We start from the raw sequence: 280194 nt of genomic DNA, 5'->3' as shown, positions 1-280194 counted from the left end.
CAGGTCTCTTCAGAAAGAAGATTCTTTCTAGGGTCCAGGAGAGCAAAAATGACTCTGGGACATTATGTAGTTATTATAAGAAATTAAGAATGCTTTCATGTGAGAAGGATCAATCTGGGCCTTGGTAGAACTGTGGTGACACCAACTTTCAACAATAAACCTATATTTATAATTAGTTGGAACCATTTAAATCCATGCTGACGCTGAAAGAGAATCAACAATAAGAGCACCAGAAGAGTAGTTCCTAGGTTGTAACATTCATGCAACTTTCCTGGGGAACTTTCCATGCAGCTGTTAATCATCAGGTCAGTTCTCATTCCCTTGATTTGGGGTAGAACCAGAGTCTCTGCATTTCAACAATATTCTAGGTAATACTTAAACTGCCAATCCAAAAACCACATTTTGAGTAGCAAAATGCTAGAGGGTAATTTCTGGACCTTGGTACTACTAATGTTTTAGACATTCTTTGTTGTGGTGGGCTTTTATATTGTATATTTGAAAGATGCTCACTAGAAATCATTCTGCACACTGGATGCCAGTAGCACATAACTTACCTAGATGTTAGAATTTGTATATGAGGTGTCCTCCCCAAAGCTCTTGTATGAGACAATGCAGGAATATTCAGAGGTGAAATTATCAGATTATGAGAGCTGTAATTGAATAGTGGGTTGATGCATTTGATGGACTAATAATTCAGATGGATTAGTGTGTAGTAACTGTAGGCAGGTAAGGAGTGGATGGAGAAAAAAAGTGACTAGGGGTAGACCCTTGGGCATTATAACATCCATAAGTCCTTGTACTCAAGATCTCTGCTTCCTGGCTTCCATGGCCTGAGTGGCTTTCCTCTGCCACATCCATCATGATATTCTGCCTGATCTTGGGCCCAGAGCAATGGAGTCAGCCAATCATGCAATGAACCTCTGAAACTGTGAGCCAAAATAAACTTTTCCTTATCTAAGTTGTTCTTGTCAGGTATATTGGTCACAGTGATGCAAAGCTAACTAAAAATATCGGATGATAAGAACCAAATATTACCACATGTCCCCTCTGGGTAGGGTGACTAACCACCCCAGTTTACCTGAGACTGAGGAGATTCCCAGGACACAGACTTTCAGTCCTAAAACCAGGGAAATTCTGGACAAACTGGAATAGTTAGTTGCCCTAGTTGGGGATAAGGAAGAATTACCCCACTTTGACAGCTACTGTGCTAGAGAAAAGCCAGATTTTATAAAATGGCATAATTAGTAGTAGCCCTTTTTAAAGTTGTCACTTCTTTTTTAAAAAATACATATTCTTTAGTTGTAGGTGGACACAATACTTTTATTTTATTTTTATGTGGTGCTAAGGATTAAACCCAGTGCCTCACATGTGCTAGGCAAGTGCTCTACATTGAGCCACAACCTCAGCCCAAGAAGTCACTTCTTTTTGCGTGTGTGGTTGGGAGAAAATAAACCATTTGTTGGGAAAGATATGTGAAATGCTGTAATTTGCATAATTAATTCCATACTTACTTCAGGTAGTTACTATGGTAATGGAAAGATGGTTTGTTTATTTGCTGCATGAGGTGTAAGATGGTGCCTGAAGAATAAAATATTCTTATATCTTATTCAAAGAATTTTATCTGCCAGGTTACTAGTGAAAAATTGTCAAATCTAGGACAAGAATGGCTTGCAGAACTAGGTCCTAATGTGCCTCAGAAGTGGTCTTTGCTATGGAGGATGTTGTGTCCATATATCAAAAGGGAACAAAGTTTATTATTACCTAAGAGTTTTGAGGGAAGAACAGGATATAATCAAGCCTTGAGAGAACATAGCTTGGAGACTAGCTTGAGTTTGTATTTGATTAGGAGTTAAGCCCAAATAGGAGGTCTTGTGCACAGGAAGCTGCTTTATGATGGAAGGGTAAATCTAGGAAACTGGCCTCCATCCATTCAATCTTTCAGTAAAGCACTCAGGGATGTGCTGAGATCATCACATAGAATTTGTATCTGGTAGGTAAGCATTCGGCCAGACTTTCCAGGGTAGCTGGCAAAGACTAGAGGATTTTTTCCTAAATGTATAAAAAGAATTATACATTGAAGAACAGATGGAAGTCTTTTTTTTTTTCCAGTACTGGGGATTGAACCCAGGACCTCACACATAAATTATTCAATTAAGATTTATTTTAGGTGTGCAAGGCTGGTTTAACATTTGAAAATGTTAATATTACCCCTCAAATCAACTAACTGAAAAAGAAAAACTATATGATCATATAAATAAATGCAGAAAGAGGTTTTGATAAATCCAAAACCCATGCATGATAAAATCTCATTGGTGAGTAACTTTCTTAGCTTGATGAAGAATAACATACAAAAACATACAGCTAATTTTATTCTTAGTGATTAGAAACTAGAAGTTTCCCACTAACATCATGAAGTAGGCAAGAAAGTACTCCTCACCTCTCATTTTCAATATCATTGTGGAAATCATAGCTAACACAATAAGGCCAAAAAATATATAAAAGGTATATAGATTGGAAAGAAAGAAATAAAATTGTTCTTTGCTCAATGTCAGGATTATATAGGAAAAATGACCAAACAAACAAAACAACTCTTGAAATATAAGCAATGACATTAGGGATAAAGGAAAAAAGTTCAATCAACAAAAGTCCATCATTTTCCTGTATTCCAGCAATAAAAATTTGAAATAATAATGTAACACCATATATATGATCTATATGAAGATTAGTACAAGTCTCTAAGGAATGAAATCAAAGAACTAAATAAATGAAGAAACATTTCATTTTCATGTATAGGAAAACTCAATATTGTCAGGATGCTAGTTATACTCAACTTTCTAGATTCAAGGCAATTCTAATCAGAATTGTAGCAAATGATTTTGTGGATATCAACAAACTGACTATAAGTTTATATGAAAAGGTAAAAGTCCCCAAATAGCCTACACAATACTGAAGAAGAACAAAGTTGAAACTGGCACTACCCAAATTCAAGTCTTATGATAAAGCACAGTAATCAAGACAATATAGCACTGGTGGAAGAACAGATGAATAAATCATTAGAACATAGTAGAGAATTCTGAAATAAACTCACATAAACATAGTCGATTGATTATCTTTGACAAAAAAGCAAAGGCAATACAATGGAGCAAAAATAGTCTTTTCAACAAATGGTGCTGAAACAATTGGGCATCTGTTTTAGTCAGCTTTGGTGTGGCTATTACCAAAAAATCTGGGAAGAACAACTTAGAGGAGGAAAAGTTTATTTTGTTTGACAGTTTCAGAGGTCTAGTTCATGACCTGCTGATTGTACCTAAGGCAAAGATACTATCACGGCAAAAGCACTTGGTCCACAAAAGCAACTCAGACCATGGTAACCAGGAAGCAGAGACAGAGTTCCACTCATGAAGGACAAAATACAAACTCCAAAGGCATGCCCCCAGTGACCTACTTCTTCCAGTCATGCCCTACCTACCTATAGCTACTGCCTGGTTAATCCATATCAGTGGATTAATCCACCAATTAGGTTAAGGGTCTCATAACCTAATCATTTCACCTCTGAATGTTCTTGTATAGTCTCACCCATGAGCTTTTGGGGGACACCTAATATATCTAAATAACAACAGCATCCACATGCAAAAATATTTGAGAAACTCTCACAAAAAATTAACTCAAATAAAATTAAAAAATTAACTCAAATGGGATCTCAAATGTAAAACTCAAAACTGTAAGACTCCTATAAAAGAAAATGTAAGTGATCTCGTGTACATCAATGATTTTTAATTAATTAATTAAAATTTTAATTGACAATAAAAATTGCATGTACTTATAGTGTACAATGTGATATTCTGAAATACATAAACACATGGAATAACCAAGTAAAGCCAATTGACATAAATCATAACTAGACATACAATAGGGATTGTTAAGCAAATATTGAAGATGTTTTAAAACTCAATAATAAGAAAAACAACAACCCAATTTAAAATGAGCCATAGACCTGAACAGAAGCCTCACCAAAGAAGATATGCAGATGGCAGCATGTGAAAAAAGGCTCATTTCATGTGTCATCAGGGAAATGCAAATTAAAACAACTCTGCGACACAACTGTACACACACCTATTTAAACAGCCAAAATACAGTTCACAGATTAGGAGAAACAGCTGATAAGTTTTGGTTTCCAGAAAGTATATAAAGAACTCTTACAACTCTGATGAAAAGAAAACCAAATTCTAAATGAGCAAAGAATTTGAATAGGCATTTCTGTGAAGAACACATACAAATGACAAATACGTATGTGAAATGATGCTCAAAATCCTTGATCAACAAGGAAATGTAAATCAAACCTCATGAGATGCCACCACTGCACCCACTAAAATCTCTGTAACAAAAAGATAATAAAAAGCTTTTGTGAAGTGATTGCTAAGTTATGGAATCAACCCAGATGACTGTCTATAGATTAATGGATTAAGAAAATGTGGTGTATACACATGATGGAGTTTTACTCAGCCATAAAGAACAAAATTATGACGTTTGCTGGTAAATAATTGGAACTGGAAAACCCCATGTTAAGTGAAATAAGCCAGACTCAGGAAGTCAAGGATTAAATGTTTTTTTCTCATATGTGGAAGCTACAATAAAATAAAGGAAAGGAGAGGAAAAGTAGATATCATAAGATACAGAGAAGATCAGTAATGTAGAAGGAGATTGAGAGGGAGAGAGGAAGGACGGGAAAGGAGAGGAAATGCAGAAATCATTTTTTTTAAAAAAAAGATCATGTTATGTGCATATACAACTATACCATAGGGAACTTCACCCTTATGCATAAGTAGAAAGAACCAATCAAAAATAAATAAACAGATGAGCAAAAGGAAGACAAGTAGAGGAAGGACAACAGGAAAAGAGGAGGGAATGGAAAACTGGGGGAATGAGAACTGAAACTGAATTCCATGCATATATGACTTTATTGGGATGAACCCCAACTACTATGTATCATTATAATGCTATAATTTTTTAAAAGCATTTATGAATATATGGAGAAATTGGAGCACTCACACTTTGCTGGTAGTAATGTTGATTGTGGTACCCACTTTAGAAAACAGTTTAGCAATTCCCCAAAAGGTTGAACATAATTATTGCATGACCAAGTCATTTCATGCCTAGGTATACATCCAAAGGAAGTAAAAATATATATACATGGAAAAACTTGAACATGAATATTCATAGCAGCATTATTCATAATATCCAAAAGATATATAAACACAAATATGTATCAACTGATGAATAGATAAACAAAATGCATGATGTTCATGCAATGGAATATTATTCAGCCACTAAATAGAAGTATGTAATGTCATACCACATCGTGAGTGAATCTAAAACATTACACTAATAAAATGAGCCAAATGCAAAAGGTCACATATTACATAACTATATTTATAAAAATTATTCACAATAAGCAAATCTATAGAGACAAAAAATAGATCACTGCTTGCCAGGGGTTGGGAGAAGGAAAATATATAGAATGATTGCTAGTGGGTATGATCTTTTCTTTTTGGATGATAAAAACATTCTTAGATTATAATAGTAGTACAACTGTGAAAATACACTAAAATTGATGAATGATACGTTAAATAGAGAAAATTTTATGACATGGGAATAATATCTTAATTTTAAAAGGGAGCCATTTATAGAATACAAAGAAATATTCCATTTTCAAGCTGCTTAGGAGGCTGAGGCAGGAGAATCACAAATTTAAGAGCAGGCTTGGCAACTTAGATCCTACCTCAAAATAAAAATAAAAAAGGACTGGGGATTTAACTCAGTGGTAGAGCACCCCTGAGTTCAAACCCCAATATGAAAGAAAGAGGGAGGGAAGGGGGGAAAGAAAAAGATCCCATTTTCCATATAATGGAAATATTAATAATGAATAATATTTTGTGGTGTTGAACCCAGGGCCTCACACAGGCAAATTCTCAACCACTGAACTATATCCACAGGCTGATAACAAATAATATTGATAATATATGAGTAGAAGCCATGACAAATATTAGCAAGAATAAACACCAAACTTAATAGTGTTGTCACAGTGGTAGGGATTATAGGAGACAGTGGCTTTGAGTTATATCTTTCTGTAATAATTCACATTTTCTAATAAACTCCAATTATTATTAGAAAAAAGGAAGGCATACCTCAGTGAAGGCTGGTCTCTAGGCTGCAGTTGCATGCTATATAACATTGCCTCCGTTAGTGACCAACACATATCTGACAGTGTGGTCCCGTAATGCCACAGTGGAGCTGAAAAAGTCCTACTGCTGAAAAGGGGCTAGAAAAACAAAAATGTGAAAGAAAAAGAAGAGCTTGCAAGAAATTAACAGTGAAAAGCTTAGCAACAGTTTTTGTAGACTTCAAGAAGCTCCTTGGAAGGATTGAAAACAGGAATCCTAACAGAAAAGTTTTCACAGACAGGAATGGTCACAGTGCATTACCTGCTTTCAAGCAAATCTTTAATAAAAAAAGAAAAACACCAAAGAAATAAGCTAAGAAACCATCAGAGACTTAATTCTGAAAAGGGTAGAAGGTTCCAGAAGGAGGGTTCCAGTGCACTATTGCCCCTGAAGACCTTGCAGGGACAAGATGTGGAGATGAAGACAGTGATATTGATGATCCCAACCCCATGTTGGGATAGGCTAATGTGTGTCTGTGTCTCAGTTTTTAACAACAACAACAACAAAAGTTTAAAAAGTGAAAAATAAAATGAAGCAAAACATTTTAAAAATAGAAAAAATATAGAACGAGGATATATTAAAAGAAAATATTTTTGTATGACTGTAAAATGTGTTTGTGTTTTAAACTAAGTTATTACAAAAGAGGGAACATTTTAAAAAATGAAAAGTCTACAGTATAAACAAGTTATGGTAAGATAAGATTAATTTATTGTCAAAGAAAGAAAAATATGTTTTGTAAATTTAGTGTAGCCCAAGAGTATAGTGTTCAAAGAGACAGTGACATCCTGGGCCTCCATGTCACTCACCACTTATTCACGGAGTCACCCAGAGTAACTTCCAGGCCCCTGCAGGCTTCATTCCTGGCAAATACCAGATGTACTATCTTTTATCTTTCATACTACATTGTTACTGAACTGTTTCTATGTTTGTTTACGCTGAGACACACAAAAACCATGTGTTACCTCTGCCTGCAATATTCAGTACAGTTACATCCTGTGCAGGTCTGTAACCTTTTAAAAGGTTATACTTTTTGGTTTATGTGTGTACACTCTCAGATGTTTGCACAATGATAAAATTGCCCAAAGACACATTATTCAGATCTTATCCCCTTCATCAAGGAACACATGACTTGTCTTTCCCCTTAAAGCCTCCAAGAGATTGAATGCCACAGAGCTTATTATCTCCCAACTAGAGGCCAGAAACTGAGTGTTTACATTCCTTGGTTTCTTATCTAGTACCTCCTTCAGTACTGCATTCAAGCAAATCTGCGATTTAAAAAATAAAATAAAATAAAAAAGAAAGAAAAGAAATAAGACTAAAAAAAGAAATAAGCCAAGGAAACCATCAGAGACTTAATTCTGAAGAGGGTAGAAGGTTCTAGAAGGAGGGTTCCAGTGCACTATTGCCCCTGAAAACCTTGCAACAAGATGTGGAGGTGGAGACAGTGATACTGATGATGCCAAGCCCGTATTGGGCTAGGCTAATGTGTGTCGTCTTCTGTCCATGTATTGAGCACTTACATGTTCTGGACAGGACGGCTTCCTAATTTGTAGGGCCCAAGGTCATATGAAAATGCAGAATCCCTGTGTTCAAAATGTATTAAGAATAACAGGATGATGTGGACATGGTGGGACTTGCCTATAATGCTAGCTCCTCAGGAGGCCAAGGAAGGAAGAGATCACAAGTTAGAGTCCAGCCTGGGCAACTTAGTAAGATGCTGCTTCAAAATAAAAAATAAAAAAGGGCTGGGGCTGTATGTCAGTGATAGAGCACTCCTGGGCTCAATACCCATGAGTGAAGAAAAAAAGAATACCAGAATATCAGGATGATGGCAACAGAGCTTCTCTGACAGCCAGCCTTGCTCAGGGTCAGAAAGTTGTGAAGTAAATGGCCAAGTTTCCAATCCCCTCAGGGCAGTGCTTTGAGGTCACTGTGCATGCTCGCACTGCCCCTTCTGATTGACACTTCCTCTCTAAAGGAAGCTGAACACATTCACTCAGAGTTCAGTCTTTCTTGCCTCTCTCTGTAAGGTGCCATGACATATCTCAGCCCTGCCCAAGCTGGCGTAGCTCCACCAGGTAAACTGAAGGCAGACTGTCTTGTTTTTCCTGCCTTCTTGTTCTTGTGATTGGCAGCTCTTTTCACCTACCTGTCCACCTTTCAGGGCAGCTGTGATGAGCAGGAGAGGTGAGGGATTCAGTGTGGAGTGCACAGGACATGTTCAATGACTACATTAAGATCCCCAGTATAGAAAGAAATGATGCCTTAAACAAGGCAGGTTGAGAGACCACAATGAGCATTTCTGACCCAAGGGCAGGGCATGTGCAAAGGCATGAGGACAGGAGTGAGTACTAGAGTGTGAGTTCTGTGGATGTGAAAGAATTGCCACAGAGGCTGAAGATGTAGAGGAAGGGCAAATCTTAGGGATGCTAGGGAGGAAGAAGCCACAGTGAGAAGGAGAGGCCTAGGAAGGTTTCCAGTTTTCATTTGTTTAGGATCAAATTAAAAGTTCAAGTAAATTTACCTCCAAATAATTCCTGCTTTTAAAGAGATTTTAAAAGAGTAAGAGTCAAGAATGGAATGCATCTTCCCCCAAAAGGACACATGTCCATCAGATGTTCCAAAGGGAATGTGTGGATCCTCCTCTTACTGCTTAACTTTATTCCTCCACATGTGTTTAAGGGAAGGAACAGACATTGTTTAAAAGCGCTATATCTTAGTTTCCCATAATAATATCTGACTTATTCGGGATGTAGACCATAAGCCCAGCACTGTGCTAAGTGCCTAATTGCATCATCTTAGTTACTTCTGACAACGAGCTGAGGACTCTTATAATCCTCCCATTTTGGGTGAGGAAACAGCTAAGTTTCAGAGGGGTCAGTGGCTGGGACAAGGTCAGAGGCTGAGAGATGGCATTCAGGTCTCTGTCAGGAGCCGCTGCACTTGACTGCTGAGCTGTACTAAGTAACAAGTCCTATTAAAGAAAGTCTAATTTCCCTGCTTGCAGACTTTTTGAGCCAAGCTGGTTACAGTCCTTTTCTTACCTCTTAGACGAAATGAAATTTTCACAGAACTTTCAAATGACCATTGTTGTTCAGAAGCACTCGAGCTCATTCGTGCATATTTTAGGTGTCTTGATTTTCAGCCAAAATTAACTGAGCCTTAAGCATTTAAATCTCAAACTTCAAAAATTCAAAGGAAATTTCAAAAATTCATATTAGAGACACTGTTATAATGATAATTGTATAAATGATAAAGTCCACAAATCAAAGTTCTTCTCAGTGAGAGAATATTATCCTCTAGTGAAAACATCCCTTTTGAATAATTAATGAGTAATAATCATTCTTAATTGTCATGGATATTATGCTTTTTCAAAAGGTTGAATTAATATCAATGGGTAAATAAATCCCCCCCTCTCTACCTGTAGATAGGGAATAAAACTACGGGGAAACAAATATTAAAGCTGTGATATCAGATATTAGCAGAATATGAAAATGAAATAGCTTTAATCAACTAAAAATGTAACCATCAGAAGATGCTTGTCAGTGAAGAAAAGCTAATGAGTGATTTCTTCAGGCAGGATTAAAATTTATGACTGAGATGAAGATAGTTGAACATGTGAGCCATCAGGTCCTCAAGGCTGGCTTGCCACTGAGTCACATCACGTGCCTACTATGAGTGAAGGAAAGGCCCTCTGGGTCTTCCTGCTTTTGTGAGTGACCTCCATCTGTCAAGAGGAAACTTTCTCTGAAAGTCCTTCAATGAAAAGCCAGTCCCAGTGTCACAGAGGGAAGAGGGTCCCCAAAACTGTCCCCAAAAAGCAGCCCTCGGGAGCCATAGTGAGAAATCAAGGTGGCACTAGATAGTGTTTCTTGGGTCTATTGTCCTCTTGGGTGATGGCCAAAAGATACTGATTCTAAAAGAATTATTAGAAATGTAAAAAAAATCCTAGGTTACCATTATCAAAAGGATAATTTCCAGGAACATAACGGCAGGATCCAAAACTATCATTGGCTGAAAAACTACCCTTTGTTTAGCCAAAGTATAACAATAAAAAAGTCTCAGAGGGCTAGGATGTGCCTCAGTGGTAGGGCATTTGCCTAACATGTACAACGCCCTGGGCTCCCTTCCCAGCAGTGCAAGGGAAAAAAAAAAAAAAAAAAGATCGAGTACATTTACATTTCCCAAAAGACAGCTCTGCAGATGTCATGAAGTATAAATGTGACTAGGACAACTTCCTAAGCAGCTCTTTCAGGGGGGTTACCATGTAGAAAGGAGGTCAACCAAGGCATGAATTCTCACAAGTACTTTCAAGAGCATTTGAGTCCAATTTACAGAAATCCAGAAGGAAATTGCCCTCTCTCTCAAAAGTACTGTTGGGAAGAAGCATTTTCAGAACATAAGTACTACGAGAAAAAAGTCTCAGAAAGATAAGTTGCCACCAATAGGATTGACCAGAACAGAAGATATTCCAAAATTTATATAGAAACATTATGTCCAAAGGTTAAGATGGTCAGAACAAAACCTCTAATAAAGAAGATTCTAAATGATGATTCAGTCTACAGCCATCCCACCCTGAACGTGCCCAATCTCATCTAAAAGATGATGCATTGACTCAATGAGAAACGATAAAACTAAGTCAATCCTGAAATAGGTCATAGTTTCTTAGGATTACTCTTCAGGAGTAGCCACACCTACCAAAGAGATTCCACAGGGTAATCAGTCACATTAGTACACATCACCAGATCCCTCAAAATAAGATAGCAAAAGAATGATCACTGCTGTGGGTAAAGCTTCCAAATAAAGTATAAATCCCCCTGTGAATGCTACCAAAAGTAAGTGTGTGTGTGTCTGTGTGTGTGTGTGTGTGTGTGTGTGTGTGGTCTTTTTTTTTTTTTTAAATATTCAGGTATGAGATTAGTCAGAAGCTGGGTGTGGTGGCACACTTTTATAATCCCAGTATCTTGGGAGGCTGAGTCAGGAGGATCATCACAAGTTTCAAAGCCAGCCTCAGCAACTTAGCAAGACCCTAAGCAACTTAGTAAGATCCTATATCAAAATGAAAAATAAAAGGGGCTGGGATGTGGCTCGGAGTTAAGTGCCCTGGATTCAATACCTGGTACAAAAAAAAAAAAAAAGAAGAAGAAAAAAAAAGGATAAAAATCTTACAAGCAATTCTTCAAGAGAGAAAGAGTAATGAATACTTTGAGCCAGGGCAATTCTCCCAGAAAATACTGTCAGAAATTCTATGGAGGGGCTTAACTCGATGAAGTTCCCTAGTAAACATTATCCAAAGGGGGAAAAAAAACAATCTTCAGAGATAGATAGACAAGTGAAAATGTCTCAAAAATCAGGAGCAGTTGGGAACAAGATTGAGCTGAGACTGAGCTCACAGTGCCATATGCCTGTGGCCCTTCAGGAAGAAGTGCTCTGCATTTTCTTTCCTGAGGTAAGTTCTTTGTCTCATTTAATCTCTTTTCAAGAAGAAGAAAAAAAAAAAACAGAAAACAGTCAACTTTTTCATTGCTGGGACTAAAAGATCTGCCCAGAACAACCATAGAGGAGAAAAAATTTGAGGGCTCACTGTTTCAGAGGTCTTCATCCATAGAAGGCTGGCTCCATTGCTAGGGTCTTTAGATGAGGCTGAACATCATGGTAGAGTGTGTGGCCGAGGGAAGCAGCTCACATCATGGTGATCAAGAAGCAGAGAGAGACTCCACTTGCCAGACACAAATATATACCCCCAAAGCCACACCCCAATTCCCACCTCCTCCAGCCACACTCTACCACTTCAGTTACCACTCAGTTAATCTCCATCAGGGGATTATTCACTAATTAGGTTAAGACTCTCAAAACCCAATCATTTCCCCCTCTGAACCTTCTTACACTGTCTCATACATATGCTTTTGAGGAACACCTCACATCCAAACCATAGCAAACAGGATAAACTAGTTCCAGATCAAGTATCCCTACAGATGTTATCTGAAAGTTCTGAATTTATGGTCAGTGCTACCCCAGCTAAAGCTTTCAAAAGAAGTTTTCTTTCAGGATCCTATGCTGCATTATTAGATAGCCATGAAAATTCCCCACTTCAGGTTTATTTTGTGTGATGGTTTGGATTTTAAGTATTCTCTAAAGGCTCATTTGTCAAAGGTTTGGTCACCATTCTGTAGCACTACTGGAAGACTGTGGAACTTTTAAGAGGCGGAGCCTAGTGGAAGGAAGTTAGGTTATTGGGGGCTTGCTGGTGGAGGGGAAATTGAGACCTTTGCCCCTTCCTTTCACTTTTTCACTTCCTTGTTGCCATGAGGAGAGCAGCTTTGCTCTCCCATGTGCTCACTGCCAAGATGTTTTTTCTCATCACAAGCCTAAAAGCAGGATAGCCAGCTGACCATGGACCAAAATCTCTGAAATTTGTAAGCCAAAATAAACCTTTCCTCCTTATAAATTGTTTATCTGAGGTATTTTGTCACGGCAATGAAAAGCTGACTAGCACAATTTTCTTACCTTAACTTTTTTTAGAAACTTTTGCAAAACACAACCTCAGACTAAGATTAACAAAGATGATAGCTCTCAAAAACAAAACTGGAAATCATAGCATTAGAGAATGGGGTCAGTCAGGATGACCCACAGAATGATTCTCAAAGTGTTTTCTTCAGAAAGTGATAAAGTTTCCAAAGCTTCTCTGTCTTTAGAGATAAGATGACAGTTGATATGGGATGTTTACCAAACTGTGTTTCCAGGAAAGATAAATGCTAGAGGTAAGCCATGAACAGACACAACTGAGAAGGGATAAAGAATCTGGCCACACTTTCCAAGGAAATTTCAACATAAGAGACAAGTTCTCGGGAAGCTATTAGTCAAAACTGTGTTGTTCTGCTCCCAATCTGAGTCAAATTTCTCTTTCTGTTATACCAAGACCTCCAAATAACTCTCAGACCACACATTGCCATTCCAATTAAGCCTTTATTGCTGGCCAGGGGCGATCACTCTGCTCTCCAAAGAATGAGATAGTCAGAGTGGCGTACCACCTTCAGATGGCCTCATATTTAAGCCAAAAAGAAAAACACAAAAGGGATGTTTGAGGGTTTAGCCAATGTAAGCAAGCAAGTACAGAAGCTGAATTGGGCACAATTCAGTGGGTACATTGGTATTCCCCACAGGACTTTCCAGGCTGGCATAGCAGCAAGCAAGCAGAAGAGAAGTAGGTCAAAATGACCCTAGTTGAGTACAAGTTAGAGAATGGTTACTAACATCTAGACAATCAATCTCTGACAAGGTACACTGCCCAAGAAAAATGGAAAGCAAATATAACAATTTTACATTGTATAAGAATTACTATTTTGTGTTGCCAAGTACATTATGCTAGGTAACTATTAATGGGTACAGAGGTGGGGCTTTCCCACGGGAAAGAATTTCTTACGTGATATGGAGTCTCGGGGTAAAATGGAGTCTGTTTGGTCATTGCCCATATAGCCTGGCCCATAACATTTCAAAGTGGTTATTTTAAGGTAACTATAATTTTTCTACTATGTGGAAGTGATATTTCTTACACATGAAGACAAGGGTTAAATGATCAAAGAACTGCATCCCAACAGATTACTAATTGAAATAGCAGGCCTAAAGATGTACCAAATACTTCAGAAATTTCAGAAGAAACAGCAGATGTCCATGTGGCTATCTGATGGATAATCAAGGTAGATATAACAATTAGCTTAATGAAGAATGGACACAACATAACAAGAATAAAGAACTGATTATAAGATTCCTATTTGATTTGCCCCTCATGTTCATTGTTATATAACTGGCAGGTGTTATGACCTAATATTTAAAAACAAGGACACTGGCTACAGAAATACCAGAGTACAAATCCATGCCCAGGTAACTAGTCGGCCATGGGCAAGCTGCTTAACCTTTCTGTGACGCTGTCATCTCCCTCCCCTACAGTGGGGATGCTCCTGGGGCCAATTGCTTTGAGGTTTGCATGAAGGAATATGTTACAGTTTAGATCTGGAGTGTCCTCAAAGGTTCCAGTGTTGAAGGCTTTGTCCCCAGTGCATCAATGTTCAGAGGTGAGGCGTTGGGAAGTTACTGGATTATGAGGGCTCTGACCTCATGGATGGATTAAGCCACAGGTGGCTTCATAATTTGATGGAAACTGTAGGAGGTAAGGCTTATTTAGAAGAGTAGGTCACTGGAGGCATGCATGTCCTAGAAGGGTATATCTTGTCCTTTCTCATCCTCTGTCTCTCTCCTTCCTGGCTACCATGATGTGAGCAGCTCTGCTCCACCCCACCCTCTTGGCCATGATACTCTTCCTCGCCCCAGGCCCTTAGCAGTGGAGCAGGCAGAGCATGAACTGAAACCTCTGAAACCAAGAATCAAAATAAATCTTTCCTTCTAAAGTTGATTTTTCTCAGGTATTTTGGTCATAGTGATGAAAAGCTGACTAACACACAGATGTATATATAACTGCTCAATAAACAGTATCTCTTTTCCATGTTTCCAGAGCTCGACACTGACTGCTAGACAGGATCACATTGGGGGATTGCCCAGATTCCATCTATAAATTCTGATTTTTCTCCATATTATTTTCTTGTTCCGAGTGAATATTTCATGGACACTCACATATGACGCCATGCAGCACCTCTCCCACTCAGTGAATTTTCTCCTCAGACCTCTGCTCTCTGAAAAGTGGTTTGAAAGGATTGACCAACGAGAAGTGGTTGCTCCCAATTCAGCTACTGCTGCTCTACTGCTTGGCCCCCAGGACTCAGATAGCACTGTGTTCCTCAAAGGCAGAGTCCTGACGCTCTTGTGGTAGATGTAGGAAAAAGAGCCTCTTGCCATTTTGTACTACCCATTTTCACCTGGCCATGAAAACAGTCACTGTTGCCCTGGTCTCACAGAATTCTCTTTGGAAAGAGCTCTTCCAGCCCATCTGCAACCCCTCTCTGCTGGAATGTATGGATGTGAGGTTGGAATGCTGCTGAGGAAGTAGGGGATGAGAACAGGCTTTAATTAATTAACTCATTTTTGTACTGGGGATTGAACTCAGCAACACTTTACCACTAATCATCCCCAGACCGTTTTTATTTTTTTTAGATGGTGTTCATTAAAATACTTAGGGCCTCGTGAAGTTGCTGAAGCAGGTCTGAAACTGGTTGTCTTGCCTCAGTATCCCAAGCTGTTGGGATTATAGGCATGCGCCACCTTGCCCAGCTCAAGGTTTTTTTGATTTAACAAGATGTATAACGATGCATATACACAGTTGTTCACCAAAATATGTTTATAATAATGAAACATCTGAAATAAGCAGAATGCCCACCAATAGGTGAAATGTGGTATGGTTAAGTGATGATTTTTGTGTATATATGTGTATGAGTGTGAGGGGCACAGTAGGAGAAAGAAGAGGAATTGGGTTTTCCTACCTTATCCAAAACTATTTTCTTAGTGTCAGCCTCTGTGGAAGTAGAAAGAAAATTTCCCCTACTTTGGTACTTTTTCCTCCTGCTTTAGTAGTGCCCTTGAAATACCCAAGGGAGAAGAAAGACATAACCAGAGATTGCTGGGGCAAACCACCAGGGGGCAGTATGGGAGAGAGGAAGGGCAGGTGTGGAGGAAGGCGCTCCTTTCCTTCAGACTCTCCTCCCTAAGCGTTCCCTTCATATAACTGGCAGAATCAACTCTAGAATCTTGTATTACAACCCCACCTTTCCTTAAACAAGGTCCTTCTCTTAAAACAAAGATCTGAACATTCCCAAAACAACCTCACAGAACAAAAGCCAAACACACAGACATGGACTCACAAAAACTCGAGAACTAATTTACAATGAGTACTTTGGTTTGGTACTGAATTTCTTGTATATTTCATATATAGAGGTAGATAGAACTAAAGTCATTACTGGTATTCATCATGGAAACACTTCACTGTAGTTATTATGTAGCTATTAGAAGTGATAATGTAGAAAATCATGTGTTGACACAGCAAATGTCTTATCACAAGGTGAACGTGTGTGTGTGCACATGTGTGCTCATGCATGAGCATGTGCATGTGTGTGTCTTTTCTTAGAAAACTATCTGGAAAGATGGCTATTTGAGTGGTAAAATTACTACTAATTTGTATTTAGGTTGTTTTTTGGTTTTTTGTTTGTTTTTGTTGTTGTTGTTTTGATCTCAGGTCAATTTCTTTACTATTATCCTGAGTCCTCAAAGAAATTTTTAAAAAAGAAAAAATATATATATTTTTTAATTGAGGGAAAATATATTTTAAAGTAAAATTTATAAACATGAGTATGAACAGCTCAATTTCTTCATTTTCAAAAGCATAACTTTAGCTTTCATTGTGACCCTTAAATGAGGAGTAAGTACTTCAATAAGATTCTTCTACACCAGCCTCAGTGTTGGATGGTCATGGAGTAAATGCCTCTGATTTCTTACCCTACTTGTGTTCCCTGTAGGAGGAAACTGACTACTCTGGTTATTGGGATTGGGAGGTGCCTACTAATCCAAGGGGGTCATATTCCTCTGTTGGGCAGAGGAACTCTGTTAAATGTTACACTGTTCAGTTTGTCCCCTTTGATATCTTGAATCTACCACTACTTGTCAGAGGCTCAGCGGGTCTTCACATTCTCTCATCTTCAGCTTTTCTGTCTACAGTTTGGGAAAAGCCATTTTCTTGGAGGAAAATGAGAGACCACGCTTTTCAGTTCAGTGGATTATCTCTCCATCTGAAAATAATCTTAAACAAACTATTACACTATTGAAATACAAGAACCCACTGAAACTGTCCTAATAATAATCATCCAGATGATGATTATTATTATTGCCTTTGCAATTACATTTCCATAGCTCTTCACTGGCATTATGATCACTAATGTAACGGTCATTGGTTAAATACTTTTGCTGTGTTTTAGGAGACATAGTCCTTTGGGCATCTGAAACTCCAGAAGTCAGTCTCTGGTTATCCTATCCATGAACATCTGCCCCACCTTCCCCAACTCCCCGTGACATGTAAATGAATGAATTCAAAGAGCACAGAGAAAAAGGTACCTGAGACACAGGTACCCAGCGACATCAACTGCTCCTTGTGCTTTTGTATCATCGTTCTTGTTGTGCTGGGCCCTCATGATTTTAAATCAGAACTAGTTGCTACTGCCTGTCAGCTCAGTACCCCACGTCTCCAATCTACACAAAAGTCACAGCTGTTTTTCCTTCCATAGCCATGGGGTGGCAGCATTGTGTCACAAACATTCATCAGAAATGGCTGTGTAATTGACAGATAAGAATGATATATTTATAATCATAGCATAATGTTTTGAAATATGTATACATTAGGGAGTGGATAAATAGACCTAATTAGCATATTCATCACTTCATATTCTTGTCATTTTTTTTGGGGGGGGGGTAAGCACACTCTAAATCTATTTCCAGCAATTTTTGTAGACAATACATTAACTATAGCCACCGTGTTGTACTATAGATCTCTTGAATTTATTCTTCTATCTAATAGAAATTTTTCATCCTCCGACTAACATCTCTCCAAATCCCCAGCCCCTGGTAACCACCATTTGAATGGCTAGTTCTTAACTTCTAGAGGCCTTTCCACAGGGACTCTGAGATCAGATCTGTTTGCACAGAGTCAACCTAGACAATCAAATCTCCTACAAGCTTCAGAAATGTGTCTTTTTTTGTGTGTGCTTATTTCCATAGAGGTTTATTTAGCACTTAATATTGTGTAAGAATACTCCTCTTTTGGCCTTCATATTCTTCACTAATTATGCTCAGGAAGTGTAAGTAGACTAAAGAGCAACTTATAATAAAGATTATTTATTAAGCACCTGCCAGGTACCGCCATCGCCCTGGAGCCTATAGAGTATCTGGAAATAGAGATAATAGGCAATTGAACAAGGAACACTAAAGTGTAACTGGGTACAGTGTCACACACCAGCAATTCCATCTATTCTGGAGGCTGAGGCAGGAGGAGCCCAAATTAAAGGTCAGCCTGACCCCATCTCAAAATGAAATAAAAAGGGCTGGTGTATAGGTCAATGGTGGAGAACTTGCTCATCACATACAAACCCCTGGATTCAATCTCCAGTACTGAAAAAAAATAAGATATAAAAATAAGTCTAGAGTGTTGTAAGTTCTATTGATAGGGGACAGACAAATATGAGTGGTGGGAACACAAAGTTAAGGGAATGATTCTATAAGATGGACCCATTGTGCTGCCTACCATATGCTTTGTTTTCCAAGAAGCAGTTACCTGCAGCCTTGCCTGGCTTAAATGAACAGAATATGGCACATTACTCAGCAAACTACCTATTATCTGTAGGAGAAAAGTAGACCCAAAATAATGTCAGTAAGAGGAACCCAAGTTACCCTGAAGGGGAACACTTTTGTGACCCTTTTAACAGATCAGATCCTGGAACTCAGGGAGATAAGGATAATTTCTACTAGCCATAAAAATCTGTAAGAATTTATGGTTAAGAATCCAGCATAGGGGCTGGGGATGTGGCATCCTCAGCACCACATACAAACAAAGATGCTGTACCCGCCGATTACTAAATAATAAATTTAAAAAAAAAAAAAAAAAGAACCCAGTATAGGCCAAAGTGATCTAGAGTTGTCCTGGCAGTGGGGACTTGAAAGCCTGATGTCATTCTACTGTCAATCAAAAGTCAAGAGGTGGACCTAAGCAGGATTCTCTGGAAAGTTCTCTAGAGTACAGGAGAGGCACATTGTCCTTCCCTCTCCTCTCTGAAAGGATTCACCCTCTCCCTTGAGTGTCCCCTCTCCCCCTTTCCCACCCCTTCTTATAAACTGTTACTCTGAGAAACATGTCTGAAATCTTCCTGACTTGATCACATGAATTGGGGTTTGAAGGGAAGTCTTTGTGCTGCCTCAGTTTCTCAGAAGTCCCCAGACCTATAATAGGGAAAATAGAGGGCCACATGGAAAAGCCCCATTATTTTATGTCAATCCTGTCTTGTCCAGTCTCTTTTCCTATGATAAAACATGAAGACTGGGTAATTTATAAAGAAAAGTGGTTTATTTTGATTTATGATTTTGGAATCAGATGAGGAAGTTCAAGAGCATGGTGTCAGCATCTGCTTGGCTTCTGGTGAGGGCTTCAGACCACAGCACAACATGACAGAGAAGCAGAAGGGAAAGAAGAATGTGAACAGGGGAAACAGGTACTAGAGAGATTGGACAAAGGACACTGACTCACTTTGGAACAACCAGTAACTAACCCAGTTACGACAGCTGACTCATTCTTTCAAGGTAGACCTTAATCCCTTGGGAGGGTGGTGCCCCCCACCTAATCACCACCCACCAGGCCCTACCTCTTAAAATCCCACCACTTCTCAATATTGTTGAACTAAGGACCAAGTCTAAAAGCACATGAACTTTGGGAGGCACACTGTATCCAGAACCACAGCAAGTTAATTTTTATGAAAGGTGTTAAGATGTGTATCTGGATTCATTTTTTAACATACATTCATCCAATTGTTCCAGCATCATTTGTTGAAAATGTTGTTATTTTTCCAGTTCTTTGCATTTGTCAACCATTGGTTGACTGTGTTTGTGTGGGTCTATTTCTGTATTCTCTCTTCTGTTCCGTTAGTCTATAGATCTGTGTGCCAATATCATGGTGTTGTAATTGCTATAGCTTTATAGTAAGTTTTGATATTGGGAAGTGAGGGTGCATAAATCTTATTCATCTTTGGTACTGTATTATTATATTATTCTAAATCTTTTGCCTTTTCAAATAAACATTAGAATCAATTTGTTGATATTTACAAAATAGCTTACTGGGATTTTTATAGGGATTACATTGGAACTATAGCTCAAGTTAGAATGAATTGACATTTGAACAATATTGAGTCTTTCATTCCATGAGCATGGAATAGCACTCCATTTATTTAAGTGGTCTTTGACTTAGTTCATCAGGTTTCTGTTGTTATTGTTAGTTTTCCACATATAGATTCTGCACATTTGTTGTTATATTTTATTTAAAGTACTTTTCTTTTGCTGTTATTATGAAAAGCAATTTTAAATTTTCAAATTCCATTTTTAAATGGCTGATGTATAGAAGAGCACTTGAGTTTTGTATATTCATCTTGCTTGTTACAGGATTTGGCAGGGGTGGGGTGTGTGTGGGAGGTGGGTACCAGGGATTGAACTCAGGGGCGCTTAACCACTGAGCCACATCCCTCAGCCCTTTTTGTTTTATTTAGAGACAGGATCTCACTGAATTGCTCAGCCCCTCACTGAATTGCTCAGCGCCTTGCTGAGCAATTCAGTGAGGGGCTGAGGCTGGCTTTGAACTCACAATCCTCCTGCCTCAGCCTCCCGAGCAGCTAGGATTACAGGCATGTGCCAACGCACCCAGCATTACAGGATTTTTTTTTTTTTTTTGAGGATGCTTTGAGTTTTTTCATAAACAATCATACTACCTATGAAAAAAGACACTTTTTGTATTTCATTTCTTTTATATTTACATGAGCAAAGACTTTCAGTGTATTGTTGAATACCAATGGTAAGAGACCCATCCTTTCCTTGTTCCAGACCTTAGATGAAAAGCATTCATTTTATCTGCTATTTTGTTGTTGTTGTTGAGCACTTTTGTGTCTTGTAATGTTCTTGAGACATACTAGTCTGCAGTTTTCCTTTCCTTTAAAGTCTTTATTTGGTTTTGTTGTTAAGATAATGCTGGCCATATAGAATGATTTAGGAAATCTTCCCTCTGCTTCTACTCCTGAAAAGAAATTGTGGACAATTTGGTACTATTATCTTCCTCAAATTTCTGGAAAAATTCACTGTGAAATCATCTGGTCCTGCAGTCATTTTTTAAAATTTGTTAATTATTGATTCATTTTCTCTCAATAGAGGGTTATTTGGTTATCTATTGTGTCTTGTGTAAATTTTGGTAGTTTTATCTTTCAAGTTATCAGTTCATTTCATGTATTGCATTTTGGATCATAGAGTTGATCATAGTATTTCTTTAGTTTCTTTTGAGTATCCACTGATGGTTCATTTGTGGTGCCCTCCTTTATTTCCAATATGAGTAATTTGTGTCTTCTTTTTTCTTAGCCTGGCTCTAGATATAAATCTAGAACAATTGCCTTGTTCTTTTCAAAGAAGAAAGCTGATAGATAAATATTTTCTACAGTATTTCTGTCATAAAATTCATTGATTTTTTTCTCTACTTTTATTCATTTCTTTTCTCCTGCTTCTTTTTAGGCTTAAATTGCTCTTCTTTTTCTGGCTTCCAAAGGTCGAAACTTAGATTATTGTCTTCTTAATGAACATATGCATTTTAATACTGTAAATTGTCCTCTAAATCCTATTTTGACTGGCTCTCACAAATTTTAGTAAATCGTAGTTTCATATTCCTTTAATTCAAAATATTTTAGTTCTTTGGCTTATGGGTTATTTAGAAATATGTGGTAACTTTCCAAATATTTGGAGATGTCCAGTTCTCTTTCTGTTTTGACTTCTTGTTTAATTCTGTTTTTTTGGTTTTTTTTTTTTTCTGAGAACACATTTGGAATGATTTCTATTGTTTTCAGCTTGGTAAGATGTGTTTTATGGCCCAAAACATGGTCTATCTTAGTGAATTTTCCATACAAGCTTTGTTAAAATAAAAACTTTAGACAAGTTAAATTTAGTAGAGTTTCTTTGAACAACAACAACAAAAAAAAAAGGATGTGTGATTTGGGAAGCACCCTGAACAAGCGAAGGTTCAGATAGCCCTACTCAGCAATAAGAACAGGCAGTTTATTGCTTATAGGAAGGTCTACAATTCACTATGAATGAAGACAGCTTTAGGTTAAATTTAATTTAACAATTTGAAAAGGATATGTATTTTGCCATTATTGAGTGGAATATTCTACAAACTCAATAAAATCCAATTGATTGAGGGTGCTGCTTAGGTTTTTGCCTACCTAAACTATACATTACTAACAGAGAGAGAGACTGAATCTCCACCCCAAATAGATTTGGCTATTTCTCTTTTCAAGTCTATCAGCTGGTGTATTATTTCATTTTTGTGGTGCTGTAACAAAATACATGACAAGTTTTTATAACTTACAAAAGCAGATATTTATTTCTAATGGTTCTAGAGGCTAAGGAGTTCAAGGTCAAGGGGCCTATATCTGATGGGGGCCTCTTGCTGTATTATTCCCTGGTGGAAAACAGAAGGGCAAGAGAACTTTCATGTGTCTGTGCTTAAATTTGGAATTTTCTCTAATAATCTAGCCCACTCATGGTAACAGCATTAATCCATTCATGAGGGCAGAGCCCTCATGATCTCATTATCCCTTAAAGGTCCCACCTAAGGACACTGTTGCATAGGACTTAATTTCTAACACATTAGCTTTGGGGTACGTATTCAAGCCATGGCATTCTATATCTGGCTCCCAAAATTCATGTCTTTCTTACATGCAAAACACATTTATTCCACCCCAATATTCCCAAAGTCTTAACTTCTTCCAGCACCAACTCAAAAGTTCAAAGTCCAGAATTAGATGTAGACAAGATCCAATTCTGCTCTAGCTCAGAGCTTATGATTTTTGTTGTTGTTGTTGTTGTGTGTGTGTGTGTGTGTGTGGTACAGGGACTGAACCCAAAGTTGCTCTACCACTGAGCTATATCCCCAACCCTTTTTAATTTTTATTTTGAGGCAAGGTCTCACTAGGTTGCCCACACTGGCTGTAAATTTGCCATCCTCCTGTCTCAGCTTCCCAAGTTGCCACTGTGCCTGGCTGAGCCTATGAAATTAATAAGCTTCCAAAAGATATAAGGCATATAACAGATATTCCCATCCCAAAAAGAAGAAACAGGCAAAAAGAAATGGGTAACAGTTCCCAACCCAAGAAAGTTTAAAACTAAACAGGAAAATAATCTCTTCTGAGTCCAAGTTCAGCAATCTAAGCATGCTAGGGCCAGGGTTGGGGCCCCAGGGCCTCATGCCACCTTGCACTTATAGCCTTACTAGGCTCAGTCTACCCAGCAGTTCACGCGGTCTAGAGATTCACGCCTTCAGTTCTCTGAGGCTGCAGTTCTACACTAATGGCCCTATGGTCCTGGAGTTTTGGGGGCTGCCCACTCCCCTGTCTTTACCAGGTATTGTCCTAAATAGGACTTTCTGTGGTGGTACATTTTTATTGAATTCTTTATGAAATTTCCATCTCTCTGTTTACATTACCCATCAGTTCTTATATGTGGTCCACTTTTCCATTAACATATCCACTGTAGTTATATTGCATTCCTTTCTTACAATTCTGATATCTGTGTCACGACTGAGTCTGATCATTACTTCATCTTTTCAGACCATGCTTTTTCTTGCCTTTTGGCATAATTGATCACTTTTTTTGTAGAAAGCCAGACATGTTACATCAGGTCAATAGAAACTGAAATGAGTAGACATTTAAAGTAAGAATTTAAGGTAATGTTAGTAGAAGTTGGGGTATGTATAATATTTGCTGTAGCTACAGGTACAGGCTTTGGGTCCCCCTTGTTTATATCTCTCCTTTTGACTCTGGGTTTCCCTACCTACTCCTCCTCAGAGACAGTCTTTCAGCTGTCATCCACTGTTATTATCTGGAGACCTGCTGATGCAGTGGTAAAGTAGTAGAGGGGAGCACTTAAAAGTCTTTCCACTAAACCTCAGCTTTCAGTGGGCTGTGTCTTGGGGCTATCAGCTTTGCAAGTGTTTCTCCAGTGATGTGGATGCTTGCCTCCTCATCTGTACTCCCTTCCCTGGCTGACGTACTCCTAGTCCATTTTCCCCCATCCCACACCTTTAGCAAGACAGGAAGGCTAGAGAAAACTAGAGCGAGAGGAATGTACTTCTTCCCAGCTGAGATAAGCTTCTAGCAAAGTCTTTGTCCCTTAACTGCAGGCTGAAAGTTCTCTGGACATATTTCATGCGGATTAATCTTTTCCTTCCCAACAGAGCCCCTAAGCCATGAGGGGAGTTTTCCCATATCTTCACCAGAAGAACCCAGTGTGGCACAGCCCTTGGAGTTTATCCCTCTCGCACTAGTGCACACTCTGCCTGCAGCAGTCCTTCAAAATTACCACTGAAGTGTCCAGATAAGCAGATCTTAGCTAGTCCTCTCTGGATGAGCTTTTCTCTTTAGGTGGGACTTGCCCCACAAACTCAGTTTGCTGTGGTTCTATAGAAATATGGATCTTCGATTTTTCCGTACTTTTCTTGCTGTTAGAGTGGGAATGGAGTCCTCTAAGCTGTTTTTATGTCAGAACTGAAACCATATCCTCCAGGGAGGCTGGTTTGAATAGTGGGATAAGAATGATGAAAGTAACAGCACTGGTTTGAATAGTGGGATAAGAATGATGAAAGTAACAGCACGGTGAGATCTAAAAGTACCAGGGACATCGTGGCCCTGCCAAGTAGATTATATTGCCATTGTACAGGTGACACTCCCAGGGTAAGAAAGGGTCAGGGCCCCAGGCTTTAAAACAGAGCCCATCTAGTTACAAAGTCACCCTCTCTTAACTCCACCAAACAGCCTCAAATGCACAACAAAGATGAGACTGGAGAAGTTAATTTGTCTTTGGAAATGCTCTATATTTTTCAGAGATTTGAGATTGTGTCTTCCTTTAAACAGTCTTGCCCTAAACAAGCAAGACTATAGCAGATTTAAAACTAAGCAACTGCAATGGTTGTGGTTAGAGTTCTGATCCATGAAGCCAGAAGACTTGAGCAGTAGCCTGGTTCTAGCAAGAACTTATTGGTGACATTGGGGAAGTCACTTGTTCTCCCTGACTCTCACTTTCTCATACATAAAATGAAAAATCATAGACACATCACAGAAATTTCTGAGTAGCATAAAAATATTTTCCATTGAATGTCAACCCCCCTGAGCTGTCTAGAGTACGAAGAGATCTCATCCTGATCCAAGGAAGAGATCATTATGTGAAACTCAGCTCTGGTTCAAGTGCTGATGAAGAGTTTAGAACAAGTCAGGAAGCCATAATGATGCCAGACCAAGTTGTCTGGGGGAGTTCAGATATGAGATGAAAAATTTTCAAATGCAATGCTACTCTACCTTTGTGTTTCTCTTGGCCATTTATGTGGAGATGGTAAAACCCCAGCTTTACCTTTTCCTTTTTCTGTGAACTTAACCAATTCACTTAACTTCTCAAAGCCTCCTCCAGTCCTCACCTTTAAGAAGACAGTGATGTTTTCCTTACAGAGCTGATGTGAGGATTAACTGAGATAGTATACATAAAGCATTTAGCACTGTGCCAGTCAGATCACGAGCATGTGGTAATTGGTGGTAGGTTGACACAGAACTATTGAGTACCAAGCATGAACCAAGTCCCATACTGGTTCTGCACACAAAAGAGAAAATGGCCCAATATAATTCCTACCCTAAAGGAGTTTCTAATCTGATGAGGAGCAGAGCATGCACTAAATAATCATCCCACAAGGTGTGCTGGAGTTATGTCTCAAGAAAGGAATCACAATTCCTAAAAATTTATGGTAGAAGCATTGGTCGCGGGTGTAGGAAAGAATTAGCTTAGACCTTGGGATCTAACACAAGCAGAAGATGGACAGAATGGTGCAGAAGAAAGCCAGCCCCAACACCCAGAGTTCCATTTACTGGATACATGGGAGCACAGCCCACCAGGGGGACCCTTGCAATATCCTCAAGAACCTTCTATAAATAGTGTGCCCTTCTTCCCCAAGGCTTGCAGGAGCCCATAAGACCACTGGGTCTCACAGTCTTAATGTGCAGATAAAAACTGTGGAATCTGCTCAGAGTACTTTCCAACAGGCTCAGAGAGAGCCTAAACACTCAGATTCTGAAGCCTCCTGCATTCCATGACCAGCCCTGAAGGCCCCTTCAACACAACCCAACTGTAGCAGTTTCCCTAAGGCTATGTTATAGCCCAGAGATATAATCACTCACTAGAAGCTGTAAAACTCTGCTCACACAGATACCTCCTGCAGGGAGGTCAACTAAGCTTTCAGGAACAGAGTGGCATTGATCTGGGCCTTGGTGGGATTTAGGAAGGATGCTCTAGGAAGGGGAAGGGGCAGAACAGGGCAGAGACAGAGGTTGGAATGGCAGATCATGTCCAGATTGGGTAAATTAGACCACCATGGTGGAGCAGAGGGCACCTCTGCCCATGACAATGGCTCTGATTTCCAAGTACTTTAAAGAGTGCTTATAATGCACCAGTTTCTGGAGTTAAGATCTGGAATGCATTGTGTCATCAAACCCTCGAACAATGGATACTGTTATCGTGTTTTTCTTAGGAGAAAGCTGAGGCTAAGTGAGATAAATGACTATCTATGGTTACAGAGATAAAGCCTGTTAAATGTGGAATTCAACCCTGACTCCAAGTCCAAAATTTAACTTCCATGTGTTATTGGGCAGATAGCTCAGAAAACATACCAAGTCCCAGTTTTGACCGAATTGAAGAGTCTTTATTTAGCTGGCTGGCCAGTGACTGCTCCCAGCAGGACCCATAAGTGTCTCTGCAAGGAACAGCCCCAAGCCTGAGCATTTTAGGATATTTAAAGGTAAAACCCACAAAAACCACATCCGGGTTGACAGAGCTGCAAGTGAACAGGTACAGAAGCTGAATTGGGCAGTTAGTGAGACAATGCAGTGGGGACATTGGTATTTCCCACAGGACTTTCCAGGTTGGCATAGCAGCAAGCAAGCAGAAAGGAAGTAGGTCAAAATGACCCTAGTTCAGTACAAGTTAGAGAATGGTTACAAATGTCTAGGCATTCAATCTCTGACAAGGTTCATTGGCCAAGAAAAATGGAAACCAAAGAGAACAATTTTATGTTATATAAGGATTGCTATTTTGTGTTGCCAAGTATGTTATGCTGAGTAACTATTAATGGGTACATAAGCAGGGCTTTCCCATGGGAAAAGCATTTTTTACATGATATAGAGTCTCAGGATAAAATGGAATCTCTTTGGTCATTGCCCATATAGCCTGGCCCATAAAACATGCAACTTTAGCTTCTAGTGAGATATGATCAGAAAAGTAGATTAGGGTCAGGGCACAAAGGACTTGAATGCTTCTCAGAGTCCTGCATTCAGTGACACTGAAGCTCAGCTGTAAGAGCATTTAGAGGCCTCCAAGTTTATAGAAGAGACTCCTTTACCCTGAGCAGAAAGTTGCATGCAAAGAGATCCAGGCCAACTAATGACCCAACTGAGAGGCCAGAGAAACTCTGATCTGAGATAATAGATTTATACTGGGAGTAAGACTCCAGATCCAGGTCTGAAGCTCCCCCCAGGTTCTGGTCTGCTCAGTCTGCCATTATTTGACAACATTCTAGGCTTCTCTTGCTTGCAGGACCCAAGGTGGTGCTTACACAGATTTCTATCCAGCAACCTAGAGGCTAATGAGAGCATAAGGAAGATGAAAGCAAGGTTGGTGAGATGCTAGAGCTTCACAGATCCTCTCCCCACTCCCCTGGTTTGCTTAGAAGCACCACCTAAGGCCAAGGACTTCTCTTGTGCCCCATGGAGAAGGAAGGAAAGCCCATCAGAGCCGCTGGAGGGGCAACTGCTAGAGCTTAATGAGTATCTAGGTGTCAGTCAAGTCACCTTGAATAAATAAATGATGGCATGGGACAAGTCTCTATGCTATCAATAAAATAATAGGAGGTACCAGGTGATCCTGAAGACCCTTCAGAGTTTTGTTTGTTTGTTTAAGTTTTTATTGTGGTTAAAAAATAAAACGTAAAATGTATCATCTTCATATTTAAGTGTACAGTTTAGTAATATTCAGTATGTTTACGTTGATTTACAACAGACATCCAGAAGTTGTTCATATTACAAAGTTGAAACTCATTCCTTGTTAAACAATTCCCCATGTCCCCTGCCCCAATCTGTGGAAACCACCACTTGACTTTTTGTGTTTGAGACTTTGACTATTATAAAGACCTTACATAAATGGAATCATATAGTGTTGTCTTTGTGTAGCTAACTTTTTTACTTGACATAATGTCCACATGGTTCATAGATATTGTAGCATATGTCAGAATTCCCTTCCTTTTTAGGAGTATTCTACTGGATGAATATTACACACACAAACACACACACACACACACACACACGCATGCACGCACAAACATGCACACACACACACCTTGGAATTTCACACATTGGACTTTGTCCATCTAGCATAGTGACTCAGTGGGGCGAGGGGGACTGCTAGATAATTAATGTTCGAGCATAAGTGTGCCTGCTAAATAATTAATTACTAATCACTTTAGAGAAAACTGTAGCAAAAACTTGGACTAATTCATCAGAACTTTCTGGATTCACTTCCACATCTGAATGAGAGATAAATAGACTAGACAGCTCATACTTATATTGTCCTATCTAATTAGAGAGATTCCTCACATTTTGTTTCTTCATTTGCTGATGGACATTTGGGTCCTTTCCACCTCTTGGTTGCTGTGAACATGAGTGTGCTGCTATCTCTTCAAGACCTGGCTTGGCCCTTCAGGTTTAAGGTGCATGCAGTGTGTTTAGTTGTGTGCTTTATTACTCCTTTGTTAAAAATAACAACCACCAAGAGCCTCTCAAGGAGTCATCAAATTGAAGTGAATACTTCCAATGCCACAAGGAGACACTCATTTTAGGAAATTTGGACACTCAAAGCTAAGATTTTGCATTCAAAAATTCCTAAAGCTGTATCACCAAAAGGAACTAGAACAGGGCCTTGCAGAGGAAGTGCTGTCATTGTGCAGTATAGTTATGACTTCGGTCTCAACAGTATCTAGGAAACCCTTTCCATGGAGATTATGGGAGTCTGTTAATATAAATTACTTGCTGAATAAGCCATGCATTAACTTGTTGAAGAATACATGCCAGGTATGCAGAAAAACATCTGCCAAACTCAGCCATGCATATTGTCCCCCCCAGGGAAAAACATTTAGGATCCATATGTATTACTTTAAAAGAAAGGCTTAGTGTTCTCTCCTAGGTAGCGTGGTTGAAATATCTGGCAGAGGTTCAGGCTTGAAGGTATGTTCCTAAACACTGGAACCGGCCCCTCCAGCGAGGTGACTCAGTGGAGCATTGGATGATTGTTAGATGATTAATATTTGAGCAAAGGTGTGACTACTGGTAGGGGTGCAGAACTAACTAATCATTCATCGTAGAGTCCTTTTTAAAGGAAACTATAACAAAAACCCGATTTGATCTACCGAAACTTTCTAGGTTCCCTTCTATAATCTGAATACCTATCCCATTCAGAATGAGGAGAGCCCAACAATTCCTTTCCATAAGAGTCACCAAGTCCTTGTCTGGGAATGTGAACAGGATGATCAAAGTGCCTACCCCTGAGATCTTAGTGCAGGGGAGAAGGCAGGGAGAGGCACTAACCATGGAATCTCAGAAAGCAGCTAACTCAGGCAGAGTGTTAGGAAAAGCATCACGCAGCTGACATTTCATGGGGACATTGAAGGAGAAGGAGTTTTATAGGCAAAGAAACATAAGAAAGAGCAGTCTATGCTGGGGGTAATAGCACATGTGCTGAAATACCTGCAATCGCTACTAACTCGAAGTTCACTAGCATCCCTGAGGTGCAAAAACACCATCCACTGAATCCAGTGATCTCCTTAGACATCTTCACAATGTGCAACAGGGGCTGCTGCTGGTAATTGATGGGAGAGAGAATATCCAGCAAGGAGTCTGAAGGGAGGTAGGAGCCTTCCATCTGTTCTCAGCTGGTTGCATGGTATTGTCCAAAGCAGGTTACCCATGGTTTGGGGGACAATTCTTTTTATTGTTACAACTAAGACTCTTCTGTCTGGAATCATGCCATACTGAACAGGACACTGGAAAAAGACAAAAATTTGGACTGTATTAAGCAAACCTAGACTCTCCCTGGGGTGCTCTTTCCTCTAACTATCTTTAGAAGGAAACTGAGAGTCTCTTGGGAGATTCTCTAGTGAATGGAGCAGCTGGCTTTGCTGGACAGGTTTCTCTTTGTCTGGGAGCTCTGAGTGCCTCCCCAGCCTCAATGAAATTGTAGATGATTTTTAAGGCAATAGTTAATAATTAAACGAGACACAGAGCTAGGAAAAGCTACAGAATTCTTCCAAAGCAGGGGAACCCAAGATATGGAGGGTGAGGACATTGTTAATTTTAAATATTGTACCTATTTTATTTTTAATTACTTTGCTTTTAAATGTTGACAACATACAAGTCTATAAACTACAAAAAGAGCCTTTCCCTCTGATGAAAATTTGGGTTTTTTTACCCCTGCACATCCGTCTCCCAGAACCACTGTTACCAATGCACACCATATTCTTCTACATCTCATGCCATGCACAGTGTATAGGTAGGGACTTACTTATACTTAGATGCAAACTTCATCAGAGGCAGGACAGAACTAGGATAGAGAAAGTCGGGGGAGAGATGGCTGATGTCAGCTGTCCCTTCCTGTTCAGCAGAAACAAAGAATCCAAAGAGCTGACAGAAGTACAGTTTTCTGTTTACAGCCAGCTAAGAGCAGTAATATTGGAGCCTCCCCAAAGGGAAAGAGAAACAAACCGTGATTGAAATCAAGGAGAGGCTTATGGGAATGTTGAGATTTCTAAGATTGACAGAAGAGATGGATGAGTGAACCTGACATGATGGAGAGTCTGAGTTCTGTCTGTCCTTGTATAACTGCAGCATTTTGTAAAGATGGGAGTACACGAAGTAAAGCATTAACTGGCTTGGAGGGTCTAGGGGCAAGTAGCTATCAGCGGAGAATACACAGGGAAGATGGACAACACTGAGCACTGGCAAGGACATGGGGCTGCTCGATCTCTTATGCATTGCTGGAGGGAATGAAAATGATACTCTTAGGAATTTGTATTTCTCTATGAAACTTACATTCTCTTTTAAGTCACATTTAGCTGTAAGTAATAGAAAATTGATTAATGCTGGTTTAAGAGATAAAAACTTTTACTATTCACCCACCAAAATGCTTAGAGGTAGACAGTCCAAGATTAGACCAATATTTCAAGAATGTCATCCATGAAATAGACTTTGTGCCTCCTTCTGCTTCAACAACCTCAGTTGTTGATATATTACTTTTGCAAACAGTTTGACAGTATCTTGCAAAGTTAAACATACATTTACCATAAGACCACTCATAGATATTGAACCAAGAGAAATGACAACATAGGTTCAAATGAAAGTTCTACCCAAATGCTCCTAGTAAATTTATTCATAACTGCCCTAAACTAGTACCAATTCAATTACATCTATTAACTGATAGATAGATAAATGTTTGCATATCTATACAATGGAATATTCTCGGTAAGAAAAAATGAAATATAATTATAGAGTTTTTTTAAAAAATCTATGGTGAACAACTTTAATAAGATATTTTACTTATAAAGAACAATGTTTAAAAATACATAATTTAATAAAGTGAACCTACATCAAAGTTCTTGGCCAGGCATGGTGATAAACACCTAAAATCTCAGTAAATCATGAGGCTGAGGCAGGAGAATTTCAAGTTCATTGCTAGTCTCTGCAAATTAGCAAGACTCTGTCTCAAAATAAAAGTAAAAAAGAGTTTGTGTTATAGCTCAGTGATAGAGTACTTGCCTAGAACATGCAAGACCCTGGGTTCAATCCCTAGCACCACACACACAAAAAAAGTGAATGAATGGATGAATGCAAATTCTTAATGTGCATTATTTTGCTAGCATCCCAAAGGCACCACACTGACTAAGGACAGAGTTGGAGGAAGTATGGTCCATAAACAACCCTCACTTCTGAGACCAGTGGGGAGTTTTGGATCCCTGAGACCACTTTTAGTTTTGATATTTCACTAAAGAGATTCCCAGAACTCACTGAAAGCTGTCACAGGGAAAGGAGACAGATTAAAATCAAGCAAGGGAAAAGGTACACAGCAGAGTCTAGGACGGTTCCAAACATAGTGCCTTCAATTGTCCTGTTCCTATGAAGTCATGGACAGTCTTATTTCTCTGGCATCAATGTGTGACAACACACACGAGGGCACTGGCAACCAGAGAAGCTAACCTGGGCACCTAGTTGGCTGACCATGTGGTCCCCCACCGTCTCCAACCTCTCTGGAGGTCAAGCTAATACTGCTTGGTCTCTACCCTAAATCACTCTGTTGGAATAGCTCCAAGCCCTTACTCTAAATCACATTATTACTATATGACTATAACAATGCCATGTGGATTTGAATTACAGTGACTTTCTAGTATTTTGATATGTGGTTAGGTAAATTTCACATGACCATTCTTTAGTATAATATTCATAACTATTCTTGGATGTGTATGTTTCTTTATAAAACTTAAATTCTTTGTTAGTTTAAAGTTACATTTGGCTTCAAGTGATAGAAAATTGACTAATGTTGGTTTAAGTAATATAAACCTTTTCTATTCAACCAACAAGATGCTTAGACTGTTCTGGATGAGACCAATAGTCCAACAATGTCATCAGTGATGTAGACTTTGTGCCTACAGCTGCTTTACCACCCTCAGCTTGCTGATAATATATATAATTGTTGCCTCATGGCCGTTCCATGGCTGCACAGATCTGGTCACTGTAACCACATCCAAAGGCAAGAAATAAGAATTGGGGCTGGGCGTGAAGCTCAGTGGTAAAACACTTGCCTAGCACCTGTGAGGTACTGGGTTTGATCCTCAGCACCACATATAAATAAAGGTATTATGTCCATCTACAACTGAAAATATTTTTTAAAAAAAGTAGGAATCTTCTACTGTGACACAGTCTTTTTACTAAGAATAAAAACTATTAGGAGGCCTCAGTAGACTACTTATACCTATTTTAGCCAGATCTGAATCATAAATCCTTTCTTGGACAAATCATTGGTCAAAGAGAATAGGAAATAATTACTGATTGAGATCAATCATAACTCATTGGTCTGAGGTAGGAACCAACTCTCTGAGAATAAGGCCTCTCTACCTATTTCTTATTACTGCAATTCTGTTTGAAAGAAACTAGTGGGGAATAACTGTTGGGTAGGCAATTGTGTCTGTCACACCTTTACATTTAAGAATAATCAATATTTTTTAATGAATACTTTGAAACTCTTAAGTTGAATTACATTTAGCTTATATATTAACTTAGACTTAATATTTCATGGTTTTCAAGTTTTTTTCATCAAGAACTATTATACTATTCCATTTATTTTGTTCTTATTTTAAGAAATTTAATAATATTTTCAGTTCCCTTAATAAAAGTCCTGAAGCTCTCTGCTTCAATATAGGCCCACATAAATATTTTACAGTATTTGTCACTATTGTGAATGTAATATTTTGCTGTCTATTTACAGATATGTATAGGTATTTGCACATATCCCTTGAATCTTGCCATCTTCTAAATTATCCCATGAGATGTAATATGTCACCACACACACTTAATATTAAGAAGTCAAATTATCAGACACTTTATTTCAACCCTACCACTTTATACCTGCGTGACCTGGGGAACTTCCTCTCTCTGCTCACTTTCTTCATGTGTAAAATGGGTAATAGCAACACATAGGAAAATTTAAAATTTAGAATAGTCATATTTACATGGTACATTGTATTAGAATTTTCAATATTAAAATATAATTTTATTAATTCCATTTTTTTAAATTTGAGATGCTTTACCACTGAGTTACACCCCCAGTATCTCCAATTTTTTTTTCTCTCTCTCTTTTGAGATAGCATCTCTCTAAGTTGCTAAGAGTTTCACTATGTTGCTAAGGCTGGCCTCCAACTCACGATCCATCTGCTTCAACCCCCTGACTCACTCTGCCAGGCAATTTCAATAATTTTAATAAAATATCTTGGGCTACTTAAGGATAGAATCACATCATTAGCAAAAACAAATAGTCTCCTTTCCCAATGTTTGTACTAAGTATTGAATTTTTATTGAACTTGCTAATACTCTACTACTATGGAGGTAAATAAATAGTTCCTTATTTAATTAAAATTAGTGGTTGAGTCAGGCATGATGGTATATACCTTTAATCCCAGCTACTTGGAAGATTTAGGAAGGAAGATCACAAGTTCAAAACCTCAGCAACTGAGACTCTGTTTCAAAACTTTAAAAACAAAATTTTTAAGTGGCTGGGGATGTTGCTCAGTGGTAAAGCACCCCTGGGCTCAATCCCCAGTACCAAAAAATATTTAGCATTTTACCATTTAAGGAATTTGCTTTCAGGTCTTAGTAAAGAATATTATATGCAAGTGGTAGCTAGTTGCTTTTATTTCTACTTCACTTAGGATTGTTACTGGGAAGGGCTATGAAATTTTTACCAAATCCCTTTTCATCATCTTCAAATATAACAGGCAGTATTGTTGCATTTAATTTGCTCATACAGATAAGTAGACTTACTAATGTTGACACCCATTTGCATTCCTACAGTAAACTCAACTTGGCTGTAAGATAGCATAGATCATAATTTCTAAGTTTTACATTTTATCATCTCTGAAATTGGGTCATACATTTCAGTCAGTGGCACCCTACACTTGTTGTTGACTAGACAGTAGGTATGACACAGTTGCCAGGGCCTGCACACATGTCAAGTGCTCACAGATGTTAGATAATTGACCCTTTGAGTTATGTACATTGGGTTTTACTCGAGGAGTTAAGTTTAGTTGCTGTATAAAATCTAAAATATTACATTATGATTTGTCACCAAAATGAACAAGTTATTAAACGTACAGAAATTCATGGAATCAGAGAAGTGGAACATAACCTGGATAATCATAAAACAAATTTTGTCATCAGAAATGACTTAGTTTTCCCATTTTCTCACAAAGCAGCACTTGAGAGACATTTAGAACTAAGTAACCCACATACACGTTTTCCTATTGAGTTACACACAAAAGAGTTGCAGTGCTCTAGAAAAGTTGCCAAATGTTTTGAAACGGGTAAGAGAAATTCCAAAGCAATGTCATCAATTCATGTGTTTTGAAAGACCATCAAAATTTCTTGCTAACTTTGAACAGAAAACTATTATAGAGAAAGCACCCTTTTAAAAAAGGCTGTATCACCAGTGCAATTGATGGCCAAATGAGTATATCGTGTGCAAATCCAGAAATCAGTGACTCTGAGTCTACAAATAGTAGAGTTGGGACTTGCAATGTGAAGATATCTAAGGAATTCCCAAATGTTTGGTTTGTTTCTATTTTAAATTTTAAGTGTACACATAGTGATAGATGAGATGGGAACAACCCCCATATTTAGATTAAAGGTCAGCAGTACCCTGGCTATAAGGAGTGGCCAATCAGAGTCAGATTCTGAGCTTTGTTCATTCCTTTGTCTAATCATTCCCCTCCCTGTGCTGCATCGGAGAAGCCATTCTATGATCACAAGGAGAACCAGCCTTAACATTAAAACCAACACATGAATAACATTATAGAAGCAAAAGTTCCTGGACTGTTAATGACATCATGGAACTGCAGGTTCACCTCAAAGCAATCTGTTACTTGCAAACCAAACCTTAATTGAATAAATACTTAGTAAATGTTAGTTGATAGTGCAAACAATAGTGAGTGAGGACACTGGAGTAGCCCTGCTTCCCTAACCTAGGAATGATCCCACGACTGGGCCCTTGTGATAAACCACTGATCTCATCTATGGAGGGTCCTAGAAAGAGACCTACAGATTTTGCTATGGGGAACACTGTGGAAGTAGAACATCTTTATGCCTAAAAAATAAATAAATAAATAATAAGAAGAAAAAGTGGAATTAAGAGAAATTGGTAAGTAGGGAAGGCATTTGAAGCTGATCTATGCACATCTATTTTTGCAGTTCAGAAATAATTCTTGACTTTTATCAGCCACAGAATATTTTTGCAGTTCAGAAACAATTCTTGATCTGGATTTGACTTTTATCAGCCACAGACTGGGAATCTGGGCCTAATACAATGAAGCTGAGCACCAATTTTTGCTTCATTTTCACTTCGATGCTAGCTGAACTGTTCCCAGTGAGCCCAGATATTGCAGGATCATCAGCTTAAAAAATCATGCCATGCTGCTGGCTTGGGTCACCGCTGAGTAAGCAGATGAATCCAGCTGAATGTAAAGGTGATGGATACTGAAAGAATCACAAGTGTCTACTCAGATCTGTCTGCTGCTAGTCATGTTTTCTGACTGCCCAATGGATTTGAGAGGGACAGGTAAGTTTCCCAGGCCCTGCCGGGTGGTAACATATCTAAGTTATCTAAGTTGTCACGAAGATTCTAATCAACCTTAACTTCAAAATCTAAAGCTAGTCTATAGTCTTTACAACACCAGAATTACTTTTCTTTTTAAAACTTGGTATGTTTTTGAGGTTTTTTTGGTTTGGTTTTCAGGGTTTTTGTTTTTAATTTTTATCCTTATGTTTTATAAATAAGTTTTCCTGTGCCTGCTTGCCCCTAACTTCTTATTCTGTCTGATGGCAGTTTAAAGAGTTCAGCCTGTGCTTTCTTGTACAAAGAGAAACTTGGGAGCATTAGGAGCATACTAATTCACCACCAGATCTAGCCTAGCTTCTGAAGTCCAGAGCTTGAGGGTGTTGCAGAAGTGGAGTCACGGCTTTTTTCCATTTGATTAGTAAATATATTCTAGCTGAAACCTAAGAGCACTTTCTTCTCCAGAATTCTGCTCTAATTCCTGAATGCAGTTGTCATTAATAGTCAATTTCTGGGTGCCCATGTCCCAAGGAAATGGCTTCTTCTTTTGTCTTAAGTAGACCTCCCTGCAAACTTTCCTTATCTTTGACCATAACTTCTATGTCAGAATGAAGAAAGTAAGCCTTTTCTCCCCCCTCTTCACAGAGTAGGGAGAAATTAGGGAGGCAGGAGAAAGGTTGGGGATGAGGGGTGGAAAATTACCTTTTTATGACTACATCCACATGGTAGCAAATTATACCAAATATTTTATGACCTTCAAATCTGTTGGCTACTTGTTATGGTTTGGATCTATAAATGCCACCCCTCCCCACAAAGCTCATGTCTTAGAAGCATAGTCCCCAATACAGCAAGGTTCAGAGGTAGGATTTTTAGACAATGATAAGAGGTATAACCTCATTAGCAGATTAATCCATTTGATGATTAATGGACTACTGGGTGGTAATTGTAGGCAGGTGGGGGCATGAATGGAGAAAATAGATCACTGGAGGTATGCTCTTGAGGATTATATTGTCCCTGGTTCCTCTCTTTCTTTCTCTCTCTGCTTTCCTCCCAACCCCACATTTCTGCCAGGGTTTTCTGCCACACCTCAAACCCAGAGCAAATGTAATCAGCTGACCATGAACTGAACCTCTGAAACTTTGAGTCCTAAATAAACTTTTCCTTCTTTAAATTGTTCTTGTCAGGTATTTTGGTCACAGCAATGAAAAGCTGACTAACACACCATCTAGCAAGAAAATTGCATGATCCCTCTGGTTGACTGACCCCTCTCACTACCCAACTTAGGCCCACCCCTCTTTCACAACACTGCCCAAGTACATCTGGATGCTGGTCCTAGGCCAGGCTCTGGAGTCTCAGAGGTGGAGCAAAGAAACTCAGAATTTGATTAAGAAGAATGCTTGAGTAGATTCTATGGGTCCAAGAGCTGCCATAAATTCATCTGAAACACGGAGTCTGAGTGGGAAGTCAGGGAGGTATAATGGAGGAGCTTTTGGACCTCCACACCAGTAAGTGCTTCCCAGGTGAAGGGGGGAGGGCACTGCAGGCAGAGACCTCCTCTCACCAGAGGGGGTGTCAGGCTGCTTTGCTACTTCTTTGTGAGCTGCCCAATGACTGGCCTCATTGTTTCTCTGATCTTTTAAGACTTCTGCTGTGAGTCAGCTAATCCTATCTCTGAAAGGATGTTCCCCCAACCACTTACTTTTCTAAATCAGTGTGGGTCCTTAATACATGAGTAAAAGAATGAACGGGATTAATGAGTGTGGGCCAAACTAACCCATCATTCTCAGGCTGAGAGAAACAGGCAAAAAACATCCCAAGAGTCAGTGTTCTTGGCTGCCACAGATAACTCTGCCTTGCAAACAGCATTTCAAGGATAAGTTGGAGGCTGGAAATTCTGAATTTGTTCCCAATGCTTGACAGGATGCTCATTAGTACGAGTCCTGAATATTTCCATCGCCATACCAGAAAAAGTAGGGTGAGAAAGTAGTAGTTTTTGTTTTTCTGGGTTTTTTAATTTTTTTTTATTGTTGGTCGTTCAAAACATTACATCTTTCTTGATATATCATATTTCACAGTTTGATTCAAAAGGGTTAGTAGTGGTTTAAAAAACAACAACAACAAAAACACTATTCGATCGCGGAGCGCTGTGGCACACGCCTGTACCGCCAGGATCTTGGGAGGCTCTGACAGGAAGATCACAAATTCGAGGCCAGCCTCCACAATTTACTGAGACCCTGTCTCAAAAACAAAAGGGCTGAGGATGTAGCTCAGTGGATGAGAACCCCTGGGTTCCAACCGCAGTGTGTGTGTGGGAGGGGGGGGGCGAGCGAGACTATTCCCGAAAGTGCTTAAAACTGGAAGGTGACCACCCTTGGCTACACGACAGGTGCTTCTACATCCGATTGGGGCAGTGCGCTAAAAAACGCTTCAGGAGCTGAACGCTTGTAATCCCAGCCATTGGGGAGGCTGAAGCAGGAGAATCGCACTTTGGAGGCCGCCCTGGGATATTTAGCGAGATCCTGCTTTAAACAATAAAAGGGGGGGGGCTTGGGATATAGCTCAGCGATAAAGCACCTCAAACCCTAGTGCCAAACAACAACCAACACAAAACGCTTCAGAGCTCGCGTTCACTGACTTCCGGAGTTGTGAACAAACTAGCGCTGTGCGAACCAAGGACAGCCGGGAACGCAACCGGAGAAGCGCGGAAATTCAAGACTGTACGCTAGAGCAGAGCTGAACGGAGGAAGCGGAGCAAAGGCCGAACAGCGGATCCGCGGGGGGCGGGGCCCGTCACAAGTGAGTGGCGCGGCGGCACCAGCGCGAAACTGCGCAGGCGCGGGGCCGCCCCGGAATCCCCGCGGGGTAGATCTCAGCGTCCGAGTCCCGCGCGAGAGGAGGGCGGGACGGGAGTACTGATGGCGGGTGCTGCGCACCGGGCTCTGTGAAGCCGGTGACGTCCGCAGAGGCGGGGTCGGTCGCTGCGCAGGTGAGGAGTCTAGCGGGGCCGGGTCTGCGGCGCGCCGGGAGCACTTACAGGGTTTACGTCCGCGCTCTCGGCCGGTCCGGCGCGAGCGTGCAGTCCCTTTAGTGGCTGCCCGACCACCCCCTCGGGAAGGGGCTCCTTCCTGTCGCCGAGGCACCTCTGCGTGGTCGCAATCAGTGGGAACATCCCGCTCCCGAGCCCACGACTTGGCGCTGATCTGAGGACGAGAACGCTTGTCTTCCCGCTTATCTAAGCATTGAGTGAGGCTGGTGGCACCGACCTGCCAGAATATCTGGGACAAAGGACTGCGGCGCGCCCCCCCCCTTCCTGGGCTAAGCCTGGGGTGAGCGGCGCGCGGACCCCTGAGAGGAGGCAGTGAAGGCAAGGTCTCCTGACGGTGCGTCCCGTCACTGTTGCTTGCACACCCACCCGTGCCCCTACAGTCTCAGGCACCTGTTCTCCCTCTTCCAGAGGTTACAAGCCCACGGTTTACTGTTGGAAGGAGTCCAAGTGTAAATTTCAAAACAGTGCAGAGGTGTGGGAATGAGAAGATAACGAAGGACTAGCCTGTCTTCCCCGTTGTGCAGGAGCTGGCAGAGAAGGGGTCGGTGGTCAGAGACAGGGCGAGAAAAGTTAGGGCCCCGCCTGGCGCTGTCAGGAGGTGCTGAGCTGTGCAGTGGAAAGCACCTGCGAGGCCAAAGGATTGACCAGAGTTCCAATAGGACTGACTCTGCCTCATATCCCACTACACCATGCTGTTTCCTCAGCCCATTGACCTAGACCTCAACTTGGAATTTGAGTTTTATTGTAATGAATTTTCCTTTCAGCTGGTGGATTATTTATTAGAAAGGAAAATAATTAGGATTCAGTTTGAAAAAAGCTATCTGTACAAAGTCAGCTTGTATGCAGTCTTGGATATACCTGTTTTAGCCTGTCCCTGGAGACTGAGAATTGGGAGTCAGATTGCAAACCTTGACTCCTCAGAATATACACATTCATTAGAAACATATGGATAACATTTTTGGGGCAGTCATTAATTGGGAAACAAGGAAGAATTATATATCATATCAGTGTCACCCTTTGTAAGGCAGTGTACAAAGCAGCTCCTATGTGTTTAATCTTCTTATTATTTCATGTCTGTGGGAAGTGATTCGAGAGTCATTTTCATTTTACTGATTCAAGACAGTGCCTTGCCCAGGTTCATACAACTAGTGGGAATTATGTCTTGGGTATTCTTGACCTGGCCTCCTTTATAAGGGTGTACCATGTAGTTGAGACTATTGTTTCTGAGTGGGTACAAAAGGTACAATAGCTTGTGTGGTATTGAGAAGGTTTAGTGGAATTCCAGGACTCAAGCTCCAGGCTTTGTTAGTATCTCAGAAATAAGGCAACTTTCATGCCTCTTTGTGAAAGGTTGGGCAGAGACTCTAAGTCTCCCTTGACTGAGGCTTGTGTGGCAAGAACCATCCAGAGTTGCTGTGGAGGGAGCCAGCCTCATCTCTGAGCTCAGTGACCTCTGGCACAGATTACAGCTAAGCAGTGCCCTTTACCTTCTCTGGCACTATGGGTGCAGAAGGCAGTATGTAGCTGCTACAGGGTTTGCATGGAGGGTGTGTTGCGCAGTTGGCAGATAGCAGAGAGGTGAAGCTAAGCCAGGGTTCTTGCCAGATCTAAAACCTCCACCTACAAAGCAGGTCTGCAGTGATAGATCTGGAGCAGTTTTTCAGTGTTTTGTGTCCTGCTTCAGATGTCTTGCTCTCATGGGAAAGTAAATGAATCTGAGCCCTGCAAAGAAGAGAAAGATGGCTGCCTCACAATTCTCTAGTGCATTGCTGCATTTCACATTGTTTTTAAATATTCTTTATGATAGCCTTTCAAAATACCCTTGTTTTTAAGAAGGTACTGAGGTACAGAGGGATAAAATGACCTCACAGAGTCAGGAAGAGTTTAGGTTTAGGGTCTTGAAGCAGTGTCTTTTGAAATATAACCCCTGCCTTCCTATCTGCACCCATATAACTTGATAGAACAGATGTTCTGTCCCTAGACAGGAGACAGCAAGTGAGGGACAGAATGGCTAAATCATTTGGGGTCTCTGCAGCTTCAGCCTCCTTTCTCAGAGGAAAGGACCTCTCCTAGTTCATGTATTCCTCAGTTTCAGCCATATCCTAAAGTTTCCTGGTAGCTAGTTATGGCTTGTTCTTTGAGCATCTGTTCAAAACTTTCTGAATCTAGCATTTGAGAGGAGGGCTAAGCCAGAGATAGGCAGACAGGCAGGCAGTCCAGAGAATAGAACTGAGAGTTGGAGACTGCAGCAGGTAGGTGAAAGCTCTTTGCAAGTGGCTATGGTATTGAAGACACTAGTGAGTGGGAGGGCATCTTCTATTGCTAGTGGGGCCCGAGGTGCCCATGTTAACATGTTGTTAAACTAGCATTTTCAAGCTCTTTAGCATCTAGAATTGTCAGGGCCTTGTTATTGTGAGTGGGAAAAGTGTGGATCAGCTTCTTAGCCAAGAATGGGCAGTGTGACCCTTAAGAAAACATTTGGCATTGGTTTATAAGTTATTTGCCAAGAATTGGGCCTGGCAGAGTCTGGTGTTCTCTCTAAGTACCAGGTTTCCCAGGCCCTATTCAGGAGTAGTCTGACATTCAAATTTCTCTTAGCCACCAATCAGGTTTCAGGCCCTGAGCCTCTTGACTAGATCCCTAACCCCTACATAGTTCTAGCTCTAGAGACTTTTGGCCAATGGTTGGCTGTTTACAAACCAGATAGAATAAATGCAGAATAAACAGTCATGGACTGGGATTTGGTAGACCCAAACCCGAGTCACCCTTGTGATCTTGCACTACCTAGCCCCTTCTCTGAGCCTTAGTTCCCTCACGAACTTAGTGAGGGGCTGAAGTAGAATTGTAAGGGAAGGAGAGGAAGATGAAATATCCTTCCAGCCTAGCACTGAGGGCCTGAGGCAAGGAGGCCCTTAATTTCCTTGTCTCCTGGTCTTGTCTTTCTTCCTTCTGTGCTGTCTGCCCCAGGCTAGCTCCTTCTGAGAAGGGAGGATTCCCTGGGTAGGCTGGGCTAGGCAGGAATACCCTTGATGATTCTGTCTATACTTGTTTTGGACATGAATTAACCCACCCAGTGCTGATGCTTTATTTTATTAATACTTTATCCGTTTCTGCCTAGAGGCAGCTCTTTGAACAGGCAGGAGTTTGGCCTGGGGAAGGAAGAAGTGAGGATGCATATCCAGCAGGAGAGCACTGGTGGCAAGTGCCCCTGTGACTTTCTGAAGTGCCATCAGATCCTTGTAACTGCAGTCTTGGGGTATTTTAGAGTCTGGATGTTCAATGTACACCCAGAATGTCTACATAGATTAGGTCAGACCACCCTGCCAGCAAGCAGTGTAGTAGGACTCAATGTAAGTTCACCTAAATCATAAGTTTAGTGGCTTGCTGGTTGGTTTGTTTTTGGCACTAGGGATTGAACCCAAGGACACTTTACCACTTTGCCACATTCCCTTTTTGTTTTGAGACAGAGTCTCACCAAGTTTCTGAGGCTTGCCTTAAACTTTCAGTCCTCTTGCCTCAGCCTCCTGAGTCACTGGGATTATAGGTGTATGCCACCCCATCAGGCTTAGTGCTTTCTTTAACATCAAGCCATCCCCATCCAAAATTACCTTCCATACTGCACTGAAATTGAATGGTTTCAACCTCACCTCACTGTGGAGTTCAAAATTTAGATTCTTTCATTAGATATGTAACACCTACTAATTACTAGGCTATATGTTAAGTGCTAGTGATACAGGAATGAGTGAAACAATAGTCCTTGTCCTTAGATTGTGCCATAATATCGTGGAGACAGATGTAAGTAGGTAAAATACATGAAATCCACTTGTGCAGTAACCATGTACATATGTTTATAAACGCATGTGCACTATAATCAGAGGTGAGGGAGCAGTCAAGTGGCAGGGTTTTCAGGAAAGAATTTAGAGGAAAGTATTATTTGTGCTTAGCCTTAACAAATAGATAGGCATTTACCTCATTAGCAAGAATGGGGAAGGCATTCTGAGTAAAAGAAATGGCATGAGCAGTAGCACAGCCTTGCTTGTGGAGTGGTCTGATAAGGATGCTCTAGTGGCCTGGGAGGAGGCCAGAATGGTGGGCTGAAGCTAAGCTGTGGAGGTCTGTGCCAAGAAGTTTATTGTGAGAGTCTGAAACCAAGGGAAGGATATGGGCGGGTCAAGGTGTATTAAGATTGCTCTGCTACAACCTGGAGAAAAACTAAAAAAAAAAAGAAAGAAAGAAAGAAAGAAAAAAGCAGAGTCAGGCCAAGTTCAATTCTGTAGCTATTGAAGTAGACCGGGTACAAAATAATTCAGTCTTGGGGTTGGATTGTAGCAGTGAAGTCAAGAAGTGGGTAGTAGATACATTTTATAAGATGAACAGAACTTCCTAATTAGGTATGGGGAGGGAGGTTGAAAGGAGATTAAAATGTGACTACTAGTTTCTGGCTTGAACAAATGGGCTAGAAGCTTGTGTTTTTCCCCAAGAGACAACTCCAGAAGAGAAATTAACATGAGCGTAGGTCAGTTTTGATGGGGTACAATAGAGATATAAAACCTGCAAGTGGAAACTTTGAGTCAAAAGCAGGATTGGGGATTTGGAAGTCAATACCAAGGTAGAGGCTAAAATGCTGAAGTAGGTGAGATCACTCAGGAAGGAAGTATGAGTTGAAAAACCACTTGCATGGCAGGGAAAGCAAAGGGAGGTAATGAATAGATGCAGGTGAAGGTCCTCAGTGATGCTAGCTGACTTCATGGGCATGGTGTGAGGAATGGGCAAGGAAGCAGGCTGCCACAGAGAAAAGAAGCTGGCTCTTTGATTCTGTTCAAGTGACATGTGGGCTGTATTAAGGGCTTTGCTTCATTAGTCTTCCCTGGATAGCAGAGGGGGAGTCTGTTGGCACTTGGGAAATGTTATAATCTGCATGACTGTGAATGACTCAAAACTTTGCTCAACTTTTTGAAGAGCTAGGGGGGCCTTGGCGGCTCTCCATTTTTTTGTTTGCTGAAGATTAACTGTTGGCAGCTGGGGGAGCCCCAGGGTGTCTGTGTGGCCTGGTCCTGCCTATGGAGTGACTGAGCTTAGGGGCATAGGCTAGACTCCAGGGCCCCACCTCCAACCCCTCCCTCCCTGCCTTCTCTCCCTGCCTGTTCACTGTGGGTCAGCCTTTTTGTCCGCAGAGACAGGGGTGGATGCTACACATGGTGAGTACCTGTTCTCAGGTTTAACCTGCCTGAAGTTTGGGATAGGGACCATGTAGGGAGGGGAGGTGCCTTGTGGAAGGAGGAAGGTTCAAAGTTGTAAACTGAATGGGCAGGGTTGGGGGTGTTGGTGAAAAACCAAGAATGTTCAGACTTCAAAGTGAGCTGTTTCTGCTGGAATCCTAGGATGTTACCTGGAAACTTTAAGTACCTGGGCACCCCCTCATTTTGGAGTTGTGGAAAATGGGGCCTGGGAAGGGATCAGCCCAGTTTGTCCTAAAGCACATCTGGGTTGTGCTCTCTATCCCACAGCTTCTAGACCTGAACTGCCTCTGATCTGCCACATCTGTTGTTTGTTTGTGTTCTTATCAACTTCACCTTCTGTGAGAGGAGGATCAGATAGGCTCCATGGTGGGGGGGGGGCGGTGATTGAAGACTGGTGGAGGCTGGCTCTCCAATAAACAACTTTGTTATTCTCTTTTAGAGAGACTGACCCTTTTTTAATGGAAAAGGGATGGGGCCTGGGAGAAGGAACATCTGGTGTGTGGTAAATTTCCTTTAGAAGATCATGATTTGACTGTCTTTGATGATTGAAGAATAAGTTTATCTTTTTAATTATCTTTTAAGACAAAGAAGATTATGCCTCTTGACTTCCACAGACCCATTTCTGAATGCAGTAGGGCAAGGTGTGACAGAAAGATTACAAGGTTTGAAGTCTTATTTCTGTTGAGCCTGATCCAGGTGGCATTTATCACTACCTGCTGGCACTGTGACAGTGGGGAAGCTAATGAACTTCTCAGTGTTGGCAGCTATAAAACAGGAGGGTTTCTGCATCATAAGACTGTAGAGTACATTAGCCATGTGTATCAAGTGACTCTAAGGAAATTCAGAGTTACTGGTCTCCTTTCTTCCGAAGTCAGTGGTCTTAGAGGCCCATGTGGAAATATGTTATTTTATTTAGGTATTAAAGCTCCTCCTGCCCACCCTTTTCCTGTAGGTGGGAATAACTATGATCCAAGACTCAGGATCTGCTCAGGCTGTTGCATACACGCTCCAAGATGCCAGGACAGGGTTGCTTTGTAGTTATGGGGGCTTGGCTGAAGGGTTGAACCTGTGCCTTCTCTGGGTGTTTCCAGAAATCATTTTTCACGCTTATCATGGGCAGAAGAGCCAGCTGCTGGAGGTCCACTTGGCACAGTGTGTTCATGGAGAGACCTGACTGACCAGTAATCCTAATAATGCTCTGACAGCTTATTGCTGCAGGGACTGAGGATGCAGTCCACCTCCCCAGAGTGGTGATGATACCTTCAGCCCTGACATCTGCCCCAGTTAGTCTCCTTCCCAGGTTTAGTCAGCCCTAGAAGGTCCAAGCCCTTCCATCCTGCTTCTTGTGTCCTACACTAGCTCCAAAGCCACTTCTCCATGCATCTGTGGCTACCCAGACTGACTCTCATCCCTGTACTGCCATAGCCTCATGTTCATTCCCTGTCTCGACTGCTTTACCTTCTAATCTACTTTTCTGTTATTTGTGTGCCAGGCCTGCATCTCCTTGAGGATTGTTTATCATTTCATTTTATATTGTTCCAAATTGTCCTATATTAAATAAGGTCAATGCTGTATAAATGTTCAGAAATAATTGTTAAGTCTAGTTGAGTTGAATTCCCATGTTGTACTCTTAAGAAGACAGGCTAAATGCCTGTGGATGGGCAATAGGGGAATGGAGCCTGTTTGCCTCTAAGTGCAACTAGGTTGTATCTTAAGGATGTGGAGCTGACTCTAAGGGTCTCTGAACTTCCTGAATTCATTCATGTACCAAGTCAAAGCAAGTCTATTTGTAGAGTAGATTAAAGCTGGCCTTTGCATACTGAAGCAGAAATGTTTACATCTGATCAGATACTACTCATGATCCTAGATCCTACATACTTGTCAGAAATCCAGAGATGTTTTAGAAATGTGTAAATATATATAGAAATTGTTCCAGGCATTGTGGAATCTCAGCAGGTGGTTGAGAACTGTGATTTTCCTCCTGATTATTCTGTGAACTATAATCCAGTAATGTGTAACTTTGCCACATGAAAGAATTGGAAGCAAGCCTGTGAAAGTTTCTTTCCTGTTTGGTCTAAGAACTTGATTGTTTGTGAGTTGTTTTCTTCACCATTCAATTCTGTTGAGTTCATTTCAGCACACATTTGTGGTGAGTCCATGTCTGTGGACCACATTTTGAGTAGTATGGTTTTAAGAAACTCTTCTCCAAGCAAGAGTCTCTCACATCAGAGATACCACAGCAGCAACCCCCTCCCTAATTCACATACTGACCTCTCTGCTGTTTTTTCCTTCCCAAGTACATAGATGCCAGATTGTCTTTCTGAAATGCCGTTTTCATTTAGTCACCCCTTGTCAGGAAGTTCTCTTTCATTTCTTAATTCAATAAAATCTGGACTTCTGAGGCCGACCTTAGTACTAGTCTGACCTACTCTTTTCTTTCCCAAAGTCATTACCACCAAGTTGTAGTGTCTCCCTTACAGCCCCATGGATTTCCAGACTTTTGCTTGGACTTTGGAGAAATTCTGTATGAGCCAAGTCCTGAAGGGGCAAGTTGAGGTTGAGGGTAAGTGAACCACATATACCCCAAGGCCTGTCCCTAGCAATCTAAGTACACAGAATCAGGCTGGGATATGGGAGAAAGGCAGGAGAATAAGTCAGATCCTAGGATGGCATAAGAAGTAATGGAAGGGTACATGTTTAAGTGGTTGTCAGAAGAAGGAAGGTTTGATAGGGTCCCTAACACTGTGATAGGGGTGTGCTGCTTCCAGGGTTTTCTACCCAGAAGCATAAGCATTCCCAGCTGAAGGGAATTTTACTACTGAGTGTCCAGGCCCTGGCTGGGAATAAGACAGTATTCCAATAAAATCTCCCTGGGACTCCAGTTCACTTGCAGAGTCCCATACTTTGGAGACACCTTTTGCTAGGCTACTTGTGAAGCACTTGCTTCTGGGCATAACACATCCCTCCTTAGTTCCTTATTTCCCTCATTCAGCAAACACCATGCAGTTCTGTTCACAGTGGGAAAATGGCAGGTTAGACAAGGTATTTAACAGTTGCTATCTCTTGGTAGTAGGCTTTGGAGGATGTTTGTTTTCTTGTCAACCATAATTTTGTGTATTGCCTCTTTGCTATTTTTTTGTTTTGTTTTACCATGAGCCTATTGTATTTCTACATTAACTAGAAAATAAAGCTATTCTCAGTTGGGAGAAGTTTGCTGAGATTGTCTGCCTACCATGAGTGGGTCTTGCTGGGGCCTTAATGAATAGAATATGGTCCTTGTTTCTGGGGGATTTTTCCAATTAAAAAGGAAAAAAAGGTAGGGTAACAAAGCAAGTATCCTCTAATCATGGAAGAGAAAGCTGTCCCTATCTAGATAGGCATAGCTGAGCCACTTGTATCATAAAAGAGTATCAGAGTTTGGAGAGGAAAGGAAGGAGTCAAGGGGTCACAGCATGGCAGAGCACTGCAGAGTTGGGGGCCACCACCTTAGACTAAAGGAGAGGGAACAGCAACAGAAGTCCTGAGAATGCTGTCATTTCTCTGTCATTACTTCTGACCCCCTGGTGAGTTCCTTGGGGCACTAATTACACATCTGTCATATCTTCAAGCTCTATTAACTGGCAGGTGGTTAGCAGACCTCATTCCACATTTCTGATCCTGCTTCCCCTCCTCCCTTGGCTTCCTGGCCAGCTGTCTGCCAGAGCCTTGGAACCTTACTCAGGAGATCAGATTCCAGCTGTCCTGTGGAACCAGTAACATCTTCCTTCCTCTCAATCTCCAGAGATGTCTTTCCTCCAGGACCCAAGTGTCTTCACCATGGGAATGTGGTCCATTGGTGCAGGAGCCCTGGGGGCTGCTGCTTTGGCACTGTTCCTGGCCAACACAGACATGTTTCTGTCCAAGCCCAAGAAAGCAGCACTGGAGTATCTGGAAGATATAGACCTGAAAACACTGGAGAAGGGTAAGTAGTCACCCTGCTGTTCTCAGTACTTTTCCAAGGTACTGGCATGCAGGCTTGCTTATTTATTTATTTATTTTTTTCTAGAAGAGACAATATAATAACATTAGGGAAAATTTAGTAAACTTTGAAATTACCAACAGTTCCATTTTCCTAACACAGTCATCATTTTTATTCCAGCATTTTCCTTTCCATATGTACATGTTATTATAAAGTTATTATCTTGATATGTTATTTTACCTTTTCTTATCAAAATCATTGTTCACTCTTATTATTTCATTATAATGATAAATCACTTCATAATGTTTAATCATGTATTATGCCATCACTTGGTAAACCTTCCAGAGAGTTTTCTGAACAATTCTAGGCTTGTGGAATCATCAATGTGCCACCCCTCCCCCCTGCAAAAAAGTAATTAAATAAAGAAGTCTCTGGGTCAGATAAGGCTGAGAAACATTGAGTATCTAATTCCATGTTCCTGATGCTCAGCACAGGACCTGGTGCAGAGAAGGAATTTGCTTATTGAAATGGGGAGGTCTGCTTTGCTGTTGATAGAGCATAATCAGCCCCCAATTAGGCAGTACAAGAGAAAGCATTTTAGTGCCACACTTCAGAACAGACATACCTCTCTACCTCCCTCTGGAACACTTTTCCCTCTGGAGTCCATTATGGGCAGCTGAGAGCCACACACTCCCTGTATATTCTCAGCATTAAAGCTGTAACTCTGTGGGGATTCAGTTGTGCCCAGATGTAGCAAGGAAGTTTGACTGGTAAACACTGGGGCTCATTGACTGTGTGATCTCCAGATTAGTGTCCTGAGAGGAAGCCTTTGTCATCCATTCAATAAGTGAGGAAGCTTGCAAAGGAAGGCAGTTGTGTGGTTGTGCAGACTCATGGAGGGCCTCATGGAGGGTATGAGGAAGGCCTGATAGCCTTTGTTTACCCCAGGCTTCCCAGTCTCATTTGATTTTGGACAGTCTCCCCCACTTCCCTCTTCCCTTTTTTGTTCATATAGCCCCCCCCCACACACAGGAACATGGATGCCTCTGGCACACTAAAGCATAAGGGTTCATACTTACTGAGCCCCTACTAACTCAGACACCATGAGTAACACTTTTATATTCTCTTTTTAATAATCCCTGCTGCCCAAGGTAGAACTGCATATATTTATATGCATTTTGCAAATGAGAAAGCTGAGGTTCAAAGAGGAAAAACGGCTTTCCCATGATCACACAGCTCTAGATTCAAATTCAATCTGATCTCAGAGACAATCTTGACTACAGTCTTGTACTATAGTACTATCTACCCTAAACACTTCTTTATTGGACATCTACCCCACTCTATTAATAACATTGCAGTTTACATAACTGAGGTAATTTTAAAAAAAAATTCTGTTGTCTTAATTCCTTTGAATATTTTTATAAGAGTATGTGTGTGTGTGTATGTGTATGTATGTGTGAGAGAGAAAGAAAGTACAAGACATTTTCAGTTTGCCTATTTTTCTAACGTACAAAATTGTTACAATGTTAAGTGACACTGGCCATAAAAGGAATGCCATTCTGCCACAGTTTGGAATGTTCATAGTTGAAAATGTTTTTATGTGGAGGGGCCTTTGAGTATGTAATAGGATCTGTAAGTGTTATTAATTTTCTTCAGGAAGATGAATAGTCCCTGTGTGAGTGTGGTTCCCCCCTTCCCATGTGTGAAATGCCTGTCCTTGCCCTCTCCCAAGCCTGGTCTCTGACCTTGGCTTGGCTTAGTGCAAATCATGAGCTGCTTAGGGGTCAGGGCTGGAAGGCCAGGAGGAGATACTGAATTTCCTTTTATTTTCCCCTTAGAACCAAGGACTTTCAAAGCAAAGGAACTATGGGAAAAGAGTGGAGCTGTGATTATGGCTGTGCGGAGGCCAGGCTGTTTTCTATGTCGAGAGGTGGGTACCTTAGAAGATCAATTCAGAGAAAAGAATTCCTGCAAGTGGGGACCAGAGCATTGCCAGCCAGGATCAAAGGCCTGGAGGCCTACTGTGGCCTTTTGTCAACTCTGGGCTGTTCTGTTATTTGCTCTGGATATTTCTTTTGATGTAGATTTTGTTCCTGCTTTTTAGCAACTTGCTGTCTCTTACTGAGATTAGCAACACATCTGTCTTCCCTTTGATACTTGCAAGCCTTTCACCTTGTGTTGTGACATCTGTGTTCTCCCCATTCAATCCAAGTTGAGGTACAGTTCAGTGTTCACAGTGGGCAGCACAGACACAAACTTCTTGAAATAGGAGGTCTACATTGCTATGGGCATGGTTAGTGCCCATCTGTGATAAAGCTGCAGCACCTGGAGAAGCTCTTTAAGGTGGTATAGAACAGATCTGCTTGTCAGCCTCTCATTAGGGACCCACTTGGAGTCCTATATGGGAACTGTGGTCTCACAGGATCTGTACTTTGACAGGGATTTAGTTAGTATGATGGTGTGGGTGCATTTGACATGAGAAATCCATGAAAGTTGGGACTCGATGACTGGATGGTCTCCAGGATGGTTCTTCAAAGGGAAGCCACTGCTGTCTGCCTAGTAAGTGAAGAAGCACAGCAGGGAAGGCAGGAACTGTGATTTCTAAGTCACAAAATACTAGTATCAAAGGAAACATTGCAGTGACCTAGGCCCCTATGGGTAAACTGAGAGCCAGAATGGTTTGGTGGCCTGCCTAATCTGGTAACAGAAGCACCAAGTTCTGAAATCACTCCTTGCCTGGAAGAAAACTGGGGATGACAGTGCTCCTACTCACAAGACCACCTGGCTTCCCGAGCTGTGGCTTTGGCCCTGTGAAGATTATCATCCTATTCCTCTGGCTGCCGTCCTCAGCCCTGAGGGATTTCCTTTTCAGCCCTGTTGGTCTCTCTTTTAATTGTGTGGTGGACCAGTGGAGAATCCACATATACCTGATGCACAGGCTGTCCTGCAGAGTCTCCCCCTCAGGGCATTTTTTGCCTGTCATCCCATTGGTTTCTCCTCATATCTCTTGAAAATACAGCTGGTTGTTATTATTCCCATTTTGCAGAGGAGGAAACAATGGTGTAGACATTGTAACAAAGTCATGCTGTCTAAGGAGGTGTATTAATGTCCTGTTGCCATAAACTTGGTGACTTTAAACAACACAACTGCCTCAGAGTTCTGGAAGTCAGAATTCCAAAATGGAATATGCATGCATTCCTCTTGGAGGCTATGAGGGAGAATCCATTTTTTTTTTTTTTGCCTTTTCCAGCTTCCTGTATTCATTAGCTTATAACCTCCTTCCTCTGTTTTAAAAGTTAGCTGGTCAGGTGGTTGTATGTCATTGTATTCCGATGACAGTGACTTTTCTGCCTTCCTCTTCACACTTAAGGACCCTAGTGATTATATTGGGCCCAACCATATAATCTTCTTACTTCAAGGTCAGTTGATTAACAGACTAAATTTTATCTCAGTCCCCCTCCCCCTTGCCATGTAATGTAACATATTCACAAGTTCCAGGAATTGGGACACAGATATCTTTAGAGGCTCATTTTTCTGTCTACTACTAGCGGTGGAGTTTAAACTAAGAGTTTTTGATTCCAAATCTGCAATGCCTCCACACACCAACATTGAAGCCTGTTATGACTTGATCTCTTGAGGCCAGTGAAACCCAGAAGGTTCCAAGAGCAATAACTCTTGCTAATTGCAGCCTGTTTTCCTCTATGCTGGTCTGTGCCCTGGCAGAACATTTTTGTGGAAACTTAAATTTTCCAAAAAAGATGGGTGGATGTCAGTCTGAGTTATTTGGGGAGGCCTGAGGAGAAGGTATTTGACTCAGTTTCCATTTCACAGCTTTGTGCAGTGACATTCCCAGATAAAGAGCCCAGGAAAAGCAAGTGAAAAAAAAGCTTCTCTTCTCCAACAGGTGATCTTTGACCACATCAGACACTATAGTCCCTCCTCCTGGTTCTTGGGTAAAATTTGCCACTCACTGAAGCTCTTGATAAATGTATTATAGTAAATTCTGCTTCAACTTTTTGTTGTTGTTGTTCTAGAAAATGTAAATGTAGTTGCCACCATACAGCAGTGCATTTGTATTTGAAGCAAGCAGGCTGCATTTAAAAGAATTTCCTGCTAGTCTTTTCATTCTGGCACTCAAAGTGAAAAAATAATTTGTTCTTAAGGTTAAAGCTTTACCATGATCTGTGCAGTATTTACTTATCCACACCAGTTCATGAGGGTCAAGGATGTCTGAACTGCTCAGCTCAGCTACGTTCTCCACCTTCAAATTTTTCCACCTGGTATTTAGCAACTTTCTTTATATCCAGTCATGTTCTATGCACTGAGGGACCAATAAATGGAACACACAGTTTCTGAATATGAGATATATTTGGGAATTAAGTGACAATCCTCAACTTAGTGGTATCCCACAGACTCGGCACAAAAAAATGTAGCCAAGCAGGGAAGCTGTAGAGGACATGCACAGAGCCAGTGGTGGCTCACACCTATCATCCCAGTGACTCAGAAGTTCGAGGTCAGCCTCAGCAACTTGGCAAGCCCCTGTGTCAAAATAGAAAAAAAAAAAAAAAGAATTGGGGAAATAACTCAGTGGTAGAGGGCCCCTGGATTCAATTCTCAGTACCAAAAAAAAAAAACAAAACAAAAACCAAACCAAACCAAACAAACAAACAACAGCAACAAAAAAGAACATACACAGAGAAACAGAAATAGAACATCACTCCAGACTGGATAGGCTTAGCCAGGGAGATCTTTCTAGATCAGGGATGCTTTTCCAGAGAGTCCAGTTTGAGCTGAAAAGAGAAAGGAGGTGGTAGCAGGGGAGGGGAGACCACTGAGCACAAGTGTTGAGGCCCTGGGAGGGTGGACTGTGTGGCATGTGTTTGATGGTCCCTTGTACTAGTTTGATCTAAGGCCAGAAAGCAGCTGGAAGATGAGATAGGTGAGAAGTGTCATGGCTGGGAGGCGACACTGTTATGGCTGTCTACCCCACGCTGTGGTTGAAACACCCATGAGAGGAAGCTAGCTGTTCTTTCCACAGTGAAAAACACAAGAAGTCTGGACTGAGGATGGCTTCTGATGCCCTTTCCTGAGGCCTAGTGCTCAGCTGAGACAGGCGTATGCTGGGCTGCACAAATACTTCTGGCATTTTGTTGCCTCTGGTCCCTACATTCAGAGCCAGCCACACTCTGGTGCTATGTAGAGAGAGGTTTATTGGCTGTAGAACATCAGGAGTTCATGCCCCTGGACCTCCCTATCTTCCGCAGGAGGCTATGGACCTGTCCTCCCTGAAACCCAAGTTGGATGACCTGGGTGTTCCCCTCTATGCAGTGGTAAAGGAAAAGGTTGGGACTGAAGTGAAGGACTTTCAGCCTTATTTCAAAGGAGACATCTTCCTGGATGAAAAGGTACATGTCCTGTGAGCTTGTGAGACACATACTGATGGGGACTGTGCTCAGCTATGGAGAATTCTGTGGCTCAGGGTCAATCTAGCATGGAGCTGGAGGCCAACCTCCCCTTCTGTTACTCTGGACTTGCTGGGGCTTCCCCAGCCCTATGAGCCAGAGCATCAGATGCTTGAAAGTTGCCTTCTTCATTGATACTAAAACCCTTTCATGCAGTGTGACCCAGGAGGTGGACAGTAGCCAAAGCCCACTTGGGTTCCCCCATCACACAGGTGGACCTTAATACAAACCCCCAACCCTTAATTAATGTATTGCAGCTCTCTTGCTTTCCCCTCCATTCCTCACCTGCAGAATGTAGCATCATTGCAGGTATGAGAATAGTGATAAGGTCGAGTTAGAGTTATTTCTCTAGGTTGGGCCTGTCTTGAAATTAGAAGCTGAACCCAGGGCTGGGAGTTAGAGTACTTGCCCAGCATGTACTAAGCCCTGGGGTTCAATCTCCAGTACTGAAAAAAAAAATTAAAAGATGACAAACCTGGCAAGTTTCTTCATGTCCTTGGCAGTTGAGGCTCATTCTGGTGGAGTTGTGTGTGCTAAATGGGGAGAGGACAGGAACTATCGGTCTTTGTGTCTTTGCCTGAGAACAGATACCCTGTAGGGAAACTTCCTCCCTGGAGGGGTAGGCATAAAGACTCTTCATATAGGGTCTATCTTTCTTGGTCCCTAGAAAAAATTCTATGGTCCACAAAGGCGCAAGATGATGTTTATGGGATTTGTCCGTCTGGGTGTATGGTACAACTTCTTCCGGGCCTGGAATGGAGGCTTCTCTGGAAACCTAGAAGGCGAAGGCTTCATCCTCGGGGGAGTTTTTGTGGTGGGACCAGGAAAGCAGGTACATTCTTAACGTTTCCTTGGGCATCTCTGGGTATCTGTCTCTGATCACAAGGCCCTGATCAGGGACCTAGAATGGGGGTTTACTTTCCCTGTTTGGGTTTTCCTGGCTTTCATTCCAGAAAACCGGGGAAGGGGAGGGAGGGCAGTGGTCATTTGCCACACACCTGCTGGCTCCTCATAGATGAGTCCATTCACTCTTCACCTTGTGAGACTCTGATCATGTTGCAGACAAAGAGCTTCGACCATGAGGGGATGAGCAACTGTACCAATGAACACAGCTCAGCAGTGGCACTGCTGAGGTCTGAACCCAGGATTTTCTGATTCAGATTCTGTTTTCTGTGTTCAAATGAAAATATCATTTTATTATCCTTATAAATGTACTTTATTTGCATATTTCCAGGCCATCAAGGATGGAGAAAACTGAAGAGGAAAGAAGGAATAAAAACAGGCCTGATAAGGGAAGGGGCAAGGAGGTTTTGTTGGGGAGAATGTGTTTTTCCCTCTGAGGGTCTTGGTGTCAGGTCTGTGCATAGAGAGGTCACTGACCCTGCTGTAGATGGACTGTTATGGGCTCTGATTATGAAGATCTAGAGTCAGCATGGAGACACCAGAAGCAGGGCATGGAAAAGATAGATGAGGAGTCTGTGGGCCCAGGAGTTAGGTGGGTGGGTGCTCCATGTTGGACCCTGGGCTGTTGTGACATCCCCCACCCCACCCTGGAAAGTGGTACCAGCAAAGGCTGGTATTTATATGGAGGGATGGGGCAGAATAGATGCAGTCAGGGCATGGGAGGAAGACCTGGAGACTGGTGGTCTGACTTCTAGGCTGGTCCTTGCCCAGGGGCATGACATTAAAATTTATAGCAAGTGTTGTTTTCTTTCTGTAGAAAGACAGGGTTAGTCTACATGGTTGGATCTTATTATCAATATTGATAATTGCATACTTTTCCCAATTTAGAAGAAATCAAAGAAGGAATAGAAATCCTTGGATTTTAGGCTTTATTTCTGAGTTCTTTTATACTTCAGTAACTGTTCTCACTTGGCTTATTAGAACTTAACAGTAAGTGTAAATTTAAAAGATAAAACGCAGGAACTCACATTTCTCTAGTTCCAGAGACCCTGCTAGTCCCTGTGCATAGACTAATCTACAAAAGTGATCCCCACCGACCCTGGCCAGATACCCTTATCCTTGGGCAGACCAGGCTGCCTCCTCAAGGACTGCCCCTCCCGTCCCACTCTGGTACTGGGGGTTTCCTGCACGCCTCCCTTTTTGCTTTCTCCTGGCCTCTAGGGCAGGGTTTGGCATACCTGCCAGCCTTTTCTTGCCTAGTGATGACTCACCTGATGCTCACAGGCTGGCTGGCACATTCCTGATGTTGCCAGATGTATTGTTTGCCTTTGTGGGCACTCCCTGGAGCTTCAGGCCCTCCCTGCCTGGTAGAAGGTTAACTGGATTGGCTGAGCATCAGAACCTTGCTCAGTTGTTCTTGGGAGTAGTTTTTATAGTCCACGATGCCAGGTACCACTTGATAGGAACTTTTTTCTTTTTTCCTTTTTTTGTATTATTAATACATAAAGCACTCAGTGCCACTTGGTGGGAATTTTAAAATATTTTTGTAATAATAATCTATAAGGCATACTTTAAAGAAGCATATGTGTGCTATAGAAAATTTGAAAACAGCCAAATAATGGGAGGTGCAGGGAACCATTCTATGAGCTTGACCACCACAGACAACCCATTGGAACAGAGCTGAATGGTCTTTGGCTTTATTTTTGTTCTTCTTTTATTTTTTAATCTTTGGTACTGGTGATTGAACTCAGGTGCTCTACCACTGGCCTACATCCTCAGCCCTTTTTATTTTATTTTGAGCCAGGGTCTCACTGAATTATTGAGGCTGGCCTTGAACTTGTGATTATCCTTCCACAACTTCCTTAGTAGCTGGGATTACAGGCATGTGCAACCATGCGTGGTGGGTTTGTTTTTTTATTTTTAGAAAATGATGCCTTAACTAAACTAGATTTTTTTTTTCATTTAGCAGTGTATCCTTAGCATTTTTCCATGTCATTATATATTCTTTCCCAGGGCAGATGCCAAGCCTTATTTTTACTACCTGCTTTACTCTTTAATGAATAGCAAGTAAATATAATTTCCTGATCTATTCACTTACAGTCACTACACTGAGGTGGGACTTCTAATTTTTTAAGTCTTTCTAAATAATGACAACATATTTTCAGGGTTTTTTTGGGGGGGTGTTGCTTGTTTTGGGGTGTGTATGTGTGTGTGTGTTGTGCTAATGATTGAACCTAAGCATCCTCCACCACTGGGCTCCATCCTTAGCCCTTTTTAAAATTTTTTGTTTTGAGCCATGTATTGCTAAGTTGCCAAAACTGGCCTCGAATTTTTGGTCCTCCTGCCTCAGCTTCCTGCATAGTTAGGATTACAGTTTTTTGCCACCATGGCTGGCAATGTTTTTTTTTTTTTAAGTCTGAGTTCTTAGGTGTAATGGGTTAAATAACTTAAGCACAGTAACATACCTCTATAATCTCAGATATTTGGGGGACTGAGGCAGGAAGATGTCAAGTTTGAGGCCAGCCTGGGCAACTTAGTGAGACCCTGTCTAAAAATAAAAACGTGTGGGGATGGAACTCTTGGTAGAATGCTTTCTTACCATGGATTTTACAAGGCCTTGGATTCAATCACTAATGCCCTCTGTCCTCCCAAAAAACTTTTTTTTTTAACTTCTTTAGGATTATTTTGGGATATCCTGGTCTTAGTGCATTTTGTTTCATAGTACTGAAAGATTGGCCTCCAGTTTCCATGAATACTAAAGGAAACCATGGGTCTCCTGCTGAAGTCCTGCTGAAGTCTGCTGTCTGAGTTCCACTCTGTCGGGTTTTTCTTTTATCTTCATTCAGTTCTCTTCAGCTGCTATGTTCTTTTGCCGCCTCTCTGTCTATGAACACCTGAGTTACCCTCTCTGCTTTATACCTTTATCATAATTAGCAGCTCCTGGCTTCATGATCCCAAAGTGTTCCTTGCATACTCCAAATCATGTGATGTGACCTTTCTGAGTCACCTTCCCCCAAAGTCTGAATTCCTCCAGGGCAGATGCCAGGCCTTATTGGGATCCATGCTCCTTGAGCACAAGGCTTGGTGTACAGCTGGTGCTCCACGTCTGTCTCATGAATGAATGACTTAGAATGAGGATTGATATTCCCTCTCATTTCTTTTTTAGGGCATTCTTCTTGAGCACCGAGAAAAAGAATTTGGAGACAAAGTAAACCCACTTTCTGTTCTGGAAGCTGCTAAGAAAATCAAATCACAGGTTCCAGCCTCAGAGAAAAAATGATCACATGAAACTGCCTGGCTTATCCTTATTTCCACTGATGTCCCTGAAAAGTTAGGAAACTCACTTATACCACTATATTCTCACTATAGATTATTAACATATTTTAATATAATTTTCTGTTTAGGCCCATTGAGGCAAAATAAGCCCAAAATATGACTGATAAAAAATCCAAGAAACTAGTGCTGATCATTTTAGGTAAGACCTGGAATAGATAAGGCTTAAAGTTGGCTGGTGCACCTCATTACAAACTTATGTGGTATTTGAGTACCGTTATTTGAAATGATTTTTATTTTCATGTTTTCAAAAATCTAAGAAAATTTGGGGCTGAGGGTGTAGCTCAGTGGTAGAATGCTTGCCTATCATGTTGGAGGCCCTGGGTTCAATCCCCGGTGCTTAAAAATAAAATAAAAAGATGTAGGACACATTGATAATGGAGTTAAAGATTAGAGAATGTAAGACTTGGTGTGTGTGTTTTCTATTAATGGCTTATTATATAATGTCAAAGTAATACTCAAAGAAATTATGTGTTGTGAGATAGTTTGATGAAGGTAAATTATAAATTGAAATCTCTTTTTTCATGTTCTCTATTCTAACCTCATAGATTTGTTTTTCTAGGAGTGATCATCTGTGGCTCTAATAAATTATGCATCAATAATCACCTGTACAAATTTTTCTGACAAAACCAATAATAAAAATACTTACCATAATGTTGTCTGAAAGTGAAAAATTATATTCCCCAGGAGTATACAGGGTAAGGGAGGCAGGCTGTAGTTCTAATAATGTAAGAGGTTTGAAAATGACCAGAAGTATTCATCCCATCATTCATATTAGTCATTTATGAGGAATGACTTTGACGTTTAAAATCGGTAGCCACTTTCATATTGGTCTTTTAGTCTAATTGGGAAAGTAAGTAAGAGAAGGAACATAAGATGAAATGTGACTTAATACATTAATTTATTATGTTTGAATTTTTTTCTTGTGGGGAGCTCTGCCCATAGAAGTCTCCACTAAGGCACCAAATGAGCCCAGGAGTATAAGTATTGAAATGAGAATCAAGAGGATTTGTTCAGGGGACCAGCCCAGCCTGGAGGAAGAGAGTGAATTATGTCATCTAGGAAAGCAAGAACAGAGACTGAGGCTGGGAGTCAAGCTGGGAAAGTAGAAAAGTGGAGACTGAGGATATAGTAGGGCTTGTAGCTCAGGGCTAAGATGAGGTTTGGGTCTAGCTTCAGGTGAGTGGCAGTGCAGAGTTTGTACAGGTCCATACTGGGCTGGGTTTCTGCAGTTTGGGGGGCAACACCCTTAAGTATTTGCTCAGGAGCCTGATCCATGGGATTCCAGCTCAGAATAGAGTTCTTTAATGCCCAGAGGACACTTTCTCTTGCAACTGAAAGAGCAAAGCCTTAAAGCATGTACCAATGGATGCAAAAGTAGAAACCTCATTGTGATCCCTTTTACCGGCTGGTTTCTCCTGGGTCCTCATATGCCTTGTATTCTCTCTCCTGTTAGTATGGCATCCTGGAAAATTGAGTCAAGGTGGGTTCAATTTCTAGTATACTGTGACCTTAAGCAAAGCTCTGGCTCCAGGCACCCTCATTGCTATCAAGTGGGCATAAAAATTCCTGCCTATTCTTCAGAGCTATTTATTAGAAATCACTGAAGGGGCTGGACATGGTGGTGCACACCTGTAATTCCAGCCACTAAGGAGTCTGAGGCAGGAGGATCACAAGTTCAAAGCCCACCTCAGTAATTTAGCGAGGCCCTTGATAACTTGGTGAGACCTTGTCTCAAAGTAAAAAATAAAAAGGGCTGAGGATGTGGCTCAGTGGTTATGTGCCCCTGTGTTCTATCCCTAGAACCAAAAAAATATTATTGAAGGAATGATAAATATTACAAGACAATACTTCTACAACTTTAATGTACACGAAAACCACCTGCAAAGCTCATTGAAATTGAGACTGTTGGAAAAGGTGGACACGGTAAAGACATTTTATTCTCAGGTCAGAAAGGAGTTCAATTCTGATCTGTGCAGAAGTGACGGAATTTTAAAGGGTGAATGAGGGGGTTAGGAGGGAAATGGGGGGGGCAGTCAGAGAAGTGGAAAATTACTAAGAACTGGTAGGAGGGGTCAATGTGATCAGAGCTTCTGTGACTGTACTGACTGGCAAGTTTATGAAGTTAGGTTTTCTGCCTCTCACAGTGTCTGGGAGTCAGTCCTATATTTCTTGATAATTACATTTCAAAGTGATGTTCCCAGGGCTTTAAGAAATACTCTGGCTCCTGGTTAGTAAAAGATGCATATGTGCCTTTGAGGTATAGAAAGGATTTAAATTGAAATTTTATAAAGTAAATTGTTCCAAGAAAAGGGGAAGTTATCGGCCTGTAGTTAGGTGTTGACTGGAACAAATGGTAAATTCTATTGGCAGCCTTGAACTTCCCCAGACAAGGACTCAAGAGAAGACAAGGCCTTGAGACAAGGCCTTCCCAAGCTGGTGTTTGTTCGATTCCTTTCATGTATGCATAGTAAGGGGCTGGTGGACAAAATAATTTTTGCTAAAGGTTTAGTGGTTCTCAAGACTCTAATATAGCAGCCTGAGCTAGGGTCTGAGTTTCCAAATTTCTAACACATTCCAATTAATCTTGATATCCTGCTAGTTCATGCATAATACTTTAAGAAGCAAGACTCTAAAAGAAGACTGTACAAAGCAAAGGCATTAACCTCTGTGGGCTTTGGGCTTGAAAAGCTTCAGCAATGTTTACAAACATTAGCAGTTTTCCCTTTTAATTTATTTGATAAAAGAATTGGAAATCCACAATGCAAACTATTGATAGAATCCACGACAATATCCTTACTATAAAGCTGGACAATTTTGGACATAAAGTAGAATTACCTGGGAAGATTTTTAAAAACTTCTGATGCCCAGGCCCACTAAATCAGAGTCTTTGGAATGGGACTCAGGCAACAATATGTCTTTAAGCTCCTGAGTGATTCTAATATGCAGTCAATGTAGAAAAGTGCTTAGAATATCAAGTTTGGAAGAATAGCAGTTACATCTGAAGAGCTTTTTCTCAGAACCAGGCTGCCTCTGATCATCCCTGATAAATTCAAGGAAAAACCTTTGGGTGGCAAGTGTTGGGATGATGTGGTCATGGAATGGGGAAGTGGGAACTTTAACTGGATCTGAACCTTCAAGGTGAAAAAAAAATAGAAAAGAGTAGAGATAGGAAAACGAGAAGAATTCTGGTAATTTTTGTTATGCAATTCTATGTTTTTTCCCCCAGTATACTGATTTATCAAAAGCATGCCTGCGTTTATGTTCTCTGCCCAGAATAAGGCATTCCACTGTGATAGGGAGGCATTGGATAGGTGGGTTAGGAAGGACAAGCTGTGGGAAAGAGGTTGTAGGGATTTGTTGAGTACAAAGGATGGAAATCAGAGAGCAGACTGAACACTTACGCCCGTCCTCTGACTGCCTTTCTTCCTCCACTAATGTCCAGTGGGGCAAGCAGGCAGGTGGATATTTGTGAGGGGAAGGGAAAGAAAATTTGCTCATTCTGATTTCACTTTCAAATACTTAAAGGAGAAGAGTTTGGGGCTGGGGTGTAGGTCAGAGATGGAGAGCTCACCTTGTGTATCTGAGGCCCTGGGTTCAGTTCCCAAGCATGGGTATGCACACATGCACACACACTTTCTTTTTACTTACTCATTTATTGATTGATTGATACTAGGAATTGAACATGTTAAACAAGCACTCTACCACTGAGCCACAACCTAACCTAGTTAGTTTTTAAAGTATTATCAGAAAAGATAGTATTTAATGGGATCCCTGGATTTGGGGAGGAGAACAGGAACATCCTCCTTCCCAGGAACATCTGGTCCATTTCCATGTTGCATGGTGGTCAGGGCTGACTACACACACTTTTAATGGAAGGAGTCAGCTCTTTCTACAGTGCAATGAAGGCCCGGGGAGTGGCAGTGTGTGTGTACTGCCCAAAACAGGTTGACGGGACGGGCATCCTCAAAATATGACAACTGAGCAGACATCTGAAGGAAGTGAAAAAGTGGGTCTTACAAATATTGGAGAAAGAGCCTTTCAGGGAGAGGAAACTGCAGGTGCAAAGGCTCAGGGGTGGTACTGGGATTGATATGTTCAGTGGAGAGTTAAAAAAGCAAGATGAGCCAAGTGATACGTGGACAGTGGCAAGAGAGGAAGCAAAGGCGGTGAGATGGTTGGAATGCAGGCCATGTGGTTCTAGAAGACCAGAGTAAGAACTTATAAATTTTACTGAGATATAGGAGTCCATTGGAGGGTTTTAAGAAGAGTGACATGATCTACTTTTTATTTTTCTGGCTACTTGGAGAGAATAGACTGTTGAGGATCCAAGGTGGCAGCAGTGAGACTACTTAGAGCTGTTGTAATGATCCATTCAAGAGATAATGGTAGCAGGAACCAGGTAGAGCAGGGAGGCCTGAGAAGTGTCAGATGCTGACCAGACCTGAAGGAAAAACTAAAGAGGATTCCTGAACCATTTGATGTGGAATGTGAAAGAGATGGATCAAGGATGACTTCACTATTTTTGGTCTGAACAGCAACTGCATGTGAATTTTGCATGAAAGGAGAGCAGAAGATGATGAGATAGTGGGAAATTTTAGTGGGCTACAACAGTCCAAAGAATGAACCAGAGGTCTCAGCTTGGATGCACTGAAACAATGCTAAGATAATCAGCCAGCTCCCAAATGATACATTCAATAGGGTGCAATTTGCATGTTTTTTATGACATGGAAACAGCATTGTTGGGAGTAGGGTGTAAAATCCTTACACACACACACACACACACACACACACATATATATGAGATGAAAAGACAAGTATGGGATGATAAACAATGTGTAGCTTGGGTTGAGCCCTACTTGGGAGCTTCACACTTTTAACAATCCCATTGCTTAAGCCAGAGCCTATTCCAGTTAAAGTAGAATCTCAGGATTAATTATTACTTTTTAACTCCCTAAGGGATTCTAGTATGTGGGCAAGGTGGAAAACCACTGCCTTAAAATGGAAAACAATTGTGAAATCTTTTAGAAGCAAAAGGAATTTTCCCCTTTTATATCAAAATCTTGGTCAGTGTCTGCTTTGGATTTAGGCAAGAGATACCCATGCTCTAATTTCCATGATGTTCATCCAGGAAACATGAGTAAACACTCCCTAGGGGCAGCTGAACCCAGACTAGCCTTCCACCATCACTTTCCAGTAAAAGGAACTCCTTAGAGAAATGGCTGATTGCAAAGTTGGGGCAGAACATGTACAAGATGAGTCTATAACATCTTGTCACATCAGCTAACAAACAGGCTCTCAAAGACCACTGAGCACTTGTAGAAAGGACAGATTCAAGAGACAAAAGAGGCTCTTACTGGGCAATAATGGGATGATCTGAGCATCAATGAGCATAACTGCACAAACACAGGAAAGCTACAGAAATCCATAAATTTGATGATAGTTTTAAGAAGGAAAAAACCTCCAGTTAATATTGAGACCTAGCAAATAAAAACAAATATGATTTACCCTGCCTTTGCTACTTGAAAGTAACCAAGGGTTAATAATAGAAGTTTCTCACTATAGAAGTAGTAATTCAGATCCAGCAATACCATAGTAGAGTAGTAGTTGCCAAGAGGCAGCCAGTGGGAGAGGCCTGAGTTCCTAAAAATGCCTGAGAGTGTCCAAAAGGCAGCTCCATGCAGGGCTCTGCCCCAGCAGTGATGCCTCTAAAGGCAGTCTATCCAGAAAGACGTGCTGGAACCACTTCCTACTCAAAATGTTCTTCCAGCACAGATCAAGTCAGTCAAAATCTGGATCCTATGTCTTCACTTTAAGAGGAGGAAAGTGTTCTCAGAGAATGATGTTTCAAAACTCCAAGTTAGGCAGGTCTATTGGCACATGCCTATAATCCTAGATAGAGACTTGGCAGGAGGATCACAAGTTTGAGGATTTACTTAAAAATTTAGTGGCACTCTGTCTCAAATTTTTTTAAAAAAAGCAGGGTGGGTGGTGGAGTTATGGATGTATCTCATTGGATAAGTGCCCCTGGGTTCAATTTCCAGCACTAAAAGAATAAATTAAAAAATAAAAATACTCAAAAGCTGGTCAGGAGCAACTTTTGTGATAGAGAGCAAAGAGCTCTGAGGTAAGCCTTCAGAGTTGGGCCACCTATTGCCATGAAATCTTGGGTTGGTGGCTCTCTTCTCTGGGTCTGTGCCTCCATCTGTATCATTCAGGAGGTTCTAGATTTGGCAGCTATGGACACTGGATCCTTCATCAGTGCCAAACCTGGAGTCTAGGTCTCTGTTCATATCCAGTGCTTTTGTTACTAATCTTGTGGAACTGGATATTGAACTCTACCATTGAGCTCATCCCCAGTCCTCTTTATATTTATTTTGAGACAAGGTCTCACTAATTTTATGAGGCTGACCTTGAACTTGTATCCTGCTGCCTCAGCCTCCCAAGTAGTTGGCTATTACTATGCACCACCATGTCCACCAACCCCATCCTCTTTGGATCAGTGAACTGGATATTCCAAGAAAACAGAAATGTTGATCTTGGTCAGGTGTGATGGCACACACCTCTAACTGATGCACTGAGACTGCACTGGGACAAACTCCAGATCCAGGGAAGCTGTTGAGTATAAAATATAGACTAGATTTGCTAAAGAGGATATTTGGGTCAAAGAAGTAGACTTCAGGACAATTCTCCAAGTAGCTTTGGATAGACTCAGCTCTCCCAGAATGTGCTGGGATTATAGCATCTTGAGAGGAGGAACTGGCCACGACAGATTGGGCTCTGTTCCTATCACCCCTAAGGATGTTAGGGGGAAATTGCTTCCAGCCAACATAGCTTCTCCCCTGAACCCAAGTACTAAAGATTGATCTCAGAGGCACTCTACCACTGAGCTTTATCCCCAGTACTTTTTATTTTTTATTTTGAGACAGTCTCACTAAATTGCAATCCTCCTGCCTCAGCCTTCTGGTTAGCTGGGATTACAGGCATGTAGCACTGCACCTGGCTAATAATGTCTATTCTGACTGGAGTAAGGTGAAATTGCAAAATAACTACCCCATGATGCTGCTATACCACTCCTGGATATAAATCTGAAGTATTTAAGCACAATATATGCTCGTGTGGAAATGTCACAGAGAAACACATTAATTCACACAATTAATATGACTTAATATTTGTAATTTAAAACCACTACCATTTGTATTAGCATCCCCCAAAAGAGAGAAATATTTAGGTACAAATATAGCAGAATAGGTACAAGATTTATATGCAGAAAACTATAACACTTTAATCAAGGAAATCAAAGAATGGACTAAATGGAGAGATATTCTATATTCATGGATAGGAAGACTCAACATTGTTAAGATGTTAGTTCCTTCCAAATTGATCTATAGATGGATACAAATCCCAGAAAGTCATTCTATGGATATCAACAAACTGACTCTGAAATCTGTATGAACAGACAAAAGACCCAGAAAAGTCAACACAATATTGAATGAAAATAAAAATGTTGGAATACTGATGCTATCTGACTTTAATAGGACAGTATAAAGAATCAAGACAGTGTTGTATTGACAAAACAATAGACAAATAGATCAGTGAAACAGAACAGAGAGCCCACAAATAGATTCACATAATTATGGTCACATGAGTTGGGCATGGCAGTATATGCCTGGAATCTCAGATACTTGGGAAGCTGAAGCAGGGAGATCCCAAATTTGGGGACAGCCTGAGCAATTTTTCAAGATCCTGTATCAAGAAAAATCAGGGGAATATGGGAAGCAAGGGATGGAGACGTAGCTCAGTGGTAGAGTACTTGTCTAGCATGAGTGAGGCCCTGGGTACTGATCCTCAAAACTGAAAGAAAAAAAAAAGCCCAAGGATATGAACAGATGCCTCAACAAAGAAAATGTACAGAAGGCAAGCAAATCAAGATGTTCCACATAATATGTCATTATCAAGAAAATGTGAATCAAAATAACAATAAGATACCACACTATTAGAATGGCCCAATCCTTAATACTGGCAATAAAAATGCTGCCAAGAGCTGGGCCCAGTGGTGCATGCCTATATTCCCAATACTGCAGGAGGCTGAGGCAGGAGGATTGAGAGTTCAAAGCCAGCCTCAGCAACTTAGCGAGGGCTTAAGCAACTCATTGAGACCCCGTGTCTAAATAAAATATAAAAAAGGGCTGGAGATACCGCTCAGTGGTTAAGCACCCCTGGGTTCAGTCCCTGGTACCAAAAAAAAAAAAAAATGCTGCCAAGGATATGAATCAGCAACAACTCATATTCACTGGGGTGGGAATGCCAAATGGTACATCCACTCTGGAAAATAACAACACTTTTTTATTTGGTACTGGGGATTGAACTCCAGGGTATTTTACCAACACCACCTCCTTTTCAAAATTTATTTTGTTTTGAGATAGAGTCTTGCTAATTTGCTAAAGTTGGCTTTGAACTTGTGATCCTCCTGCCTCAGCTGCCCCAGCAGCTGAGATTCCAGATGTTTGCTACCATGCCAGGCAGTTTAAAACTTTCTTATAAAACTAAATATAACCCTTTCCATATGTTTCAGCAATTGCATTCCTTGGTATTTATCTCAAAAAGGTGAAAACTATTTATACCAAAATCTGCACATATATGTTTATAGCAGCTTTTATCAATTGCTAAAACTTAGCATCAACCAAAATGTTCTTCAGTGGGTAAATTAATAAATAAACTGTGGTATATCCAGAAAATGGAATATTAGTCAGCATTAAAAAAGAAATGAGCTATCAAGCCATGAAGACAAAGGAAAGTTAAATGCATATCACTAAGTGAAAGAAGGCTATGTGAAAAGACTGCATACTATATGATTCAATTATATTCTGGAAAATGCAAAAGTATGGAGACAGTAAAAAAATTGTTGATTGCTAAGGGTTAGGGGGAAGATAGGTTAGGAATAGATAGGACACAGAAGATTTTTAGGACAGTGAAACTAATCTGTGTTATACTTTAATGATAGATACAATCATTGTGTATTTCCATCCTACAGAAGGTTCAAACCACTGATAGGATTTGGAATGTAAATGTTCCCCAAAATCTCATGTCCTCAGTTAATAGAACTATCAGGAGGTGACAGAAAGTTTAGGAGGTGAAACCTAGTTTGAGGAAGTTAGGTCACTGGGGGCATGTCCTTGAACGGAAAATTAGGACCCTAGTCCCTTCTTTCTGCTTTCTGGCCACCGGGGAGTTAGGGGCCTGCCCTAATGTGCTGCCTCCTCACAGGCCCAAAGCAATGGTACCAAGCAATCATGGACTGAAACCTCAGAAACTATGAGCCAAAATGAATCTTTCCTCCTTTAAGGTTGTTTTTCTCGGGCATTTTGTCATAGCAAGAGGAAGTTGACTAATATAAACACTAAGATTAAACCCCAATATAAATATGGACATTGGGGGATTCTTATGTGTCAATGTAGGTTCAATTATAACAAATATACCAGGTAGGTAGGGGATGTTGATAATGGGGAGGCTGTGCAGGTACAGGGTAGAGATTACATGGGAAATGTTTTTACCTTACATTCAATATGAACATAAAATTGCTTTAAAAAATAATCTAGCTGGGCATGAAAAATACAAATATATTAAATAGGAATATATTGGGGGCTTTTGTTTTGTTTTTGAGATGAGGGTCTTATTATGTTGTCCAGTCATGATCTCCTGGGTTCAAGCCATCCTCCTGCTTCAGCCTCCTGCGTAGCTAGGACTACAGGTGCACACCGCCAAACCCAGTTTACCAATATATTTGTAACATAAACCAAAATACACTGGCAAGTGTAAATACATTGGCAAATCAAAAACCAAGGCATACAGAATCCCATTTATTCTGTCCCTATCCATCTATATGTATATTTGTTTGGCTCTAACAAGATAGATGTTTATTTCTCTCTTAAAATGGAATAGTCTATTCCTAAGCTATTCAAGGCTGGGCAGGTGGCCCCACTGGGTCAGGGGTCAGCTTTCTTCTGAATTGTTACTCTGTCATCTTACCTCAATGCCTTCATATTCCACGAAGTTACCCACTAGTTCACTAGAGCTGGTGGGGAGGAGATGTAGAGGTCTCACTTCTTTCCCTTAAGTCACAACTTGGAAATAGCACACCTCATGTTTGCTCACATCCTATTGGACAAGACTTCAGGATACTCTTATCTATTACAGAGACTGGGAAATGTAGTCTTTCTTTTTCATTTTTTTTCTTTCTTCCTTTTTGGTTTTTGGTGATGCTGGAGATTGAACTCCCCCTCCCACTCTGAGCTACACTTCCAGCCCTAGAAATGTAGTCTCTCTCATAGATGGCTTTGTACCCAGCCAAAATTTGGTGGTTCTATCCCCACCCCTGAAAAAGAATGGATTTGGGGGGAAAACCAAATGTCTGCCTTAACATATATATGGAAAATACATGAAACTCTGGTAATAATATTTGCCTCTAGAAACAGAGTAATAGTGATTGAGGACATAGATAGGGAGGACAATGTTCTATTTAGTACCCTTTTGGATCTTTATAATTTGTTCCATGTGAATGTATTAATAATCCAATATTTTAAACAAGGTTATATAAATGGCACCTACTATGTTCTTAGTATAACTTCCTAGCTAGTTCACTGACAGAAGTTTGTGTATCTGCCCTCTCCCCCCTCAGAGAAGGTTACAGATAAATGTGGTGTGAAACTCAGGCCACACTGAGTTGCAAAAAATCCACATGGAGTGAGGAGCTGTGGAAGCCCCATAGGCCTACATGGGCTTCTTTGTACAGGAGCCTGGAAAAGAGCTCAAATCCAGATAAGTGCCCTGGGAATGCTAATCCTCCTGGCCTCCCTAATTCCCTCCTGATTAGAGAAGAGGAAGCCCATTCTTCTGCCAGGCTTTTGTCCCAGCATGGCTCATGAGGAGAGAGAAGAGGAGGCCAGGAGAGACTGGGATGGGCCCTGGAGATGTAGGTGCAGGCAGTTCCTAGGCAGATGCTGCTGCTTGCCCTTTGAAGCAGGAAGCCTTTGAAGACTCTGCCAGGCAGAGGCCAAGCTGCCCTTATCTGACTCTCATCTCTTTCCCATCCTTCATGACTCATGAAACCTTGGGGCAAACTTCAGGCCTGTGTGGATGGGAGCTGGGAGGCTACCAGAGCCTGTCATCCTAGTGCAGGAGGGCAAACCCTTCTACTGGTTCCTGCTGGGCTGTGAGACAGATCACAGAAAAGACACTCGCATACCTCCTGGAGTATAGACAACTCAGGCTCTGTTACCTAAACTGGCTCCCAGTACCCTCCAGGGTGCTCTGCAGCTGTTATTTAATACCCAAGGGGCTCTGTGCACACAGAGAAACATTTCCAACTCCACATCGTGTCTAATGTCCAATGAAAGAAAAGTGAAACTGTTAACATTCCTCTAAATATTTACATAATATTTCCACAATTAATAAATCAAATTGTTGTAATTTTAACAGAATAGATTTCCTCTGAACATTTAAACATCAATTACACCCTTCCTGAATCTAATGAGTCAGTCTTATAAATGTTTTTAACACCGTTAAATATCGATAAATAATAACATAACCATTACAGAACTGGACCTGTAAACACATACTAACTCTGCTTTCAATGCTAGTGAGTGTATCTAAAATTGCTTCTTTATTATTTGCAATCAGTGGCAGAAGCAGCCAGCAGGATAGATAATACGCTTGTATGTTGCTCATCACTGCCCTCTCCTGGGAACCTGAGGGAGTTGGCCAGGCCACACTTAATCCAGACTCATCAGGTTCTGTGACTTAAATTCCCACCCAGGGTATAGTGACTAGATGACAGTCAGGCCCGACTGTACATCAGACCCTCATGGGCTGGCCATGGACTTTCAACACTTGAATAAAATCTTTGTCCAAGAAGGGATGCTAATGTTGTCAGCTGAACAGAGCAATCAGCTACGGGTTCTTGGGGTGTCTCAGTGTGCATCTCAGAGAAAGGCTGGGACAGAAACCAAAGATTTACAGAGGAACCAGTGAGCAGAAATTTGGCATGAGCTCTGAGGGGTGCCAGTCTAAAATTGCTGGTGCAGTGGAAAAAGAGACACCAGTATCAGTGCACAAATGGGGAGTACATGACATGGGGATAGTACCAGATCCTGACCCTTGCAGGCTTGCTCTACAAAAGGCATTGAGGAGAGGCTGTGCTGGATGACTTTCTCTTTCCCTGGCTTCACACAGGCAAAGGGAATGGGCAAAAGGTGTTCTGAGGCATGGCAACAGCATGGTCAAGGGGTCAAGTGCACAGGAACAGAAGCTGACTCAGAAATGCATGTGCAGGAAGGGAGGGAAGCAGGACTGAGTAGAGACAGGAACTGAACAATGAGGCCTCAACTGATCCCATGGGAGCTCTGAGCTGGGATGTTCCATTAGTTCCCAGGAAAAGAGGCAAGGAAGTTCTGAATCCCTCCCGTCAACTACTTAGTGGATGTAGCTGCCTGTCTTCTTTCCCCGCTCACACACACACTGGGGACAGGACAGAGCCATGGGGTGGGGCACAGCCTTGGCACCTTCCTTCCACTAGGGAAAATTCCAAGTGAGTGATCAAATTCAAACCCTATGTCCTGGCTGTGTGGCCACTACATGGAGGGGACAGGCTGGGTCACTGAGTGCAAGGGAGGCCTGTGGTCAGAATGTGGTTAAAGCAGTCCATTTAGAGGCTGACCAGGCCCAGCCTCTGAATAACACAGGAAGGGGTTGGTATTCAAGATGAACTTTTAAGAGTTTGGGGGAGGGAGACTGATAGGATCAGATTTTTGTTCTAGGGTCAGGCAGGAGGTAACTGGGACCGCAGGATACAGATTAAGTCTCATGATAAAGACATGGTGTGGCCAAGTGCATAGAGAACATCTAAAGACACAGAGTGACTGGGACTGCAGAGAGCCTGTGAAGATGGGGTGGTGTGCTTAGATCAGAGTCTGGAAAGAGCAGAAACATGTACAGGAAGTGGGAAACAGGGTGCCTCAAAGAAGGCTGAGGAGCAGCTGGGTGTGCACTATATGGTCCTGAGTGGGTAAGCAGAAGAACGAGTGCTCCCAGAGGAAGGAGATAGAAGCAGTGTCACACAAAGTCGGCAAAATTGTGCCCCCTTTTCTAGCATATATGCGCCCTTCTGCCTGCAACACACAGCCCACCGAGCAGCAGCTTGAAAAACTCAGAGATTCCTTAGACTGCCCCTAGGTGGCAGTGTGTGCACATGCAGCAGCTGTTGGGCATGGGTCCTCAAGGACAACCAGATTTTCCCGTGGGATCAGCTAAAAGGCCCCAAAGTTGTGAGAGAAACAGAGAGGGGCACTTGTGATGCCTAAAGTACTCACCTGTGCTCTGCTTCAGGTAAGTCCCAGTGCACCCCTGTCCCGTGCTTCTGGGGATGGAAACATGAGGATCTTTCTGGGACTCTCCTGGCAGGGTCTGAACCTGGAGGTCCCAGGGCCTTAGCAGACCCTCAAAACCCTGAGATTGAGACAAACAGGGGTTTCAAGTCTGGATTTGAAGATGATAGTTCTAGTTCTACTGCTTGTGGACTGGGTGACTCCTTCTGAGCCTCGTTTCCACATTTAGTTTACTAACCCAGAGCTTTATGAAGGTCAGTTCACATGAGATTATTCCAGATATAACATTCTTAACTCGAAGTGGCTTTTATATCCACATATACCCCATAATTCCCTGAACGGACATGAGCAACTCTCAACCCTGAGTGGACATAGCTTTCAAGGGGAGAGTTGGGGTTCGGCCCAAGCAGTCTCATTTTTCAGGTCCTTGCTCTTGACCTCTATGATCTGCTGTCTCCTTCTGATGTCCTAACTAGCGACAAGTAGGGTTTCCTTCTTTGGAAAAACCATCTCTCATGTGGAGTAATTATACCATGGTTGAGTCAAGGATGATAGGACGTTGGAAGGTCACCTGTCAAATCACCTTCTTCTTGCCCTAACCCCAGTTCATGGGTGGCACAACCTTGCCCAGAGATATGATGGGTCTACTTATTACCACCATCTGCTGAAAGTTCAGCCTGCATCACTGAAGAGTACACCTCTGTCTCTGTGTCTGGTGCTCTCTATCACAAATCTTAGTTCTGTCTTGCAGGGAATACCACCTGAGGGCATAGGTCACATGGCTTAGGATGCAGATTCTAATGGGAATAAGAAGTACTTGGAAATTTACAGATTCCTTAAAATAGTTCATTCTAGCCAGGTGTGGTGAAATAAAAAAAAATCATAACAAAACAATAAGCATTGGAAGATAGGCCAAGAAATCAACTTATTTTTTTGTTCTTTCTCCCCTAGTTCTGGCCTCTTTTTAAAGAAAGGAAACATCCATTTAAAACTAATCTTGGAGTGAACGATCTCCCAAAGATGTTATGACCTGGTTCATTGTTATTGCTGATACCTCAAGTCCTGCCATACATTGAGGAGATGACCTATCCTCAAATTGTCCTCTTGACCCTAACTTTCTCACTCTAAGTAAGGGCCATTGACTTACTTCTTTGCTCCACGTGGTCACCCATTCTCATGAATACACCCATAGCCTTGTGTTACCATATCATCTTCTCATTTACTGAGGGCCTGCCAGCTCCACTGCCATCTTCTCCTTCCTACCAGCCAAGGCCTGTGATACAACACCTCTGCTTTCTTTCCAGTATCCTTGAATCCTTCGCACTATTGTTTTTCTCTCATGCCTTCTGGCAAATTCCCAAACAGTGCTCAGTTCTACATCCTAGAAAACTATGGTGACTATCCACCTTTCTCCATTCTGCCTCATTTTCACCTGAACCATTGCACAGCTCTCTTTATAACTTTTTTCTTTTATGATTATAAGTCGACTGAGGCTGAAACCTGGCCATTGAGGAGATCCAGAACAGACCAGCTGAGTGGACCTGGGACCTGAATGACATTGTGGAGGTACTGATCAGCCTGCTCTTTTTCCCAGTATGTCATGGAAGTTTTTTCAATAACTGTAGCTACCATCAGCAACAAAACCCATTTGGGTAAAGCATGTTGTTGGGTCACTGTTATAAGGACTAAACACAATTCCTAATTGATACAAAACCTGCAATTTTTTGGCTTTTGCTTAGATGTATCTCCTGAATACAATCTCAAATTGGACTTATTCCTTCTGTCCAGAGGCACTTCGAATGGAAGAGGTCTAAGTCATCAACTCTCATTAGATATACACATACAAAGGACCCCTGAGTTCCTTGTCTCAGTGAATAGCACCACTGTTCATTCAGCCAGAATATGATGTCTCCTGTTTCCTTATTTTCCCATTCAACTCCTCACCCTCAGTTCTATATCCAGGAAGCATCCTGACTCTGTCCACCTCTCTCCATTCTGCCTTATCTGTACTGAATTATTACTACAGTTTCCTTTATAATCCTCCCCTCCCCCTTTAATCTTGCTCCTTTCAACCCACTCTTCTAGCTGCAGTCTTAGGGATCTTCTAAAGCACAAACATGTCAATGTCATTATTCTGCCTAAAACCTTTCAGTGGTTGCCTAGGACCGGCTATACAAGACTCTGCCAGGAATTATGATGTTGGTCCTGCACACACCATCCCTTCTTCTAACATAGGTCTTGAGCTACGGGCATGTGACTCAGGCTGGCCCAATTATGGTATCCCATCTCCCTCACCACAGTGATTGGTCCAGGAATGGGCACATGACAAGAGTTGGACCAATTAGAAATCTTTCTTGGAACTTGTCCAAATCAAGCTAGAGTATAGAATTATTCACAGTCATATACTTTTAAAATGGCAAACTCCAAGAAGTAGGAGAGAAAGGCAGGGGGTCCTGGTCTGGGAAGCCCCTAGTATCAGCCATGAATTTCCAGAATAACTTTGGTTTCAGGTTCTTCTTTCAATTCTGAGTGACCTGAATATCCTTCCGGTAATCTCTTCCCTCCCCATTTTCCTACATTGGTTTAAGTAGAGGTCTCTTGTTTCCAACTAATTATTTCCTGACTATTGTGAAGAGCTTTGGCAGTGTGGCCTTAATAAGAAATCGTTCCTGGGTAACAGAGTTCTTCACAGCTTACCTACTGTTTTTCAGTTTTACAAACTTTATTTCATTTGACACCTCTCTCTCTCTCTCTCTCTCTCTCTCTCTCTCTCTCTCTCTCTCCCTCCCTCCCTCCCTCCCTCTCTCTCATTTTTTTTTTTTTTTTGGTGGAGATGCTGGGGAATCAAATTCAGGGCCCTGTGCATGGTAGCATGGTAGGCAAGTGCTTTGCCACTGACCTACACCTGTAGCCAATTTGTGCGAGGAGCTTGTGAGATGGGTATTACTAAGACCTTGACAATTTAGGTAAGAACATTAAGACTCATAGATGTCATACGGGTTTGCACAAGATGAAAAAGCTATGAATTAGGAAAGTTTGTCACCAAATCTCACTTCTCTTTAAGGTCCCCTGTGCCTGCCCCTTGTCAGTGCATACATGGTTGTACAGCCCAGGATGGGCAAGAGCAGCTTCAGGACAAAGGACTATGGAGGAATTCAGAGGAAGACAAAAACCAAGTTCTTCCACTTAAACTTTAATTGATATTTGCTTCAGGAAAAGAAACTCTTGAATTCTTTGCTTTCTTTCTTTCTTTACTGTTCCTTGTTCCCACAATCCATACTCCAGGCTTGTAGTCAGTACTTTAATTCAGCTATTTTATTGGCAATTACAGTCCTAGGGACTAGCTTGCAAAGGAAATTACTAGTTACAATACAATTCTTTTATAAGTTGGGGCTGTCTGTATCCTAATTCTTTCATTTTTTAATAAAGGAAATAAAACATATTCTGAATGGATGTTCTCTGCTGCTCTCAGAAGCAACCCCATGTTGCTGTCAAAATGGGGAATGGCAGAGGAGTATCAGATGTGAGTGTCCAGTGAGAACTGCTGGGGGATGGGGTGGGGTGAGGTGGGGCAGGAAATGCTGACTCTGTGAGGGATCTTCCCCACCCTCTTTAAAATTTAATTTAATTTAATTTATTTACTTTTATGTGGTGTTGAGACTCAAACCCAGTGCCTCACACATGCTAGGCAAGAGCTCTACTACTGAGTCATAACCCCAGCCTCATATCCCCATCTTCTTAAGAATCTGCAGCAGTGTGTTCAACCTGTCTAAAAAGAAAAATGTGTCCCAGAGGCTGCTCAGATTGGCAGAACCTCCAACATCACTCAGTCTATGGTTCACAAAGTTGTCTTCACTCTCCTTCCTCTTGTTCTATGCTCATGACCTTCACATCCAGGATTACACAAATATCATCAGATGTGAATGGTCATCTTTTCTTCACTGGAAATATGTCAGCCTCTGTGTCCTTTTCTTAATAACTGTGGCAGTCTCCTTCCATCAGAGGTGACCTTTTCATCAGTGCCCATATCCCATCTTCTTTAGTCTGCTCTTCAGAGTCACTGCTGCTTCTATCTCTCCTAGATCTTTCCTATCACTGTACAAACCTGCTCTGGGGTAATTTATATTTTAACAAACTCTTCTGTAGTCTAATAAAAGTCAAAATTAAATGTGGTCACAAGCACCAGAAAATAGAAGATTAAACATATATAAAAAGTCAATAGGTAGGTAGCTGAGTAGGTGTGGTGACTCCCTAAATATCAGGAACCCACATTTATTCTAACTCTTCCATAACTTCCTCAATACATGGCTTCTACTACAGATTCCATATGGTTACTGGAGCTCCAACAGTATATCCATATATTCCAGTGAGGAAGAAAGAACAATGGCTGAGGAAAGCACATTATTTCCTTTAAAGCCAATTTAAAATTTGCACATGATCACCCCTACATCCTGCTGGCTGGAACTGAGTCACTTGATTATTCATAATTGCAGGATAGGCTGAGAAATTCTATTATGAAAAGAAAGGGTGAGAATGGTTTTTAGAGTAATCTAGCAATCTCTACCAAAGCCTCCTATATGCCCACATCCCTTTTGAGATTCCTTCCAAGTTCTCTGTTTCCTGTTAGGTTGTCCATATATGATAGCTATACTACGTTCTAGCTTTCACCCCTCTACTTCAAGAGCACTGCATACCCAGCATGAAAAGAGGGCCCAGCACACATCAGGCTCCCAATCAAGCACTTACTGTCTGCTGAAAATAAATGGAGGGTCAAGTTCCCATAGAGGTCCCTAAACTACCTGGGGTGTCACAGAGACAGTTGCAATCCCTTAAAGAAACAGCAATAACTGGAATAAACTGAATAGATATCATTTCAAGTCTCTCTCTCTCTCTCTCTCTCTCTCTCTCTGTTTTTGTAGGGCTGGGAATTGAATCCAGGTCCTTCTCCCACATGCTAGGCAAACGCTCTACAATTAAGCTATATGCCCAGCCCTTTTTACCTTGAGACAGGATCTCACTTAATCGCCCAGGCTGGCTGGCCTTTAACTTTTGATCTTCCTGCCTCAACCTCCCAAATAGTTGGGCTTACAGATGTGCGGTGACTGTGCCCCCAGCCTAGTAAGATTCCTGTTATGCATTGCCAGGCAGAGCAGACTACCTGATCCTCAGTCCCCTCTATGAGTTTAAGCAACAGCAGTGTGCCTGTGCTTCACTTTACAAGTAGGGAGGCCGATGCTAGGAAGGTCAGCCTTTTCATCACGAGATGCATGCCAGCAGGGTGGATCCCCCTGCATACCTGTCTGTACTTCAGGTCTCCCATGCCGCCAAGAATCACCTCAGCCACCTCCTCATCATAAAGGTGAGGAACAAATCTCAGCAGGAGATACAAAGAAAGCGTGGTATTTTTAGCATCAAGGCTGGAAGGAGCGAGTCCTTAGTGTTCCGTATGCAAAGAAATAAAAATCTTAATTTACCATCTCTTCTTTTACAGACTACCCCCACCTTGGATTTCCAAGGCCGGGCAAGAACGCCCTCCATCTTCAAAACAGCCATTTTCCTGATCCTTCTCCCACCTCTACCCAGTCGCCCTGAGCATCCCTTGAGATGTGGCCTCCCACAGCTCGCTGTTCTCCGCTGGGGCCAAGCCTGGGGCAAGACCGGAGGGGCGTTCGCGACTGCTCGCAGTGGCCACAAATGCCCGCCCAGGGTCCAGGCTCCGCCTGCGCCGCTCACCCACCGCTAGGGCCAGAACCAGGGCTGCCCCCAGCCTAGGGCACCGCCCAGAGTCGGACAAAGGGGCGGGTCGGCGATCCGGCCTCACAGCTTGGGGTGCTCCGAGAGCTGGAAGGCGGGGCGGGGCGGGGCGCGGCGGGGGAGGGTCGATCCGCGGCGGGCGGGGCGGGGCGGGGCGGGGCCAGGCGCTGGGCCGCACCGGGCGGCGAAGGGAAGCGGCGCCCCTTCCTTCGCCGGCGCTAGGCGCCGCGCCCCCGGCCACGCCCCTCTGCGCCCCGCCCCCGCCGCTTGGACGGCCCGAGTCGCGCCCTCCCGCCTGGCGCTGCCGAACTTGCTCTAACTTCCTCGGCCGACCGGGCCGCGCCGCCGCTGCCGCGCCCGGGTGAGTATCGCGCGGAGCCCCAGCCGAAGCGTCGGGCCCTGCCTCCCTCATTGTCTGAGGCCGAACCCCTCAGTGAACGTCCACCGGAGACAAGGACTGCTCCCCAGATTCCCGCTCTGTCCCTCAGACTGCCTCCTCGCCTGCCCGGGGGTGGCCCCGCGGGCGGCGCTGGCTTTGTCTGCCCGGATCGCCCGCGAGCGGTTGGAGGCCGCGGCCGGGACCCTGCGGAGCCGAACTCAGGCTCGGGGCGGAGTGAGAGGCGCGGCGGGTGATCCGGCTGGCGCTCCTGACTCAGTCGCCCTGGTTTCCTCCGGGCCGGGCGGGGGTGGGAGTACCCTGCGAGGGAGGGGCTGGATTCCCGCCGTCGCTCAGGGCTCGGCTTTCGTCCCCAGCCGCGAGCCCCGGGGTGGGCGCTCTCTTCGGCTCCGTAGCCAAACCTCCGCACCCGGGAGCGAGGGTCGGGGTTGAAGGTGGAGGGGTGGATACAGGCCAGTGAGGGCTGCCCCCTCCCCCTACTCAGCGATGGGTGTTCTCCAAGTCGCGCACGCGACTGTGCGTCCAACTCTGCTTGGCTCCGGCTGGGGGCTGCCAGAGTTTGAGTACGTGGAGACCCAGCTTCTCCGTGCTTGGAAGCAGAGCCCGACCCCCCACCCCCCACCCCTGACCTGGCCTAAGCTTTGGCCGGGTTGCTTTTGTGGCTCGTCCCAGCTTGCTGCTCCGTCCCAGTTGCGGAGGTTAGGAAGTTTGTGTGTGTGTGTGTGTGTGTGTGTGTGTGTGTGTGTGTGTAGGGACGTTGGCCTTGGGACCACTTGAACGTGTGTCTTGGGAACTTAAAATTGGCCTCCGTAGAAAGTCGGAGTTTGGGGAAGTCATGAGCCCGTTGGTATTCTGGCGCTGGCCACCAAGCAGTGGTGAGTACTAAATAACTGTCCCTGGACGCTGGTCCGAGGACTTCATGCCAGAGAGTGTAGGGCTTTGAGTTGGAGCCTCTGCAGGTGTGCTGAGAGCTGGAATCTGCTCTACAGGAGGTCACTCTTGGGCTGATGTGTCAGCTGTATGCCAAATCCTCAAAGAAGCCTTCACCCTGCCCCTTGACCTGGAAGTAGAAGTTGGTGCCATCTGAGTGCTTGGGCCACCCCTTCCCTTTTGTGAAAGGAAACCTGGAGATCCACATTCAGCCAGTACAGTGGTTGGTGGAGGCAATTTTCCTTTCAGGGATGCTCCTGGGTGCTGGCACCCTCAGAATGAAGGCCAGATTCCATCATGGCTCCATATTGCCTTCTAGCCCCCTTCCTCAACGGTCCCCAAGCTTTGTGTCCCATTCAGTGTGTGTGTGTGTGTGTTTGTGTGTGTGCGTGTGTGCACGCGTGTGCTTGCAGTGCGATCGAAGTGCCATTGCACTTTGCCACACTAGGGGGTTGAACCCAGGGCCTCACACCATGCTAGGCAAATGCTCTACCTCTGAGCTATACCCCCAGGCCCCATTCTGAAGATTTCTATTGTTTCGAGGTCAGACCTTAGAAACCAGGCTACCAGATAAATTTTCCCTCTCCTTCTCATTGTGTTATCCTTTGTTGCACTCCACCTTCAGGTGAAGACTTCTTTGATGTGTCAGTCTCTTCCTTTCATTTCTGAACTCCACTACTTGGACCACCTAATATTATCTGGCACTGTTGCAGGCAGTGTTCTAGGACTAGTGATTCCCTGACCATCTGTAAAACCTGTGTGGTCTTAGAATCCAGGCTGGACTTAAGTAGGTGCCCAATAGTGTTAATTGATTTGAGTTTAGCAGCATCAAACAGGAATTTGAGTCATGGATGCCTTTGCAGGTTTGTGGCTGCTCCCAGGAAGAAAGGGCATGGAGGAGAGGGGGCTGCAGAAGTGTTATCCGCCCAGGGAAGATCCACCCCTTTTTTAAGCAACTGTGTTAATCTCTTAGGACAGGTGAGGACTCGATCCTCCCTTTCCATGTTTGGGAGTGGGAGGATGAAGCTCATGCCTTGCGTGGGAGGGGAGGGGCCTGCTTTGCAGGTTTTGGGAGTGAAGTTCCCAGGGAGGTCAGGATGTATGCAACCATTTCCTGAGGCCTCATTCTAGGTCACAGTGCGCTCAGGGATTTGACCTTGTTTAACTTCGGCTGAGTAGAATTCATTTTGGCAGCACCATTTGCCATTGTGCCAGACCTGGGAAACCTTTGCTGGTGTACAATCTAGGAAGGTTTTGGAGAAGCTTACCGCAAATATGTGGCAGGTTTAATATTGATAGTAATAGTGACTTTGTTGAGGCTTAGTATTTACTGAGACTTAAACCAGTAAACTATGCTAGTTTTACTTATATTAACTCATTTAATCCTTGAAACAACCCAGTGTGAGATGATATTAACCACCTCATTTTACAGATAGGAAATAGTGGTCAAGAGAGGTCACAGAGTAACTTAGCTTGAGTTTTCAATTTGAGCTGGATTTCCTGATTGCTAATTGGAAACAGGCATTACTTAATGCCGTCCTCCAAGAAGTGATTAAAATTGATTAATATACTGAACAAACCTGGCCCACAGCAGAAAGACTAAGTTCTTACTGGGGCAGTTGCCTTTATATCCCTGCATCAGAAAGCATCTTGCGAGTGTAACACAGTCTGGGCACACAGCAGGTACCTCCAGATCCCTGCTGATTGACTGCTGATGTAGCTTATGTGGTAAGGACAGACAATGGGAAAAGTGACTGAAAAGTCACTGCTTATATCTGTCTAGAGAGATCAGGGTTTGATGTGGTAACAACAATCTCAGAGGCTTAAAGCAACAAAGGTTTATTTCTCATTCACTCTACATATCCATTGCCTGTCTTTATGTTGTCCTCATTATAGGACCACATATGGTACTATTCGGATTCATTGGAACATTCCTGGCCACTTGGACAGAGGGATAGAGAGCATGATGAATCCTCCCCTGATTCTTAGCCCGTCTACCTAGAACTGGTATTTCATTGGCTGAAGCAAGTCACATGGCCATATTTACCTGCGAAGTGGGGAGGAGATAGAATCAGAAACATTTGGTGAATAGCACTTATGCCCAACACTTGCCTGCCACTGTTCCTTCCTCTGTGGTTTCTTCCCACAGAGGGGATCCTATTATCATTGTATGTATCTATGTCACCAGGAGCAGTAATCATGAATTAGAGAAGCACCATTTAAGTTAAAGATGAAATAAGGTGCTACATTTGAAAGGCAGAGGTATGGTAAACAAAAATGCATTTCAGGATAGTAAGAGGTGGTCTGCAAAGGCACTTCGCTTCTCTGGTCCTGGGTAAGTTACTTGAATTCCTGAATATTATTTTGCTCATTCATTAATTCATCCATTCATTCAGAAGCTCAAGAACCAGTGGCAAGTTTCAGGTCAGAGATTCTTACGAAGCACATGCTCAGGTCCCAGTAGGGATGCTAGGGATGATGATACCTGTTTTTTGCTGCTGAGTCCCAGTAGCCTTTTAAGTGAAATATTATTATCCCTGAGAAGTTAAGCCAGCTCCTGTTCTACTTCACTACCCTGGCTTGTGAGTTCTAGGATATCTTGTACTTCCTATCCCGCCTAGATGTGGCTAGCCACCTTTCCTTGAAGCAGGAACAGGTAGAGTTACCTCTGGCAACTGTGCCCTCCCCCTTCCCTTTTTGTATTCTGAGGCTGAGCTTGCAGGCCTAGAAGTGTGGACAGGAGTGTTTGTGTGGAGAGGTAACTGGAGGGTGGACTCATTGGCAAACAGGATTGAGTGTGGGGCTGGGATGGTTCTCTGGAACCATCTACTAGAAGGGATTAGAAAACAGATGATGTTAAAAAAATGAGCTACACTGAAGTTCTTGCTTTTGTGCTTCATTACCTGCTTGGTTTCTGGTGACATCCAATATAACCCACAGACACTGGGAATGGTGCAGAGACCTCAGGTTGTTTTGCATTATGGCTAACTCACTATCCTTAGGCATATTTTCTCCTTTTGCAGATCCTCTTTTCCCATCTGTGGAATGGAGGAACAAGTGATTGTGATCTCCGGCAGTTCCCACTCTTGACTGGCCATCAGAGTCCCCAGGGAGCTGTGTAGACTGGTGATTTGAAACTCTTGGGCTTAGAGAAGCCAGTATTTTGGTTTTGCTTTTCCCAAACCCAAAAAGCAGTGTCTTCTCTGACTGTGAAGAGCATAGGGTTTTATAGTCTCCCACTCATTTCTCCCTTAACCGCATATGTTTTTCATTTGGACAGAGCAAGTAATTGTGTTGGTTAGCACAGTACCTGGCTAGTGGGCATTGTTCAGGATCTCTGATGATTCAACATGAAGATGACTGGCACCAACCGGCTCACAGAGTGGACAGTGAGGAGGCCAGCTTTCAAGTTGTGTCTAATTTCTGACCAAGTGTCCTAGATCACAGTTTTACATTTTCTCTTCTGGATAGTGAAGCAGAATCAAATCGGCCTTCTTGTCTCACTGGGTTGCTTTGAGTGTGAATAACACTTCAGATTTGAGAAACTGGGTCCAGAGCCCGAGTCAGGCCTGATATTCTGTTTGGGACAGTGCCATCTGTCTGGAGGCTCTCAGCAAAGTACTTACCAGCAGCTGATTCTGGGAACCCCACTTCCTCCACGATTGGGCCTGGTAGGGTTGGGTGGAGCTGGGCGGGGCTGTGGTTTTCTCTTAGGAGGCAGCCGGCCTGTAAGTGGGCCTTGGCAGATCAGAGTTGAAACCTTTACCTCCTGAGGTCTGTCTGCTTCCCTCTTTGAGCAACAGGGTAAAGACCTTGGCTAGATAGCTGGAGAGTCAGGCTCCTCTCTCCTTGAGCTCTGTCAGCCTGCTCTGGATGACTGAGAGCCATGACAGTTGTCTCAATTGGCTGCTGGGATCCTAGTAGGAGGTGGGCCCCTAGTGCTGCCTCAGACTCCTTGTTCCCTGGCATTAGGCAGACCTGAGTTCCGCTCTTGGCATGGGTAAGATTTGGGGAGGGGCCAGGGCAAGGGGCTGGTGAACCCTTTCTGGGTTTTCCCTGAATATGTGTGCTAATTCTTGGGCCTATGCTCATGTATGCCATAGAGCTCAAGGAGCACTCACAAAAGAGGCTTTGAGGAATTCACAACTCTGACATTCAGGAGAGGGACCCACACAGCATCTTGAAGGGAGTGAGTGCCCCTGACTTTTTTGTCTGTATTCTGAGGTGTCAGAGTCCTGATCCTGTGAGGGCCTAGGGCAGTAGCATATCCAAGGACACAAAGTCCTTAGGCAGGGTCTTGAGTTTAAGGCATCAGAAGAAGATGTCACCTAACTTTCAGTTTGGGGCCTCCCAGGAAGGTACAACTGGGCGCCATAAATTCACTGGAGCAATTCAGGCTGTGGTGGGGCTCAGGACAGCAAGAGTACGTGCCCAGTCTGAGGGACACTTAGCTGTGCTCAGTTCTCTGCTCCACAGAGAGGCTGTAAATGCCCACTGAGTAACCATTACCCATCTCTGTGATCTCCCTGGTGCCTAACCAGCCTGCAGGGTAGTAGTCTTGTTTCAGTCCTTTGTCCCAGTCAGAAAGGGGTGTATTCCTGGGGCTTGGAAGGGGATGCCAGCTCTAACCCCAGATGAAGTGTAGGGGACACTGGGTGAAGGGTGAGAGTTGATAGGTCTGGGAAGCTTTGGGGAGCTCTGAATGGTTCAAGAAAAAAATTATTCTGGCACTTGTTTAAACATTTAGGCAAACTATTCAGGACAATGGCAATGGGATTTTTAGTAAGGGAGAGAGATTGGGCTCAACTCCAAATTCAACAAAGGAAGACTGGGACTTCACAGCTAAGGAGCAGTGTGTGGGGGACCTGGAAAATTTCTAAGAAGATAGGATTTTTTTTTTTTTTTGTAAATGATGTAACAGGATTCTTGCTGAAGGTAAGCCCAAGTGATTAGATATTAACTAGTGAATGGTGGCAGATGAGGCACTTGATTGGATATTGGGAATAAACCAACTCAGCAGGATTTTTGGTAATACTGGGCTCTTTTAAGATAGAGACAGAAGCCCAAGGTCAGAACTAGTTCAGCAGAGGGCTCAGAGGACCTGACTAAAAAGTTTGATGAAGGACAGAACTGTTTTCAGTGTTTCATGGCCAGCAGTGACCTGTATTTAGCTTGTCCATGGTTCTTGCTCTAGTCTAAGCTCATGACTACTTACCCCTGTCCCACAGGAGTGGTCTTTCTTTGTGGGTGTCCCTTCTCATAAGGGTCCCTCATTGTTTCCAGAACCTTGGTCTTTTTATTTTCACCATCTACTGGTTCCTTATCTCTTGGCTTCCTCCCTACTAGCCTGCTGCACCCAGGAAGCAGGCTAGTAGGGAGCTTCAAGGAATTAATGGGCTCCAAGGAAATGAAGACCCAGACTATAGTCTAGGTCTTCATTTCCTTGGAGCCCACTAATCTCCCACAGCGAGATCTGCTGGCCAACCAACCCTTGCCACTTTTCTCTGGACAGCTCCATCTGCCAGGCTTCCAAAACTGAGTTGCTTGCATTTCCTGCTGCCCAGGTCTGGTCTAGCAAACTGGTCTGACAACTTTGTGCCCCACCCCTCTTTCAGCCTAGTGCTCTCTCTTTTTTCTGAGCTGGGCCCAGGGAGGTGCTGTGCAGATCTTCTCTCTGACTAGACTGAGGGTACTTTCTGTTCTGGGCCCTCCTGGTGTGAGCTACTGCGTGTGCTGCCTATGATAACCCCACAGCTCTTTTCCCTGTATGAGGCCTTTGGATCCTTGCATCCAGTCAGCCTGGCTCCTTCTGCTCCATGAGCCATGCTCCCCCTGGTTTTCTGTTTGCCCTTCCACTTACTTGGTCAGACTCTGCCCCTTACCAATCAGGGCAGGCTCCCACCTGCCTCCTTGAGAAGATAGTATGTTTGGTCTTGGCCACTCTCATCTCAGAAGTCAGCGTTATAGGAACCAGGCTGCCTGTTTGTAGGGAAAACCTGTTGGCTGCCTGTAAGGACCTATCTATCTTCCAAAGGCCAGTGTTGGGCTTCCACCCTTGCAGGGGAAGAATGGTGACACAGCCCTGCTCTCCACAACCATCCTGCCTCCCACACGCTTTGTCTCCTTGTGATAGTTGCTTCCTGTGAAATACAAGCAGTGTGTAAACAGGATAAGTTTTGAGGGGGGATGCCAAGAAAAGAGTCAGTGTGGTGTTGGGGGATTCATTCCCTATGGCCCTGGGATGCTGAGAAAAATAGGAAGAGGGAGTGGCGTGTGCCCAGGCACAGGGGTGGATGGGCAGTTTAATTCAGAGCCTGAGCTGCCTGAGGGTAGTCCTGGAGCTTCCCTCTGGGAGACAGGTCAGGTGGTGGGGGCAGGTGCAAGCCTCAGTGTCACAAGGTATACTATGGAGAATCAGTGCCTCTCAGGGGTGGGGATGGGACTGGAGAAGTGCTGGACTTGGTCTCATGCAGGGTTGTGAGATTTCAGGTTAAGACCTGCCCAGGACTTACACTGAGCCCATCCAGGGGATCAGGAACTTGTTCCCCCAAACTGAAGTCTGAGGGCTCCAAATGCCAGTGTGGTTCTGCTTGTGAGCTCTCATTTGTGCTTGTTAATTTGGAGGTTACTTGTTGAACACATAACAGTCATCAGAGAGCATCTTAGAAAAGGGGGAGCCAAACATGCACCTGCCCTCTCTCTGGCCTCCTTTCTCTGGCCTGAGCAGCCTGTGAACTTGAGACCATTAGGAAATTGTGCCTGTGCTGGTATCCCTAGGGATAGGGTGGAGCATTCTTTACATGGAAAGGTTTTGCTTATGGCCATTCCCTGCCCTCCAGTTCTCTCCCCAGATGGTCTGGCCATTCCTGGCACTTAATGGCCATTGTGTCATATCCCTTAGCAGCAGGAGAGTCTGGGACTGTTTTTGAATTATTCCTTTGGGGCCATATCACTTGGAGGAAATACATCAGTGCTTCTGAGTGCAGAGTATTGATAGGCCAGCTAAAGAGGGCTTTTAAACAACATATATGTATCTCTTTAGCAAGAGATAGATATACAAATGCATCGTACAACTCCATTTTGTAGCTTCCATTTCCTGAAGGTACATGGAGTTTAGTGGTTAAGGGATTAGGATTTTGGAGAAATTGTTTTTAGCTTGTCCTTGGAATTGGGCCAGGCCTAGAAATCTGTTGAAATAGGTTTCTTTAGCTGCTAAAATGGAGATGGGATTATAACATTAGGACCTTGAGCCTGACTAATGACTGGGGCCCTATAGGATCCCTGCTTGAATGCTTGGGTTACAGACAGACAGATAGACACACACACCTAGTGCCTGGACCTTGAGTCCCACAGATGGTCCTTGGTTTGGCATAATTTCTTTTCTGCTTTTATCAGAGCCTGTTTGTGCTCTTCTTAGGCAAATTTACTATTTTGGGACTTGGGATGGAGTTGTAAGCAGGGACTCCAAGTTGCTTGGGGGTTGGCACTCTCCTCCCTCCTTGCCCTATCTTTTCTTCCTCCCTTTCTTCTTGCCTCCCCTCCCCCATCCCCTCTCTACTCCTTGTTCTCAAGAGGTATCACAATCTGTCTGCAAAGCTGTAGGTAAAGTTTTTTTGTGCCTCCAGCCACAGAATTTAGGTATTTTAAATGTTACTTTAGGTTTAACTTTTTATTTTTAAAAAATATATATGTGATAAAAAACACAGAGCAAAGATATAATGAAAATTCATATTTTCTTTGTCCCTAATTGTGCATACACATACCCCTCCTGCCCCAGGGGGCCCTTGGTCACCAGATGTTCTGTGCCTAGTCAGGCATGTCTGTACTCCTCTCTAGCTTATTCCCTTGGTGGTATACTAATTACACTGTTCTGCACTTACTGGTTTTTTTCACTCTAAAATTTATCCTGGGATTATTCCATTTTAGTAGAGTTTAGTCCATTATTTTTAAAACAGTAGGTCATTCTGCTGAATAGTGACTTTTGACTCACTTCACCAGTCCCCTGTTGACAGACATTGAAGTTGCTTTCAGTGTTTTGTTTCTGCAGGGTATCACATACATGTTGGCTGGCTATGAGATTAAGGCATTGGGTGCTTAACAGGAAGGAAACACTCCTTCCAAGAGGGAGAATGGAAGTTTCTGAGGATTTCTTCTGAAAGGATCTTATATTTTTGCAGTCTGGTTCACATCCCAGCCTGTCTTTGGTTCACCTCAGGCTTGCCTGTCTCCATGAGCGTCATGTTTGTGTCCCTTGGCTGAGCCCTGTGGGTCATGAGGCCTGTGCACCCAAAAGTGTGACATAGGAGTGTGAGGAGGCAGCCAGAGCGAGAGAGGGCGCCTTGGTTGAGAACCAGGCTGGAGCTGGTCTGCTTTCAGAAGAGCAGGTCTAGGGGTTAGTGTGAGGATCAGGCTTGCTGCTCTGGGGTCCCTGGTATCCTGTCTGCTGTGTTGCTGGGACTGACTGGCACTTGCCTAACATGCTGTGATTTTAAAAGCCTATGTAAAAGGTGCCTGGGTAAATAGGAGATGGGCTTTCTGTTTTGAGCAGGGACTTCTTTTCAGAGCAGAAACAGGGGGTAAGGCACAAGAGTTTTTCCTTCCTGGGATGGATTAGGGGAGGGAGGGAGGATTGTTTCTACTGCCCTGGAAGAACTCTGGCTGTTGCCACTGTGTGCCTCTGAGATGACCACAACAAGGGCAGGGCAGGAAACAGGGAGATTTTAAGGCTGGCTGTCAGATAGCCCCCTCACTAGACCCTGGCCTTTATCCCTGCCCTGGTTTTTCCTGCCCTGGCCCTTCTGTCCTGGCATGCAGAGAACTTCTCACCATTGCAGTTACACGCAGTCCCCCTGAGAAGTCCAGAGTTCCCCATGCCAGCAGCTCTGTTGTTAAGGGCCCCAGTAGCACAGAGGTTTCTATTGTGTTCTGGTGGCTGCAAAGCCTGACCTGTGGAACTGAGGAGGTGGGGCCTGGGACTGACAGTGGAGCTATTCATGGGCTCTGTCCTGGTTTCCTGTTGCTTCCATTGTGGATTTTGGGGGGTGGGGACTAGAGAAGGAGGAGAGGGAGTGGCCAGGGCTGCTGTAGTTGCTGGCTGCAGGAACCCATTGTGTTCCTTAGAGGTCCATTCCAGACTGTCTTGAGCCACTCCTGGACCTCTCACTTGTTCTCAAACTCTGGGCCTTGCTGTGCCCTCATGCCTGCCCTTTGTGGGTACCTCTGTCAAGATCCCTTCTCCCCCCCCCCTTTTTTTTTTTTTTTACTGGAAGGAGCTCCAGTGCCAGGGGCCCAGCTGCCACCTACTCTGCTGCCTTGGGGAGCATGTTTCTGCTTCATCCCCCCTGGCCCAGCTGCACCCTTGGGTGGGGGCCAGGCACGTGCCTGGGTTGCTGTGAGTTTCACAGGGCCTCCACCTTCCTTTGTACTCTCCCGGTGTCCCTCATCCCTGCTCCAGCACTCAACTGCAGAAAAGCCTGCTCGCTGGCAGCCCAGCCAGCAACCACCGCTGACTGAGCCACAGCCATTTTCCTTTGTTCTGCCATCTCCGGGCTCTTGAATCTCAGGCGGGCAGCAGGCGGCGGGCACGCTGCACCAGCGGAAGCCCTTACGACAGAAGTCTGCCTGCTGAGGCAAAGGCATGGCAGCCCCTGGCTGTACCCCATTTCCCTGCAATGCCGAGTTTTCCTTTATTTACAGAGTTGCCCCTCTTATGAATCAGAGGTGAAGAAAGAGGTCTCATCTGTTTGTGGCCACTGAGTGTGTACATGACAGAAAGAGACTCTCTCTTTCTCTCCCCCCCCCCCAATATCACACACACCCTAGAACTAGCCTTCTGGTCCTTGGCAGAAAAAGCCACTCCTGGGCATAGTGTGATCATCATTGAAGTCAATGTAGAAAGAGCTCTTAGCCACCAGTGGCGGGGTTGGTTGAGAAAAGTTTCTTTTTATTTTCATCTCTATGGTTGTGAGGATTTTTCATCTGGAGGGAACCGCCCCTCCCCCTTCACACTGAATTTCTCTTGTTCCTCCTCCCAGTTTTTGGTGAGCAGAAGGAACATTTTCTCTGGGGGGGTCTATCTATCTCCAGCCATGTGTGGTCACAGGTTGGGCCAAGGGCCACTTCTGTCACCCACCATATGATATCTCTTTCTGGAGTACCTGCCCCTGCTTTCTCTTTCTCCTGCTTTCTGAACTGTCCTAGAATCTGTAATAGTCACCAGCCTTTGAAATATAGAGTTGTTTTGTACAGAACAATTTTACTTTAACCTTTCAAAACCCACCCATGTGTAGATCAGCCTGACTGGCTGTCTTATCTGACTTTTTTAATCAGCCTAGTCTTACAAATTAGGAAGCAAGTCTCGGCCACAAAGAGGATTGCACCTTGGGGTGTCCTCATTTCAGCAAATGTTGTAGCATCCAGGAGACTCAAAGCAAAAAGAGCTGGAACACAGATGCCACTTTCCAGGAGAGGGTAGTTGCATGCATGGAAAAGGTCACACACATTGCTCAGGAAAGAGCACATGGAGGCAGAGCCTGGGGTTTGCACTGGCTCCCTGGGTGACTTTGGCCAGTCCAGACCACTTGGCATGGGCCTCTGGCTAGAAGACAGAGGACAGGTTGCTCAGATGAACTTTCAAAAGGTTTTAACTGTGACCTTTTTAGTCCTGTGGGCAGTCACTGCCAGGAACCTCTCTTGCCAGCTCAGAATCTTAGAAGAAAATGCCCTCAGATGGGATGAACAAAGGTCCTCTTTTCCTGGGCATTTCTTTGTCAGATTCTTGAGGGACTGCAATGATCTTCTTAACTGAGATCTGGAAACCTGCCACCTTGAACCCAAACACATTGCCAGTTCTCAAGGGCTGTGTGTGACCTGGGTAAAGTCTTGCCTTAGACCTCAACTTGGCTTTTTTCTTGGAAATGACATATTACTCTTATTCAATATTATAGCCACCCCTCTCTTTTGAAGGGGGACCTGGGGAAAGGAAAGGAAAACATTTTATTATCTCCTGCCAAAGTGAAGACAGATGATTCAAAGTAGAAATGAAAAGGTAAAGATACCCTCTGTACTTAAATAGTTTCTGTTTTTTACCTTAGTGTGCGGGGGATGGGGGTTCAGTTTCAGTTTTTTCATTGTTTTGTTCACAGGTTCCAGGAGACAAAATGTGTTTTTTTGCTGCTATTCCTTTGCTCCTTCAGCATGGGATTCTGGCCCTTTATCTGCCTTTCCCCACCCAGCCTCCATCCCCTGGTCTTCCCAGCCCTAACCACTACTATCTGCCAGACCTCCTGTGTCTGCTGCCCTCCTGCTTTCCTTTCATTGTCTTTGGGACCAGCCCATGTCACTACTGGGCTCTGTTTCTGCCAGCATGTCACTGGAAGCCTAAGGTCTTGGAAGAAGTCCAAGGAACAGGGAGGCAGGGTTTGCTCATCTTTTGGTTAGAGTAGCGTTTGCAGTGGTGGAATGGGAATAAAAATAACCTGTTATGGCTAGGGCTGTGGCTCAGTGTTTGGTCACTGCAGAGCATTCGCTGGTCTCCAGATTTGATTCCCCAGCATGGCAAAAACAGCAAGACACCTGTGACAATCCAGTGGGATACCCTAAGATAACCAACAAATTCCAAAATTAAAGTGTTTCTCAAGGAAAGCTGATTGCATCCTTGTAAATCAGTGCACAGTAAGGACATGCTTCACTTAATGGTTGGTTTCCTCCTGTGCATTGGTGTTGTGGCTTGTTCTCTGGCATCTCCCATCCTCTCTATTCAGAATGCCTCCCACAGGCTTGTTGATAGGCAGCATCAGCATCACCTGGGAGCTTGTTGAGACGCAGTCCTGGGGGCCTCACCCAGACTAGCTGAATCAAATCTTTAACAGGATTCCCATATGATATGCATGCACTTTCACATTTGAAAAGCACTGGCTCATACACCTACCCTGTTATTTCTCCACCAGTCTGTTTTGTGGTTTTGTGGTCTTTACCCTCTGGCCTTCCTTAAAACTGTCCACTTAAGATGAGTTTGGCGACTCCTATATCTGTGGCCCCTCTCCTAGGGCATGCAGCACACACAGGTATTCCTGGGCACTAGGAGTGTCTTGGAGATGGGGCTAGTACCCCAAAGCTCCCATGGCTCCAAGCCTACTGGTGAGTTCATTTTTGGGGCATAGAGTTGAGGTGGGTAATTGGAGCTTCTCCAGGCCATTTGGTGTCACTTGTCCTATCCCGTTTGTCTCTGTCTGGTCCAGCTGGAGGACAGAATCAGAATCAGGTTGTAGCAGTTCTTTTCACTTTATTGAAACTCAAAGCATCCTACATAAAAATATTTTGGTGTATGTTGAAGTTCAAATAAATAATTCAGAAGAGGGACTATAAAATTACATTTTGTTGTAGCTTTGCTGTGGAAAAGACATGTGACTGTCTTGATCACACTAGCATCTCCTATATTCTGGTGAAGGGTTGGAGGTACAGTTAGGTCCCTGGGGATGAGACTCCAGCTCCCCTGCTCATTTGCTGAGAATCCCTGTCCTTCTGGGCTCTGCTTTTGGAGCTGTTCTGCTGATCTCTTACTGGCTTCCTCTCAGTCCTTGTCAGTAGTCTCCCACTATTGATTTACAGTTTTAAACCCCTTCCTATTTGGTTTCTCTTTTGACATTTTTCCAACACATCACATAGCTTTGCTTAGCTCTGCCCCTTTTCACTTTTCATAACTTCATTGGGAAGGTTTTTTGCTTGCTTGTTTTTAGCTTTGAAAATCTCCTCCCCGCCCCACCCCAGGCTTTTCTTTGCTTGTAGGAGTCTGGGAGTCAGGCTCTGCCTTGGGCTGAAAAGTGTCCCACCCTGAACTGCTTGGTAGAGTTTGGGTGTTCTCCAGAATGCCTTCCTCAGGGTGAACTGGGGTGTTTGTCTTAACACAGTATATTGTAGCAGACTATGTAGTTTGAATACAAAGATTTTTAAACATCCATAAGTACCCTTTATGCCTTTCAGCCATGAAATAAATGGAGGAAAGGACTAAATATGTATTACTTGAAATTCTCTTAAGTAGTTTCCTTTGTAGGAGAAGAGAGGTGGAGCAACACACACAAAGAAAACATTTCAAGTCTCCATTAGGCATGCAGGTCAAATCCTAGCAGAGTTACTGGAGCAGCTCCTCAATAACCAGCAAAATCCAGTCATTTAAGCAGAACAGACCCATAGGCTACTCCCCCCATTCCCACTGGGGTACCCAGGGGCCCTCTATCACTGAGCTGCATCCCCAGCCCTTTTTCTAGCTTTTACTTTGAGGCAGAGTTTCACTAAGCTCCCCAGGCTGACCTTGAATTTGAAATCTTCCTGCCTCAGCCTCCTGTCTGGGATTACAGGTGCTGGGCCCAAGGGATCCATTCTTGGAACCTGTAGTATTTGGGAGTGGTTCTCTCCTAACTGTTTTTTTTTTCTAGGCCTCTGGCCTAGAACTGGGGGCATACTGGGGACTCTGTTGATGATTTGCATTTGCAGAGTGTGTCCTGAGACAGTGGCAGCCACCAGGTTGGATGGCCGAATGTCCCTGTCTGCCAGACACCACTGTTGCTTCCAGAATGATGTTCCTCTAGAGGCAGTGCTCTCAGCTGGTTCACATTTAAACCAGCTGTACTGTGGAGCATTTCCTGATGAGCTTCTGCTGCACCCATTCCTGTGCTCAGCACCTACTTGGCCCTGCATTTAGGAGTGGGAATCCTCTCCCACGTCCCACAGCCAGGTCCTACTCTTGAGTCAGAGTTGTCTGCACAGAGTCATTCTGGGTTCATGGCATGCAGCTACACCCCAAACATGTAGAAACAAGTCCTGAGGTGCTGTCTCCCACAACAAAGCCTTTTCTCCTTGATGGGCTTGCTAAGCCAGGCTGTGTACTCAGGGGTTGCTGGGCAGGCTGTCTGCAGCCTTGCTAAATTGGGCTGCCCTTGGCCCTCTGGTCCTCCCTTGAGAGTTTCTGAGTGGACATGGGACTCTGTCCCACAGTTGTCCTGAGGCACAACAAGTTGGCCTTCTGTGTTCTTGTTCACCTTGGAGATGCTGCTGTAAACAGGCCCACATGTGGCACATTTGTGTGCAGCTGGCCGAGAAAGAGACTCTCATGTGCTTTTGCCTGGGGCATGTGAAAGGATTGTGTCCATAGGGGTTTGACCTGGACTTAAGTTTTCAGGGCCATGATTATCAGAGCACAGGGCACCATGACAGTGTCAACTCCAAATCTTCCCATGAGTGGGCAGCCTCATCTGGGTTGGCAGAAGGCAAGTGGTGTGGGAAATAAACTTGCAAGCCAGGAAAGTGCCATCCTTCTTTCACCCCTTTGAGAGGTTGGGGTGGAGCAGCAGCTGTGGATGAGCAGGCCCTGCTTCACCTGGGCCGGCAGGTAATACCCTGAAGCTGCTGGTGCAGTTGAGTGAGTTGCCTGATGAATAATCATTCTGAGAATTTCCTCTGGGGTCCTCTGCAGAGGCTTGTTTGTTGCCTTATGTTTTGTCTGCTTCCTCCCCACCCCCATCCCCACCCCAATGAAAAGGACTGCAAACTTTATGTTTTGACTTGAGGCCACTTATTTTGTAGAATCGCCTTTAATTTGGCTTTGTTTGATGTTTCCTCATGATTAGATTCAGGTTAAGCATTTTCAACAAGAGAGTTTATGTCATAGGTGCTTCCCCTGGGGAGGCACGTGATGTCTTTATTCAATTTGACTCATTACTAGTGATATTAGCAGTGATCATTTGCTTATTGTGTTGTTGGCTGTGTTTCTCCACTGCTAAGTTACTTTGATGCTTTTTGTAATTAACAAGTGCCCTATGGGGAGTAATTTGAGACTATGGAAATGTGCTGTTTCCCATCGAACTTTGATCAGCAAGTTTTAGGATCTGTTGACCATCCTTGACAGAATGGGTTATATCTGTCATGGTTGCTGAATGGTGAAGATGTAATTCCATAATTCCTTCTGTATTTATTCTTTGGCATTTATCTTTCTTTTCTCCCATTTGTTTGTTTATCCATGTGTGTATTAGAATCCACTCAGAATTCTTGTCTGTTTTGATTCTCAGATTGTTCCAGATATGGCTAGTGGAGGCTTCTTTAGACTGACTGCTGGGAAGGACAGCTCTTTGAAAATATGCTTTTCCAGGTCTATACCAGCCCTGTTGAACTCAATGGGATTCTGGAAACATGTCCTTCATCAGTTTGGATGTTCTGTGGAATTTGGTATCATGTGGATCTAGCTGTTTTTTTTTTTTTTTTTTTTTTTTTTTTTTTTGTGTGGTCACCCCACAGAGTTCCATTTTCTCCCCAGTCACCTGCAGAGAAAAGTGACCTGAACTCTGCCTACTTCCAAGCTGGGTTTCTGGGTCAGAGTTTCTTTGAACAAAGACTTCTGTAGCTTAAAAAATAATAAAAATAGTAAGTTTTAAAATCACTGGATTAGTGATTTTTCAAGCCCAACCTCTCCTGCAGAGTCCCCTTCCTGCTTCCCTCCACTGACCCCTGTCCACCCCTCCCTGGGCTTCTCTCCTGATGACTGCATTGAAGGAGGCAAAAGCTTCTTTCATCAATTAGTGAAGAGGCCCCTGATGCTTGTGAAACTCAGCAGGTTTGGGGTTGTGGGTTTTTGGTGTGGAAATTTACAATGCTTAATTTGCCAAGCTCAGTGTTTTTACAGGAAGCCACTCACTTAGAACCTCAAGCTAGATCTGTGGCTCAGAGTTGGTGGCCCAGCTTCTCTTGAACCTCCACATGGAAGATATCCTAGGGCTGGTGGTCAAGGGCCTGATGATCCTGGGAGCCTACCTTCTCCCATAGCTGTACTCTGAAGCACTGCTTGTCACCCTGTGATGAAGGAAGCTGGCTCACCCCAAATTCTGTATAACTTTGTGGTTCCTTCCCACAGTGTAGTCACATTTCCTGATGCCAGTGAGTGTCTGCTGCCTTGTTGTCTGGTAGACCCTAAGTCTAGGGTATTAGGTAACTGGGGACTGGGTCAGCAGAGGACATAGATACTTTCGACTCTGAGAGTGAGTCAGAGAGAGCTGAGCCCCTTCTTTGCCTCTCAGAGTGTGATGGTGCCTTGGGTCAGCTCAGTGAGATTCCTGTGGGCTGCCTGCTCTGGCCTGCATCATACTTTTTCTCCTACTGCCTGCTGGAGCCCCTTTCCCTTCCATGCCCATCTACCCCCTGCCTAGGCATCTCCCTTGAAGCTATCTGTTCCTTTGGCCTGTGAAGGTTCTCTGGTGCCCAGTGGGCCCTGAGGCACCCCCTTCTTAGATGGTTGGAATATCCAGGGACTAAGTTGTACTGCTTAAAGATGCAGAAGAGGCCCTAATTCTGTTGAGAATGTGGCTGCCCTTTCCTATTAGGTAGGGCCTGAGATTGGGTCAGTTGCCAGTACTGGGAGTCTTGAAGGCAAGGTGAAAAGTTAATTCTTGGTGAATGGCTGTCTCTGGACAATAGAGAGAAGGGGAGATTGCAAGGATGATTAAATTGGAGGGGTGGTGCCCATTTTAACTAAGAATGTGGGTGCATGATTTTGTGATTAAGATCACTTGATCCTCAGGTAAAAGAGAGGGGCATGAGGAGGAGTGGAAGAAGAGGTGGAGAGCCAGGTAGGAGACCTTCAGACCTTCTTGTAAGGAAATGAAGTACTGACCTATGGGTCCCTGGGAGGAGGAGGGGAGCAGTTAAGAACAGCTTCTGAGCAGATGGTTTTGTGATTGGAGGTGATTGAAGGTGCCCTTAGGGAACCCAGTTGGTAGCCACATTGATTGAGATACCTGAGGGATCCAAATGGCACTCCTTGGTCCACAGTTAACTTTTATGCCTGGAGCTTGGGATAGGTTTCAGTGGCAAGATAATAGGCAGTGGAGCCACCAGCAGAGAGCAGTAGTGGAGGGGATGCTAGGTGTGTAACCACCTCTTAGGAGGGTGGTAAGCTTTAGTTCAGGACAGAGCTCACTGAGAACTTTACTGGCTACAGCAAGGTCAGGCAGTGTGGCACTGAGTTCCCTTTTCTCCACTTCCTTCCCTTTGTGCCTCAGTCTGTCTGGCAGGCTGTCTCTGTCTTCTTCGCTTTTATTTGTGTATCTGTGTTAGGAATGAGTCTGGTATCTCAGTTTCTCAAATTTTGATCTAGTTAAAGTACACATTGAGGGAGACTGAGACTTTGCATTTCCCGCAAATTCATGTTGTTGGTGGTGATATCTGACCAGAGAGTCAGTACCAATTTTAAAACAGATATTGTCCAAAGAGGACAGGTCAGAATGGGGAGATGCTAATGGGGAAAGGAGACCCTGAAGGAGAGTGTGCAAGTGGCTGCCATTCCCTCCGAAGGTCCCAGCTTGAGGAGCAAGGGCCCAACTCCCTCGGGTGTGGGATAGCTAGGCACTAGCCAGATTTTAACATGGCTGAGAAGCTCAACAAACAGTTGCTTCTTGAATGTCAGTTGATGAGGGTAATGTTTGTATGGAGCTGATCTGTAAAAAGGTAATGAACTTTTCTGTAAACTCAAGGTTTTTTTTTTTTTTTTTTTTTTGGTGGTGATGATTGTTTTGTTTTGTTTTTGCAGTTTTGGGGATTGAACCCAAGGCCTTGTGCATGTAGGCAAGCACTCTGCTGCTGTGTACATCCCCAGCCCTTATTAAATTTTTATTTTGAGATGGGGATCTTGCTCAGTTTCCTAGGCTGGCCTTGAATGTGCAATCCTCGTGCCTCAGTCTCCTGAGTAGCTGGGATTATAGTTATGTACCACTGCACCAAATTTGTAAACTTAGGTTTTAATTTAAAGGCCCAATGTTTTTTTTTTTTCTTCTGAATTGGATGTCTTTCCTTTTCTGCCTTTCCAATCCATCCTTTTTCTTTAAGCCAATGCATGTTTATTATTTCACAGTTTTTGTAGGTCAGAAGTCCAAGTACAACAAAACTCAACTCTGATTCTGCTTATGGCCTCCCAAGGCCCAAATCACAGTGTCAGCAGGACTGTGTTTCTTTCTGGAGACTTGGGAGGATCCACTTCTAAGCTCATTCTTCCTGTTGTTGGCAGGATTCAGTTCCTTGCTATTGTAGGACAGAGGTCCCCGCTTCCTTGCTGGATGCTAGCCAGGGCTAGAGGTTAACTCCTGGAGTCTCTCTGATCCTTGCAGGTGGCCCATGTCTCAGACCCAGCCAAAGGTACATCAGATCTTCTCATGCTTGGAATCTCTCTCACTGATGCTTCTGCACTTGATTAGGAGAAAGCTCTGTTTATAAAGGCTCATGTAATTACAGTTGGTCCTATGTATCTGTGGGTTCTGTATCAGAATTCAAATGACCACAGATCAGAAATACTTGGAAAGGAAAATGGCATCTGTGCCAAACATGTATAGACTTTTTTTCTTGGCAATATTCTCTAAACAATACAGTAAACAACATTTGCAAAGCATTTACATGGTATTAGATATTATAAATAATATAGATATGATTTAAAGTTTTAGAGGATGCGTGAAGGTTATAATATACTGTTTTATATAAGGAACTTGAACATCTCTGGTTTGTTTTCCAAGGGGGTCCTAGAATCAATCCCTTGCAGATACAGAGGGATGACTGTACTTTGGACCCACTCAATAATCTCCCTATTTTAAGACCAGTTGATTATTCACCTTAATTGCATGAACAAAGTCTCTTTTGCCCTTTTTTTTTTTTTAATGTGGTGATAGATTCTTCTTCTTGACTTTTATACTTTGCTAAATAAAAAGTAGCATCTAAAAATACTTTGAAATCTTTCTGGGATAAAAATGATGAATTGAACAGACCTAATTTTACTTTCTCTGAAAACCTCACATAAGTTAAGGAGGATTTTAAAAAATGAATCCATGAGCATGGGTAGAATGAGAAAGAAAACAACAGCAAGAAAACTTTTGCAAACTAGGAATTGATGGACAAGTATTCCAGTTTAAATGTAAGAATTGATGGCACCAGATTATTTTGAGGGGTGAGAGGGGATGAAGAGCATCCAAGATGGGTAATATGATGGTTTGAAAGCAATTGATGTGGTTACATACCTAGTCTCCTTTCCTTCCTCCATGATGCTGGGTGATTGCCTCTCCCACTTTTCAGCTGGATATTGGAGATTAATTCTGCAGAAGGAAAAAAAAAAACAAGGGTCTTGGAGACTCCAAGTATTTTGGAGGGTTCATATGAAGATCACCTCTATTCCCCAATCTTCTAACCCTATTTGGCTTCTAGAATACTGATATCCAATCCCTTGGTGATTAAAAAGCAGTCTCCCCATAGGGGTGGCATACACCTATAATACCAGAGGCTTGAGAGGCCAAGGCAGGAGGATTGCAAGTTCAAGGCCAGCCTCAGCAGTTTAGCAAGGCCCTAAGCAACTTAGTGAGACCCTGTAACAAAATAAAAAATAAAAAAGGGCTGGGAATGTAGTTTAGCAGTAAAGTGACCCTGGTTAAATCTCCAGTACCAATAAATAAACAAATGAATGAATGAATAACTGGATAAATAAATAACCAGCCAATCTCACTGGAGAAAACTAACCAGCCTAGAAAGAAAAGAGAAAAAACAAATGATGCTGATAAGAGAGACTTCCCAGCAAAAGGCCAGCTAGATCACTCTAGACAGAAACTTAGCTGCCCAGGGACTTAGCGTTTCCAAGTTAACTTCTTAGTCATCATCCACCTTAGTCATGAGGATTACTAAAGACTAGTAGGCATGTTAAGAAAGTAACTAACATGAAAGAAGGCAAAGTAAATAAGGGGAGAAAAAACTTGAAAGAAACAGTCTATTTAGAGAAAACAATTTTTGAAAAAAACTCAGAAATATACTCATAGTTAAAGAAATACTCCATACATGAAATAAGAATAGATACTATGAAAAAAATCACATGTGGAAAACCAAAAGTTATTTAAAAATTAAGAAATGTGGGCAGAGCAAAACCATCAGAGAATTATTAGAAGGCAAAGTTGAGGAAGTCTTCCAGGAAATAGAGCAAAAAGATGAAAAGACAGATAATAGGTAAAAAAAAAGAAAAAAAAGAAAGAAAGAATGAGCCAGGCTTCCCATATCCATTAAAAGCTGTAGCAGAAAGGAAGAACAAAGAATGCAAGTGATAAAATCTCAAGGAAGACATTCCTAGACTAGAAAGCTGTTTTTTTGTTTTGTTTTGTTTTTTCTAAATAGGAATGGTCCTCTGAATGTTGAGCCACATGGTGGAAGGTAGACATAGACCGGTACTCTGAAATCTCAGTAAGCTAGGGAGCTAGGTAATCCTGTAAGTTCACAGAGAGAAAAAAACAGGTCAAATACAAAGATAAGGGGGGCTAGGGTGGTGGCTCAGAGGTAGAGTGCTTGGCTGGCACGTATGAAGCCCTGAGTTCAATTCTCAGCACCACATACAAATAAATAAATAAAGATACATCAATATCGAAAAAATATTTTAAAAAATACAAAGATAAGGAATCAGTACTTTGGGGCTTCTCAGTGCTCTAGAAGAATATTGAAGATGGTGGAGCTATGCCTCATTGTTGTCCATGAAATCGCTTCTCAGTATAGAATTGTATACACAAACTCATTAAAGAGTGAAGGTAGAATATTATTATTTCGTGTGCATGTAGGAATATGTAACAACAAATCCCATCAATATGTACAACTATAATGCACTAATAAATTGGGAGAAAAAAAATAATGAAGATATTAGCTGGATAGAGCACCTATGTAGCATAGGCGAAAGGAGCACAAAGATGTTTTCAGATATACCCGGTCAGAAAAACTCGCCTTTTGCACTGAAACCTTTCTTCACAAAGGTGAGCCAAAGACCAGACCTTCTGAAGACTGTATCCCAAAAGGGAAAGGGAGCCCTAGGCATCAGGTGAGATGGAAGCAGCTCAGAAGCCTCTGGAAGGGATTAGAGATAGAATAGCTGGTGTGTAAGAACTTATTCAGAGTAGATTTAGACACCTGGCATTGAATTTGAGGTTGATTTTGGCCAAATTATATTGTTATATTATGTGCATGTTTGAATATGTTACAACAAATCCTATCGTAATGTACAACTATAATGCATCAATAAAAATATGGGAAAAATGAATTTGAGATTGACTATTGGTAAATTATAGAAATTAAAGAAAACAAAAATGAGAATAACTCCAGAGAAAACAAAAATTGCACGGGAAAAGCAGACAATTGTGGTTTACTTGGCTCTTTTTGATGACCCGTATGGTAACTTTGTAGTATCAGCTCTGAAAATTACTCTAGCCACTTCTACATCTTATCATTAGAGAGAGGAGAGATGGAAAAGGTCAGATATGGGAAGGGAAGCTCAGGGGCAAGGTCGGTTCAAGGGCAGTCTAGTTAAATCCTCATCTTCAGGGTAGGAAGTAGACAGGTAATGTCCCAATTTGAAAAGCAGGGACTAGTAATTCAAACATTATATACAGACATTTCTAAGAGATAGTAGGTATAAACAAGAGTCATCTAGAAGTTGAATGTCCTTAGGAGAGGAGGCCTAACTTAGGGGTGGGGCTAGGGTCTACTATTTTTCTCAGCACAGTTTTTACAATAGTTAGTTCTTAGATTATATGTAGATATAATTTTGATAAAAATTTAAATAAGAGCAAATCTAAAATGCATAGCATGTGAAAAGAGGAAGTATTATTTCAGGAAAATCATTTTAAATTTGTGCATGCAAATTTGTGCACACTGGATTACTTTTTGTCAAATGTATTACGTATTTCATTTTGCTTTACTTTGCTTTGCTTTCTTTTTTTTGTTTTTGTTTTTTTTTTTTTTTTTTTGGTGATATGAAAGCTCCAATCCCAAATGTTCTACACTGAAATTAGTCATCCTCAACCCATGAAATGTATTTCATATTGTGAGCTGTGGTCAAACAGTTAGAAAGCCATGTTGGAATGGGTTCTCATTGCCAGTTCACTTTTCACACTTCTGAACTGATCAAATATTTTACAGTTGAGCATGTGCTACTTTTCAAATTACAAATGGACAGTAGGGAGGAATGATACAGCTTAATGTAACAGAAGTAGACAGGAGCCCTGTTTATGATGACTGCAGGGCTTGTCACCACCCACCCTGCCTACCCCAGCAGTCGCTTCTATTTACATTTATAACACCAGGGAGGAAATGGTGAGGGTGATAGTGGAAACCTTTTTGGAAAATCACCTAAAGGCCACATACCATGCACCCATTTTCAAGCTCCTGTATTCCACTTTGGCCTTTTTTACCCATGTGCTTACAAATTTGCTCCATCATGCAAACTGTGATGTTCACATTTCATAGTGTGTATTCTTTCTCATGGTTTATTTTCATGAGGCATATTCTTGGTCATGAATTTATTAGTTTAAGGGTATGACCAGATTTTGGGGGTGTTAAATGAAAGGGTAGTAACAGATCTCTCTGCTGCCAACAAGATACAAACATGCTTGCCAGCAATAGTGGTGGTTATCTTATTAAATTAAGAAGTGTGAAATAGTATCTCTGGATATTGTTTAAATTTTATTTCCAGCTGGGGGAATATAGCTCAGCGGTAGAGCGCTTGTTTCACATGTTCAAGGCCATTGTTTCAATCCCTAGCCTGCAAAAAAAATTAAAAATAAAAATAATGTTTTATCTGTTAATTATATTGATTTTCCATTTCATAATGTTTGTATCCATTATTTACTTAAAACTGGAGTCTTGTTTTATTTAGTATCAATGTTTATGTGTTGTATTTATCCTACTTCATAAGTGCTACAGTTGCATATCACTTATTATTTGTATCCTTTATTATTTTAAAGTTTCTTTTAATCATATGGGAATTTTGAGTAGTCTTGTACTTTTTCCCTGTTGCCTCAGAAAATGAGGCCAGGGACAATGACACATGCCTATAATTCCAGCTACTCAGTCTGAGGCAGGAGGATGGCAAATTCAAGGCCAGCCTGGGAAACTTAGAGAGACCTTGTCTCTAAGTTTGTCTTCTATTTTACCTTGAGACAAGGTCTAATAGAAAGGGCTGAGTGTAATTCAGTGGGAGAGAGCTTGCCTAACATGTATGAAACCATGGATTAAATTCCAAATACTGTTTTAAAAAAAAGGATGATTAAGCTGGGGTTGTGGCTCAGTGGCAGAGTGCTTGCCTAGTATGTGTGAGGTACTGGGTTCCATCCTCAGCACTACATAAAAATAAACAAATAAAATAAAGGCATTCTGTTCATCTCTAACTATAAAAAGAAGAGCAACCCACGTTTATTTTAAAAAAAAAAAGATGATTAACATGGACCTACTGAGATACTCTGTTTTCCAAGACATGCTTTTTTAACTCTCCTCAGATTGCTGATATGTTGTCTCAACATTATTAAATAATTCTACCTTTGGCCCTGTTTTGAGAAGTTGATGAAATGACAAACATGTGCCTTGTATTTGCCATATAAATATTTTTTTATTAATAAGTTCTTGGAATTGAGACAGTTTGAGGTATAATAATTGTTTTATATGCACACAAAATAGATTTTGGATTCTTCTCTGCTGGGGTGGTAACTAGTTTTGGAAAAGTTTGTCCATCTACTTGTAGGAAGCCAATATGCTTAGTCTGTGTGTGTGTGTGTGTGTGTGTGTGTGTGTGTGTGTGTGTGTGTGTGTACTTTAAGGTAAATGATATAGGTGTTAATGGACACATCAATAATAGAGGGCCAAGTTCTGCTTTCCTTCAGTATGACTTGGTTAGCAGATAAGGTGAGATGCCAATGACCATGTTCACTTTGAAGTCATTTTGGGTTAGGTCTGGCTGTTGGGATTCTCTGACTTGGCTTTGGGCCCCAGCATCTGTGCAAGCAGTTATTTCTTGTTTGATTGTGTGGTTTGTGGGGTGAAGAGAGTAAAGCAGGTGGGGAGAGAAGCCAGGTACCCTGTGGAAGGAGAATCTCCATGCTCCACAGCATGAGTCTCCCTGCTGTTTGCAACTCTGTGAGGTTTCCTGTGGGGCATCTGTTCTCCATACTGAACTGGATGAACTTGTAGGAGATAAGGGATCTTAAGGGTGAGATTCCCTGTGTCACCACAGAATAATCATGTCTCAAAGACCCTGGGCAAGCGGAACAGGGATGAGTCACCCAAACTGAATTGGTTTATTTGTTAATTTATTAGTAGTTTCTTTATGGAACTACAGTCAGGGAGAGAGGGGGGATTCTGGTTTGGTTGGCTAAAGGGCACTTTCTGGTGGCAAAAGGGTACTTTCTAGGATTCCTAAACATTTGGGTACTATGTCTGCACAGCTCTTTCACCTTCCATGTCTTTAAGGCCAGCTCTGGGAAGGGAAGAGCCATCTGCCTTTCAGCCTTCTCCAGGAACCTCAAAGAAGAGGGTACATTTTGCATTCCAAGGAACAGGATTGTCTTGTAGGTTTAAAAAAAAAAAAAAAAAGATACAGTTTCTACCACTATTTTCCTGCCTTGTGGTACATTTTCAGCTGAGTTTGCTGTTTTTTGTGATAAACTTAATCAAGTTTTAGGTTTAATTTTTTCCCTACATGTCTGAATCCATCTATAGTCTACCACCAAATATTCCCATACAAAAACAAAAATCCCCAGTGCTTTGGGGCTCTATAATTGGTGATACAAAAACAGATGGATATTAGTTTCTTTGGGTAGTTAATTGTCTGCAAGGAGTTTTCCTCTCCTGACCCTCAGTCTGTATGCTATACCCCAACCAACAAGGCTCTTTTACTTTCAGAGGATCCCCAAAGCAACTGCAGCCCCTACCCAAGCTGATACCTGGTCCTCTGGCCACATGTCTGGAAGCATGTCCCTGTTTTCTGAGGAACTTGTCAATAATGCAGATTTAAGGCCCAGCCAAGACCTACTAAATTGAATTGGGCTGTGGGGTGAGAAGTGCTGTAATCTGAATTTGGAATAAATGATCTTGGTTCCAGCTGGGGTCATCACTCTAGTGGTATCAGGGACTAGTCAATAAAAACCCTGTTTTAGTTGGAGATACCAAGGCCCCAGGAGGGAAAGCCTTGATAGAGTCAGGCCATCCTGCTACAGATGCCTCTGTCTCTACCTGAGATCCTTGTGTTTCTTCCTGCAGCACCTCACATGTGTCTAGCTATGTTCTAGCCTCTCAAGGGTGTGTCCTTATCACAGAGTCCTTGGGCACTGGGATGGCTGTGCCTCATTCTTACAGGGCAGTTTTGTGGAAGCATTCTTCTAATGGTGGTAGGAGGGTAGGAAACAGGGCTGCTGGGTGATTGACACCTTCCTGGCTAGGTTTTGAGGTCAGACAGACTGGATTCTTCCAACAGGGCGTTTACCTCTCTTCCATCCCTCCTGGGAAGGCGAGAGCAGGGTGAATGAATGGTGGGCTCTAGACAGCCTCTCGGTTCCATACCTTAGGAGGGTTGACTGAGAGGTCGATCCACTTCCAGAGGAATGTGCTTCCTTGTCCCTTCTCTGCACCATTGTCTCAGCAAAGTGGCAGGGCTTCCATGGCTTCTGCCATGTAAAAATTTGAAAGTTGTCATTCTTCACACAATATACAAAGGTGGCAGGTGCTGATTTCTTACTATCTATTGGGGATGGGTTGTGTCCTCACTGGCCTTGTTGTTCTGGCCCTGATCCCTGTTCTAGCTGGCTTCCCCTTACTCTGGGAAGGTGGGAGGTGAACAGGGGGCTGGGGAGGGAGCTTTGCTCAGTGAGCTTCAGATCCTGACCCTGAATGTTAGCTTAGACATCCTCTCCTTCCCCAGCATAAGCCTTGCTTTGGCAGCAGAGATTTTCACCTTTCCCACCACTCTCCACCAGAGGATGGTAGAGGAATTTAGGGATCACCTGGATTATCACTGGGGTTCAAAAAGGAAAAAAATATAGGTGTTTTTTCAGAGTTTTCCCTTGGGACCATCCCCCCTTTTGTATGATTGTGACAGATTTTGGGGAATGGACTCAGATAAAATCAGCAGTCACCACCCTTCAAAATGTAGGTCACAGGATGTTCCCACAGGGGTTGTTATAGTCTAAGCTTTATTATAAGCCCCAAGAAGCCAAAGCTGTGGTTGGTCATAGGGAGAAGGCAGAGAAGAAGGGGTGGAGGCAGATGCTGGCAGCTATGGGTTGTTGGGGTCTTTCTACCCAGGCCAGGGTGCTGGGCCCTCACCTCTGTGCAGGCTGAGCTTGGGAAGATAATAGGTAAATGAATATGGAACCTTAGTTCTGGCTTTATGTATTGGCTGTAGTTGGATCATGCAAACCTGCCTAACCTTTCATTTCCTCTTCCCAAATGTGACTCTTCGTGGTCAGGCTCTGATTCCTCATTTCTTTGGTTGGCTCTGGAGTGTGGAAGGATATGGAGTGTGGAGTCAGCTGCTCTTGGTGCAGATGTTAGATCTATTATTGCTCTCTTGTCCTTGGGCAAGTCACATGACCTTTCTGAACTCCTGTTTCCTTAGCATGAAGTGGAAAAATCAATAGCCAATCGTGAGGTGATGAGCTGAATGTTTGGGATGATTCCAAGCAGAACTCCAGGGACTTAAAAGACGTTTTAAAAATTGTTAATTTTCCATTCTTTAAAAATTTCCTCCTAATTTTGTTTTCAAAAGCCAACCTAATCTGATTTTTACCTCATACATAGCTGATATTAGTAGTAGACTGTGCTTGGACTAGCAAAAGGACAAAAGAGAAACAATCCCGAGATTTCTGGAATCTGTATGAGCCTCAACTTTTTTCTTTTCTTGAGGAGCAGGTTTTGGGCAGATGCCTTAACACTAAACCTGCGCTCTCATCAGTTGCTATCTCTTTGCAGGTCCTGCTTCTCAGAAGATGCACTATTACAGATACTCGAATGCCGAGGTCAGCTGCTGGTACAAGTACCTCCTCTTCAGCTACAACATTGTCTTCTGGGTAAGTATAGGAGAACAATCATATTTTCTTGTGCAGTCCTTCATGAATGAATCATGATTCTGTGCATATGTTTGATTGCCAAGCCCTGCCTAGGTGAGGCTCTGGAACCAGCAAATGTGATGGGTGAGTCAAGGTGATTGAAAGCTGGATTAAGGGCCCCTAACTCAGCCTTGGGTTTCAGGAAGGCTTGGAGCTCTGGCCCAGGTGCTATCTTTCCTGCCCTCAGAAGGCTCCCAATGAAATGAAGACAGTATGGTACTTGTCAATTCAATTCAAATTCAATGTGCATTTGACTGTGTGATGCTTATGGTTTACCAAGAGCAGGATTAGCCTGGCATTAGAAAGCAGGCAGGGAGAAGCTCCTTGGCTGGGGAGGCTAGGGAAGAGCATTCTGAGGAGGTGACTTGGGGGCTGAGATCTAGCCTCAAACTCAAAATTCTCTTGCCTCAGCCTTCCAGATAGTTGGGACTTTAGGAGTGGACCACGACTCCTGATATGAATATTAGTGAAGGAGCAGCCAAATGGGAGTCTGGGGGGAAAAAGCTCCAGGCAGAGATAATAGCAGTTGCAAAGATCAAAAGAAGGCCACGTGACTGGAGCCAAGCATGGGTGAGAGGGAGCATAGTGTATGTCAGTTTTCTTTGTCAGTAATCGTGGTGGAGGTCATTATCAGAGGAAGGAGTAGGCTAAGAAGAACATCAAAACAAGTGAGCATGTTGACCGAGGAGAGGGAAATTTGGAATATTGAATCCTGGGGTGCCAGAGGCTAGGTGGAGGAGAAAATCCATGCAGAATTGGCTGAATGGATGGACTAAGGTAAAAGGGAGACCAGGAGAGCTCATGTTATAGAAGTCTCTGAAGTAGAAAGGAGCAGTCAACTATGCCTCATCGAGGTGGTGCAGGATGAGGACTGAAAACTGGCAGTGGCTTGGACACCGTAGAGGTTGTTGGTGACCTTGATTGGAGACACTGTGCTCTGGGTGAGAGTGGGGGCGGTGATGGAAACTCAGCTGGAGTTGGCCAAAGGAGCCAGCAGAAAGTGAGGGAGTGAAACTGAGACTCTTGGTAGTTCTTTAAAGGACTCTTGCCTTAAAGAGAAGAAGAAAAATTGGTCACTGGCTGGAGATGGTGAAAAAGTTGAGATACATCATGTGTGTCTTGCGGTAGAATTGGTCCAAGGAGAGGAACAGGAGGACAATAAGGGACATGATAATTAAAAATGCTTTTAAACCATAAGCCTTTTAATGGTTGCAACCATTAGTATTTGTTGTAGTTGAGCTCTTGAAAGTTTAGATCGCAAAGTCCCATGTGTTATAAGCTTGATCCCTAGCCTAGGTGCTGTTCCACAGGTAGGGCCTAGTGGAGGTATTAGTTTATTGAGGGGTGCCCTTGAAGGAGTTAGTGGGACCTGGTCTCTTCTTGTTTCTTTCTTTTGCATTCTGGCTGGTAGGTGAATGATTTTGCCATATACTGCTTCCATGATGTGCTGCTTCTGACCACAGGCTCCAGAACAATGGGCCAAAAGTCATGGACTAAAATCTTCAAATTTGTGAGTCAAAATAAACCTTTTCTCTTTATGAACTGATTATCTCAGGTATTTGTTGCATCAATGGAAAGCTGACTAGCACAGTGTCTGTGGATTTGGTGGTTCCTGTTTGGACTGGAACTTTTGAAAACTAGGCAGACTCACTAAGACTTCCCAGCTTTTCAATATTATTTTATATCATCATCTCCTGGGAATTCATCTCAGTGTGTTCTATTCTGGAGATCCAATGGCTTGGCCATTGACGGGGGGGATCCAATGGCTTGGCCTTTGACCCCAGGTCATTTGCTGTGCTTAGAATAGCCTTTCACAAACAGTGCCATCACTGCTCCTGAAATAGGACATTGCTGGACCTTGCAACTGTTGTTCCTGTGGGTCCCTCCTAATGGGAGAACTATGCCTTGTCCACATCATGTGTGGCTTCCCAGACCTGCATTGCTTCCTGTCTGGAGGGAAACCTCTGGACCCACCTGGCCTGTTCCCCCACTTCTCCAGGTCAGGTGAATGATAGAAGGCCACCTGGGCTATTGACAGCTTAACACTTGGTACACTGGAGCACTGGCTTCACCCCTGCTGGCTGTTCTTCCTTCACCTCAGACTGTCATCCAGATTTTTGTAGCTAGAGCAGAGCTGTCCTCAAGCTGCTGTAGCTGAGGGCCCTGGTCATCTCTGTTTCTTCAGGAACTTTTTTAGAACAGATTCTTGGCTCCTGGGGAGCTGTACTCACTTGCCTACTCTCACATTATAGCAGTAAATTCAAATAGCAGAGTTCATGAATTCAGGATTGCAGCAAGTCCACGTAGTGGTTGAAGGGCATTGTAGTGTTATCAGGGTTTTGCAGAATTGGCAATGTGTGCTGTTGAGAGTTAATCATTTTTCAGTTAGTGTGCACTGGGGCTGAACAGCAGGGAAAAACCAGAAACAGGAAATGAGAGCCTGGTTGGGCAATACAGGTGGGAGACTGGTCACGTTGGTCAGGCCCAAGCTGCCCTGACCCTCTTTGCTAGGTCCTGGCTGGGATTTGCCATCTTCCTCTGTGCAGTGTGGAGTAAGACCTGAGAATTGAGATGCACAGTCCTCTGTTAAGCTCATGGAGCAGAAAGGAGGATGTCAGCTACTCTGGGCACCAGGGTGCCAGTCTGGACTCTTCACTGAAACTGGTTGTCTTTGATAAGCCTGGTGTTCTTGTTGTGAAACATTGTTCTCAGCTGCTTGCTGTTTGTCTCATATGGTTGCAGAAATGTTTCAAATGGTATATCTCTTTAGAGAAATTTTCTTTTTTGAAATGGCGAGAAATACAAAAATAGAAAAATGTAATGAGCCTTACATTCCCATCATTGGGCTTCAAAATTATTCACTCATAGCTGATCTTAATTTCATTTGTTCCCCCCACCCACTCTTTGGATTATTTTGAAGCAAAGTCTGGATAGATGATTTTGCACAGTGTTGGTACTTGTTTTGTTTTGATGATTGAGGTGAGCAGTGGAGGAGGAGGATTGCTCAGCAGGCGGGGATGAATATGTAGAAGGCAGCCTGTTGTTTCTGCAGCCAGTTCTAGGTGATATGACAAATGCAAGCTTTAATTTAGCAGTTTGCCCCCATTGAGCATTATTTTCACAATAATTTTCTTTAAAGATAAATGCCTATTGCACTCTAACAATTTTTGTTAGCTCTTTTTTGACTTTGGAGCTGAGATTTCCCAGGAAATATTAATACATGATTGGGGTAAGAAACACGGATGCCACTGATATCTCTCTTCTGTTCTGAATTTCATGTTTCACATAGTGAGAATGGAGCTGGGCTTCCTGAGGGGTCTTATCATAGGGATAGGAAAAATTGCTTCTAGCCAAAATAGTTTTTTTGTTTGTTTGTTTGCTTGTTTTAACTGTACTGGATAATGCATCTAGGGGTACTCTTCCACAAAGAATTTGAGCTTTCCTGGTTTTGTAGAGGAATTCTCTAGAGCTGCATTCCTAGCTCTTTCTGGATTTTATTTTGAGACAGGGTCTTGCTAAGTTGCCCAGGTTGGCCTCAAACTTGTGATGCGCCTGTCTCACCCTCCTGAATCATTGGATTTATGGGCATGCACCGCAACACCTGGCCCAACAATAGCATTTTGAGAGTATGAGCATTTTTTACTTTTTAAATTGTAGTTTAGTTAGGCTAGACTTGTTTGCAGTGCAAAATCTTTAGCTCAGGGAAGTGAAAAATCAAAATCACAGTGAGATACCACTTCACATCTATGTCTGTTCTTTAAAAAAAAAAAAAAAAAGAACAAAACCCCCAAAACAACCCAAAATAAATGCTGGGAAGGATGCAGAAAAATTGGTGCCCTTGTCCACTGTTGGCAAGGATGTAAAATGGTGCAGCTATGATGGAAAACAATATAGTAGCTCCTCATGAAATTAAAAATGGAATCACCATGTGATCTAAAATTTCAGTTCTGGGTATAGACTCAAAAGAATCAAAAGCAGGATGTTGAAGAGAGATGTATATACCCACATTCATAGCAGCATTATTCACCATAGCCAAAGGTAGAAACAGCCCAAGTATCCTTTGATGATTAGGTAAATAAAATGTGGCACATACATGCTGTAGTGTCTTATTCATTCTTAATATAGGTGAACTTTGGGTACATTATGTTAAGTGAAATAAGCCAGATGCAAAAAGACAAATTGATTCCACTTAAAAGACAAACGTATGCTTCTACTTATGTTACCTGGAGTAGTCAAAAATCATAGAGAAAGTGGAATGTTGGTTGCCGAGGAGTGTGGGAGAGAGAATGGGGGAGTGTCTGAGTCCATTTGTGCTACTCTAACAAATTACCACAAGCTGAGTACTTATTGAAAAGAGACATTTATTTGCCTCATGGTTCTAGAAGTCAAGAAACCCACGCTCGGGTCCACATCTGTTGAGGGCCATCTTGCTGCCTCACAACAGGGCAGAGGCATCACATAGGCAAGAAAGAGGGCAAGACTAGCAGAACTTGTTTTTGTAACAAACCCATTCTGGTGATAATGAATTAACCTAACCACTCCTAAAGGTCCTGACTCTCAACACTGCTGCCTTGGGTAGTGAGCTTCTAGCACATCAATTTCAGGGAACACATTCAAGCATAGCAAAGAGTTACTATTTGATGGTACAGACTTTCAGTTATGTGAAATGAATTCTCTGGATGGATGGTGGTGATGGTTGCACAGACTGTCATCTATTTAATACCACTGAAATCCACACTTATATTGTATATTTTACCACAATTTAAAATTTTTAAAAATTTTTAAAAAAATCTCACTTTGGCTTGCAGAGGGAGGGAAGCTGGGAGAAGTATGTGCTGGAGGGACCATGTATGGCCCTCTGTATAGTTTTTTTTTTTAAATTTATTAGTATATTATTGGTACATTTATTGGTAATTATATGTATTAGTAGGATGTGTTGTTACATATTCATACATGCACACAACATGATTTGGTCAGTTTCATTTCCAGTACTTTCCTTCTCCTTTCTCTCCTTCCTCCCCTGGTCCCCCAAGTGTAGTATTTTAAGAATATTCTTGTCATCACAACTGAGAAGATGTGGTACCTATTTCTCTCCAAGTATTATGTAATAAACTTTTATTATTGCATGAGGTTCAAGAAGGCTCAACAAGGCAGCCAAGGATTACTGCATTCCCCCTGCTCCACCTGCTCCTGTCTGAGGCTCTCGTGGTTTCATGTCCTTGTGAGCAGAATCCTCCCTTTCTTGAGGTCTGCATTTTCACAGCAGCATCACCTGGTGTAGAACATTCTTGGTTGTGACATAGTCTTTGTGATTATATTTGTTTTAGAGAATCCCATATTGGACTTTTAGGTTGTTTTCAGTTTTTTTCCCAATCCTAGATAAGGATGTAGTGATTATTTTTTTATAATACAGAATTCTTCCTTTTTGGGGAAAGGAGGGAAGTCGTTTGCCAGGATAGATTCCCAGGAGTGACATTAAGTGGGTCAGAAGGTGTATACATTGATTTGACCTGCCTGACATACTTATAGAGTCAAAATTACTTTTTCAGAAAGCCTGCTCCAATTCACAGGAAATAGACTGCCTTATCTTTGGGTGTAGGTAGATGTGTGTGTTTTTATACTGAGCCTTGCCAAGGCAAAGGGCAAGGACTACTCAGAGTCACCAGGGGAACTTGAGGCATAGCCAAGGGTGCTGGATCTCTGCAGGGCTGTAGCCCCTGCCCTCCTCACACAGGCCTGAATGAAGCAGAGTAGGGATCACAGAGGAAGGGATATCCAGGATGCACCAAGATTCTTGCCAGGTCATATGGTTATTGAACACTCACAGGGTATTTTCAGGGTGAAGTAACCTGGTATGTGTATGTACAGTTTGATGACAATTCAGTGGGCCATATAACCACATCATCAGAATGAAGATGTGAAACATTTCTGTCACTCCAGAAGCTTCCTTTGTGTCTTCTGCATTCCCTTCCTCTACACCCCTTCCTCAGGTGACCATCAGTCTGCATCCCCTTGCCATAAATTAGACTCAACTCTTTTATCTTTGACTTCTTAAAAGACAGTAGAATGAATCAGACATTATCAGCTTATATGATTACATGACCACTACATCGTGTACAACCAGAATAATGAGAAGCTATACTCTATTTATGTATGATGTGTCAAAATGCATTCTACTGTCAATGTATAACTAATTAGAACAAATACAAAAAATGTTAGGTGATTTTTTAAATGTTTTTAATTCCATTGATTTTAAAAAATCTTTTGTCATTATTTTTTACTTTTATTTTTCAAAAACTAAAATATACATAACAAAAAGTTTATCCTTGTAACCATTTTTAAGTTCATTGGCACTAAGCACATTCACATTCTTATCCAACCATGATCACCATCTATTTCAGTTCATTGACTGCTGTTCATTTATTTATTATTTCTCACCTCTATTTGGAACTATTTTGCTTTTTTCTTAGCCTTTGAAGGTAGAAGATTAAATCACTGGTTTGAATTTCTCTTGTTTTCTAGTATAAGAGTTTGAAGCTGTATATTTTGTGCATCCCACACATTTTGATATGTTTTCACTTCATTTGGTTAAAATATTTTGTAGATGCATATTGTACATGTAGTTTATCTTTCTCCACCCTCAGGTTTGTTTCAGAAGTTTCTCTTAGCCAGACATAGTGGTGCACTCTTTTAACCCCAGCTACTTGGGACGGGAGGTTGAGGCAGGAGTATTGAAAATTCAAGGATAGCCTGGGTAACTTAGTGACACCTGCTCTCAAAAAAAAAAAAAAAAAAAGTTCTGGGGATATAGTTTAGTGATAGAGTGCCCAGTGTTCAATCCCCAGTATTTAAAAAAAAAGTTTCTCTTTTCTACTATATTGTATTGTATTGTACAGTGTAGTTTTCTTTGTGTTTAATCTGTTTGAGGTTCATTAGACCTTCGGGATTTGTGAGGATATCATTTTATCAAATCTGGTAATATTCTGACCATTATTTTTTCAAATGTGCTCCCTCCCTCCCTTCTTTTCTGGGTGTTGTCCTGTAGACCATGGAGATTGTGTTTAGTTTTTCTTGTTTTTCCTTCTTTCCTTTAGTCCGTACATTTGCTTTGTCTTCAAATCCACGTATCTCTTCTTTTTCAGGGTTTAATTGGTTGTTAAATGCATCCAGTGAATACTTCTCATGTTATATTTTCTATTTCTTGTACTAGTTCCATTTGTGTCTTTTAAATATCTGTTGCTCTCCTTATCATTTTTATATTTTTCTTTAGATCTATAAACATATGTAAAATATCTATTTTAAAGTCTTTGTCTTGCTAATTCCATCTTCTCTGTCATTCCTGTCTCATATTTACTGATTTTTTTCCTTGTTGTATGTAGATCACATTTTTATTCTATCTAGTACCTTTTGATTAGATACTGAGTTTTTCCACCCAAATATTCTTTCATTAATCATTTGAAGACTTTTGTGTCTGAAATCTTTTGTTAAATATGTGAGTTTCATTTCTGCTATTATATGTAGTTATAGACAGTTTGTTCTTATTGTGTAACATTTAATTGTAGAAACATGCCATTTTGGGTTATTTATAGTTTTAAGTTATCTGTTAATGTAATATAAAATCTGGACACCAGTATATGGGGGTATCCCAGGCTTCATATGGCTGAGTTAAAGGAAATCCTGTCTTTCATCTCTAGATCCAGATGGCTTTAATGTGATAGATTAGTGCTGGGCTTGGCACACCATGGCTTGCAGGTCAAACCTGGTCTTCCGCCTATTTTGCACATATCATTTTATTGGAACACAGCCATGTCAGTTCATTTATTTGTCTTTGACTGTTTTCCCACTGTAACAGCAGAGTTGAGTGCTTGCAACAGAGATCATCCAGCACACAAAGCAGTGAGCATTTACTTTTTGGCCCTGGTTTGGAGTCTTGGGTTTCCACCCACTGTTAATCACTATGATCTGTGACAGTGATGGCAGCAACTGGGGTGGAGGTTCCCTCCACCCGCTTTCCTGTGGTGCTGCCTGTAGCCTCCCTTGGATGACTATCCCCTCGCCTTCCTTCCTTGACAGATTCCTGGGTGGGGCTTGGTGGAACCAGCTCTGTGTTATCAGAGGTCACAGAGACAGCTGTGGAAACTGCCTCTGGATCCCTCTGCCCAGTCCTTGCCCTTCCTCTTTGGGACCCTCACATGGGTTCACTGAAAGGGCATGTGTTTCTTGTTGTCAGAACCACCCTTCCTGCAAGAGGAAATGCTGGTGTGATAAGCTTTGTGGCCCAGGCAAGGCATCTCCTTCCTGGGCATGTTTCCCCCTATAATGAGGAAGCTGAGCTCCAGTCTTCATTCTGGTTTTCAAAACTTAAATGAATTCAGCAAAGTGGCAGGATATAAAATCAACACGCATAAATCAAAGGCATTTCTGTATATCAGCGACAAAACTTCTGAAACGGAAATGAGGAAAAACACTCCATTCACAATATCCTCCAAAAAAATAAAATACTTGGGAATCAACCTAACAAAAGAGGTGAAAGATTTATACAATGAAAACTACAGAACCCTAAAAAGAGAAGTAGAAGATCTTAGAAGATGGAAAAATATACCCTGTTCATGGATAGGCAGAACTAACATTATCAAAATGGCGATATTACCAAAAGTTTTCTATAGGTTTAATGCAATGCCAATCAAAATCCCAATGGCATTTCTTGAAGAAATAGATAAAGCAATCATGAAATTCATATGGAAAAATAAAAGACCCAGAATAGCAAAAGCAATTTTAAGCAGGAAGTGTGAATCAGGCGGTATAGTGATACCAGATTTCAAACTATATTACAGAGCAATAGTGACAAAAACAGCATGGTACTGGTACCAAAACAAGCGAGTGGACCAATGGTATAGAATAGAGGACACAGAGACTAATCCACAAAGTTACAACTATCTTATATTTGATAAAGGGGCTAAAAGCATGCAATGGAGGAAGGATACCATCTTCAACAAATGGTGTTGGGAAAACTGGAAATCCATATGCAAAAAAATGAAACTGAATCCCTTCCTCTCGCCATGCACAAAAGTTAACTCTAAATGGATCAAGGAGCTTGATATCAAATCAGAGACTCTGCGTCTGATAGAAGAAAAAGTTGGCTCCGATCTACATATTGTGGGGTCGGGCTCCAAATTCCTTAATAGGACACCCATAGCACAAGAGTTAATAACAAGAATCAACAAATGGGACTTACTTAAACTAAAAAGTTTTTTCTCAGCAAGAGAAACAATAAGAGAGGTAAATAGGGAGCCTACATCCTGGGAACAAATTTTTACTCCTCACACTTCAGATAGAGCCCTAATATCCAGAGTATACAAAGAACTCAAAAAATTAGACAATAAGATAACAAATAACCCAATCAACAAATGGGCCAAGGATCTGAACAGACACTTCTCAGAGGAGGACATACAATCAATCAACAAGTACATGAAAAAATGCTCACCATCTCTAGCAGTCAGAGAAATGCAAATCAAAACCACCCTAAGATACCATCTTACTCCAGTAAGATTGGCAGCCACTATGAAGTCAAACAACAACAAGTGCTGGCGAGGATGTGGAGAAAAGGGTACTCTTGTACATTGCTGGTGGGACTGCAAATTGGTGCGGCCAATTTGGAAAGCAGTTTGGAGATTCCTGGGAAAGCTGGGAATGGAACCACCATTTGACCCTGCTATTGCCCTTCTCGGACTATTCCCTGAAGACCTTAAAAGAGCATGCTACAGGGATGCTGCCATATCGATGTTCATAGCAGCACAATTCACAATAGCTAGACTGTGGAACCAACCCAGATGCCCTTCAATAGATGAATGGATAAAAAAAAAATGTGGCATCTTTACACAATGGAGTACTATGCAGCAATAAAAAATGACAAAATCATAGAATTTGCAGGGAAATGGATGGCACTAGAGCAGATTATGCTTAGTGAAGCTAGTCAATCCCTAAAAAACAAATACCAAATGTCTTCTTTGATATAATGAGAGCAACTATGAACAGAGCAAGGAGGAAGAGCAGGAAGAAAAGACTAACATTTAGCAGAGTCATGAGATGGGAGGGAAAGGGAGAGAAAAGGGAAATTGCATGGAAATGAAGGGAGACCCTCATTGCTATACAAAATTACATATAAGAGGTTGTGAGGGGAATGGGAAAATAAACAAGGAGAGTAATGAATTACAGTAGATGGGGTAGAGAGAGAAGAAGGGAGGGGAGGGGAGGGGGGATAGTACGGGATAGGAAAGGTAGCAGAATACAACAATTACTAATGGGGCATTATGTAAAATTGTGGATGTATAACCGACGTGATTCTGCAATCTGCATTTGGGGTAAAATTGGGAGTTCATAACCCACTTCAATCTAATGTATGAAATATGATATGTCAAGAGCTTTGAACAACCAATAAAAAAAAAAAAAAACTTCCAAACTCCCTCTGAGAAGTGGCTTAGTTCAGAATTCATCTAATACAAGACTACTTTGAAAGGGAGATTCCCTGCTCTGTTTAGAGCTCAGAGTGGCCCCAGTCTTGAGGGGCAAGGCCTTCTAACTTTGATGAATATCTCATGAATCCTCCCTCAGCCCACTAGGCTTTCAGAGTTGAGTTTGGATTTGGGGTCCGTGTCCTCTGGCAACCTTTCTGGCCTCTAATTCAATTGATTCATTGGCATTTCAAGAAGCAACAAGGATTTCTGGTGTTTACCAGGCCTGAACTCGTGATTCCCTATTTTGGAGAGTACCAAGACCAGGGGCTTTGCACCTGGAAAGATTAAGGGGTGCAAGGCTTAGTGGAGGTGCTTAGGTTCTTTGTTCATTTTTCAGATAGGCAAACTGAGCCCCAGGAGAGAGGGATGGCTTGCTCAAAGCCAAAGAGTATGTTAGGACAGAACGGAGGCTCAGTTCTAGCTTCTTCCACTCACTCTCCGCCCTGTTTTCTTCCATCATCTTTTCCTGCCTCATGTGAAAGCCTCCAGAAAGCCCCATCCCTGAGCTATGCATTTCTGTTATCTCCAGAAGCCCAATGAAGCAGGTGTATCTGGAAAGAAAGATCTCAACTTGGGACCAAGACTAGGGTGGAAGTTGCTGAGGTGGGACTCAGTGTCTTTAGTGCATTAGGTGCTTATGATGTTGCTCTGAAGGATCTTCGATTCCTCTGCTCTGCCTGCACCTTGGAGACCAGGCTTCTTCAGCTGAGCTCTGCCCCAGGGTAAGCATGCCACAGGATCCTGGCTAAAACCTACAACCTTCCTATGATCAAGGAAAGGGTCATCCTTGTTGTGTAGAGGAAATGAGGCTCAGAGAAATTCCTAGAAGTGCATGTGGTCCTGTTGCTAGGATATTCCAGAGCAGAGACGAGACTCAGAGCACACTGGCCTATGCCATTAGTTCAGCACTGCTCTGAACCACCCCATCTTTTGGTATCTCAGCCTTGTGTTTCCTTCCGTTATCTCTGAGACACCCATAGGAGGCCCAGGGGAAGGAAGGGACTCTGTGAATGTTAGACTGAGTCAGCAACAGGGTTGTGCAAGAACCAGGGGCCAGAGGACAGAGTCCTGTTGCCCTGTTGTTGGTGGTTCTCCTTGAGCCTGATGAGGAAAGGCCTCTGAGGCCTGCAGGAGTTGTCTAAGTGCTTTCACACGTGCTTAAAGGAAATCTTGCAAGGACTAAGTTCGTTAAATCCTGGGTAAGAGGCTGCTTTTGACTACTTGGAGTTGGAATTGTCTCTTCCAGGCCAGCAGGGCCTGGCCAGCTGTTTATACTTCTGCTGGGACTGGATCCCTCTTTAGTAAACTGCCACAGGCTTCCTTAGGTGGTGAAGGAATTCCTTGTAGTTTATAGGACAAGGAAGGAGTGTACCAGCCCAGAGCACCCACAAGCAAACCTCTTATTTCTATGATATGGGCCTTTGGCTAAGGAGGAAAGGTCAATTCTGAATGTTTTGATGATCCCTAAAGAAGCCCTGCTCCCTTACCATCTGCCCTGGTTGGAACAAAGACTTCTTTAATAGGGGCCTCCTCATCACATAGCTATGTTTTGTTTCTTTGAAGTTGCAAAGCCCAAATGCCTCTCTGTGGCATCATACCACTGGGCTCCCATGTGACTGTCAGTTCTGAACTCACATGTTATCAGGGTCAGAGACACTTAGATTTGGTTCTTAAGTAGCACCAACTAATTCTGTGACCTTGAACAATTGACCAAGTTGCTCTGTGTCTGAGCTTTCCATCTGATAAATGAAGGTGATAAGAGCAGTGTTGGAGTATGTAGAAGGTCTCCTTTGGTGTTTAAGTGTTTAACATGGTGTGAAGGAAAGGGTGGGGCTATAGGCCTGGTGACCATAGTAGTATATGTGTCCAGTGATCCAAGCAGACTAAAGGTTGGACTCACTTTGGGCTTGACTGGAGTTGGATCCCTACTTGAGGAGATTCAATTGGATCATGTAAGAAGAACAAAGAAGGCTGCTCTGAGACTGGGGGTCACCCAGCAGAGCCATTGCTCCCAGAAGGTTAGCAGCTAGGGAACAAGACCGAGCCCAGACCCACAGAATCTGCTCCAGAGTTCAAGGATCATGATTGTTGGTCCACAAAGTTTCAGCTTTGGGCCAGCATTCATTGAACCCATGATCTGACATGTGACCCCTAAGTTCCCATCTTTCTTATGTGAGTTAACTTTAGTTCTTCCTCTAAAACAAAATGGGGAAAACAAAACAAACAAACAAAAAAAATCAAGCTCTTACTCTTAGAGCCTGGTCATTGTGCGGGGAAGGAGAACTGTGCTGCAGTGATGGGGACCGGGCTCCTCTTTGGCTTTCCTAGGGAGCCTTGGAAAACAGTGATGACTAGAGCAGCCATGAACAGGAGCTGCCTGCCCCAGCACAGCTTGGGCATGAGGATTTTGGTATCCACAGAGGTTCCTGGAACCAGTTTCTCTCAATTTCTGAGGGGCAGTTATATTTTCAAAGGATCATTCTAGTTGCTTGGAGGCCTGTGAGGAAACCCCTGCAGGATCCAGACCTGAGCAGGTAGTTCAGCAGTAAATGCTGGCTTCTGTTATGGAGAGTTGAGGGTCTTTCTGGAGGACTTGTCCTTTGTGTGTGTTAGCTGTGCAAGCTTCCTTGCATCAGTTTAGTCACCTGGAGGAAGAATTCAAACAGCACCTCAGTATGACTTCAGCAAGACATAGACATATAGGTGGAGCTGAGGCTGGTCTTACTATGGGGAAAAATAGATGCAGAACATGGGGTGAGGAGTGAACTGTGAGATCAGTGAATGCAGAGATCAGGAAAGGGGAGGTCTGCATGGCTGTCAGTTGAGTATTTCAAGGCTGACTTCATTCACTGGTCCACATGTCACTGGGAGCTGGGTGGACTTTGCAGAAAGCAGGGCTGGGAAAGTCTGTTGGGAACACTGGATGGGGGATAGTGCTAGTCGGCCAACAGGCTCTGTTCTGCTCTGATCCTCGGCTGATGCCCCTGTTTAGGGCTACACCATAAACCTGGGCCAGGCTGGGTTCTTTCTTGGCTCATTGAAGTAGATGATTTCCACAAGTGTGCCTGGGAGGAGAGCCAGAAGCACCACAGGCTGAGACTGCCTATCCTTGCAGCCTGGTAAGGTTCTTACAAGGGCCTGTTCTGCACCTACATGCCAGGTCCTTCTCCATGTTGCTGGGATACACCCCTGAACAACACAGACAGCCTATATTGATCTAGGTTCAGTGCAATAAAGTAAATCAGGCAAAAGGAGATTTCCAAGTGATGAGCAGGGAGCTGTTCTACATATGATGGTAAAGGTAGCATCTCTGAAGAGGTGAAATTTGAGGAGACCTGCCTGAAAGAAATGAGGAAGAAGCCAGGAATGGATATGGACAAAGAACATTCTAGGCAGAGGGAACAGTTTCAAGGCTCTGAGCAGGGAGTGAGTTCAGGAAACAGCCAGGATGCCAGGGTGGTGGGGAGCAGGGCTGCAATGGGGGTGATGGGCAGGAGGAATGTGTTGCTGGGATGTGGGCTGAAGCCTGGGGCACAGCCCTGTGTAGGTCGCGGCAGAGTTTGAATTTTATTCCAGGTCTGAAGGGAAGTCATTGAAGAGTTTCAAGGTGGGGAGCCATGTAATCTTGACAGTTGTCCTTTGGTATCTGCCAGCTCTACATCTGTGAAAGCCAATCTTGGATAAAAGCTGTTTTTTTTTTTTTTAATCTGTGTCAATACTGAACATGTAAACTTTTTTTTGTAGTATTTCCTAAACATTATAACAGCTACTTATACAGAATTTATGTTGTATTAGGCATTATAAGTAATCTGAGATGATTTGAAGTATATGGGAGGATGTGCACAGGTTATATGCAAATACTGCACCATTTTATATGGGAGGCCTAGGCATGAGCATTTTGGTATCCACAGAGGTTCCTGGAACCAGTTTCTCTCAATTTCTGAGGGGCAGTTGTATTTTCAAAGGGTCATTCTAGTTGCTTGGAGGCCTGGGAGGAAACCCCTGCAGGATCCAGACAACAGACAGGTGGGAACAGAGAGGAAAACTGGTCGGATGTATTATGTGTTTTGAAGGTAAAACCAGCAGAGGGTCAACAGTGAGTTGAATACTGGGCAAGGGAGAAAGAAGCATTATGCACGAAGTCAAGGTTTTCTCTTAAACAGAGGAACAGACAGTGGTACCCTTTAAGGAGAAGGTGAGGAGTTGGGGAGGAGCAGAGCACGGGTGGGGAGATCCAGGAGACATTGAGGACGTTTTTTCGATTGGAATCATCAGATCTTTCAAGGAGACCCTGAGCTGCGTGACTTAGAGAAGTGGCTATTCTGGTCTGTATTGGTGAGTTGGCAGTGTGATGGACAGCATTTAGTGTTGTGGCAATCATGAGATCACCTAGCAGGCTCAAGGCAGGGCAAAGGACCTAGGACTGAGCTGTGAGCTTCTCCACTGCTTGGTGTGATCTGAAAGAGGAGTCAGTGAGGGAGACAACCCTTTGCCTTGGTATTCCTGAAGCTACGTATGCAGGGAAATAGTTGCAGGAGAAATAACTGACTTGATCTCACCTTCCATAAGGTCAGATAAGGTGGGATTAAAGACTAGCTCCAGCTTTGGCAAGAGGTAAGTAAGTATTGAGAACCTTGAGGAGTTGTAGGATTACCAGTCACTTGGGGGTTTACTTCTCATAGCATTTTGAAACTCCTGGGAAGTGGAGGAAATAATCATGCACTCATCAAGAAAAACAAAGATATCAATTAGGAAATTGGTGTGAGGTGGAGTGGGGTGGTGTGGTAGAAAGGAGCAAGGATGAGCCCATAGGAGCATAAACACCAGCAGCCCGCTGGCCTGTTGGTGGAGTGCATCACCTAGGATGTACTCGATGAATATTTGAACCAGTGAGTGAGGAACAAATGAATAAATGAACTGAGCTTGGGATGGGGTCCTTTTCCTCACTACCTGCCATTTTGGTTTTGAACTCTCTGGACCCCAGTATTCTGCTTTATAAAATGCAGGGCTTGGGGTTTACAGACCACTGTGGGAACCAACTACTAGAAGCTGTGAACCACCATCCAGTATTCTGTGCAGAATATTGGGAGTGTGTGCATTTCCTGAAAAATGATCTATGATCTGGAAGAGTCTGAGACCTCCTGGGGCTTTCATTAAAGGGCCTGCCTTCCCATTCCAGCCACCTGGGTCTAGTATTGAATAAAACTGCAGAAATAGCTTGAAGCTTGAGAATAAACTTTGGAAAGGTGAAAGTCATAGAGAAATCTAGCCCTGTTATTTATTGTGAGATACTAATAAATGGCAGTGCAATGCCGGTGTGGTATAAAGTAGTTAATAGGAAAACAGGAGACAGCTTCATTTGCACAGATCATGATGTATTTTCCTTTTATATGGCAGATTCTCCCTGGTTCAGAAACCTGTGTGGTGCATTTGGGTGGGCTCCATTCTCTTGGCCCAGAGAGCAGCTTAGCCCTAGTGGGTTCCTGCAGGTGGGAGACTGGGGTGCTTTTCTTCTGAGTGAGGTCATTGCTTAATGCAGGCTTATTTTAATTCATTAGCTAGTAACCCAGCACCTCCTGAGCACATGTGTACTTTGTGCTACATGTAAGTACCCTGGGGAGGGGGCTCAACTCTGGCTAGCAGCTGGCCTGGGTAGCTTATGGCTGAGTTTGAATACAGTGCTGGAGGCCTGAGGTGGGGAGCGTACTTGGTGCTGGGCTTTGCTCTCCATGCCCCCATCTACACTGAAAACCTCTAATGCTCCTGGGGCACAAAGTCCTCTTACACACTGAGAGTGCCCTGAAATGAACTTGGGTGGGGGTAGGTGTGGCAGAATATAGAAGGAACAGGGTAGAGCTTGACTGCACACATAGTCTGCCCTGAGGCCTTTATCTCTTCTCTGGGTTGGGGGGCCATCTGGTGTTGGAAGAGTTTGTCATACATTCAGGAGTACAAGCCAGTTATCTGCAGAGCCTCCTTGTCCTTTTCCTGGGGTAGAAGCCCCTGTCATCTGCAGGGTTAAGGATTTTTTTTTTCCTTACTGGAAATTGAACCACTCATGTGCATTTTACCACTGAGCTATATCCCCAGCGCTTTTTATTTTTTAATTTGAGATAGGGTCTCTTTAAGCTGGTTAGGGCCTTGCTGAATTGCTGAAGCTGGCCTTGAACTTGAGATTCTTCTGCTTCAGCCTCCAGAGCTGCTAGGGTTATAGGTGTGTGCCACCACGCCCAGAAGGACCTAGGATCTTGGTTGGAAGCCAGGAGCATCCTGACTAGCATGTGGTCTTTGCTGTGAGAAGCATGTTTATGGTGCTGGCTTCTGATCTAACATTTCTTTTCTCTCTCTCTCCCCCCACTGTTCCTGCTCAGTTGGCTGGAGTTGTCTTCCTTGGAGTTGGACTCTGGGCATGGAGTGAAAAGGTAGGTAGAACCCTGAGTACCAGGAGACCAAAACTAGATTCATTCTGCTTGAATTATCCCCTCCTCCTGTCTGTTTCTTGACAAGGAACATTTCCTGTGCAAAGTAAAGATCCACAGAACCCTCCTGAGACTGGCTCTGCCTTGGGCAGTGCAGGGAGGGGTAGTCAGTGCTGGAACAGTTAGATTTTGGGGTTTTTCTGAGCTTTGTGAATGTGGAGAAATTTCTGTTTGCAGCAGCCTGGAGTGGCCCTGGGCTTGCCTGCAGCTATGCCCAGAGTGGGCCTGGGGTTGCCTGCCTGACCCTGTATGCTTCTAGGGCAAGTGAGCAAGTCCCAAACACAGTTGTGTTTATTCCTGGAGCTCTTGTCCTTGCCTACAGAAGTCTTGAGAATGGGAGCAGGCCTTTAGGTATTTTTGGACCTCTTTGCCAAGCCTGTGAGAGAGGTGAGAAAAAGAGACCAGTATGTAACGGTCTGCAAGGATAAAGAGCAGGTGGAGCTGTGGTGTTGTCTTTGTCCATGGCAGTTTGGTGCTGGGGAGGTGAAGAGGGCAGAAATCCCTGCCAGGGCACCAAGGGAGGTAGAGAGAGAAGCTAGGTGAGAGAGCCCTCTGTTCCTTCAGTGGAAACTGCCTTTGTTTCCAAGAGGAGACAGGAGCACTTAGGTTTATGGGATTTCCTGCCATAGCCTTAGGAACTGGATGAGTCCTGCCCTTGGGTTTGGACACCTTCAGGATAGCCTGTGAACCCTAACAGGGCAAGAACTACAGTGCAGTGTCCCTTTGCCCCACTGACCTGGAAGCCAGTGCAACCTGTGACTTGTAGTGCCACGGTGTGGCCACCTCTGGGACTGCAACAGTTTGCTTAGCTAACTGTCTGCACTAGGCCGAGCACCTGGTCTGGCTGTCCTCTTCTTCATTCTCCTTTGAATCTCACAGAATTGCTGTGTCATTGTGGGTCACACTAGCCACATATGACTATGTGTTTCTATTTAATTGAAATTAAACACAAATGAAAATTCTTAAGTGTCCCTAGCCACATTCCAAGCACCCAGAAACGGTTGTTACCAATTTAGACAGTGCAGGTACACAGTACCTCCACTATCACAGGTAATTCTGTAGGCAGCACTGCCACACCTCTTCCCTTGCTAGGTGTATTTTCCACAGAATGTTCATTTTGAGGCTGCTTTGGACAGTCAACCACAGCATTTTGCTTTCCAGTGGACCCGTCAGAGATACCCAATAGGCCATAAAGGAAGCCTTGGGTCTGCCTCCCAGGAACTGAGCTTCAGTGGAGACCAGGAGGTTGTGACCCTCCTGTGAGGGTCTCAGGACTGAGGTGGTCAAGAATCTGTTCGCCTGATGTGCCTCTCAGCGGGTAGTCAGGGCCATATTCTGCCTGGCTTTTAATGATAGGATTGAGCCCTGAGAGGCAGATCTCTGGACAGCCCAGCTAGAGTCCCCTTGAGTCCCCTTCAAGGCTAATGCTACCCTTCTTTCTCTGCCTTTTTCAGGGTGTTCTGTCTGACCTCACCAAAGTGACTCGGCTACATGGAATAGACCCCGTGGTGCTGGTCCTGATGGTGGGCGTGGTGATGTTCACACTGGGGTTCGCTGGCTGTGTGGGGGCCCTACGGGAGAACATCTGCCTGCTCAAGTTTGTGAGTGGCCCCAGATATGGGGGTGGGATGTAACAGAGGTAGGGGTAATGGGGGATAGGGGTACTGGCTCAGCTAGGACGGCCTATATGTTACCTGGTGTGAGTCACTTTGTACCCTACTGCCTCATTGAGTGGTAAGATTTTAGGGAAAAAAAAAATCCAGATGAGCTGGTTCCTTTCCCCGGGAGAAGTGGGGCTCCTCTGGTTTTCAGCTCCTGGTGGGAAGAAGTGCTTATAAGCAGCTCCACTCCCCCTCTTTGCGTTTTATCTCCTCTCAGAAGTTCTGGAGGAATTGTTTGTTTGCTACTCACCTTTGCCCTTCCTGGCTAAGATCAAAAGATGTTGTCAGTAACATTAAGAAATCATTTCCCTCCTCCAGGGTTGTGAATCTGTTGGATGTGCAATGTAGAATCTTTAATTTCCTGGTAGAACTGCGAGTTACTAAGAGTTTAGTTTTATATTTAGATACAAATTCATTTTTAAATGCATTCAGTTAAAATTAAATAGCACCTGGTGGGGAAAACACGTTAAGGTTTTTTACAATATATTATTTGTTGAGTTTATTAGGTCAAGCTTTCTCTTTCCTGGGCTTAATTTAAAAAGCAAAGCACATATTTTTTTTCTATTTTTTCCCTCTTAAAAATACTATGTTTAGTATCTTGCTTCCATGGGAACAGGGAGTACATTTGGAGGGCCTGTGTATATGCATGTTCCTATGCCTACATGCTGGTACTTCTCCATCTTGCTTTGAAAGGCTCCTCCAAATTTGTCAGTGGTGTTAAAGCTGTTTAGTGGTCTTTGTGTCTGTGAGAACACAGGCTTTACACACTGAAAGTGTCTGGTGACAGAGGTAGATATGAACCTATGGCTACAGAGGGGTCTTGTAGAATGCCACCACTATTCCTGGCCTGTCACAGACATATCTCAGGAAAGGTCTATATGTGACTATCATGCTCACATACAGATTGGGTACTGATAACATTGGTGCCTCCAGAGTGGTAAGACTGCCAGGGAACTAGATGTCCTGTGTGAGTTACGTGACTGCAGACAAGCTATGTACCTGAGTGAGCCTCACTTTCTTCATCCTTAAGGTTGGGGTGATAAATCCAATTTCTAGAAATTTGGATGGTTGTGTACGTGTGGAGAGTGGTCAGGTAATGTCTGGGCCCAGACTTTGTCCCAGAGGAGCTGACAACCTTGTGGGTAGGACAGCCATTCACTCCCTATTACGGTTTCCTTCTTTCGAGGGAGAAGGGCTGCTTCATAACAGTGACTGGCACATTGGCCTGGAGCCCTCTCATCTTTTTTCACTCATTCACTGTTAGCAGTGTTGCAGTGGATGACGTGGTTAGTGATCAACCATCCCCCTTTACGGGTGAGATGAAGCCCCCTGCTACTAACGCGGGATTCCCAGGCTGACCTGGGGTCTCCTGTGACAGCTCATGTTCTGCAGCAGGTAGTGGTTTTGGGTCAAATGGGTGTATAGGACCAGCCTGGTAGATGTGGTAACTCCTGCACTGCCCTTGTCTCCATGCAGTTCTGTGGTGCCATCGTGCTCATCTTCTTCCTGGAGCTGGCTGTGGCTGTGCTGGCCTTCTTGTTCCAGGACTGGGTAAGGGATCGGTTCCGGGAGTTCTTTGAGAGCAACATCAGATCCTACCGGGACGACATCGACCTGCAGAACCTCATCGACTCCCTTCAGAAAGCTGTAAGCACTGTCTCTTGGCGGGTTCCGTGGTAGCACCTGCACTTTCCTGCCTTAAGTCAAGTCTGTGCAGCTCGACAGTCAAGGCTAGGGGACACAAACCTTCTCTCCTTGCTGTGTTTCTGCCTGCAGCGTGGCAGGCAGTAGGGAGGTTGTGGAGTGTGTACTCTGCCTCTGGTCAGTTTATCTCTGCCGTTCATGTGGCCCGGCCAGGCTCTCTCTTCCTGTGCCTCCCCACCCACTATTTGTATTGGGCAGGCAATTCCAACTGTACCAAGGCCACCCACTTCTAGAATCTCAGCCCTCACTACCCTCCCCCTTTGTGGCTAAGGTCTCCCCAGCCTTGCCCAACAGCCACGCTGGCAGCCAGTTATCCCTGGGACCTTGAGCCCTGTGGGTACTGGGGGCAGGGGAGGCAGAGCTCCTACTCCCTAAGCTCATGACTCACCACTTAAAGCTATTCCTGTCCCCTTCCTCTCTGGGACCTTTTCCCCTTCCTGTTTGAGAAGGGCAGAGCTGCCTAGAGGAAGCTTCCTCAGATGGAGGGGAATGTGACCTCTCTGGAGTATGTCCCCTGGGATTTATCTAAGCAGTCCCACGCTGGGGCCATAAGTCCATCTGTCCCTGTCCCCCTGGTGTACAGCTGCACCTGGAGGATTGGGCTCCAGCTGCTCCAGGCCCCCTGGGAAAAACCCCCTCCCTAGCCATGTTATCTTCTGTTTGATCTGTGCTCTGTCCGAAAGCCCACCTTCCTCAGGAAATTTTTATATGGAACACTTTAGTTCTGAGAAGAAAATAAACTCTAGAGAGCACTAAAAATAACTATGACCCACTCTTATTAACCAAAACTTGTTTACCCTTATTTCATGTATCATGGAATTTAGCCAAACCCATTTATGTGACCAAAGAGTCTACCTGAATTCCCTGCCATTACCCCATGCCCCTCACTGTTCTTTTTTCTGTTTGGTGCCACAGTCTCATTCTATGTTCACATGGTCTTGGGTTTGCTGGCTCCAGCATTACCTAAAACACATCATCTTTTCTCTGCTGCCTCCTTCTCTTTAAAAAAAAAAACACAAAAGTTTTCCAGAGGGATTCAATAAGTTATGGAGCTTTCTTGGGGTGAAATATTAGTTAATTATTAAATCATTAAGCAGCTTTCACAGTGGACTGGTGGGGATGGGAAAGACAGTATTTTACCTTAAAAGCAGAAAAACGAGTGGAAATCCCCATTGTCGTTTGTCGGCTTCAAGGGCAGGTGTGGAAATGCGATCTGCTCTCGTGTGGGGACACCGTTCACACCGAGGCAGTGCTTTCAGCATGTTGGGTTTTACAGTTGTTAGACTGATGAGGATTCTTCTTTGCAGCTGTACCAGACAGTGGGGAGGGCAGAGGCCCTGGATGGGGCAGAGTTTCCTGTGTTGCCATTCACTCCGGTTGTAACTGTTGCTTTGGGAGTAGATATTCAGTGCTTTTATTTTATATATATATATATATATATATATATATATAATTATTTGATTTTGATAAAGAAACAAAAAAGGCAACTAAAGCCAGAGTAGAACTATTCCCTATGCTGAGGCCAGGTGGTGCCCCTGAGTCAATCTGTGTTTGACAGAGATGTTGGGGCTACTCTTGCCTTGATGGTAGTGGTGGCGGTGGCACTAGGGATTGAACCCAAGGGTGCTTTACCATTGAATTATGTCTCCATCTCTTTTAATTTTTTTTTTTTTTTTGAGATTAAATTGCTCAGGCTGGCCTCAATCTTGCAATCCCCCTGCCTCAGCCTCCACTTACAGGAATTACAGGCATGTGCCATTGCACCCAGCTGCTGTTTCATTTTTAGAGGATTTCCTGGGTGGTATTGCTCAGCATCTCTGTATGTGTGGGAGATAGCAGGGTGGGCCTCAGTTTCTGTGTCTGATAGAAGGAACCATACTTATCCTGCCACATTAAGACTGACTCTGGGAGCATCTGATGATTCTTGGCTTTTGTGATTGTAGAACCAGTGCTGTGGAGCCTATGGCCCTGAAGACTGGGACCTTAACGTCTATTTCAACTGCAGTGGTGCCAGCTATAGTCGCGAGAAGTGTGGGGTTCCCTTCTCCTGCTGTGTGCCGGATCCTGCGGTGAGTTGACTTGCTCCTGGGCATGGCGTGTGTTCCTCATATAGCCAGTAGTTTCTGGGAGTCAGCGCATGCCCTGAGCTGTTATTCTGCTGCACACTAGAGGAGCTGGGTGCATGCCCTTCACATCTGCCCCAAGGCCTTGCACCTCTACAATCCTGTTTACATACATTCTGGGATTGTTCTCTCATGGTCCACCCTGGCACTGATGTACTGGGTAAAGCAGGAGGAAGCAATATTCACCCTCCCTTGAGGGGCTTTCACTTGGGGTGCCTGGACAAGATGCTGTGATGGTCATGAGCCCTTGCTTGGCATCTTTATACCCTTTCTCAGGAGAAAAAAAACCCCAGTTCTCAGAAGGTTACAGGAGCTTTGGGGAGCACATCACTGACAGGGGAACAGCATCTCTGTGGTGGAGAATTATTTTCTGTGGATTCTCCACTGTTTATTTTATTCTCAGTCTAAACCAGGTAATTGGGTTCAGAAACTGAGCTCACGGGATGACCTGTGAAGGAGCACTGAATTTTGTCTGAGCTGAACCTGTGCAGAACTGACCCTGTGCTAACTCTTAGTGCAGTTATGTAATGCCTGTTCTGGGTCATAGGGCTCCCAGCAGGCCGGCCATCACTTCTACTTCATGAGCAGGTTCTCCAGCCCAGGAGAGGTTCAGATTTGCTGAGGTTGCACAGCTGATGTCTGAGGACTCTGAGAGTTACTATGAAATATACTAATGTAGTAAATGTTGCATTTATCTAGTATAACTTTGCTTCCTAGCACAAAGATTGGCAAATTGTAACCCAGGATCCAAATTTGGCTTGCTTTTTTATATGACCTGGGAGCCAAGAATGCTTTTAATTATTATTAAATGATTGTTCATCTTCCCAGCACTATAACAAAATACCTGAGAAAATAACTTCCAAAGACGGAAGGTTTATGGGGCTGGGCTTAGCTCAGTGACAGAGCTCATGCTTAGTATGTGGGTTCAGTCTCCAGCAATGCGACTTACCCCCCCCCCAATCCCCTGCCAAAAAAAAAAAAGAAAGAAAGAAAAAGGTTTATTTTGGCTCATGGTTTTAGAGATTCCAGCCCATGATCAGACAGACCTATTACTTTCAGGCCTGACCAGCAATGACAGGGAATGTATGTGGAAACAAAGTGGTCACTTCGTGGCCAAGAAGCATAAGAGGAAGGGGCCAAGTTCCCACAATCCCCTTAAAGGTCATATACCCTGTGACCTAAGGGCCTCCCATTAGGCCTCACCTCTTAAAGTTTTCATCTCCCACTAGCTCCACCCTGAGGACCAAACCTTTAACATAGGGAACTTGGGGGGGGGGGTGGGCATTGAATATCCAAGCTATAGCATGGTTGAAAAGAAAGGTAACATTTTGTGACATGTGGAAATTGTACAGAATTCAAATTCCAGGGTCCATCCTGAAATGCAGCCAGGCCTGTTTGTTTACATGTTGTCAGTGCCTGCTCTCTTGCTACTAAAGCAGAATTCTGTATTGTTCTGGAGACTGCATCTGAAATATTTACTCTCTGGTCCATAACAGAAACAGTTTACTGACCCCTGTCCTATCCTGGTTGGAGGATGTGGGCTGTGTGGAATTTGCAAAGGTGTTTTCTGGTGTTGGGTTATAGCTTTTCTTGAACCTTTTACCACTGACTTCTCAAGAGGATAAAAGTGACTGATTTTTCTGATTATCTTACAGCAAAAAGTTGTGAACACACAGTGTGGATACGATGTCAGGATTCAGGTGAGAACCCCAACATGCAGAACTTCAAGAGCTCCTTAGGGTGACAGTTTTTCAAGCTGTATTCCCTATAGTTTAACTTGCTGCTTTAGCAAAAGTGAAAATTGGAGTGGGAAAAGCAGGGGGAGATTAAGCTGAAAAGGTGACATCTAAACGGAGACAAGGCTGAGCAGGGGTTGGTGCCCCATACACTCCCTCCTGAGCTGGAGGCAGGATCCTTGGGAACAGTGACAGGTGGAGATTTCAAACCCTGTGACTACAGTCACAAAACAGAATCATTGTTGCATTAAAGAGTGGGATGGACATTTTGGGGAACAAAGTCTGTATTTTTAAGAGGCTCCTTGGAGCTATACAAAGTGTCTATTATAAAGGGGTTCTGGAGGAAGCTGTAGGAGTGTGTGGCTTGGTGCAGCTTCCTCAGGGAGACAGTGGCAGCAGGAAGGAGACTGGCCTGGGGCAGGGGTGGGACTCATGATTACAGGATTTTCTTAAAACCGCAGGGAGTAAGTTCTTACATGTGAAGAGGAACAAGACCACCCTGAAGATATAGGCAGAACCCTCCACCCTGACTCCAGTTCTTCCTTTGGTGACTTTTGGTGATAGGAAAGACTACTGTCCTGAAAGGAAGGGGTCTCAGGAATCTGCAGGGGCATCTCCTGGACATTAGAGATGTGTTCTGTGGCTTGGAAAACTTGGCATCCTTCAGTGATCGCCATTTCTCAGGGATGGGCTGCGTGAGCTGAATGTTTGTTTTTCCCCAGAATTCATAGACTGAGACCTCATCCCCTGAGTCATGGATTTTTGAAGATGGGGCAGGGTGTTTGGGAGGGCATTAGGCCATGAGGTCAGGGACCTGAGGAGTGGGATTGGTATCCTTATAGAAGTGGTCCCAGAGGGCTTTTTCACCTCTTCTGCTGTGCAAGAAGACACCATCCATGGACCAGAAAGGAGCACTCAGCACACACTGAATCTATCTGTCTCCTTAGCTTGTAGATGTCGTCTTCTTCCTGAGTTTCTTCACACCTCTACATGTCGCTGTACTAATCTTCTCTTGTAAGGACACCAGTTATTCTGGATTAGGGCCCACTTTAGTGACCTCATTTTAATTAAACTACCTCCGTAAAGGCACTCTCTTCAAATACAGTCATTCTGAGGTGCTGGAGGTTAAGGCTCTAATTTATGAATGCGGGGCACAGTTCAGACCCTAAGGCCTCTAAAATGAATTGTCTTCCATTATTATTGCCAAGAAGAAAGTTGATTGGGGAAGGAAACTGAAGCTGATTGCCATTTGTGAGGTTAATAAGGGTGTGTGTGTGTGTGTGCTGGGACAGGTCCTGGAGCTCTTACTGATGCTCCATTGAGGGTTGACATTGGAGGGTACTGGTTGGCTAAGGACCATTGCCTGCTGGCTCTGTCTCCTGGAGCTAGGCTTTCCTGTGGGAGACAATTGAGGAGCCACCATCCCTTCCTTCTGCCCATCCTTTGAGAATGCCCCACATCTCATCTCCTAGTTTCTCCCTTTAAAGGTACATCTTCCTCCAGGGCTTCAGGCCCCCTCCTGTGTCTCCAGATGTGGGCATTGGAGGTGTGCTGAGTAAGTTGAATTGAATCTCCAGTAGCCCAAACAGAAATGGGATTACAGACCAGGCCAGCTGGCCTTTGGTAAACAGGTGACTTGATGGCAGCTTGACCCCGGAGGGATAGAGACCAAAACCAAGGGATATGTTTTTCCTGGAGAGTTCTGCCTGTCCTTCCCATGTGCTTCATTGTGCTCTGTGCTGGAGCTGAGCTTTTGGGGACCAGGGTGGGAACTCTGTGCCACAGGCTCAGGCCTCTGGGGTGCTTCCCTGCAGCTGAAGAGCAAGTGGGACGAGTTCATCTTCACCAAAGGCTGCATCCAGGCGCTGGAGGGCTGGCTTCCGAGGAACATTTACATCGTGGCTGGTGTTTTTATCGCCATCTCTCTGCTACAGGTGCGTTCCAGGGTCCTGCAGATGGGTGGGGGTTTTTTCATTTTGAGGAAGTTAATGGGGGCCATTAACAGAGAATGCTTGTCCAGCTTGTGTATGGTGTGAAGGACCTGACAGAAGAAATTAGATCTTCAAAGCTGAGTGTGTGGGGCGGGGGAGGGAGGGAGGGAGGGAGAGAGAGAGAGAGAGAGAGAGAGAGAGAGAGAGAGTGTGTGTGTGTGTGTGTGTGTGTGTGTGTGTGTGTGTGTGTGTAATGTATATGTGTGTTGTGTGGGCTAGAACCAGGACAGACTGATTCCTGTCTCCCTGTGGTCTACTACCTAAAGGAAGCCTCTCTGTCATGACAATGTAAGAGGTACTGTACAGAATGGCAGTGGAGTGAGACCCTAGTAGACTGTATAAGGGTATCTGGTTGGGACTGGAGTCACCTGCTTTGAGAGTCTTCCCTGCTGCAAGTGGATGCACATGGCAGGATTTAAGATGTCAGAGCTGCTTAATGGAAGGTGATATTGTTGATCACCTGGGGCTTGAAGGAGGACTGAGGCTCAGGTCAATGTAGTCACCTAAGGATCTCTTCCTCCCTGTCCCTAGAACCTGGGCACCCAGGCCTCTTCTTGTTAACATGAGCCCCTCTTGGCTCCTGCCCTTTGCGGATGCTTGTTCACCTGAACAGTTGGAAGGATGTTGGTGGTGAGGGGGCAACAGGGCCTGGGGTGAGTGGACCCGCCAGTATCTCCTAGAAGGGAAGTCAGTAATTGAGTGGTCTCAGAGGAATGAACATTTCTAGTGCTGCACAGAGCTCGTGAGGAGATGCTGGCAGTCTGAGCAGCTTCTGGGAGAGTGGGTGGTGTGCATGTGAACACACCAACCCTGCCTTGAAGAGGATGACTGCGGTGGGTCCAGCCACTTGCACGCACCTTTCTCCTTCACTCAGCAGTGTGTACTTAGTGACTGCAGAGGAAGACAGAGAAGCATGTAGACAAGGAAAGAAATAGCCTTGCAAAGCAGGCAGGGGAGTCAATTACGAACCACAGGCAGAACTTAAAAGGGGAAATAAAAATCAAGAGCACTCCTGAAGGTTACCAAGTTCACTTTGGGCTGTTCATGTAGGAAAACTTCAGCCGAGCCTCATGGTTGCCCAGTTCTCCAAGGACAGGACGTGTTGACATCAGCACAGCCAGGGTCATTAATTACCTTGGTTTTATGATGGAATCCAGGTTTATAGGAAACATTTGAGATTTGTTATTTTGGGGATCAACATGATAGAATGGCCTTGTTAATTTTGGTTTCGATCTGGGTACACGTGTTCTGCCTATGGGATGTGCTGTGCTCACTTGTGTTAGAGGCAGGACCAAGTGTCTTTTTTTAGTCCATGGTTCCTGCTTGTTCTTGCCTCTTCTGGGCTCAAGAGACACAGCAGACTGTACTTTCTACCTGTGGGTCAGTTGTACTTTGCCCTTTGCATGAGCGTTTTTCTCAGTGTGTCCCTACCCTGGCAGAGTGGACCAAGGGAGCAGTGTGCAGTGGGGTGTCCACCGGTCTGCTCTCTGCTCCCCGCCCTCCTCCTTTGGTTGCTAATGCTAAAGGCCACTGACTGCTGGCTTTGGTTTCAGATATTTGGCATCTTCCTGGCAAGGACCCTGATCTCAGACATCGAGGCGGTGAAGGCCGGCCATTACTTCTGAGGAGCAGAGACGAGCAAGTGCAGCTGAGCCACATTGTGGAGGCCAGAACCCTTCACTGTCATCAACCTTATATCCAGTGGGAGAGAAGCTGGCACAACCACCCGGAGCCAGCGCCCTTTCTTCAGCATCAGTGTGATATGAACTCTATTTCTCCTTGCTGGTGCTGAAGGCCCAGGGCTCCTTTTTACCTGCAAGACTTGAGCCTGCATCCCTGCTGGGACTTCCTAGAGGCAGAAGTGTCTCTACATGGGGCAGTGGCCCCGAGGGACAGACTGGGCTTCTGTGGCTGTAAGGAGTGCCTGTCTTGGCCCTCTTGGAGACCGAGAGCCTCTGCAGACACCTGCTCCTCACTGCAGGCTTTGGGTCATGGGCGCTAGCCTGATGGACAGCCACATCTTAGGGTGGGACATGGGTAAAGGGACAGCAGGTGAGCACAGAGCTTCTCTTTCCACCAAGTCCAGCAGTGCAGTGGCCTGCTCCTAGCTGGGGAAGGGGAGGGGCTCAAGTGGATCTGTGTATGCTAGTGGGATCGTGGCGGGTTAGGATCATTTGCAGGACCCTCAGCCATGTCCAAGTGAAGTAAGCCTGAGCCAGGGCATGACTGGTGCCACGAAATGCCTCGGCGGCTACCCGCCAAGCCCCACTGCCATTTTCCAGGACAGGAACTGCCTCTGGTTTCAACAGCATTAAGCCCTGGTTGCTGGGGAAGCGGGGGTGGCCCGTTCCCCACTGAGAGCCGGCTCTCGTTTTCTTAAAGTGTGTAAATAGTTTATTTATAGGGGTAAGAATGTTTTCACACCATGTCTTCATTTCCTTTTCCTTTCCTCCGGCATTCTCCTCTCAGCAGCCTTACACAGTGTCTGGAACTAAAAGCTGTCCCTTTCAGTTCCCCTGAGTGTCTCCAGAACCAACCACAGCAGCCTGTCCTTTCCATCTACTGTGTTCCTGCATTCCCCTTCCTCCATACACTGCCCCCGAGACACACCCCACCTCCCAGCTTGGCCTCACTGTCTTCCAGTCTTGGTGCTACTAAAGCTGTCACCCGAACTTGAATCCTGCCCCTCCTTCCCCATGGCCTGCCCAGGATGCCCCAGCCCCCCACATAGGCAGCCAAAAACCTTTTGGGCAGAACTTCTGGTCGAAGCTATACGCCAAAGGGTGGCTGGCCTGACATCTGTCCTTAGAGAGAGCTGCTATCCTGCAGCCAGGCCTTTGCTGAGCTGTGCACTCCAGGCCACAGCTGCTTAGAATCTTGGGACATTTTATTTCTCACTTTCGTGGTGATTCCCCACCAGGATATGTGTGGTCACTGTGCCCACCCTTCCTGTTGGGGCTCTTCTGGAGCTTGCTCTTGGCAATGAAGTTTATTGTATGTGCTGAAAAACCCTTGGAGTAGTTGGGGCATTGTCCATCTTTGGCTGGGCTACTTCTAATGCTTCTCTGTAGCTTGTACCAGTTCTGTCCTTACTGTTCAGGGATCGAGAGCTACCTTCATTCACTTGCAGAAGTGTACATTCTAGTGTGGTGTATACTGGTTATGCTGGTGGGTGTTTGTTGTTGATGATGATGATGATGATATTTTTGTTTTGTTTTGTTTTGTTTTTTACCATTCTCTGTAGACTAGAGGAAGAATGCTTGTGTTTTTAGAAAGTGTGTTGCTTCTCTTTGACTGCCAAACTCTTTTATGGAATATATCTTTATATTAATGCTGCTGTTTTGGTTGTTTTTATTTGGAGTCACTACCAAAATGATTTTAAATACACAGTATAAATTTGGCTGCAGGGGGAATGAGCAGGATCAAGTGTAACTAGAGGTATAGTAGTGCAGATTGGCACGTTCCAACATGGATTTCAGTTATCCTTCAAACAAGGCTACAACTGGAACTGGTTGACTTGTGGTGTAGCCATGCCTGTGTGTAGGCAGGAGCGGAAGAACTTTAACCCTCAGGCCCATAGGAAACATTACTTTAGGTGATTCCTTTCCAAACCCTGACAATACTGTTTACCCAAGCAAAAAAAGCTTGGGGACTATGGGTTAGTATCTGGGCATTGCTACTACCTGAACCATGTATCCTGGACTTGTTGGCCTCTGTGTTGTTGGGGGAGGTGGGAGGGTGTCAGGGGCTGTGTCTACCTCAGGGAGCCTTCCACCAAACCTCCCTGCCAGTGTGTTGGTGGCCATAGACCCTGCTTGCCAGAGTGTTGGTTCCAAAGGCTTCAGACAGCTCTTGCGGTCCCATCTATTCATGTAGTCCTATTGCCTGGACCCCTTGGAATCCTCCTAGGTACCACACTCCAATTCAGGAGGAATTCTAGCCATGACTTCCAGAATTTTGTTTCTCAATTAGTTCATAAAATGTTCAGGCCATCTCGTTTAACTCTTGAGTCGTTGGTTGAAGAAAGAAAACAAATCAAGGATTAGGGAGCCCCTGACTTGAAGCTCAGACACCCTACCTTGGCCTGCCCTGTACCCTCACCTTCCCTGTTCTCTCAGGCTGCACAGAGGCCAATGTGCCACCTCTGCACTCTCCTTAAAGCTTTGTCCTCCTTAGAGCTCACTTTTTTAACTTTTTACTTTTTTTTTTTTTTTTTTTTGGCAAGCACTCTACCACTGAGCCACACCTCCAGTTCTGCCACTCACTTCAAAGTCTCCAGGTTTCTCCTGTCCTTCCTGTGACCCTCCTCCTACCTCCTCTCAGGACTCCGCCCTGCTTTTTCCCCACCCCTCTTCCTGTTGCTGTCTTTTTTCCTCCTCCTACAGACTTGCTGAGGCCCCATTGCTTTCCTTTCCCACTTTCCTTCCCTGGCAGCTTCTTCTCTGGCCACTCTCTGCCCTTGTCATCCCCACCAGTACTCTCCTTTTGGCTGGTTGTCAAACCAGGACAACCAACTCTTCAAAAGCCTCTGCTTCTGAGGTCCAGGTGTGCTACTTCTAACCCTCTTCCATCTGTCCCTCTCAGGCCTCAGCTGTGTCTGCCCCACCCTCCTCAGTGGTCTCCAGGACCTTCCCATTGCTCACAGGTCAGGGTCCTGGGTCAGGCAGGAAAAGCATCTGCATTGCTTCACAAGCCCAGGCACTCGGTGTCCCCACACAAATAACAATAAAAATTAATGGACATAGTACAGTATGTTTCAGCAACACAGGAAATACTCAGAGTACTTAAGAATTAATAACTCATTCAAGCACCAGAACAGGTCTGAGGAAGCCATTTTCATGCATAAAACATGTACCTCAGAGGAAGGTAGGTTACCTCCAAGGATTGGGAAAGGTCTGGTTTAACTCTGGAAGCCTATCCCTAGAAACTCACCTTGCAGCTAAAGCAGGAGGCCAGGAGGTAACCTGCCAGCTCTGAATTTCAAATCTAATTGGCTCCTGCTAAACAGAACCAGTCCCAGAAGATCCTCCAGGTCACTGGGCTCAGAATCTATAGGCATTTGGGAAAAGTGGGGAAATGGTGACCTCCCCTCCGGGTCCACATGATGACTTCCTGGACTTGAGTGCCCAGTTTGATTTGGGGGCCTTTGGAAAAGTGGGGCATTGCTTCTAAGCACAACCCTATGCTGGGCTGTAGGCCTTGGTGTCACACAGTAGGTTCAGTTTGCTGTAAGGCCCAAGCTGTGCTGTGTTCAGTCCACAAACCGACTGCTCCCTAGCTCTGTGTGAGGTGCTTATCTTAAAGCCAAGTTGCTGGGGATGGGGTGGGGACAAAGCTTCCCTGCACTCAACAAGCTTATGGAGGCTGGGCATTGTGGGGTAAGAGGGCAGCCTTCTCTCAAGGAAGTGCTGAGCAGAAGCCACAGAGGGAGGGCCTCTGTCCAGCAGGAGGGTCCACATGATGACTTCCTGGCCAGCAACCTCAGAACATGGTCTGCAGAGATGCAGAGAATGGGGAGAGCTATCTCAATGGCCCAGCACCTGAGGTTCCCACTGTCATGGAAAAGTCCCTACCCAGATGTCAGTTGTGTCAGCACTGGCCCCCATAGCTGAAAACCCTCAGGTCCACCAGGTGAGAAGGGAGGAGGAACAGTACTTCATGTGGGCCTTTGCTCCAGTGTCAGTGTGTTTGTGTCTCCAGGGCTACAAAGCTTTAGCTCATCAGCCCCATGATGGATCTTGGTAGAGGTGCTTCTATCTGATCATGTCCAAAGGATCTCTGGGCTTCCAGGTCAGACTGGGCCACCTGCAGGCTGTTCTCATTTACCTGGGTGCTCTCCAAAGGCCCAGAGAACCACATACTTTTAGGGCATTTTGAACTTCTTACAAAGTCACAATTAACTGGCCTTTCCTCCTCAAAGTCTATGTTAAAACCAAATTTATTCTCAGAATGATTTGGGGGGCTTTAAGGAGCCTCAGAAATGTCACATGTAGAACTGGGGCTATTGTGGAACCTTAGGAGAAAGAAAAAAAGCTAAGGATACATTTAAGTGGAAACTGTTCTAGGGGTTCTGTGGGGTCCCAGCTCTGAAGAGGGCAGAGTAAAAATTCCTTACAAAGGTTGGAGTTGATTATTTCTTCACTTGCCTCCCCCGCCCCCTGTGTTCTGTGTCCTGTATTTCAGCAGGGCTTTCAAAAGCATCACTTAATAACTACCAAAATAAATTACCACCTTGGACTGTAATTTTGTCACCTCAAGCAACTTTTAAATGTGTCTTTTAAAATATAAGTAAAAGCAATCTAAATAGAGTATAAAGTGATTTTTTTTTCTGTTGCCAGAGGCAACCATAATGAAGTCTCCTTCCAGCAAGTGTCTTCAGATCTTTACACAAATGGCAATCATTTTACATGGTATCCCATGATTAGTTTTACTTAATATACTGATCTGTGGTGCATTTGCATGGTTACACTGTCCATTGTGGGGCTGTGCCACCAGCAAATGAACCTTGCCCTCAGTAAAGGGGAGTATGTTTACAGACATAGGTAACAGAAAACCTAGTTCAGACTGGCCTGCACAATGAAGGGAGGGTTTTGGCTCCTGAAACTGGAAAGTCCAGAAGTGGGGTGAGTTTCAGGGCTGGTTTGATCCAGTGGCTCAGCAATGTCAACAGGATCTGGTTTCCTTTCTCTCTGCTCTGCCTTGCATGGTATCCCCATCTTCTGGGGCTGAGGGAGGAATCATTCCACCTGGGACAAGCTCCTGTGATGGATGCAGCATGGGGTAAAGCCACTGGGGGAAGGGAGGCCCTCCTGCTTGTTCATTTCACTTAAACCACATGGCAGGATGTGGTTTAAGCAGAGTCCTGTAGGATGGGGGATAGATGCGAGATGCAAACAATCCCCACCACCCCTGCATTGCTGTGGGTGAACATTAGGGTAGCTTGCAGGGTTTTGTTCTAACAAGGGGTTGAAAAAAAAGCATGTGTGTTTGGTTAATGGAATTACTTCTTAGTAGGATTTATAACATGTTTAAGGGAATTCTCCAGAGGGTTGGCTTACATTGGGTTGGGATGTGCCTCTTTTGCCAGGTCATTGCTGGTGTATGGGAAAGTGTCCTAAACCTCTCCTCCCTTTTTGGTAGGTAATAATCCCTCTCTTGGACCTTTCAAGGATTAAATGAGATGTGGTGGGTAAAACATTAGTTAGTATGGTAACCCCCAAGTTATTGCTAATGTAGTTGCTAATGTGGTTTGGAGATTAAGGGGATTTGATCTGTAGCTTTTTGTCCCCACCTGCTGAGCTGCCTGGGTTACATGTCATACAGCTCAAGTTCTGAGCCCAGTGAAATGAGTAAGATGTAATATTCATTCCTCCGCCCTTTTGGGCACAAGGCTTCCGGGTTTGTAGGGAGCCTCAGGCATTTGGAGTTCAAGATCTGTTTGCTTTATGTCCCTTTGGGATATGGAGGTGAGAGGAGGATGCTTCCTACCTGGAACATGGATCCTGCTAGAAACCTACACAACCGAAGAAGTTGCCCCTCAGGCCCCACAAAGCAGCAGGGGGCCCTCACCTGTCAGGGGTTCCAGGACTGCTATTGACACCCAGGGGCACAGGAGGGATGGTCCACAGGGAGAAAGAGCTTGGAATGGGACAGAGGTGAGCTGGAATAGCAGGGCCTGGTGTGTAATGATGTGCTCTGAAAACTACAGAACATCTCATTGGGTGGTTGGTGGACCCCATCTGGTCCCCTGCTCCTGGTAAGAACAGAGGCCTGGAGAAGTGCTAGGACCTGCTGGAGGAGGCCAAGTGCCCTCACCTGATCAGGTGTAGGAAGCCTGGGATCATGCTTGGCTCTTTAAGAGCCAGGGGACCTATGTGAGATAGGTGCACAGGCCCTGCTGTGCTTGCCAGGAAGCCCTGAGAAAAACTTGGTGTCTGAAAACTGTGGGAATGTCAGGAAAAGTCAGGTAGAGTGTGGCAGTTGTCACCACCAGGGCTGGTGTCTTCCTCTTCTCTCCCTAAGGTGGCCATTTCAGCCTTACTGTGCCTTTGCAAGGAGGTCAGGGTGGCAGGTTTGCAGATCCTTTGGGCACAAACAGTCATTCAGCTATTAGCTATTGTGTTTTCTTTACTTTTAGATTTGATTTTTTTTCTTCCTTTTTTTTTTTTTTTGGAAATCAGTACAGATGTAGTTTAATATGGGAAGACTTGGAGTGGTCTCTGGGAGGTATTGAGTACCCTGTCTCTGAAGGAATGCAGTACTTCTCTGGGATAATATGGATAGGATAGGCAGCATGTGAATTTTGTGCTTCATGGACTGAAAGCAACTCCTTCCATCTATTGATTAAAAAGGGGGGCGGATAGGTTGTAGATCAGTGGTAGAACGCTTGTCTAGCACATGTGAGACACTGGGTCCAATCCTCAGCACATTAAATAAATAAATAATATAAAAGTATTGTTTCTATCTACAACTAAAAAATGGTTTTTTTTAAAAAAGCATGACTCTAATATTACATGTGAACCTGTCAAGGTTTTAATTCATTAAATAAGGGAGTTGGTAAGATTAACAATTCAAAGGAGGAATCACAATGAATCATAAATCCATATGTAGTAAAAGTGTTGAAATTGTCTTTTTTTTCAGGAAAGGAAGCAGTTGAATCTCTTCGGGAGATATGTACATCTATTGACAATAACTCTGCAACATAAAGAGTTGTAGAATAGCTCAAAGGCGATGAAGATCTAGAATCGAGATCAGATAAATGGGAAAGTGTGCCCCAAACAATGCATAGGTTTCCACTGAAGACACTCAGAATGTTTTTTACTTATTCCCAATTTCCTTCTACCTCTTGTCTCTCTAGAGCTTACTTTTAAAATAGAACCAGGCAGGTCATCGAAAGGAACCAATGGCTCACAGTGATAAGAGGTGCTTGAGGATTAGAACACTTAGCTGCCCCAGCCAAGGGCCAACCACTATGGGAAGCATCCTGGGGGTTCTTTCAGCATGAATGGCTGGCTCAAGCCACGTCTGCTACCTGCAAAGCTCATGTCTGCAAATCTGCTTGTTTTTTTGTTTAAACGAAAGAGGGGAAAACCCAACTTTTTGTTTTCTTTTTTAAATAAAAAGATGGAGTCTTGCTTTGTTGCCCAGGCTGGCCTCAAACCCTGGGCTCAAGTGATATTCCTCCATCAGCTCATGAGTAGTTGGGACTACAAAGTTTGAGCCACTGTGCCCAGCTGCAAACCTGATTTACATTTGCTTCTTGACCCACTGCTGCAGACACCTCAGTTGCTGCATCCCAAACTGCTTAACATGTTTTCTCTTCCCCCAAGCCTACATTGCACTCACACCACAACCAGCCCTTGTCTTCTGTATCTCAGCCAAGCTCCCCACCATTTATCAGTGACCAAATGCAAGAATATGGTATCACTTGGGCTATGGCAATGAAATTGATTCCTCTGTAGTCAGTAGGCCATCTATCCTAAAAGTTAAACACCATCTAGCCACGTGATGCTGAATACTTCACTCCCTGGAGTAGCCACCATGACAGATTTCAGTATCATTTACCCCCTTTTTTGTCTGAATGATTCCTGAGACTCTCCTTGTTTGTAATGCATGCATATAGGTGCTTTTGATTTTTGTTTTCTTATTTATTTAAGTATCAGGGATGGAACCCAGGGGTGCTGTACCACTGAGCTACATCCCCAGCCCTTCTTATTTTGAGACAGGGTTTTGCTGAAATTGTTGAGGCTGGCCTCACACTTGGGGTCCTCCTGCCTCTTCCCAAGAAGCTGAGATTGCAGGTGTGTGCCACCATGCCCAGAACAAAGTAAAGTGTGTTTACTTTTCTCTCTGAATCTTGAAGAGATTCCTGAAAGATATAGGGGTGAGAGGACTTTGGTCATGTAGAAGGAAACCTGTGATGGATGTTTTAAATAATAGGAGTGTGGGGGGGTCCCCAGCCCCTAGCTGCTGAATTCTCCCCTCTTTCCTCCCTGAAAAACAGTTCTTAGAACTGGCAAAGACATGCATTTTAATGTCACAATTTTGATCTTTTTAAAAAATTCCTAAAATTTTTAATACCTCCCTGTGTTTGTCAGTTTCTATCACTAAAGTGAAATACTTGAGATAAGTGACTTATAAAGAGAAAATGTTTATTTTGGCTTACATTTTGGAGGCTTCCAGTTCAAGATTGATTGGTCCATTACTTTGAGCCTTTAGAGAGGTAGAATATCACAGCAGGAGTCTTGGCAGAGCAAAACTGCTCACCCCATGGCCAAAAAGGAAAAGAAAGAAGATGAGGCTGGGGTCTCACAGTCCCCTTTGGACGGTCATCCCCAATGACCTGAGGACCTCTCATAGGGTCTCCCCTCCTTTGAAGGCCCACAGCACCTCCCAATAACACCATCTTTGGGACCAACGACTTGGTGTATGTGGGAGTTGTGGTTCTGGGGATGGAACCCTGGGCCTCTACCCAAGTGTTCTACCACTGAACCACACTCCCAGCCCCAGGAACATGCCTTTAACACATGGACTTTGGGGGACATTCAACATCCAAACTAAGCATCCTATCCCCTTACCTTAAGGTCATACCAGGATAGGTGCCAGCCACGGCCTTGAGGAAGCAATATAGGTGAATGTTCACTGTGGTCTTCAGGAGTAAGGTTGAAACTGGGGCATGTAGGTCCATAAGCCTTTTTTTCTGCTATGAAAATGTAACAGTCTGATGATGACCTCAGAAAATCTGCAGTGGGGCCAAGGCTGCAGGTGGGGGCTGGGAGAGAACTATTTTCTCCATTATAGTTAAGAGGAAACAGACTCAGACCAAGGAACTTGCCAGATGGCTGGGAAGTAACATAGCTGAGATTACAGCTAGGATTCCCACTTTAAGGACTGTTGTCCCTCCCTCTGATGACACTAATTCACAGGACACAGGTGTGTGTGCAGTTGTGGGCAGATGTGTGTGCTCATGTAGCACAGTGCAAAAGCCAGAAACTACAATCCTTTTCTTTAGAAAAAATGGAAATAGTGCAGTCATTCCAACACTAGCTTATGAGTTAGGGCAGTGGTTCTCAAAGTATGATCCCCAGGTCAGCAATTACAGCATCACCACCAGATCTTCTCAAAATGCAGCTTCTATGCACTGCCCTTCCCCAAGTATATGGAGTCAGATACTCTGGGAGAGGGCCAGTGTTCTGTTTCAATCAGCTCTTAAGTGATTTTATTGCACACTAAAGTTTGAGAACTGTTTTATAAGGGAAGAATCAGAATAGAGTAACCACTGAATTTTGGTGACTTTGAAAAAGAAACGCTTGTTTCTTGTGTATGTCACATTCCCTAGTGGCTTCTGGGGGTTAGGGTGGGGAATACTATGCTCCATACAGCCTCTCAGGGATCCAGTCTCTTTCAGTCTTATGGCTCTATCTCCTAGAGCCCCTTGGAGTTGTCTCTAGTGAAATGGTGGCTGAGGCAAGGGTGAGGACAAGGGAGGAGGATCTTGGGAGCTAGACCCAGATGGGAATATATTGTGTTCACATTCCATTGGCCAGAACTTGAGCCAGTTAACTACAGGAGCCTGGCAGAGATCGAGGAGTAAGAAGGGAGGTCAGACATTGGACACCAATGTTCTGTGCCCCAAGTCACAGTTTAGGGAAATAAAGATGAACTGAATTTTCTGACTTCCTAAATCCCTTTTTGTAGGAATATGGGGCCCAGACTAGGGTTGGGGCTGGTTTGCCTCATAGCCTCTGCTCAGCCTTAGAGAGTGCCCTGAAAGCAATTTGGCTTCTCAAGTTCTGGGCAGGAGAGTGGGCTGTGTCCGGACTGGAGGGCAGACAGCACACTGAACAAGAGTGGAACATAGGAGGGCAGGAGCCATTCTTGGCTTGGTGAGACCTGCCTTTAGTCCTTCTTGTTAGCAGCTATGCGACCCTAGTCTTGATTTCCTCAAATATAAACTTGAGATAATAAAATTGCTAGTTTCATAATCTTGTTCTGAGAATTAAATGAGGAATTTAAAAAGGAAGCCCCTTGGCACAGACCCTTCTGCCACACAGACATAATGTTGATAGTTCTTCCCTGGCTGTTCCACTGAGCAGGACATGGGGGATGGGGGCCACTGGGCTCTCCTGGTGCCTTGGAACCTGGCAGCAGGGGCTCACTCCAGTTCTCAGCCACTTGCAGGACAAGGATGGCTTCTCACTACTGGTCAGGATGGCTAACGCTGGGCTTGAGGTTTGTATGTGACTTGCCTGCAGCTGAGTGGGGCAGCAGGGAGGGCTAGCAGACTGCTTCATTTTTACTAGGACCCAAGGGACCAGGGCAGCCTTGGTGGGAGGCTGTTCATAGTGTTGGCCATCTAGAGCAGCAGAGTTCCAGCTTGCCCTTGGAATTCACAAGTATGCACTAAGACTTGGTGTCTGGTAAACCAGTGCTGAGTGGCCTCTGGAGAGGGATCAGGTGAACAGTGTTTTCTTATGAGGAGGATGAGGTTTCCAGGAGAGATTTATGGGGTAAGGATGCAGGTCAGTGTTGGTCCTTTGTCTAGGTCAGCTGGTGGTGGAAAGGTGGCAGCCATCTCAATGCTCTCTCCGCCCTGTGGACCCAGAGCTTCCTACTCCATTAGCCTGTGAACAGAAGATTTAGCTTCTCTAGAAACTGTCCCTTTATTGTGTCACAGCTTCTGTCCATGAAGCAAAGAAGGAAGGCCTGGGACACTGCATAGCTCTAAGAGTGTACATTGAACAATCATGTAGAAGTCTTGGAGTTTTGCTCACTATAGAAAACTGGTGACATCTAAGTATGGAGGCGATGGCTGGATTTGGGGGCCTGAGAAGACTTCTTGTGGGAATCAGGCCATCAAAAGGGCCTTCCCGTTTGTGGTCTCATGTCCTGCCCATTTCTGTAGCATCCATGACAAGACAAATGGAGACAGAGGCAAACCACTGGGGTGGTCAGGAGACACTGGCTGTAGTAGTCTAAAAATTTACCTCCAGGTGAAACAAAATGGGGTTTTACAAAGGCCCACACCCCCAAGAAAGACAGGGGCACATTCATCATAGACTCAGAGCAGAACCAGGGCTTTGGAGTAGGCAGGGACCTTGAACCTGCTAGGGAGATCTTCCCATTGGCTCCTCTGCTATCTTTACACGTTGGTCCTACTTCCTTCTGCTACATACAGACCTTAAACTTACAGGGAGACTTGAGTATCAGCATCCCCAAGTTAGTAACTTGGTAGAAAATAAGCTCATTATCCCCCATGTTTGTATATCAATCCCAGACCCAATACCTGTCCAGCTCGTAAGTCCCCTTTAAAGCCAGGAATATGGGGAGGCTCTCTAGGCAGAGGAATTAACTTCCACAATGCACTCCCCCACCTAATATTATTTTGGTTCACCAAATTAATGAGGAACCAAACCTCAGATTAAGAAGCATACAAACAGAACTCATGTTGTTACCCAGTATGTGCCTGGCTGGCTCATACAGGGCCTATCTGTTTAACATGGAGCCCTGACTGCTTACCCAGGCACAGATGAGGAAACTGAACCATGAAAACAAGGCCTGTCTGGGAGCTCACTGGGCTGGTAAGGTTGAGTGTGGAGTGACACAGGTCTAGTTGGCTACTAGAACTGTGCTGTTGGAATCAGTGTGTGTGTTTGTGTGGGGTGTGTATGTGTGTGTGTGTGTATGTGTGTGTGTGTGTGGTAGTTTTTTGTTGTTTGTTTGTTCACAAACGTCACCATGGGTGTTCTGCCCTTTAGAGATACTTGGATGTCACCAGTTTTCTATGGTGAGCAAAACTCCAAGACTTCTCCATGATTTCTGCTGACCACTTTCCTAGAAGCCCATGTACCCCAAAACACAGAGATCACTTCTCTTTAGTGATCTCTGTTTATCCCCACCTTTATCTTACAGAATTGGATAAAATTCATTTTTAAAATAATAAAGATGTCACAGCAAACATTTTGTGAATTAAATCACATTGATGAAGATTTGGGGCAGGGTAGACTGCAACCCAAGTTAGATGACTCCCTCTCTCTCTTCTTCCCCTGCCTTCTCTGAAGCTCACAATCCCTAGTTCACTAGCATCAATTCCAAATCTAACAAGGTATCCAGAAGGGCGGAGCTTCTTCCTTTTTTCATATTTTTAATTGGAGCATTATAATTGTACATAAAAATGGGATTTTTGTTCCATATTCATACATGCACACAATATAACTGGCCTCCTACCTTTAATATATCACAATTGTACTCCTTGGAAAGGAGTGGGGCTTGTACTGTTCTTTGTCTTGATATATAAGACTGAGGCTGTACTACATACATCCAATCTCAGTTTACCTGCTTTCCCCTTGACCAACACATCTTGAGCAACCTCTTTATACTAATGTTCTCCTCAACTTCAGTTCCAATGGCTGCACTGCATTTTATTCTATAGATGTGCCATGATTTATTCAGCTAAACATTTTATTGAACACATTACTTATTCTGAAATTTCCACTATGACAAATGTCACAGTAATAATCCTTACATATGTCATAAGATCCCCGCCCCCACAGTGAGGATGTGAGCATTGAGGAGTATAATACTGGCAGTATAGAGTTCAATATTCCTCAGTATTTGGGGAGTTGGTTTCATCTGTTCATTCTTTTTTCTTTCTTGGTGCTAAGAATCCAACCCAGGACCTCCCACATGCTAGGCAAGCACTCTACCCACTGTTCTACACCCCTGGCCCCTCATCTATTCATTCTTTTGTTTAACTTGGGAATCATTTTATCAATCCTCTCTCCTAATTTCCTTTCATGTTTGAAATGATATTAAGTCCATAAATTAATTTGAGATAGTATTAGTTATGTATTGCTGCATAGCAAATTATCCTCCAATTTAGCAGCTCATAAACCACACACATGCCTTTCATAACCATTTTAAGGGTTAGGAATATAATAGCAGCTTAGTTGAGTGGTTCTGGCTCCACATCTCTCATGAGATTGTAATGAAACTGTTGACCAGGTGGAGATTTCTCCCGAGCAGAGCTGGAGGATCCTCTTCCAACCTCACTAGGGACTGGCAGGAGGTCTCAGTTCTGCCCATGGGCCTCACAGCATGGTTTCCTGAGTGCATGATGAGAGCTGAGCCTGGTCAAGTGTCTGATAGAAGGAATACTCCCTTCTGGCATGGGTGTGAAATCCAGGAGGTAGGGATCTTTGAGAACCATTTTCGCCGATTAGCTGATACGGAGATTAATTGGATATTTTTTCAATATTGGTTCTTTTCTGATTGTGAATGTCTTGTGTTCCTAGACCAACTTAAAGCCTACATATTCTCCCAGTAAAAAGGTCTACTTTTCCTTATTACAGGTCCCCACGTTGTTAAGTTCATTCCCAGTATTTCATATGTCTGGTTCCTCTAGTGAGCAGGATCTTATTTAATACATCATTTTTTCTCCCTCCCTCCTTAAATCATTATTTTATTTTATTCAAAAATATACCTCATTTTTTTCTAAGTAGTTGCTGCACTAATGCAGGAACACTATTGATACTTATGTCCATGATGACATAAGTATCATCATGGTGGTGACAAGCAGAAACTACTGTTGACTTTCGCTGAGCCCTTGAATTGCAAAATAGATGGAGTAAGATAAATAGGTACTCTTAGGAGCAGCTTCCCAAGTGATGATGCTCCAGGGAAGGTGGACAGATTGTAAGAAGGGCCTTCCTGTAGCTGATTCTTCCATGGTAACTTTGCCCAGGCTCAGCTATAGCTGAAATGAGAGGGTCCTCTGGCCATCACTGACCCTGCCTGTGAGGGACTGTGGGACATGCTGGGGAAGCCAAAGCAGGTGGCTTGTGACAAGGCTATCCATTCACCTAATGTAGCCCATGACTCCTAGGTCTAAGTGTTCAGCATCTTTCTGCAGAGCCCTGCTCTGGATGGCTCCCCAGCATCTGCATAGGCTCTGCCAGTTCCACCTGGAAGGTTCCTTCTTTCATTCATTTTCTATAAATATTTACCATGCATTGCTATGTGACAAGGAGCATTCTATATCAGTGACGAACTGGATGGAAGCACTTGCCCTTGGAGTGCTTATTATCTAGGAGGGAGAGAGAGAGACAGAAATATTATTGCCAAATAAATAAGTAAAATGGTAGTTTACAGAGCAAAGGAAGGGAGGGGTCATCAGGAGGATAGGGGAGCTAAAAGTTTGAGCCAAGACTAGAATTTGGTAACTGAGCCAAATGAGGTCTAGACAGAGGGATGAGCCATTGTGAGGCCCTGGGGAGGCAGATGTCCAGTGTATTTGCTGTCCAGTGTGAGGCCAGCAGGCTGTATCCAGTGACCAGGTGCAAAGGGGTGGGTGGTGCCATATGAGGGGTGGTATGAAGCTGGGCAGATTATGAAGGGCCCGTGGTCCCCTGTGAGAACTTGAGTTTTGAGTAGAGAAATGACATGCTCTGATTTAATTTTAAGAGGATTTCAGTAGAAGCAGAGATTCTGGATAAGACCCTGGGACCCCCAATTCTACTCTTATCTGATCCCTTAACAATGCCTGTGTAGCCCTTTATTCCCTCTCCCCTGAATCTAGCCAGCATTTGGTGGCTGTTTTCCCTGCTTCCTGTTTTTCTAGCACCCTTTCCACACCAGTGACAAAGCTGTTTCAGAAATGTCCCAAAGCCCTTCTGCTGCTTAGGAACCTGAAGTGATATGATGGTTTGTCCACCCTGACTTCCTGGCATAGGGAGGTCTGACTCTGCCTGTGGTCCTTCTCTGGGGGTGGGTCCCCTGCTGATCTCTGGAGGGAGATTGGTGTTAATAGATCACATTTTAGGACTTTTGAAGTACATTTGATTTCAGTCATGTGAGTTACATAAGTGTATGCTAATCATTCTATAAAACAGAAAAAGTTAAAGTGGTCCCTCCCCATTCCAAGATGAAACAATGTTGAACAATTAGATGTAAAATCATCTGTATTTTTCCTTTGTTTACACAAAAGTAGTCAGAATTTCTATTTTATTATTTTCTCTCCCGTTCCATGTTCAAACATGGACTTTAAAAAATGGATTGTCCTATGCACAGAATCCTACACATTGCCTTTCCATTTCATCTGCCTTGGACCTTTCCCCCTCGTTAAGCCAAATCGACCCCACTCTGTGACTGGAGCATACAGTTTTATAGTGGGTGACCCCTGAACTCACCAGGGACTTTCAGGTGGTTTCCAGTCACTTGCACAATAGCATTGCATGCGCGTATCTCCTGGCGCCTGAAGGAATTGCGTTAGCCTGCAAAAATAAATGCATCACATGGCTAATGAGAAATGAAAACAGAATACAGCCTGTTGAAAGGCTGCAGGAAACCTGGTCTGAGAACCGCAGGGTTCTGTCGCTGCTTATCTTGTCTCCTGTTATCTGGGGAGCCCAACAGTGCCCAGTTCGGCCGCCAGAGGGCGCGCCATGCCAGGCCGAGCCTGAGCGGCGGGCGAAAGCCAGGTGGGAGGTGGCGCCCAGGACTGCCCAGAGGCCCCCACCACTTGTTACCGAAACCCGATCTATCCCGCAGAGCGTCTGCGATCCGCCTTTGGGTCACGTCCCTGGGATTGGATGTCTCCTGGCCTCCTGCCCCACTGACCTGGGATTGCCAGGGAGCGCCCCTCCCACCAGCGAGGTCTGTTCTGTTGCACAGGACGGGGAGCCAGCTAGGGTCATCCTCATCTGTTACCACTACAAGGATGACACCATCATCACCCAGCCAGAGGACAGGACCTCATGCCCATTCCCACACCCAGGCGCCTGGTGCTGCTGCTCTGAACAGCATTCTCTTTGGCCCTGTGCCCTTTCTTGTCCCATGCCTCTGGGGAGCCAGGGAAGAAAGACACTGCCTGTAGGAGGCCAGCTCCCTTGGTTGCCTTCCTCCGCTGGTCTTCTCTCTGGGCTTTGAGCTGCCCCCAGCCCAACCACAATTAAGGCCAGGAAGGTCAGAGCAAGAGGGGGCTGGGGATCCTCAGTCAAGAACCAAAGGGAACCATGTCCCCTAAAGGAGTCAAAACTGAGGTAGGGAAAGGAGAGAAGAGGTCAGGGCAGGACCCAAGGCCACAGCTCATCCAGGTGGCTGGAACACCTGGGTGGAGGCTCCCAGAAGATCTGGGTCACATTGGGACAAGCTGTCTGGTCCTGGGAAGTGGCTCCAGACAGTAATTCTTTTGACCTAGTGGGCTTCAAGCTGGTTGAAACCTGCTTAGTCCTTGCATTTGTGTGGGTTAACCTTGCCGAGAGAGCTCACTTGCCACCATGTTCCATCGCTCAGATGTGCGATCCACCTTGAGTCCTAAGGGAAGAGAAGGGGACACAAAGGTCACCAATCCAACCAAGCCACAATGCCAAATCATATTTGTTTGCTTATTTTCTCCTGGTGGGATTCCATTTTTTAAACCATCAACAAGAAGTTAGATTTGAAAATTGGGTTGAGTCCAACTACAGCACTTTATTGGTTGGGTTGCCGCAGGCAAGTCGCTTACTTTCTCTGAATCCCATTTCCTTATCGGAATAAAAGGGCAGTTAACTGTAAGTACCTCTAAGCATTGTTTTTTTGGGGAGGGGGGGGGGCTTTGGTCTCAGCAAAAGCAGTTCCACCCACCCTCACAGCCAAACAGAGGTGGTTTCCCTCCAAGCAGAAAGTGCTATCATCCTGCCCTTCCCTGCCCAGGTGCCTCAGATCAGGGCATGAAGAGGAGGCAGCTTCATATTCTTCCTATTTCATGAATTCCAGACAACTGCAACAACAAGAAGATCAACATCAACCATCCCATTGGGCCCTGGGGGGGGGGTTGTCTCTCAGCATACACCCAGCTTGAGTTTCCTAATGGGGAAAGGGGAAAGAAAATCTGGCTTTCTTCTTTCTTGGAACTCCATGACAGTACTCCTTTTGGTGTTCTCTGTTGATACCATTTCATGTCCCTCCTTGGCTACAATATTGATAAGAGGAAAGATCTTTCCTCTCCCAATGCGAAGTTTTAAAAGCATTACCTCATTCTGCCAAATGTCCTGGAAAGGAGAGGGCTGGCAGTGGTGGAGCAGGTATATAGATGGTGGGGCTGAGGAGCCCAGAAGTTCCTGGCTGGCTCTTTTGGCCTCTTTTTAAAATTGGCCCCCAATACAGGGAGTTAGTAGGCAAAGCTGCCTCCTCCTTTCTCTTATCTGCAGAGGAGAGATCAGTTCTCTGGCTGGCCAGGGCAGTGTCATTGATACAGCTGGTGTCATCGTTACCTTCCACTGACAGATCACTCAACACCTACTGGCCCAGGCAGGGCTGGGCCTGGGCCTTGCCCAGCTGAGCTAGACCTTGGACTGTCCCTGTTTTTCCAGAAGTCGAGGTGAGTCCAAGACACAGGTGCTGCTGGGATACAGTGTTTGGTGACCCAACAGAGGGACTCAATTTCTCCTGGTGGCTGCTTTCCCTTTCAGGGTCCCAGAGGCTTCCTTGGTTCCGGCTACTTGGTCCCCTGCTGTCCTGGGGAGAGGAGATACGCTCATCACTGGCTGGGAGCTGAGGCAGAGTGATGCTGCTGCACAGAGAAGGGGCGCTGAGAGTGGCGCCCGAGTGAGGCCAGGGCTGAAGAGTGGCTTGGGGCATCCTGCCTGGCTGCTCTGGTCAGCTGCCCTTCTGGTGTGTGCATCGCAGGTGGCACCATGCTGCAGCAGATCCTGCACGACATGTACATAGACCCTGAGCTCCTTGCTGAGCTCAGCGATGTGCAGAAGCACATCCTCTTCTACAAGATGCGAGAGGAGCAGCTGAGGCGCTGGAGGGAGCGGGAGGCCTGGGAGGCCCTATCCCAGGGGGACGGCCTGCGGCCCCCGAAGGTCAAGCGAGGTATGTGGCTGGGCATTCACTAGTTCCAGGAGGGTGGAAAAGTCAGTGAGGCTAACCTGGGCTCTTCTGCAAGATGTGCACTGGTATGATGAGGGTTGAGGGCTTAGAACCCTTATGCTGTGGTGTTTGGTCCCTTTAGCCTGAGCTTTTACTTTAGACCAGGACTATAGGTTTAGACCACAGCAGAGGCTCTACAAAGTCCCTGAGAATGTAGACTTGATTTATCTTTTTGTAGAAAGTCCAGGTTCTGTGAAGTCACCCTGGGGATGTCAGATTAAGCTCAGGCATAGTTGGCAATTGCATGATGGAAGGAGGGCATGTACTTGACCTCATTGCAGGTTCAGGCCAGGGTGCAATGGAGACATGCAGTTCCTCTTTCCTTTGCGAGCATGACTCAGTAGTTCCCAGCTTGGTCTTGCACTGCGCCTCTCTGTTTCCTCATACAAGGGGATGGTTTGGATTATGCCTGGAACTCTGCTGGGCGTCTGGAGAAAGGGTGTCAGGGAATATCATCACACAATGAGTCACCAGCCCCCAAATGGAAATAGTAACTGCAGACAAGAATGATGGGTGCTACCTTTCAGGTAGTTTATATGCAAAGTCATGTGCCAATCAAGCCCATGGATGGGTCCACCTGAATGAAGGAGATTGTTCAGGACCCCTGGGCTAGAATCTGCTGGGAATGGTCATTTATGTGCACTGCACTCATTTTATACTTTGCAAAGCTCATTGCCTTTCTTTTTCCCTTCTGTGACCCTCCACTTGGCCTCTGTACTATTCAGCCAGTGAAGTGAACTGTTTAAAGTCTTCAATTCAAGCTGTTTCAGGGCTGTTTCAGGCCTGGGCATACAGGCGTCTTGGGGCTCTAGCTTCCGCCTTTCACTCCAGCCTCACTGCTGGCCCTTCCCCAGTTTGCACCAGGATGTAGTTTAAGATGTGCTCACTCCTGCTCTGGTCTTTGCACATGTGCTTCTTACTATTGGGAATGAGCTCCTGCCTTCATCCACTTGAAAGACTCCGTCAGAACCTGTCTTGTCCTCGGAGTCTTTGGGGATGCCCTCCAGCATAGGGAGCACTTGTCCCTATGTAGCTGATGGGCATGCAAGACTTACCCCAGCCCTTGCATTTGCCACACTGTCATTGTCATTCATCATCTGCTTGCTTGGCTCTCAGTAGACTCAAAGGCACTGGAGCGTGAGGCCATACTCCATTCTGCCCTTCTCCCTTGGGCCTACCACTGAGCAGGTTGGTATACAGTGTTAAATCTCTATTTTGAACAAGACACAGCAGGACCCTGAGGGGGCAGATTGTGGCAGAGTGTGACTTGGCTCACTAGTGGCTGTATCACTAACTGGCAAAAATGACCAGTCACCTTTCCAGTCCCATCCGACCTGTGCCTCGAGGCCTCACATGGTGGCTCCTTTGGGAGGAAGGCAGATGCCCCCAAATTTTAACTGCAAAAATATTTATATGGAGATTTGTCTTACATTGACATCTGCATTCTCATGTATAAATTATACATTAAACTCATATGGGTTTCTGGAGCAGAAGATTCTTTTCTAGGTTATTAATTTTCAGATTTATAAAGAACGGAAAGAGGGTGAACATGTTGAGGAATATGCATATCCTGGGTCAGGATCCATTTCGGATGCCAGCTTTGTGCTTCAGTCTTGTCCTTAGGAACTATCTGGGTAGGCCACCAGAAGCCTGGCTCTGTCCCTGGAGGACAAAGAGCTTTTTGTTGGAAGAGTCTGGGCTGCATGGTGCCCTCTTCATAACCTCATGGTGCAAAGATACTGTACCATGCCTGTGAGTTTTCTATTTGCCAGGTGCCTGCCCTACCCTTAGTCCTCCCATGTGGGGTGCAGGGCAAATTCCTGTGACTCCATTTCAGGAGGAGAATCTGATGCCCACAGAAAGGATGCATTGTATCCAAGTTTACCCAGCTGCTAAGAAATGGAGTCAAAACACACATCTTGTGACTTTGTTGTGGAGTCTAATGACTGATGCATGCTTTTTCTTTCATTTCTGAACTGGGGACTTGAATTAGATGAATAATCTATGCTCACATTCACTTGTTCATCCATCCATTCATTTGTTTGTTTCTCCAGCATTATGAAGAGCTGGCTTTGGTGAACTGGACGGAGCTTTATTTCTCCTGATCTTAGGTGGATAGATCACAGGGAACACAGCCAGGAGCCAGGCCTGGTGCAGGGCAGCTGTGTGGTGGCTCCGGGAAGGAGCAGGAGAGGACAGTCTCCACCCACTGGATCTTTTCTCTTCCTTCCTACTCCCTTTCCTCCTATTTATCCTGAAAGAGGCATCTGTAGTGCCTCTGGTGAGCTGTGTGCTGGCCTCTTGGCATCCTAAACACGATCTCGATGGGTCTTAGCCAGCTGGAATGATGCTGCATCTCCTCCTGGCCACTGTCCCCAGTCCTGCCTGTCCCCTTTGTTCTCCTCTCTCACCCTCTCTTTTCTGGGAACATTTCCCAGCTCCCAGTAGGCCTGACCTCACTGTTCTTAGGGCTCAGGTAACGCTCTGATGGCATTTGTAGGCAGCGTAGCACAGGGCAGGACAAGGCATGCTGTGTGCCTAAGAACTTGTCCACTTTCAAATTGTGCCCAGTGAGACTGGGAATAAGCAGGGTGGCATAGATCATTCTAGTTCACAACACCTTGGGGCTTTATTGGTCTTGGGACATATATTTGGGACCAACACATATAAGCTGGGGTGAAGGCTTAGAACTATACCATTAAAGCAAGGCAGGAGAGGAGATGGGGTCACAGCTGGGCATACCTCACTCCTCTAATCTTGTGGCACTTCTTTTCTATTTTTACTTTCCATTTTGGCATGAAGCTTTAGAGGTTCTCCCCAGTCATGGAAGACACAGGTCCTTAGCTTGGAAGATGGGGTATTTATCATGTTGATTATTTATCATATTTTGGATAAAGTTTGTTGTCCAGTGGGAAGTTGTGTTGTTATAACATTATGTTCCTATTAAGACTTAAGCCAGTCCCCTTCCCTACCCATGCAGCCTCCTCCAGCTTTGTTCCCATGTCCCTGCAAGAACTCCCAACTGCTTTGGGAATCAGAAACTTCACAGTCTTGTGGGTCACTTCTGCACTTGCTTAGTTATCTAGTTATCCCAGTTTCTCAGGGCTGGAGTGTTGTGGTCTTGGAGATAAGGAGTCAGGGCACATATTCACACTGCTCTGATAATATGGGAAGCTTTCCCAGCTGGACCTGTCAGCTCTGCCATGACTGACATTCTGCTAGTGTTAAATTGGTTCCTCTGTGTCTACCGCCTCATCTTTCTGGATGTCCTCTGGGAGCCAGACAACTTTCCTTGACCTCCTTCCTGCTTTCTCCTTCAGTGTGGCTGAAATCAGCCACAGTGTGAAAGCCTGCACACCCAGGAGGTTGGCTTATTCTCACCACACAGCCAACCCTGAGGCAGAATCCCACATCCCTCCCAGGTGGCTCTTTGGCCGGCATCTATTCCAGCCTGTGATGTGCTGGGTCTCCAGCTTCCATTACCTCCATACCTCACAGCAGGGTTCAAGATGACCTCCCACCTCCTGGTCCACCTCTCTGCCTGCTTGACCTGAGCAGCTCCCAGAGGCAGCCCCAGCTGGGGCCAGAGGGAGTCACCCTCCTAGGCCTCCTTTATGTCTCAGCAGTTCCACTCCTGCCAATTCAATGGGAGTTTCATGAATGCAGAACTTCTCACTGGCCCTTATGTTTTCTAGGGACATCTAGTAACCATGGCAACTTCACCTGTTGAATCTAGGTCCTCCTGTGCTCAGCATGTGACTTTTCCAGGCACAGAAGTCCCAACCTTGAATGCTAACCCTGACTGGATCATTCATAGTGTGACCATATTCTCAGGCGTCCCCCTGCCTCACACTCAGCCACCAAAGACCATTTGATATAATAAGTCTTGGGCATACCTCACTTCTCTGCCTGGTGGCTTCCATTACACTTACAGAATGGTATCCACATATCTCTCCAATCTCTCCAATCCCACTGTGTGGGAAGCCCCCTTTCCCAAACCCTCCCAAGGATGGTTCCTTTCTATCATTTTGCAATTACATGTTGAGTTCTTTACTGACGACCCACTCTCAAGGAGTCTCTCTGATCTCTCCGTTACAACTCCCTCCCTAATGTTTGTCCTAGCACTTACCGCATCTGAAAATTATCTATTTTTATTTTAATTGTGGAAAACATAAGATAAAATTTACCATCTTAGCCATTTTAAAAATATGCAATTCAGTGGTTTTAAATGTATTCAAATGTTGTCCAGCATCACCACTGTCAAGTTCAGAACAAAAGAAAATCTTGCATCTATTGAGTGCTCCTCCCTCTCCTCTCCTCCCCTCAGCCTGGCAAACATTGTGTTTTCCATTCTGAGGATTCTTGCCTTCCCCTCCTCTGTGTCTTTCTCTCCCTCCTCTTCTTACTGTTTCTTTTTGCTAGTTTATGTTCTGTCTCCTCCATTTGCTTGAAGTCATCCCCAGACCATGGGTGTTTCTTGCATTGTTCAAGTTTCCATCCCCTCATCTAGAACAAGGCCTTGGGGTACAGTTGTAGCTTGTGTGGGTGAGCATAGGCCACGAACCTTGTATGCATGGTGTGTCCAAAGGATGTGATTGAAGAACCAGGTCTTAAAAGATTTTTTTTTTAATATGAGGCTATGTGCTACACCATGTGATTCCTCTTGTTGATCTTGAAATTCTTCAGTAAACATATATAAAGATTGACCATATAAACTTGTGCTTTATATGAGACTGATATATGAGACTGATATATGAGACTATAATATACACATAGTGACAATTCTTTGTTATCTTTTCACTTAGAGCTAATTTCATTTTCATTTCTTATTTTAGGATTTTGACTTAGATTTTTAGCTTGTCCAATACTGCTTTTTAAATTCTCATTTACTTAGTGTGTATTTGTGTGTATCTCCTCCACCCTAGCCTTTTGATATCATTTTTTTTAAAAGAAGACTCTATTGGAAAATGTGTATTAAATACTATTTGCAATTTTAAGACTTATTTTGGTAAATGTTCTCAAACCTATTTTCTTTTTTTATCATCAGTAAAGAAAAGGGCTTTATGGTGGGCATGAGGCATAGTCACAGGGAATTACTGTAATCTGTTGATAACTGAAGGCATGGCCCATGGCCTGGGACCACCCTAGTTGTAACTATGTAGCTGGGTGTAGGGTGCCCGGCTGGTCAAGAGAGTGGATAAAGGAAGTCCCTGAGAGCCATGATGGGACTTGCTGTGTGGTCTGTTGGCAGTCTGACATGGAGAAAAGAACAGGTAGCCAGACCTTTCTGCTCTACCCACCTGGTCTGTGTAGTTCACTCTAGATGTACCATGTAGTAGGTGCTCCACTCAGGTGTGTGGCCTAGACATTGATGGGGACCCACTTTTGGCTAAGCATGGTGACATGTCTCAGCATCCTGGATGTGTCATCGTCCTCCTGCAGCACAGCCTTCATCTGTACTGGGGGAGGGGTTCTGTGACCCTCTCCCTTCATGGTGGCTATGAGGATTGGATGGGCTAATGTGCAGTCCCTGAGGCCCGCCCTGTGTGCATGATACTGATGAAGGTCTTCTCATCCTTCCCAATCATTTTCTTCTTGCCACCCTAGGCCCAGTGGTGTGCATCCTAGTGAACAGCTCCTCCTGACAAAGGGCACCAAGGCCACTGTTCCCCATCTCTAGCACCAGCTTTCAGAAGCCACAAAGCCCCAGACTTGCCAGGTGGGCAGCAAGAGGAACCAGGGCAGAGGCTTCTGTGAGGAGTTGCGGAGTCATCCACAGTGACCAGGGTGATGGCTCTGGTGCCTGGTCGGTGCCATGTCCCTAGTGGTGAAGGTGCAGTTTTTGTGGCTATAGAGGAGGATCAACCTTATGCGAGCCCTTGATTGTCCTCTGTATCTCTAAGCACAGAACTAGCAGCCTCAGGCAGCTGAGGGCTTTTGGTAGGAGGATCCTAAAGGGGTCTCTAGGAAGCAGACTCAGATCCAGGGTGGTGGAGAGGGCAAGCAGAACAAGGCCTCAAAGCAACTGCTTCTTGGAAGGAAGGCGAGCTTAACCAAATGGAGACTTGTCTGCCCTTCAAGCACCTCCACTTGCCTAAGCCCTTCAGTGACTTGGAAGATGCATCCAGATGTATTTCATAAAAATAAAAACAGTGACTGATTAAAAGACATGCTATTATTTTATGTGCTACTAAGAAAGATGTAAATTGATCCATTGGTTATGAGACACATTTTGATTTCAGAGATGCTAAGTAATATGTGTATCTTTGAATCAACCAGATAAGGAATTATCTACATTTTAGTTGAGCAAATAGAACCTCAGAGGGTTCAGCAGCCTGCTGTAGGAAGCAAGTGGGAGATGGAGTTAGAATCTGAGTGCAATGCCGGGATTCAAGTTTCTGATTTCTCTGGCTGTGCCACACAGAGCTTTCCTCTTCATGGCTTCTCCCCTGATGAAAAAGACTCATCGAAGGTGACCAAGGACCAATACCCAACAACCAAAAAGCATAAAGGATTATAAAAAAAATAATAAAAGAAAATATAAGAGAATATTGGGGATAGTTGAGACTTTCTTAAAATACAAGAATAAAAAAAGAAAATTAAGAAAAACCTGACCAAACACAAAATCTGAATAAAACATGCCAAACCAAACTTCCCAAAAGGTCAAAACAGAAGATAAATGGGAAAAAATATTTGCACCACACATAACAGGCAAGGTATTAGTATCCCCGCGAACAAGTTCTCTAAATCAATTAGGAAATAACAACCAACGTCAAATGGACAAAAGACATGAACAAGTAACTCATGGGGGTGGGGAGATTTCAGATCACAATGCTGATGTGAAAAGAGGTTCAGCCTCATTAGTAAATCACATAAATGCAAATTAAAACAATGGGATTAGCAAGTGTTGTCAACATTTGATAGTCAACACTGTTCATGAGGGTATAGGGAAAGAGATACTGTTGCAGGGCTGAGGCCTTCTGGGAGATTGAGGCAGCATCAAGGCCCCCGATTCAAACACCAATTCTTGAAATCAAGTCAGAAAAATTTCAAAACATGTCACTCAGAATAACAGGTATGAGTTTATTAGTGGGATAGGAAAGGGGAAAAGGGGACATTCTCAAGGGAGGGAGTGGATCCTTCTCAGAGAGGAAAGGATAGCACTGCATGCATATCTTGCCCTGGAGTTTTATAGGGGTTCTAGGGAATTTTCCAGAAAGTTCTACTTAGGTCCACCTCTTGACTTTTGACTGACAGCAGGATAACATTAGACTTTCAAGTCCCCACTGTCATGACCACTCTAGGTCACTTTGGCCCATGCTGGCAGGTTCTAAATGGAACCTATTATAGATTTTATAATCTATAAAGGGAATTATCCTTATCTCCCTGAGTTCCAAGATCTGGTGTATAAAAGGGTCACAAAAGTCTCCACTTCAGGGTACCTTGTGTTCTTATTGGAATTATTTTGGGCCTGTATTTCTCCCGCAGATAGCAGGTAGTTTGCTGAGGAATGTAACATATCCTGTTCACTCAAACCAGGCAGGGTTTCAGGTAAAGTGCTTCTTGGAAAAGAAAGCACGTGAGTGTCAGCACAGTGAGCCCACTTTATAGAATTATTCCCTTAATCTCATGTCCCACCGCTTGCCTCTGTCTATCCCCTGTTAATGCTATTTTTCATACACGGTTTCCAGGGGAGATATAAAGAGGCAGGGAGTGTTTGCCCCTTTCCATTTCTTCTGTAGGTTCCCCAAGAGCTGGGCCACATGGGCGCTAGTGGGCTTTCTACAATCATGATGAATACCTGTGAAAATCAACTTAAAAAGAGGAAAGGCTTATTCTAGCTCCCATTTGTGTAGTTTTCAGCCCAGGTCTGTTGGCCCCATTACTTTGTATGGTGAGGAGGAGCCTCATGGTGTGTTGTGGAACAAAGCTGCTCCCCCCACAGTGGCTGGGAAGCAACAGGAGAGGAAGTGTTGGGGGGGTGTTAGGATCCCAATATCCCCTTCAAGGGCACTCCTTCAATGATGGCAAGACCTTGCACTAGGCCCCGCTGCTTACAGTTTTTAATCACCTCCCAATAGTGCCAAGCTGGGGACTAAGCCTCTGACACACATGTCTTTAGGTCTAAACCAAAGCACATAGGGGTAAGGTGTTTCTTAGTGAGCTGGGGTTGCTATAGCGATTTACCAGTCTAGATAGCTTAAATAACAAGTATTTATTCCTCATAGTTCTGGACCCTGGAAGACCCAGCTCAGAGTGCCAACATAGTTGGATTCTGGTGAGGGCCCTCTTCTGGTTGCAGATGGTTGGCATCTCCTTGTATCCTCTCATGGCAGAGAGACAGTGAGTTAGTTCTCTGGCCTCTTTTAAGGGTACTAATCCCACTTGTTAGAGCTCTACCCTGATGACCTAATCACCCAAAGTCCACACCTCCTAGTATTTGGGTTTAGTGTCAACATATGGATTCTGGGATTTCATTGCTGAGGAGTCTTAGAGAAGGAACAAAGGTCCATGTCCTGGATCACACAGCTGTCAGTGATCAATAGATCAGCAGGAAACTTGAGTTGCTGGGCACTTACCCTGTTCTTTCTTATTCTCCATCTTTCTCTCAGCTGCTGCCCGAAGCCCAAGAACTGTTTGAACAGGACTGCATTTTGTTCAGTTCTGCACAGAGGGAGGCACCTGTCCTAAACCCGTGCAGGGACCCAGCTCGAGGGCGTTGGACTGAGCTGCCCGAGTTTTATTTCTCTCCTCTTGTCTCAGGGATGCTCATGCCTGCCACCTCCCTGCTTCCCTTTCTGGCCTGGAGGTCAGCAGGGGCAGTTCTGAGAAAGGCCACCAGCTATTTATCTCTCAGTAACCTGACCTCAGGTCTCAACTCCAGCTTGGAGCCACTGGACTGAAGCTGAAGTAACAGCTTGCAGACGGCTCTGCTGCCTGTTCCTCTGCTCTCTCTCAGAATGGCTAGCATTTCTGCTCTCTAGGTTTTTCTCATGTAAGAATTAGCAAAGATTCCTATGGTTTTCCCTTTTGGAAATAGATTTTTTTTTTTTGCATTAGACTTTTAGATCTAAATTCCCTTCCCCTCCTCTTTTTCTTTCTCTCTCTCTTTTTAGTACTGGGGGTTGAATGTGGGGCCTTGCCTAGCACTGACCTACATTCATAGCCCAAGGTTGAAATTCTTTGGGTTCATTTTCACACCAATTTCCTTCACATCCTTTCAAAGTTACATAACCTTAGGCCTCATTTATTTTCCATCCTGTCATTTCACTGATGTATTTCATTTTCTGGCCACCTCAGTTGGGTTCTCACATTCAGACTTGGTGAGATGCTAAAGATTCAGGATGTCTAGTCCCTGCCTGAAGAATTTGAGCAATCCCCTCCTCTGACAAGCAGTTTATGCATTAGATGTTGTCTCAGATGAGAAAATTGGTCTGGTAAGTAACAAGATGAAGACTCAGGTCCTGACCCCCTCTCTGTCACATTGATTCTGCTGGGTCCCAGATGGGGAGCTGGGTTGGAGTTAGAGTGTTGCAGATTCTCAACAATAATTACATCAGGTACTAAGATACACTCCTTCAAAAGGAGATGTGGCCTTGAGCTGGGGAGTCATTTTACAGTCACAATGTTGGAGAGAATGGTGGGATGACGGTTAAGTGTGGCTGAGTCCCGTGTCTGTGTCATACAGTAAGGACAGTGTGGAATGCAACAAAAAATAGCCTGACACTATTGATAGTGTACCTTATGTCGAAACCCTGCTGGGCTTTTGCATTTGCCAGAGGAGTTGTATGTCACACTGCCTGGGTTAAATTTTGGCTCTGCCTACTCCCTAACTGTGGCTGTTTTCCACTTTGGCAAGATATTCTAGCCTCTGTGTAAACTGAGATGATGATAGTACCTATATCCCAGATTTGTGGGGAAGATGAAATGAGATGGTCCCAGTGAAGTCTGACATGTTGTAAATACTTGACAAACATTAGTGTTAGCACATTTCTTATGTGCCTGGCTGAGTTCTTTTCTGGTTCTCCAGAGATTCAAATTCACAAATAGAACAAAAGGCATTTAGGTTAAGAGAACCTACCAGCTGTTGGGTCAGCCACCTCCGTTGAAGGATTCTCTGAAGGTTCCTTACAATTAGATATGGTCCTACCCTTAGGAGCAGGTGCTGTGATATGCTTTCTCTGGTCCACAGTGTCTCCTGATTCCTAACTGTTCTGAAATTCTGTCACTTCATCACCAGCTAGTATTAACACATGCATCAGTCTAGGTTCTCTAGAGAAACAGAACCAAAAGGATATGTGTTCATATAATTTATTTTTAGGAATTGGCTCATGTTTGTGGGACTGGCAAATCCTAAATCCATAGGGTGGGCCAGAAGGCTGAAAATTGAAGCAGGATTTCTATTTTACAGTCTCTTCTTCTTGTAGAAGAAGCCTTAATTTTTCACTATTAAGGCTTTGGAGGGAATGACACCCCCCCCCCATTAAGGAGACTCATCTGCTTTAAAGTTAACTGACTGTAAATGTTCATTACATCCAAAAGATACCTTCACAGCAATGCTAAGACTAGTGTACCAAACATCTGGGCACCATAGCCTAGCAAGGCTGACATATACTATTCACCAACACAGCATGTAATTAATTTCACCCACATGTAGGAAACACCTACTGTGTGCAGTGTGCATCTATTGTAATAGGCACCAGCGGTCTGTTCATTAGACTTCCATGGTTCAGCTAGGTTGCTGGTATTTCAATAAGGACATGCCAGAGAAAGGAGGTACTTCCAAGCAATCTTCGAGAATGTGAAAACAAGCACAGCATGGAATTAGAAAGCTGTCTGCAGTCAGAGTTGTTTTTCTCCCCTGCCACTCATTTGTGCTTCTCTCTGCACACTTGCTCCTAAGGACTAGCTCCTGATGCTATTCATCCGCAAACATGGCCCCTTCTTAATGTATTCCAGGTCTTAATCACATGGCCTTCCATCTCCAAGATCCAGTACCAAATATGACACTCATGCCTTTGCATCTCAGTGTATTCCATTTCATGGGAGTCTGGTTGTCTCAGCTGTGGTCCACATCTGTAAGCAAAGAGGTTCATGGAGATAGTTGGGCTGCTGCTTTTCAGAGTTATGAGCTGTGAAAGGTAGAGCTAGAAGGGAAGTTGGATATACTGGGTAAACTGTTAATATTTCTGCTGAGGGTGAACCATCTTGTCCTTCTTAGCCTAGGACCTTCCTTTTTATAAAATAAAAAGACTTACATCTTGGAAACCAACTTGGCTCCAGGCAAAGTTGGACTGTTGGTCATCCCATCCATTAAACACACCTGAATAGAAACTTCAGAAGACAAAGTGGGTTTCAGGAGCAGGAGACTTGATGCCATATAAATGCGGAGAAGGAATCAAATAGAAGGAAATATTCTTGGGTTATTCCTGGACTCACTGCCTCTGCATCTGGGTTTTAAAGGAAAATCTGGTAAACCAGCATGGTACAACTTGGGCTTCCCAGCATTTTCAAGTGGAAAGTGACTTTTTAATTGGAGGGAAAGCTGAATATATATGCATGCATTATCTTTCTCATTCCTCGACAGCTTGAATATGGATATATTTATGATGCAAAGTAAGAGCCAAATTCATTTTTTTTGCATGTGAATGCAAAATATATTATTTCCCAGTATTATTTGTTGATAAAAAATTATTCTTAGTTAAATTGCCTTGGCATGGTTCATATGTTGATCATATATGTATATGTGGGTCTGTTTCATTATATTTATTTCTCTACTTACACAAATATCACATTAGCTATAGCTTTCTAGCAAGTCCTGAAACTGTGGCTTTGTTGTAAATCTTGTCAACAAATTGTGCAAGTCATTCAACTTTGTTCTTTTTCAACATTGTTTTGTCTACTCTAGGTCCACCTAAGTTTTAGAATCAGATTGCCAAATTTGTGTAAATAGCTTTTCCAATCCATAAAAAGGTATTTTGTTCTGCTTCTTAAAGTTTTTAGTTTCTCTCAGCAATGTTTTATAGATTAAGGAACAAATTTTGTTAATACCTCATAGTAGTTCTTATTTTTGATACTTTTGTAAATGACATTTTATTTTTTTATTTTTTATTTTTTTTAAAGAGAGAGTGAGAGAGGAGAGTGAGAGAGAGAGAGAGAGAGAGAGAGAGAGAGAGAGAGAGAGAGAGAGAGAATTTTTATTATTTATTTTCTAGTTCTCGGCAGACACAACATCTTTTGTTGGTATGTGGTGCTGAGGATCGAACCCAGGCCGCACGCATGCCAGGCGAGCGCGCTACCGCTTGAGCCACATCCCCAGCCCTGTAAATGACATTTTAAAAATTAATTTTTAATTGTCTATTGCTAAAATATAGAAACACAATGTATTTTTTTCATTAGTGCATTATAGTTAAACATAATGGTGGGTCATTTTGACATACATAAAAGTGCATATCACAAAACTTGCTTCATTCCATCCCAAGTATTTCTGCTTTCCCCTCCTTTTCCTGCTGATCCCCTTCCTTGACTCTACTATTTATTTATTTATTTATATTGGTGCATTATAGTTATACATAAAAGTTGAATTCATTGTAATATATTCATACATATACATAGCATAGTTTGGTCGATTTCATTCTGCAGGGCAATTGATTTTTGTGTACTGATGTAATATGATGTGACCATATTAAAATCACTCATTAGTTTGAATAGCTTTTTTTTGTAGTTTTTTTTGAGATTTTTATATGTAATTTGTCATAAAACAAAGACAGATATATTTCTTTCTTTCCAATACATACATCTTTTATGATTTTTTTCTTGCCTCACTGCACCAGTTAAGATCTTCAGTCCAGTATTAGATGTGGTGAGAGCTAACAACATTGCTTTGTTCCCAGTCAATAAGGGTAAATAGTTAATTTTTGATCCTTGAATATAATGTTAGATCCCGGATTTTTATAGATGCATTTTATCAGGATGAGGAGCTCCTTCTCTATTTCTAGTTTGCTAAGAATGTTTATTAGGAATGGATTTTAGTTTTGTCAGATGTTCTTTTCAACTACTGAAATGATTGTAGTTCTTTTTCTTTTTCTTCTCTTTTTTGCCCTTGCAGATATGATTAATTACTTTCTTTGATTATTAAATGTTGAACTAACCTTGAATCCCTGTGGTAAACTATATGGTTATGATAAATTATTATTTCTATATAATTATAAATTCAATTTGCTAATACTTATTAAGTTTTTTATTAATCTATGTGTCCAGGATTTCATTATGGGTAGATTTGAAAACACAAGTTGAAGTTATTTTGTAGACCGAGCTATTCAGAGGATGCATTTCTTCTTTGGTGAGCTTTGGTACATCTTACATCTTTTAAAGAATTTATTTCATCTAAGTTATCAACTTACTATCATAAAGTTTTTAAATTTAAGTTTTTCTTATTTTCTGTATTTTAGAAAGTATAGAAACTTAGAGCATTGGTTTGAACTCCTTTATTCTCTTCTCTTCCTCCTCCTTCTTCTGATTGAACTCAGAGGTGCTTTACCACTGAGTTACATCTCTAACCCTTTTTATTTTGATTTTGATAAAGGGTCTCAGTAAGTTGCTTAGGGCCTCACTAATTTGCTGAGGGCTTCCTTGAACTTGGATCCTCCTGCCTCAGTCTCCTAAGTTGCTGTATTTATAAGCATTTACAACTGCATCTGGCTCTTCATTCTGAATAAAAGCACTTGATGCTAGAATTTTCTCCCAATGCACTGTGTCAACCAAATCCCATAGATTATTATGTGTTATATTTTAATTTAAAATATTTTCTAATTCACTTTGTGATTCCTTTTTTATTCGTGGGTTATTTAGAATTGTGCTGCTTAATTTCTGAATGTTTGAAGGAATTTTTTCTAGATATTCTTCTGTTATGTATTTCTATATCAATTCCATTGTGGTGAGAGAACAGTATATGCATGATTTCAAACATGGGCATTTGGGTTGTTTCCACTTTGGGGATTATATGAATAATGCTTCTGTGAACATTTATGTACAAGGTTTTTGTGTACACATAAGTTTTCTTTTCTCTTGGGTGGAATTGCTGGGTCATTTATAAGCATTCCTTGTAAATACCATTTGAGTTCTTTTACAATCAAAATTCTATAAAAATATTAAGCTTGCTAGCTCAAGTCCCTTATCCTTTTAAAAGGCACTAATGCCATCATGCAGACCTGACCTTCTTAACCTCATCTAATCTAATCTAAATTACCTCTCAAAGACTCCACCTTGAAATGCTGTTAATTTATAAATTTTGAATTAAGTTTTCAGTGCATGAGATTTTGGATAAACACATTCAAACCATAAGCATTTTGTATTTATAAGCAATACATTATTTAATCCCACCTAACAAAAATCTGGAAAAGGATAGTCCTGGGTTGTGTGAGTGGCTCTGTGATACCATTACTTTTTCTGTCTCTTCTTTCAAGATCCTCAGAAGGTGGCTTAGCATTTTGGGTCTCCAGTGGCTATTGTGGTTCTTGGTATCACATCTATATTTTGGTGTTCAGAAGTGGAAAGGAAGACTGAATGTTATCTATCTTAGAACAATAAAAAAATATTCCCCACATCTCTCTGGGAATCTACTTAACATTTATTGGTCAGAACCTTATCACAGGGTTACCCTTAATTGGAAGGAAGACTGAGAAAATGCTGAGACTTTTAAGCAGGTGAATGACTGCCTTAAACTCAGAGTACTAATAGCAAAAAAGCAGTGGACAGAATCTGGAGGGGTAACCATAGGTCACTAACAGCATTTACCATAGTATCTATTCCACTTTTTTCTCATAGGATTATTTTCTTTTTCATTTATAAGTATTCTTTGTATATTTTAGATTACTCCTTTTAAAATTAGAATTATATTAAAAAATTTAATCTCCAGTATCCTGGCAGTGTTTCTCAAAGTGTGGTCAATGGATTTTTAGGGGTGTTTGAGGGTACGGGGGTGGGGGGTGTCTACAAGGTCAAAATGATTTTCACAACAACATTAAGATGTGACTTTTTATTTTAAACAATGCTTACACTTGTATTAAGGATACAAAACCAATAGTGGATGCTATAGTTTGAATCTGGAATGTCTCCAAAAGGTCCATGTGCTAAAGGCTTAGTCCCCAGCTTGGTACTATTGGGAGGTGCTGGAACTTTTCAGAGATGGAACCTACTGGGAGGTCAGGAAGTCATTGGGGGTATGCCCTAAGAGACAATTGTGGGACCTCAGTCCCTTTCTCTCCTGGTACTTTAGATGGATGGTTTTCTCTGACATATGCTTCCACCATGACTGGCTGCCCCATCCCTATACCAGAGGCCTAAAAGCAATAGGTCTGCCCAATCATAGACTGAAACTTCCACAACTATGAGCCAAAACAAACTTTTTATAAGTTGACTAACCTAGTGGTAAATCTGCTGGCCCCATAATGGTAGCAGTATCATATTTTTTTACCATGACACAATCACAAAAAAATGATGATGTGTTCACAATAAAATGGATGATATTTTCATCTCTTGATGAATAGTAAACCTTATTTCATTGTGTGACAAAATGGAATGTATGCATGAAGTATTTTTGCTGCCTACAGAAGTATGATGGGTGTCCTGAGAAAAAGCAGGTTTTGCTTGTTTCATTACATGATGAAGTAGCCGCTTTCAGGTTACATCATTTTTACTTAAAAAAAGGCCAACAATTTATATGTATATATATATATTTTTTTTCAAATATGGTATTTGAAAATAAATAAAGTAGATCTGTTACTTCAAGGAAAGCAATTGATAAAATTTATGCCAGTGATAAATTCTAACTTTCAGGCAAAAGCTAAAAATTTTGAAAAACTTAACATCTGCCACAGTGCGTTTATTTGTCACCCAATACATAATGACTTTTCTCAAGAGATTCATACATGTATTTACAAATGTGACTTTTCTGATATGTAAAATAAAGTGAGTCCATGTATGGAAGGTCTGCTTGACTCACTGAATCACTATTTTCCAAAGGACAAATGAGTAATGTTGCAAAATCATGCATGAGAAAAAGATCCATTCAAAGTGAATAACAAACTAAATAGTTTTTTGGGGGGGTGGGGTGGAGTACCAGGGATTGAACTCAGGAGCACTCAACCACTGAGCCACAGCCCCAGCCCAATTTTGTATTTTATGAGAGACGGGTCTCTGCTTAGCACCTTGCTTTTGCTGAGACTGGCTTTGAACTTGTGATCCTCCTGTCTCAGTCTTCTGAGCTGCTGGGAATACAGGCATGCACCACACACCCAGTGACAAATGAGTGTTTATTTTTATTTTGCTTTTTAAATGCTCAAACTTTTTATTTTGAACTAACTTTAGACTTAGAAGAGTTTCAGAGTAGTTTAGAAACTTTCCATCTGCCTCTCACCCAGCTTTCCCTATGGTTAACATCTTATGTCACTGTGGTACATGGCTAAAACTAAGAAAATAACATAACAAATGAATTTCAATTTAATAAACTATTATAAAACTAATCAATATGGTTTCAGATTCTAAGCCACAGCTAACATTTAAGAAACCACCACTTGTTTGATTTTTGGTATAGCATCAAAAATTATCTGAAAAAGGTGCTAATTGTTCTCTTTTCTTCTTTTTTTCCAACTGCATATGTAGGGGAATACATTTTAAAAAATGTATTTCAACCAAAATTACATATCATAACAGAGTGAATGTAGGAACAGATATGAAAAATCCATCTGCTTTCAATTAAGTTGGACATAAGGCAGATTTGCAAAAATGTAAAATGAGACTACTCTTTCAACTCTGCATATATGTATTACATTTACACACATACACACGCACACACAATATTCCAACATCTCCCCAATCTCCTTGCCTCCAGTCCTTGGTAACCACTTTCACACTCCACATATCAGGGGTTTCATGTGGAACTTGTCTATGTTCTCCCAGTTATCCACATTGTTGCAGATGATAATATTTCCTTCTTCTTCAAGACCGAATAGTATTCTATCATGTACATCTACCACATACCTCTGTCCACTCTACCTGCTGCTCCCATTACCAGCATCTGGCTTCATTACACTCCTCTTTAATTAGGTTCCTGTATTGCCTGGAGAATATTTATGCCCCTTTACCCTGCAGGAGTCATGTTATTCTTTGGGACCCAGATGGAGTCCAGCAGGTTGGAGGCTCCAATCTCTCCCACAGTTTCGTGCTTCTGTTCGGTAGAGATGCCGTAGAGGTATTTCTTGTATCCCTTGTTGTTTTGTATGCATTACGATGTTTTTGGAGAAGAGAGGAATATCTTTTTTTTTCAAAAGAAAGAGAGAGAGAGAAAGAAAGAGAATTTTAATATTTATTTTTTAGTTCTCGGCGGACACAACATCTTTGTATGTGGTGCTGAGGATCGAACCCGGGCCGCATGCATGCCAGGTGAGCGCGCTACTGCTTGAGCCACATCCCCAGCCCGAAAGAGAGAGGAATATCTTTATAGGAACATCAAAAAGAAAAGCCTTTAAACCTGAAAGTTTTCTTCTGAGCTTACTATGAGATGTGTGCATATGCACATTTCTTGCATATTTCTTGCTGCATTCCCCCTACCCCAAATAATGTGTCTTTTCAACATTGATTTCCTTAAAGATTCAAGGGTTATCTGGGAGATATTTTCTAGATTATAGAACAGTTAAAAATTTTTTATGATTATTTCCCCCCACTGTCTTCTAATTTGGGGTTTTATTATTAGGGAATATGGCCTATAAAAATTTTCTCATAACTATAAGAGCAAAAGAAAAGTATATGCTCAGTGTTTAAGAAATAAAAGTTCTGTTGGGCATTGTGGCACATGCCTGTAATTCCAGCAGCTCTGGAGGCTGAGGCAGGAAGATTGCAAGTGTGAAGCCAGCCTCCCAATTTAGTGAGGTCCTAAGAAACTTAGTGAGACCCTGTGTCAAAATAAAAAGGATATAGTTTAGTGGTAAAGCACCAATGGGTTCAGTGTCTGGTACCAAAAGAAGAAAAAAAAAAGTTCTGTAATTATGAAATAAAATTGAATCATTCGACTCCTATATACCATTACTTTAAAAAATCTGTTTGACCCACTGACTTCTGAAACAGACGTAGTAAGTGCCCACCATGAGTTTATACACATTTTCAAATTCTTCTTGTATTTTTGGTGTTTTTCTTTTATGCAGTTGGCTGTTATGTTGCTTGTTGTATAAAGTTTTACGACTGTTATATCTTCTTGGCGGGTTGCAACTTTTATTATCACACAATATTCTTCTATGTCTTGTTTACACGTTTGTCCTTGAATTTTGCTTTGTCTGACATTGACGATTCTGCTTTCTTTATGCTTGCCTTTGCACAGTCTGTTGTTGCCTCTATTTTTAACCTTTCTTTTTTTTTTAAAGTGGGTTTCCTTTAAGTAGCACATAGGTGGATTTATTTTTTAATCACATTCAATAGTCTCGGATTTTTAATAGGAGAATTCTTTCTGCCTACATTTATTGTGTTAATGGACATATTTAGGGTTCCTTGTCTTTGCATAATTTTCTGTATTGGCTGCAGATATCTTTGACTAGAACTAACAGAACACACAACTAATAGTTGCTTAATTAAACAAATGTCTATTAAATTAAACTTCCATGTCTGGGCTGCCTTATTTTGTTTAATAACTGCAGAATTTTATTTCTTGAGGTTTCTTGTTTTTCTCAAAGGACAAGAAGTCTGAAGATGTCCTGAAATGGGTGATTTATTTAGCTGTTCAAAATTTCCAGGGGCACATCCTGGTCTATCTTTCTGCTCCCCCATGCTCAGCCTGTGATTTTATCCTCATGCTTATAAATCTTCTAGCAACCTCAAGCATCATTTCCTCAATCTCTCAGGAAGATGCAGAGAGAGAAAGGCTTCTCCTAAGAAGTTTCATCCTGTGGAGGAGAAAGCCCTTCACTGGGGCTTCTGCCAGTATCTACTTTGTTAGAAATGTGAGTCTTGTCACTCTTAGATCCATCACTTGCCAATGAGAATAACATTATGGGATGGTTTAGATCCATTGTTATTTTGTCCTTTGAGGCTGAGCTGGAAACTCACCTTTCCTACAGGGGAGCATCTCTGCTTCTCCCTGAACAACTTGGGGTTCTGTGGTGAGGGAGGATGGTGGGCTCGGGTGGATGGTGTGGAGGCAATTGATAGCGTCTGCTGTGATAGTTACACCTATTTTGTTCTTTCTCTGTTCCCTTTACTTACTGTGACAGGATGGGGATGTCACTAGTCATTTGCTATTCTTCATTATTTTGTTGAAAGTTTTATAATTCTAGTAGTAATGGCCTCTCTGAATTATACCTAGTTCTTGATTACTATATTGCCCTTAATGTACTAAAAATATAACAGTGTCCTTCTATATTAGGGGGATTAATGTGCCTTGTGCAATTGATAAACCCTGACATTTCAGTACATTTACATGATGAAGGCTTATTTCTTGACTGCAATGGTTGGGTGTGGTTTCAGCAGCTCCTCTGTGTGATCTTGTTTTAGACATTGACTCATGGATCAGGATGATTTTTTTCTCTCAAAATTCCATCATCTTGGAGTCATTTATTTCCAGCTGGGTGGACAAGGGAGAAAATGCAGAAAAGATATAGCAGCTGCCCATCGCCTCAGCCTGGAAGTGAGACCAATCACTTCCCCTGACACTCCACAGACTAGAAGTCAGTTGTAGGGTCCCACAGAACTGAAGGGAACCTGAGGAGTGTGGTCCTTGGTGGACTAGAAAAAAGGAATGCAGGGTGGACCTAGCATGGTCACTGTCATTGATTGCCATTCTGAGCATTTATACATTTCATTTTCTCCTTATGAAATGCATTCACCACTTTTTTAAAGGGATTCCAGTCACTGCATCCACCTGGAAGTCCACAGGGTCCGAGGCCCCACATTTATCTCTATAAAGTCCAAATGTGCTAAATAGATATGTCACCTGAATACCTCTCACCCTTAAGACCAACATACAGCACTAGACAAGGCCAGAATATCTCTAGGCATACTGCCATTTGGGAAAGGAGAGAGCGTGAGGCCTGTTTTCCCTAGTCTACAGCATCCTTGAGTCCTGCAGGCCGGGCTCTGAGAGTTTCCCTGCCTTAGCCATGAAGGAATTCCTTGAATGGACTTGACCCCCTTGAGGAAGCTTTTTCTCCTTGATTTTTGACCTCGGCCTCTTCTGGAGTGAGTGTTGAGGACCACACCCTCCCTGGTCAGCATGATCTTGAAACCCGCCTCCAGCTCACTAAAGTTGGCTCCCAAGAGTTGTTTGAGTCTTGAACAATCAAAGGCTTTCTAGTCTATACTCCAAAACTCAAAAGGCTTCTCCTCCATTGGCTTCCATGTCCCAGGAACAATACCTAAGATTTTTACTAGTCATTTTCTACAGCTGACTTTATTTCTTTGCCCCTGGACCCCTACGTGTCTCACTGTCATCTGCAGGCATCTACGTTCAAGTTCTTTGTAAAACAGTTGTGAGAGTTGGCACTCAATGTTCTTGGGTCAGTCTGGCTTCTCTGAGGAGCAGGAATGGGGAGGGATTCACCATGCAAGTTTTTTTTTTTTTTTTCCTCAAGGAAAATGCTTGTCAGAGAAAGAGGGCAAGGAGCTGGCCGGGGGCTGGGAGAGACATTGCCCTGCAGTGCAGTCCTGACCTGGACTGAAGCAGAGAGGGAGGGAGGTTGGTTGGAGGTGTCCCAGAAAGTTTGGCAAGGAGTCTGGTGTGTCTCAGGAATGAGCCTGCTGTGCTCAGTCAGAGACTGAAGCAGACTCTGAAACATGGCCTTGGACAAACCCAAGAGCCCCAGTGAAGGGCTTTCTCCTCCACAGATGAAACTTCTTAGGAGAAGCCTTTCCCTCTTTGCATCTTCCTGAGAGATTGAGGAAATGATGCTTGAGGTTGCTAGAAGATTTATAAGCATGAGGATAAAATGCCCTCAGTAGTAGGAGGCTGGTGAAGCACAATCTTATGACCACCATGGAGCTTTGTGTCCTCAATCATGTATTCACCTTAGAAAGTTGACTCAGCTCTACATGAAAATACTTTAAAAGTTCCATCTCTTATAGTTGGAGCCCTCAAAGAAAAGGAGATGTTTTTCTCAATCCTATGAAGTCCCAGATTTCTAAATGGTCTCTATTCTCTCTCATTTTACTTGCAAAGCCCTCAATTCTTCTTTAGACTCATTTCCTTCTCTTGACACTTTGCCAAACACAGCCACTAGTAACCAACACACATTACAAACTTTTTATTTCCCACCCTCTTCCCTTATAATGAAAGTTCAGGAAGCCCTGGGCCTGATTTTTAAGTTACAGTGCCTGACATTTTTACCAAATATTTTGCTCTTGCTTGACATGGATCTCGAGCCATCCAGCCTAATGGACACCACTCACCACTCAACTGAAAGTCAATGAGGCGTAGTTTATATGTGTTTCAGCAGCAGCTGTTTTTTGAGATAGATCTCCATATTAGTCATAGTAATCAATGCCATCTGTTGCAGTAGGAAAACTGAGAAATCTTCGTGGCTGAATCTAGCACAGGTTTATTTCTTGCTCAGGTTACTGTCTGATATAGTTCACAGAGACTCAGCATCAGGCTGCTTCATCTGGCAATCTACCATCCTTGATTCTCTTTTTTTTCCTAGCTAGTGGACAGGAAGAAGAGACTGCAGAGAATGTTCACCACCAACTACTGCCACAGCCCAGGAGTGACATAAGAAATATTTCAGTTCCTACAGAAAGTGCCTCACTGTTATCTACATTCTCTTTGATGAGGATTTTAGGAGAGCTCAGTCACAGACACCTTGGGGACCTGCTCCTGCTGGCTGTCTTAGCTATTGTGATGCTCCCCAGGGGGAGAGGGAGGGAAGGGAGAGAGGGTCTTGGACCTGCCTTTAGGCAGTATCTCTCTGGAATCGTATTTGTAGATGACACTGCTCTGCTATGAGGGGTGTAATGGTTGTGTGCCATTTCCTAACGAATGGAAATCAGATATGTTTCTTTTTTCTTCTTTATTCCTCCTCCTGTTGTGAGGTAGCAAGTGACAAACACATCCAGTGGCTCTTGGGAGAAGATGGCGAGGTCTGGGTCTGGGTCATGGGCGAAGGCCCTGGTGACAAGCCTTATGAAGAGATCTCCGAGGAGCTGATTGCAGAGAGAGCGCGGCTGCAAGCACAGAGGGAAGCCGAGGAGCTCTGGTGAGTGGTGCTGGGGCAGGAGGGGTGTTGGTGGGACCTGACCCACACAGCCTTGGGGTAGGTACAAGCCAAAGACCATAGGTTGTGGGTAGGAGGTAAAAGGTACCATCTGACTGGCTGTTTTGAGCTCTGCTAAGATTAGGGGACCAAAGCGTCAGTGTCTTGCATCAGGCAAAACTGAGGGTTCAAACCCTGGCTCTGCTAATTACAAGTTAGCTGATTGGGTCCTCAGTTTTCTCATCAGTAACATAAGCCTAACAATGCCCTTCCGATGTGCAAGTAGTTGGATTCATCTTGATTGTATATACAACATGCTTTGGCTTTTTCCTGTACTTAATTGTCAGGGAGACAGTACAGCAGTTTGGATTGACTTTTGTTGTCTGTTCCTCTATACATCATCCACGTTTCTCACACAAGATGGACGGTTGAGTCCCGTGTGAGGTTAGAGTGAGACTCTCATAAATAATTAATTTTTTTTTTTTTGCCAAACTTGGAAATCCATGTGAAATTGACTCTGGCATCTCCCCACCACCAATTTTGAATGACAGTATTTTAATTTTAAGCTGCAGAAGCCCGTAAACAACACGGAAAACTATAAGGAACAGATTAAATAGATTATAGAACGACATACCATCTAAGATAACCACAGTGAGCATTTAGGTGATACATGCTCTATAAAGTCTTTACCTTGACAAATTGATGAATATAAATTCACAAAACTATTTAAGATTACTGTATAGTATTTGAGAAATACAACTTGTTGGTTCTATTGACAGACATTTGAGTTATTTATTATGTTATAAAAATTCTCCAATGAACATCTTCTACATACATCTGTGTACACTTGAGTGAGAAATGGGATTTCTGAATCTTGTTTGTCTGGCTTCCAGAATGATTCTACTGATTTTAACCTTCCCATATGTGAGAGTACCTATTTCTCCCCATCTTGGCCAATGTTAACCTTTTGTTGACCTTCAATATTTGCTATTCTCTAGACCAAGGGAAGATTGTTCATTGTTCTTATTTGAATTCCCACTGAGATTGTGGTCCTTGAGTTTTTCACTCAAGCTGATTCCTGCTGGTGCTCTCTTGGAAGGAAACAGAAGGAGGCAGAGATCACCAAGAAGTTCCGGGATGCTCTAGCCAATGAGAAGGCCCGGATCCTGGCGGAGAAGTGGAAAGTGGAGATGGAGGACCGCAAGGCTGCCAAAGTCCTGGAGGAACGCATCCACGAAGAATTCAAGGTGGGCCACTGCATAGGGCACCTGTGTGGTGGCTCTTGCTCTAGCTCCAAGGCCATTGCGGCTGATCTCTGATTTGGATCTGACCTTGGCCAATTGTTGGTATTGGGTGCTTTATGAGAATAGAAGAAGGAACTTGACACACCATTTGGTCCCATACATCTCTTGCACAGATGAGGAAACTGAGGGGTAGACAGAGGAAGAGAATTGCCAAGGTCACATGCAATAGTGGTTGGGTCAGAACTCAGGTCTTCTGCACCCCAAACCAAGGATCCTAAAATGAGGGCTTTGGAGAGAATTGGGTTTCTTCTGGTCAGACCAGCCTGGGATCCTATTCCAACTTTACTATTATTGCTTTATGACCCTGGAAACTTACTGAACTTCTCTGAGACACCATTTTTCTTTTTATGAGGATTGAAAGCAGCTCTCTCTCTCTCTCTCTCTCTCTCTCTCTCTCTCTCTCTCTCTCTCTTTCTCTCTCTCTCTCTCTCTTTCTCTCTCTCCTCTAGGGGAGGGCATTATTCATAACCTGCATGTCTACTCATTCTGGGAGCCTTTGTAATTGGTAAAGGAGGTTTACTGCCCTCTGATAGGAAGTTCGAATTACCTGAAAGTATACTTTTTCCTGATTCCTATTTTGAGTCTATTTTTTTCCTATAGTAGCAATATATTTTACTGGATAGAAAACAAAATATAGATAAGCAGAAAACTGAAAATAATAATCATGCTAAATCTCCACGTTGTGTTATTTTGTAATTTGTATTGTCAAAGATAAGCACAGCCAGACTTAGATAGAGCAGTGAAAACAGATTTTTTTTTTTTTTCAGTAACTGCTGACAATAGGGGAAAGAGTTGAGCCCCTTCTGATTCATGTAGAGGGGATGTGGATGTTTGGGTGAAGGAGGGTGGTGGAGAGTAGGTTCTCCACAGAGTCAGAGAAGAGAGAAATTATAAAGGGCCGGCCAGTGAGCATTTGGTTAGGCAGCTGTATCTACTAGGTGGCAGCTGGAATCAGGATTCCACCCTCCCACGGAGGAGACAGAGGCCCTCTCCTTCCAGATGATTACATTTCTAAGGCATGGCTCTCAGGTCCTTGAGAGAGACACTTCTGAGTTGTAGGAGACACATATTCACTACTGTAAGCTCCTTTTAGTAAATACTCTAAGAAAGGGCAGTCAGGGGCTGTCACTAGGTGCAAGTAAGATCAAATAGTACATGCTTCCTCTGGCAGAATTGAGCTTTCTCAGGCAGCCACTTAAGTAGTGTCTGGAGTCACCTAGGGACATGGTCTTATGGGCTAGGAGCCAGGCTAGAGTTTGGCGTAGCCTCTGAGTGCAGGAGTTTGGAAGGAGTTATTATGTTTCTTCTGAGCAGTGTCTGTATATTCATTGTATTTGCCCATTCAAAAATCTTTATCCCTCCATAATGATTAGATAGTGAAGACATGGGTTTTAAAAATTGTTTTATGTTGACAATATTTTTTCTCAGTAGTTATTGTATTTTTCTTAGTTGGTTGTTTTCAGATGTACAGAAGCTTGGGATTTTTATTAACCAAATCTATTCATCTTTTTCTTTACCATTTATTTCACGCTCAGTAAGATCTGTACCATCACAAGCTTATAAAAAATATGAACCTACACTGTTTCATGTATCTTTTATGATTTTATTTCTCTGCATTTAATTCTCCTTCACTTTGGAGAGTACTATGATATAGGGCTCTAACTTTATTTTTTTAAAAAATGATTAGCCAGTTATTCCAATATCATTTATTATATAATCTGTTCTTTCCATTTCTATTGGACTTTCTGCCTTGATTAGATTTTTACTTTTTACTTACTTCTGGATCTCTTCATTTTCTTCTATGAATTATTATTCTTGAGCCAGACTTACTTAATTATTATAGCTTTAAAATAAAATTCAATATCTATTAAGGCAAGAGCCCTACCATTACTCTTCATTTTCAAAATGTCCTTGGCTAATCTCACCCATTTTTTTCTGGTAGGGAAATTTTTAAATTATTTTATGGCTATTCCCCTCTCTCTACAATAGAACTCACAGTGATTTTCACTGGAATTACATCCATGTGATAGTTCTGTTTGTAGACAATGGATGTTTTTACAATATTGAATCACTGAATCTTCTTTAGAAATGTGGTATGTTTCTCCTATTATCCAAAGCTTCCTTTTGTCTTTGTTAAATTTTTATCAAACATCTATAAATGCACCAGCTATCTAATTCCAAACAGTCTCAAAAAATTATATACATCTATGTGCTTCTATTTTTTGGATCTTGCTAAAATTTATTATTTTCTTTGAGTGTTCCATATTTCCTTTTTAGTTAAACTTTAGATTTCATAGTTTTTGTTGCTATTGTGAATGAAATTGCTCCCATTATTTTTAACCTATTGCAATTGCTAGTTATATACTATTGTTGATCTCCTGATTTACCTTTCCCAGGAGTTACAATTTTTCAGGGGAGATTCTCCTGAGTTATTAAATAAAGCAATATTTATTCTCAAGACATTTTATTTTAAAAATTGCAAACATGCAGAAAAGTTGAAAGAAAAGTAGATTGAATATTCACGTATTTTCCACTTAGATTTACCAATATTAATACTTTGCTAAATTTCCACTCTGTTTGTATTACACACACACACACACACACACACACACCATGGTTCTTTTGTTAACAATTTGAAAGAAAGTTGCAATAATCATGACATTCTAACCTAGGTGTTGGCCAACTGGTATCCATAAATGGTCAGTGTTTACTCAGCCATTTCACTGTGACAAAAAGACCTGACAAGAACAACATAGAGGAGGAAACATTTATTGGGTCTCATGGTTTCAGAGGTCTCAGTCCATAGATGGGCAACTCCATTCTTTGGTTCCCGAGGTTAGGCTGATTATCATGGTGGAAGGGTATGGCAGAGGAAAGTGGCTGGACCATGGCACTAGGAAGCAGAGAGAGACTAAGCTCAGCTCACACAATATATACCAAAGGCATACTCCAATGACCCACCTCCTCCACCCCACCCTCCCTGCTTACAGTTACCACTCAGTTAATCCCTATCAGGGGATTAATACACTGACTAGGTTAAGTCTTTCAAAACCCAATCAATCCATCTCTGACCCTTCTTGCATTGTCTCACACATGAGCTTTTGGGGGACATCTCATATCTAAACCATAACAGGTCAGGTAGTAAATATTGTAGACTTGGGGAGCTATGCTGCCTATGTCATATGATTCACTGCCACTGTAGCATGATGGTAGCAACTATGGTCAATATTGCAAACAAATGCATGTGGCTCTATTCTAACAAGACTTAATGTTATAAAATAGAGGCCTGGTTTGGCATGGGAACCTTAGCTTTCAGACTCCTGATTAAAAAACCTAAGAACTTGAACATGAGATCTGAAGAGCTATAATAATCATTATCACTCCTATTGAAATTAACAATAATACCAAAATAGTAAATCCAATCCAATCCACCGTGGAGAGAGGTCTATGTTGTTAGATTTTGTGTGTGGTTATTTAAATCTGCTGGGGAAGAAACCAGTTATTTATATATATCTCTAGCAATGATAGTTGTCACCTGCTCCATTTTGGCCACCTTCTTTCCCAGATAAGGCTGAGCCCCAGATGCCAGGAGGGTAGTTCAATGCAGCTGGGTCCTGGGCTATGTTCACAAGGACACCGAAGGATCAAGTTACTTGTGGAGATTTTCTGTTTGATGGTGTCTCTTTGAGCCTCAATGATAGACGGGGTGATAAATTGTGGGGTGCTCTGTGCCAGGGCTCATGAATGGGTTAGGAAGGCCCTCTGGCCTTTAGGACATGGAGAAACTCAGATGTAGGCTTTGGTGTTATTTACAAAGAAGGCTATGATGCATTTGTTTTCATTTAAAAAATTAATTTGCTAAATGTGAATGTTTCATCTTTAATAGAAATAGTCATTCAGACTCGGCATGGCCTCATTTGAAGAATCTTCAGAAATACAGGTTGTAACTGAGATCCCTGAGAGGCTGTGAAGGACAGTGTCTGTCAGGAGTGGCAGATCAAGGAGTCTGGAATTGGTGGCTCCAGGTTTATGAGCTGGGGCATTTTTTGTTAGATCTTTAATGCACTCTTCTTTTATCATATTGAGTTCTTCATCCCAGGAAACAGTTAAGCACAGGCTGAAACATTATTGAAAAGATTTCTGTGGTGGATTACAGATGCTGGTGGCAAATTCTTTGTCACCTCTCCCTTTGACAGTTGGTGGTGTTTATTCCCTACCCCCTTTCCTTCAAGTCCCACTGGCTTTGAGATTAGTTCCCCCCCACCCCACCCCCGGTACTGGGGATTGGACTCAGGAGTCCTTTACCACTGGGGATGTAGCCCCAGCCCTTTTAATTTTTTTATTTTGAAATAAGGTTTTGGTCAGTTGCTGAGGCTGCCTTTGAACTTGTGATCTTCTTGCCTTGATCTTCTGAGTTGCTTGGATTACAGGCATGTTCCATTGAACCTGGCTTGAGACTAGTTTTGTTGTGGAAGATACAAGTAGAAATGGTTCTCTGTAGTTTTTAAACATTTTTCAAATTAAAAAAAATTTACAAATTGTGTTTGTATTGCTAAAACATTTAAATATACAAAGAGCATAGAAAATAACAAAAATATGTGGATGTCCAACTCACAAATTCAACAAATATTACTGTTTTCCATGTTTACTTTATATTGAAAAAATTTAAAAAAAAACCAATGTTGCTAGAACTATTAAGGTTCCTCATCCACTATCTCTCTACCAAGGAGTGGCCATTCTTTTGAAGTTGTATTTTCTTTCCATTTTTACTTTATGATATATAAGAAGCCATAGAAACATAGTAACAATTTCTTATAAATTCTCTAATTCTCTATATATTCTCTAATTATTTATATAAACTGTCAAACTGAATACTCAGTTATTTTCAAAGTTTTTTCATATTAGTATCATTTAATGGCTGTATATAATTTTGTTTAAATGAGCATATCATATTTTTTCTCCAATTCTTTCCTGATGAATTTAGGTCATTTTCAATTTTGGTTAGAATAAATTTTAATGTAATATTGAACATACTTGGACAAGCTTCCTTGTACATATATGGGATCGGTGGGACATGTTCTGTGTAATATATATATATATATATATATATATATATATATATATATATTTTTTTTTTTTTTTTTTTTACTATACTTGGGATCAAACCCAGGGCTTTGTGATGTTAGGTAAGTGCTCTTCCACTAAGCCACACCCCAGCCCACTTTGAGGACAGTCCTAAGAGATCTGCACCTTTTACTTTTGCCTCTGTTGCAATGTTCCATTTTGGGAGCTGTCTCATAGATGTCCTGTACCCTAGAGTACAATGCTGTAAGGAAACTCAAGTAGCTTTGCAGAGAGAAAAAAATCCATCCCAAACCCACTGAGGTAACAGGCACATCCCTGAATTCTTCTTGGCTCTGCTAGTGCATCCTGGACAATGAGACCAATCAGGACATTTACCTCAACTGGGACCACATGGTGCAGAAGAGCCACTCAGCCAAACCCTGCCTGAATTATTAACCTATGTACTGTAAGTGAATAAAATGATTGTAGTTTTAAGCAACTACATTTTCTAGAAATTTGTTACTCATCAATAGATAACCAAAACCAGCTTTAACAAAGGGATTATGGATTGAGTGAGAGACGGTCTTGGATTTTATTTTTATTGTGCTAGTTTAACACCAAGATGCTAATATTTGTGCATGTTAGAATGTATGAACAACTTTTATTAGTACTTAATGAGAATCTAAGTGAAGGTAATTAGGGGAGGGGAGGTGTAAAATCCTTGTTCTATAAAAGCTTATGGGGTGAGAGAAACTTTGTGAGCAACTCTCAGCCCCAGCCACACCCAGGGGACTATAAAGGGATGCTTGCAGGAGTCTTGGAGTGAACAAAAGTGGGAAATAGAAAGGAGATGGGTGGATTGAAGAATGACCTGGTAGGGGGAGGTAAAAAGCCCCTGATGGGTGAAGCCTCATAGACTGAGCCAGGTAGTTTGTGGAGTCCTTGAATACTGCATTAAGGGGTGGACTGTCCTCTGCAGGCAAAACAGCCTCTTAACCCCAAGAGTTATAGTTGGGTCAAGTTTTTAGAGCATAACTGGTGGCAATGGTATGATTCAAGTGCTATGTTTTTTGGGAAGGGATGCCAGTTGGTAGATTTTTGCAATGCTCAAGATGTGAAGTGATGCAGGTCTGGACAGTTGTGACTATGGGAAAGACAGAAGGGCGTGGACACAGAGAAACAGTGATGAAATCAGTGGTGTTGGCACTAATTAAATATTGGGCTGGGAGAAAGCAAGGATCACAGACGTCTGCATCTCAGGCAGAGGGATGTGTAGAGGGTAGCCTCCTCCTGCCAGGGAGAGCTGGGCAGGAGGCACAGGCTGAGAGAGAAGAGAGCCTGCTGAGATTTCTACCACACAGAGGGTGACAGGCTGGAAGCTGGAGGCTGGAGGGGAGGAGAGAACCTGGCTGAGAAACCTGGTGGTGAAGGGAAGTTGGCTAGCCTCATTTGAGACAGCTTGTATTGGGCATGTAGGCAGGGTGGGCTGATAAGAATACTTGGAAATCTTTCTGTTGTGGCTGGTGCCATTCAAATGTGATTTACATGCTCACTGAAGACTCCTTTAGAAAAAAGGAGATCTGAGGATAGGTATTATTTGCATTCCCCCTTACCCTCTCCCCTCCTGCCTCCTTGTTAACTGTAAGACTGCTTCCAGAAGCTGCTCTTTCTGCTCATAACAACAGAACAAGGCTCAGTGAGACTCCTGCTCCCTCCCTCTTCCTGGATCCTGTGACCTTCCTTCTCCACTTCCAAGTTTTCCACCCATTCCCCACCTCTTCCCAGTTTCCTTGATAGGCACAAACACAGTTAAGAAGTTCTTTAACTTCTCTCCATTTTCTCTGTCAGGACACTCTCTAGTTCTTTTCCCCTTTAAGGTTAGAGTTTATTTTGGCCACTGAATGACATCCTCTCCAACTGTAGAAACAATCGCTGCCTTGTTCCCAATAAGATTATAAGTGGTAGGAAACACTTTCCACTTCTCAGTTTTCTCTTGAACATTTTAGATTTCACCCGAATCTCTCTCTCTTGTCAAGGCTAACATGAATAAGACCATGTGATCTACTTACCCTTTCCCTTTCATGGATCCTCACAAACCCTGTCTCATCTTCATTGCTAGTTAATTCACTGGGCTCCTCTGCTGGGTGTTATGGGGCATCTAATATCAGGCAAGCCCAGTGATGTGAACTGGGGAGGGAGGAATGAGTGACACAGTTTCAACCTTGCCCATTTGGAATGGATCATCCCACAAAACACAGTATTATTGGAGCCAGACAACAATTACACTTTCCAGAAAAAACATTTGTCTCTGACATTTTCCATTGTGGTGAGGCAGACCTGGGCCTTGGAGGGCTCCTTGGGTGTATGTGAGTGATGGCTTCTCAGGAAAAGGAGGATTGTAGAAGCTGGACAGCTTAGAGGGGCTGGAGCAGCCAGAACAAGGCTGAATCATCCCTGGGTAGAATGGGAGTGTTTGCATAGCTGCCTCTTGGCTCCGTTGGCCTTTGGCTGCTAAACCTAGTAAGTAAGGCAGACTCTTCTTCAGAGATCTCAATTTGGCCAGAGGATTCTGAAAGTTGTAACAACAATGAGAATTTTTGAGCAATTTTTTTTGAGCAATTTCAGCTATGAGATTTGAGTCAAGATCTCAGGAAGAAAGATGCAATTCTGTTTATTTGTGATTGCAAAATGTTTTGTTGCTCCCATCCTTGCGAAGAGCTTGCTTCTTTCACAGGAAGCAGCCCGTCATTCTCCTTTGAGACAGAAAGTTGCTACAGACCTCTGGCTTCCTGGGTGGTGTCCGACTCTCAAGGGGGAGAGAATTGGGTGAATAGTCGTTCACCATTTTACATTCTGTTTCATGTTAATTACAGCTGGAGGAAGTAGAAACACTATGTTGTAATTAGAAGTGAAGTTCCACTTATTCACTGTACAGTAGCCACAACCCTTCTCTAGGGTGCAGTCTCCTTGTTTGGGGCTGAATTATGCTTCCCCCACCGGAAATCCATATATTGAAGTCCTAACTCCTAGTACTTTAGAATGTAGCTGTTTTGTATACAGAACTAAAATGAAGACTTTAGGGTAGGCTGGGTTCTGATCCAATATGACTGGTGTCCTTGTAAGAAGAGGAAGCTTGAATATAGACACACATGCACATAGAAAAGGCCATATGGGGACATGGTGAGAAGGTGACCTTCTCCAGGCCCAGGAAAAAGCCCTCAGAATGAAACCAACCTGTCCACACCTTGATTTTGAACATGAATCCTCCAGAATTGTGAGGAAACACATTCCTGCTGTTGAAGCCACTTGATGTGGTACTTCATTATGGAAGCCCAGGGTGAAGCCCTGGCTCTGACAGGTGCCAACTATCCCTATTTATCTTCCCTGAGACCCGGTCCTGCCTGGAAGATCTGAAGTACTGTGTGGAGGTTACCATGGCTGTGCCCTGTGGACTGAGTGATGCCGCAACTGTCCTCAGATACCAGGGAGCCCTGAGGGAGGGAGCAGAACCCACTGTGAAACCGTGAGGGGCTGCTGAGCCAGTGTGCGGGAGGCTGCTGAGAGGCTGATACAGATGAAGTCAGACTTTGAGGTAAAACTCAGCTGATTTCACTTTAGGGTCTTAGAGACTTGGGTTCCAATTCTGTATCAGTCAATAACTCTGCTCCAGTGTTTCCCACATCAAAATCAACCCATCCCATGTCTATCATAGCCCCACGTTAACCTCCAGCTGTCACTTTTGTTCTGGGCTCTTTTTCATAGGAAATGGACATCCTGAATGGGTTGTCTGTGGTCCTCTCCACTCCTTCCTGGTGTCATCTGGATGGCTGCCCCTCTGCTGGACTAGGACTGTTCTTGTGAAGCTCTCCATTGCCTCCAGTGGCCATGCCCAGCAGTCTCCTGTGATTTCCTTATCTCTGCAAAGCCTGAGCAGCCTTCAGCTCTGTTTGCCATTCCCTGTCCCTTGAAATGCTCTCTGTCCCTTCTGGGTTTTCCTCTTCCCCTTGGTCTTCCTTTTCAGTTCTCTTTTCTGGCTTTGACTCTCTCTCAACCTTTAATTGATGGAGTGACCCAAGACACTCTGATTGTCTTCTCTTAATCTGCTCTCTTTCTGCCGGAGTCACCATTAGGTTCCATGGCTGAGGAACATCATTCATACCAGGTAACTTCTTCATCCGTCTCTTCAGACTGATCTTCTCCTAATCCCCAGGCTCAGCATTCCACTGTCCTCAGGAGCCTCTGGGTGTCTGAGGGTACTCACACTCTTCCAACATAGCATTTAGACTTTTTCAGTTCCAGCACAGTGGGTAACTCTGTTTTAAACAGGCCAGCTTGGCTTGCAACACTGGCCCTTTGCACTTGCAGTTCCTTCAGCCTGGAAATTTCTTCTCCCCAATACCCACTTGCTTGTTATTAAGGTCTCAGACCAGATGTCATTCCTGAGAAATCTTCTGGTCACACCATTTAAAGTTGCCTTCTTGACTCTTCATTTACCCAGTTGTGATTCTCTGTACATTGGTTGTTATTTTGTGAAATTTCTTGACTTTTCACTTATTTGTTTAGTGTTTTGCTCACCTCTAGAAATCAAGCTTTGAGCCAGTGGGGACTGTCTTGCTTATTGCTGTATCGCAGCACCTTGAGTAGGCTTTTGAGCCTCTTAGGTGCTTCATAAGTATTTGATGAGTGATTAAATGAAGCCACTTAACTTCTCTTGTCCTTGATCTCTAACTCTTTGAGAATGGATAATTAGTAAGTGGGAACTGTGTCTATTTAAAAAATAAATAAAAATTGATCACTGAATTGGAGGAAAGTTCTCCATCTAAATCATTTCAGAAGCAACACAGCTTTGTTTTTAAGATGAGGGATTAAAAGTTCAGTTATTTCCCTTTAAATTCTTATTTGATTCATTAAAATACTCCAAGGGCCTGAGAAAAATTGTAAACCACAAGGATTGGGAAAATGAGAGAAGAAAGAATGGATGAGAAAATGTCCAGGAAGGTCAGCAGTTGGAGGACAGGAAAAAGGTGGTGAGGGCCTCTCCGGGTGCAGAAAGAAGTGAAGGAAGTGAGCAGGTCAGTCCATAGCCCTCAGAGGTCCAGGACTTGGAGGCACCAGCTACTGCAAAGGACAGAGCTGAGAATGTGGAAAGGGCTACAAGTTTCTGTATGGAGCGGCTGGACCCAAATGTCCCAGTTTTCACCTGTTTCTTCCAAGATACTATATTCCTCCAGGACTAGGCCTAGAAGGAGATGGGGAGTTGAAAGGGGAGGTTTGGGGCTTGGACTAACGGGGCACATGGGCAGAACAGGAGAGGGCCAAGTAGGAAAGATGGAAATTCAATAAAAATCTGAACTCAGAGGAAGGAGCCAAGGTTGCCTCTAGGGTATGCAGGGCTGGCAAATAATTTTTTGCAAGGTCTTTCTTCATGTTAATAATTAGGGCCACATAAAATCAGCCTGTTAGTTCTATTTTGGCAATTGAATCTTATGTGAACTTGGGTTAAAAATTCTATATTTATTGGCACAATTTATCACTCGTTAGGTCACCTTTTCAAAGAAGGATCCAGGCTGACTTCATGAGTATGAATTCCGGAGTTCCCTGGGGCATCTGGTCAACCTGCTGCCGGGTAGTGGAGGAGAGGGTTAGAGTGCTCCATAAAGGGAAGAAACAGGAACCAGGATTCAGACAGGATCTCATCTGGGCACAGAGCAGCTTTCCTGAAAAACTCTGTTGATTTTCTCAATTCTAGGGGGACTATTTCTGGATATACCTTGCAGGGAGGGCTTGGTGAGGACATTTACAAAAAAGGCACTTCAAAGCATAGGCTTCCATGAAGAATGGGGCCCAGGTTAGAGCCCTCCTGGCTTGGATGAAAGGTTAGTCCTATCTGTAGGCTGCTCCCCACTGACTACCGAATATTGGTCATCAGACATCACCCAGGAAAGAGAGGAGAAGACCCTGAATATTCTCATAGACAAGACTCTAGATTCTTACATTTGCGGATGGCGGCTAGTTCCTTATCCTGTTGCTCTAGAGTGAGGTCCACCTCTCAGGGAAGCCTGGCTACACAGTGAACCTCCCATTCAGGTTTTACCTTTCTCTTGAATATGAATGGACGACCAGTGAGCATCAGACATAGGAGGAAAGTCTCCCAGGGAAATAGTGGCAGGCACCAAGTCAAACAAATAAAAAACAAAAATACAGAGGAAATAAACCTAAGTCACAGAGGGGGCAAAAAAAAAAAAAGCCTCAGAAAGATGAGCTACTGTATTTCTGAAACAAATACAGATGCAAAGAGGAGAAAGGGGCAAAAAAAGGATAGAACAGAAGGCTTGGAAATTGCAAATGCCATAGCTGAAATAAACTCAGTAGAAGGTTTGGAAGATAAAGTCAGTGACATCAACCAGGGAGAAGAGCAAAAAGAACAAGATGTGGAAAACAAGAAATGATAAAGCACTTAGAAGATCAACCAACTCAAGGAGACCAGCAGTGACAAATAGGAGTCCTATAAAAAGCGAAAGAGGAATGAGAGGAGAAGAAATGATGAAGAAATCCTAAGCAAAGATGTATTGCGCTGGACAGACAAGAGACTCCACACTGAAAGCATTCCAAGTGCTCCACATCATGGATGGGAGGACATCCACACCAAGACACAACATTTAAAAACACCCAGAACGTCAGCGATAAAGAGACCCTGAAGGCTTCCAGAAAGAAAAATTGATACCCCTATGTGGAAAAATGACAATCAAAGTGGCAGCACCAAATGCTGGGAGACAGGGAAGTAAAGTCTTTAAAATTCTGCAGGAAAAGAATTTTTAATCAAATTCTTATGCTCAGCCAAGTTAGCAGTTACAGGTGAGGTTCATGTGGCGATATTTTCAGACCAGTAAGGACTCAGAAAATGTTTCTGTGCATGCTTACCTGAGAAGCAGTATGAGACATGTTATCCCAAAGCTAGGGAATGGCCAACAAAGAAACAGGCTCCATTTCAGGGAAGGCCGAGAGGGTGGTCCTGGGAAGATAGATGGAGAGGAGACCTAAGCACCTTAGGGATTGGGATTGGACAAGAAGGAAAAATGGCACTCAGGGCTGTATTATCTATTATAAGAAAGAACACCTGGTTAAATATAGAGAAATATTTAGAATTTCAAGAGAAAACAATTAACAACTCAGGAAAAAACAAAAGAGAAAAAGCCATCATATTTCCATATTTTTACTGAATTTAAGATGATATTAATTATAAAAACATGCCATTATTTTAAGAAGAAAAAACTGTTGCCTATTAAAAAGACAAGTTGTAAGACATGCAAATTTTAGTGATGCTAAAAAGTTTTTTTTTTTTTTTAAAAAGTGCTTTTTAGAATTGGTGAAAATAGCACCCTCTTTGGCTTTGCAATAAACTATGTTGACATTGTTATTGATTTAATTACAAATTGCAATGAGAATTCAGTTTTCTATTTTTGTTTTTGTGATGCTAGGGAGTGAACCCAGGGCCTCATGCTATCCAAGTGTCTACCACTGAGCTACATCCCCATTTTTTTGAAATAGGGTCTTACTAAGTTGCTGAGACTGGCTTTGAACTTGTGGTTCTCCTGCTTCAGCCTCCTGAGAAGCTGAGATTACAGGCATGCGCCACAAATACAAATACAGCAAAACAAATACAATTGCAACTTTTTTTTTTTTTGCAGTGTTGAACACATGCCTAGGCAAGTGCTCTACTATTGAGCTGCACACCCCAGTCTGCTATTTTGCATTATAAGCCTTTCTAAGATCATGATGCATGTTTAACATATACATGCTATTTTCATACAAACAAAAGAAACATTCACTTGGATGTATGCACATGCACACATGTGCGTGCGTGTGCGCGCGCACACACACACATACACACACAGAGACACATACAAACCTTTCTGGAACTTGAAGGTGAGATAGAAGTGGGAGATTCAGGACTCCTAAACCTATTCACTCTTGAAAATACCTTTTCCAGATTTAAGCTGAAAGCATGTTAATATCTTGCTTAATGGCCCTCCAGGAAGACCAGGTGGCCCTCCTGTACCTTCCTTCTTTCTGCCCCAAATGAAAGTAATCCAAGGATGGTCCAAGACCTCTGATCTTCGCAGAAAAGCTTTTGGACCAGAGTCCTCTCATCTTTGTAGAAAACTTCAGAATTTTACTATTTTTTTTTTTTTTTGGTCCACATAATTTAACCCATTTGATTCTTAACAAGTGTAAACTTCACCTTTTCAAGTGTGTAGGGGATGAGACTGGAGTGGTCACTACTGGCCTATCCCATCCTGAGATAGTTCAGCCCTGACCTTCTGCAGATTCAAAGAGATACTTCTTTATTCTAATGTTATCTGTCTCCATGATGTTTTAGAGGAAAGAGGAAGAAGAGAGGAAGCGAGGAGAAGAGCAGATTCGCCTTCAGGAGGAACAGAGGGCGAAGGAGCTTTACTGGTCGCTGAAGCAAGCCCAGCTTCGTTGCCAAGCCAGCGAGAAAGAGGAGCAAGAGTGGGAAGAACAATGTGAGTTGAGCTTGGTTCCTGGGGCCAGGAGACTCCTGCCTAGCCCACCCACGTTCCACTCCTCCACTGTTCATTGGCTCAGCCATCATTTTAGTTCATTCACATTTCACAAATCTTTCCCAAGGCTGACCATGTGCATGATCTTGCTAGGTATGACCCAGAGCAGAACAGTGAGTGTCATGCTTCAGGAGCTAATATGTCCATTTTGGAGATTTCTTATGTTAAAAAAATTAAATGCTACTTTTACTGAGTTGCCAGTAATTTCCCGGATCTATGCCTGGTATTATGGTTTAGTTGTGGTGTTTCCCAAAAGCTCACATGTGAGACAATGCAAGAGGTTTGGAGGAGAAATGATTGGGTTATAATGTTAACCTAATCAGTGAATCAATTCTTAGTAGGATTAACTGAGTGGTAACTGAAGGCAGGTAGATTGTGGCTGGAGGAAGTGGTTCATTGGGGGCGTGGCTATTGGGTATATATTTTGTATCTGGAGAGTGGAGTCTCTCTCTCTCTCTCTGTGCTTATTAATCATCATGTGAGCTGGTTCCCTCTGCCACACTCTTCCTCCAGGATGCCTGTCTCACCTTGAACCTGGAGGAACGGAGCCAGCCACTTGTGGACTGAGACCCCCGAAGCTGTGAGCCCCCAAATAAACTTTTCTTCCTCTGTAGATGTTCTGGTCTGGTCTTTCAAGTTGCAGCAGTGAAAAAGCTGAATAAAACACCTGGGGATTCAGAGATGAGGAATCCTGATCCTTATAAAGAAGAGACTCACCAATCAGAGCCAAGATAGGGGGCTTTGAGGGAGGATGTACTACATACCCCTGGAGCACTCCGTGGCTGCCCTGGTGGGGTTCCAGAGGGCAAGGCATGACATGAGGCTTGATAGCTGCCTAGGAATTACTGAGGCAAAGAGAGCCCCAGCATATGCAAAGGCATGGGGACAAAAGGAATGCGGCAGAAATGTGGGATGACTGAAGCTTGGAGAGTGTCAGGAGTGAGAAATCAAGTGAGAAAGAGAAGGTGGAGCCAGGTTTGAAGAGTGATTTTTTTTTTTTAAATGACAAAGGGTCTTGCTATGTTATCCAGACTGGCCTTGAACTGAAGAACCTCCTGCCATAGTCTCCCCAGTAGCTGAGATTTCAGGCACATGCTGCCATGCCCAGATGGATCATCTTTTGAAATATAAAAATTTTTAATTTTGATGAGGCCCAATTTATCTATTTTTTCTTTTGTTCTTGTGATTTGTGTCACATCTAAGAAACTAGTTGCCTAATCCAGAGTCAAAATGACTTATGCCTATCTCTCTTCTAAGATTTATGGATTTAGCTCTTACATTTAGGCCTTTGATCCGTTTTGAGTTCATTTTTGTGTGAAATAGGTTCCTACTTGACCTAGTTGTCCAAGCACCATTTATTGAAAAGATTATTCTTTCAAGGATCTTGGCACACTTGCAAAAATCAATTGACCAAAAATGTAAGTGACTATTCCTGGACTCTCAATTCCATTCTATTGATCTACATACCTGTTTTTAGGTCAGCACAAGTCATGATTCCTGTAGCTTTGTAGTAAGTTTTTAAATTGCAACGTATGAAACCTACATTGTTGCTCTTTTTCAGAATTATTTTGGGTCCCTGGTTCATATGTATTTTAGGACCGACTTATCAATTTTATCAGTAATACCATCTGGGATTTCAATAATGATTGCATTAAATTTGTGCTCAATTTGGAAGTGTTGCCATCTTAATGATATTTGGTATTCCACTCCATGTATATAGAATGCCTTTTTATGTATTTAAGTCTTATTTAACCTCTTTCATAATATTTTGCAGTTTTCAGTGTACTTTATCCTTGTTTTGATAAGTTGACCATTGTTAAATATCTTTGTTGCTATTGTAAATGGAATTAAGTTTTTAATTTTATTTTTGGATTGTTTATTGGTAGCACATAGAAATGCAATTGACTTTTGTATATTGATCTTGTATTGTGAAATCTTACTAAGCTTTTTTATGAGCCCAAATATATATATATATATATATATATATATATATATATATATATTGTGTGTGGTTTCCTTATATTTTCTATATAAAAGATGGTTTCATACAAGCAGAGATAGTTATACTTCTTTCTTTTCAGTCTGGATGCCTTTGATTTCTTTTTCTTGCTTAGTTTCTCTGGCTAGAGCTTCTAATGCCATGTTGAATAAAAGTGGCAAAAGTGGGTATCTTTGTCCCTGAGTTTGAGAGAAAGCTTTCAGTCCTCTTTTGCCATTAATATGATGTTGGCTGTGGGTTTTTCATACATAACATTTATTGAGTTGGGCAAGGTCCATGTTTTCCTAGATCATTGAGTGTTTTTATCAGGAAAAAGACTGGGTTTTGTCAAATACTTTTTCTGCATCTGTTGAGATGATTATATGTTTTTGTTCTTTATTCTACTAATATGGTACATTCCATGCTGAGTTTCAGATGTTGAATCAATCTTGTACTTCTGGGATAAATTCCACTTGTCTGTAGTACACAAATCCTATTGTGTGTTGCCAGATTTGGTTTGTAACAATTTTGTTGAGGATTTTTGCATCTGTATTCATGAAGGATTTTGGTTAGTAGTTCTTGTGATATTTTTGTCTGGCTGTGGTATCTGGGTAATACTGGCCTCAAAGAATGAGTTGGGAAGTGTTCATGTCTATCTTTCTTTCTTTTTTCTTTTGGTACCATTGATTGAACCCAGGGGCTTTTAACCACTGAACCACATCCCGAGTTCTTTTAAATATTTTATTTAGAAACAGGGTCTTGCAAAGTTGCTTAGAGCCTAGCTAAGTGGCTGAGGCTGGCTTTGAACTTCTGTCTCAGCCTCCCGAGCTGCTGGTATTACAAGTGTGTGCCACCATGCTGGGTTCATGCCTATCTTTTTATGTTTTTTGATTAGTAATTTAGTTTCTTTGCTTGTTCTGAGCCTTTTTCCCCTTGAATAAATGTTCCCTGGATTGCTGAAAGCCTTTTGTTAATTTCTAACGTTTGGAGAGAGTTGGTTCTGATAACTTGCCAGTGTTCTTATTGTTCATAGAGGAGAGGATTTTCAGAAGTCCTTAATTCACCTTTTCTACTAATATCCTCTAAACTGATATATATCAATGCAGTGCCAATTCAAAAATACCAAGTTTCTAGGGCATATTCAGAGACATAATGGGGCTTCTGGATAGGTAGTTGGGTGGAAAGTATTTATTTTTACATTGAATATTTAAATTTTAAGTGACATAGCACATAATTAAGTGCTAGAAAAGGAATAAGCCAGAATTGGATAAAATGAAAAGTTAATTAACTTTTTAAAATTTAACTTTAATTTTATATTTAATTTATTTTTTTCACCTTGTGGTAGTTGTGGCGTTTAAGACAACCGCGTTCTTCCTGTTTCTGAGCACCGATGTCTTTGACCAGATGTTCCTAGGCCTCTTGGTCCCTGGTAGCCCCGTGAGCCTGAGCCCAAAGCAGACTCCTCGCAGAAGTCTCAGTGCCAGCATGGAGTGAACCTATGTCTCATGTCTCCTTCTCCTAGAGACTTACTGTTGTATTCCCAAGAGATCTTGAAAAATGGGCTATCAGTGTTCTCCAAGGTCCCTTTATGGGTTCATTTATTCTTTCGCTGGCTCAGTAAAACAGATGTGAGCAAGTAGCTGTGTTATGGGGCCATGATCCCTTGCCACTGGCATCCTGCCCACTCCATGTGGCTTTAGGGACCCCTCTGTGACTCTTTGACTTCCTTGTACTGTATTTGTGGATTCCTTGTTCAGGACAGTATCCTTTCATCTGCTGACCACTTCTGTGACTATAGGAGCAAGGCATTTTCTCCCTTCAGAGCCAGTATTACAAATGCAAATACGGTGTCCAAATGTCCTTTTTGTTTTTATCAAGGCATATTCTGAGGTAATGCCTCTCAGAGGCTGAGGCACGGGGTGGTGGGGGAATGTTCTGTGTACTGATTGATAACTGTTAGGCAGGTGTGCTTAAACTGTTTAATGCCCATTCACATAAGAATTGCAGGTTTTTTGTATGTTTGTTTTGCTTTATTTTGTACAGGGGATTGAACACAGACAGGGGTGCTTTACCACTGAGCTATATTCCCAGTCCTGTATTCAAAGTTCACTTACTTTGAAACAGGGTCTTGCTAATTGCTGAACATCGAAGTGGCTGAGGCTGATCTTGAACTTTCTATCCACCTGTCTCAGCCTCCCAAATTGCTGGGATTACAGGTATTCACCACCATGTTTATCTTGGGTTGGAGTTTTAAAAGAATTTCTAAGTATTACTACAAATTGGTCTTAACTAAATTCAATGGAATGCCCTTGTTTTAACTTTTCATTGCTGTGACAAAATACCTGAGAAAAACAGCTTAAAAGAGGAAAGGTTTATTTTGACTCACGGTTTCAGAGTTTTCAGTCCATGTTCACCTGGCTCCATTGCTTCCACACCTTGATGAGGCAGCACTTCATGGTGGATAGCATATGGTGGAACAAAGCAGCTCACCCCATGGTGGACAGGAGGAAGAAAGAGAGGAAGGGGTGGGGGACAAGATACAGCCCCAAATAACCCACTCTCTTTAACTGGGTCCTAAGTTTCTATGATCTCCCCAAAGCTTCACTGAGTAACATTTGGCATCTGAGCCTTTGAGAAACATTTGGCATTCAAACTGTAACAGCCCCAAACCCTGAGAGTTCATAGAGTTCACAAAAATTTGGGCATTTAATTGCTCATATGCCTAGAATAGCCTCGGAGCAGAGTGGGTGTTGGTATTTTTGTTGGAACTCTTTACTGATAGGAACTGAAACAGAAGCTCAGACTCAGGCATTTTGCAGGATTGTGCACAAATGCAGGCTTTCTTTTTCTCTACTCCTGGGTGTGTATTCTGGCCTGTGGATTCAATGTCTTCCAAAAGCAGGATGTAGGAAGGACGTCTCTGACCATCTGCCTCTCAGGGCATCTGGGGGTCTGTGCACAGGAAAGAAGCCAGAAATACTCATTGATTCCTTGCGTAGAACTGCCCAACAACCCCAGGACCTTTGATTGGTGGCTGAATTTTCAGGAGCACAAAGCAGAAATCAGTCTCAGTAAAATTTGCTTGAGTCAACAGGAAGGCTTCTGGGGGCTAGAAGAATAAGACGGGGCCACAGTTGGGTAGGAATTCATTCATTTAAAATCATAATGGAAAGAGTCAAATGGAGAAAGGAGGCAGGGAGGGCAATGTTTATACTGAAAAAAAAATAGTGAATAATTACTGAAGTCACTTGAAGCTACTGTACTGTCTGTGAAGGAGAACTGGGCTGGGAGTCCTGTCCTAGCTCTGCCACTTGCTAGTGTGACCTTGAGCAAGTTCTTGCTCAATTACTCAATACCTTCCTTTGTAAAATGCAATTAATCATGCTGAGCTGAGTCTTGTTGGGAGGGTGAAATGAGAGAGGGGAAGCTAAAGCACTTTCCTAGTTGTAAGGTCTATGCACTTGCGAAGGCTCCTCTTTTGTAGCTACATGATGGGGTGGAAAGTGAAGAGCTGGGCTGATATTTCATTAGAGATGGAGAGTGGGAATCATCTTGCCCAGGAGCCGCCTGATTGCTAATTAATGTACCATATGGCAACTGAAAACAGAAGAAACAGAAGAGATGTGATAATTCAGGCTCTCTGATTTTAGTTCCTCATTTTATATTTTCTTAAAGACCAAAGAGCTGTACTCTGGAGCCTGTCATTCAAATCCAACAAAGCTATTCTGCACTCAATTAACTTAATATGAAAGATACAGTGGGCCATTAATCTATTGAGGAACAGCAGTTTTTGATAAAACAGCCAAATTAAATTCTCCAGTTAGGCGAAAAAAAAAAAAAGGAAATTATTCCTTTTAGTATCACTTGAGTACAAAGTTATTTAGTTCAAATAGCAGAGCTCTGGCTTCTGAGAATCTCTGAATAGACTAGGCACAGGACTTCATTTGATAATATTCCCACTGTGAACTTGTAGGACTGTAGAGTTAGGTAACATCCAGTTGCACACAGATGAGGAGTGAGCCATATTTGGCAAATGAAGCTTTTAAAAATTGGGCACTTATTGTTGTTAGAAATATAAATAGGTTTTGGACCCATTGTTGAGACTTGTGTTTGCACGTTTCTTCCTAAACTGTGTAATTTGGTTATAGCCCCAAACCAATAATCTGTATCTAGTTGTCTCAGCCCTTGCAAATTGTTGACAGAGCAAATGCAAAATGTGTGCTTAGGCCCAGTCCAGGGTTCAATGATGTTAATTCTAGTCCCTTTCCTCTTAGAGGTGTGCCCTGATTCTGGGTTGAATATCAGTCCTTCCTTCCTTCCTTCCTTCCTTCCTTCCTTCCTTCCTTCCTTCCTTCCTTCCTTCCTTCCTTCCTTCCTTCCTTCCTTTCTTTCTCTCTTTCTCTTTTTCTTTCTTTTTCTCCCTTGTCTTTCAAGGAGCTTTATGCAATGCCAGGCAAGTACTCTACCACTGAGTTCTATCCCCAGCCCTTTTTACTTTATTTTGAGACAGGGTATCACTAAATTGCCTAGGCTGTCTTCAAACTTGCCATCCTCCTGCCTCAGCCTCTGAGTAGCTGGGATTACAGGTTTGCCACACTGCACCCAGCTGAATATTAGTGATTCCAAAATGCTGTGAGCTTGGGACAGACGGAACCTGGAGGAGCTTGTGAAACCGGCATCTGGCCTGGAAGTGGGATGGAGCAGAGTGGAATTTGGGGATGAAAAGAAAGTTAAAAATATAGTACAAAAGAGGGGTGTTTTCCATCCATGGATGGGGGGTCCTGCAGTTTCTCTCTGGAGGTAACTAGGGATGGTCTTTTACTCAGGACAAGGTGATATCTTGATAAATCCATCATAAATTAAAAATATGGCAAACTTAGAATGCATTTCATCCCCTTAAACTACAGAACATCCTGGCTCAGCAACATAGCACCCTGTAGTGTGTCAGTAGTTCACCTTTGTGGTTGCCTGATTGATAAAGAACTGTGGCTTGCTACTGTGAGAGAAGATGGGACTGCTTATTACTAGCCTAGAAAAAGATCCAAATTCAAACTTGAAGTATGGTTTCTACTGACTACATACCCGCATTAAATTGAAAATTATAAGTTGGAAACCATCTGTAGTTTGAAGGGCACCCCACTTTCTAGGTGCCCGAGCTTCCAAGTGTCCAGTTGTGCCCTGTGTAGGGTTCTGTCTGCTCTCCAGTTGCTCAGGAACCCTTGAGCAACCAGTTAGTCCAACATTCTTCTGCCTTAAAGAGTGGCTGCAGTTGCTCCTGGAGGCCACAGGGAGTCACTGTTGGCAGACATCTGGCATTTCTGGCCGGTAAGGATGTTTGGCAGCTGACCTTGGAAGTCTGTGAGTTGGGGCTTAGGGCCCCTTTTCTAGGCATACCTTAGCTGTGGGAAAACTTCACTTGCTTTTCGAGAGGTTCACCTCTCAGTCTTTATCATCTTTAGTACCAAACCTGCTAATTCCTGCAGGTGACTGGGACTCTACCAGGCTGAGTCTCCAGAGGCCTGTGTGTATACCTTGCCACCTATTCTTACTTCCCTGTGCTTGGGAAACCTCACCTTTACACAAGTTTTCATTTTCCCCCATTCCCCGACAGGAGCCTCTGACTCCACCCAGCTCCCTGCCGTAAGCCACCCCCTCAACTTCCACCTAGGGGTAAACTCTTCCTAGAGGATGTGTACCAGTCCCCTTGTCTCAGCCTACATAACAGTAAACACTAGATGACATTTAGTGAAGTTCTACCTTGTGCCAGGTGCTGTGCAGATTTCTTCCATATTTCATTTACATCTCAGTGGGGCCTATGAGGACCCCATTTTATAGATGAATAAATAAAGTGTAGCTATGGTAATTTGGGTTGCCCACGACCACATAGAGCAGTTTCCAAACATATCTATACACACACAAACACAATTTAAATCTCTGTCGCTGCCTTTGCTATATTATTGGATTACTCATTAGTTTTTGGTGACAATCTACTCTTCACTACAAATTGACATTGCTCTGAAGCATCTGGTTCCTCTGTAGGATGTAACTGGATCAAATGAACTTGGAAGGGAGACACAGGTTCCTTTCTCACTGTGCAGGGGAGGGGAATGGGCATGACCCTGGGAACCAGGGGGCAAATCCACTGAAGAGGGGTTTTATGAGGGGCAGAGACTCAGGATTTTCTAGAACCAAGTGCCTCCTGGGCCTTTCCTCTCAGACTTCCTCCTCATGTCTAAAGCTCACCCCTACCCCACCTGCTCATCCCTGGTTGTCCAAGGTAGAAACTTGGTCGACTCTGCTCTCTGCCTATTGCTCACTACCAATCTAAAACCTTCCAGGGTTCTGAGTGTTCTACTTGTTAATTTCTCTGAGTTTTCATCCCGATTGCCCTGGCCATTTTCCTGAGACCATCTAAGTCCCACTGCGGCCTGACTGAATTTCTGTTTTCTAAGTCTTTAGTTTTGTTCCTGTGTAATTTATTACCAACGCGGTAGCCCAATCAGTCTTTTAAAAGTGCAACTAGCATCCTTCTTTCCTGTTTGAAACCTTCCAGTGACTTACAATCACCTTTTGGTAAAGGATTAGAACTCATTAGCCATAAGCTATTGATCTCCCAAATGGCCTTTTCTGTTTCTTCAGCCTTGTCACTTGTCCCCTCCCTCTGAGCACTTCCCTCTGTCCATGCTCCGCTCCCTCTTGCCTCTGGATCTCTGCACATGATCTTCCTCTGCTTAGGCTGTCCTTCCTCTGGCCTCTGTTGGTTGAGTCCTGTGTGTCCACCGGACATCAGCTTAGATGTTTCCCCTTCAGGGGATGTCGCTGGCTGGCTGGGGTTTCCCTCCTCTGGAGCCCCAGCACCTGTGCACACCTCCACCACAATTCCATTCACTGCTCACAGATGTGTTTCTCCTGTGAGACAGTAAGTCCTCTCAGGGCAAGACATGCCCTACCACAGGCCCAGCCGCCCGCTGATAATGGTGATCTTCATCTAGAGACCCACTCATTAAGATGCTGAACTTCCATTTGTCAGAAAATTGTTAGAACCACTGTACACTTCTATGGTGACCATGCTGTGAATGTGCCCCCGGGAGCTGTATAGTGCTCCGTTTGCAGTAAAAGCAGTGTCCCTATACAGCATGGAATAGGCACCGAGTAGGCCTAAGACACGTGCTGAATAAATGCAGACACCTTGCCTGTTGTTGAAATAGGTAAAAATCCTTTCTCTCTCAACAACTAGCCTGGTTGTAGTTATGGAGCTGTTTAACTGCTCCTGGAGATTCTGTCAAGAGGGAAAACAACTGCTGTGTCAGAAAACTGAGCGGGAACCCTGAGCACAGATAAGGGCATGATTCTAGAGTAAACTAGCTATTTGGCAGTCCTTGGATGAGGATGCTACTGGCTCCATTCTTTAGGGAGGGAAAACTAAGACCCAGAGAGATGAGAAGTTGTCCCAAGCCAAACAGGGAGCCAGGAGCAAAACCCCTGTCTGTTAATCACTTGAGTGTCACTGTGTCTCTCTGCAACTTCCAGAAGTCCTTGTAGGGCATGAGCTTCTAATGTTTAGTTTGCCGTTTAGTTTGTAATGCAGTGCAAAGCCTGTCCCAGGGCATCTTGATCTTGTCTGAACCTCCTCCCGACAATGCAAGGCAGGTTTCATGGTGTTCTTACTATCTGAAACTTACAGAGGAGTCAATGGGACCCCAAACACAGCTTTTCTTCCTGGAATGGCCTTTTCCTCTTCCTTTCTCTGGAAAACTCCTCTTGATCTTTCCAGACAGTCTTAGTTCATTTTCTGTTGCTATAATAGAATAGCTGAGACTAAGTAACTCATAAAGTAAAAAGGTTTATTTATTTATTTTTTCTCATGGTTCTGGAAGTGCAAAAGCAAGGGAGAGAGGGAGGGAACAAGGGAGTAGACCTACTTTATAACAACCTTCGGATAATCTATCCCATAGAAACTAGCCCACTACAGAAAAAAATCTTAGTACCTCTTAAGGCTTCACCTCCCAACACCACTACCTGGCAACCAAATTTCAACATGAGTTTTGATGGGAACAAACTACATCTACCTTATAGCATAGCCCAGTTCAATTCTCCCCTCTGTTATGGTTCTAGCTCCCTAGCAGGTTGTGAGGGCTGCAGACCCTACATGCTGACAGTACTTTATTGTTCCTCTTTTAAATGATGCTCACGACCTGCTTCTGCTTCATTAAGGTGGAGGTATTTACTTATCTTGTTTTCCTACCCTGGCCTAGAGAGCTTTGAAATAAGGGTCTCTTTGTTATCTCTTTATCCAGCTCAAGGCCAAATACAAAGTTAAAAACTTAATCAGGTGCATTCAGGCATCCAAAAATGTGTATTGCTTGCCAACTCTTTCCAGACACTGGAATCCAATAATGGGCAGATCAAAGAAAATTCCCTACCTTCCCTCATAGAGCTCACAGCCAAGTGGATATTCTGTATGTGACTTCCATGAGGGGTACTTCTATAAACACTTTCTTAAAGATATGAAAGGGCAACTTACTTTGTATCCTCCAAATACTAATAAAAATGCAGTTTTTGATAGGTGGTGGGTTGTTGCTATGTGACTGTTGAATGGAGGTGGAGGACAAGTGGATTACAAGTATCATTTTCCTCCAAGAGGGGAAGGTAAACTGCTGGATCAGGACAATGACTAGCCTTGCACAATTAGAAGACCAAAGCTAGCTTTGGGGTTTTCTAACAAAGAACTTATGGATTTGAGTGGCAGATAGGGGTGTGACAAGATGCAATTAAACCACAAAATAACTCATTTTAATGGCAGGCCTTGACTTCAATAGACTTTTTCTTTTTCCTTCATTTCCTCAGTCTAGACTTTTCTGGGTTTTTGAAGCAGCAATATACTGGCCTTTTCAAGGCCCTTTGGCTGTGACAGGGCTCTACCTTGAGGAACATGAAAAAGTAGAAAGCCAAAAAGAAGGGTGTCTTGGAGTCTATAAATACCTTCATGTATTTATACATGAAGAGTGAAAGTTATCAAAAGATTCTGCCTTTCCTCCATGCTTTTAGGGCTAAGCCTGCCCTACTATTTCCAGAGGCTCCAAACCTCCCTGTAGCACAAATAGGTCTGGTGGCCAGCTTCTAGAGAATCCACCTGTATGTGCACAGTGTTATAGCCTGGGCCATAGGTGAAGACCAATATACCATCTCCCCCTTTTCAGTGCGCAGGTCCAAGGCAGCTGATGAGGAGAGGAGCCGCGGGGCCCAGCGTGCCAGAGATGAGTACCGGCGCCACTCACTCCGTGCTATCCAGAAGGGTACAGTTGCTGGCCTTAGCTCCATGTTCCAGGAGCTCGGCCAGAACCATGAGCAGGAATCTAGACTCTACCACCATCTTCCTGGTCCTGGTCCACCACCACCCCTCGCTGTGCCTGTGAGGTGAGTCGGGGCTCCACCTTGACATTTGTGGGGTTGTGGGGAGAGCGTTGAACTGGGGCATGCCACACCTAGTTCCATTCTGGGCTCTGCCCCTGACCTGCTAGTTATTTCCCCTCTGTGTGCCTAGTCTGTGTTCGGTGTGGAAGAAGATGCAGTAGGATGCGGTTTGGAAATTTCTAATAATTTAGAGTCCTTTGAGTCCCTTTGACAATCTGAAGAAAGCTGGATACCTTCTTCCCCTCAAAATGTGCATATATACATACCTCAAAATGCACACAATTCTTAATTCCTAAAGAGCCATGGGCCCTAGTCAGCAAGTTATAATGAAAGGCCTCAGATTGGTGTAATAAGGCCCAACAACCCAGAATCCAGGGTTTGGGCCTTTTCTACATACCAATGATGCTGGTTTATCCTGTTTGAATAGCAGATTTTCATATTAGGTGTGGCTGAGTACAGGAGGATCCTCATATATCTTTGTGTCCCCAGGAGGTTTGTTCAGCAAGGACTGCCCATGATTGCCAGGACTAAAGGTCAAGAGGTTGTGGTGGGCCTCTGAACCTTCCACTTTTCCCCACTGAAGGCCAGCCCTGGAGTTTGGCTCCTCTTAGACCCCATTTCACATGATTGCATTCATATTCAGGGGAATTAAAAACAAACAACAACAACAACAACAACAAACAGGCAGGGCCCAGAGGTGGGTGGTGAGCACCTGCTGCTCCTTTTACTACAAGGAATACTTGGAAGTCAGTTCACCACCAGAGAATGGGGGTGGTATGAATTGTGCTTTAAATTGGAGTTTGAGATTATTCATAACCTCCTGTTTCCTTCCCCTGCAGTCCAGGGAGAGCTGACCAGGTCTCCAGTTCTTCCCTCCTTCTCTCCTCACTCCTTTCTTTTCTTGTCATGTAAGGTTCTCAAACCAGAAAGTTTAATAAGGTAGACTGCACCAAGAAGAATCTGACTGCCTCCTCTGCATTCCATCTGCTGAAGTCCCTCTTCCCCACAGGTCATTACGGCTCTTTAGTGTCCTATGTGCCCACCCAGCTTCTCTTTAGAGTCACCAACATGAAAAGTCTTATTCCCACCCCCACCCGCTTCTAATAGCTACCCAGTATTCTACTGCATGGATGTGCTGTAATTTATTTATCAAAAACTCTATTAGTGGACATTAGTGTTGTTTCAAATCTTTGGTTATAACCAACAGTGCCCCGAATGAATGACAGAATGATAGAAATTATATGTATGCAATCATTATCTGAAAGAGGAATTCTCAAAAGTGGGGTCACTGGGTCAAGGTCTAAGTGCATTAACAATTCAGCTTGCCCTCCTCAAGACTGGTACCAATTCACACTCTTCTTTTTTTAAATTTTACTTTTTATTCTAATTTGTTATATATGACAGCGGAATGCATTACATTTCATATTACACATACAGATCACCATTTTCCGTATCTCTGGTTGTACACAAAGTATATTCACACCATTCGTTTTCTTCATACTTGTACTTAGGGTAATGATGTCCATCTCATTCCACTGTCTTTCCTACCACCATGCCCTCTCCCTTCCTCTCCCACCCCATTGCCGTAACTACAGTTTGTCTATTCCTCTCTTGCTCCCTGCCCCAACCCCACTATGAATCAGCCTCCTTATATCAGCACACTCTTATTCTTTAGCCCGGCCAACAGTGCTTTGTCAAACTAACTTTTTTTTTTTTAATCAATTTCTAGGAACTCTTTACATGTTAGGGAAAAGGATTCTTTGTTTGTGATAAGTATTTTTTTTCTCTGCTTGTCATTGATCTTTTGATGTTTGTGATGGAATTTTCCATCATGTAGAAATTCTTGATTTTTCCTGAGGTTTAATTTTGTTATGTTTTCTGAATAGTTAGAAAATCTCACTTCTACTTTTGTGTGTGTGTGTGTGTGTGTGTGTGTGTGTGTGTGTGTGTGTTTTAAGAAACCCATAATTTGCCCAGATGATAGAACCATATGAACTATGGTGCAACTTGGCTCCAGGTTGGCTGTGTGGTCAATAGGGAAGGGGTGGCCCTGCAGCAGGCCTTGAGGGGGTCAAGATGCCAGGTAATTGGAGCAACAGGACTAGGCACACAGAGAGGTGTACATCTGTCCTCCCAGCACCACTGCCCTCGGTTTGATGGTGCTGGCCCTGCCCAGCACCTCTTTGTCTGTCTGTGCTAAGGGGTAGACCCACATTACTAAGGAGGAGAGTCACAGGTGCAGAAATGAAGCTTCTGGCCAGGTGGCCCCATTGGAGCACTTGTCCTAGCATTTATATTCTGGGGAATCAAATTCCCTGCTTAGAAATTCTCTGTTTAGAGTTGAGTGTGGTGGCGCATGCCTGTTATCCTAGCAATTCTGCAGAGAGGTTGAGGTAGGAGAATCACATGTTTGAGGCCAGCCTGGGTAGCTTAGCAAGACCCTGTCCAGCCTTTAAAATGAAAAAAAAAAAAAGGGCTGGGAATGTAGCTTAGATGTAAATGTAAAAGGGCTGGTAGAGCATGCATTTAGCACATGCAAGGCGTTGGGTTCAATCCCCAGCACTACAAAAAACATAAATAAAAATCAAAACTCTATGTAGAAACAATTCATTTTTACTGCTTAGAAACAGAAGGACAAGAGGGAGTGCATTTTTTTCTTTTTTGCTGTTATTTTTAACCTTCCTATTACCTTCTAAGGAGACAGAGTCCTAGAGACTAAGGATTCTTTCCTCTGACACAGTTATTTGGGGGGGAATACAAATGTAGAGGAAGAGGCTGGACTGCCCTGTGTTGCTTAGTTGAGAGGAATGGCACCGGAGGGTACTGAGAAGGAGGGGACCTTCCCATGGGAGGACAGAGTAGAGAGCAGGACTGGCTCCGGGGTGGAGAGGTGGAGAAGCAGAGCCTGGACAGACACACTGGCTACAAGCTGTGAAATGTAACTTCATCCTTTGTCTTTCTTCTAGAATCTTTTCTGAACTCTACAGTGTTCAGTGTGTGTGTGTGTGTGTGTGTGTGTGTGTGTGTGTGTGTTTGCATATACATGTGTATGTAAGTAGGTCTATTCTGAGGCTTGAAAGGAGGTACTGTGCTCAGCGTCAAAATGTTGGTACAAAGAAAATATAAAGTTGTTTGTTTTAAAAAAGGAAACCAATGCCACAACGAGTAGGTAGACAGTAGTGACAAAAATAAGAATTTACCAGGTTCCTACCATACAGTGAAGAGGCTAAGTATGTCCAAGGTGGGCCAAGGCTTTGTTCTTCAGGACTTGTGTTTTCATAGCAAAAATTAACACAGGGTGGTCTTACTACATATTTATTCAGCAAACAGTTGTACGGTGCTTGGCCTGTTACCTGGCATGTGCTCTCTAACTCCCAATGTGCTTTATTTTATTATAACTCAGATACGACAGGGGTCTTATGTGGCCCAATTTCTGTGCATTCAAGAACCACCATTCAGAAACAAAAGCAATGGAAATCCTCACTTTTTTGTGAGAAAATATGAAAAGTGTCCAATTTATCACTCAGATCTTCACCTGCTGCTTCTTCTTCATCTCTCCCTCCATCTTCCATCCCTCACTGATCTCCTGGCCATGGTGAAGTTTTGTTCCCTTCCCCTCTCTCTCCTCTCCCTTATGTTCTTTATTTCCTGGGTGGAGAGTCTCAGCATTTCCAGGGCAAATTAATGTTCTTTGGTCTCTTTCTGTGCATTTTCTTGATTCTGTTCACAAAAGCATAGGAGCTAGATGGCAAAAGCAGGTGTCCCCTCAGGGACAGGGCAGGGCAGAGGGAACGCATGGGAGGTAAAAAATCAGAACTCACTTTAGTGGTGGGTAGAGGACACTCCCACATTAATAAATTTGCTCCTGCTCTGCTAGGATCCTTATTCACTGATGCTGATGCTTGTGTCCTGGCCTATGCCAGGGAAGGATGAGGCTTTCCCCTGCTTTGGTTATCTCTTATTCTCTTTCTACTCTCACCTGTGTGGTATTATTTGCAGCAAGTGTTAACAGTGTCCTTTGGGGAAAAACAATAATAGCTGCTACATAATAATCTGCAAAGTGCCTTCAAGTACCTGGACTTGTTGAAGCCTCTTCATGGCATGAATGTGGGTATTGTGCTTATTCATGCTCAGTGTCCCCTCTTCCCCTTCTCCCTCCCTTCCTTTTTCATTCCACCCCCTTCCTCCTCCCTCTCACTTCTTCCTATTCCCTATCTTCCCCTTCCCTCCTTCCGCCATCCCTCCCTGACTCTTCCACTTCCCCCTGTCTTCTCAGCAGGACTTGGGAGCGCCCACTGCGTCCACTCTCCAGAGAAGTCATTGTGCGCTGGTTTAAGGAGGAGCAGCTGCCTCGCCGAGCTGGCTTCGAGAGGAACACCAAGTCGATCGCTCCCTGGTTCCATGGTAGGGCCATTTTCTGGGCTTGAGAAAAGATGAGTGAATACACATCTGCCACTCTCTGGCTGGAGCATGGGTCATGAAGGGCAGCTATAACCAAGTCTTTAGGCTCTAGGATACCTCTGTTCTGGCCCCAGCAGCTCCAGCAGGAGTCTAGGAGCCTGGAGGCACCTGGGGGTGCTGGACCGCTATACCTGCTGGGAAGGGTGAACATGAGTCCTTTCTACTGCTGTCACCATGTGACCTCCTGGGCCATCAAGGCTCCTCTAAGGCATCTTCCCAATACTTACAAGGCAGTGAGTTCTCAGTGGGTACAGAGATCCTGGTGGGCAAGACCCACAGCTTTGTGTCTGAGCCTGTACCCTGGGATTCTGGCCACAGCCTAACACTGGAAACTCTGAAAAAAATCCATGTTGATTAGATGACAGATGGCTGGATAGAAAGGTTAGAATTGTCCAAACACAGAGGATTAGGTATTGAAAGTCATTCAATCCCTCCATTATTGATAAGAAACTGAGGCACAGAGAGAGGAAGAGGTTTTCATAAGGCATGCCAAGGAACTTGAAAGTCAAGTTCAAGAGTACATTTCACTGCTCATGACTCCACTCCAGTGATGTGCTTACGTAGTGACTTCAAGCAAAGAAACAGCACTGTGACTTCAGCAGACTGGCTACAGGGAAATAGGAGTGGTTACCAGCCACCAGTCCCCTCTGTATCAGTTAGTATTGCTGCAAAGCAAATTGCCCCAGAAGTCAGCAGCTTCAGGCAAATAAGCATTTATTGTTTTTTTTTCATGAATTTCTGGATCAGTGTGGCAGTTCTAGTTTGGGTTGGGCTCAGATGATCTTGGCTGAGCTTGCTCATGTGTCTCTGAGCAGCTAGAGGGCCAGATGGGGCTGGCTGATTCAGGACGGTCTCAGCTGGGATGTCTCCTCTTGGCTGCCTGTGGCCTCACCCTCTAGCAGCTGGGCAGAGACCATCTAGTTCCTCTGGGGAAGCTGAATCTTGACCTTGCTCTCTGAACCTTCCCTTCCTAGCCAGCATTGAGCTCAGGTTTGCCTGGGAGCTCCCCTGGATAGAAATGATCTCCCTGCTACCATTATCACCCATTTGACCCTTACCTGCCTGTTTCCTGTCTGCCAGTCTCCCGGGAGCTTGACTGGCCTCACCCTTGGCCTGCATTTCCCCTGCATTTATTCTGATGTTGTGAACTACCTCCTTGCTTCCTGGCGAGCTTCTGTCTCTTCTCAGTTCTCTCCAGATGGAGAGATGAGCCCAGAGTCATGATGTGCACTAGAGACTGGGGTATCTCCAGGGTTGACGGGCAGATGGCAGAAGGAGGCCCTCACAGGCAAGCTCTGGACGTGGCTTCTGGCTCCAGGAGAGGCAGCTGTGGCATTTAGAAGAAATCATGCCTGGGCGGGCATGGGTGAGCCATCTGCACCTTCATCCCCACCTCCAGGAGCCCAAAGCGCGTATGAACTATGAGGTGCAGGCAGCTGGCACTCTACAGACACACAGCTGAGATGCAGTGCTGAGAAGGACTGCTGAAGGTCACAAAAGTGGTGGCCACCCATCCAGGCTGTGGGGTGCCCTGTTGGTCTGTCTCTTTCACTGGGGGCCTCCACGATTTATCCTCCACATAACATCCTGAAAATCTTTTAAATATAATTTGTTCCTGTCACTCCCATGCCAGTACCCTCACTCCTACTTTTCTCCAAACATGCAGTGAAAACCAAACTCCATCCTGGGGCCCACATGTCCCCAGGTGACAGGTCCTACTCAATCTCCACATGCCAGAATTTTTTCTCAAAGCTCTGAACTTATTTTGTGCTCCTCAACTGAGTCATCTTCTTTCTGTCTCGGCCCTTTGCTCTTGTGATTTCTCTGCTTGAGTTAGTACTCTTTCCCCAGTTCTTTGCATGGCTGACACATCTTTATTTTTCCTCTGACCTGTCCCCTCCTCAGAGAGTTCTTTTCTGAGAACTCGTTACCTGAAGCAGTTTTCCTTAATTTGCCCTGCTTAGTTCCTTAAAGGCGTTCACCCCATTGTTATTTGTCTTATTTCTTGTTTTCTGTTCTCCTACCTGAATGTGAGTCTGTCAGGCTCAGGGCCTTGTCTGTTCCCCTAGTGCCTGGTATAGTAAGTATCCATGACGGGAATGGCTGAAGGTGGGAATGAAGCGTCGGAGCTGGGATTAGATCCCAGGTTTCCAATTCCAAAGAATAGCCCTTGCTTCTCTACATGGGGCCTGCTATGTGCATGAGTCCCCTCAGAGCCTAGGAACAATCAGAGCCACACATGCAAGGGTTGTCTTGCCTTCCCAGTTGTCCATGTGCTCCATGGGGACAGGCACCTCTGTCTTTACCCCTCCTCCTGCCTTCCACCTGCCTAGGGCTCAGGTGCAGAAACACACCTAAGGCAAACTCACCGTCTTCCTCTTGTGTCACTATTGTGGAGCTTTCCAGTACTGCTAATGGCATCACCATTGTATAGGTCTCAATGTGTAGGTCAGCTTGGTTGTACCTAAGTAACAGATGCACCCCAAATCTCAATGACTTCCATTAAATAAGTTTTTTTAATTGATTTTTATTTGTTTTAATTAGTTATACATGACAGTAGAATGCATTTATGTGCTTTGATATATCATACATAGATGGGATGTAATTTCTCATTTTTCTGAGTGTACATGTTGTAGAATCATATTGGTCATGTAGTCACATATATACATACAGTAATAATGTCTGTTTCATTCTACTACCTCTTCTATCCCCACAGCCCCCCTTCCCTCCCTTCACTTCCCTCTACCTAATCTAAGATAACACTATTCTTCTCTAGTGCCCCCACCCCCAGCCTTATTGTGATTAACATCCGCATATTAGAGAAAATATTCAGCTTTTGGTTTTTTGGGATTAGTTTATTTCGCTTAGCATGATATTCTCCAACTCCATCCATTTACTGGCGAATGCCATAATTTCACTCTTCTTTAAAGCTGAGTAATATTCCATTGAGTAGATATACCACATTTTCTTTATCCGTTCATCTATTGAAGGACACCTAGGTTGGCTCCATAGTTTAGCTATTGTGAATTGAGCTGCTATAAACATTGACATGCCTGCATTACTGAAGCATGCTGACTTTAAGTCCTTTGGGTATAAACTGAGGAGTGGGATAGTTGGATCAAATGGTGGTTCCATTTCAAGTTTTCTGAGGAATCTCCATACTGCTTTCCATAGTGGTTGCACCAATTTGCAGTCCAACCACAAATAAGGTTTATTTCTTACCGATGTCTCATGCCCATCAGGGGTTGATTTCTTTTAAAATTTTTTTCTTAGTTGTCGATAGACCTTTATTTTATTTATTTATACATGGTGCTGAGAATTGAACCCAGTGCCTCACACATGCCAGGCAAATGCACTACTGCTGAGCCACAGTCCCAGGCCCAGGGGTTGATTTTAGACTTTAATCTGGGCCTCAAACCAAGGGAGCCACCTCCGTTGGAAACTCTGATAGCTTCATGTTAAATTAGAAGAAAAAAAAAAAAAGACTTGGTGAGCCATACGGTGACCCTAGAGCTTCTACCTGAAACTGATACCTGCCGTTACTGCACACATTTCATTAGCCAGAACCAGCCTGGCTTCCACAGTGTGGTAGAGTATGACAGTAGCATCTATTAAGTGATTCCTTATGGCTCAGAGAGAAGGTGGTCAATATAAGTGACTGAGATATGTGCCCCTGGAGTTGGTCCCAGGGATTCCCTGCCCCTCACTTCTGTCACATCATGTGTTCCTGAAGCCCCCATGGAGACTCCATTTGAATCACCGCTTTCCTCTTAACTCACACACTATTATTGCCATGGGAGCAGAGCACAGCACCTCAGATGCCTGCAGAGTGCAACTCAAACCTTCTGTGGAAGTAGGGGATTGACAGCTGCACTGATTGCTCAGCGAGGCTGGTGGTGGCCAATGGAGAAGGCGCAGTGGAGGTGCTCAAATTTGTCTTTAGCTTTTTTTCTACCTTGATGGAGAAAAAGCTAATTTTATGTTGTCATAGAACAAACAGAACCAAGATTTAAATCACAATTTATGTAACTGATTTCATGTTCTCCCTTTTTCCTACATAAAACATTCTGGAAATTTGCTCATACAGGGAAGGGAGCTGTTTAGTGACCAAATCTTCATTGATCTGTGACAGAATGAAAGAAAAAAGGCTCACATATGGAGGATGGCCAAGAGTCTTTGCTTAGAAACGACTGTGCTGTATTCTAAGATTGTCTCTTTTCTTCAGTTTTAGTGTTAAAACATCCGATCTTTTATGAATTGATGGTGGTAGTAAACAGTAGTTATTTTTATATATTGTCCTTGGAAGAGCAAAAGCCTGGGAACAGTTATCAGTATGTTCCAACCACCCTCCCAATGTAGGAATTCACTGTCGGAGGAGATTGGGCTCCTTCTGTATTAATCCTTCAGAGACTGGGAACTCACTACTCCTCAGGCAGACTGCACCAGGCAAATTTTTATTTTTTTTTTAAATTGATTTTTTTAAAAATATATTTTTTTAGTTGTTGATAGATCTTTATTTTATTTATTTATATGTGGTGCCGAGAATCAAATCCAGTCCTCACACATGCCAGGCAAGTGCACTACTCCTGAGCCACAGCCCCAGTTCAGGGAGTTTTTACTGCAGGTTGACAGGGTTTTTACTCTCCCTTGGGCGTGTCTAGGCATCTTTGCTGGGGAGGCTCTGCTCCATGTATCTCTCAAGCTCCTCCTGGGGCCCCTGGGCTGGATCAGGCATGCTCTACTCCTGGTAATAGTCTAGATACCAGCGAGCAATTCGCAGCACGTCAGTCAATCTTAAAGTCTAGTCTTAGCAGCAGCACACTGTCACTTCTGCCTCATGCTGTTGGCCACAATATGTCACAGAGTTGAGAGGCAGGAAAATATATTTTGTCTTTCTCTTGTGAGGAACTTCGAAGTCATATGTCAAAGGATGTGGAGACAGGGAGAGAAGAAGAATTTGAGCCAATAATGCAATTTATCACAATCCCAATATAAATCTTTTCTTGGTAAAACATTCCTAGTTAATTTAGCTGGATTTTAGATGCAAGTGAAAAATGACTACTGGGACTTCTACTTCCTTTCCTCAAACATTTGTACGTGTTCTGTGATCCAAACCACAATGTGCACGAGGGGCCTGAAGATACAAAGTTATTCTAGAACCTACAGCTATGTGACCTTGGATGTGTATTTTGGTTCCCTACTGTGAAACTAGCATTATTATGTCCACTTTGCAGGAGTCAACAAAAATCCTTGGGCTGGGGATGTGGCTCAAGTGGTAGCGCGCTCGCCTGGCATGCGTGTGGCCCGGTTTCTATCCTCAGCACCACATACCAACAAAGATGTTGTGTCTGAAAAAAAACTAAAAAATAAATATTAAAAAAAATTCTCTCTCTCTCTCTCTTTCTCTCCTCTCTCACTCTCTCTTTAAAAAAAAAATATATATATATATAAAATCCTTTGTCCCCTCTAAGGAGCCCAGTTTCTACAAGTGTTGATGTCACCTGGAGCCTGAGCTCAACCATCAGAGATCCCCTCTGCTGGGAAGCAGAATGTGGGGAAATGGGCTCAGAGCATGGGGTAGATAGGGAGATAGTGATGGGAACTGATTTCTTCTGGGACCCAGTGTTCCTGACAAAGTCTCCTCTGTTAAAAGAGTGGTGAAAAAGCAATTTCTTGTTTCTCCTTTGCTCATTGTTATGTTCAGGAGTTAAGAGACTTCCAATTATATAAAACTATTCCTGAGAAATGCCAATGCATATATGCTTAGCTTTGGGGAAAATCTATTTTTGGGCTCTGACCTGTATCTAAAATTATTAAGACTGTCCTCTGTCTGAACATTGACTCATTCAGAGTTCATTTCTCTTCCTGAGCTTTACTTCTAGAAAAGAGTTGCAATATGGTCCATGGTTTATTGTCTTGGCAACTACCCCCCCGGCTGTCTTTCTGCTTGCCTATAGTGCTTGGCACAGAATAGGGCTCTGTGTTAGATGATGTAGTTGGCATTGGCAAATTATTCCTGAGGGATTTTGCTCAGGTGTGCTGAGAATGGGCCTCAAGCATGGCCTTCCATGGGATTATGTGGGGCCACGTACACTCAGGTGAGGTATTACTGGCTTGATGCCTTTTCTGATAAGCACAAAGTGAGGGCCCAGAGAAGAGATGCTCCCCATCCACTAGGACAGTGTAGTCTTCAGGGAGCCCAACACTGAGGGGTGGCTTTCCTGTGCAAAGGAAGAGCTCCAAAGTGTAAGGGGAACCTTTTCACACTGAGACCTCAGAGCATATTGAGCAAGTAATGCTGAAAGTCACAGAGCTGGGTTCTAGAAGGGGCCCTGGACCTTTAGACCTCTTGTGCTCATTGCTGTCTTGCATTATGCCACAGTGCATCCAAATGTGTTTGAGGGAAGGGAAGGAATGCAAGTCACAATGGTCATTAAGAATTACTTGGGGCATGTTTGTCTTGGAAAAGAGAAACTAGTGGGTAGAATAGGCGGAAGAGTAGAGCTGCTACCTCTCAATCTCTGGATCTCTGTCTTGAGAAGAGTGAACTGTTAAAAAAGAGACAGAACTAAGGTTCAGGGATGAGGTTCTGAAGAGATTGATACATGTCACTACAATAGAAGAAATAGCTCTTGATGGTTTCAGCTAGCTATGGGGCACTCTTGTTGGACTGAACATTCCCCTGATGAGGGAGTATTTGAGTATCTGTAATTCAGGGTGTTTCTGAGGGCAAGCCCTTCCTGTCAAGACTCCAGTGTATTCCAGTGTCCCAGGTGGTCACAAACATTGGCCATGTTACAGGACTGGCCATAGAGTGGGCCCCTGCTAGTCCATGAGCTGAGGAACTAGTATATTCTTTGTTTCTTCGACCATTGGACTTCCTCCTGCTTACTCCTCTGTTGCTGTTGGCATTGTTGGTCCAGAAGCTAAAGATTGAGTAGTGGTGATTCTTTTCCTAATGGCCTTCCCAGGGTCCCTGTGGATGATAGGTAGACTCACCAGTTACTCTGCAGGAGTCCGCCCCCGTGAGGTGGAAATGGTTGTGTCCTGGGAGCAGCTCACTGTAATGGAGTCTTAGATTGGCCCTCTAGCTGCTTGCATTGGGATGTTGCCTCCTCTCTGAGCCACACAGAGAGGGAAGGGGCTGCACTGGCTGACCAAGGCTGACTGTTGGCCACTCTTCCAGCATGCCGCTTCCCTGTAGTCCTGCAGCGTAGATGTAGAGTGGTTTGATATGTACCATCTCATGGTGTTGTCAATTTCTCCTTGAGCTGGGCATGGTTGGCCCTTTACAGATGACCAGAGAGCTTGAAAACTGACCCATCTTTGCCCAGCAGTAATCATAGGAGCTGGGACACAATGTAGTTTCTTGACTCTGTTTCTCCTACTCTATTCTGGCTGCCTTCTTGAAAAAACTGAAATCCCTTACTATGAATTTCTTAGGCACAGCCTAACCCTCAATCCTCCTTGTTCCATCTTACAAAGCAGAGCTGGGACTCTGTTCTCTTGATCTAGTTTGAGGGAATATTTGGGAATGTTCTTGTTGTTCCTTATGATTTACTCTCAAAAGCTAGAGTTTATGGGGACAATACAGGGAGAGCAAGTCAGTCCAGTCCCCTCTCTTTGGTTTCCAAGGTCAGTGGGAGAAGAGGAAATGATGGTGAAGCTTTGGAATCACTCTGTTGAGAGGTGGCAGCCAGGAAGGGGTGCTAGGACCTTGGGAGTGTGAGCATGGGCACAAAAATCCATGTTAGGCAAGGAATTGCTGAGGAAACCAGGATGGGGAAAATAATAATAACCTGGTGGTGTTATTAGGATTAAATATAGTAATATTTATAAAGTGTTTAGAACATGTCTGACATTCAATAAATGCCTCCACTTAACAAACATGGTGGTATTTGGGGATGAGTAGTAGGAGCTGAATCATGTACAATGGTACTTCATGCCTTGAAGGCACTCCCTAAGTTAGTGCTGTCACTCAGAAATAAAAAAAAAAAAAGATGACATTGAATGCCTATGCACAAAAGGAATATGATACTTATTCAGTCTTCCAATAAAAAAAGTAGAGGTCCAACTTTTCTTTCATTATAAGAATGACAATCATCTTGGAATATTTTTGAAAAGCCATTAGGTGTAACATAAAGGCCATTTGGAAGACCAGTTAGCATGTCAAGTGAACTTACTAATTTTCCTTTCCTGAGCAGAATTTGGAAAGGAAATTTTCCACCAACCCTTATCTCAAACGAAAAACTTTCTGAAGGAGAAAAAGGTAGGTCAGCTGACGCACTTTATTTTTAAGATTTTTTTTTTTTTTTGCAATGCTGGGGATCCAATCGGCCTTGCATGTACTAGAAAAGCACCACAGAATTACATTCTCAGTCTCTTCTTAAGTTCTTGCTGAGGTGGTCAAATTAAGACATAAAAGAATATGGTTCATTTTTAAAAGTGTGCATTGGCTAGATAGTCTCAAAAAGGAATAACAAAGAAGAATGAAATTATTTTTGGCTTTAGGAAAGCCTAGCTTGTATTGGTATTCCCAATACAATACTCTTTCCTCTCAGCTGAATTCCAGTGCCTTCTCTGCTTCCAACCCCTGTACACTGTACAGGGCTGTGTGTACCTGCTGGTGCCCAGAGGTACCATGTGGATCAGTGGGGGCTGGGTAGGGGACCTTAGACTATACCTGTCCTCAAGTGTGTACTGGCTCCTATCTGTGAGGTGTGGTGGTTGACCTTACCTATGGGATCATGCTGGCTTTTTATGTTTTGACTAATTTTCCTTTGTGTTGGCAGTATGTTAAGTAAACATACTGAAGGAGCATGTATTTCATTACTCCTCACACAACCCTTGGAATAGGAAGTGATGCTGTTGATTATGCACACGGTGCTTACGGTGTGCCAGGCACTCTTCTAAGCACTTGACATATGTGCTTACATAACTTATTCCATTTTTACAACATTACTGCATCCTTGCTATTAGCTTTAGCTCCATTTCACTGATGAGGAAGCCAAGACATAAACAAGTGAAGCCACTTGCCCAAAGTTGACAGTCAGTGTTTTAGTCAGCTTTTTCTGCTGCTGAGACTAAAAGACCTGACCAAAATAACTGTAGAAGAGGAAAAGTTTATTTGAGGGCTCACAGTTTCAGAGGTCTTCCTACTTCAGTCCAGGGACCACCAGCTCCATTTCTCAGGGCTTAAGATGAGGCTGGACATCATGGTGGAAGAGTGTTGGTGGAGAGAAGCAGCTCACACGATGATCAGGAAGCAGAAAGAGACTCCACTTGCCAAATACAAAATATATATCCCAAAGGCATGCCCCCAGTGACCACCTTCTTCAGCCACACCTTACCCATCTTCAGCTACCACTCAGTTAATCCCATCAGGGGATTGATTCACCAGCTGTGTTAAAGCTCTGGAAGTTAAGTAACTACCCCAGGGGGCCGGGAACAGGATGGGGAGATCCGATCTTTTCCTTTTCAGTGTAAGATATCTCCTTGAGGGTGGAGAGATGGCTGTTTCTCTAGGAGACACCCAGGTGTCTCTGGGCTGTGGGGACAGCTGTTTTAGTTGCCATGCCTCCTTCCTGGCTGGGTGGAGCAAGTGGCTACACCTCCTGAGGTTGGCACTGCCCTCTCCAGGAGTCCTCAAGGGTACCATTTGAGTCTCCAGTCTGCAAAGTTCTTAGGCGATAAGTATAGTGAAATAGGCAATTGATTGTTGGTATTTTGGATTGTTACATTACTTAGACATGGATACTAGGGGGCAGCTTCCCTTGTTTAAGGCATTTAATTCATTGATAATTACTATTGCTGTGCTGAGGATTGAACCCAGAGGTGTTCTCTCACTGAGCTACACCCCCAGCCCATTTTTATTTTTCTTTTAAGTCAGGGTATTGCTAAGTTTTTCAGGCTAGCCTTGAAACTGCAGTCTTCCTACTTCAGCCTCCAGAGTTGCTGGGATTGAAGGTGTGTGTCACCAAGCCTGGAAATTAGTTGTTTATTAACATTAAGCTTCTATTGTGTGGTGAACACTTTGATGTTATAAGACACAGGGTGGCAAACAAAACTGATCTTTTTTATACCCTCGTGGAACTTATATTTGCTTGCAAGTAACAGAAAAATGCAAGCTAAAAAGATATAACAACTTTCAGCTCATTTGACTGAAAAACTTACAAGTAGAGGCTTCAGGCTTTGCTTGATCCAGGGAGCTTAAGCTTCTCAGCCCCTCTCCATCTTCTCTCCATTCTGTTGCTCTCTACATTTTCATTCTCAAGCAATCACCATTTGGAGGTTGCATGTCTACATTCTCCAAGATTCAGGCCAAAAGAAGACATGCTTTTCTCTCAGGAGTCCCAATATTAGTCCCAATTGTCTGCTTTTTTGGATCTGATTTGGTCCATGTCCACTTCTGACCCAATCCCGTGGCCAGAAAGATGAGCCATCTGGTTAGGTAGGCCTGAGCCACATGGCCATTCTTGGAGTGGGGGTAGGCAGAGTCTACCCTATTAGATCTGTATAAAGTGAGAGCAGAAGAAAGTCATGGTTCCCTTGCCAGAAAAGGGTGAATAGTACTGAGCAGGCCACTAGAGAGGAAGATAACCTGGCTTCTGCTCTAGCAAAGCAGCCAGTCTAGCCCTGAGACTAACTTTATGCAGATAATGAAGCTGGGCATGGTGATGCATACCTGTAATCCCAGTGACTTGGGAGGCTGATTCAGGAAGTTTGGAAATTTAAAACCAGGCTCAGCAATTTAGCAAGACCCTGTCTCAAAATATTAAAAGGTTTGGGGATGCCCTGGATTCATTCCCCAGTACCACACACACAAATAATAATAATCATACCATAAATTGGCACATTCAATTGACGTGATACACAGGATTCTTGCATTGCCATTTTTAGAAGTCATTTTGCTGGGTGGTGCCATCCTCTGCCTGGAAGAGTGGTACTGTGGTTTGGATCTGGAATATATCCCAAGGGCCCAGGTGTTAAAGACTTGGTCCCCAGTGTAGTGTTTTGGGGAAGGTGGTGGAACCTTTAAGAGGTAGAACTTAGGAGGAGGTCTTCAAGTTATTGGAGTTGTGCCTTTGAAGAGGCTTGTGGGAACCTTAGTCTCTTTCTTTCTTTTACTTCCTGGCCATGAGGTGAGCAGTTTTGGCTCCTATACATTTCCTGCCGTTGCCATCTGGTACTCCACCAGAGCTCTAAAAGGGTCTGCTTGATCATGATCTGGAACCTCTAAAATCCAGAAGTCTGAATACACCATTCCTCTTTATAAGTTGTTTATCTCAGGTATTTGGTATAGTAACAGAAACCTGACGGGCATTAGAACCTGGCATGTCACAGTGCACATGGGTGTTGCCTTTTGGCAATAAATATGTGTGCAACACAGAAGCAAGCCCTTGTCTCAGCAGTTAGCTGTGGTGAAATTTCATTAGGAATTATAAAAAATGAAAGCATTTGAACTCATTCATCACGATCTCTGTGGCTTTAGGATGCTTTGAGAAACTGTTGAGAATGAAGAGCTTAATAATTCCAGCCTCCTTAATGATATCGTCTGGAAAGGGTGGCAATAAGAAAGGAAAGTCACAAAAATGAATGAGAAATAGCTCAGCGGTAATGGAGGCGTTGTCGGCTGGTGAGGCGAAGCCGCAGTGAAAGCTTTAAGAAATATGCATGTCAGATAAATTGAGACCCATAAAAAGCAAAACGTCATGGCTGGCCTGCCTGCCTTTCTTTCTTTTTCAGGGTGAAGCACTAGCACAGAAATAAAAAGAGCTCATCTGGTTACTCAGGTTCAATTCTGGGCTAATGATTTGAGCGGACGGAATGGGGGTGGAGGAGGGGCTGGGGACGGAATCCCAGGTCTTTGAGGACTTGCTAACATGTGGATTTATGGGTCCATTAGAGCACAGTGACTTTGGAAAGTAGAAAGCACTTTCCTTTTCCGGGGCTGCCCGCCTGTTCGTGCTGAAGGAGTAATATTTTGAAAGTGAACATGAAGTTGCTGTTGGTGTTTGACAGCCTCTGTGTGGGATCCAGGGGGATGATTAGGGGAGGTGTCAGGAAGCACACGGTGGGATTTGCACTCAGGGCACAATAACGGGAGCTGGGTGTCCCACTGGGGTGCTAGCTGCAGATGCCTGCCTGTAAGAGCAAAGTGCTAATGGTGAGAGGGTGGAAGCAGATGTGGGCTTGTTTGCCAGCCTGGCTGCCTTCTGCCTTCTGCTCCCTTCTCTATTCTTTGCTTTCCAGCTTGTAACCATGGGAAAGGAGGCTGTCTCCTGTCTCTGGCCTGCCCTGTTCTGCAAAGGCTCACTAGGGGGCGCTGTAGCATGTAGCGGACTTTGGCACCTAGTTTCAGAGGAGCCCTGGGCACCTGCAGGTAGGCACAGGAGCAGCCCTCCTTAGTCTCCATCAAGGGCACACATATGTATGGTGGGCATTTGCCTCAGTTTCCTGATTGTTGCTCTGTTCACTTTCTATCAATGGTCTTTGAGCTGTGTGAGAGATGACGGGGCCAATTAAGTTTGTATTCCCCACTGGTGGCAGCAGCCACTGAGCATGCATCAAACGCTTGGAATTGTTTCTCTTTTTCTCTTTTGGGTACTGGGAATTGAACTCAGGGCCACTGGACCTCTCCCTCTCTGAGCCACATCCCCAGCCCTATTTTTATTTTATTTAGAGACAGGGTCTCACTGAGTTACCTAGTGCCTCTCCATTGCTGACTCTGGCTTTGGACTTGAGATTCTCCTGTCTCAGCCTCCTGAGGTGCTGGGATTACAGGCATGTGCCACCGTGCCTGACCAGCATTGTTTTTCTTTATGTGGCCAGCAGCTTTGGGTGTTAACTAATGTGAGTGTGTTTAACCTTCGAAGAGAGAGGCACTTGTTCAAGATCAGGCCATAGGTGGCAGGGACACAATTGTAAACTCGGATTTGTTTGACTTTAATCTCCTGCTTTCAACAGGATAGTATAAATCAATTATCTGTGTCCATGGGTTTCCCATCCATGATTCAACCAACTAAAGATTGGAAAGGTATTCCATTGGACCTAGAATGGTTGCAACATGCTGAACAAATATAGCCTTTTGTCTTGTCATTGTTTCCTCAATAGTACAGTATCACAACTATTTACATAGCATTTACAATTTATCAGGTGTTATAAGCAATCTAGAGATGATTATATGCAGACACTATGCTGTTTTATATAAGGTCCTTGAGCATCTTTGAATTTCAGCATCCATGAGGGATACTGGAGCCAATCTTCCTTGGCTATACAGGAAGTGGATTTAATTTCCCAATCCATGTGGACAAGTCTATCCAATCTGGAAAGAACCCTGCCCTCAAGTCTGGGCACAATTTCTGTTTGCAGATGTTTGCAATTACTTCGCACCTCCACATCAGACATCTTGGGCATGCCCCCACCAAAACTAGACCTTCTGGGTATTGCCTCATCAGCTTTATAAATGATCAGTGTCAGAAGTCCTGGCCTGGGCTCATTTGGAATATCAGGTAGCTGAGAGGCCTTAGCAGACTTCCTAGCCGAATTCCCCTGGTTCAGGCCATAAGCACAGCAGGCCATAAGCACAGCAGGCCTGGGGCAAGAACTGTTGCTGCTAATCCACACCTCATGCATGTATTCCTCTGGGAGCTCCCATGTAAGGCTCTGCGGATGGGGTGATCCTGGGGAGAATTGCCAGCTGTGGTCTAATAGAAATGCAGGCTTCGTTCATATGATTGATATTAAAAAGAATACTGTTCTTCTATCCTCATTTTGCCACTTACTAGCTATGGGATCTTAGCAGTAATTCAATCTCTCTCAGCCTAATTTTCCCCTTTATAAAATGGGGAGAATAAGAGGACCTTAGGGATTATTGTGAGGATCGAATGAACTGTGTTTATAAATCTGTAGTACATCCTTAGGCATAGTGATAGTATTCCATAAATGCTAGTTAAGGGATTAAAATTTTTGTTAGTGATTTATTCAATGCTCTTTATCAAAGGCCCAAGTTTCAGACATTCTTCTAGACTTGGGGATAGAGTAGAAAAAACTTCTTGCTGTTTTGCATTGCTATGATCAAAGGACCTGACAAGAACAACTTAGAGGAAGAAAAGGTTTACTTGGGGCTCATGTTTCAGAGGTCTCAGTCCATAGATGGCCAACTCCATTGCTCTGGGCCCAAAGTGAGGTAGAACATTGTGGGCCCAGGGGAGAAAAACCAATAAACTACTGGGTTAATGGCAGGGCCAGGAAGGAGGTGTGTGTGTGTGTGTGTGTGTGTGTGTGTGTGTGTGTGTGTGTGAGAGAGAGAGAGAGAGAGAGAGAGAGAGAGAGAGAGAGAGAGAGAGAGAGTCCTATCTCTTCCAGCCAGGCCCTGCCTGCCTACGGTTACTACCTGGTCATTCAAACTAGGATGGATTGATTAGGTTGCAGCTCTCATAATCCAATCACTTTACCTCTGAACATTTCTACATTAACACAGCTACTTTTTGGGGGACACCTCACATTTAAACCATAACATTTGTTTGTATAGATTTTATATTTGTAAAGTTGTAAAAATTTTAATTTAAACTATTATAGAAACTGTTTTGTATAAATTATATCATACACTATAGTATTACTGTTCTAAAACTTTTCTTTTTGTTCAATTACTGACATGCTTTAGAGATTCCTTGTCTATGTCCATGGCAGTGGTTTTCAACAGGGAGTGATTATGTCTCCAGGTGACATTTGATGTCATCTGAAGATATTCTTGGTGGTCACAACTGGAATATGTTTTTGGTTATTTGTAGGTAGAGGCCAGTGTATAGGGCAGCTTCCACAACAGAAAATTATTTGGTCCAAAATGTCAGTAGTGCGCTGGCTGAGAAACCCTTATCCATATATTTTTATCTGCGTCTCCTCCAGACATTAATTGTTGCTAAAATTATGTGCAACAGTTGAAACTTCTTTGCTTGTTTTGATACATGATCCCATCTTACTCTGGACCCGTAATTCCTGTTAATGACTAAAGAAATACACATCATTTTTTAATCAAAGATAATCTTGTATTGAAACATCACATGGTACCCCATAAATTTGTACACTTTTATGTATCAGTTAAAATAATAATGATTAAAAAGAAAAAAGAGTCATGTTTTTTATTTTAAAAGGCCTATTTCCTCTGGTTTAAGAGTATCTTCCAGTTTAACTCTTCTGTTTTCTAATAAATATTCAATCATTTTAAACTCAAAGTACTGCCCCTCTCTTCTCATTGGGGCTGTCCAACATTATTCCTCTTCCCACAATAGTGTCTGAATGGAAGGGAAGCTCATGGCCTTGTTCACTGGGTCAGTTCTCAGCCTTTCCTCTGTGCCTCTGATGATCCATGGCTGGTGGAAGAGATGGCTTGATCTTTGATACAGCTAGGGTCTGAGGGATCCCTTCCCTGTACTGACTAGCTTCCAAACATAACTTGGCCCTATCTCCACTCCTTCTGGGGACTTAGAATTTCAGCATCTCCCTTCAACTAGCTGTTGGCTGAGCCCATTCACCAGGAAGGTGGTTTTAGGGTCATCTTGCCTCTTTTCTAAGAGGCTACTTAGGGAGCTGGACCTTGCTCCACCTTTTAAAAAGCCCTACTACTGAAGGTTGAGTTCATGAGCTGCCCCGTCACTCCTCCTTCATGGCTTATTACTAGAAGAAGCAAAGCTACCCCTATTTATCTAAATATTCTCGTTTATTTTCATTCCTCATCTGCGTTCTCCTTCCTTCTCAACAAGTAGTCATTTTGATAAATTTAATATTATCTTTTGAAAGTGTTCTTGTATAGGCAACTATCCTTTGGTATTCACAGGAAATTGGTTCCAGGATCCTCAATGATACCCAAATTCCCGTATGCTCAAGTCCCTTATATAGAATGGTGTAATATTTGCGTATAACCTATGCACATCTTCCCCTATGCTTTACATCATCTCTAGATTACTTTAATACCTAATGCAATGTAAATACTGTATAAACAATTTTTATATTTCATTGTTTGGGGGACAATGACAAGAGAAAATTCTGTACATGGTCAATACAGATGCAGTTTTTTTTTTTTTCCTATTTGCTGTTGGTTGAACCCAAAGATTCAGATAAGGATGACTGTGTATTGGACATGTGTCATTCAAGGGAATTTATTCTTACCTCTTTTTTCTTTCCTCATGATAATATTGTGATTTGACCTTCATGTTTTTCTGTAGTTAATTTTTATATGAAATTAGTTTTCCTGAATTTATCCAGTGAGAATGCAGCCCAGAATGTTTTCCATCCACAGAACTTCCTCTTCTGTTCTTTTGTGCAGGGCTTACCAGTAGAGCAGCTTGCTTCTTGGGATTCTCCTAGCTCTGGGACTCTCAAACCTGGTTATGCATTAGAATTACCTAGAAGATCTTAAACAACATGAATTCAGGGTGGACCCCAAATGTGTCAAGTCAGACCCCCTTGAAGAGGGACATGGGCACCAGCCAGCATGGAGATTTAGAACTCATTAGTGACCCTTTTGCTCTTGGTAGTCACCTGCCCAGACCCCAAAGGACACTGATGATTTTGAATAAATGCCATGGCAGTGATGTATGGGAATTTACAAGAGTGGGAAGCTGCAAAGCAACAATGATAACATATTTGTAACGTGAAATGTCGAATGCATACAGCGTATGCTTGCCCATGAAGTACTGGCATGATGAAAGCTGGTGGGAGCAACAGCCATCCTGGGTACCCCAGCTGCTTCTAGCTGTCACTGCCCTCTCCCTCCCTGCAGGGAGAATCCCTGCCCCAAATGCTTTGCGATCCTTTCTTTGCTGCATTTATTTCTTATATATTGATATCCAGGCTCTACAATGTTTAGCTTTGGAGATTTTTGACCTAATAGAAATGAAATCAGAGTGTATTTATTTTTTCAATATTTGCTTTTTTCATGCTTTATTAAAATTTTTTTTCATATTCCATTCTTCTACCTCCAGTACTTGGAGGTTATATACACTCAAAACTTGTTTCAGTGGTTAATTTAGGTAATTCAATGTGTACCTAAGAAATTATAAGGTTAGTATATATGTTTATCCTAAACAAACAATTTAAAAACTCTAATCATGTTACTCTCCACTATAAGATGTTGTCCAGTATTATAGTTTTATCTTTTTAAAGTCCTCGAATTTAAATTAGATTAACTTCCAGCACCTGTGTGCATTATTCCTATTGGTTTCTCATAGTCCTTGTTCAGGACAACTTTTCTTCTGAAGTACATTCTTTAAAATTGACTTTAGTAATCAAGTCCTTCAATTTTTTTTTTTTTTTTACTGGAAATGTCTTTTTTCTGTCTTCTCTTGATAGTTTTACTAAACATGATTATATTTTCTTAGCATACTGAAAATATTATTCTAGTGTCCTCTGGCTCCTAGTATTGTAGTGGAGAAGTCAGCCTAGGTCTTAATTGCTTAATTCTTTATAGGAAATCTGTCATTTGTCTCTAGTTGTCAGAAGGGTACACTGAGTATCTTTGTGAAGTTCCATTATTATGTATCTTTGACAGTTCTCAACTACTCATGACTTAGAAAAGCTCCTCCTGTCCTTCCCTCCTCCCCTCCTCTTGTCCTCCCCTCCTCCCCTCCTCCCCTCCTCTTGTCTTCCCCTCCTCCTGTCCTCCCCTCCTCCCTCTCCTCCTTTCCTCCCCCTCCTCGTTTTCTCCCCATCCTCCCTTCCTCCCCTCCTCCCTTCCTCCCCTCCCCCCTCCTCCTCTCCCCTCCCTTCCTCCCTTCTTCCCCCTCCTCCCCTCCCTGTTCCTCCTCTCCCCCACCTCCCTGCTCCTCTCCCCTCCCCTCTCAGCCCCTCCCCTCCTCCATTTCCTCATTGCTCCTCTCCCCCACTCCCCGCCACTCCCCACCACTCCCCGCCACTCCCCGCCCCATTCCTCCCTTCCCTCCTTGGGGCTTAGAATACACACTCTTTAGACCTTCATTCCATCCTCCTGTCTCTGGGCCTCCCGAGCTTTAGGTTAGGCTTCCTTCATGTCACATTTATATAAATGGCCTGTGGATATGAGTCTTCACTCATCTCATCCCTGCAGCTCTTCCCCACCCCTCACTGTCCACACAGAACCAGCCCAGCCTTCAGGGCCCACCTCATATGCCCCCCAGCGCCTCCACAAAGCCGTGCCGATTTCTACAGGCCTCCTTCATTCCCACCTTCTGTGTCTTTCACAGCAATTTCTGTCCCCTGCGTGAGATGACATGGTGTGGAGCAAAGGGTGTCGCACTTGGAGTCCGAGGACCCTGACTCCACCACCTAATAGCCCTATGTGCTTGTGTGGACATTTGTCCTCCTGACCCTCAGTGTCCTCAGTTGTTGCCTGATGATGACAAAGTTGTTAGGAAGAGTAAATGAGATGAGGGTCACAGAGGCCCCAGCTAGTGCCCAGTGCTGGCTGTGACCTCAGCTTTTCATGGGACCTTCAGCATGTCCTTGTAACTTATGCCTCAGTGGAATCTATTTTGGGGAGGATGGTGGTCCAGAGGTGGCTGCCAGTGCCCACCTGTAGAAATGGGGCCATGAAGTGGTCCTTAGGCAAGGGTGAAACCCCAGCTTATGTGCCTCCAACCTGTACTCCTTCATTCAACTTTCCACGCTGCAACATCCCCATGCCCTCCTTCTGTTAAGGAAACATCACTAGCCCCCCATTGCCCTCAGAATTAAGTCCAGAATCCTTTCCATGGCGTGGCAACCCCTTTGGGGCTGGACCACTGCTCACCTCTACATGTCTTGTTACTGCCCAGGTCCCACCTTAACCCTCCTTCCAGGGCTCCACAATGGCTTTTTCAAGATGTCTTTTTTGTCTTGCCCTTTTACTTTAAATTTTCTGGTCTCCTTCTAACTATCACTTCAATCCTGGGCTCCAGAGTTGAGTGGTGCTTTCCCTAAGGTCTACCATGGCACCTGAGCCCACACCCACATGGCCTGGTTACAGTTAGCCTGAATTGGTCAGGTGCACATTACTACATGAAAGTAACCTGAGGCAGTTAACTTTATAAAGAGACAGGGATAAATTTAGCTCATACTTTTGGAGGCTTAAAGACCAAAGAGCATAGCTGAGGCTTTTTCAAGCTGCCCCTATCTGCATCATATAGGTTATAGATGACAGTGATTGGAAGTGTGTGTCCCTGCAAAACTCTCTCATCTTCAATCAGAGCAGATGGACCAAGAAACCAAGTTCCCACAATCCTGTTGGAGGTCACGGTACCAAGACCTCAGGACCTCCCACTTGCCCCATCTCTTAGAGGTTCCCACTGCCTCCCAAGTGCAGCACCCCAGGGACCAAGCTTTTAACGTGTGGAACTTTGGGTACATTCAACATCCAAACCACAGCATAGGCTTTTATTTAAAAAAAAAAATTCTGCCAATTTATTTCTGTCTAGTCAGAGGTTCGATAAGGCAGGATCTGGCTCTCGTTTCCTGCTGGTCCCCAGGTACCCAACATAAGACCTCTAGATAGTGCTTAATAAGTATCTATCAAAGGGAGGAAGGGGAAAAGGAAGGAAGGAAACAAAATGTTATTGGAAACTACAGGAAAAGCGGTGTTTTTGTCACCTAAGGGTGAGGACTGGCTCAGAAAGAATCTGCAGTTATTCCCTGGGTTAGGAGGAAATATTTGTTTTGGTACCTGGTTTCACAGGTTCTAGTCCATGGTCAGCCAGCTCCAAGGAAGAAACACATGGAAGGATGCAGAGGGAAGGTGTTTAGTCTGTGGCAGCCACGAATCAGAGAGAGAGAGAGAGAATGGGCTGGGGACAAGATGCAGTCCCCAAGAACATGCCCCCAAAGACTCACTTCCTCTAACTAGGCCCCACCTCCTACACCTTCTATCCCCTTGCAATAGCATCATCAAAGTTTTCATCCACTGAGAGGTCAGAGCCCTGATGATCCAGTCACCTTCCCAAACCTACCTCAGAACATGCCCGAATGGGGACAAAGCCTTCACCATGTGATCCTTTGTGGGCTAGTGCAGATCCACACCATAACACATAGCCTAACAGTCATTCCAGAACAACCACACGAGCAGAGCACTAGCTGGTGTGGCCACACCCCTCAGCCAGCCCTGGTCACTAGCCAGACCATTAGAGCTTGAAAGCTTTGGTGACCCCAACAGCGAGCTTGCTTCCCAGCCAGAAGTAGGGAGGAGAGGCCCTCCTTCTTCCCTCAGCCGGGAGGGGTGTGTATTTAGATAAAAAAGGGTGGGATGAGGAGGCTGGTGATTAGAGCTTATTTCCCAGCCTCTCTATGCTTGACTGAGATCCAAGGGCAGAGAGAGATGGGGAGGGCAAAGTGGGTGGGGTAGGAACGGCAGCTTATCCCTTCAGGCTTCCCACACTAATTCTCTTGGAGGTCAATTTTCTATAAAATGCTATTTGCTTCCTAAACTGTGAGGTTATTTTACCTTTTGTCTTGTGCCACATTACAATTTTGCTTTCTAGGCAAGTATGGAAGTTCTGGGGAATTCACAGAAGCTTACTATTGGAGACACCTGGAGAGCCTCCTAAGAATGGCCCAGCTAGACTTATAGTGCAGGCAGGGGCCTAGGAACCCAGGCAGGGGCCTAGGAACCCAGGCTGGGGCCTCTTCAGAGAAAATCACTCAGCCCAAGTTTGAGAGGATGGGGGCGGGGGCAGCAAAACCTGGCAGTACTAGGACCATTGCTGCCACCTGCACCAGGTGCTTCCCCAGTGCTAACGCATGTGTGGGCTGCTTAGAGTGTCTCATGCAACTAGTTATAGCATGTTAGATATTTGGGCTCTGTACTAGGCACAGTCATGCATTAACCTCATTCTCAAACCACTTTTTGATGCAGGTGTTGTTATCTGTTATCATCAGCTTACTAGATGAGGACTGAGTATCAGAGATCTGCCCAAGGTGACCTCTGGTACAAGTCTCGGGGCCAGGATTTGAGTTCTTGCTAATAACCCCTCCTCCCCTAAACATGCTTTCCAATGCCAGGCACTTAGGATATGAAGATAAGATTTGAAGTTTCTGTCTTAGCTCAGGTCTTCTGGGAAGCAGAAGTATAAGGGATTGATGGATGGAAATGCCCACAGAGGACTCAGGAGAGATGGAACCAGAGAAGGTGGGGAGAGCCTTTGGAATGTGGTGCAAGTGGCATCTGTTGAGGGAGTGGGAAAGGACACTCAGGTGAGAAAAGCCTCCCCCTGGAGCGCAGCTCAGAAAAGATCCTGGTCAGGCTGATAGGAAGCCTCAGAGTGAAGACCACTCACAGAGTCCCACACTGGGCAGAAATGGTGGCTTTAGTATCTTCTGTGTCTAGATAGTGGCTGAGGATGTCATGACTTCATAGTGGATCCTGTAGGGCATGACACTGCCCCTTGTAACAGGCTCTTCTCTCAAAGGGAGACCGAGGTGTGTGCTTTCATGGCTAACACAGGCTCTAGCCTTGAGCAGTCACATACTATTTGTCCTCTACTACTGGAGGGTTTGGTGGATGTTTTAAGAACCCTAAAGTAGAATATTCAATGTAGTCTCCTGGATAGAAATTATTTCATTTTCAGTTGAGCAAGTTGTACACTGTACAAATGGACTCTGTCAAGGGGGCTAGTAAGAGAGAGCAGGGGATTGACATGCAGGCACCATCTCAGCCAAGTTGTGAGTTTGCTATTGTGGCTCAAAGAGGCACCTTTTCCCTAATTCAGCTATTCAGAGTCTCATGGTTTGCACAAAAGTAGAGAGTGAAGACTACCAGCAGCCTGTCCTTCCTAGAGAAAAGAGGGATGGGGTTTTCAATGAGTCGGAGTTAGCTGGGGAAGTGGGGGCTGGGAAAAAGTTTTAGGCTTCAGCCCAAAGAAGGTAAGCTGTAAGTCCAAAGAACAGGTAGGGTAGGGGGCAAGGAGTCCAGTTTCCACTGTTTGGGGGCCTAAGATCCCCTGGAAACCACTCAAGGGTTTCAGATGGGAGAGAGACAGCACATGGTCATGTTGATGCTCTGGTTCATTTTGGATATGAAAAAGTCAAGTCCTAAAGATAAAAAGTGTCATTGAGGATATAAAGAAAAGGGAACTCTTGCACACTGTTGGTGGGGATGTAAATGAGTACAGCTGTTTGAAAAAGAGCGTGGAGTTTCCTCAAAAAAATAAGAAAATATCATATAATCCAGCAATTCTACTTCTGGGTATATATCCAAAAGGAATGAAGTCATCTGAGCCATCTTTAGGGTCTAGGTCCTCTGGTGTTGGGGCAGAGGGGTGGGTAAGGGACTGTGCTGAGTCTTTTGATGGATCCTGGACATGACCTTTTGATCCTCTTTAACTGTCACTGCCTCTTGGGCCCAAGGCACCAAGACTGTCCAGGGGGCAACACAGGGTGCATAGTCCAGCATGGGGCTGTGTGTGATTCTTCTGGTATCCTGTGTCCAGAGGGCTCCCATTCCTTCTCCTACCTCCATCAGCATAGTTTTCCTCTTACATAGCCTGGTTGGGGAGCGGGTAGTTGGCTCGATTGCCTTTTGATCTGAGTCCCAGGAAAGGAGGACATTGGTTGTCCCCAAGCATGCTGGCTGTGTTTAAAAGGTGGAGCATTTGACAGTGTGGGTTGTCTCTGTGTCCTCTACTTTGGGCATAATGAAAGTTAGGGGTGTGCACCTTGTCTGGGGGCAGAGCAATGGGAGGGGAGTGGCCTGCAGGTGCACTTGGGATACTCAGTGGCAGAGTGCCTCTCAGCATCATAGAGACGAGTCACCCAGCTACTCCTGCCACTCTGCTTGTCACTGACTGTGAATAGTTCCCCTGAGGATATGCAAAGGGCAAGTGAGTGGGTGTGCAAAGGGATAGTGTGTTGTGATTCACTGTTCCCCCAAAATAGCAGATGGTGACAGGACCCACATGTTCACACTAGTCTCAATGTTAAAAACTATCTTAGATTCTTTTTTTTCCCCCTCTTTTCAATGCTTTATCCACTCATATTATTCAATACAATTCCAATCTATAGGTACTTAATCAAGAAATGACAATTCTTAATGCTGGGCAGTGCAAGAGACATAATCAATTCAAAGCAAACAATTCTAAGTTAATTCTAAGCACTGCAAACACATTTATGATAGGCTCATTATAGACGTTCCCTCTGCATGCTAAGTTCAAGTGCCAGATCTAAAGTCTCAAGTCCTAGTAGTTAAGTCCAACAGATACACACTCACTCAGACCACAGTGATCAGGTCAGGAATGCATAAAGGCTTCTCCTGGGGTGGAGCTGAACGCTGACTGAGGGGAGCGTCCTGAGGAGAAGTCACTGTTCTCAGCAGGGCCAAGATGTGGCTGTAGAGTTTGAGAGCCGTGAGGATGATGCAGAGGATCTGGCAAATGATGAGAAGAGTTGGGATGTCAGTCTGGGTGCTCATCGGGCTTTCAGGCATGTGTGCATCAGTATTGGCTGGCTGAATTCAGTTCATTTGCTCCATCATTTATGCTAAATTCTGGGGCTACTACTGTCCCTTTCAATCCCTATCAGCTGTTACTGGGTTTCTCAATGACATCTTTTATTCTGGGGTCAGGACATCTGGTCTGGTGGTTTCCACCCTAATCCCTCATTTCTGCCTTTATCAGGGTGAAGGCAAATGACAGTGGATTCACTCTGAGTTTTATCAGGGTTGTGAGAGGTGACTTATTTTATCAGGCTATGCTTGATGGCAATATTGGGGAGTTCCATAGGTGTCCCTCGTGGGGAATGCAGTTTTATTTTAAAATGGAGTTACTTAGGCTAAGGCCCTTCTTAGGTTAAGGCCATACTTACAGAATGGCTCCGATTTATCCTAGCAACAACCTCACTATATACCCCCAACTCCTCCTGGTGATCTTGCTGTCAGTATTTCAAATGCACCTCAACAACTTTAAGTCATTTCTATTCTGTCTGGAATATATTTCCTGGCTTTTAGAAATCTCCGGATCCTTCTGGTTCTTCATGAATCAGTACAAATATGAATTCCTTTGAGTTACTTTCTTTGAAGACAAACTGATTTCTGAATATCTCCATTTGGACACTACATACCACAGGCAGTTGCCAATGTGGATCCACTGCAGGCAAATCAGAGAGGGGGATTCAGAAAACCTGCATGTCAGATGGTACCATGGCATGTCTAGAAACAGAGAAATCAGTGATCAAGGACATGGTCGAATTGATCCAGCAGGTGAGCTACAGTAAATTCTTATGTAAAAGCCACTGTGTGGTAGCCTGCTGAGAGCCAAGACAGCTGCCATTATTTCCTACTACATTATGGTCTATCTTGGATTCTTTACTTGACCCGAAAGCCATAATATGCCTTTGAACTAGACCGCATATGATCCTTTAAATGTCGAAAGACATTGGAGAAGCTGAGGGCTTCTCCACAGCAGATGATCTCATAGTCAGGGAAATGCAGAGTTGGGAAGTGAATCTATCCCTTTTGTGTCCATCCTTCCCACCTCCCTGCTCCTCAGCGTGCCTCACCAAACACATGGCCCTTTGTACCTGACCCAGAGGAGAGCAGCTCCCTAAAAGCTTCTTGAGGTATTGCCATCTGAATAAACAACTCCAGCTCCAGGCCTGACTTCTGTAGTACGATGACACTATGTGGCATGGGATCACAACACTTCAGAATGGTCCCTTGAAAGGATGTGAAGCTTCATTCTGTGCCTCATGAAGAAACTTTATGCCCAGTGTACATAAGTATTTGGAGGAAGTTTTTTTTTTTTTTTTTCCTCTTAAGAGAAAACACTGCTTCCAGGCTCTCATTTCTGGCCCCAGAAAGGTGGAGAGGTGAGTGGGTGAGTGTAGCCACTGTCAGTCCTTCTGCTGCAGTCATTAAAGCAAGACCCTTATGGCTCTCCACAGAGGTGTGCATGCTAATGGGCATTTGTAATCAATAGATGCTATAATTCTGGTTCATTAATAATCCCTTGCTTATCCAATTAATCAAAATGAGATGTACTGTAGTTTGGAGGAAAGCATGCTCAACTCCAGTCCTGGCAGAAACTGTGTCCAGTCTCACAGCTGGTTGCTCTGAGCCAAGACACTTTTCTGTAGAAGGAAGTGAGTGCTAGCCAGCCTCTGCAGCCCTTCTCCTCCCTTGTCCACACCCCAGATAATGTGGTGGGCTGAGCTGCAGGGTAAGAGGCAGCAATAGGTAGGGGAGGAAGGGGAAGGAGGTGCAGAACCAGCCAGCTTATTATTATTACTGTTTTTTCAACCAGGAATTATCAGCCGAGAAAATGCAGAAGATCTCCTGGAGAACATGACTGAGGGAGCATTTCTGATTCGAGTCAGTGAGAAAATCTGGGGTTACACCCTCTCGTATCGCCTGCAGAAAGGCTTCAAGCACTTTCTCGTGGATGCCTCTGGAGACTTTTACAGCTTTCTGGGAGTGGACCCCAATCGCCATGCCACACTCACGGATCTCATTGATTTTCACAAGGTATCCCTCTTCGGGGTGCTAGTCGGGATATGAAATAGGTGGAAACCTAGGCTGAAGAGAGCTAGAGCAAGTACAGCAAGACTGAAGGCACTAACCCATGGGGCTGCGGAATCTCAGAGACACTCAGAACAACAGGGTAGAAGAGCATAGATGTAGACTAGGCCAGGCTTGGGGGCCCACTTCTCGCTGTTTCATTATATCTTAAGACTCACATGTGCAGCTGTAGCTCTTTTCTCTAGGCCTCTTTTCATGCTGAATAGCCCAGTGCTCCCTACTATCAATACCTAGGGGCTGACTGATGGCACTCTCCGCACACCTATGACTCAGTCTCAGGAGTGCCCTTCTTGAGGACATTCTAGCCAGGCCTCTGGCAGCCTCTAAGAGTTAGCTCAAGCGTAGCAGGCAGTCCTGTGGCAGAACACTCAGTCTCATTTACCTTCGGTGTCCTGGCCAGGTGCCCTGTTTCATTTTGCACTGTCATCACAGAATGCCACGAACTAGGTAATTTATAAAGAATGGAAATTTGCTTCTCACCATTTTGGAGGATGGGAAGTCCAGGACTGAGGGGCCAGTATCTGGTGAATGTCTTTTTATGGCATCATCCCATGGTGGAAAGTGGAAAGGCAAGAGAGAATGAGGCAGTGAGAGAAGAGGGGGCGAAACTCATGTTTTTTTTTCTTTCTTTTTTTTTCCTATAAATACAGAAATGGCTCCTGAAATAAAGGCACTAATTCACTCATGAAGGCAGAGCCTTTTACTAGTCCCACCTCTTAATAGCATCACAAAGACAATTAAGTTTTCAACACATGATTTTCAGGAGGAAACATTCAAACCACAACACCAGGCATATGGATGTAAATAGTCTTAGCTGGGATCTTGTGAGCCTTAAATTAGATCATGTACACAACTGTGTTCTGTAACTGGGGTTATGGAAGTCTCTGTGTCCCATCACTCTTCTTGTGATTCGTCCCCCTGCCACAGACCCACATTGAGAAAGGTGTCTTTCAAACAATGCATGTAGTGAGAAGCCACTCTTATGTTACGTGGCTGTTGGCATCAGTAGTAACTGAGAGAAAGGCAGAGGTGGAAGTCAGTGGCCTGGAAGGGCAGGATAGAGAGATTCTGAGAGCTGAGTGGTAGAAGCTCAGGGCTTCAACATCTCCCTGATGTTGAGCTTCCCAGGCTTAGAAGGGCTCACAGAGTGACTTGACCATCTCAATAGGCTTTTGCTTTAATAGGGACCCTCAGATTTATATTTCTCTTCATTTCTTCATGAGTGTCCCCAGGGCTTGAGAGAGAGAGCTTGTAATGTGGCCTTATGACTGAGGCACATAAAAAAGTCACCCACCCCAAAACACCTGGGCATAGAGTGCAGTGGACTGCCTGGACAACTGGATGAACCAGGATCAGGGAAGATTTCCACTTGTGTGGGAAAGAGCCTCTCACAACCAGAGGAAAGGCAGAGCCTGGGAATATTGGATACTGGTACCTTCTCTGTGCCAAGCAAGGAGCCCACTGATCTGCATCCATGCCCTCATTTAATATTCACTACTCTGTGAGGGATATGTATTAGTCCCAGTTCACAGATCAGAAAACCAAGGCCAGGGAGAATGAGAAAGTTGGCCAGTTCTCATGGCCGGGACCAGCTGGGACCAGGAGTAAATCCTCAGGCTGTCTGCCGCTACAGCATGTGCTCTTCCCACTAAACCTCTGTGTTTCTTTCCCTGTCCAACATAAGCTACTTCAGTGGTGATAAGCTCCTTGTCCCTGGAAGCTTTCCCAGCAAAGGGTAAATGCCCATCTCTCAGGGCAGGTTTCTTATGTGAATCCCAGACCAGATGTCTCCGAAGGTCTTTATTCTCTTCCAAAGCTCAGTTTTTGAGACTGACAATTCACTTCTAAGGCTTTAGAGAGATAGCATCCATATCCATGTGGAGATCCAGTAGCCAGCTTTTATAAATGAAAAATTTAATTACACAATTAATTCACGATTGCATTTTAAGAAAATTCAAATGCCATAGCAACCCCACACTTCATTCATTTAAAGTCCCTGTTTCTATCCTCCACCATGAATAATCATTTTGCCATGTGCCTATCCAAGTATTTCCTGGGCAGTAATACCAAGGCTTAAGTATATAAGGAAATACATAGTTTCATTTTTTTTCATAGAAATTGTATAACTTTTTACATGTGGCTCAGCAACTTGATTTTTTAAAAAACTATATGTAAAGCATCATAGAATGTGGTGTTTAAAATCATGGTCCCTGGAATCAGAGTGCCGAGTTTAAATCCCAACTTCATTACGTTATGTGATTTGGGCAACTACTCAAACCTCTGTGTCTTAGTTTCCTGGTCAGTAAGATGGGTTTAATAATAGCACGTATCTCTTAGGTTCACTGTGAGGTTTAAATGAGATATCATAGAAAGTACTGAAAAAGTATGCCTGACACTTGTAAGTTACTAAGTCACTACCAGGAGATCTTTCCATGTCATGACACGTACCAATTTTTGTACATGCCCTGTGGTATTCCATGGTACGAATGTATATTACAGCTTAATTACCCATTCTCCTCTTATGTCCACTCATTCAACTTCTAGTTTTTCAAGATGATGAACAGTGCTGCAGAGACTTCATCACTATGTATATGTCACTATGCTACTATGAATACATATGCAATATTTTTTTCTAGGATGGATCCCCTGAACTGGAATTTCTGGAGAGGAAAGTATGCACATTCTAATTAGAAAAGATCTGCCAGAATGCCCTCCCAAAACATGGTGCCAATTCATGTTCCTGCCAAAACTATATGAGGCTGTTTCCCCACACTGCTGCCAACACTGGGGATTCTCAGTCATTTAATTTTTTTCCATCAGATGGGCAGACACTGGATCTCACTATTGTTTAGCTCGTATCTCTCTGATTGCTGCCAATGCTGAGGATCTTTTCATACTCTTAATGGCCAGTTGGATTTCTTAGTCTGTGAATCATCTATTCATATCCTTTGTCAATTTTTTTTCTATTTAGATGTCTCTTTCTTATCGATGTGGGCATTTCTTCAGCTTCTAAATTGCTCTTTAGTTATGTCCATTCTGCTTTTTTCGGTTCCTCTACTGAAATTTTTCTTTTTTAATTTAAATGGTCATGCTATTCATTTTCACCCCCCCCCCTTCTCCCCCAACTCAAATATAATAGCTCATTCTTGTTTCATGGATGGCTTATTCTGCTGAGAAAGTTAATTCACATCTCTTAAAGGCTCCTTATGTTTGTTTTATAAACTTGTTATTTTCTTGGGAATCAGTTCTATTATTGAGCCTGGCATCTTTCTTCTATAGTTATGCTTGTCTTTAAACATTTCTAAATTGGGGGCTATGAGATGATAGTCCAACTTTAAATTTCCTGATTATCCACGAGTGCTTTCAGTTTCTCTTTCCAGTCTCTTCATGCTGTAAGGGTTGGAGTTAACAGTGAGTAGTTCATCTTTTGGGCATGGTAGTATCTGAACTTTTGGGGTCTCCTTGGCTTCCCCAGGAGCTATGTGCTTCCCCAATCTGTTCAAAATCCCCTACTTGACTTCAGCACACACCAGGGGTTCTAGATTAGTCCCCAAGTTATTATTGGATCCTCCTATACATGTTTCACCACACTAGGAACTCAACTCTACTTGAGTTGACCACAGCTTAGAAGGTTTTAAGAAAATGATCCTGGGCCCCAACTCAGATCAATTAAATTAGGATACAGAGGATCATTGTCATTTAGATGGGTGTCCCCCAAATGCTCATGTGTGAGACAACACAAGAATGTTCAGAGGAGAAATGACTAGATTGTGAGACTTGTGAACTAATAATGGATTAATCCACCTATATGGACTAATTGAGTGGTAACTGTAGGCAGGTAGCCCCTGTCCTACATTGACACCTATGACAATCTCATGTGGTATATCTCTTGGTTTTCAAAGATCCTTCAGCGTTTTTATTCTGTTGATGGGTTTCTCTTATTTTCCAATACTTTAAAGACTTATTTCTTTTTTAAAGCAGATTACCCCTGCCTCATTATTTATAGAAATTTGAGTGAAGAAGGCATATGCATAGTCTTTGTCTTTCTGTCTCAAACAAGACTCTAGTGAATGTTTATATCACTTTCTTGATTTTAAGTAAATGCCCCTCCTCTTTTTTTTTTTTTTTTTTTACCTTTCAGGAGGAGATTATCACTGTTTCAGGGGGAGAATTGCTACAGGAACCCTGTGGACAGAGGGACAGCCCACCAGACTACCACCTATTATTTGAATGATTATTTTTTTCCTTATTATAGTTAAATCCCTTTGGGTACCCTCTTTCTGAACTCAGTGCAAGAACTTCCCAACTCAAATCCCAGTGGCTTTCTAGAAGATCTACCACTATCCAGAGGATCAAGTACATCAGTATGTCTCAAGAGATATGAAATGTGTGCATCTGTGCTATGGGTCCCATCCCAATGCTCAGGACAGAAATTGCTAATAGCTGCTGCAACTGTTTCATGGAGAATTTAGCTGTGACCTCAGAAGATTCACCCTATTTGTCATGGCTACTCTAAACTAAGCTCCTAGAATGTATGGATCATGTTTTAATAATCCAAAATATTCTAGTGCCGAACCTGGACTTTAACATGTGGTGTGATAAGCATTCAATAAATGTCGGTTGAACAAACACACTTCTGAAAGTTTTTCAACACTAATAAGCAATGGTTTCTAGTAAGTTATTTCCTGCTTCTCACTCTTTATAAAGCCATGGAGATAAGAGAAGAAAGATTGTAAAGGATTTCTATGGAGGATGCTATAGATGGAGGGGATGATTTCTGTAGATGCCACTTTGCTTATGGAGTTCATTACCCTCTTTGATATTATCACTGGAATTACCTAAGGCTCCTGAGCCCTGGCTTCCAGGACAGGTGATGGATTCTGTGCTGCCTTCCTTATTTAACCTCTTCTTTGGTCACCCTCCCCTGTTTTTGAATCGTATATATCTTGACTGAAGTTTGGCAGTACTGAAGTGATGATTTCATGTATTCCTACATATGTGCCCAAGACCTGGTATGCAAGAAATATTTTTAGATATCTGACAAGGCTTTTGCACTTTAGAATGTTCTCTGTATGCAGGCTACTGAAATGACTAGCGTTGTCTTCATTGTTCTTGTGTTGATTCTAGTGTCTACTTAATCTGAATATGTTTAACAAGAAGACTCTCCCAATAACTCCTCATTTATGCTCGGTGATGGTGTGATGGTGTCTATTTGTGCATAAGCATTTATGACCACATACACAGAGACAGCAGATTAGGATAATAATCTAGAGTTAAGAAGACCTGGGTCCAAATCCTTATCCCTGGAACTTACTTGCATGATAATGCTTGCTGCAGTATTATTAGCTCGGTGAGCATAAAAAGGTGAATGGATTCCGGGAACATCAGGGAACTGGTTTACCTTACCTGATGAGTGTGTCAAACATCTCTTATGCTCCACTCATTTCTTGCCTCACCTGCTTCCCAGATCCTTGGCCACTTGTTTCCCCCACAGCCACCATCACTGGAACCAGTTTTGTGTGAGCTCTCCTTTTCTTTACTACGTGGATCAGCCTCACTTGAGCATCAGCTTATGGTGCATGGCCCCATGTGGTACTACGGCTGCTGTTATGGGTTGGATGTGAGGTATCCCCCAAAGGCTCATGTGAGAGACAATACAGGAAGGTTCAGAGTTGAAATTATTGGGTTATGAGAGTTTTAACCCAATCAGTGAATTAATACCCCTGGTGGGATTAACTGAGTGGTAACTGGAGGGAGGCAAGGTGTGACTGGAGGAGGTAGGTCATTGGGGGTGTGACTTTGGGGTATGTATTTGTATTTGGTATGTGGAGTCCATCTCTGCTTCCTGATCAACATATGAGCTGCTTCCCTTGGTCACACTCTTTCACCATGATGTTCAGCCTCACCTTGAGCCTTAAGGAATGGAGCTGGCTGCTATGGACTGAGACCTCTGAAACTGTGAACCTCCAAATAAACTTTTTCTCCTCTAAAGTTTTTCTTGTCAGGTCTTTTAGTCACAGCAGTGAGAAAGCTGACTGAAACAGCTGCTCACCTCCTGTTGCTGCCAAGGCATACCATAGGAGAGCTGGGGGTTAGTGCCCACGCAGTGAACCTTAGCTCATTGGTTGATCAGTTCTTCTTACTTCTTCCTCCTGGAGGGGCTGTCCTGAGAGCCAGCTCTTCATTTGGCCTCTATAGTTCTGCAAGATGGAGAAGTCAGCCATGAGGAAATTAAGCAGTGACCAGGTGAGTGCGACACCCTCTGTTTGTTCTTGCTCTTCCTCTGTCTTAGCTCCTCTTCATCCTGCTCCTCTGGGATGGTTTTCCTGGATTAAGCAGCAGCACAGAAACTTGCCACAGGCTTTTCCTTTTGGGGAACCCTTGAAAAGCACCCATTGTAGCAAGGTATTTAATAATATCAGTTTTGCAACTCAGTTCTCTAACTTCCCCAGCCTTCCTGTCTCGTTGGGTATATACAATCAAGTGATAGAAGGAACCCTGCTTTCTGAATTCTAAGGCACTTTAATTTATAATCAAGTACTATCAAAATTACTTTGTTTCTATCAGAACTTTGCAGAACCAAGTTTTTGTTCGGGCTCTGCTAGGTACCAATTACGTGAGTTTGTTCAAGTCTTTTGACCTCACTAAACCTCTGTATAACAGGGGAGAGGATTTTCTATATGGTATCCATTTGGTAGTTTTGGAAAATTAGTTAAATGACAATATGGAAGCTCCATGCAAATGAAAGCTTCATACTGAGCAGTGATGTCTCAGGAGAGATGACGTGATGATTTTCACTGTGTTGGAAGAAACTTCCAGCAGCATCTTTGAAAGCAGACCAAGATGGGTTGAGAACCCAAATCTCCAGGCTGCTGTACCTGTCACTGCCTAATTAATATGAGAGAGACAACAGCTGAGTTTTCCATCCCTAACACATTTATTTCATTTTATTTGGGGCCAGCACTTTCTGCATGTCTCATATATTTTAGGTTTTACCTGGCTTTAAAATAAATTCCTTGTAAGTTGTCCTGCAAATGAAATTACTGTCTGGAAAACTGCAATTTCATCTTGAGAGTTTTATTATGCTAATAAATGTCAGGATTCTCAAATAAAGGAATTGCCTCCCCCCCCTTTTTTTTTCCCTGAGCCCTACAAATATAATGAAAAACAGCCAGTCAGCTACAAGACTCAGCAGAGGGAAAATTTACAACCTGTAACTAGAAAGAGAAGTTGTAAAAAACACAATGCAACTTAATGGAAGATAAATTTCAGGGAATGGGAGGGCAACTTGGGGTGCAGATCCAGGGAGGTCTCTGCATGGCAGATATTCTTAGGGAATGGCAAGGGGTTTATGGGCCAAAAGGGGGCTACTGACAGAGAAGACCCTAAAAAGGAAACGTGGGCATGAAGACTTGGGACCTGGGGTAGTTTGTTCCTTTTTATCACCTTGATCCTCTCCTTATCCTCAGGACTAACTTGTGATGACAGGTAAGTTTCTCCATCCTTGGGCCATAGTTTCTTATTTGAGATGAATAAACATGGCTGGTTTCAGAGGGTAGCTATGAAAATAATGTGAGATTTTATAATAATAATGACAGGCATTGTTTTAAGCTATGTGTGTATATGTGTGAGTTTGTGTATCTGTGTGAATTCTCCAGACCATGCTTGAGGGAGACAGTACTCTCCTTTCCATCTTGCACATGGGGAAACTGAGCAACAGAGAGGCTCAGAACTTTTCCAGGGTCACTCCTCTTGGAAAAGCACAGACATTGACTATAGCCTGGCTTTTGGAATGGTATAAGCCTTAGGCCAGTGCTTTCCAAACTGGAATGTGTGAACCAGACACAGAGTGATATTAAAAATGCAGGTTCTTCTTCAGAGGATCTGGGATCAGGTTTGAGGTTCTGTGTTTCTAACAGATTCTGGGTTCTGCTGCCATGACTGGACTGTGGGCCACACTTTGAGGAACCAGCTTTGAGAGCAGGGATCAGCAAATTATAGTACAGGTCAAATTTGGCCTGCAAATTGTGTTTCTACAGCCTGAGAGATTAAGAATGGTTTTTATATTTTTAAATAGCTGAAAAAAATTAAAAAGAAGAATAATATTTTATGATCTGTGAAAATGATATTAAGCTCACATTTCAGTGTCATCTATAAAGTTTTAGTGGAATATAGCCATACTCATTTGTTTACATATTGTCTTTGGCTCTGTTTGACTCACAAGAGTTAAAGCATTTATTATCTAGCTTTTTATAGAAAAAGTCTGCTGACCCCTGCTCTAAATTGTAGTACATCTGTTAGGAATTATTTTGTCTCCTTCCTCTGCTTTATCTAAGTATACCCTTAGTGTTACATTTTTTTCATCCACTGTGGTAAAATACCTGAGAGAATCAACTTAAAAGGAAGAAAGGTTAGTTTTGGCTCATGGTATCAGAAGTTTCAGTCCATGGTCACTTGACCCTGTTTAGGCCTGTGGTGACACAGTACCTCATGGTGGAGGAAACCTGTTTACCTGTTAGCATCCAAGAAGCAAAGAGAGGGGCCAGAAGGGGCCAGGGTCCTGCAGTCCCCTTCAAGGGCATGACCACCATGATCTGACTTCCTTTTACTAGCCCCCCCCCCCTTTAAAGGTCCTACCATTTCTCAATAGCACCAAAGGCAGAAGATCAAGCAATTAACACATGGGCCCTTTTTTTAAAAAATAAATTTGTTCTAATTAGTTATACATGATAGCAGAATGCATTTTGATTCATTGTACACAAATGGCACACAACTTTTCATTTCTCCAGTTGTACATGATGTACAGTTGTACAACATGTGCAGTCATACATGTACCTAGGGTAATGATGTTCATCTCATTCCATCATCTTTCCTACCCCCATGCCCCCTCCCTTTCCCTCCCTCCCCTTTGCCCAATCAAAATTCCTCCATTCTCCCCACACCTCACCCATCCCCCATTATGGGTCAGCATCCACTTATCAGAGACACCATTCAAAAACAAAAAGCCTTTGTTTTTTGGAATTGACTTACTTCTCTTAGCATGATATTCTCCAATTCCATCCATTTAGCTGCAAATGCCTAATTTTGTTCTCTTTTAATGCTGAGTAATATTCCATTGTGCATAGGTACCACAGTTTCTTTATCCATTAATCTGTTGGAGCGTATCTAGATTGGTTCTACAGTTTAGATATTGTGAATTTAGCTATTATGAACACTGATGTGGCTGTGTCACTATAGAATGCTGATTTTAGGTCCTTTGGGTATCGATCAAGAAGTGGGATATCTGGGTCAAATGGTGGTTCCAGTCCAAGTTTTCTAAGGAATCTCCATACTGCTTTCCATAGTGGTTGCAACAATTTGCAGTCCCACCAGCAATGTATGAGTGTACCTTTTTCCCCACATCCTCACCAACACGTATTATTGCTTGTATTCTTGATAATTGCCATTCTGACTGGAGTGAGATGAAATCTTAGAGTAGTTTTGATTTGCATTTCTCTAATTAATAGGGACATTAAACATTTTTTCTTATATTTGTTGATTGACTATATATCTTCTGAGAAGTATCTGTTCAGTTCCTTAGCCCATTTATTGATTGGGTTATTTACTTTTTTGGTGTTAAGTTTTTTGAGTTCTTTATAGATCCTGGAGATTAGTGCTGTATTTGATGTGGATATAGTAAAGATGTTCTCCCATTTTGTGGGCTCTTTTTCACGTCATTGATTATTTCCTTTGCTGAGAAGAAGCTTTTTAGTTTGAATCCGCCCTATTTATTAATTCTTGATTTTATTTCTTGTACTTTACGAGTCTAGTTAAGAAAGTCAGGATCATACATGGGCTTTGGGGGGACACTTACAAACCACAGCATTTAGGAAATGCTAAATGTCCTTTTGTTACTGGCTGACTTCACATAACTTCACATAGAAAAACCATAGTTTATACCTTAGAGAAACCTAGGTAAATGTTCTATTTTTTTTTTTTTAAGTACTAAGGATCGAACTTTGCAACACGGAGCTACTTTTTCCTTCTTTATTTATTTTTAAAAATTTGAGACAAAGCCTTGCTAAATTTTCGAGGCTGCTCTTGAACTTGTGATCTTCCTGCCTTAGCCTCCTGAGTAGCTGGGATTATAGGGTATACACCATGGTTCCCAGCCTACCAAGTTTTATAATAGTGTTGCTATTTCAGTTTTGAATCTTATGTCTAGTATTCTAAAAGAAGATTCATTTTCTTGTCAAGATTCTAACCAAATGTGAACTGGTAGAATCAGTTACATGGATGTTTTATATGGGCACGTGATTGTTTCCTTCTTAGAATTTACCATACTTTCCCTGCAGGTAGCTATAATTGTATGTTTTGCCCTTCAGTCTGTGAGATTCTGGGGTCAGGCAAAACCATATTAATCTGTGTATTTTAAGGTATCTGGAACAGTGGTTGTTGTATTCATTTGATATGAATTGGAGACAATGGATTGTGCAGATTTCAAAGATCTGCTTTTACCTTTAGGGGATCTCGACAGGGAAAAAAGCCTAGGCTTAGAATTCTTGCTGCTTTGCATTAGAATCTCAAATCTACTACTTTAAGTTACTAAGAAGAATAAATAAGCAAGTGAACAAATGAGACCTAGAAAGTCAAAAGCAGTTCTGAGGGCTATTTTGAGATGGGAGAACAGCAAGTTGAAACAGAAATCAAATCTTGTAAATCTCTTATGTGGCTCTCAGCACAGGTAAATAGAGTCAAACCATAGCATAGCAGAGGAACTGTCTAAATGTTGGCTCGCATTCTTTACGAGATTTACGCATGTAAAGAGAGGTCATCAGAAGAGCTGATCCATCTCTGCATAACTTTTTAAAAAGTTTTGGTAAAAAGTACATAACATAAAACTTAGAATTTAAACAGTTTTTAAGTGTACAGTTCAGTGGCATTAAGTACATTCATGTTATTGTGCAACCATCAATACCATTCATTCTAGAAGGATTCTCATCCTGCAAAACTGAAATTGCATTCTCATTCAACAAAAAAGTTCTTACTCCATCCCTTCCCCAGAATCCACCATTCTTTTTATCTCTACAAATTTGACTACTCTAGGTACCACATATAAATGGAATTATACAATATTTGTCCTTTTGTGACTGGATGACTTCACATAGCTGATGTTTTGAAGGCTTATTCATGTTGTAGCATATGTCAGAATTTCCTTTCTAAACTGTATAATATTCCATTGTATGTAAGCAAACCCTCTACTATTGAGCTACTGCCTCAGTGTTTGTTGTAGCCATTGTGGAAAACAGTATAGAGGTGCCACATTTTCTGTGCCATTCATCTGTCAATGGGCACTCAGGTTGCTTCTCTTTTTGGGCCACTTTGGATAATGCTGCCATAAACACAGGTGCACATCTCACAATTCATGTGCTCTAAAGATGAAATCTTTGACTATTCCAGCAACTTCCCAGTTTACAAATTCTGATCTATCCTGACCACATCATTGTTCTCCAGTTCCCCAGTCTCTGTAAGTACCCTTTCCTAACTTTTCCCTGTCCATGTTGTCCATGACTCCTCTGGTGTATGCTCTTCCATGCTGCAACAAGCTACTAAGCCTGACTCTGGCCACATGTGTATTCATGGTGGACTTTAGCTGATGGGCAATAAAAAGACAACACCTGAGAAGCCATCTGCAATAGACAGGAAGAGGGATTTGCACTTCCCTGATGATTAGTGATGTTGGGTATTTTTCCTATACTTATTAGCCACTAGTGTATCTTCTGAGAAATGTCTATGTGGATCCTTTGCCTATTTTATAAATCAGACTATTTATTTTTCTTGTTGAGTTTTTTGGAGCTCCTTATATAGTCTAGATATTAATACCCTGTTGGATGAATAGTTTAAAAATATTTTCTCCCATTTTGCCAGTTGTCTCTTCACTGTGTTGGCTTTTTCCTTTGTTCTGCAGAAGCTTCTTGGTGTGATATTATCCAGTTTGTCTAGCTTTGATTTTGTTTTGTAGGCTTTGGGGGCTTTATAAAATATCACTGATATCTTGGAACATTTCTCCTATGTAGTTATCAGGGAAATGCAAATCAAAATCACAATGAGATAGCCTCTCACCACAGTCAGAATGGCTATACTGACAAGAATGCTGAGAAAAAGAAACTCTTATACACTGTTGGGTGCAAATGTGAACTAATACAGTCATTATGCTCACTTTTGTTTTTCTTTTTCCTTTTGTGGTGCTGGGGTTCAAACCCAGGGCTGTGTGTGTGCTAAGCAAACCCTCTACCATTGAGCTACTGCCTCAGTGGTTATTGTAGCCATTGTGGAAAACAGTATGGAGGTGCCTCAAATGTCTAAAAATAGAACTACCATATGATCTAGTGATCCCACTTCTGGGTATATATCCAAAGGAAATGAAATCAGTACTTCAAAGAGATACTTGCATGCCCTTGTTCATTGCAAAACTATGCACAATAGTCAAAGTATTGAGTTAACTGAAGTATCCACGGATGGATGAATGGATAAAGAAACTGTGACATATATAACTAATGGAATATTAATCAGTAATTAAAAAGAATGAAATCCTGTCATTTGTCATTTGTGGAAAACTGGAGAGACTTGAAGGCAATTATGTTAACTGAGATAAACCAGACACAGAAAGACAAATAATGTATGTTTTCTTTTATGTGTGAAGCTAAACAAGTTGATCCCACAGAAGAAGAGAAGAGAATAATGATTACTAGTGGCTAGGAAGGGTAGAGGAAAGGGTGAATAGAGGGAGGTTGGGGAACAGGTACTGAAATGCAGTTAAGAGGAATGAGGTCTAGTGCGGCACATACAGTGGGGTAACTATAACAACATAATTTTTAAAAGAAAGGTATTTGAAGGCTCCAAATACAAAGAAATGTTAAATATTTAAGAAGATGGAACTGCTAGTTTCTCAAATTTAATCATTTTATCTGTATATATGTATTGCACTGTCACACTGTGCCCCATAAATATGTATGCATATTTTGTCAATTAAAAATAAATTAAGGGCTGGGGTTGTGGCTCAATGGTAGAGTGCTAACACACATGAGGCACTGGGTTTGATTCCCAGTACCACATTTTAAAAAATCTAAATAAGCAAAATAAATGTATAAAAAATAAATTAAGACTCAATGTCTCCACTGACCATGCTGAGTAGCATTGCATATGTCTCAATTACGTTTCTCACGACCATTATATATCCTCATCCCAGAGAGTGATGATTTCATGGGAAGCTGTTTGTGAGCTCATCCCCCAGGAGACTGTGAAGTAGAGGACAGTGAGGAAAGAGAGCCATAGATGGACTTAAAGATGCCTGTGGCATATGCTCTGCTGAAGGACACCTCCTTACTATGGAGGCACCAATGTCAAGGTCCAGTTATCACAGGTACCTCCTGGAAGGAGGCTGAAGTAGAGGAGACCAAGAGCCTTCATCCTCTGTGAAAGGAGGGGCTAGCACAGCTGCTCTGTGGTGGACCTTTGCTCATTTGCCAAGAGACATCTGCGCTTTATGAATATCCCTTCCTTCTTCACGCCAGGTAGAAGGAGACACAGTTAGGGAAGGTAGAGTCATTCTTTGAGGGGGGGGTCATGAATATAAACCTGAATTTAAATGGCAGTAGAAGAATAAAAGAGGCCTTTAGGAAGAGGAAATAATTGGAATAAGGAAAGACTTGGAGGCACGTGTGTGTGTGTTTGTGTGTGTGTGTGTGTGTGTGTGTATGTGTGTGTGTGTATGTGTGTGTATATGTGTGTGTGTGTATATGTGTGTGTGTGTATATGTGTGTGTGTGTATAGGCTAAAAATGGGCTTGTTAGCGTATTATATCTACTCCTCTGTATGACACAATCTAAATAGTAGCATGACCAAATTCTTCAAAAGGGATATATTCTGTCCAGGTTCTCAGCCATGAGCCAATGGTCTTAGATATTTCTGGAAGCCTATGGCAAAACAGCAGCTTGTATTAATAATTTGGTATTGGCCCAACATTTGGCCTAGATCTTTTAAGACTTGGTTTCCACCCTGTGCATCTTTTCCCACATCCTTTAATCAATCTTGTATACTGCTAACTGCAATTTATGTCCTCCTGTTGGAAGGCTTTTGGATGATTCCCCTCTTATTGTCACATCTTTGTGTTTTTTATATCGGACTTATTCTGATTGGCTGGAATTTTTGTTTTTCATTCTGCAGCTCTTTAATGATTCCTTTTCTCTGGGAAATTTGATAAGGGGGAGAAACCAACTCCTTGTATCTGAAATGTGCATTCTTTTCAATCTCATATTTCTATTGGCAGCTGTTTGTTAAACAGAACCGTGAAAAGTTCTTTGGGTTTATTAAGCCTCTTTTTCCATTTCTAGTTTCTAAGGATGTATGAAAAGTAAGAAACACTTACGGCAAACACAACAACCAAAATAATACATAGAGAGAAAAATATTATTTTATTATGTATAACCAACTTCAGCAAAAAGAATCTATGAGCCAGCAGCTCAGAGTCTGGCTTTAGCACAGTATTTTAGGAACAAATCAACCCCTTCCCCAAGTATGCCTGACAAAATATTGTTTTCCATTAACAACTTAGCAATCTGTTTAAGAGGCCTGGCGTCCCTGAACAAATGGGCCACTGGAAAACTAATTAATGACACTCTGCCTTAGACACATTCTCAACCTTAAAATGCAGATACTAACTCACAGCCGAAACACAAATGTAAGATCATTTGAGCAACAATTTAGCTTTTATTCCTTAGTAGATACCAAGGGAGGGATATTGTGTGTTAACAGCATTTACCTGATACACACATAAAAACAGTAAAGCCCAGGCTGGTAGATACCGCACAGGACACCGCTAAAGAGGAAACCTCAGTGTTCACAGCGGAGGTTTATGTTCTCCATTAAGCAATTCAATGATTGGTTTAAGGGAGGTTCCATCTATCCTGACAATTTTAAGAGCCCCTAAACTCTAATTTTTAAGCAATTGTATTCAAAAGTATAATGGTGACTCAAAGAAGAGAAAAGGAGACACATTTCGGACTTGTGGAAACTTTTTCTCTTTTCTCTTTTACTTCTTCAGGTGGAATCATTCTTTTGTCTTCTTGAACATGCAATTTGTCTTTTCCCAGCAGACACCAAGATCCAGGGATCTTGGTATCAATAATAGCCAGGGTCCCTGTAGGAAAGAGGACGGGTCCTTGAAAAAGGGTATTTGAGGAGGGCTCAGTAACTAAGCTGATGGTGTAGGGAGCCACCTGGGGCTGACTTAATAGCATTCCTGCCTTTACCCACCTATGCCAGGAAGACAAGAGGGAGCAGTTCTGGGGGAGCAGAGAGAGCAGGTCCAATTGGCCATTTTGGAGGGGTAGACTCTGAGCAGGGAGAGAGCCAGCTTGAGGCAACATTTCAGGGAGGCAGCTTGTTCTCCCTCTTTCTAGTCTCTCCAGGTTTTTCCTATGGGTCCTGGCACAGCTTCCCACCTGAATCTCAGCTACAAGATTCACACTGCATCATTCGATAGTCTTGCCCCAGCTTCAAAGTCCCTCTGGGTCTTCTCTCTCTCAAATTCACACAGGAAATGGCTCATCTGCTTTGGGGGTTCAATCCATTTGGGTGTGTGGAGACTCTGTGACACAACTGGAGTCCATCCTCCTGGGCATGTCTGTGTGGCCTTTCCTACTCTGTTTTCTGAGGCTGGCGATATGACTGACTGTAGGGGGGCTTGTCGTCCACGCAGGCTCAAGTCAAGCCAGGTGTATTGTGCCTCCCTTTGGGCTCAGACTGCTGGGGTCCTGGATGTGGCTCCTTGGAGGGCTTCTTGGCAGAATACAACTAACTTGTTCTCTCCAATTCTTTTTTTCCCCTACCAACTTGGAGGGTCTCTGTGTAGTTCAAGGGTCCCAGTGAACAAGGTTGAACTGGGTTGGTCTAATCTGTGGTCTCCTAAATACTTCACTTGTATTAGGGCTGCAGCCTTTGAACTTAAAGCCAAAGGGAGTGGGGATGTAGCACCATGGTAGAGCATTTTATGCAGGCTCCTTGGTTCAAAACTTAGCAATGCAAAGGCGGAAGGGAACTATGAATTTAAAGCCAGACTGTGCATCAGTAATTGTGAAATTGAATGATGGGTACGTGGGAATTCATTATGCTATTATTTCCACTTAGGTGTATGTTTGAAATTTCCTATAATAAAAATGGGTTTCAAGAAACTTTCAAAAAAGCAAGGATTTGACGTATAGATTTTCTGGTTTCCCCTGTGAAAACAACCCTAATATTCTTCATGTCTAGATTTCTGAATGGGCCTGAGTCTTAGGTGAAAACAAACAGTGTGGGTGTGTATGTGTGTGTGTGTGGACCAGGGATGCCAAACCAGTGCTCTTCGCTTCTTCACCCTAAAATGGGAGGTGGAATTGTCCCCCACCACCCTGGCTTTGCTCTTTCTCTGAGGTTGGCTAATTCAGTGGTGTAGGATTGAAAATGGCTTTCCCTCTGGAGGCTGCCTGTTTGAATCCTCTGGGGCTCGCCTGTGAAGGCTCATCCGTCAGGGGCTTATGAGCCTGTCCAGTCCTGCCTTCCACTCGCTAGCAGGTGCAGAGGAGTGAGCTGCCGCAGCCAATCATCCGTGTCCTTCGGGTATATTATGTGGCTTCTGGAAGCTGCTCACATTAGCTCCAGCTTCTATCCTCTTCCCCAAGGGGATGGGAAGCTGTAGCCCTGCTGTGTTTGAGAACTGCAAAATCTTGTTCTTCTCTCTGGGATGTTCACTGAGCAGAGACAGGAGACTCCACCATGCCCTTTCTAACGACAAAGGTCTCTAACCTTGGAATTGCATGATTTCTTTCCTTTGATGGAGACAGTGTGACCAGGACTTGTAAGACAACAAAGGGAACAAAAGGTCAGATTGGAATTCTCTGATCCTTGTCTGCTTTTCCCCTCTTTGGTCTGTGCCTGTCCCTGTTGCTTCATTTTACACCCTGGAAACTGTATGCCCTACCTAGCCAGCATTTATTCTCTTCTGTGATGGCACATTTTCCTGGGTGTTTGCTTAGCTCCTGGCCTCTGCTGGGTGCTGGGAATATAGGGACAGATTGGCCACAGGCAGTACTTGGGTCTAGGAATCACTGTGTCCATTCCCAGGACCCCTTTCACTTTCATTACTGCCCACATCCTGCTTTCAGTAACTCCTGCCCGCTGGCTCTTCCTCAAGAATGGGCTTGGGTTGTGACTGGAGCCACTTTGTAAGGAAGTGTCTTAGAGTGAATATTTACACCCTGCTTCTCCAGCTCTGGCTGCCATTACCAAGGCCTGTTGGGTATGGGGTATGGAAGCCCAGGCCCTCACCTTGGGATGGGACAGTTCTGAGGTGTAATTTATACTCTGCCTTACTTTAGCCTGAGATCCCTCCCTGACTTGGCCTCCTCTTCTTCCTGTCCTTATCTCTCCTCTCTCACCAATCTTTCCTGGGAGAGCTTCCTTCATAAATCACTTGTACATCTCAAGGTCAGCTTTTGGAAAGTCTGTGCGAAATCCATCACAGAAACCTAGTCAGATCAAAACCACATGGTCAAGTTAAAGGGGTGCTGGGGGAGAGTTCAAGGGCGGTGTGTGTGTTCGTGTGTGTGAATGTGTCATGCACAAGAAGGTGTTGCCATGAGGCTCAGGTAGTGGTGGTGATGGTAGCAAAGTAGGGAAAGCTATGAGGCTGTCGGTATTGGGGTTCACACTCAGATGGCCTCAGGTGATTGGTGATGGTGGCAGAGATATTGACCTTAGATTGTTTTGTGATACAGTCTGGTCTGTGGTTCTGTGTTTTCCTTCATTCCCATCTGTTTTCCCAGATACTTCTCTGGCCTTCCTAGTCATCCCAAGAGCTCCCTGATATCTTCTTCTGTGCAACCCAGAGTTCTGCCTCATCCCTGGGTCAGAATTGTGGGAAGATTGAGGGAAAGAGAGGGGCATGTGACCAGGGACAGAGGTGTGTGAAAGGGTCCCTGGGTTCAGGGAGCTATGGGAGTTTGGCATTATTAAGATGGTAGTAGAGAAGAGCTGGAGAAGGCCAGGAGACAGTTTAAGTGGAGATGGACTTAGGTGCTTTAGTCACTCTGCATAAGATGTAACCCAGGTGAGGACATGGGTCTCCAATCCTCAGTGACCTAAATTCTTTGACTCTAAACTTGGGGTCTGCTTTATTTACAAATGGATACTTCTATAACTTCTGCTGCTTCTAACATCCTGAATCCATAGGTCCACAGCTAATAATGGAGAAAGGGTCCCAGTTTATCTTAAATTCTAAGCTGTTTCACATAAAAGGAACCAAGAAAAGGGGGATGATCGTTTTGAAAGAACTACACATTCTATGCCTATGTTGACTGTATTATCATAATCTCATTTTACAGGTGAGGAAACTGAGGCTTAAATAGCTTGAAAGGTTTGTTGGGATTGCTCAATTGCAGAACACCAATGCTAGTACATGAACCCAGACCTTCTAGCTACTCAGTACGGAGTCACTCTGTGCTCTCAGAAAATTTTATCTGCTGGTCACGTTCCGGTGTCTGCCCAGAGCACACGTGAAATACAGCTCACCTCCAGTTTGGCGATGAAGCATCAATCTTATTTCTTCTGTGTTTTTCCAGTTGGGATGTAAGAAAAGATGTACATTCATCAGGGATGACTGGGACCACTATTAGGCATTCAGCTCTGAGCTAACTGTAAGCTCTAGGTTTACAGATGTAGGAGTGTCTAACCTTGGCAGTAAGGGGCTAATGAATGAGATAGACCATGCCATTCATAAGTTGTGATGCTGTAATTTACCTATCTGTAAATAAGAGCCCTTTATTAGTATCCATAGCAGTGAGCTGCTAAGGACGTGAACCTATTGGGAGAAAATCTACATGTTGGTAATGGTCATGATTTACTGAATAGCCACTGTGTGCCACTACATCAGGTGTCTGTACTGGATCTGTGCATATCACACAGGTGCCACAAGGTAGGTGTGGGCATGCCCTTTTACATTTGTGAAGTTCAAGACTCAACATGGTTAAATTCTTTTTCTTTTCTTTTTTTCTGGATCCTGGGGATTGAACTCAGGGCCACTCTAACACTAAAGCCACATCACCAGCCCTATTTTGTATTTTATTTAGAGACAGGGTCTCACTAAATTGCTTAGTGCCTCACTTTTGCTGATCGGCTTTGAACTTGCAATCCTCCTGCCTCACCCTTCTGAGCTGCTGGGATTACAGGCATGGGCCACATTTTTTTCTGAGATTGTACAGCTAGTAAGTGTAAAAATTGAGGCTATGGCATTTTGGTTGAACCCCACAGCCCATGTCTTTTCACTTAGAATCTTCCTATTCAAAATGTGGATCTTGGATCAGCAGTATCACCTGGAAGCTTGTTAGAAATGCAGGATTACAGGCTATAATCTAAACCTAGCCAATCAGTATCTATATTTGTCATGTGGTATTTGTGTGCATTGAGTCTCTAGAAACTGGTTCTGGGTTATATCACTTCCTCTTCATCATGTCAGAATCTTGTGGATCAAATCCTGATTGTCATTGACCACAAACAAAAAGTTTTGGGCTGGGGAAGTGGCTCAAGCGGTAGCACGCTCGCCTAGTGTGCATGCGGCCCGGGTTCGATCCTCAGCACCACATACAAACGAAGATGTTAAAATTCTCTCTTTCTCTCTGTCCCCCTCTCTTTCTCTCACTTTCTCTTTAAAAAAAAAAAAGAAGTTTTACGGAACACCTTATTTCCCCTGTAACATTGAGAATTGGTCTATTAAAGTCCTATATCTGGGGTGCATGTCTTAAACTGCTGGTGACTCCCACATTTGTAAAAAGCAGCAGGAGCAGGCCTGTGCTGTTCCCTCTGGCCAGTAGGGGGCATCAGCGGCATCTTCTGCAGTAATTTATCTAGCAGCGGGAAAGAAAGTTGGGAAGTTCAGCCTCTGGTGATGGGAGGGTGCAAAGCACGGATTAAAAACAATGCTGTGGGAATGAGCCTTGCTCTCTGCTTGCTGGGCAAAGGGATCTGGCTTTGTAGTGCTGTGGCACAGAGGTGGAAAAGGGCTTTTGTCAACCTGTGTATTTCACAGTAAGTGATGGAACTAATCCCCAGCTAAAGCCTCCATGTCTCTCTCAGGGGGCTGCAGCTCTGTGCCCAGAGGCAGGGGCCGGTGCACAGGAAGCAGGGTACCTGGCATCTAATTTTTGCTTTGCACTAACTCTCAGTGTGACTTTGGGCGTTGGTCCCTTTTCTCTGACTTAAGTTCCTCAGCTCTCTGAGGCATAAAATGCACAAGATATAACCTCAAAGTTCTTCTTAAGCTGTGACATTCTATAAAGTAATAATTAAAAGGCACTAGATATTTAAAAGAATCTTTCTGTTAAATCCAATTGTGCAATCTAATTATCACTCCTTAACTCATCTATTTTATAACTTTCACTGTTTTCTAAGTTTTTAAAAATATATAAAAGTGAATCTCTAAAATAGGAAATGAAATCATAAGACATAAATCTGAGTAAATTGCCAAATACCCAAACATCCCCCATATCCAGAAAGATGACATGCATACTATTTATACTAAATAACCTAACAGGTCTCTATAAAGATTTTCATTTTCCTAGAATTTTCTTTTTTGGCTATTCATATGTTTCGATCATATCTCTAGATAACTGCCATTTTTATTTTTCATATAAAGAATTAAAAATATAAGCTAGCTTTTCCTCTAACAGAGTTGATCAAAATTTATGCTTTATTATTCACAATTGGGGTTTCTAAATCATATACTTCAGATACAAATGTGCTCATTGTTTTTAGTATTGGTACAAGATTGTGTTTTTCAAACGCAAAATCTGAAAAATCATAAATTACCTAATTTACATCAATAAAGGAGAAAACTATGGTGCATTTATAACTTTATACACTGTGTTCTTGAGCATATTTTGAGAGAACTTCTATTTTGACTAAATTTCAGTGAGAATTCTGATTCCTACCATTAATTATAACTATTTTATGACCTGAAGACTTTCTCACAGATTAACTTTTGGTTCTATATATTTCAAAACTCCTCTTTTCTCCATTCCTCATTGACATCAGGTGGCAGCTGTGGTGGGACATGTCCCTAGAGTGATAGAATTGGAGGTCCTATACTTTCACAACAGGATGCTGGGTATTCCTGGAAGCCACTGCTGTACTTTTGCTGTCTCCAAATCAGAACCTGCAGGGTAGAGGATGTTGTGTCTAAAGAATGTCCACCTGCAGGGGGCAGTGCAGATCACTGGCGGTGGCTGAGCAAGACTTTGCTCTTCCCTGAGTAAGGTTTCAGGGGAGGATGGGGGAAAGTGGACATCTGCTTCCACTGCTTCAAGTTTTCTTCACCTCTCCTAAGCTGGCTAAAACTCAGTGTCATTTTCCTTCTATGTGGCGTATCCCTTGTTCCTATCACTAGTTTCCCCATCATATTCCTGAGGTCTGAAACATTCCCAAAGTAGATAGACTTGGAATGAAACTAGATGCATGATACATTTCCCTCACTTCAAACCACAATTCAAGTTATTAGTGTAAGAAAAGAAGTGAATGTTTTATCTTTTGGAGAATATTTCTCAGGAAGGGCTCCCTGCCTTTAGCTTATGTAGGTGATTTCCTCCTCCTCCTCCTCTTCTTCCATTATGCCTCCTCTAAGGATGCATAAGCCAAATTCAGAATAAAAGAAATCCTTTTAAAAAGGTAAATTGAACTGGGCACGATGGTGCATGCCTGTAATTTCAGCTACTTGGAGGCCAAGGCAGGAGGATCGCAAACTCAAGGTCAGCTCTGGTAATTTAATGAGATCCTTTCTCAAAGTGAAAAAGGGCTAGGGATATAGTTCAGTGGTAAAGTTCTATGGGTTCAATCCCTGTACTAAAAAAAAAAAGTTAAACTGAGCAGCTAATGAACTTTTGAAAGTTTATTTGAGCAAAGAAATATTCATGGATTAGGCATCTCCAAACCAGAAGGGGCTCAGGAACTCTGTGCAGAAAACCCAAGGGGGATGCTTTATAGGATCAACACAGGAGCAAAACAAAGAAAGTATCTGATTTGTTGTAGGTATAAAGTTGCCTTATTTGGTCTATCCCACTGGAAAGTCCCTAGTTAGATAATTATAAGTTTGTTGCCTGCTTCTGATTGATTGAGTTTAAGCTCTGTTTTTCTTTGATAGGCCTTTACAAAAAATAGTTCAAGTTAAGGTTAACTTATGTTTGCAGATCAAGCAAGGTTAAAGTCACTTATGAAACTTGTGTTCTATCACTGTAATGGATACCTAAGGACATCAATTAATGAAGAGAAAAGGTTTATGTTGGCTTACAGTTTTGGAGGTTCCAGTCCATGATGGGGTAGACTTATAGTTTTTAGGCTGTGCTTGAGAGGGAACAGGGAACAGGAGTAGATCATGTTGGGAGCATGATCTACCACTTTCCTTATGGCTGGGAAGTGAAAGGGAACAAGGAAGACACTGGAGTCTTACATGACCTGAAGTCCTCCCACCAGGTCCCATCTCTTAAGGGTTCCACCACCTCCCAATACTGCCACTCTGAGCATTTGGGGGATGTCTCAGATGCAAACTCTAGTAAGGCCTAATTGGCTTTGTCTGCTTAGGGATTCTTGAAGTCTGGTTTTCATTTTAACTTACTTTAACAACTCTTTAGAGCAAATGACTGAACTTTTACAAAAAAGAATGATTGTTAGAAAAAGGGGCAGGGCAGAAAGTAACTTTTAGATTCAAAGAAATTTAAATGTGTGGACAGTTTTTGAATCCTGATTTGAACTGACTGTAAAAGAATGTTTGAGAAATGTGACAATTGAACATGGTCTGGAAATTAACCAATACCGAGGAAGTTTTGTTAGTATGGTTAGATGTGATGTAGTGATAACTTGACTTAAGGTCCAGCAAATGGTTAGCACTCCTACTACCTGCATCACCCAGCTCTGGGGATATACAGGGAAGGAAGAGGCAGAGCAAAGGTCCAGAGAGTGGTGACAGGGACTTCAGTCATGGCTGGGGGTGAACCATAGAGATGTTTTCTCTGTCTTTTCCATCTTCTTTTCTCTCTATACAGCTACCAGATTTCTTGCTCCTGGGTTTCATTTAACCTGTTACACTTTCATAGGAAGCCCTCCCTTACTCCTTCCGCTTCTTCATGGTCCATCTTCCCGAAGCCAGGCTGACCTCCCATCTTGCCTTGCCCATGGCAACACACACTGCCTGTCCCTTCCCTGAGAGCTCACAGCACCCCCGCTGAATTTACAGATGGTTGCTCACAGGTCGGCTTCTGCTCTCTTGTGCATCTCCCCAGTGGGACAAGGGATCTTCAAGGAAAGGACACAGCTTGGTCTGATGTCTATTGTCGCCCTCTCGGACTATGTGCTTAGAAAAAGTGTGTTGACTGAAGGATTCGCCAGAATAAAACAACTTATCCTGGAAAATGTATTTACATAGAAAGAGGCTGCCCAGCAGTGCCTGTACCACTGCAGGATTGTGGAGGCAGGTGGAGTACCAGGCAAGAGCCCTGCGGGGAGTAATGAGTGATGAAGCTTTATGACATTGTGTCCCATCCCTGATGATGGCTTTTCAGAGAAGCTCCCATGAATGATGAAGTGGGACTCCTGGAAGACGAGGTGCTGGTCTGCTTCACTGACCACACATTAGGATCACCTAGGGAAGAGCTTGACTCAATACTGCTGCTCAGCTCTCCCATGGGAGTGGAAGCCCAGGCATCTTATATGTGAAAACCCATCCAGATGATACCAATTGCAGCTAAGGTTGAGAAGCACTGGGCTGTGGATGTCTTTGCCCCTCTATAGAGCTGGGATTTAATGGAGCCATCTACAAAGCTGCCAGCTGCTCCATGTTGACGGTGCCAACAGAGACAGCAAGCCTATAGTTCTTTATTTCTACAAAATATAGTCAGTAGTTCCGACAGTGAGCAAGGGAAGGTTCTTGCAGCTGTGTGCTTCAGGAGAAAACTGGGGTGATTCTCACTGAACAGAGCCATGATATTGAGGCCTCTTTGCAGAGGTAAAAGGAGCCTCAATACTGTCCTCTGTAATGTGGCTGCCCTTGTCCAGAAAGTGCATCCTCATAGGGCATAGCTTAGAAGCTGATCAGGGCAAGTGTGGGCAGCTGAGTGGCCTTGTATGAAGAGTGAGGTGCTCATGATCCTGCAGCCAGAGTCTCTCCCCAACCATCATATGACCACTGAGTGGGGGAATAGTTTGCATTACTTACATGATAATTGTAGTACTCAAAATTGACGCATTTATTATTTTTTCTAAATAATATTCAATCCAATTCTGCAGTTCAGCTCACAGGAAAGCCGAGTGCAATCACATCTGGGATCTGTTTTTGGACAAGAGTCCTGGTTTATATGATACATAGTGGTGGCTGCCTTTCCCCTCTCTCTGCCTGCTGACATTGTCATTGCCTGCTTGGGAAGGTGGCTTTGGTGCCTGTGGCTGCAGCTCTTTGTAGCCGGGGCTGTTCCGCTGTATCTTCCTTCTCATACAAGACCTAGCCATGCCTGGGGTGCTGAGCTAGAGAGGGATTATGTTCCCACTAGGAGCAGAAACCCAAATGTCCCCTTCCTCAGCTAATTGTGAGGGGCTGGAATAAGACTTCCTTTAACCCCAGTGTTAAAAGCTCTTCTCCTGGACTTCATTTGAGAAGCTTTAAGAACTGAAGGCTGACTCCTACCTCTGAATTCTTTGATTTATTTGGTCTGGGTTTAGTCTGGCCATAAGGACTTTTAAAATTTCAGGCGATTCTCATCTGCAGCCAAGGTTGAGCGATATGGCCAGCCCAATTTCTCTTCATTAGGCAGAGAGAACTTTCCCAACCTCTGCAGAGTAAATGGCTAACATTCAGACAGGATGCCAAGCCTCCCACCTGTGCAGATTCATGGTCTTCAAAAACATTGTTTCAGGTTGAAAAACAGTGGCTAAAAGGTGGCCCCCAGTGACAGCGTGGGATCACTCACCTGGGCTTTTGATAACAAAGGCTTACAAATTCACTTAACAGGGAAAAGATACCCATGTTTTCAGAGCCTAATGCCTGGCTGTCTTTTTGAGGAATAAAGCAGTTTTTTTTCCTAAACCAGGTTATAGTATATTTCTAACAAATCTTCAAATCATCTTTCTATACTGATGCATTTGTCTATACCCTCCTTGAATGCTATTTCCTCAAGGCCAGGGACTAAGTCTGTGAGTTTTCTGCTGTATGGCTACTTTACAGGACAGAGCCCAGTATTCAGCCAATTGTTGTTGCAAGAACAGACATGAATGCCTAAAGGATGGTGGATGGGTGGGAAGATGAATGGATAAGTGGATAAGTAAGTGGGTGGGTGGATGGGTGGATGGGTGCGTGAATGGTGGATGGATGGATGGATGATGGTAGATAGGTGGGTGGGTAGATGAATGGGTGAGTGGATACTTGGGATGGGTAATTGGTTGGACAGATAAGTAGATGGGTGCACCCAAGATGAACCAGAATCAATGCCTCCTGAAATTCTCTGGAAAACCAGCCTCTCACTGATTCTTTTCAAAAGCCAGTACTGGAAACAGACATAGGAAAGTAGAGCAACCTATAAATTCAATTTTTAATAAGGCAAGAATCTCAGAGCCCAGGCAGGTTTCATTTTAGCTATTCACATAGTCACAATTTAAGATTTTATGAGTAGCTGCCACATCAGCCTCTCTGTCTTGTGACACTCAGACCCCATGGCTGAGGACTAGAAAGTGCATTCTTAAGAAAGCCATCAACCTCAAAGAGTGACCTTTCAGACACAATGATTTATAAGAGAAGAAATAAATGCTGCAATGAAAAGAATAAGATTTCTTTCTTTCAATCTTTTCCAGCTACCTTTATTCCTAGAGGGAATATCTTGAGGCAGCTTTTATTCCTCCATTGTATAGGCCTTTCCTCAGCAAGCTGTGTGGAAGGGAATCCTTTAGGACTTCTGAGCAGGTGGGGGGAGACAGGAGGACTTGAGGTGGCTGTCAACTCTCGTCCTGACCTTGTTTCATTTCAGCTTTTCCTAATCAGCAGTCAAGGCCTGCTGTCTTCTCACCTATCCACTTAATGAGTGAGCAGAAGGCAGTTCACGTCCTTGAAGCAGTGTTCACCTTCTTCCAGGGCCTTGGGTCCAGGCCTGTCTGCAGGAGCACGTTGAGGGAGGCTGGCAGGCTTTCTTGCTTGCCCTATGGAAGGGTGCTTTCAGAACCTGATGTGGTTGGACTTTAGGACAGAGGGTAAAAAGTTCAATAAGAACTCACAGGTCAGGGGTCTGTTCTTCATCTCTGAGGATCTCTCACCTCTGACCTCTGACTCTTGCCTGGGCAGGATTGAAGTCTGCTGTTGACTTTGTTAGCCCATGTGCTGGTCAGCTTCCTGTTACTGAAATAAACACCTGAGATAATGAACTGAGAAACAGAAAAGGGTTATTCTGGCTCCTAGTTTTGGAGGTTCCAGTCCATTGACCCCATTGCTTTTAAGCCTCTGGTGGGAAAGGAGGCAGCACATTATAGCAAGCAGCATGCAATAGAGTAAAGCCACTTACCTCATGGCCAGGACACAAAAGAGACAAGGGAGGAAGTGTGGTCCCACAATCTCCTGTTGGGGGATGATCCTAAAGACCTAAAACTTCCCATTAAGCCCCATCTTTTAAACTTTCCATCTCCTCCAAATAACATCAAGCTGGGGCTCAGCCTTTACTATGTGGGACTTTGAGACACAAATGTCTCAAAGTCCCACATAGTAAACTTTAGCACCATCCCCTGGTGGTAGTGCATGTTGTCCCTGTTCAGGACAGTGAATGCATGATGTTGAGGTGTCCCCAGCATTCCACCCATCTATGGGAGCACTCAGGTGGTGAGGTCCTTCCTTCACACAGACCGTACTGGATAATGGAACAACGAAGGACCTGGTAAGTCCACATAGGGTGCCTTGTTTAAGGATGTGATCTTTCCTTGTTGGAGGGCTGCCCCAACCGTATTGATATTCCATATTTTTAGTGATTACCTCCTGGGAGCCAGTGGCAAAGACTAGACTTCTTATTAGACAAGGTTAAATTTTTTATTACAAAACACCCAAGAGGATATATTACATAAACAGTTGGATAAATGAGTCTAGACCTCCAGGGAAATGTCCATGCTAGAGCTAAAATGTTAAAGAGTCTTAGACAGTGATGTACCAGAAGCCAGGTTAGATAGGGGAGGTTGAAGGGCCTAGGACAAACCCAGGCACTCCACCAGTTAGAGCAGGCATCCAAAGATCCTGGATCAGCAAAGAACACTGAATGGTATCATCTAGTAAGGTAGGATGGAGCTAGATACTTTCAGAGAGTCTTGATATTTATGTCATTATGGTGCATGAGAATGGTTAAAGGTGTCAGAATCATAAATACAAGAGAGTTTGAAAGGAAGAATAATTACTAGTGTTTAAAGGAGTTCTTAATACACATTAAGACATGTTTGCACTCCTGCAACAAAACTTTAGGAGTTATCTTCTCCTTTAAAGTCTTCATTTTACAAAAATCCTAAGGTTTAATGAGTGCTTAATATGAATTAGGATTGGTGCCCACATTATGCAGAATACTGCATGATGCATCTTCTCTATTAAATTCTCCGCATTACAGAAGAGGCATTAAGTCTTAAGCGGCTAATGTAATTGGACCAAGGCCAAACTAGATTCCCTCTATGTTTGTCTGACTCCAGAGCCCTTGAGGTTAAGTGCTAGGTGACACTGCCTTTCTGGGGGCTGAGAAAGAGACAGGATCCTTAGTGGAGACAAAGGCACTTTCTGCAGAGCCACCATTTGGAGGGATATGTAAAATTCTCTATGTAGCAGCAGAGGACAGAGCCAGGACCATGTTGGAGGCTACTGAAAAGATGATTTCATTGGACCCAGAGAAGTCTTTCCCATACTTAGAGCTCTCTGAGCCAGGCATAGGCAGTGAGATTCCTGGTAATAGAGATGTTCAGGCCGAGGCTGGCCTGCTGCAGGCTGGACGGCGGGGCCCGCGTGAGCCTTGGCTCCGCTTCTGCCCGCTGCTGTTTTCACCTGCTGCCTTCCTGCTGGGCGCTTTCGCGGGTCGCTGTCAGTGCACGCCGGCTTGCGATGCTGCAATCCGGCTGAGCACAAAAACACAAGCCAGATGGAACTGAAACAAAGTTTTATTTTGTGAGAGGCCGTGTGCGTCCCCCTAACAAGCCGGTCCACACACCCACACACGTGTGTCCCTACCGGACCCGGGGGGCTCCACTTCCCCCGGAACACCCTCCTACCATCCTTCCCCAACCAATGGGAACTCTCCAGGAGTCTTGTAACTTGAGTCCCCAAATGGGCCTAAGTGAACAGTAGGAGCCCAATTTCCATATGAATGTAATACTTTGCAGTGGCTCCTAGCATCTGCCCCCTTCTGTTTAATTAAGCAATGGCAATGTGGCTAGGGACCGTGCCTGGTAGGTTGTCCAATTTAACATGTGGTTCTTACCCGTCATGGGAGAACTGACTTTTACACGTCAGTTTCCTGTCTTAGGTTGAATCCACTGTAATCAGATCAACCCGTCACTGACTACCGGTCTAGCATAGCCATGCTTGTGGATAGGCCTAAGCACCAGTGGGGGGGTGAGGTTCTTGCCTCACCTCTGTTGGCCCCCAAATTTAACTTTGGTGCCAGTGGGGGGGTGAGGTTCTTGCCTCACCTCTGTTGGCCCCCAAGTTTTAGACCATCACTAGTAGAAGGGAGGAAGATACAGAAATGCCACGACACCAAGCCAATTGACGGCTCCTTAGGAAGAACAGTAACACTGGTGACACAGCAGCTAAGATATTTCAGCACTACCATAATTCACTGTATCAACAAATAGAGCACAATGCATACAGGTGATACATAGTCCAGGCAAGTTGTGTAAGCAGTTCAAAGTGGAGGAGTCTATCAATATGTCCATTTCCTCCCAAAGTAAATTAAGTCCTTGATTGAGCAGTTCAAAGTGGAGGAGTCTGTCAATATGTCCATTTTCTCCCAAAGTAAATTAAGTCCTTGATTGAGGATACTTATTGAGTTATATTGATTGATGTATCAGTTTATATAGTTTACTGTGATAGCTATCATAGAAGTTGTAGTTTGGTTTTATCTTAGTCTTCACCGGCATTGGGATGGAGATGGGAATTCTGGCCATGGTGCTAAAGAGACATTATCTTGAACAGAATTGTTAAATATAATGAAAAGGAAAGGTGAAAGTAAACAAACAGATCTGTTAACCACCTTTAAAAGCAAAATTTATAACAGCTGTTTACCTAATTTAAATTAAACCATATAAGTCACGTGATTTTTTTTTTTTTTTTTTTTTTTTTGGATCCATTTATATCTATTTATACATGAGCGCTCCTTATAAATGAAATATGGACATACACACATACAGACATACAACACAAAACAGTGCATACATAACATAGAACATATAGGACAATAGTAAATAAAGGCCTTGTAGCTATACCTAGGTGAAATCTCCATTGCAATGTTTAAAAACTTTACAGTTAAAAAAAAATAAAACACAGTCAAAAAATAAAACTGATCAGAAAAACATTAACCTAGGTTTGTATGAGCTCAAAAAGAAAGAGAAAATAAATAAATAAATAAAATAGAACCTTATGATGTGGGAAAAATGTAATAATAAAATAGATATTGAAAAAGGCACCGTGGTAAATCACTGTTGTAGATGTAAGAATAGCCAAGCTGGAGCTCTGGATATCAGCTGTTATGGATTTGAGTCAAATCATCTTCTTTTTCTGTAGAAATTGTTTTAGTTAATCTCTCTGGAATCCAAATTGGTTGCTGTTCCTCCTGTGGAAAAACACAGACGGAGCCCCGACTCCAGACTATTACTGGGTCCGGACCTTTCCATTGTCCTGTTAGAATATCTTTCCAAAGTACCTTAGGCTTATGTACATTTTTCGGATACATATGTCTTTCCGCAGCACTAAGTCCTGATGAATCCAAATTTAGAAAGTTTAGAGTAAAAAGGGTTATTTTAAGTTTATCTTTGGGGGATATATACCCTTTTCCAATTCCTTCCTTTTGTTTTAATAAGTACATTTTAATAGTTTGATGAGCTCTTTCAACTATGCCTTGACCCTGTGGATTGTATGGGATTCCTGTTATATGAGTAATGCCAAATGATGAGCAAAATTGTTTAAAAGAGTTAGACGTATAACCAGGAGCGTTATCAGTTTTTAACTGTTTAGGAACACCCACAGTGGCAAAATTTTGTAAGCAATGAGCTATAACATCTTTAGTTTTTTCTCCGGCATGAAGGGAGCCCATTAAAAATCCAGAAGAAGTATCAACTGTAACATGTAAATATTTTAATTTTCCAAATTCTGGCAAGTGTGTAACGTCCATCTGCCAAATATGGTTAGGTATCAGTCCTCTAGGATTGACTCCAAGATTAACTTGTGGTAAAAATGTCACACAATTTTGACATTGTTTTATTATATGTCTGGCTTGTTCCTTAGTTATTTTAAAACGTTTTTGTAAGGTATTAGCATTGACATGGAACCTTTTATGAAAATTTATAGCTTCTTCTATTGTGGAGAAAATATGTATGTCATGTGTAGATTTATCTGCTAGTTCATTACCCAAACTAAGGGCTCCAGGCAACCCTGTATGTGCCCTGATATGTCCAATAAAGAATGGATCTTTTCTGTCCCAGATTAGAGTTTGTATAGCAGAAAACAAAGAGAAAACAGTAGAGGAAGGAGAAATCCTACCAGCATCTTCAATGGATGCTATAGCATTAACTACATACTGGCTATCAGAGAATAAATTAAATACAGAATCTTTGAACATCATAAAAGCTTGTAATACTGCATTGAGCTCTACCTTTTGAGCTGATTGTTTGGGTACTAAAAATGTAAAAGTTTGATCAGGGGTAACTACCGCTGCTGTACCATTGTTTGACCCATCAGTGAATATATTTGGAGCATTCATGATAGGGTTTTTTTTTGTCATTTTAGGAAAAACTACAGGATGCTTAGACCAAAAGGACAACAAGGGATTAGATGGCAAGTGATTATCAAATGAGACACTAGATTTACACATGATTATTGCCCAAGTATTTAACTCATTAGCTAACTCATCAATTTGATCCATAGTATATGGAGTAATAATTTTATTGGGAGAAATCCCAAACACTCCCTTCGCTGCTTTTATCCCTTTGAGTATTAATTGTCCTACAGCCTCAGGATATCTAGTAAGAATAGTATTAGGGGAATACGATAAATGTATCCACAATAATGGACCTTCTTGCCAAAATACTCCTGTAGGAATATTTTTTGTTGGTAGTACAATAAATAATAAAGGCAAACTTATATCAATTCTATCCAAATGCATATTTTCCATATATGTTTCAATGATTTTTAATGCCTTTCTTGCTTCAGGCGTTAACATGCGGGGTGAATTTGGATCTGATGGACCTTTTAGGATATCAAATAAGGGTCCTAATTCTCCTGTTGGTATGCCTAGGTAAGGCCTTATCCAGTTTATGTCTCCCAATAATTTTTGAAAGTCATTAAGTGATTTGAGTTGATCTACTCGTATTTGAATTTTTGGTGGACGGACCATGGTTGAGGATAATAAAACTCCTAAATAATTAATTGGAAAATTTAATTGTACTTTATCTATTGCTATGTCTAGATTATAATTTTTTAGTAAGTTTGTAAGTGTGGCATAACATTCTAGCAATGTGTTCTTATCTTTATGTGCTAATAACACATCATCCATATAGTGAAATATTTGTAGTTCAGGATTTTGATTTCTAAGTGGCTGGATTGCTTTATTAACATAAATTTGACACATAGTCGGGCTGTTCGCCATCCCCTGGGGTAAAACTTTCCACTCATATCTCTGATCAGGACCTTCATGATTTAGTGCAGGGATAGTAAATGCAAAATGTGGACTATCCTCGGGATGAATTGGAATTGAAAAGAAACAATCCTTAATATCTATAGTTAACACATGCCAGGTTTTTGGTAAAGCAGACAATTGGGGAATCCCTGATTGAGCAGGTCCCATAATAACCATCTCATTATTAATGGCTCTTAAATCTTGTAATAATCTCCATTTACCAGATTTCTTTTTAATGACAAAAATGGGAGTATTATGGGGAGATACGGAAGGTTGTAAATGTCCTTCCGCTAATTGTTGTTTGACCAGATCGTGGGCTACTTGTATCTTTTCTTTAGTCAGGGGCCACTGAGGAACCCACACTGGTCTTTCTGATTTCCATGTAATTTTGATTGTCTCAGTGGCCCTTTTTGAAAACCCAATCCATGTTTATTTATTTCTTGATCTATTTGAATTGGTGCTATCATATCTTGATCTTGTTTCCTTAATCCTTTTTCTTTTCTAAAGCCTTGTTTAGCCCTACTAGTGGGCGCGTTAGAATTGACGTTATTTGTTAATGTCAATCCTAATTGATCTAGGACATCCCGTCCCCATAAATTTATGGGAAGATGGTCCAATACATAAGGCTGTATAGTTCCTTCACATCCTTCAGGATCCCTCCAATCTAATACCATAGCACTTCTATGGGGGTTAGTTGCCACTCCTAGGCCTCGAAGCGTTTGAGTGGCTTGTTGCAATGGCCAGTGCTTTGGCCATTCCTGACGAGATATGATGCTGAGGTCAGCACCTGTGTCCAGCAGCCCATTAAAATCATGTCCTTGAATATTTAATTTTAGCATTGGGCGAGAATCTAAATTTAAAGAAAGCATAGCCCAATCTACACCTGTGGAGCCTAATCCCTTGGAACCTCTTTCTACATTACAACTGGAAAATTCATCATGTAGGCTGGGTATTATTAATAACTGTGCTATTCTATCTCCTGATGAAATTACGGATATACCTCTTGGAGAACTGGCTATAATTTTTATTTCACCCTCATAATCGGGATCAATTACCCCAGGACTTATCATAAGTCCTTTTAGTGTAGAAGAACTGCGTCCTAATAATAAGCCTACTGTTCCTTGGGGAAGAGGTCCTTTTATTCCTGTGGGAATGATTTGAACTCCCATCTCTGGAGTTAATACTGCTCTGGCAGAGGCACAGATGTCCAACCCTGCGCTCCCTCTAGTTTGTCTGATGAGGGATCTGATGGATAGTGCGTCCTGGGCACTACCTTGATGGTGCTGCTGGGTTCCTCCATTGCCCCGTATATTTGTGGCTTTGGGCCCCGGGGCATTGGGCCCTCCAATTCGTTTTTTGACAACGGGGCCTGATACCTTTCTTCACGATATTGTGGGTAGACACTTGGTCTTTGTCCATTTTTTGATAACGGAATACCCTCTATGGTGGTTTGAGAACGGCATTCATTAGCCCAATGTCTCCCTCTATGGCATCGTGGGCAAATACCCGGGATTCTACTCCTTTGATACCTAGCTTTGTTAAACCCTCCTCCTATGGGGCAATTTCTTTTAAAATGTCCTTTCTGATTGCAATTATAGCATGTTTTTGGTTTGGTATCTAAAGCCTGTTTTACTTCAGCTGCCATGACTTGTCCTTGTTCATCAATGTCGCTACATAATTTAATATATGTGTTTAAATCTCCATGTTTCCACGGTCTAATGACCTCTTTGCAGCAACGATTTGCTTGGTCATAAGCCAGTTGTTTTATAAATGGCATTGCCTGTTCTGTATTTTCAAATGTCTTAGAGGCTGTTTCAATAAGTCTAGCTACAAAGTCAGCGTAGGGCTCATTAACTCCTTGTGTTATCTTAGATAGTTGACCTTGTAAATCCCCTTGTCCCTTCAAAGTTTTCCATGCCTTAATTGCATTCATAGTGATCTGAGCGTATACGCCAGGATCATATCTAATCTGTTGCCTCTGACCCTCATAAGGTCCTTTCCCCAATAGCATTTGAGAATCTCTTTCAGGATAACCTGCTGCTGCATTTCGCCTAGCTGTCTCCCTGCAAAATTCCTCATTGGCAATTTTCCATAATAAATATTGTCCTCCATTTAGCACAGAGTGACACACGCTAGCCCAATCTTCTGGTGTTAAGTCCCAGCTGGTAATAGATTCGACCATTCTGACAGTAAAGGGAGCCGCAGGCCCGTAGGTTTGTACAGCTTCCTTTAATTGCTTTACTATTTTGAAATCTAAGGCACGGTAAACTCGTTCCCTTTCTTCTCCCCGCTCAACTACAGGGCATGCTAACTTTTGGGGTCCTGCCTCAGGATTCTGTTCATCACCTATGGAAACTGAGGGCTGCTCAGCTACAGGTGAAGCTGTTGGTTGAATTACGCCCTCTGGTGATGGAACGGAGTTAGTACTAGCCTCCCTATCTGAGGGTCGTTTTTTCCCTAAGCTTGCCTTCTTCAATTTTTCTTCTGTCTGACTAGCTTGAGGGACCTTTTGTTTTGCTTGACCTAATAAGTTTTCTGCCATAGCCTGGACCTCTAACAATTTACTTAACAGTCTTTCGGTTTGTTTTTTACTAGATTCTAATCTACTATAAAGGTAACGTAACCCAATAAGGTAGGATAGAAGAAAGCCAAAACAGAATGAAACAGAAACGGAGAGGAGAAAAATGATTATATCAATTTTTTCTTTCTCAGGGCCGAATAACTTAAAACCTTGAGCCAACCATTTTTCCCAATTCGCCTGAAAAAATTGTAAGGCTAGAGAGCCTGAAATAAAAGCAGAATAAATCAAAACAAAAATACCCATTCTGTCGCCTTTCCTTAGGGGCGAGCGATATCACTCACCTATAAATTTTGGGCGTTCCCCGTACAAGGGCCACCAAAATGCTGCAGGCTGGACGGCGGGGCCCGCGTGAGCCTTGGCTCCGCTTCTGCCCGCTGCTGTTTTCACCTGCTGCCTTCCTGCTGGGCGCTTTCGCGGGTCGCTGTCAGTGCACGCCGGCTTGCGATGCTGCAATCCGGCTGAGCACAAAAACACAAGCCAGATGGAACTGAAACAAAGTTTTATTTTGTGAGAGGCCGTGTGCGTCCCCCTAACAAGCCGGTCCACACACCCACACACGTGTGTCCCTACCGGACCCGGGGGGCTCCACTTCCCCCGGAACACCCTCCTACCATCCTTCCCCAACCAATGGGAACTCTCCAGGAGTCTTGTAACTTGAGTCCCCAAATGGGCCTAAGTGAACAGTAGGAGCCCAATTTCCATATGAATGTAATACTTTGCAGTGGCTCCTAGCACTGGCCCATCATTATCAGGGAGAAGCAAATCATGTCCCTTTTCCAGTTCAGCCTGCTGCTTCTCTTGTATGATGACAGGCCAAGTTCTTTTTCCTCTTGCTTTCTGGGACATAAAGTATAATTCAAATACTCCAATCTCCCTTCCCACTCCCTTTCATTGGTTTTCCTCCTGTGTCTTTGGTTTTCTTAATGGAAATCAGCCAACCAATAAGCGGCAGTATGGTGCATGACACCTGGCTGTTGCCACATAGGGCTATGCTAAGCAGTAATTGGGTCAGGTGTAGGGCAGGCATTCCCAACAGCCTGTCAGGTAGGTGTTATTCCCACTTAGAGGTGGGGAAATTTTAGAAATGTGAAGTTGTAGAGCTCAGATTCAAACTTTAGCCATCCTGGTCCCAAATTTTGTCTACTTAATCCCTACATATTACTCTGAGCAGAACCTGGCATTGCATTTTTTAAAGTTCCCCAGGCTATTGGCTAATGTACAAATTATCTTGTCAGTGTCAAAGATTAATTATGGGATTTCTGTATTTCTTCCCATAAACCATTGGAAATATATGACTAGGTGTTGATGTTTCAGTGAAGATCCAACATCAGAAATATCAGCTGAGGAATAACAAGGAATAACATGGTTCTTCTCCAACTATCAGCTGTGGGCAACAGGAAATAGACATTTTTCCCAGGCCTATAGTAGCCAGTGTTTGTACCCACTTGACTCAACCACAGCTCAGCTCAGGGGCCCTGGTACGAGGTGTGGGGTGTGACTCTTCATATTTAAATAATTTGAGTCTTTGTGATGTTTTTAGCTAATGATACTTGGTACACACATCACTGTTCAGTTTGCCAAGAGCATCCTCCATAAGGCAAGGCAGATGCTATTATTCTGTTTTACAGGTGAGGAAACTGTGATCCAGAAAGCTTTGAGCAAAATGCCCAAAGTGACATAGTCAATTAATATCACAACAGAAGCTCCTGTATGCTTTCTGCTGCCTTTCCAAGGGCCTGACTCTATCAAGCAGCACCTTGATGTGGCCAGAGAGAGGAGTTCAACCTGCTTCCAGTGCTAAGGGGATGAATGTTGGAGGAGAAGAAAAAATGGAGAATCAGCTATTGTGTTTGTCTATAAAAAACACTGCACAAAATTTGATTATATCCAGATTCCAAGCCAAGCATGGCAGCTGGGCTAGTACCTCATTCTTAGGCTTGCCCATGCATGGAAGGGAATGGGATATTGAAGGCATATAAGGCGTTATTGCTGCATGAATGCAGGAACTCAGAGTGATTATGCTGTGAAATTTACCTGGCAGCTCAGCAGTGAAATTGCAGCTAATTAATTTTGCCTGACTTTATGGAATCCTCTCTGTTTCTAATCCTCTCTCTGCTCTTTGCCAGAAGATGAGTGAGGGGGTTGTAGATGGAAATGTAATCTGTTACTTGCAAAGTAGCTTCTCTGTGTGGCTGCCTGACATTTACTCCATAGCCCACCCCGGGTTTTCAAGCATAGACATTTGCTTCTCATGGGACCTGGGTGGAAAAAATGCTGAAGGCACCTGTAGGATATCATTGACTTCCAGCAGAGTTGCAGGAGAATTGAAAATAAGAAATGTAGAGGAGGAAGGAGAAGGGGATTGAAGAGTCTGGCTCTGCAGATTTGATGGAGAAATTCAGAGAACTTTGTTAGAGCTGGAAAGGTTCTTAGAAATCATCTACTCTGTTCTACTTTAGTCCTCTCTCACAGTGGGGCAATCAGTTTGGACAGAGTCAGTTTGGACAGAGCCATGGGAGCCTGACCTGTATGGGTGACAAGGACTCATTGGCCTTCTGCTTACTGCTTTAGAAGGCTCAAGGATTGGAGGTGACATCTGACAATAGCTGTGATACAGAGATAGAGAATTGCATCTAATTCAGGCAGGCTGTTTAGATCAAAACAGGCCATATCTAGACACTGTGGCTGGTGGAGGGACCCTTGGCTTGTGCAGGCCAATATTGGGGCTCCAGCCTGGACGGCTGTTCCTCCCTAGAGGTCTCAAGCTGAGGGGTCTCCTCAGCAGTGGTACATGTTTTCAAGGCTTGCCAAGGCTCATTTTGGGAAGTTCAATTGATCAAAATGAGGGCCCATCCCCAGGCCTAAACCATGTCTCAGAATTTTCTTTTCTTCATTTGCTCATCTTCTTGTCTAGTATTCCCACCAGCCAGTTGGTTCCACAGTCTGGGTAAATCTGGGTAAGAAGGCATCCCATGTCTCTTCATTCTTGATGCTTGTTCCCTGGACTCTGTCTCCCTGGGAATGGGATTTTGTAAGTATTTCTTTTAATATTCCCTTCCCCCTTATACCTGCCTAAGCCACAGGCTTCTGGATACTTGGGTGTCCCTGTGTGAGCAGCCAGTGCTATGCAGGGAGGGAGGAGCTGATGGGGAATATAGAAAGGATCCTTACTTGTCTCAGGCTATGCTTCAGTCACCTGGAAAGACAGACAGAGCTTTTAGCTTTCCCTCTTGCCTCCTCTGTTTCTTCCTTCCAAGGTCCCAGAGTTCGGGACAAAGCTATGTCCCCAGGAAGAACATGCTAAACTCCAGGACTCTCTGTGCAGAAAGCTCTGGCCAACTCCAGGACAATCCTGAGGGAGGCAAAAGCTTTTCAGCCATTAGTGTGACTCCATCAGTTCATGTACTGAGTTCATGGAAGTGGTATTCTGAAAAGAGGAAAGGGTAGTCAGGCTCGAAGAAACATGATGTATTTGGAGAAATGACTGGAAGTGCAGGACACAAAGGGGGTTATCAAATAGATAAGTCTACAGAGATCAGCAGGGATCTCACAAAGGGATATATTTCCCAAGACAAGGGACTTGGATTTGGAAGAGTAGGAACCATGAAGTGTTTCTTTTTCACAATTAGACTTTAAAAGTACCTAATAACATTTAAACTAATGAATTACATATATTTAAGGTGTGCAGCATGATGTTTTGACATACATATGTATATACTATATATGTATATATATGTATATAGTATATATATGTGTTGTCAACCAAGAATAAATGCAACTTAGTCAAGAGCAAAGAAAATAACATTTATATTACCAATTTTTTTTGGATCCAAACTGAGTCCTTTTTTGCTCTCAGAGTTGTGGAACCAAGTACCAATTGAGCAGTAAAGGGATATTTATTCTTGGCCAAAGAACAGGAGAAGCAGGGAAATGGACTCATAAATCATCTTCTCAACCTGTGGAGGCTGGGGAAGTCATAGATAGAGTATGAAAGAAATAAGTCAGAGGGAGAAAAAGGGGAGGAACGTTCACATATTTTCCAGGAATGGGCAGAGGCTTTCTGTGAATCTGGGCTCTACTTCTTGTTGCTCCTTTGATGATTCTTTATGGTCATCATTATGGCAATTGCCAACTGTCATGGAGCTGGGGGTGGGGTGTTTTATTAGCATGCAGTTGGAATTATGATGAATTTAGAGGCTTCCTGCTGGTCACTCTGGTGAATCTTATATCTAAATATTTTGTTTAACGCATCTGAAGAGGGACTTCTGGCCTTCAGGCATAGTGTCCTTAAAGATAAGCAAAATTAGGGTGGGGTAGAAACTTACCTCGGTCTCATAGGCTAGTATACTGGATAGTATTTGTTTGAGGTTAGTAAGGGTTGATTGCAATCTGTGAAAACAAATTCAACCAGTCTTGAAAATGTGCTCTGAGGTTTTACAAAATGGAGGCTGTATTAATATTTTAAACCGTAAGGGGGGCCTAGTAATTATATCATTATTAGTCAGAACAGCATTGGCAGAAGTTAAGGTGTCTTCCAAGAAAGGAAATGTGTGTGGTTTTGGTCTCTGGGTAGTTTGGCAAAATAGTTTGGTGTACAGATGGTCAGTGAAAGTTAGATGGGGTTTCAGGGGTCAACTTGCACCTAGGGTTGGGTCTGTCTGCAGGCCAATGCAAAGTTTCAATTACTAGCAATTCTAATATCTAATTAACAATAGACTCTGACTCTATATTAGGTACCTTGAACTGATGCTACTCCATTTTGATTTTTTTCTTTGACATATTGAAATGGTTACTATATTCACACAAATTAACACACTCATCATCTCACAGTTATCTATTTGTGTGTCAAGAGCACCCCAAATATATTCTTTAAACAGAAATCCCAAATACAACAGTATTAACTATAGTCATCATGTTGCACCTTAGATCTCTACTCTTGTTCATCCAAAATATTAATAGCTTTTTATTTTTAATATTTTTTAGATTTAATGAAAAATTGCCAAGATGGAAAAAAATATTTCCAAATCCCCCTGCGATATAAAAAGAAATATACGTTTGGTCTTTGCCCTGTGCTGCTGATGACAGTCTCCCAGGCTGCCAAGTCATGCAGCGGCCTATTGGTTCCTGCTGAGAAGCAGGAGTGGAGTGATGGAGGGCTGGAGTAGAGAAGTGGCAGCCAGGTGGGTTGGAGGGTGGCAAGCATTGCCTGCTGCTACATGGAGCCTGCCAAGCCCTTTGGCAGCCAGGCCTGGGAACAGTAGGAAAGCCTGCTGCAGAAGCCTGGAACCTGCGTGCATAGAACATCCCACAACCTCAACCTCCTGCTTCCTGATCTGGTGGGAGAAAATGCAAGTGGGGCAGACCTGAATGGGAGTTGGGGCTCAAGAACTGACCAATAGCATTAGTATTTTTCCAAACCCTAATTAGCATAAATTTATATCAATAGCAATGACTCAAGTGCTATGTAAACCACTAGACTAGAGAAAGGAGAAACTTGCTATGGGTTCCCTTTGGCCCTGCAAGGGTTCTGTTCCTGTTTCTATTCTTCAATAAAGCCTTATCTAGCAGAGGGGTGGGAAGAGAAGGGAGGGGGCAGGGGGTTAGCAATGATGGTGGAATGTGATGGACATCATTATCTAAAATATATGTATGAAGACACAAACTGGTGTGAACATACTTTACATACAACCACAGGTATGAAAAATTGTGCTCTACATGTGTAATTTGAATTATAACGCATTCTGCTATCATTTATTTTAAAACAACAACAACAAAATAAAGCCTACTCTCCCATTTTCTTATCCTGGTTTGTGGATTTCATTCTTTGAATTCAGGAGACAAGAACCCAGAAGGAAGAAGAAATAGATGGTGAGCTACTGTGATCTGCTGCAACATGGAGGGCATGGCCTGCCATTAAGAGCTGCAACACTTCTCAGCTGCAGGGTCTGCAACATTACGCAGATCTCATCCACCAGCAGAAGCGGAAAAACTCCAGTCTCACCCACTTGAAGAAGTGGGGAATAAAGTTTCAACTCAAAACTTTGGTTTCATTGGTTCAGAGATTCTAAAGCCTTTGCAATGCCCTGAGTGATTGAGGTGAGAGAAACATTTATTGTTCATCATAATAAGCCCCCATGCAAACATTTGTGCAATTATATTGCAATTATTGACTCTTGGTGGGCCCCTTGATAGCTGCAGGAAGGACGCTGGTGGCCAGAGGAACAAACTATAGGATTAGAGGGTTGGAACTTTCTTCTCCAGGAAGGGGAGAGGGACTAGATGTTGAGTTCATTCACCAATGACCAGAAATTTAATCCATTATGCCTTACATAATGAAACCTCCATGGAAATCCTAAGACACTGGGGTTTGGAGAGTTTCCATGTTGGTGAACACACTGAGATGCTGGGAGGATGTTGTGTGTGGAGAAAGCATGGAAGGTCCACCCTCTTTTTCCACACTTTGCCTTATGCATTTCTTCTGTTTAGCTGTCCCTGAGGTGCATCCTGTATAATAATCTGGGAATTGCAAGGAAATTATTTTTCTGAGTTCTGTTTGCCACTTTAAAAATTAGGGAACTCAAGGACAGGGTGATGGAAACCCTCTTCAACTTTATAGCTGGTCTGTCAGATTACAGATAGCTTAGAATTGTGATTGGCTTCTGAAGTGAGGGTAATCTTGTGTGTCTGATCCTCTCAGCTGTGGGGTCTGTACTAATTCTGGGTAGCTAGTATCAGAATTGAATTAAATTATAGAATAACCAATTCTTCACACAGAGAGTTGGAGAACTAGTTGATGTGAAACAAAATACAAAACAAAACTAAACCAAACCCCCAAATGTTCCCTCTCCCCGCTACTTGCTGTCAGAGTGTACTGGGAGTAGAAAGTGATCACAGGAGTGGTAACACCGGATAGTTTCCCATACTATTGTAACAAAACTTAAAGGATGCTTTTGCTTAAAAACCACTGACTTGGACCTGCAAATGTAAAACATCTTGGTATCCATTCCTCCATTTTGCATCTGTCTCTTTTGCTGAGTCGCCTTGGATTCCAAGAACAACAGGTCTGACTGATATACGTTTTGTGATGGACCAACATTTTCATTACCACTGAGAAGGCCCTGTTGACCAATTCTGAGATCCTGTTGACCAATTCTGAGATCATGACCTACCAGACTACAGTCTAACCAAGACTGCTTGACTGCATATTTCTGGTTCCCCTTTGTCTATGTGATCTAGAAGCTCCTGTCAGTATCCCTGAAGACAGGGCTGGAAATGCTGGTCCTCTTTCTCTTCCCAGTATGGCCAAGTTCCTTTCTTGCTTTCACACTATATTTTGTGTTTGGTTTGGAGGGAAAGTGGCCAGACCTGATTAGTGGAGACTTCCAGAGTCTGGCTTCTGGTTCAGAGCACTGGTAACATTATTAGCATTTTAATATGTTATATGTATGTATGGAATATTATCACAATTAATGACTGATATTGATACATTGTTACTAAATGAAGTCCATACTTTATTCAGACTTCCTTAGTTTCTACCTAAATGTCCAGGATGCCTCATTACATTTCCTTATCATGCTTTCCTAGAACCTTGCCAGGCTGCAACAATTCCTCAGATCCAAGGTTTTAAACAGGGGTGCAACATAGTCAGATCTGAGGTTTGGACAATTTGTCTATATTATTTTTTCTTTATTCATTTTATTTCTTACAATTCTTGGAACTCCTTGAGTTGAGTGTGTGTTGTCAATATCTGTTTTAATTTTTTCTTTATAAATTTACACAGAGCTAAAAAGTCTGCTTTAGTTGTTCCCACAAATTCTGAAATGAAGTGTTTTAATCATTACTGAGTTTTTAAGTACTTACTAATATCATTGCTGATTTTTTAGACCAGCTGTTATTAATAAAGTATAATTTAGTTTTTGATCCATGGGATTTTGAAACTAATTTTGTTGGTAATTTCTAAAGTCATGTACTATAGACAGAGAGATAACATATTCTCTCCGATAGTGAGTTCTTAGAATTTACAATACTCCCTTTGCAGCCAAATTCATTGTCATTTTTAGTGTATGTATAATATTTAATTAAAATACATTTTCTATATTTACTGGGTATCAAGTCCTCTATATTTAATAATTTCATTATTTAGATACTATATAATCTTACTTACTTTTTCCTGCTATATTCACCAGTTCCTGAGTATTAAATTTTCAACTATTTTTGTTGATTTATATGTTTCTCCCCATAGTTTGTCAGTTAATGCTTTATATATTTTGAAATTAAATTGTAAGGTGCATAAATATTCATGATTATATTTTCTTACTCTGCTTCTGTTTTGATCAGTATGTAACCCTTCTCTTTGTGTTTTGCATTTCATTTTGTCAGACAATGTTTCCCCAGCTTTCTTTTGCTTCCTATTTGCCTAGTGTATCTTTCTGATTTCTTTTGTTCTTTAGGTTTTCTCTGTTCTTTGGTTTCAAATATATCTAAGATAGCTATTGGTGAAATTTTAAAAATTTAGTCCAATGTGGGACTCTCATTTTAATTGGTAAGTTTTAACCCACTTGGATTTGTTTTTCTAATTGTTATTAGATTAGAACTTGATTCTGTCATTGTACATCATCTTTTTCATTTGTTGTGTGTATCTTCCCTTTTACTGTTTTGCTGTTGTTGAGAAGGTTGTTTTACTCTGCTGATATAAAGCTGTACCTTCTATTTTGTTCTTATTATGGTTTCTTCCTTTTGTCTAATTGAATTGGCTTTCACTTCTCGGGTGTGAAGTCAGAGCAGTGTAGCATGCACCTTGTCATCTATCTGACTATAGTACCACTGTGTCCAGTGCTTCCTTACTAGGTGTGATGTGTGCTGTGAGCAGTGCACTATTTTTATTACCTAAACACTTGACCCCAATGCACGAAGGATTTCATGGTCATTTAAATCCATACTTTCTTACTTGCCAGGCTTATTACTATAGCTTAGAGTCCTTCTGAATGAGCACACTATCAATATATAAACACATGCATTTTCTTTTGCAGGAGGAGTGTTTTATTGACATAATAACTTTGAAATAATATTGCCAATGTATTTAATATTAAGCATTTTGGCAGAGAGAGTTGTTTACCCTCGTATCCATTTCCATTTCATAGGGCCCTTGATTTCTACTGGGATACGTACCTACATGAAACAAAGACTACATTTCCCAACTTCCTTAGCAATTGGGTGAAGCACAGGATTATGTTCCCGGCAAAAGGACTTCAGTGGCTTTGATGTATGATATCTTCAGGCTTTGATATATGTCTCTTCTTTCTCCCTCTTCTTTCTTTTTGCTTGTGACAATGATATGACTGAAGATTTGTGTTGGATAGAAACACAAATGTTATCTCTTAAATGATTCTGCAGACACTAACCCAGGTTGGCCTGTTGACCTTCAGGCTTTGAAGCATGAGAAATGTAAGTATTTATCTGGCTTAAGTCACTGTCATTTTGTGTCACTATTAGTTGCAGCTGAGCTCAATTCTAGCTGATATAATCAGAATTTTGCATTTCTTATTGCTTGTTGTTTTACTTTTTGACTAAGCATTTAGTCTGGGAAGATAATGGGTAGATTGCTTAGATTTGAACTTGAATTCTAGTTTTGTCAGTTATTGGCTCCAAACTGGAAATGTTTTCTATGTTTAATCTTAATTTCTTTGTAAATCTTTAATAGCATGCTTCTTGCATAAGTCGTGAGATTAAATGTTTGCAAAGTACTTAACAAAATGCCTCTCATATAATAGATGCTTGACACATTTTTAAAAACTATTCTCATCTGTATGCTCTATGTTGAGAAATCATATCCTGACTCTACAGAATAATATTACACAATATTTCTCATAATAATAATCATATTGCACAATTGACTTATACCATGATTTCTGCTTCACTTAAAGTTTTATTTTTCTACCAATTTGGGGGTACCTTGTCTCATTAAATAATTCCTAGAAGAGGAGTGAATTTTACCTCAAGATCTATTGCCATTGAATAACATTTTCAAGGAAGGGTTAAAATTTTTATATTCATATTCTTTAAGGTTGGGAATTAATGAATTTCAAAAATTTTCTGCAGTGAATTCATTTTGTTGAATTCGGTTCACTTTATTGGTGAATATGTGATAAAGAAAGCAAGGCCTCTGCTCTTGAGTAGTTCCATGAGAGGTCAGATATTAAGTTTGCTAAGTCTATAAATTATTCAGAAGAAGGACTGCTTAGGGCAAGTGGGAGAATGGAGGTGTTGGCAAGTGTTCATTCCTCACACTGCACCTGAAGAGGAGCTTGAGACGAGTAGAGGTATTGAGAATATGACTGGAAATGTCCCAGGCGGGCATGGTCAGGGTCACCTAGACAGGGCAATAGCATCCACTGAGGAATGTAGGTGTGAGGCAGCCTGGCCTACCTGTGTACCACAGAGGGATTCAGTATTGTTCCAGCACAGCAGCAAAATGACCCCATCTAGGTGCAATTCCAGGGAGGATGAAGTGAAACCAAGAGGTGTGCACTAGAAAATGCAGTGTTTTCAGGGGTTACAGTCTGAATTTTCTAAAGAGCACCAGGGCGTCAAGTTGAAGGAGAATTGGATCATTTTAAGAGAAATTACAGACAGCTAGGAAGCCATTGCAATCATCCATCTGAGAGGTGAGGCGGGCTGGAATCAGGTAGCACCATCTTGGGATAGAGAGGAGAGGGCATGTTTGGATGTCAAGAAGACAGATTTGACAGCACTTGGCTACTGATTGGATATAGAATTTCAGGGCTGACTCCCACTTTCTGGAGTGGGTAGCTGAACAAAGAATGAAGCCATCAACCAGGACAGAGCAACTAGGAGGATGGGGAAGGAGAGTGGAGGCAATGAGCTCAATTTTGGACGCATGAAGAGAATATTGCCTTTTCAGAGCCTTTCCTCACCATCAGATTCATCTTGATTTTTTCGATGCTTCTTGAAACCAACAATTGCTTAACCTGCCACTTGCTGTGATGTACCTGCAGCTTAGTTTCAAATGCAGTGATTTGGGGAAAGAGTCTTAAGCAATGGAAGAAAGCCCCAAGTAGGTGGGTTGGGAGCAAGAGCAGAAAAATTGAAGAAGACACTCATGCACTGTGCATGAGCTCAGGAAAACCCTTAAAGGGAATGTAAAGGGACATTGCTGTGGACAAAACCAAGCAATCCCTGCATTATGGAAAGCCCTTGGGAACAGATGAAAAGAGGAGCTCATGGACACAACTCATGCAGAAGAGGACTGTGTGTTGGTAGGAGCACTGGCCTGAGAGGGAACTCAATGAGGCCCACCCAGGGAGGAGGGACAGATTTTATGGTAGGGATAGACAGGTGGGTTGTTTCCATGCTCTCTTGAAGTAACATGGAACAGGGAACAGTGACAGGGGTGCTGACTGCCAGGTGGGAAGAAAGAGTTGAAATACGGGGGCCAACACAAAACAGCTACCGGTACCAGAAATGGCTCCCATGCTCCTGATGAGGTCCTGGCTCTTCCTGTTCCCAGCCCAATCAGGTGCTGCATCCCAGCCACACCCCATGCTGATCTCAGCTGGGTCTCACCGGCCACTCTCCCCTGCTCAGATTCTTTTCTCACTTAAAAGCACAACTTTATTGAGAAGGTAAGACTGTAGGAAGGAAAATCAAAAAATCTGGCTCATCCCCTATGGGAAAAATTAGCTAACATCCTGGTTTGTGGTGGGTGATGTTTATGTTTTAATTAAGTTATTTTATTTTTAATTTATTTATTTGTTCTAATTAGTATACATGACAGAAGAATGCACTTTGATTCATAATACACAAATGGAGCACAGTTTTTCACTTCTATGGTTGTGCATGAAGTAGAGTCATACCATTTGTGCAACCCATACATATACCTAGGGTAATGATGTCTGTCTCATTCCACCATCTTAAATTCCACCTTAATTGAAATTTTATAGATAAGATTCATCAATAGCATCTTCAGTTTCCAGCCAAATTTCTGGAATTTTGGTAGTTTTAGGTGTTCTTAAGATATGGGGGGACACTCAGTGCTGCATCAAGATGTGCCTGTTTTAGCTAATGTGTTTATGAGCTTTAAAGATTTAAAAAACCCCAAACCAAAAACAAAAGAAAACAAACAAAAAAAAACTTAAAAAAAATTTAGTTGAGAATTTGTGTGGCATTATCCGGGGACAGTATCATACAACTACATATAGTGCTCTGCTTGACTGGCCATATAATTAAAGCCCCCTTTACTGCTTATTATTTCATTGATTAGGGAGGTAATTTATTTATGAGGATTTCATTAGCTTCGGTAACATGAGCACTGGTTTTCTAATGAGCCAGTCAGATAGTGGCAGGGCACTGTGGTGAGGGACCAAGGTCTGGGTTTTGGAGACAAGTAGACTTGAATTGGAATCCTGCCCCCACCACTTATATTTTCTGGGTGATCCTGGCAGTTCACTTCCCCTCCCTGTACCTTGGTCACGTCACTTACATGGGGGGGGGCGGTGGTGGTGGTTGCATCTTCCTCATGGGACCACTGCAGGGATGAAGTGTCATAAAGCTTGTGAGACACTTGTCGCACAGTAGATGCTCCATTAAAGCAACTTCTCCCTTCTAAAGAGGCTCTATTGGAAAAAGACCAGCTGCTGGAAACAGAACCCTTGGATTCAAGTGTCCAACTTTTCAGCTGTGAGAAGTTCTTAGCATGTCTGAATCTCACAGGCCTCGTCCATAAAAATGTACTAAAATATAATTGTACCTTCTAATTTCCTCTCACAGATGCTATGAGTCCCACAACTCAAGAGAGGGTTCTAAGTTTTTTAAGAGCCACAAAGCCTTCTTAATTATTGTGACATAGAAAGATGTTTATGAGGGGGCAAAAAAGAGAGGGGTGGGCCTGTGTTTTGTCGGTATGAAACTTTTGTGGGTGAGACACCCATTCAATATTCCATAAATGCTTGTTAGTGTGGGCTGGAGCTGTGTCCACTTTGGGGTTCAGACCATTTAGAGGTGGAATTTGGGGAGTTAATTTGGAGAGGGCTTTGGGCTCCTTCTGCACATGAGTTAAGGGGGAAGTCAGCATCATGGTGCAGATGTCCAGCTTCAAGCCAAAGGACCATGGTGGGAGGGATGAGGTGGGGTTCCCAAGAGGACCATCCTGTTCTCCAGACCTTCTTAACAGCCCATAGAGCTCTTCAGTGAGTGGGTTTATCTGGGTTATGTATTCACAGCTTCCTGCTGCCTAGTGGTAAATCTGGGTCTCTTCAATAATAAGATCCTCAGTGACACATTTTGAATGCATCTGTGGGATGCAGAAAAGCCAACATGCCAATAGTTTGCAGGTTGGGGATGGTAGCAACATTGACCTTCAGTGCCCTTGACACTGAACATCAGACCCTAATGAGCAATAGCTAGGCCTTGCAGAACACTGGGTCATGGCTTCCACTTTCGAGTGGGTAAACATAGGTGACATCACCATGACAGGAGAATAACTGCAGACATCTTAGCTAAGAGGGCTTGTTCTCAAAGCTCATGTGGCAAACCTTCTGGTCACTCTGAGAATTGACTGGAAGGAATTTTATGAAAGTCATTCTATGGATCAAAGTTTCCATAGAATGACTGGAATTGCTGTTAGAGAAAATACCTTTTTGATGTCCAGACTGATGTGTTGTGTCGATGTTCCAGGCATGTTGGAAAGAAGAAAAGATAAATGAAGAGGCATCTGAATTCTCAATTCAGCTGTTGAGTGCCCTTGACATTGAACATCAGGTGAGCGGGTTTAACTGGTTATGTATTCACAGCTTCCTGCAGAGGGTGGTAGAATATGCATGTACATTCCTGATATAGGATGGGAGGAAATAATTAGGGTCAGAAGAGATGCCCAGGAGAGGTGACATGAGTGTTCAAAGGAGAATGAAGTCCTGTCGGGCTCAAGACATCAGTGAAGCAGTGGGCTTTGATGTGGGCACTGGGGACTGGGCAGGCTTAGAGGAGGGAGATGAGGCTCAGGATCAGCAGACACTTGCTCTGAATCCCTGGGAGGGAGACTCCAGTTTTCCCCTTAGATCATAAGTCTATACCATCCTCTCAGCTGTGGCCATGAGGAAAGCAGAGTCATGAGGGGAAGACACAGCTGTAGCCTTCACTTCTTGTCCCATTAACTTAGGTCTTAGCAATACACCCCAAGCACTCCTCATCAGTTATTTTAACATTTCACTGCTGATGATCTGGCTTCTACCGAGCCACCTAATCAGTACTAGAAGGATAACTCTACTTATGTAATGGATCTGCTCTAAAATTTTCAGTGGCTCCAGATTGCCTCCTTGATATTTTTCAAATATTCTTGATAACAAGAATCACTGGAATATCAGGACTCTGCCTCAGGAATATCAAACCCCTGATTATCCAATTCCTAGCTTGGGATCTAGCAATCAATTTCTTTAACAATCACTCCAGGTAATAATTAACCTCAAACAAATTTGAAAAACCAATTGTCCTGCTGAGTAAATTCTAAACTCATGAACTTAAGACTCTGAAGAACCTAATAATGAGCCTGTGGGTAAAGGATAATTGCTGGAAGTTCTCAGGCAGAACTGCAAGAGGGGGAGAAAGTCTCACAAATTGCCACGGTTTAAATATGTTTTGTTCCATCCCAAACTCAGATTGAAATTTAGTTGCTAATGCAATGGTATTGAGAGTGATGAGACCTTAAAGAGGTGGTTGGGTCATGGGAGCAACCCACCTTCAACCATGAGTAGATTAGTGTCCTTCTTGCAGGTGTGGGTTCTTGATGAAGTGAGTCAGTTATGAGTGGGTGTTATAAAGGGAGTCTCCCCTCACACTTCCCTTTACTCACATATGCTCACTCTCCTTTCTGACCTGCCATAATATGGCTCAGCGCAAGGCCCTCATCAAAAGCCAACAGATGCTAATACCATGCTCTTGGACTTCTAGCCTCCAGAACTGTGGACCAAAATAAACTTCCTTGCTTTATAAATTACCTGGCCTTAGGTATTCTGTTATCACAACAGAAAATGAATTCAGATACCAGTTTTCTACTCTTCATAAAACATGCTATGTTCTTATAATAAATACCTTCTGTATATAGCTTGAAAATACTAGATCTTCTGTCATGTGCCACAAAGGACACATTATAGGAAAAATTTCAGTTAGTAATCATTCTAGTGTCGCAGATGCACAAACAGGTAAGTATGCTGTTACTTCCTTTGGCCTCTCTCCTAGAAGGTAGTTGAGTTCCCATCCTTT

The 280194-nt window shown here is 43.0% G+C and overlaps 3 protein-coding genes across 11 annotated transcripts; all 3 read left to right on the top strand.

Moving 5' to 3' along the window:
- Positions 1–39233: 39233 nt before the first annotated feature.
- On the top strand, positions 39234–59000 carry Prxl2a (peroxiredoxin like 2A). 6 transcript variants are annotated; one of them, XM_005338551.5, is made up of 6 exons: positions 39234–39390; positions 48489–48651; positions 50487–50578; positions 53913–54053; positions 54778–54942; positions 58180–59000. In XM_005338551.5, the coding sequence occupies exons 2-6, from the start codon at positions 48507–48509 to the stop codon at positions 58291–58293; spliced, it is 657 nt and encodes a 218-aa protein (XP_005338608.1). In that variant the 5' UTR covers positions 39234–39390; positions 48489–48506; the 3' UTR covers positions 58294–59000. The 6 variants fall into 6 exon arrangements, with proteins under 6 accessions (XP_005338608.1, XP_005338606.1, XP_077895204.1 ...); XM_005338549.4 differs by having other exon boundaries at positions 48472–48651; XM_078039078.1 differs by lacking the exon at positions 39234–39390 and adding an exon at positions 39415–39784.
- Positions 59001–77660: 18660 nt separating this feature from the next.
- Positions 77661–135266, top strand: Tspan14 (tetraspanin 14). The gene is made up of 9 exons (XM_005338552.5): positions 77661–77843; positions 105591–105688; positions 122613–122663; positions 124175–124321; positions 125858–126028; positions 128029–128154; positions 129864–129908; positions 131759–131878; positions 133489–135266. Exons 2-9 carry the CDS (start codon positions 105608–105610, stop codon positions 133558–133560), a joined length of 813 nt encoding a protein of 270 aa, XP_005338609.1. The 5' UTR covers positions 77661–77843; positions 105591–105607; the 3' UTR covers positions 133561–135266.
- A 140-nt stretch (positions 135267–135406) lies between these two features.
- On the top strand, positions 135407–235023 carry Sh2d4b (SH2 domain containing 4B). Of its 4 annotated transcripts, none has more exons than XM_078039023.1 (10): positions 135407–138558; positions 151123–151292; positions 151384–151792; positions 173922–174081; positions 175178–175325; positions 188827–188974; positions 200210–200426; positions 204700–204827; positions 230120–230340; positions 234536–235023. In XM_078039023.1, the coding sequence occupies exons 3-10, from the start codon at positions 151609–151611 to the stop codon at positions 234626–234628; spliced, it is 1299 nt and encodes a 432-aa protein (XP_077895149.1). In that variant the 5' UTR covers positions 135407–138558; positions 151123–151292; positions 151384–151608; the 3' UTR covers positions 234629–235023. The 4 variants fall into 4 exon arrangements, with proteins under 4 accessions (XP_077895149.1, XP_021591111.3, XP_077895144.1 ...); XM_021735436.3 differs by having other exon boundaries at positions 135407–138715; positions 204703–204827; XM_078039018.1 differs by having other exon boundaries at positions 135407–138715.
- The last annotated feature ends 45171 nt before the right edge of the window (positions 235024–280194 follow it).

Source organism: Ictidomys tridecemlineatus, chromosome 1 (assembly GCF_052094955.1).
Source record: "Ictidomys tridecemlineatus isolate mIctTri1 chromosome 1, mIctTri1.hap1, whole genome shotgun sequence".
NCBI lineage: Eukaryota > Metazoa > Chordata > Mammalia > Rodentia > Sciuridae > Ictidomys > Ictidomys tridecemlineatus.
This window is presented reverse-complemented; position numbering and strand designations above follow the sequence as displayed.

Bases quoted from the DNA above. Each gene is read 5' to 3' on its own strand.
- Prxl2a (XM_005338549.4), top strand. From the start codon at position 48,474: ATGTCTTTCCTCCAGGACCCAAGTGTCTTCACCATGGGAATGTGGTCC. The intron at 50,579-53,912 runs GTGGGTACCTTA...TATCTTCCGCAG, and splicing joins GCTGTTTTCTATGTCGAGAG to GAGGCTATGGACCTGTCCTC. The intron at 54,054-54,777 runs GTACATGTCCTG...CTTGGTCCCTAG, and splicing joins ACATCTTCCTGGATGAAAAG to AAAAAATTCTATGGTCCACA.
- Tspan14 (XM_005338552.5), top strand. From the start codon at position 105,608: ATGCACTATTACAGATACTCGAATGCCGAGGTCAGCTGCTGGTACAAG. The intron at 122,664-124,174 runs GTAGGTAGAACC...TGCCTTTTTCAG, and splicing joins TCTGGGCATGGAGTGAAAAG to GGTGTTCTGTCTGACCTCAC. The intron at 126,029-128,028 runs GTAAGCACTGTC...TTGTGATTGTAG, and splicing joins TCGACTCCCTTCAGAAAGCT to AACCAGTGCTGTGGAGCCTA.
- Sh2d4b (XM_078039023.1), top strand. From the start codon at position 151,609: ATGCTGCAGCAGATCCTGCACGACATGTACATAGACCCTGAGCTCCTT. The intron at 151,793-173,921 runs GTATGTGGCTGG...GTTGTGAGGTAG, and splicing joins GCCCCCGAAGGTCAAGCGAG to CAAGTGACAAACACATCCAG. The intron at 188,975-200,209 runs GTGAGTTGAGCT...CCCCCTTTTCAG, and splicing joins GCAAGAGTGGGAAGAACAAT to TGCGCAGGTCCAAGGCAGCT.